The sequence below is a fragment of the Tympanuchus pallidicinctus genome, unplaced genomic scaffold (assembly GCF_026119805.1).
Source record: "Tympanuchus pallidicinctus isolate F22 unplaced genomic scaffold, pur_lepc_1.0 scaffold5, whole genome shotgun sequence".
Taxonomy (NCBI): Eukaryota; Metazoa; Chordata; class Aves; order Galliformes; family Phasianidae; genus Tympanuchus; species Tympanuchus pallidicinctus.
Genome location: NW_026294769.1, coordinates 54,649,033 through 54,887,292, shown reverse-complemented (window position 1 = coordinate 54,887,292; position 238,260 = coordinate 54,649,033). Strand labels below are relative to the sequence as shown.

At 40.9% G+C, this 238,260-nt stretch overlaps 7 protein-coding genes and 1 non-coding gene across 18 annotated transcripts; 3 read left to right on the top strand and 5 right to left on the bottom strand.

Annotated features, from left to right (window-relative positions):
- Nucleotides 1-1,824: 1,824 nt before the first annotated feature.
- Nucleotides 1,825-23,097, bottom strand: POP1 (POP1 homolog, ribonuclease P/MRP subunit). Its single transcript, XM_052703285.1, has 15 exons — nt 22,859-23,097; nt 21,668-21,835; nt 20,658-20,833; nt 18,030-18,278; nt 17,098-17,185; nt 16,726-16,901; nt 15,971-16,221; nt 15,755-15,848; nt 14,877-14,988; nt 14,185-14,304; nt 8,073-8,188; nt 6,578-6,769; nt 5,539-5,693; nt 4,547-4,885; nt 1,825-3,797 (listed from the first exon to the last, which is right to left on the bottom strand). Exons 1-15 carry the CDS (start codon nt 22,983-22,985, stop codon nt 3,134-3,136), a joined length of 3,027 nt encoding a protein of 1,008 aa, XP_052559245.1. The 5' UTR covers nt 22,986-23,097; the 3' UTR covers nt 1,825-3,133.
- Nucleotides 23,098-23,190: 93 nt separating this feature from the next.
- On the top strand, nt 23,191-29,176 carry RIDA (reactive intermediate imine deaminase A homolog). The gene is made up of 6 exons (XM_052703325.1): nt 23,191-23,319; nt 26,102-26,207; nt 26,699-26,753; nt 27,612-27,680; nt 28,610-28,665; nt 29,076-29,176. Exons 1-6 carry the CDS (start codon nt 23,255-23,257, stop codon nt 29,142-29,144), a joined length of 420 nt encoding a protein of 139 aa, XP_052559285.1. The 5' UTR covers nt 23,191-23,254; the 3' UTR covers nt 29,145-29,176.
- A 4,498-nt stretch (nt 29,177-33,674) lies between these two features.
- Nucleotides 33,675-50,706, bottom strand: ERICH5 (glutamate rich 5). 4 transcript variants are annotated; one of them, XR_008211081.1, is made up of 6 exons: nt 50,431-50,706; nt 47,240-47,294; nt 44,391-44,485; nt 38,453-38,872; nt 36,536-36,649; nt 33,675-34,551 (listed from the first exon to the last, which is right to left on the bottom strand). XR_008211081.1 is itself a non-coding variant. In XM_052703316.1 (4 exons), the coding sequence occupies exons 1-4, from the start codon at nt 42,608-42,610 to the stop codon at nt 34,529-34,531; spliced, it is 627 nt and encodes a 208-aa protein (XP_052559276.1). In that variant the 5' UTR covers nt 42,611-42,664; the 3' UTR covers nt 33,675-34,528. The 4 variants fall into 4 exon arrangements, 2 of the variants coding, with proteins under 2 accessions (XP_052559276.1, XP_052559275.1); XR_008211080.1 differs by lacking the exon at nt 44,391-44,485 and having other exon boundaries at nt 50,431-50,705; XM_052703316.1 differs by lacking the exons at nt 44,391-44,485; nt 47,240-47,294; nt 50,431-50,706 and adding an exon at nt 42,541-42,664.
- A 23-nt stretch (nt 50,707-50,729) lies between these two features.
- Nucleotides 50,730-54,239, top strand: RPL30 (ribosomal protein L30). Its single transcript, XM_052703326.1, has 5 exons — nt 50,730-50,840; nt 50,918-50,969; nt 51,987-52,132; nt 52,922-53,052; nt 54,070-54,239. The coding sequence occupies exons 2-5, from the start codon at nt 50,949-50,951 to the stop codon at nt 54,117-54,119; spliced, it is 348 nt and encodes a 115-aa protein (XP_052559286.1). The 5' UTR covers nt 50,730-50,840; nt 50,918-50,948; the 3' UTR covers nt 54,120-54,239.
- LOC128091650 (small nucleolar RNA SNORA72) lies at nt 53,743-53,877 on the top strand. The gene has a single exon (XR_008211493.1). It is a non-coding gene; the product is annotated as a small nucleolar RNA SNORA72 (small nucleolar RNA).
- A 146-nt stretch (nt 54,240-54,385) lies between the features above and the next one.
- Nucleotides 54,386-122,422, bottom strand: MATN2 (matrilin 2). Of its 6 annotated transcripts, none has more exons than XM_052703280.1 (27): nt 122,321-122,422; nt 111,952-112,119; nt 97,334-97,903; nt 92,478-92,600; nt 87,878-88,000; nt 83,857-83,979; nt 80,217-80,339; nt 76,360-76,482; nt 74,922-75,044; nt 73,204-73,326; nt 72,924-73,046; nt 72,453-72,575; nt 72,239-72,361; nt 71,901-72,023; nt 67,855-67,977; nt 67,638-67,760; nt 67,419-67,541; nt 67,112-67,234; nt 66,766-66,888; nt 66,502-66,624; nt 66,229-66,351; nt 64,123-64,536; nt 62,770-62,922; nt 58,679-58,750; nt 57,993-58,103; nt 57,679-57,768; nt 54,386-56,095 (listed from the first exon to the last, which is right to left on the bottom strand). In XM_052703280.1, exons 2-27 carry the CDS (start codon nt 112,103-112,105, stop codon nt 56,043-56,045), a joined length of 3,831 nt encoding a protein of 1,276 aa, XP_052559240.1. In that variant the 5' UTR covers nt 112,106-112,119; nt 122,321-122,422; the 3' UTR covers nt 54,386-56,042. The 6 variants fall into 6 exon arrangements, with proteins under 6 accessions (XP_052559240.1, XP_052559239.1, XP_052559241.1 ...); XM_052703279.1 differs by lacking the exon at nt 122,321-122,422 and adding an exon at nt 121,896-122,024; XM_052703281.1 differs by lacking the exons at nt 57,993-58,103; nt 122,321-122,422 and adding an exon at nt 121,896-122,024.
- Nucleotides 122,423-130,902: 8,480 nt separating this feature from the next.
- On the bottom strand, nt 130,903-189,555 carry LAPTM4B (lysosomal protein transmembrane 4 beta). Its single transcript, XM_052703309.1, is given in 8 exon segments — nt 130,903-132,892; nt 151,658-151,753; nt 160,970-161,068; nt 168,287-168,409; nt 169,044-169,117; nt 175,311-175,422; nt 189,296-189,447; nt 189,450-189,555. Coding segments are annotated over 8 exon segments (822 nt in total). The 5' UTR covers nt 189,541-189,555; the 3' UTR covers nt 130,903-132,817.
- A 9,688-nt stretch (nt 189,556-199,243) lies between these two features.
- Nucleotides 199,244-229,364, bottom strand: MTDH (metadherin). 3 transcript variants are annotated; one of them, XM_052703289.1, is made up of 13 exons: nt 228,815-229,362; nt 223,306-223,410; nt 218,349-218,430; nt 217,704-217,883; nt 216,248-216,316; nt 213,956-214,207; nt 210,201-210,287; nt 206,606-206,704; nt 205,041-205,168; nt 204,397-204,516; nt 203,386-203,505; nt 201,821-201,974; nt 199,244-200,701 (listed from the first exon to the last, which is right to left on the bottom strand). In XM_052703289.1, exons 1-13 carry the CDS (start codon nt 229,205-229,207, stop codon nt 200,631-200,633), a joined length of 1,860 nt encoding a protein of 619 aa, XP_052559249.1. In that variant the 5' UTR covers nt 229,208-229,362; the 3' UTR covers nt 199,244-200,630. The 3 variants fall into 3 exon arrangements, with proteins under 3 accessions (XP_052559249.1, XP_052559251.1, XP_052559250.1); XM_052703291.1 differs by lacking the exon at nt 201,821-201,974 and having other exon boundaries at nt 228,815-229,364; XM_052703290.1 differs by lacking the exon at nt 210,201-210,287 and having other exon boundaries at nt 228,815-229,363.
- Between the last annotated feature and the right edge of the window lie 8,896 nt (nt 229,365-238,260).

Sequence of the window (238,260 nt, the reverse complement as noted above, 5' to 3'; positions counted from 1 at the left end):
AGAGCTACATGACCAGGTGGTAGCAGTTGAGCTCTTCAGTGCTTCAGATAATGCCAGAATTACCTTCTGTGCTTCGTATCAGTTTCCAAAAGCTCTTGCCAAACCAGGAATGAGAGCTAAGGGTTTGTGCTGGCATCCATTTTGAGAAAGTTATCTGGAGGACAGCATGGGAGCCAGATAGTTTATAGAAGCTTTTTTTTTTTTGCCCTGGGTTAGAGTTTCCTGGGTTCCTGAAAATGCTCAGGTATCAGGGCTCAGGGGAGCCAACCCAGATGCTCTGGGGTAGTTAACCAAAGGGTAGTTACTGCAGTGAGATACAGCCTAACAGATGTGTGCCACAACCTACACCTGATCCAACATGATGAACACAGACATACTGTCCAGCTGACACAGAGATAGCACAGGCTTAATTATCCACAGCTTGATTATCCAGTGTTGACACAGTTTTTATGACTAAGTCACCCTTGAGACATTCAGAATCTGGAAATCCCAACCACAGATAAAAATTTCCTCGCAGCTACATAAAATCGCAGTATTTTTCTGACAAACTTTGGCGGAGAGTTTTGAGCATTTTTAACTTATCAGGCTTGCAGTGCATTTTACAAGGAGAGTGAAGACTTAGGGCATAAATCATTGACTTAAAGGAAAACAACTGTGTAACAATATTACAAGATATACAGAACAGGATGCACTTGGATTCCAGTTTCTGTTCATTGGCTCACCAGAGAGAAGGATCATAAATCAGAAATAGAGAATGAAAATCAAAGAAAAGTAACAGGAAGTGTCAAAATGAAAACCTGGCAGAAATTACCAATAAGAGGAAAAGAAAAAAGACTCCAGATGTTTAAAAAGAAGAAAAAAAAAAGAAAAAAAGAAAAACAACAACCTGGGAGAAATCCAGTGAACAAAAGGACAGAAAAGAAAGAAAAGCAGAAAAGAAACAAGAATTATAGCTTGGGTGGGGGGCTTTTTATTTACTTATTTTTTCCTCCCTCACTTACAGTCGAGGCCGAGGGAGACAAGGCAATATGTATTTGAGAAGGTGGGGGAACTGGGGGGGGAAACATGCATATAAGCATCACCTCCCCTCCCCTCTTCCCAAAAAGCACAGCTCTGGAAACTCTGATCCTAGAAATATTTCAATTGAGCTCACAATTCAAAAGGTTCATTAAATCCAGGATTATTACCACGAGAGAACTTGATCAGAGCAGCCAGACCGTAACGTTTAAGGGGTACTTTATTTCCACATACCTCCACGCTGCGGAGCTCTCGGTCACATGGCGAACATGTGAAGGCCGGTCCCGCTCAGCACCAAGCCTTTTCCTCTGGGGCCATCTAGCGGCCCGCAGGCGCCGTGCAAAGCAAAGCTAGGCCGGGCTGCTCCTGGTGTTTCCGTGACGACCCCTTCATCAGGCGCACTGATGCAGTCAGTGATCACGCATAGGTCCTCACGGAGCTGTATCGCAAGCTGTGCTGGAGGCTGTGGTCTCTACTATCTGCCTCACTCGATGCCATGACTCCGGTCAGTGCAGCTGGGAGCACATGCACAACGCCCATCCGGCTTGCAAACACAGCAAGTGGATTTATGGCTCTTGGTCAGGAAAAATTAACAGGAAAGTCCTCAGCAAATGAGTTCAAAAGTAAGTGAATTGGGTCGATTCTCAAATCTTCCCATATCTGCCTTGTTTCCCTCCCTTCCCCACGTACGTGTCGTATTCCACATAATCGCAGAACTGTAAGGGCTGGAAGGACCTCTAGAGATCAAGTCCAACCTCCCTGCCAAAGTAGGCTGCATACACCAGGTTGCACAGGGAGGCATCCAGCCAGGTCTTGAATATCTCCATTTAATCCAACAATGGACCTCAACATTAATAATTATGAAGTTAAGTTACACTAAATTCTCCCTGCAGCAAAAGAACTCCACAAAACATTCATTTATTCCCCCAAGGATTTTTTCAAACAAAACTGTGGCTGTGGGAATTAAGTTACCGACTGATACTTAGGAAGACAAAATCATCAACTGATTCATATTTAATTTATTACTTCAACAAATCAAGCCGAATCGTTAAGATTCCTGAATCAAGAATAGATTACATTTTTATTTGTAGTCTCATTTTAGGTTTATGTTAACAACTGGTAAATATTTGTACCATGCTCAGATTAAACTACAGTGCATTACTGTAAATTCACTTTCAAGCTGCTTAACTCAAGAATGGCTAGAAGTTTAGGGTTACCATTAACAAAAAGAAGCCCAACCAGCAACAAAACCAAGTAACCACCCTTCCCCAGTCAAATTAAATATCTTTCTCTCCATTCTCATACATTTTATAGGTTATATGACTGCTTCAACCTCCATAAACCCTATTGCAAAATGAAGAAAGCCTTGGTCCCAGCACACTCCATACAAAAATAAAACATTACACAGAATCAAAATATTCCCACTTACAACAGAAAATGTATGCTGACCCACCAAGAGCAATTTACATTCAAAAAGCTTATTATCTTTCAAAAAGACAGTTTCCTCTCTCAGAATAGAGAGAAATAGATATGCTTTCCAATTTAAGAGCTTTAGTTGCTGTAATTTTAAAATTATGCAGCTGGACTATCAAATATTTGCATTTCATTTAAACAGAGCTTTTCCACCAACACACCTTACCTGCTGGCTGTGCTAGAATTGTCCACTTAATTCTATTCCACTGTAGCCACACATTTTCAGACTCAAGGAATGGTAAAAGCCACTTGCTACATATACACCCCAGAGGGCACATGCTTGTATGTGAACAGTGATCTGGAAAGCTACAATTTATCAGCCATCTCATCAGAAGATTTCTAAAATGAAAATTTGTTATTTTGTTTCAGAACCCTTATAGCACTGAGGTGAAAAACAGGCTTCTCAGATATAGAATATAATGGTGACATGCATGTTACTGTCAGAAATCCTGCACAATGTGGACATCAGAAGTAATACCAGGTTTAAGTATCAGTTATTCCCATTAATAATGCTACAAAGCTTTCCAATCGTTTCATATTCCTCAAGGTTCAGAAATACTTCTTCAATGGCCTAGCAGAAAGGCCATAGGAGACATAATACATACTTTGGTGTATTTTGCATTCTACTGAACTTCATTGATACTTAAACCTCAATACTAAGTCTTGCAAATCTGTACTGTAAAGATGCTGGAGTTCTCAGCAAAACAAGCCCTTTTTTATCTGCTGGCTGGCTGTATAACATATAAAGCAACCCTGTCAAGCTAACAAAACCCAGTGCTTCTCCACAGCCTGTAGCTAGTGAAAAATCCCCTCGAGTTACATATCCCAAGAGAGTTCTGCAGCAATGGGAAGTAACATCCGGGAGAGTGCCTGACCAAAGACCTAGAATGAGGTCTTTACATTCCTCAGTTGTTTCTTTCTCTGGAACACTGGGAGGGTTGCTTTCTTGGGCCTTCAAATTATCTTCCTCTTTCTTCTTCTTCTTCTTTTCTTTTAGCTTCTGTACCTTGTGCTTGAATATGTCACGATGCTTGGGTTCTTGAGGACCACAGAAGAGTCTGTCCTTGCTTAAGTGCAGTAAATCATCTTCTGTTGGGATGCAAATCATGGCATGTAATTCAGGGTTCCCCTTCCTCAGGAGAGACAAGTTGACCCATACCAGAGCCCTGGGATAGCTCATCAAGATTGGCAAAAGGACATCTTCAGTCATTTCCTTTCCTCCAAGCTGAGAAACAAGGCGAGGCCGCCGATCTTTTCCAGAAGTGGGGTAACACCAGGCTGATAACTGCATTAGTAATTTCTCACTCCTATTAACAAGTTTTAAAAAGAAACAAAAAAGATAGTTATTAATAAATACTACAACAGAAATCCAGAAAGCCACTTATTTGATTAAAGAAGCCTTAGGGCTTCCTGTAACCTTTCAAGCTGATGTCTCTAACTCTCAGCGTAAGAAGAACACGGGCAGGTGAAATTCATGTGTTAGGAGGCTACTTGTTCTGAAGACATGAATATCACTCAGCTTATTAAAGCTTGTTTTGATCACAAAAGCTGTATAACCTTCAGTGACACAATTCAGTTCTGAATTGCCAATATTTCTTCCCCTGATGACTACTTAAAAATGAAAAGATCTGCATTCAGGCACTTTCCAAACACTGTTGGCACCCACATATGTTACAGTGAAATACACGAGATTCTATCCTCTCTGCAGACCATCTGAGACAATGCATTAGAAAAGAGAACATGTGCTGATATGCACTGCAAGTTTTAAATCACAAATACGGCCCTCTAAACTCTACACACGTAGAAGCAGACAGAGCACATCAACTCCAAGAAGGTGCTAAATTCAAGCCTGTCGTATTTAAGACAATTCCTTACTTCCTCTACTCATGGTGTTTGTTTGAGGAAACTAGGACTTCTACTCAACAGTAAAATTACTTAATCTCCTCCTCAGTGTATCTGAACCAAATCTTTCTCTAAACAAGGCTGAGCCATTCCTTTTCCTAATTCAATTATTCCTAATAAATAATACATCACGTGCTTGTACCTTTTGACATACCTGAGAACAATAAAGTCACTTCTCATAGTTTCACCTCTCTCACCAAAATCTTGGGTGTCTGTATCACCCTCTGTCTTTATAGAATCTTCAGAGCTTATTTCCATGGTCTCCTCTACCTCACCAGTCTCAGGGGAAGCTTCTTTCACCACTTCTGGTTTGGGGTCACAAAAGCCATGTCCTTCAGTTGCACAGTGCTCAGCATGTGGGGAAGAACGATGCACAAATTCTTCTGAAGCTTTCATTCTTCCTTCCCAGCTCTTCACCAGTTGCCCCCAAGGACAGATGAAGGGGGACAGAGTGCCCAGTTTGACATAATTCGCCCTTTTTGCAGGTGGACGTCTAAGCAATAAATCAAGTATGAAAAAGATTTATATCCAGCAATCTTATTTCAAATTGGCACTTAGAAAGGCTAGCTGTCTACTTTGTCATGCCGTTTTAACTGTAAACAAGCATTTAAAACAGAAAGTTAGTTGTGCATTCAGTAATCTCACCAATAATTCTCAAGTTATACTTCTAGACAACACTAATATATCTTTGCCTTCTATATCCTTTCAGTGATGCTGAATACTACTGACAGTACCATCATTTTTTCTGAAATTCTACTTGTAGCTGGAAGGGGAACTGATACCAGTTTGTTCAGAAGACACTTCCAGATGCCCCATAAGCATGGTACTGCATTGACTGCAAGGCAAACAAAGGCAAACTTCTACCTTCTCTCTAAGTAGCTGAGAAGATTGCCTGAAATAACTTTATTTTTTACTCAGTCTTGTAACTGAGCTTCAGTCTGGAAATAGAAGGTTTTAGTTCATTGATTGACCTGATTAGCAAAACTTTTCTTGACTATATTTATTGACATAGTACTTTAAAAACAATGGTGAAAGACCTTCCTGAAGTCCAAGTCTAAATGAATGCAACAACAGATAACAAAGGGACTATCTGAAGCACTGCAGTTGGTTTTTTTCTTCCATTCTTGTAGTCAAAGTTAATGTTACCGTTTGAATTTGTCAAGAAGACAGCTTTCCAGTTCTTTGGCAAACTGCATTCCCGCCGGGCAATCAGGGAAATCATCTGGAGTGTGAGGTATTCTTTGATACTCAGAATGTTTTGAAGCCTCTTGCAAGCCACCAACTCGTACACCTCGATAGATCTGTTATAAAAATCAATCCCCCCCCCAAAAGCAATATTTGTATTGATTCCTGCTTCCTAACTGAAATGAAACATTAATACTGTTGAAGCCATTGCTGTAGAAAATGGAAAGTCTGTAATTTCAGCTTTAAAAAAAAAAAAAAAAAAGTTAAGGTTTTCACAGTTCTAAATGATAACTTCAATAAAAACATTGCTTCTCTTTAAGCTTAAATTTTGAAAAATAATCAACTAAAATAAACAGAATTTCACAGCTTCTCATCTTGTATGTTCCAGAAACATGCTATTAACTCAATAGTCACTCTCCAACTAATTTGAACTGTACAACAGGTAACACTGCAGTTATTTCCCCTCTATATTCAGCAATGTTAAGAGCAGAAAGGCACTACATCAACTATCTAACATTCAAAGCAGGATACCCGTAAGAGTGCCCAAGGTACAGTCAGACTAGCTTCAATCACACTTCAAGCTCCCCTTCCAAATCAAAGGCAGCTAAACTGTTGACAGAATGGCAGAGATAGCCAAGCTGGAAGCAGACTAGCAACTGGCACCAAATCATTTACCATTACAGCCATACGCTCTTAGAAACACAAAATCAAACAGCTATCACATCAGCTTTCTCTTCTTACCCTCTTCTCTCATTTCCTGCTTCAAACTGCCATATGGGCACAGTTATACTCAAAAGAAGATACAGAAAGCTATTGTTTATTTATTTTTAAGATTTTAAGACCAAGACTGTCATCAACCAGTTCATAAATTCTCTTTACAGTGGGATTTTGATACTGTGATGGTTTGATTACACAATGTGAAGTATGCTTAAAATGGTGTTTCAGACCAAATGGTATCATTTGTTAGATTTACTTGCCATTTGTAATGAATGTTACTTACAAAAGGAATCCAGAAAGCCATGCCCCAGCCCTTTGGGAGACAGATATCCCAGCCACTCCCCCATCCTGGTCGATCTTCTCCAGCCATTTTTCCTGGCTGCTGCACCAACAGTATAGGAATTTTAGATTCACAAGGACCCAAATCAAGCTGAGATCCAGGTACCAGTAACTGGGCTCTCATTTTGTTTAATTCCTAAGAAGGAGAATTTCCCATAAGTTAGTAAGCTTTTCCCCTTTTCCGCATATCCTTCCAACAGTAACACTCTACACTTTTGAACTGACTTTCATTGAGGCATGAAAAAAAAAAACCTTTAGAAAAAGCACTTCAGAACCCTTCGCCTCCCATCCCTTTAAATTTCCATTGTCCTTGATGGAGGGAAGGTACTGGAACATCAAGTCCAAAGATGTACAGATGATGAAAAAAAGTAATCATTCCAACTTGGTATTTATAGACCTGTGCACAAGACTGTACTGAGCACATGCTTTCAGACAGTCTGTCAATACAAAGGGAAAATCCAAACTATATCCAGGTAGATGAAAAGAGTATTTTGTCATGAATCAATTTCACAGAAAGCATGCAGGTACCAAGGCTTTGTCAATCATCAGTTGTTGCATTTCATTGTACTGCATTACAAATACATGCATGGGGAAAAACAAAACAAAACAAAAAAAACCCAGAACACCAGACTGCAACTGCAGATGTCTCTTCATGTCTCTTTTACACCAGTTGTTCTGTAAGCTAAATTATATATTTCACAAGAGGAAGAACGTATGAAGATTGTTATTCATTACTGTAATATTGAGGAAGTATTCTGCTTTTTTTACACTATGACAGACAGTTTGAAAGAGCACAAAACCAATTTGCAGCAAGAGAGCATTTCGAGAAATGTTTCTGCCACACAAACATTTTCTCCTTGATTACAATGATGTCAAAAGTTTATCACCTCTAGAGGCAAAATTACCTTTTTGCCAGTATATTTGTGGGTTGTCCCTCCATTGCCAATGTAAATGTCAAATTTTGAATCTGCAGAAGTGCACTTCAAACTGTCAACAAATCACAGATGTCTAGAATGACCACAACAGTGTACTGCAGTTCAGAACCAGAGGGATCTACTCTGTCTCATCTTTTTCTTGTCAGGAGAATTCTCTTGATTATGATTGAGGAGTAAATGGACAGGGCATCTCGGTGGCACTTCATCCCTTTTAAGTGCTATGTGAGTCAAAGTGATGCAGGAAAACCCAATTTCAAATCTCTCAGAAAAATAAAACCACAATTATTTAGTTCAGTGGACAATCCAGTAAAGCTTTCTTTTAACTGGATACTAAGAACTGCTATACAAGAGTATCACATAAAGGCTACAGAACGGACACTTCAACTCAGTCGTGTGCTAATACTACATTAGGAGACTGCTGCTCTTGCATTTATACAAGTTTCAAGATTTTCACTATATGGACCATTAGCCATTTTCTCCATGGCAATCCACCTCATCAGTTACCTGCTCTGAGATTTTATTTTCAGTGACGTTCTTACAGATGTCCTGGTCCCAGATAAAGCTGTGAGCACACTCAGCAGGTACACCCTCCAGGTACAGCTGCCTAACTTTATCATTATCTACAAAAGAAGAGAACCTTCAAACAAAACTCAAATTTTCAAAACCCCTAATGAGCACAATGAGCAAACTAAATGAGTTAAGAACACAGACTATTTAAAATGTGATCATGGAATGTCTTACCTTAACATATGTTTTTCCAAATACAAAGCATGAGATAAACTACCAGTTACTTTTAGAAGGATTAACCTGGCATTCCCACACAGACAGACAGGTGTTTCTTAGTAAACATGACATCACCTTTGGCAATGCAAGTTTTAATGCCATTGTTAATATTCTGGACTTGGACCTGTCAGGAAAAGTATTAAGTTCACCAACTTTGGTAAAAATCATAAAGAACAACTTTTCAAAGCTTGGACTAAGTCTACCTAAGCAAACTTACAGGACAAATAAAGATGCCCTTTAAAAAATGCACAGACAAGAAACATTTCTATGGGTATGACTACCATGCAACACTTACTTAGCACTAACTTCCCACTCTCTGGATTTTTTCAGGCTTTGCAGTACAAGGAAGACATGTATTGTGTAAGTTTGCACAGTCCAACAACTGTGTGCTTGCTGAAGATGAGTAAGACTTCCAGCTTTAAAACTCATCAATAGGGCATTAAAACTAATTCTGCTTCAACTCCTCAGTTCAAACAAAATAAAGAAAACATATACCTACCTTTTGTACTCTGTGGATTAAAAGCATTCAGCATTCAGTACCTAGCATGCAATATCAATGCATATCAATCCATGTTTTAAGTAAAATAAACTTCACAAATAAAAAACTACAACGAAGCTGTTAATATTTCTGTGGCTAAAACTTACAGGGACTGCTTTGTCATCTAAGTGGTCTTGCATGTTAGAGGAACACAATATTTCTTGCTTGTTTTTAAATAACAATCTTTTGAATGAACTCAGGTAATTTTTCTCAGTTAGCATGGACAAAGAATTGCAGTACAGAAGATATGAATTATTAAGTTGTCCTAGCAATAGGATAGGTACTGCCAAACATAATTGCAATAATGTTTGTAACCATTTGTATATGATTTAAAGTTGTCCATCCTACAAGTTGTAAAACCCTCAGAAACATTACATGTAGCAGCTTTCCTGAGTTTGACAGTGCTATTAAGATGACACCTGCTAAGCATTCTTGTTTAAAGAACATACGTTCCTTAGAATTCCTATACTGCAGAGCATGAGTATTTTTCTTCCACTTTAAAGAGCCCTTTAATGCCTGTCTCTTTCCATTCCCACAGCCCACCCAATGTTCTCCTCACCCTAAAATCTCTAACGTCGTACACTGTTTTTCTTTCATTCACATTCAACCTGGAGAATTTTACCTCTCTACAAAACATACTCCAATTCAAACTGCTGCCCTTTCATTTTCTTTAGTTCACCTTCAAAGAATGCTGGGGAAATAAACCTACTGATGAGTAAGTTGCTAATGATGCAGCAAATAAGATGCTACAGCTAGTACAGGAAACACTAAGCACACAAACTACTGTGCCTATTACTATGCACACAGAAGTCAGCAAGAACCATCATATTACCTACTTCTGTTGATGCCAATGGCTGGTGCTCAGGAAACACAGGGAAAGAAAAGAAGGTTTCATTCTGTTTCCAACAGTTGTTCTGAGATTACCTTAGCAGTGCTAAAAGACAGGCCTAAGATTAAGAGTGCATCTGTTTGAATTTTTTCCATCCCTCTCTGAGGAGCAGCAGTAGCAGAAGCAGAAACATAAACACCATTAGGGAGTAGTTTCAGAGCATGTATGCAGGTAGCACCAGAAGAGCCAATGTAAGAGGCCAGATATGCAAACTTCTGCAAGAATGTGTTTACTGGCAAAGACTCAGGCTCTGTGTTTGCAGAAGGAACTTTAGCTCACCTGTCTTTCATGATGCATTCTCCTCTGCATTTAATTCACTGACTGTTTAGAGGTTCCTACAGACCCCATGTTGAGCAGTAAAACGTGCTAAGACAGTAGCAGCAAACCAAAACAACAGAAGAGGACTTTAAAAGGAGAGAAGACTAATGCTAATTTGCAATCGTGTAAGCACTGACCACTCCAGAAGGCATAAGCTGCTAAAAAGGCAGTAAACAGCGATTTACTCATAAACTCTCTATCTTGCAGCCTAAAGAAATTAGGACAGCTCTGGGTTAAATTCCCATCAGCACGTGCCCTTTGTGCATATGCATTCGGGAGTACGCCTAAGTGGGAAAGACTGAAATGTCTTCTGATTTCATAACACATCATCCACAGAGGGAAAAAGTACACAAATGTATTTTACAATGTTCAGAAAAAAACAAGGAGGATGGAGGAAATAGATTTCATTTCATAGATTTCATGTATGACAACCCACAGGCTAAGAAGGCTGTAACTTACCTAAACCACTTGCACATTTGACAAATAATGCGTCTTCAAAGTAAACATATGTTAAGAAAAGCAATTAACTTCTACATAACATTAAAAAATAAGAGAGATTAAAACAAATATGGGATCTGCTAAGATAAGCAGTACCATTTCAAACTTAACATTAATACCAATAGTATTTGAATAACCAAGAAACAAAAAAGGGAAAAACATTACATACAGCAAGAATGAAGGACCAGTCACATTACTCACACAAAGATCATCTTGTCATACTACCACAACTGAGTAAGGTTACATTAAAACCAGGATTCAGAAAGTTTATGTAATTCTAGTGCTCACAAAATGATTTGCTCAAGGGGAAAATTAAAACCAACTCAGTGAAATTACAGACCTCATCTTCCGTCAGGGGACCAACTATCTAGAAGAGAAACCTAACTTTCTTTGTGGGTGTTATTGTGGAAACATTGGTAGTACTGCTGCTGTACTAACATATACAACTTGCCAATATTAAATTCCTTTTTTTCTTTTTTTTGGTTAAAACAAACTGCCCTTCATACATTTGAAGAATTCCTTTCCTGGTATCTACTGGGCAAAAGAACCAACGGAACCAGACAGAACCGGATGTAAAAAATGATGGTAAAACTGCTAAACTGAATTAGAATATCTCTGGTAATGTGTTGCTTTTGATGAAATTCTTGCTGGATATTCTAATAATCTGACATCAATAGAGTCAATAATAGAGTGCTATGGAGGAATGCAACACTAAGATCAGTGTGTAGTATTGTCATTCCAGACATTCATCGGGAGCCTACAGAGAGGAGGGGAATCAACTCTTTGAAAGGGTTGATATGTGTAGGACGAGGGGAAATGGTTTTAAGTTGAGGGAGGGGAGATTTAGGTTGGATGTCAGGGGGAAATCCTTTACCCAGAGAGTGGTGAGGTGCTGGAACAGGCTGCCCAGAGAGGTTGTGGATGCCCCATCCCTGGAGGTGTTCAAGGCCAGGTTGGATGGGGCCCTGGACAGCCTGGTCTAGCATTAAATGGGGAGGCTGGTGGCCCTGCATGTGGCAGGGTAGTTGGAGATTCATGATCCTTGAGGTCCCTTCCAACCCTGGCCATTCTGTGATTCTGTGATTCATGGCTTACATTCTTCACCTAGAGGTGATCTTTTTGCACAGAATGACCTTCAACAGCTTCTCCTCCATTTAACGAATGGATTTTTGATTGCCTGCAAAACTGCCAGGCAATCAAGTAGGTTGACAGGAAAAAAAATAAATAAATACAGTTGATTTATAGAGGCAGGGAAAATTGCAATAAGATCACATGACCTAACAAGATCACAAGCTGCACATACTTCCTTGTCCTGAAATAGAATACAGTGGGAAGAAATCGTAATGCTTGCATAGAGGGAACTGATCAGATTATATATCTATTCTGCCTTCTGTATGCATTTTGCACAGTAACTCATTACGCCTAGGCTTCCTTTTATTAATACTGATGCATCTTTTCTTTAAAAAACAATAAAAAAAACAGGAATCAAATGCAACTGAAAGCTTTCCCCAGCCTAGAAAATCACGTAAGGATGTGAATCCAATATGGATTGATTTTCTAGAAGTATTGGGAAAAAAAACAAAAAAAACCAAACAACTTCTCTCAACTACTTGAACAAATAAGCCTATTAAGGCGAGATATTGCACTGGTAGTAGCTGTCACAGTCAATTACAAAATTAAGATAGGAACAACAGGCTTGGGAGAGTAGTAATAGCTTCTCTCTTCAACACTAAGGAATATCAATGAGGCACAGAGAAGACTGGCAGTTACACCTCAGTTCTAAGGTTCCTAGATAAGAGAGATGAACTACCATGCCATAAGATTTCCCCACTATATAATGTAATAGGTACATAGGAGATTCTGAATAATCCTCTGAGTCTTCCCACACAGTATTAAGAAGTCACTCAGGTGGGAAATTACCTCCTTACTGCTCCTTGTAGAAAGACTATTCTTTTCTACTCTCTTACCACAACGCTCTTTTTATTTCCTGTTGGAAGGAAGCTGTATTATCCTTCACTCTTCTGCCTATTTCTAACTGATCTGACAGTGCTGCACTTGTGCAACACCAAGTCCTTTAGCAGAACTCAAATTAGAAGGCATTGTATGCAGTTTACATTTTCTTATTTGCTGTTCAAGGACTTTCTCCCTCACCTGAAGTCAGAAAAGGCAGATACAGTATTAAGTTTATGATAAAAGAAAAAAACAAAATAAAACACCAACTCAACTCAGAAAGGAACCAGAAAGCAAAACCAGCTTAGCTTTTCTGACTATGTGGTTTACAAGATTTCTTGCAAGCTGAAGGATAACCACAAACAGAAAGATTTGGAGATGGCTGTTTTTAGCAAATCAAAATACAAAAGGTGTAAGTAACTTCTTTCCCTTGACTCCCTGTCATACATTATTACCTCTCTATCACAGCCCTACATCGTGGGGGAGGATCACCTTTGCCAGAGGGAGAAAAACTACTACATGGCATTTCAACGCTTAGAAGACTTCAGCTCATCTCACCTCCTTGAACATATTTTCACAGACATGACAAGCAAAATGAATGGTGACTAATTACTTGTTTTGGTTGCTAACTCCTTTAACAGATCAAACCAGTCTCTGTAAACGAGTGCTATGTAGCTCACCTTACTCCTCAGCAGGAAGGAACCAAAGCAGAGGTCACATATGCAACATTTCCAACATGAATATTCATGACAAGAAAGTAACTGAGCAGAAATGATAATAAACAGGACAGAAGCTGTTTCACAAAGAAAGGTGGGAATAGGAAGACATAAGGAAGTCTGAATAGGAAGAGTTGGTAAGATGGCAACTAAAATCAGTGTTCAACTTGGTTTAAACAAAAGATAAGGGTGTATTATTCTACTATCTTGGAAATACGCAACCAAAGAAACTTCACTTGTCTTGTTTGCTACCTGGCTATTCTGCTTCTCATACTACGTTAGGCAGCCTACGTCCAATCAACCTAAATGTAAATGCATACACTGCACTGTACAGAAATCCCATTTTATTTGTTCTTGCATATTTTTCAAGGAAGTTCAAATCCAACTGATCTTGTATTTTGCACTGAAATGAAAGTCTAAAGTCACTTACGCATCTCCTAGCAATCTAAAATACTAATTTTGCATTTCCCTACAGAGAAATTGCAACATTCAAATACTATAAACCAAACTCTAGAACTGTTTTTGGAGAGAAGAATAGCACCTGGAAGACAACATACCAAATAGAAAGTCACTGAGCAGCTTTTAGCACCTGGTTGGCCTTGCCAGGATTCGAACCTGGATCATCTGTATGGTCAGACAGAGGCTTCCACTGAGCACAAGACCAGCTATGGTGCATGTCCCTCCCTCTCAATTGCTGTTCTAAAACATAGGCAACCTGCGCAATTTTAAGCCTGTTTCTGCTACGACGAGGTATGGGGAAAGAAGAAGGAAACTTCTGAAACCCAATGCTAGAGGAAAACAACAAGAAAAAAAAAAAAAAAAGCAGTGGAAAAGGACAGTAAGTGAAAACAGAAGTGCAGAGAGAAACTGAACTTCATGCCTTTGGCAGTTCCATGCAAGCACAATGTAAGCAAAGCTTTTTACCTTGGTATTTTTCCGGATCTGGAATGGCTTTTGTCTTTTTTTTTGGCAGATTTACTCGAGGATCTCCAACAGTGAGGCCCAGTACTGTACCTGGTGGCATTTCTGATGGTGAACTTATCCCTTTAAAAACACACAAATGAACACTGCCATGAAACCACGAATAAAACTGTGATTACTTTTTTCTGCACTGTTATTCTGTACGTTTTGGCCTGCAGCGATGTGACACCACTGTAAGCCAGAGTAGCAATTCAGAGTACCCGATTCAATATGTTTTGAAAACTCACCAGTGCTTGTTAAAGAAATTTGAAACAAAATTTTTAAAGTTTTACCTCATCTCTGCTTAACAGCCTCATACTGGATAGCTTGAATATAGTTTGAGATTTACCAGTCAGCTCCTTACCTGTTTCAGTGCTAGAAATGAAATGTTTATAAAGACAAGAAACAAAACGGAATATATCTGTTAAGAGTTTGGCCTTCAAAAAGGACTAAAGCTCCATTAAAAAAACAAAAAGTAATGTTTCTCAAGTCTTTGACATGCCACAGTAATTACTTAAGTATACGCTCAAGGGCATCACTCTCTTGATCAAACACAAACTATGCCTTACCAAACTGAAGCCAACTCAGTTGCATGCCAGTTCTGACCACTAGAACTTAAGTTTCCCCTTCCTCCCCTATTGCCCATGCCCAAATACCTTCTAAGAGCTCAAAGATAGCTGTTTGACGATGATGAAGAGATACTTTTTCAGAGACCTTGCAGTTTTCTACCCACCAGTTATTCAGTTTCGACTGTGAATCCACCATCTCCTGGAAAACAACATAATCTAATTAACTCAAGCAGTAATTCAGTAACTTCTAATCATATGAATTCAGTCTGTTCACCTTAATCACTATGGTTGCTTCCTTCAAGTTTCAAATCAAAACCATTTTTTCCTGATGAAGCTTATTCCTACATTTCACTTTACAGTACTCTCCAATAAGCATATTCAGTTTGTATCCCAAAAGTAAACAAAGCAATCCACAATTCTTCCTAACTCTGCAATCAATGACTTTATAGAAAACCAGAGACTTCATGGCCTCCTCAAGTTTGCTGCAAGAAATGCACAAAAAAACCCCACACCCATTAAAACTACACTGATGGAATGTGCTAAGAGGTGGATAGAACACTAAATCCTAGAGAAAGTATGTATTTGATTTAACACACAAATGTTTTCTATACCTTTTATGTCTTGCCCTATAGGGTCCTCTAGCTCGCTGAATGAAAAATATAATATGGTTTCCAAAAAGTACAAATTATTTTTGACCTCTCAATACATCACTGTAGCAAAACCCTTAGAGCCTTAATAGTATCATAGCTTCTATTTTCTTTCTACCCACACCAGAAATCCAGATACAAACTCTTCTTGAGGTCAGCATTAATCAAGAGGCTCACTATAGAGAAGCTAACAGAGTAGAAATATATAGGTTAACCTTTCATAATTAATGTGCTTAATGATTCTTTCTAGCAAGAAGTTTGCACGCTCTAGAATGCTGATATAAATTACAGTAATATCCATCAGGCCATTGTCCTTACTGTTTGGATAGAAGCAGCTTTCAGGGTCTCTGTAAGGACGGAGTGTGATAATGGGCCAATCAGTCGATATCTGAGAATCTCCATTGTTTGATCCCTGCAAGAGAGGGAAGTTTCAGGTGAGTGTACAATTGTACAGCACACAGTTTTCTGTTATGCTATGATCCAGCTACGTTAACAGGTTAAGGGTCACAGTTCCTAACTCTACTATGAACAAACCTGATCACAATGCCAGTAATTTGTGAGACCCAGGAGTAGGACTGGAATGGGTCTCTAGTGCCATCACCAATTATTTTCTTCACTGGCACAGCTTTATCTCCTTCTTTGTCCTCTTTCTTTCTTTTTTTGCCAAGGCTCTGAACAAGATCCATTTGTTCTTCCTCTTGAGTTAGTGTTGCAATTGGCTCAGGAATACAGATCTCCTCAGGCTCTGAACACTGAAAAACTGCTTTCAACTCATTCAGTACGTCCTAAAGAAAAGTGAAAAGTTTGGATTAAGAAAGTAAGCAGTCCAGTTTTATGAGTTAAATTCTAGTGGTTTTGTTTTTCATTTTGGATTATAGGGAATGACCTTCACTCTGTTTAAATCCATGGAGAGCACTGTCACATGCTGAAAGTAATACTGCTGCTAGGGACTTACTGTCACTCAAATTAATGGAAGAAAAAAAAGTGCGCTTGCAATTTAAGTTTAGATTATGACTACTTGTGATGACAGGGACCAAACAGCCTGTCACGGATGGCAGTGGGAAGGAAGCAAAACAGGCACCAACATATTGTGAACAAATCCTCCAAAAAGCGGCAGTAGAAAATTTTTAACAAGCTCACACAAAATACTTCAGTTGCATGCACATTCTGCACAATTTCAATAAGAACAAGACGCAGACAGAAATAGAGTGGAAACCTTTCAGAAGGTACCTGCAGCATAAGAGACAATGCATGAAGAAATTTGAGTTCAACTCTAAAAAGCAGGATACCTGCTTGAGAGCTGGATGCATCCAAATCCATAACTGTCTGTTTTCAGACCCACACCTTGGTTTCCAAATGAATGTAACAGGACCAAGCATGTCCTCAGGATAGCGATCTGCTCGGTAAAGATTCAAGGAACCTTCAAGTCTTCCAGACAGACAACTGGCTGCTCCAAATGTTAATCCTGAAGAAGAAGATGCTTATTGAAAAAACAAAATAACTTCTTATTTAAAAAATAAAAAAATTTAAGAGCCACTGCCATGATGGCACAGCACCACAGGGTGAGCACAGTCCTGGTTCACATGCAATTGGCAGGTTGAACATCTCTGCTTCAGACTATTCAAAAACTTAACCCTACTTCAAACTAGTTAAATCCTTACCTGCATCAACACTACATATTCGAGCAAGTTGTCTCAGAAGCTCATTCTCTTTACCAGTCAACTCCAGACAACAATAATATGATAAATCCTGAAACAAAAGGACAGTGGAAAAGTGAGAACTCTTGAAAGTGAACCTGGCAAGGAGGAGTCAACACAGAGCTTCATAATTTACAATTAAATTTTAGTAAATGAAAAACAACTGCTTGAGTCAAAGAGAAAACATTATTATTGTTATTTTTTAATTAAAGTTTTTTGCTGTAGGACAGCTGTCAGGCATTTCTCATTTGGAGAACAACCTGCCCCTTGAATAAGTAGACCAGAGAGGCTACACAACAAAGTGTCTGCCTTTGGTAGCATCCTTCTCAGCAAGAAGATGCAGGAATTCACTGAATCTCTTAGCTCCTATGGCTGACGATGAAGTATTTCAGCTACAGATACCTTTTTAATACATAAAACTCTTCTTATTCTCTCTGATACTGTCCACCTCTCACAACACTCATGAAATTACTCATTTATCACAGAATCGTTTGAGTTGGAAGGGACCCTTAAAGGTCATCTGGTCCAAATCCCCTGCAGTGAGCAAGGACACCTACTCAGGTCTACCTAAAACCTTCTCCAGGCTGAACAGCCCCAGCTCTCTCAGCAAAAGATATTCCACCCCTAGGACCACTGCTGTGGCCCTCCTCTGGATGCTCTCTAACAGGTCTATGTCTCTCCTGTACCGAAGTCTCCACATCTGGACAGTATAGTCCAGATGAGGTCTCACCAGCACAGAGTAGAGAGGCAGGGTCACCTTCCTCACCTTGCTTTCATAGCTAGCACTTATTAACAGCTGACACAACATTGCTTCAAAGAGACAGAAACATTCATTAGAACTGAAGAGCTGATTACTTCACCTTAGTAAAAGAACAAGGAAAATGCAAATGTGATACCTGGAGAAGGCAGTGATTTGTCATGGCTCGGTAACAAGCCCTGTAGCACTTCTCTGTAGGGCTGTTTCCTAAACAGTATCCCCATTTCTTTACCATATGAAATCTCTTTGCATGCCAAATATGTGTTTCCAGCCAAATATTTTTCCTTTGCCTGCGATTAAACTCTGCTACCAAATTTACGTGGCGTCTTCGGGCTTTGCGGCATTTAGTCTTGGACTGCTCTTTCTTCTGATGTACAACTTTCTCAGCCTGTTTTCAAAAAAGAAAACACTGAAGTAAATCTCAAAAGGAAAAACCTCTTTTGAGGAAAAAGGTTAGCATATATAAGGATACAGGAAGTACTAGCATAATTTATGCTTTATTTTTATGTTAGCTCTCCATGGCTCTCTCTGGACTGAGGATAATAAATAGATGGAAAGAGTATATGCAAGTCCCATCCACACAACTCTACCAAAGGTTAACTTGAACCCATAAACCAGAGTTCTCAGACATTCAGAAACGTACCAGTGAACTGTAAGAACTGCTGCTTTCGTGTGTAAAGCTTTTGTTCAACATCAGCATATTCCTATGAACCAATGAACCAACATCAGGAGAACCTGAAGATGTGAGCTCATACAGAAGCAGCACAGACTCTAAGACTGGCAGATGAGACTGAAGGATACTTACAGTATTTACAGTGTGTAGAAGCCAATATGGTGATGTCAGACAAACTCCCTGATAAAGACCTGATCAAGAATAGAATTACTAAGGGTGAATGGCTGAAGAGGAAGGCTTGTCTCTCAAGGTTTGACTTGTCTTTTTGAGAAAGGGCAGAAAACCCTACTTTTTAGGATGTCCTCTGGGGCCTCACAAAGAAATGGTTGACAGTAGATCACTGGTTTTAAGAATTAGAGTAGAAGAATTAGAACTAGGAGTTAGAACTAGAATTAGAACTGGTTACAAGAATGAGAATGCTAGATCACTGCCAAGCAAAGTAAACATGGAAACAAACCACGATGTAAAGACAGATGTGCACAAAATAATTTTAAAAGTTCCAAGTCACAATCAGAATAATCATTCCACTATAGATCAGGCAATATAAGCCACCAGGTAAATGGTACATAAGTGTGAAGAAAGGCGATCAGAGAAAAAAGGGATGTGGTAACGTGGACAAAAAAAATGTATCTGTCTTCAAGCTTGTGAAGAAGTAAGAGACAGTCGTGGTAAATTTTTGCATCAATATGGTCATATTCAAGGATCTAAGAAAAGGAAGAAAGCACAACAGAACCAGAACAGTCAACTTTGAAGAAACAGACTTCAAACACTGAAAACTAATGGGCTGAACCTATAAAAAAGGAAACAGCTCAGGAGACACAGAGCTCTAAGAAAGCACGAAACAAAACATCCTACATAAAAACACAGTCTTCAAAAAGAGAACCAAAGAGAGAAAACGTGGTTGAAGTAAAACAGTTGCAGCAGGGACCGTTATAGCACCCCAAAAATCCAAGAATCATGCAAAAGTTAAAGCAAGGACTTATCAATGTGAGCACACACACAGAAGTTGGAAATACTATCACGGGAAAGTAGTTAAAAAAGCAGAACACAAATGGATCAAATACAAACATGAAAGAAATCTAAGTTATTTAACAAGGGCAGAGAGTAAACTATGCAAAACAGCCCATGCTGCCTTCCTCCTGAAGAAGGTGCTGTGGATCATCATGACTAACAAATCAAATAGAATGCCTATTGGAGCAATAAAAGCAGACATGCAGGTTATGAAGATCCAATAAACCACACCCTTAGACACACGTGCAGAAGTACTTGATGCAATTTCTGAATCTTCAGGAACTTGAGGAAGAAGGGGCAAGTTTTCAGAGAATTCAAAAAAGGTAAAGCAAGAGGGAAAAAGAATACAAGAAATATGTAAATGAATCAACCTTAATAAGCAGAAAACTTACCAAGCAAATTCAACTGATCACTTTAAGTGTCCAGAGAAAGCAATGAATGCCAAGCATCAGGCAACCACCTTGTAGAGAAAAGCCACTGAACCTTTTCTTTTTTTTTTTTTTTTTAAACACATAGAAATGCCAGGGCATATAAGCAGTAAGTAAATACATAGAAGCATTCTGGCTAAATGATAAGATGCTACTCCAAAATGAGTTTCATGACCAACCAGGAATGGTCTTAAGCTGTATGCAACCTGTCAGCTACTCCACTGTGCTCACCCTGTCTGAGCTATACTCTGCCAGTTATGAACAAGTTGTGTTGGCTTGAGTCCTGCAAAGTCACAGCTCAAAGCAGTGGTGAGCTGCAAGATAGGCAGGTGTTACTGAGGACTCCTACATCACCTGAGACCTTGATACACTACCCAAACAAATGCTCCTGCAGTAGGGGATTTTATCATCATTAGCCCAGTAACTTTTCAAGACATGCAATAATCATGAAGCGAAGAGATAATTGTCAACTACTCTGAGATCTATTAAAATGTAGGTTTTGCATCCAAATGTCAGCCCAAGTTTGTGAGCCTCTGTATATAGGGAAGCTTTGCAGTCAAGCTCAGCTCTCAACAGTAATAAATGCACAGCTGAGCACTGCACAATATCTACGTCCACTGTATAGCTCATCAACTATCATAAAATGCACTTATACCTCTTTTCTGGCAACCTCTTGCAGCCGCCTGGGCAGGCGCTTAATATTGTGACTCATAGCTCGCCTTCGCATGTGCCTGGGCAGAGTCTGGAAGACTAGAGAGTTGGAAGATTTCTGTGCAACTGCTTTCAGCATGGCTTTGATCTCAGCAGCACGAGCTTGAGCAAAGGTAGACACTGGAATGAAAAGAACTCCATCAGAGCACGGCAAACAGCAAAGATAAAAAAAAAAAGGGACAGTGTACATACATTAGTGAACTCCAGCAGTGCACCAGTCTAATAACTTCCAGAGATAAAACCAAGGTATCCTCTACTGCCTCTTATGGATGTAATTTCTGTTCTTCAGATATCCTGAAGCCTACCAATATGTAATGGCAAATACTGAAAGCTGAGGTATAACCAACAAGTTCTACTTGCACAAAGTGCTTCTTTACTATGGCAGCAATGTTTGCATGTATTATTGAGACAGATGGAAAAACTTAATCATGGACAAAACAGGAAGCAATGATGATACTACATACAGTTTTAAAATGATCAAACAAAGAAGTCAGAGGTTGATTTTGTTTAATACTTATGGAAGTGTACTCATTATCATAGCACTACCATAATTTGGAAAACTAATTTGCCTCTTTGCTTTCCTAAACAAACGTTCTGTTAGAAGTTCCTTTAACTCACAACATGAGCATAAACAGTTCCACTGACTACATTAAAAACAGATGGCTGTCAGTGTTCATTTTACTGGTAAACCAAAACCCAAATGCATACCCCTCGTTATAAGGAGTGCAATTTTTCAACTCAGAAGTCTGAAAGGACTCACTGAACAATAGCTGGTAATTCATTTTAGAGCACAAACTTTTCTTTATTTTGTAGAAAATCAGGAAAAACAAAAGACAACACATGTTCACCAAAACATCCTTCTGATTTTTGCTACTGCACAAAATCTAAGACGGACAACAAGCAATTTCTAGCAAGTTGTCCTGGAAACTATGACCTTTTATTATACATACAAACCTGTTATGAATCTAGGCAGTTCTTCAGAAGAACTCTGATGCTCTCCCTGCCATCCTCCCCTTCCTCTGCCTCTCGAGTCTCCTCTATTTTGGTCTTTCCTGTAGGGAGGCCCAGGTGACGGATGCAAAAATTTCTGCTGTTGATACTGCTGCTCAGAACGAACATCTCCTGAAGGATGTAGAAACAAACACAGATAGCAGACATACAAAGTCATCCGGGTACTGGATTGTAAACATAGCTTTATTAAGATTGCATCGGACATTCTTCTGACTATTTAACATATATAACTGAAAATAAGTTATTTTTCATTAAAATTAAAAAAAAAAAAAAAAACAAACCTGCAGCAAGCCAGCAGCAGATCCATGTGCTTTTGCACATTTTGAAAACAGTACCCAATCCATACCTCCCATACTCCATTAAGCCCAAAGGGAAAGACCTGACCAATATAAACATATTACAAAGCATATAAACGGGAGGCCGAATGGCTATTTACAAGGGTAGACAGTGATAGGACAAGGGGAAACATTTTTTAAACTGAGATAGGGGAGGTTTAGGTTAGATATTAGGAGGAAGTTTTTCACACAGAGGGTGGCGACACACTGGAACAGGTTGCCCAAGGAGGCTGTGGATGCCCCATCCCTGGAGGCATTCAAGGCCAGGCTGGATGTGGCTCTGGGCAGCCTGGTCTGCTGGTTGGTGACCCTGCACATAGCAGGGGGTTGAAACCGGATGATCATTGTGGTCCTTTTTAACCCAGGCCATTCTGTGATGATTCTGTGATCAAAATCAGCCTACATGACTGCCATCAGCAGCGACTCTTACTGTTGTCTAGTCAGAGCAAAACTTTCCCCTCTTTCTCTTATTTTTTTCTCCCATAACTTTAGCTAGTTTTTGTCTTTCTGTCTTCAGTAAAGTCACACGCATTTCTGTTGCAGTAATAAAGTAAGCACGGACACGTATGTTGGTGCAGTTACAGTATGCATTTCCTGGTACAGGCAGCTAAATCAGTATCAAAATTAAGCAACAGATACCTAATCACAGAATCACAGAATGGCCCGGGTTGGAAGGACCTCAAGGATCTCCAACCGCCTGCCACAGGCAGGGCCACCAACCTCTACAGCAGGCTGAGTTCCTGGGTTGCATTCAGATAGCTGCGGCCAACGGCTCCGTATCCCGGAGGAGAGGCCGTACCTGGGGCCGAGCAGGCCCTGTTGCCGCCGCCGCCGCCGGGAAAGGACCCCGGCTCGGCAGGGAGCGTGACGCTGGCCGGCTGGTTCCTCATCTTCCTGGCTCGCTTCTTCTCCCTCGCCGCGGACATCTCGGCTGGGATACGGCGCTCAGGTGAACCGTCCCGCACTCCCTCCGACGGGCCTACAGCGCTGCAGGCGATGCGCGGCGCCCCGACCTCGCGCTACACGCGGCCTCCCGAACCCCGGCGGCGCATGGGCGCCGCGCAGCCGCACCCAGCAGGCCTACATTGCCCAGAACGCACCGCGGCAGGCGGGCACCATTGGAGGCGGGCGGGAAGGGGTGGTGTTTAGGAGCGCGGGAGGGGTGGGCAGTTGGAGCGTGAGGGTGGTTGTCGGCATGGCTGCTGTGGTGAGGAAAATCATCAGCACCGCTAAGGCTCCCATGCCGGTGGGTGCCTACAGGTACGGCCCGGGCGGGAGAGGTTTGTTGGAGGTCTATGGTCTGTGATTGGTGGTGCAGTGAGGCGTCCGTCGTGTGTGATAACAGAGGAGTTTTGCGTTGCCGTGTCTTTGAGAAGCGTGGAAGGTTTCTGTGTAAGCACGGGGGGGGGCACCGGAGTGCTTTCTTGAGGCTTTTAATAGTGGGCTTAGGCTTCGTTTTCCTGTTATAAATGCAGCCTCCTCAGTTCTGATTTTTCCACCTGTGGCACTTTAAAGCCTTACAAAAGCGTTTTTGTTCCCATCACTTGGAAGTGAAACTTTCTGAACTTCAAACCTGCTGTTCGTTGCTCTCTCTGTCTTTGTAATTCCGGTGAGGTGTAGGAGCATAGAAAATCCCATCACTGTAAGGGTGCCTTCTGCCAACAGCAGACTGCTGGTGGGTTGCAGCCAGGGCTTGGTATTGCCTGTGGGTAGGAGAACGTCCAAGATGTGGAAAGTGAGGGTTCTTCACATGCACCAACTGGCTTAACCTTTAACGTAGCCTTCTGCTATAGATTAACTCCCATGTCCTGTGCTTACTGGTAGTTCTTGATGAAATGCTGCTTACTGTGCAGCCTGTTGTTGAACTCGCAGAGCTAACATCAGTTAAGTTAGTGGTAAGCTTAGTGGTCACGTTCCAGTATGCTTTTCAAAGTCCACTGAGCAAAAAAATTGCGTAAGAAATAAGTGCTACATCTCAGTTCTGAGCATGGGGCTCAGTGAGGGCTTAATAAGGATGGGAGAAGTGCTGCATTCCTGGTTTTGCTACAACCCTTCCGTGTGCTATTTCTACCCTATTTTGCACTTTCTTTACTAAACTCCTCCGATTTCCAGTAATTTTATATGTGTGTGTATGCATCTGTGCATGCACTTTTAAAAAGGTGTGACAGATGCTGTACTTGTGTTAATAACTCTTTGTGTAAAGGAAGTCTGATTAACTTTTCCCCTTTATCGTCACTGAAGAGCCTGTTTCTCGATGCCATCTGTCTGAAGGGGACGGTGTTGTTTTTGACGGTCGTAACATCCATATAGCTTTGCACACATTGTGTGACATGCACTTAACTACTCCTTATGATTCCAGCAGAGATGCACAATTGAGCCTCGTTGTAGGGATACATCTGCAGCTAAAGTTTGATCCCAGCTTTTGTGCTTGGAGTTTCTGAGAACTTGGCTAATGCCTTAGAATGCAGCAGGAGTATATTCTTTAGTTAGTGAGTTGTTGAAAGTGACAGTGAGTGGGGGATTCCATGGTAACCATACAAGGAGAAGGAAGTCAAAGAACAGAGAAGAAGGCTCAAGATTGCTGAAAATGCTGATCTGGCACTGGAAGGCTTCATTGTGCTTCTCCCTCTGCCTTCCCCACAGTTACTCATGATTTGTTATTTTCCAAAGCTTCATTAGGATAAGCACATATGTTGTCATTTGCTTTATGATAAGCAGTATAAAACAATCTCATTTTTCCAGAGAGCTCAGAATGCTAACAACTTGTTGCAAGGCTCCCTATACGTTCAATAGAAACATGAGTTGTCATCTGATGGCTTATGCCTCAAAGTATGACATGCTAGAAAAGAAAACTGAAGAATATATTTTGTGTTCATATGTACATTTCCTGTCAATGAGACTGAGCAATTAAGAGATTTAATGAAGTGTTTGTTAAAGAGTGGCTTTCTTTCAACAGTGATGCTGAAGTGGAGCTAAGATTCTAATTTAGATACATCAGGGAGGAATTTAACCCCAGTGTGTGCAATTTCAGAGGCTTGCTCAACTGTTAGAGAAATGTATTTTCTTATTGGATGGCAAGAGATAAGAAAGGTTATGTTGACACACCACAAACACTTTGAAAAGAGGCTTTCTCTAATTCCTTTGCAAAATACTTCTACCATCTGATGAGATGTATGTTATGTCTCTTGCATAATATTTACTAGGTGGTTAAAGTCTTTGTTTTAATCTTTTAATCTGTTTGTAGCAATTGTTGACATCTCTAAGTCTTCTTTAGCAAAAGCACACTTGATGTACATGTGAAAAATAGCTTGGATTCTTCATCTGCTGAAGTAACCCAGGTCATCCAGGTTAGCTGGCAAGAGGAGAGCCACTGTTCTGGGAATGGAATTGTGCTAACTGGCCACATTCATACTAGTGGAGAAATATTGCCAGAGAATGTTTGTGAGGCTTCATATTGCAGCTCATAACTCATTTATGGTGCCTGTATGAGAATAAAATGCTGACTGTAGTGATCAGCCTTCTTGATTTTTCTTTCTTTTATCTTATTGCACTGCAGCTGAGATGTAAGGTAGGCAGAGAAACACCTCTTAAGCTGGGGTATTTATTTGGGTAGATGCGAAGCTGCTCTGTCTCCCTCCCGTGCAGTCTGCAGCATGGAAAGTGTGGAGCGGTGTTTCATGTTGTGTTGCTGTGCTCAGGTCTTGCACCTTCTGGGGAATCAGTACTTATTATCTCAAGAACAGAGCTATGCTCGTGTAGTTGTGTGCTTTTACAATTGTGCCAGTCCCAGCTGAATCAAATATGTATGGATTGAATGCATGGCCCATGTATAAGCACTGTGGCTTAGTGATGAGACTCAGTTGGTCATGTTGATGTTTGGACTTGATATTAAAGATCTTTTCCAATTTAATTTATGATATAATATCTCAGAAAAAACAGATATTCTAAGTGCATTTCATATTTTCTGCAGCCAGGAGAGCATTTTTGGATAGTTAAATGGTTTGAGGAACCTTTCAATCTGAAATGTCATTTTTCTTTTCAGCCAAGCAGTGCTTGTAGACCGGACCATGTACATTGCAGGACAGATAGGTATAGAACCTTCCAGCGGGCAGCTTGTCTCTGGAGGTATAAGGGAAGAAGCTAAGCAGGTAAGATGTGCTCTAGCAGTAATCTTTTCTGCTATGTTAAATGTGGACTCATGAGAAATTGAGGAGACTTAGAGCATATTGCACGTCCTCCAAGGTGAGGTAGAAACGAGAAAAAATTCCTTCACTGTCATTTTTCATTCAAACAATCTGGAGGTCAGGGAAACATCTGCATGTCATACAAGAAGGAATTGATATTTTGAGTCACTGAATCTGTGCAAGACTTGTTTCCCCAGCAGAAGCTGTGTGGGGTAGTAGATAGGATGAGGTGAAGCTGTGTTGTTTTTGCATCTAATAAGTAAATGGTTTAGTATTAGTTTATTAAAAGTTACCTTTTACTAATACACTTGTTAATCTATTTTTGGTTTTGCTCTGACTGCTGAAGGCCTGCTGGGTGAGCTCAGTGTAAATGTAGCTAGGTTACAATTCATGTTTATTATTTGCCCATATACAGCCTAGATGATACATACAGATTCTGTCTCATTTCTCAACAGGTGTTTAAAAATTTGGGGGAAATTCTGAAAGCTGCAGGCTGTGACTTCAGCAACGGTAAGAGCTGACATGAAGGTAGCAAACAAGTTGTTATTCTTCACTTGGATTTTTTTTTTTTTTTAATAAATAGGCTGTTTACAAACATGCAATTGTTATCAATAGAAAGAGGAAAAGCATGGATGTGCAAGTCTTTGTGTGATGGGTGTCAGTGGGATGCTGCCTCTCTCCTGAAGCTTCTATCCATGATATTAACCATTATTAAGCATTAACCATTTATCCATGATATTAACACTTCAGTTCAAACTGAAGCAGCTTATGGATAGGTCAAACTACAACTGAAACTAGAAAGCTAGAGGCATTTTAAGCATCCTTTACTCCCGATAAAAACGGGTCCATGTCCGTGGCATTCACGTTACAGGCATGTTCAATATCTTCTTTTCTTTTGTGGCTGATTCTAATAATGGAGCCAAATTTGGAATTGGTATTGGCTTGGGCAGTCATGAGTTTAAAAATAAATAAATAATTCTTGCATAGATCATATCCTCAGATGTTTAATGGACTATTTGGGCAGCAGATATCATATGATATACTTCTTTTTGCCAACAGTTAATATACTAAAGCTTGTTTTAATCAATCTTCTTCACCTTGGTCCCTTTTAAAAGAATTGGGCTTGTAATGAAATCTAAAATGGAAGAGCTGTTCTCAGAACAGGTCAAGAATATGCAAGTTTTATCTATTAGATATTCAATTTTTCTTGGTGGTTCTGCAGGTGGCAACTCTAATGGTCAATATCCATTCACAAAGCTTTCCAAAGTGTTTCAAATATTTGAGATGTTTGGAATAAAAGCAGAACTGCAGTAAAGATTTTAAACTTTTGTACAAAAGAGATACAAAATAACTGCACTTAATTTCTAGTTGTGAAGACCACGGTTTTGATGGCAGACATAAAGGACTTCAGTGACATGAATGATATTTATGGTCAATGTAAGTAGACTTGCTGCTTTTTTACCAGTACAGCTTGCAGATCTGATGATATTCATTATAAGCAGTGTTCCAGTGACTTGGCTGATGTGGTCCCAGGTTCTTTGAGACTTCAGTAGAAATGCAACATGAGAACAGAACATCTGTGTGCAAGCAGCATAATAAGGCCAATTAGGTGTGGATTTGTCCTACCATTTCACTAACCTTTTTATATGCAGTTTGAGCTTCTACACCTTCTAGCCTTGAAGGATGCTGTGTTGTCTCTAACACCATTCTGCTGTGGTCAGCCTTAAGATGCTTAATTTCAGACTGTGTATCTTCATTTCTTTAAAATCTGTTTGTATCTTTGACAAAGCTTAGTTTTTGTGTAAAGCTGAGCTACCCTGCTGCACTTGGAAATTAAGTAACAACGCGTGGTTAACCAAATTGCCTGTAAACTCAAGTTGGTGATTAGTGAGCTACGAGTCTATGCACTTAAGTTCCTTATTTATGTAGATGTGGGTTTTGGTGACTTAGCAGTGTCTCGTGTTGAATGAAGTCTTTCTAGATGAACAATCTGTGTGTCAAAATGGAATTATGTTAAGTAAAGGGAAAACAGACAGGCTGGATACTTGTTGCCACAGAGCCCTCCTGCCTGTTTGTAAAGAAAGCACTTGTTGCTGTTCTTTGGTGTGAGTTATCAGCCTGCCTTATCCCTGCAGGAGCCTGACTGTGCCATTTCTGAAGTTGGTGTTAACTTTCACTAGTAGAAAAAACTAGGGGGAAACAAATGGGAGGCAGGAGGAGTTGAAGAGGAGAGAGTGTGGACTGAAGGTTATTTGTCTCATATTCTTGAACTTGAAAGTTGATTGCGTTTTATGCAAATGATTTTCTACTCTGTTGTTTATCAAGCAAACTTAAATGATTAATGGATGTTTTTGTTTCAATTGCAGATTTCAAATCAAACTGCCCAGCCAGAGTATCCTTTCAGGTTGCTGCTTTGCCAAAAGTAAGTGTAACTTACAAAAATGAATTCTGAAAGTCTTTGCTTCTGAAACATTATAGCAGATTTCTCATTCTGTGGCAGCTTTGTTTGTGATTATTTTATTGAATATTCTTAAGTATTTAATTTTTGCTTTTAAGTATTTCAATCTTATTCCTGCTTGTAAGAGTTCTGAAAACATGGGAGAACCTGGCAGTATGGTGAAAGATGGCTACAACCCTAGAAATGAGGGTTTCCAATACTTCAGGAAGAACACAGTGAATCTTTAACATTGCTAAATTAGTAATGCAACTGCCAGGAATATATAATTTCTAGATGTCACTCTTTTATTCACATCAGGTCATGTTATATACCCAAGGGCTTCATAAAATAGGTATTTGAAGTTCCTGATATGTTTCTTCATTGCTTTCTCACAGGGTGCCCAGATTGAGATTGAAGCTATTGCCATTCAAGGACCCATCCAGAATGTTCCAGCCTCTCTATAAGTGAAGACTGAAAACTACCTGGAAAGGTGCTTTCTTCTGTGATTCTGTGATTCTCAATTGCAGCCTTATAGTCTATGAAATGCAAGTATACAGTGACTTCTGCAGGCAAAGCCTGAAACCTATGAGTGCTGTTAAAGTCTGTTGGGTTTGATTATAGAACAGGAGCCTTATTTTGTGATGGTATTTGGGTGTTAAAGTACACATTTTAGGTGCATGTATGACAGTTACACTGTGGGTGATCAGGATGTACAAAAATCATTAATTGTAATAGTAGTTTTTTAGTAAAAATTTTAAATATTGGAGAAAAATGTGAGAAATGTGAAAACAGTAGAACACTTGTCTTGGTTAGCATTCATTTTCACTTCTGTGTTTTGGGAAATTCATTTGTATTCATTTCTAAACTGTCTGAAATGCTTTCTTTGCAGAATGGTTTAGTGCTGAGACTCAATTGCACTTTTCACGCTGAAGCAATTGCTAATCAGGGCGGATAATCATTTCAGAAAGAAGAAAGTGATGCTTCTTCAAAATCACATCTTTGTAGTTACAAATCAGCTTCAAATGAATCTCTACCTGCAACATTTTTCATAGTCTTTTTCATAGCCATTCAACTTTGACTGTACTGTGACTGGGGGGAGAAAAAGACATTCCAATTATATGAGGGGGGAAAGCCTGTTTAATGAGAATAAATAATAATTGCATGTTTAGAAATGTGCTCGTCTCTTCTGGGAGCAAACTTTTCTTTTCCTGATTATACTTTGGTGTTCCATTAGGGGGAAAAAAAAAACAACAACCAAAACCAGCAAAACCCAACATCCCTATCTTGCTTTTTCTTTAAGAAATGATTCAAACCAAAAGAGTAGGTTCATTATCTCTTGCCCAGTAGCTATGGGTGAAAACAATCCTTCAAGAGAGAAAGCTTTCAGCTACTATGGCAGTGCAGTTCTTGGCGTTTCTCTCTGCCATTGAGAGAGAGAATGAACCTGCTTGGTGTGTTTAAGCAGTACTGAGAAGTCAGGCTGGTGTTAGCAAGCTATCCCATTCCTCTGCATTCATCTTCTATCTAAGCAAGCAGAAATGGAGGTTTTTACTTAATGTTTTTTGAAGAACTAGTTTGAAAACTAGCTGACTCATGCTAGAGTTAATTCCCTGTCTTCTCCCTGTAACTGCTTACCTAACACAATATTGGCTTTGTTTTTTTCTTGGTTTTTTTTTTGTGTTTTTAGGATAAATGAACAATTTCTCTTTACTTTCTGAACTTTGAAGCAGCGACCTTTGAAAAGTACCTGACTCTGCTACACACAAACTTTCTGCACATGAATGCTATTAGTCTTGGCTTCTCCTTGTTCTCTCTCTGGCTATACTGTCCACATCTTTTCTTTTCTACAGCTTTGATTTAAGAAGTGATCCCACCAAAACAGCATCAGACGTGTTAGGAATTAGTAGTAATGTGAATATAACTTTCTAGGAAACTTAGAGCAAAAGTTGCTTTGTTCTGTCAGTAAAGAATAACACAATGAAGTAGAATTAGATTATTTAAGCAGATTCCTAATTTATATTTTTGTATGTTTCTCTGCTACAGCTTTGCTCACATATAACTGCCCTGTTGGAACACAGCTGTTTTTGTAGCACAATTATAGTTCATCTTCAGCAGATCTCAGTAATGTTGAACATGAGCTAAATTCATCTTTGTACAAGAAATACTGACAGTTATGCCTCGCAACATTTTTCAGTGTAAGATGCCTGCCTTAATTGTTCTGTACTGCTGCTTTGCTGATCTTAACACCTAACACTAGATGGCAGTTTTGATTTTTATTTTCCTTTTTTGCTGGTGATTGTCCATTTGTTCTCACAGAATCACCAAGGTTGGAAGAGATCTCTAAGATCATCCAGTCCAACCGCCCTCATATCACCAGTATTTCCCCTCTAAACCATGTCCCTCAGCACAACACACAGCAATACAGAACTCCTTTGGGTGTCTTCGTTGGCACAAAGAATGTGAATATATCACTGCTTTCCCCAGAAAGGTTCAGACTGAGTCTGAAATATAACTGATGCCATCCTGTAGTAATGATTTAAAATCCACTTTTAGCTCTACTATTATCTAGCTTTTAGCTGGAGTCCAGATGCCTAAATATGTATTCTTCAGGTACACAAATTGAGCTTCTTTCAATTATTGAATCATTTACAGCTATAATGTAGCAGTTAACATAAACATCAGCCTTCCACGGACGTTTAAAACTTTATTTTTTTTTAAAGCAGTTGTTGTATTTCTTCATTCTGTTTTTTATTTCAAAAAGCAGAGCCATATAATTATCCAATATGAAACACAATTGTTGTGAGTACCTCCTTGGTCTTGGTTCAGCAACATATAAAATACTTAATAAATCCAGTTTTAAATGGACTTAAGGTAAGCGAAGCTTTTCTTTGTTTGCTAGACTGAGCTGCCAGCATGAAACAAAATGAGGTCTTCTAATTCTGCAAAAGCAAAGCAGTTCCTAAATTTGCATATTCTCCCAGGGTTTTCTTTTAGCTTTTTTTATCCTAACAATTATGTTCCCCACAGATTAAACAATGCAAAAATAAAGCTTGGTAGACAATTTTAATAAAACTTTGTTCTCTGTTAAAACATGTAACAAAGCTTAACCTGCCTAATGTTCTGCTACAAGCACCTTGCTCTCAATATAGTATTCATCTGAAAGAAGTTATGCGTTGAGTAGAAGAGCCAGCCTTTCCAAGCCAGATTGCTGAGTACCTTCTGGGATCCTACCACTAGCATGTATATCTGCACAGATCCAGCAGGGTCCAAATTTAACTTCTAGAAGGCTGTGGTTTTCAGTAATTGAAACAAAATGTCTACCTTTCTAGTTAGAGTGGAGATCTATTCAATGAAGAGTCCTATTCCTCCTAAACAGGAGGGAGAATGACTAAAAAGGTGGATAGGACAAGGGGAATGGTTTTAAACTGAGACGGGAGGTTTAGGTTAGATATTAGGAGGAAGTTTTTCACACAGAGGATGGTGACACACTGGAACAGGTTGCCCAAGGAGGCTGTGGATGCCCCATCCCTGGAGGCATTCAAGGCCAGGCTGGATGTGGCTCTGGGCAGCCTGGTCTGCTGGTTGGCGACCCTGCACATAGCAGGGCGTTGAAAACTGGATGATCATTGTGGTCCTTTTCAACCTAGGCCATTGTATGATTCTATTCAACACTTACTGTAGCACAGAATGCTAAGTGCTAGCTTGGATGAAGTTTGAGATTTAAGATTGTCTAGCTTTCGATACACATTTATGCCTTTTTATTTTGGTGATGTTTAAAATAAATGCTGAGGTACATTGTACTAGCTCTGCAGGTATATCTTGTAAACAGGTACCAGAGCATATCCTCTTCTCAGCATTCAAGCTGAGCAAGCTGATCCACAGACCAATTTCTGCCCTTGGCAATCTCTGTGATGTGCAGAGGTTTGCAGAAACAAATAACTGCATGTATTTTGGCCCTTTATGCATGGTACACATTTTAGTAGCTTAGAGACCATAAATACTAGGCCTCAGCGGGATACCGTCTTATTTCTCAAAAGAGGGATGTTCATAAGTCTAGCATCTGAATTCTGATTTTGTAATTAATACAATTAACATTTCATGTTTAGCACAGTGCCAAGCATTACAAGATACGTAAAGACTGACGATGACAGAGAAGGGCTGACCTGCTGAGTCACTGGTCGGGTAACCTTCCTCTTGTTTCCAATTAGCATTGCTTCTAATGATTGAAAAAGCTGAATAAGGAGGTAGGAGTGTATACTGTCACCTGTCTTCCTTGTAACAACGGTGGCAGTGAGAGTGATTCTGAGGTGAACAGTTTATCTTGACTCTTGTATCTTCCTATTTTATTTCCAAATGCAGTCTCTGCTGGTGCTGTTAATGCTGCTGGTCTTTACGGAAATGCCATCAGTTCTGTTTTTAAATCTTTCAATATATCGAGTCAAACTGCATCTCTGGATCTAACATGTAACTTGCAAGCAGTCAGCACAGCAGATTCCCTACATTTGGGTGGTGCCAGCTCAGGTGCTGGTAGTGAAACCAAATCCCCAGCATACAGGAGGAACGCAGCCCAGTCTGAAAAGATTGCTGACTGGCAGAAAACCTTAAATGCAGCACTACAGCTAAGGAACATCAGCTAAAGGAGAAAAAGCTGATAGGCCAAGGATATCAATTAAAATATTTAATAAGGCCAAAGTCAGCTGAAGTCAGGCACGCATATACAGCACAAAATTTAGCTTAGAGGGGACTTTGATAATTTGCTGCTGACAGTAACATTTATTGAAGACCATTTGTACAGTAAAGCTAATAAAAATAGCAACCTTTTCCCTTCTGAGATGCTTGACCTTTCCTTCGTGTTCTACTTCCTTACACCAGAGGGTCTTCCAAACAGTCTCCAATAAAAATACAGAGTCCCTCTGCATCGCTCACCATCAGATGGAAGCTCTATTCTATCAGATCCGTAAGACCAATTATATATGGAATAATGGAAGTGGAACAATGACCTCTCCTATGGGAACAGGCTTACATAAGTCACCAGTTAGGTATCTTAGAAGCTGTGAGTGTATGTAAGGTGCTACATAGCTAAAGATGCCCTATTAATCACCATGCGTGCTAACAACTGTGGATTTGTATTTTAAGTATGCCAGACTTCAGAAGACTAAAACATTCTCCTCCTGGTTAAAAATACCTTTTTTTCCCTCCTTTCAGTAAATATGCTTAAAAATGGAGTTAGCAGAATGCACCTACTTGGTTACTGTATATTGCAACCTGTGTATCTTTCACTTGCCTGAAAAACTAACCTTTGCATTCAGTTACACCCAGCAAATTGGCAGTTAGGGTTCCACTCCTCTGAGTGCAGCTCGCTGCAGCAGCTCCATAACCCGGTTGTGCAGGCAGTCGGAGGGGTTACCTGCACGTGCAGGAGTTCTCAGAAGTAGGACTTCCCTTTCTGACTTTCTGCTTACGCTACCATTAAAATAAAACTAAAACCAGTCTACACTATATTCTTTATCCTATGTAACGCTGAAGGTTTCAGAGGTTTGAAGTTAGAACCTGGAAAGACTCCTAATTGAAAACTGGATGGTTATACGTCTGTCAGAATCACCCCGCGGTGCTGGCGATGTACGGAAGGCACTCTGTGGCAGGGAGGAACCAGGTCAGGTATTTCAAACACTTGAAGTCTTGGCAGCTTGACTTCAAAAACATACATAAAACCTCCTTTGATGCTTCTTATTCTGGTTTGTGGCTCCATCCATAAAAAGCTCTATTTTCCCAACGCAGCGAAATTAAACAACTTTCATGTGGACAGAAGGGCCGGCCCAACAAGAGGATGTTCATACAGATGCAGCTTCTAGTCTTTGTTACCAGTTGTCTCTGAAACACATGGCAAAAAATAACAATTAATTTAGGGTAAAGCTTGATATTCAAAATATCCTACAGGAATTCAAGGTGTAAGTTCCCTGAAGTATCACAGCACAAAGGGGCATCTGCTTTTCTCCACGATCTGTAAGGATGTTCTGTCTGGACGTGAAGCAGCCACACGCAGCTACCAGCTGAGCTTCCTCTTCTCTGACCCCAATCAGGCACAGCCTTCTTCTTCTAGGCTTCATTCATGTGAAATCCAGAGAGCCACTCAAAACCCTTAGAGTGTGTTCCCTCGTTCAGAGCTGAACCTCAGCTACCTTTAAAGCACTGTTTATTTTGTCCTGCAATCAGCTCATATCTTTTCAGTCATTTCCTCTGAGAGCCAAAGGCTTGGAATGCTTTGATCTCACAGTGTATGAATGTTTCCATCCCCTTCAGCAATCTTGCTTCCCTGCCCAGAACCTTTAGTTCTTCAATATCCTTTCAAGATGGAAGAACTGCTTCCTTACATAACAGCATCCCAGATGTAAATGGTCACTGTCCCATTCTTAGTGGTTTGTTTTTCATGCTCACAGCTGTTTGCTGAGCAGTCTGCACTCGCACGCTCCTATCTGAGATGCACTACAGAGAAACAAGTGGGGCTGCTCTTCCTGTGTCCCTTGAAATACTGTTGAGAAAATACTACCAAAGTAAGCAAATGCAGGAAGTGTTTCAATCAAGCTGCAATTGTCACATGATAAAATCTCTTGGATTTCATTAGAATGTCACTGGGTTGTTTTTTTTTTGAGAAATTATCTTTCTATACCGGCCCCAGAAGCTGGCTTGTTAAACCTCTTGCAAAACCTTTCAGATGGTCTTTCTAGTCCTGTCCAGCAACACATGCACCCTGCTGGAACACAGGAATTTGTTCTTCCCATTTACCTCCCATCAAACCAAACTCTGTGTCCTCCCAGCACATCAGGAAGGACAATGGGTGTAGAGAGACTCGCTGGCCTGTCACAGGGCTCTATGGTTCAAAGGCCAGAGCAAACACGTAGCAGTGCTAGGAGAGCAAAGACTTACCGAGGTGTGAGGGGTTCGTTGGGAAGCCATGAAAGGCAGTGGTGTAAGGACCGCCTGAAGCTGAACCCTAGGAACACCCAATAACTCAGAGACACTGGGAGAACGGTTACATGTACAAGTCATTAGGAGAGAGGGCCCATGCTGCCCCCCCAGCCTTTTCTGCATCCTGGCAATGCCACTGGGCAATGACTGCCTTCTGGGGCACATAGACATCCACACAACTGCTGCCTTATATGGTGAACTCCCAGCGAGTGTAGGATCCTCAGTGAGTGCTGAGGAAGAAGAAATACTTGCAGAAAGAATGTGATGACAGAAAAGTGAATATAATTCCTAAGTCTGCTGGAGGGACAGTCCTAGTCCTCTTCCCTCGCATAATTCCCTTAGCTGCTGTTATGATTCTCCAAAGGCAATTCATTTGCCCTGTCATTTCTACTTCTCCCCACATGACTGTGTTTGCTGTGCAACATGCCTTCATCCCAGTGCTACACTGCTGATTTCAGCTGATAATGAAGAAAAGTGGGTTGTTCATCACAGAATAGAATCACACAGCAGTGTTAAGGCATTAACCTGTAAAAGTGAGTGTGGAAAATACTAACGAGCAGTTATGATTTTAACTTTGGATTCTATTTTCACAGACTACACTCAGCACTCTCCTCAGACAAGGATAACTTATCATAGTATCACAGAATGGTCTGGGTTGGAATGTATTCTGTAAAGATAGTTTATGAAAAAAAGCAGAATCACACTTAGCAAAAAAGCAACAGTATTTCTTAACGTGAATAAAAATATTTATGACTGTCTTGTCATAAACTGCAAAAAGCAGCAGGCTGTACCCAGGGACAGGGACAAGAAGATGTGCACACTAGGGACAGCACAGCTTCTGCCTCCTGAGCAATAACCCATGCAGTCCTTCTCTCCTCTGTCAACATACCTATCTCTGTCGCTGCTGCGCCATCCACTTCTCCTGTTTCCTCTTCTTTTGTTTCAGGCCCTCCACTTACTATCTGACTGAGCAGCTCAGTTTCCACCTGTTCTCCCGTCTCACCTGGGAACGGTAATGATGGAGATCAAATTAGGATCCTCTGTAACAGCACTGCGTGCCCAGCTCCTTCCTGATTTTGCTTTGGCAGCCCTCCAGCTCCCCTCACAGGGGCACTGCACAGAGGTACAGGACTCAATGGGTCAGCAAGGAGCAATCAAGACACTCCCCATTGCTTTCTGTCATCCAGTCACATGCCCATAAAATGCCCCCCATGCTTTCACCAATTCCCCATGGCACTCTCTTGATTAAACATAGTAAGTACCAGCTCTGCTCAAACCACTTTTTTCCAAGTTTTGGGTTTTATTTTAGGTATGTGCAGTTTTATTTGCAATGGGAACAAAACAGTAACGTGCCATCCAGCCTGCAGCAGGGAAGCTGCTACATAATTCATCTTTACTCACGCAGCTACTAAAGAAGAAAAGGAAACAAAACAAGTCCTAAGTATCTTATACACCAGGGTGTAAAAATGGAAAGGCAGTCACACACTTCATGGAGATAAAACACATGCCATCATTACATATTATTTCTAGTTTGATCAAATAAAAGCAAAACTCAATTTCTTGCCCTGCAAGCAGCATGAGTTGCTTGGTGGCCAAAGTCCTGTGACTGATGTCCAGGCAAACATTTAGCTCCAGGTGTCTGTGTTCAGGAGGTCCCAGTGCATTGCTCAGATGGTGCTGTGCTGCCTCCAAGTGCCTCCAAGTGCTGCACTGAGGCTTGGAAATGGTCATTAATGAAATTGGAGTTTTCAGCTGGGTGAAACTCCATTTTATACAAGTGGGCATCCCATCATTTACTTCTTACATAAAATGAGACCTTATTCCAAATGACAGATCTCCATTTTATGTAGAAGAAAACCTCAAAGCTCTTTTACAAAGAGACACAGTGGAAGACAAGTCAATGCTCACGCTCAGCTACTGGAATGCAGTCAAACTTATGCAGCCAGCTCGTGCACAGCAAAGCTCCACAGTTAAGAAGCAGGACATGCAATTGGGCTCCCCATAAATCAGTTCATCTGCATTTTGCACTTCTTCAGGGTGGATGTGAAGTGAGGAAGTCTACAAATAACACATTTCTCTGCAGGGAAATACTTCTGGTGTGCTCCATCTGCTATTCTCAGAAGAGCTGCTCCCAGAGGAAGTATCTAATTCCTTACTGGGCTGTTTTGTACCGTTTAGGAGAAAGTTGATTTCTCCTGTGAAGTGTTCACCTTCTACAGACAGACATATGTTCTCAGGGCACCAACCCAAAGAGCACAGCCTCTGGCCTACATCCCAAGCCCCTGGGATCTTTGGGGAGCCCACTCCTGGGGTCCTCCACCTCTGTCTCCATTATGATTATTTGGTCACCAGGCCTCCAAAATGGTATATGCCAGGGGCACATCTAAGAGCTGCTTCTTCCTCTACAGCCTAGTCATCTACCCTCCAACTTCGTGTGATTAGGGACAGTTGCTTTATTATTAACAAAGGTAACCATGTATTAGAGCTTTTGGTCTCGGCAGATAGGAAGCATTGTGACTGAGATGCACAGAAACACAGCCTCTAAATGAGGGGTATGGTTCTCACCAAGAACACAAAGGGTATGAAATGAAATAGCAGAGCTAACGACTGATTTATTACAGCTTGCATTTGTGAGCCTGAGGCTTCACCAGCCACATCCTTATGTTCTCTGCATTGGACAGACCCCGTGGCCAAAATTCTGGCTCCAGAACTTCTCTAGTGACTCTCATTAAACTCAAAAGGACCTCCTGACAAGTCTCTGGAGACAGAATTTGGTCTCCTGAGTTTACAAAAGCACAAATATTACCCTCAATGAAGTGGTCCTCTTCAGCAATATGCACTTTCTTGATGGTTTCCACCACAGCGCTGTCAGTGCCTTCCACCAGCGCACTGTCACCTGCTGGTCGTGGTGCTGGCGGCCCATCACCATCCCTCCGTGCTGGCGGTGGAGTCCCGCTGCTTTCCTCTCGCCACACAGATGGCAGCTCTGAGCTCTGCTCCGGCGCTACACGCGGCGGCTCAGTACCCTCCGGCTCCTCTCTCTCAGGGACCAAGTCAATCTTTGGCTCCAAGGCGGGAGTCACGGCTGTGGCCTCTTCCCCTGGCAGGTGGTCGCCCAATTTCAGCTCCTCAGAGGCCAGGCTCACACCCTCCACTGCATCCAGCTTTGTTTGGTCAGCTACGGTTTGGTAATCATCAGCAATCGGGGAGTTCTCCCCCGATGATGCTATCAGTCGTGGCAAAGGAAAGAAAGAGAAAACAGACAATTCAGTGGGCATTTCAGTCAGGTGAGATGGGCCCAGCTGGGCCTGCACCACACAAGCACTGCCTGTCACAGCTCACACCTGGCTACCAACAGTACTCACACACTCACACATAATCCAGACAGGCTGTGGACTCTCCTTCTCTGGAGATGCTCAAAACCCACCAGAACACCTACCTATAGTAGGGGTTGCACTAGGTGAGCACCAGAGGTTCCTTCTAACCCTTAGGACTCAGTGTTTCTGCCATACGCAATACAATTTTACATGAAAAGAGTTGACATTTCACCTTAAGGATCTGAAGCGTGCAGCAGTTTCGCCAGATGATGGGCTGCTGTTCCAGGAAGCAAGCTTTCATGCCCAAAGCAAGCACAAGGTCAACATGCTAAGCATTAATCGCTGCCCCATGAACATCTGCTGGTGCCTACAGGTGGGCTACACAGAAAACTCTGGAAATACCCTTCTCACTCAGAGCGAGACCACGGCTATTTCTTAAACATCAGTGTTGGTTTTTTTTTTTTCAATTTCTTTTTTGTTCCGTTGTTAAATACTAAACTACCACTGACATGACTTTGTACAGCAAGCCATTCAATGACAGGAATACCCACCTAAATAAAACTTCCTCTTCTTTCACATCTCGTCAACTTAATTGAAGCAACAGGCCTTCTTGACAGGCAAAACTTATGCACAAAGAAATGCCAAAATTGCCCTGACAGGTATTCAGTGATAAATGCCGAAGACTCAGAATGAGCTCTACCTACCTATCAGGTCAGTTTAATCACTTTCTAATTAAATTCAATTTGATGAGAACTTGAGCTTAACCTTCTCAAAAGGAATGTCAGGATTGAAAGACTGGGAGGTCATGCACAAAATTTGTTATGTAATTATCATGAGATCTGTCTGAATTGCATTTTCTGGGGAAATTATTACGATAGTGTCAAAGCTCGTGAGCAGAACTGCATGGCAATTTGTACACACACAGATCAGCAATGAAAATAAATGTAATACATCTCACTTTTGAATAGGCTGCTGCAATACTGCTGCTTTTTAGATAAACTCACAGCTCTTTTGAGGCACCCAAGCAAAGCAGCTCCCCAGCGAGCACCACCAAGTCAGTGTCTGCAAGCACAGGGAAGGGCAGCTGAACTGGGAAGGGGGCAGGACTAGGAGATATGAGGTGTCAAGAGATACAGAAAGCAACTTGGACTATGGGACATGTAAAATCTTGTTTGTCCTGGGAACCATAAAACCACCCGAGGAGAGGCTAAGCTCCCACCAAAAAAACATGACAAGGAGCCAGGCCTCATGCTGAGCAGTGGCCAGCAGACATCCAGGTGCTTTGCTTTCTCAGCTGCCTTCTGAGCTCAGCAGAGGACCAGAGGAGACCATGGGGACACCCAGAGGAGGACCTCTTCAGCCCACTCAGCTCCTGTGGTGACAGTCAAAGCGGGGCAGGCACCGAGCTGCTTTGTGGTCCTAGTCCTCCTCACAGTGCCTCACTGGCACTGTAATTAATCTGTGTGCCAGCTGGATGTCAGCAAGGCTTAGAGCCACGTGGTAAAACTCCAGGTCTTCAATGCATCAGTTATAAGGTATTGCCATAAGCTGTATTATGGCTTGCTTATAACATTGCATTGGGATTATACATGTTACAGCATGAGCAGGCAATAGCTAAATCTGTCGGCTTAACTTCTCTGTGTGATTTTTTCCACCTCATGATGCTTGAAAAACAAAATCTGACAATTCTAAGAATTTGGGGCTGTGATTTAAAGAAGACAGCACACCGGGTTGTAACACCCCTTAAAGGCCTGAGAAGCACACACACGCAGTGAAAAGCCACTTACACATAGATCTGCAGCTGTACAGAGGTGCAGTTACAGCACATCAGCCATGTGAGACAGCCCACACTGCACCAATGTAGCAACAGAACAAGGGGAAATGGTTTTAAACTGAAAGAGATTTAGACTATATACTAGGAAGAAATTCTTTACTGTGAGGGTGGTGAGGTGCTGGAACAGGTTGCCCAGCGAGATGGTGAATGTCCCTTCTCAGGAGGCACTCAAGGCCAGGCTGAAGGGGGCTGAGAGCAACCTGGTTGAGAAGGAGGTGTCCCTGCCTGTAGCAGGGAGTTGGAACTAGGTGATCTTATAGGTTCCTTCCAACCCAAACTGTTCTATGACTCTATGACTGATCCAAGGGGATCTGTGACTGTGTGTGTCCATCCACTGTACAGATTTCAGCAGCTTCTAGTGTTGAGTAACACTTAGTGAAAGTTACACACCTCCAAGTCTCACTGCAGCCACAAAGCAAACAGTGCGCTAATAGAACAGACTTGATTTTTTCATGCATTTGTTTTTATCCCTTTAGACACTGCTCATGCCTTCACCTTGCTTAGCATCAGGTGAATGGGGAGCACTGAAAACCTAAAGGGCAGAAATAGATGAGCATGAGCCACAAAAATGAGCATGTCATAGAGAGCTTTGAATTGGTACTACCAGTAACAGCAACACAACTCTAAAAAATTAGTACTGGGATTCTGGATGAACACCAGGCCTCTAATTATATGAATTGGATTATAAAATCCTCTCATGCAACTAGACATTTTCACTGCTGGAAAGCCCTGAACCATTCCTCTGCTCTCAACTGAGATGCAAAGAATTCTCTAATATGGAAAAAACAAACCATCCTGGTAATCTGTTCAATACCTTCATCCTCAAGAATGAAAATCACGTGGCAGCCAGCATTCCTACAATGCCTTATTGCTTCCTTTAGTTTATCGTCTGTAATTTCTGATTTGGCCATCATTTACAATTTTTCTTTTCCCTGCCACAGACAATTTCAGCAAATCGCGCATTGAGCTCAAGCAGACCATGGTTACAATGCTGTGACTTTTCTTTTTCCTTTTCAAAAGAGCCTCAAGACTTTGTGAGCTACACATCCATAGAAGGAAATGATATATTTTTTTCTGTTAACAGCACACTTACAGGCATCTATTTCAAATTCTCCTCTCCTATTCAACTCAGTTAGAAAACAAACAACACATCTGGCTGCTAAGAGCCCAACCTGCAGGTGACCACAACACAGGTAGGACACGAGCAGCATTCTGCCCATCTCTGCAGTGGGTCTGCTCCGTGCGCTGGCTTCATAGCAGCACATTCAGCCTCCCCTCACACAACCCATAGCACCTCAGCAATCACAACAAGCTGTAGCATTCCAGGACAAGAAATAAAGAATAAATTGCAGGTGGAAAACTTGGGTGCCGCAGCCGGAATATGGCAGCAGGGAGGTATTTAGAACTGCAGGATAGAGGAAAGAAACGCAGTAAGTTGAAAAGCGAGCAGGTTTTCCCATAGCATTGCTTCGGGACGCAGGTTTTGGAGAGCTCAAGGTTGTTACTTGCAAGTTGCTGTAATAACGGTTCCCAAACTTTGTTGGGGAAAAAATAAAAAGGGGAAACATTGCATTCGCAAGATATTATGGAATCTTTGCAAGACGTTACGGAAAACCTGAGAGGCTGCCGGCTCCCAGCAGTGTGCACTCCAAGGAGCCGAGAGCCCCTCAGGTTTTCCCCAGCCCCTACGGGGCACGGGCAGCACCCGGCACGGCCGCCCACCCACCCCCCGGCCCCGCTCACCCCTCGTCGGCGCCCCGCTGCTGCTGGGGGGCTCCTGGGGGCGGCTGCGGGCGCTGCTGGAGCAGCCCATGGCTCGGCAGCTCCGAGGGAAGGCAGCGGGCGGGGCCGGGGGCGGGAGGGCGAGGAGGGGCTGGGTTCCCGCTGGGCGATCTCTCGAGGGAGCACGAGAGGTTTTAACACGGGGGTGTCCGCTCTTTAGTTCTTCTGAAGAAGTACAGGGAGGAGACCCCACAGCCCCCGGGCAACCTGTGCCAGTGCTCCGGCACCGCACAGCACAGCAGTGCTGCCTGGTGCTCAGAAGGAGCCCCTTCTGTGCCCACGGCCTCTTGTCCTGGCACTGGATCCCACAGAACTGAACCTGAGACTGCAGTTACAGGAGTGAGAATCACAGCACAGCCCACATAGGAAGGGACCTCGAAAGATCATCAGGTTCAGACTTCGTGGGAAAAAGGAGTCTGGATGAGATTACCTGGCACTCTGTTCAACTGTACCTTCAAATCCTCCAGTGATGGGCATCTGATCAAATCCGTGGGGTGGTTGTTCCAGTGATTCGTAGAATCATAGAATTATTAAAGTTGGAAAAGACCCCAAAGATCATCTAATCCAACCTCCAAACCATTCCCACCATGCCCACTCACCACGTCCCTCAGTGCCACCTCCACACAGTTCTTGGGTACCTTCAGGGACAGCAATTCCTCCATCTCTCTGGGCAGCCTATGCCCATCCCTTACCATCTTTCTGAGAATAATTTTTTCCTAATAACCAACATGAATCACCCCTGGTGCAACTTCAAGCTACTACCTCTAGTCCTATCACTGTTACCTGGGAGAAGAGGCCAAGCCCCACCTCGCCACAGCCTCCTTTCAAGCTGCCGTAGAGGACAATAAGGTCTCCCCTGAGCCTCCTCTTCTCCAGACTGACCAATCCCAGGTCCTCAGTTGCTCCCTCTAAGACTTGTGCTCCAGACCCCTCACAGCTTCTCTGTCTTTCTTTGGACATGCTTCAGGGCCTCCATGTCTTTCTCACAGCAAGAGGCCCAAAGCTGAACACAGCACTCAAGGTGCAGCCTCACCAGTGCCGAGGGACAGTCACCTCCCTGCTCCTACTGGCTGCACTATTTCTGATTCACTGTCCTCACAGCAACCTGATCTAGCTGTAGGTGTCCCTGTTCACTGCAGAGGAGTTGCACTAGATGACCTTTAAAGGTTCCTTCCAACTCAAAGCAATTCTATGTTTCTATGATAAAAAATTCCTTTCGTAGTTACTGTTCACAAGAGCAGCTCAGCTCTGACTGCTGTCTGCACTTATGCTGTACACGGGCTCCGGTAGCAGTGCGTGGAGGTGCTGCTGAAGGCACAGATCTGCCTGTGTCCTCCATCTCCATGTGTCTGTGTGCACACACATGGGGCAATGGCTCAGCCTGCCAACCCAAAGGCATTTCTTGGTGGCAGAGCCCTTTGGGGTCGGTAGCCACTTGTAACATCCTTGCCATCAGCCTTATGGGTAAAACAAAGCTAATAGGATTTTTATATTTGCATACAGGCAATTCAGCTGGAGTCCACAGGGCTTAGTATTTTTGTAGAGAAAGGATGAAAAATGTCATATACTTGCTTGCATAAGCAAGTCCAATGTAAAGCATCATTTCTTAGAGTAGGTGGCCAAGCCGCCATAATAGACTCATTATGTATTGGGCACTGAGAAGAAGAAAGATGGAAGTTACATTGTGCTCCTTTTCCTTCTTGAGAAGTTTTGTCCCTGCTTCTCTCCATTCCTCAACCAAAGGTAAGTGGTGTAGAACACACCTGCCATCCATCTTACTGAAACTGTGAAGAAATGAATTCCAGATTTACCTGGGCCAGAGAGAGAGGACACGTGTGGGTGTGCATCAGAGTGCTTGCTGAGAGGGACAGGGCTGCTTCCGCACTTTGTGTTCTCTGAACAGATCCTGGGTAGAGCACAGAAACAGTCCTGGGCTTAGGAATGGCTTGGACCATTTGGCAGTGGCTCCTGAAATCACTAAAGGACAAGGTGGTGCTCTTTCTCCCTTTGTCCCAAGTAATGGGAAAGTTCCACTTTTTCAGCAGGAAGATGGGATGTGAGGGCCGGAGGCGGAGGCAGGCAAGACAGGGTTGCAGCTCAGCATCTGGCTCCTTTGGGATGAGGCAAACATGGTGAACCAGCTCTGAGATACACGGAGGCAGGAGCTCCAGTGACACAGCACTCGAGGGGATCTGTGCCACCGCCACTTACTGCCTCAGGCCTGGACAATATGTGTCCTCTGCAGATCAGCCAACACGAGCATATCTTGCTGCTCCGTGCCATCGTTTGGCTGGATAAGACCCTGAGCAACCTGATCTAGCTGTGGAGGCCCCTGTTCTGTGCAGGGGAGTTGGAGCAGACGGCCTTCAGAAGTCCCTTCCAACTCCCAGGATTCCATGATGTACGATGGCAGGTGTGCTGCTCATTTTTGACTGGCATTACTCAAGACATCACTGTGCAAACAAGAAGTGGTGCACACCCCCAAGCAAGCCCCACAGAGGCAAGACAGGGCTGGGGCTGGTGCAAGATAGGCTCAATCTTCTGATTTCTACTTTATATATGGCACACAGCTATATTAGCACGCTTATCTGTTGGTCTAAGTGGCAGGGATGCGTACCTGCTAGTGAAATAGAAAGGCGGAGAGCTTTGGAAGTAGGAGTCTCAGGAATAGAGAGACAGAAATATGGAACAGAAAAGAATACAAGGTTCCTGGGTGTGGTGGGTGGTTGGAGAAGTTGAAGGCAGGAAGGGGAGATGGTATGGGAGCATGGGTTACCGCAGCAGCAGCTACAAGCTATGCTTGTACTTGTTCTGAGCCCCAAGTGACCCAGCAGCTGCAGCACTGTGCTGGCACATGGAAGTCCTTCACTACCTTCCCCCAGCCAGGGCAACTCCCCACAGCCTTCCTGCCACCACCAACTTGAGCTGCCCTGCTTTGTCCCTAAATGAAGGCAGTGCCCAAGTAGCTAAAAAAATAACCTTTGGTGATATGCAAACTATACAATCACCTCAAATAACTTATTTTTACAAAGGAAAATAATGTGTTTTATTCAGAAACACATATCAGAGAATTAAAATAAAATGTAAGCCGTGAGTGTTCAGTGATAACTATAGCTCCAGAGTAAAGCAACAAATACCTATATATTGTCTTACTTGAGTAGAAAGACGCTGCTAAAAGCAATCTTTGCAAAGATTGACAACAAGGTCCTGGGGATTTTTAACTTCTCCAGGCCAGTGCTTCATGATCAGACTTGTGTCACTCATTCTGGAGCTCACAGCTGTTCACAATTTTGAGTATTTTAGACAAGATTCCTACTGCAACTGTAAATCGATGTCTATCTTTTGATCCCTGAAACAACACAGACACATCCTGGGACTTAGCAAATTACTGTAGACTTTTCAAAGCAATATATTAATAATGAGATTTCTTTTTTAAACTGACTCCTTTTCTCAACTCTTTGGCTATTCTTTCCCAGAAGAACAGTGCTGAGCAGGCAATAAGATATTCTAGATAGTTACTGTGGCAGACAATTCAAGCCAGATTTTCCATGGCTAGAGATTTGTGTAGCTCCACTTGCATCTGCTCTGTGATGGTCACTTACACAGTGCAGAAAGCTGCCTCCTAAAACACAACTCTTTATTTTGCCTGGGAGGGCAATGGCTGAGAATCTAAAGATCTTCTTATCAGACTACCTTCTGTTTTTAGAAATCTGCATATTTGGATTTCTGCACAATTATGCCCTTAGAAATGTAAACACTTTGTTTTAGTGGCACCCTTTTTAAGATTGCTATATGCTTATCTATTTATGTATGCATGTGTATATATATGTCTGCATATATACACTTGTGCATACACTCCTTAGCATCCTTTCACAGACCGAAAGCATAACCAAGGTGTATAGCTATCCAGATGTTCACGATAGTATTTAACCTCAAGATTTTCCCTGTAGTCTAATAGGTAACCTTTCTTTCTTTGCTCAGCCCATTTTCCTCTACAGCTCCTTTCCTTCCTCCCATCCATTCTCACAGTGAAGTCATTGGAAGGATGTCTGAGCAGATTTGAATGCTAACTCCACAGACCTCTACATTACTTGGATTCCAAATTCCCAGCGGTCCGAAACAAAGATCTGTACGTACTTGGCTGACAATGAAGGGGATAGTTCAAGCTCATGACCCTGTGAAAATTGGATGAACATGTTTGAATTTGCTATAATATGTGATTATGATCAGACAACATAGTCTGTCACTTTTAATAGCCCTGATGAGTGCAAAAGAATGCAGGTGTTCACACAAAGTTGTTGTATAATTGTGCAGAGATTTTGATAGGGTTAAAAATGTAGGAGAGAACAGAACTATATTTCCAGACTATACCTTTGCATATTTTGCATTACTGTTCAGTTGATGACACACTGCCTACAAGAGCATACATAATTACTGCTCTGACCTCCACTTTACTGTCATAGGATTATATGTAACGTTCAGAAAAGCAGGGCAACTACTCGACTAGACAGTTGATGGTACGATTATCACTGCATTGGAGGAGGCAGCGTCTCATGTTCTACAATATGGGGAACAAGCTGCTTTGGGATCTCTGTGCACAAATGCATGTGCCTGTGCTGCACAGACAGGTCTGCCTCCGCACAGTGTATCCAGTACTTACTGACTGCAGCTCAGCTGTCGCAAGAGACCTCATCCGTGACCTCAGGCAGCTCCATCTGTGAAGGAGAACTTGTTAATTTGCCTGTTTCCTCAAGGATTTGTACACTTGGCTACCATTGCTTGCACTGCAGTGTTGTGATATGCCAGTGTCAGGGGCATACAACCTCAGTAGGTCCCTGCCTCACTCTTTTGCCTCCCTCCCCCCTGGTGCTCCTCCCACCCACTGCAGGACATCCCATCACTGGTGTCAACACCATTGTGCGACAGCATTATGAAATGATTACTGGTTTCAGCTCAAAACAACTCTGAGAAAAAGAAAGGAAGTTCAGGGTGGGACCTCCTTTTGCTGCCATCTCTACTGAAATTGATGCACCATGAAGTTATGACTCCAGGTAAAATACAGCAATGACTCATGACACAGTAATTTGTGATCACAAGTCCAGAATCAAAGAAAATGAGAGGTTGCCCAAGGAGGCTGTGGATGCCCCATCTCTGGAGGCATTCAAGGCCAGGCTGGATGTGGCTCTGGGCAGCCTGGTCTGCTGGTTGGCGACCCCGCCTGTGGCAGAGGGTTTGAAACTGGATGATCTTTGAGGTCCTTTTCAACTCAGGCTATTCTATGATTCTATGAAAATGAGGTTTCGTTATGATCATGCATAGTTTTCTTCTTTTAGATTACTCAGAATTGCATTTGTTGCATTTTCCTCCAGGAAATGATAAAAGCACTCTCCAATTTTTTAGATAGGTCAATGTGACTGTCCTCCATCTTCCACACTGCTCATTTAAGTCTCCAAATACCTTCACCTGGTGTTTTCTTACACAGTCCCATTATATGTGAAGATGAAGTTGGTGAGACACCTTGAGGACCATCGCCATCAGAGTACTGTAAATGCCCATCTGCTCAAGCTGCTGACATTTAGTGAAAGAGTGAGCGTATAATAAAGAACTTTCAAGATGCCAAAGCCTTTCCTTACTTATCATGTTGCCTTCATCTGACTTGAAACAGCCCTGTGGATTAATAAAGGACATTCTATGGACCACAGACTCTCAGGAGGTGCCTTTGCAACTACACAAGGGAGATTTGGGGAGTGAGAGACAATTGGAAGCACCTGTTTCTGCTCGTGTTTCCCCACACATACAGATTTCTTCACAGTCCCTTCCAACCTAAGCCGTTCTATGATTCTACATTTAAGGCCACAACTTGGGTCCCAATGACTGAAGTCTCTGATGGAAAGTTATTCCAGAAAGGCATTTTTTTGTTTGTTCATTTGCTTTCTTTCAAAATGTGACACTGTTTTACAAGTTCTTAAGTATTACATTTTCTCCTAATTTGATCTCAGGTTGCAAAGGGCACATTTGCAGACAGCTCCCTCTCCAGGAGATGTAGGGCTTCCAAATTTAGATAACATAGCACAGGTGACAGCAAGATAACATAAGCCATGGGTGTCCGACCTTTTGGCTTGCCCAAGCAAGTCATTAATTTTCTATTTGCTAACCCTTTTACAGGCAGGTTTAGATGAGAACGTTTTGAAATTATTTCTGAGTATGAAATATACACGTGTTTCAGATTGTATCCTAACACACTCAACTTATTATTTTCACATGAAAAGAAAACGCGGCAGCTAAATACACGATTCAGTGAACTTACAAATTCTGAAACAAAGTAATTGTGGGTTGTAGTGAGAGTCCTCTGGAAACCTGCCTTGAGCACGGTTGGATTAGCGCACTGATACCCGTTTGTTTGGGTGATTATTACTTGCATATCGCCCCCGCGTGGTTCAGCTGGGCAGTGTGCCACTGAGAAGGCGGTTCTTGCAGAAATATTTGGTGAAACGTGTAGGCTTACACCAGAAAAAAATCAGTGCCGAGGTAGCTATGCCAGTAGAAAGGTGCATCAACGTATTACTACAAATGATTTCAATTTGTTGATTAAGATATGCTACATTAACAGTAACTCAATGCAGCATGTTTTCCCTTTGCTTTTTAGTTAGTTATTACATAATGCATGTTGGTAAAAGCATCAAACTTCTTGAACTCAGCAAATACAATGTTCTCCCATGTTTATGCAAACTTAGGCAAACATAGAAAAGATTTCATGCTAGTTTTGTCATTTCATCCATCATAAAGTGTATATGTCGGGGTTCATATCATAAACTCATAGAATGGCTTGGGTTAGAAGGGACCTCAAAGATTATCTAGTTCCAACCCACTGGCAGGGCTGCCCCCCACAGCTCAGGCTGCCCAGGGCCCCATCCAGCCTGGCTTTGAGTGTCCCCAGGGATGGGACACCCACAACTCTCTGGGCTGCCTGTGCGAGGGCCTCACCACAATGTTGCACACATTCCAGTACATCTTATGAGTGTGAAGTTTCATCAGCAGAATCATAGAATGATAGAATTATTGGAGTTGGAAGGGACCTCTGAAGGCTGTCTAGTCCAACTCCCCTGCAATGAACGGGGACATGCACAGTTAGATCAGGTTGCACAGGGCTTTATTCAGCCTCACCTCGAAAGTCCCCAAGGACGGGGCATCAACCACATCTCTGGGCAACCTGTTTCAGTGCCTCACCACCCTCACTGTGAAATATTTTTTCCTTATACCTAACCAAAATCTACCTTCTTTGAGTTTGAAGCCATTTCCCCTTTTTCTATCACCACAGACCCTGGTAGAGTCTTTCCCCTTCTTCCCTTTATATATTGGAAGGTCTCTATCAGGTCACTTTGCAGTCTTCCCCAGGCTGAACAGCCCCAGCTCTCTCAGCCTGTCCTCAATAGGAGAGGTGTTCCATCCCCTGGATCATTTTTGCGGCCCTCCTCTGGACACGCTCCAACAGGCCTCTCTCTCTCCTGTACTGAGGACTCCCCATCTGAACACAGTACTCCAGGTGAGCCCTCACCAGAGCAGAGAGGCAGGATCACTTCCTTTGTCCTGCTTGCCACGCGTCTTTGGATGCAGCCCAGGATGCGGTTGGCTTTCTGGACTGTGTGGGCACATTGCTGCCTCATGTCCAGCTTGCCATCCACCCCTCTAGGGACAGAGACAGCACTGTGCCCATCCACACAGCCCCACGGAGAAAGCAGGACTGGAGGAACCTTTGCCTCGAACCAGAAGCCAGGTTTACAAGACGTGCCCAAACCCGCCCACACGAGCAGTCTCCGTCCCAGAGCTGCCCGCACGCAGTAGCACACGTACAATCGTAATTCAGCACGCGGCCCGGGGCTGCATTTCACAAGCTCCAACCTCACGAGGAAGGGAGGCACTTGGGGCTCTGCTCCGCAAGGGGTTTCCTGGATTGGTGCTTAAAGTCTCCCGTCGGGCTACGAAGAGGCAAAATCGTCCTGTGAAACGCAGCGCACTGCAGACAGGGGAGACAGGCAGAGACAGCGCCAAGCCTTCCGAGCCGCCTCGGCCACCACACACAGCCACACGCCCACAACCCCACCCAACTAACGGCGGCCGTGCGCAGCAGCAGGAACGTACGGGGAAGCTCTCGCGAGAGGCGGTGCGGAGACGTTCTCGCGAGAGGTGCAGCGGGGATAGGCGGTGCCCGCCGGGCGCTCGCTCCTTTCTGGCGGCCCGGCCATATTGGTGGCGCGTGTCCGGTGAGTGGGGCTCGGCCGGGCGGCCCGAGGAGCCGCTGTTGGGCGCTAACCCGACCCCTGCTGCTCCTGTCTTCCAGGTACCGCCCGACTTAACGGCAGGCAGCGACGATGGTGGCCGCAAAGAAGACGGTGAGTGGGAGCGGGCCGCGTGTGGCCTCACGTGGCGGCGGCCCGGCCTCCGCCGACTGCGGGCGCTGCGCGCTGCGGTGCGGCCGTAGTGCCGGGGCGCTCCGCCGGGCCTGAGGTAGGGAGGAGCGGCCCCGCGCGCGGTCTGAGGCGGGGTGGCGGGGGGAGCTGCGCGCAGCTTGAGGCGCCCGAAGTGGCCCTTGGGCCCGTAGCTCTGAGCGCAGCACCGCGGCTCCTCGTTGCCGGCTTCTCTGTACTCGGTTCTCTCCTGTGCAGCATCCTGGTTGCTTCTGGGTTCCCTGCCCCAGCCGGAGGCAAGGGAGGCTGCAGCTGTGTTCATAGCGTGGTTAAAGGGCCGCAGCGTTCGGGTTTTGTGTTTCCTGATAACTTCTAGTTTTCAGTCTAAAGCTGCTGCAGAAAGTATGAGTTTCGCTTGAGATGGCGGTGTTCGTTATTCCTTATTGGCTGTCACGCACCTGTTGGAGGGGCTGCACCCGCTGCGTGTGGTTATTTGTTTCTGCCAACCAGAGGAACGCCTATTAGTGCATGCCCTGCAAAGTGCCAAACTAGGAATGCGGTCAGGTTTGCAGGGTAGAGGTAGTTTATATTTGAGCATGACTGGCTGAGTGTTGTAAAGGCAAAATAAGAACTCCATGATGTGACTGGGTAACATAGTTGGCAGTGGCAATGCTTTTAATTACAAAGTAGAATCATAGAATCACAAGGTTGGAAAGGACCTACAAGACCATCTAGTGCAACCGTCCGCCCGCTACCAGGTGTAATGTAGTAATTACTACATTACCAAAGTAATGGATAAAAGGTATTTTGTAAAGTTGGCAAACAGTACCAGCATCTTGCTTACCTACAAGCTTTCTTATAATCGTATGGCGTGCTGGCTTTTTTATTCTGCCTTGCAAATAACTGGGACAAGATTGCGTGTGATTGGAGTTTCTTCACCTTACATTCTCTGCAACTTTGTGAAAGGTAAAATAACATGTAATGAAACTCTTATTTTTGCAGAAAAAGTCCCTGGAGTCCATAAACTCCAGGCTTCAGCTGGTGATGAAAAGCGGTAAATATGTGCTAGGATACAAACAGACTCTGAAGATGATTCGTCAAGGCAAAGCCAAGTTGGTCATCCTAGCCAACAACTGTCCTGCTTTGAGGTAAGCAGGTGTATGAAAAAAAATTGTTAAAAACTAAGGCAGGTGCTTTGTAGAACTGCAGATGTGATTAATGCAAGCTGGTAATGCAGAGTAGTTTGTACACATACTCCATAGTGCTGTGAAATAAACATGATGAGTTGTTTGGTGTATACAGACTGTAGGTCTGGATGTGTTACAGTGCTTTCCAGCTGTTTTATAGCTTTCTCATACAAGAAGTTTGCCTTGCAGAACATTCTGTAAGCTTTTTCACACTGTGAAATCAGCATTTCATACCTGGTCTGGTGGGAACTGTCCCTGCACAGGGTGGGGTTGGAGCTAAGTGATCTTCATGATCCCTTCCAACCTAAACCATTGTGTGAAAGTGTAGTGAGACTCAATTCCTGATTCATCAAAGTTGGTACTGGAAAATAATTTTACAAGTAGGAAAAACTAGTAATTGATAGCAATTTAAAATGCTTGAAGCATGGAACTGCTTGTAGAAATGTTTGAAGCTGTTCTAGGAGAATGAAGTCTTCAGTAATCTTCATCTCCTGACAGTCCTTACTGAACTTCTGGTCCCCTTCTGTCAGCAGTGAGTATCAACAGATAAAGGAACTGCAGATACAGGAAAAAGAACCAACATAGATACTTGAGAAATGGGGAGACTGTTTTATTCTTGGCAGGAAATAAAAGTGTTTTTCTAGGCAGAAAGATTTTGGATTGAAGTACAACTGTGAATTTAAGCTGCTTTTGTTGTACAGTCAATCAAATTGTTTGACAGTACTTTAATACCCAGTTTTTGAATCTTAGAAAATCGGAGATTGAATACTACGCCATGCTTGCAAAGACTGGTGTCCATCATTACAGTGGCAACAACATTGAATTGGGCACAGCGTGTGGAAAATACTACAGAGTGTGCACGCTGGCTATTATTGACCCAGGTACGTGTCTCCTGCCATGTAATGAACAAATTGGGTATGTGTCAGTGGTTCTTGCATTCATCTGTGAGTAGCAGTGCTTAGCAAGTAAGGTGCAGATGTACGGTCATATTTTGTTGGTCTCCTTTGCCTTAAACTAGTCCCAAGATCTGTTCTTACTTTGTTAGTCCAAGAATCGGTTTCTTACATTTGCACACAGCTCCTTTTACTGTTCAGCTTTGTTAATGTAGGATCTTGGTAAAATAAATGGCTGGATTGTGAGTTGTCTTGTATCTACAGAAGGAATAAGCTATATGCAGATGGATACTAATCCAGTGCAGAGTTGAAAGTCATATTAAATGTTAACATTGTAAATGTGTGCGTAATTATGTTGCTTGGTAGCACTCTTTGTTCCAGAGAATTGTTCAAGCTCATTCTGGAGAACTACTGAGTATGTGATTTCTTACCTTTCTTCCAAAATTCTATGACAAGAATCAGATTTATCTTACAATGTTCAATTTGACCAAAAGCATTCTAATTAAATGCATACGTGGATTTCTGTTTTAGCTACTCCCACATGTTGTCCAAGTAGCATCAGTTTAAATTCCCTGTTTCTTTAGAAACCTTTATTTAGCTTGTTGGTGTTCTGATAGTAGCTGTAAGCTTATGTGTAAGCTAAAGAAGTGGAGCTTAGCCTTTCTGCTGTGCAGTACCATGCGAATATTCTCGCTGTCCTGATGCTGTGGTGATCAGGGGAGGCTAGACATTCGCTATATTAAGACTGTGCATTGTGTCCTCCAGGACTGGACTGCTGCTCTAGTACTGGCTTTGAAAATGCTAGTAACATAATTATCATAAGCATATTGTGCATGGATTAGCAAAAATGCAGTTACAATATTTTTTAAGTCATCAAAATTACTTTTTTTTTTCTAATTAACTATCTTTGCATTGCTTGAGTGCTTTGACTATAGGGTCACTTGAATTTATTTTGCCTATTTCTGAGAATGGATCTTCTTGCAATAATGTATTTTTGTTTTACAGGTGACTCTGACATCATTAGAAGCATGCCAGAACAAACCAGTGAGAAGTAAATGCTGTAAAGGTGGTCTTTCTACAATAAACTGGTTTCAGATCTGTTTTAAGAGAAATTTGTATTGTATTATACTTCTGCTGGTATTAGAGAACAAACTATAAATGAAGATTTGTTATCACTGCTGTCTGTCTTGTTCTGTTAGAAGTAACCTTCACAGGACAAAACTTGCTTGTTGCCTCCTGTAGAAGTTGAGCTTCAGTAGTAAGACCTGACCGTGGTAAGTATCAAATCCCAACAGGCTGTGGCTTTCTTAAGGTTTTGGTTTTTCTTTTGAGTGCTCATAGGAAAACAAGTTGTAATGAGGTAGTGGCAAATTTGGGATGTTGGTGGGAGACTCCACAGGATTTACTTACACTTAATTTTTTAACACTTTTTTTTTTTAAACTTAGTCACAAGCTCTTAATGCAAATTACTCTTCTTGTCTCTTCTTTCCAAGAGAATATGTGTGTCAGGTGCAAACCAACTAACTGCTAGACGTGATGTACAACATTACACTTTCAGTAAGACACCAAATTGAACATCTCCAAACTGGCCTGAAGTCAGTACCTTTTTTTTTTTTTTTAAAAAAAACAAACAACTTTCTGAATGTGCTGTGATAGAGTGTGATTGAGGTGATGTTCTCAAGTCACTGTTGAGGAGGATGGTGCTATCTGCTGGATTTCTGTCTTTTTTTTTTTTACCACAATTTGAGGATATTTGTTAGTGCTAGTGTACACTACATGGCATATTGCATTTTGCTGACGTGGTTAAAGGGATGCTTAATGACAATCATTTGAACAAGCAGCCCTGAAGAACTTGCATTCTGCTTTCTGAAGTGTATTAAAATACAAGGTGCTTCTTTGTACACATGCATGATCATCAGATCCATAATCACTTAAACCTAATTTTGCTGCAACTACGTTTCTGATATGGAATGGATGTGGTTGTATATTTCAAGTTGGAGACAGTAAAGAAGCAAACACACGTGAAGCAAAGAAGGAATAGCTGGAGTATGCATCTACTGAGGTCCGAATTTGGATCAGTTCAGTACAGTTCAGGTACTGTTGTGGGCATGGAAAATAAAGCTATAAGAAGAGGGCTTTTGCTGTTACGAGGGCAGAAGTAAAACTTTAGTTGGCCTTAAGGTACTTCCAGAATGGCTGGAAGCAACTTGCTGTTTCATTTTCATATTAGCATTTGATGAACAAATGTGCAGCTGGTTTTATTGCCCAAAGAATGTCTTCATATTAAAATGCCAGTTGTATTCTGGGAAGTTCAAGAACTGCTGAATGCTCACCAAGACCAAAGAGGGAAACATCATCGTGTCTGAATCTGGCAAGAGAAACAGTACTTGGAATTTCCAGCTGTGATGCTCTGGTAACTCAACAGATTTCCCACTTCATTTACATTCATCACCATTCAACAAAGGTGTATAAATGTGTATTTCTACTTCCAACTGATTTCTGCAGTCTGCACGTGTTGGAAAGATTGTATGGAACCTAACTGCTGTGAATGCAGTTCTGTTTTCACATATGTGTGTGTATACATACACAGTCACACAGATAGAATGCTTGAAATAGCAACGAGTGAGTGGAGGAGGAAAGTACAGAAAAGCAAGCCAAATAAATTCACAGCTTAAAAATACTTCAAAACATGGAGTTTTCACATGAAAAAATAACAGCATTTTAATGTTTTGCATAGCTTCTTTTGGTTAAGTTCTACTTAATGAGGATTTCTGCTAGTTGCTAAATTGTTTTTATATATAAACTTTCAAAACTTATCTGCAGTCAATGCAAGACAGAACACGTATAGATGCAGGGCTCCAAAATACTTTTTAACTTTAGACAAGGATTTGTTATTTTACTTTGAACTGGTGTAACAAAATAGCTCTCACAACATTGTATGTATAAATACACAGTGTAGTATAAGCTTTAAATTCTGATCAGTATTTTAGTCTGTTTTCCAAGTCTTCCATCCTCTTTGTCATTTCTTCCAGTATATAGAAGTTAAGGAAAGAGCTGATGATGGTGTGCAGTAATATTAAAAAATGCCAGGTGTCTGAGTCAGATGTTGCTGAGCATGACGTTTCTGCTAGGGCCCAGACATGTGCACTGACTTGAGATGTTAACTGTTACACTCAGCTTTACTATCAGTGTATATCAGCATATTCCCAGTCTGTGAACAGGTGAACAAACACTTGGACAATGTTGGGTATGGAGCACAAATCTTACGGGAGCTGCTGAGGAAACCTGCTGAGAAATTGTTCTGGAATCTAAGGGGAGACCTTATTCTCTCTACAACTGCCTGAAGGGAGGTTGTGGCAAGGTGATGGTGGACTTCTCCCATGTAACTAGCAGTACGAATAAAAGAATGGACTCAAATTGCACTGAGGAGCTTCAGGTTGGACACCAGGAAAAACTACTCTAAAAGAGTGGTCAAGTGCTAGAGTGGGCTGCCCAGGAAGGTGTGGAATCACCATCCCTGGAGGTGAAGAGCTATGCAGATGTTGTACAGAGGGATATGGCTTAGTGGGAAATACTGGTGATAGGAGGATGGTTAGACTCGGATTATCTCGGAGGTCTTTTCCAACCTTGGTAATTCTGTGTGTGATTCTAGTGCTTATAGCATCATTCTTAGATGTCTCCAAGATGAGCCATCTACATGGAGGTCTTAAGGTACTAGTACTGCCAGCAAGACCCTGGAGGGCTCTGTTAGCCTGACTGTGGGCAGACATGTTCAACTCCACAATATTTCAGTCCAAAGCTGTTCTTGTCTAGGAAGCACACAAATAGCTGCTTATATATCACTGCACTTCTTGCAGAAAATAAGTGCTTACTGGTCATCTATTCGACTCTTAGAAGACTTAAACAGAAGGTGTGATGCCTTCTTACTACTTAATTTGATTATGTAGAAGCAGGTTTTATGAAGAAAATCCAGGAGTTTGCTGTGTATGTAATGTTTGGTGCAGAATACAGGAGAAACTTATTGCCAGTTTTCTGCTATTTTCCTGAGACCTGATGGATGTTTAAGATATCACAAAGGCTACTCTAGTAACAGCTCCCTTGAAAAGAGAGCCTAGCTTGTGGAAGGGCTATCAGTGTGCACTTAACTCCTTTTTCTATGTGTATTCTTACAAAATTAATCAGACTGCATGTCCTTTGATTCCTCTACATTGGGAATCTTATTTAAAATGCCTTAAAGTGCTTCACCTAGCAGTCAAGAAGGGAAATACCTCCTGATCCCTGTAGCTACTAAATGATCTTTTGTTATTATCCGAAGTAAACAAAGCAAAGAGTGTTAGGCTTGGTTTTTGACTAGTCCTTCCTTTGCTGATCCTGAAGATGCTTACTGTTAGAAATTATTAGAAGTTACGATCCTTATTAATATGTTTGGTCCCTTCTGTGAAGGAGACCTCAAGCCTGAAGAGCCCTGCTTCCTGGAGATTGACAGTCTCCAAGTAGTTCAGCTTTTCATTACAGTAGATTGATTTGAGCCACGGAGGCAGCTTTAGACTTGCAGGTTGTAATTTCTTTTAACCTGCTCTTGATCTGTGCATGAGAAACATTCTGAAAGGATATATCGCTGCGTGAGTCGTCTTACTTCGTTGGTTGCGAAGTTCTGGAACGTCACAAGGTTTTCACATTTGCATTGGTCTTTTGAAGTTTTTGCTGGAAAACAGTCAAGAATAGACAAAATGCTGAATAAATCCAGAGGGCTGAGAGGGGGAAAGACAGACTTCTGAAAGCAGAGCAAGTTCGGTACAGCTTCCTGTTCTCAAAACAAGTCAACATCCACAGGAATGCCATGGGGCAGATTTTGTAAATACTGGAAAATATTACACAGCACTCCTTAAAAGACCAGGCAGAATTACCTAAGCAAAGAACCTAATTACCTGTTGTTCTTGTTGAGTGAGTGTGACTGTCTTCAAAAAGATACTTATGCTGTATTGCAAGACTGGGACAGGCAAGGACATCTGTGATTTCTACTGTGGTTGATTCAGGTCCTGCAGGAAACCCCCCAAAAGTCTAAAAATCATACCCACTTTATGGTACAGTATTTTTGCTACTCACATGCACAGAGTTTTCCCTTATCAGTGAGTAATGTCACTAATTGTAGTGAGAGGATCATTCATGGAGAGGATAGCAATACAAAGATGTGAAGGAACCAAGCTGTTAGGCTGTATTTACTGTGTATGTGATTTAAGCTGCGGGTTGCAGAACTGAAAGGGAGTTGTGAAGTGTGAGAAACAAGTGATTGAAAGCTGAACATGCTTCACAGAAATCGAGCACAGTATTGAAATACAAGCTTTCCCTTGAAGTAATTTATTTGGATGGTGTAAAAAGGGAGCATGCAGCCGTGCGTTTGTTACAGTGGATCTCAAATTTTCTGTACTAGGAGCAGATCTGAATTGCAGAAAAGAAAATTGCAGAAAAGAAGACTCCAGGGGAGATGGGTGGGGAAAGCAGTTCTCCTCTGAGTGAATTGTTAGGGCTCTGCAGAAGAAGCCATGCTGAGGCAGCTTCGCAATGATCGGCGCTGACTGGGGACACAGCGGGACACTGAGTTCAAACAGCCAACCTGATGACTGTGGATTAGTCCTATGGAGCCTTCCAGATGACAGATCTTGCCGGTGAGCTGAATTTCTCAAGGCTGGTAGAAAGAAATGGTTATTTAATTAAATGAGATCACAGAAAGGACAATAAAGATGTAATTCCCTAGAAAATCAAATCTTACTTGTCTTTCACCGTACATGGAGATGGCCTCATACCTGGCTTCAAGAGGTCCAGTGTTGATGGACAACACCTGGCTTCAAGAGGTCCAGTGTTGATGGACAACACACGACGACTCACCTTTCAACTCATCTATTGGAGCTCTCCCAGAACTGAAAGTACTTTACAAGTAGATTAACAGTGTGAAATCACAGCAGCCAATGTTGTGTCCTTCTTGTGAAAATTCTTGCGTGTTGCACTGTAACCCGTGAGTTTTTTGAGGGTGAACTGAATAAGAATAAAAACTGCTTACAGAAGGATGAAATATTATTTTCCCCATTGAAAGGAATTTGGAAGTGCTTGGTGAGAAGGGTGTGGTAGTTTCTTTAATGCACTATAATTACCAGAAAAAGTACAGGTTTCTAGCTCAAGGAAGCATAGACTGAAGTCTAATTTATTTATTAGTGTCTTCACAGAATGGAAACGTCTTTGTCAAGGGTAATTCTGCACACTGCCTGTTTCCTGCCACAAGAGGGTAATGTAGAGGCAGCTTTTGTTTCTTAGGAGTTCTTTTCCAGAAAACGAAACGCTTTACTTTCAGTTAATTTTAGAGCCCTTGGGTGCACAGATGAATTGGAAAGTGCACACTGAACCACTGCACACCTTCATCTACTGTGCCAGGGGAGTGCATGTGAATGTCTGGAACTCCCTTCCTCCTGATTCTGCAATATGTACCCAAATTTCCTTCCATCCTAGAAAGTGGTTACATGAGGAGAAATAGTAAGAGTACAAATGCTGGTGTGCCATCAAGATGCAGCAGGCAGATGGAAGATTCTTCTGGACCTGACCTGTTTGTCACAGCTATTGGGAGCTCTATCTCTATTGGTCCTGTGAGTTTTGACGAATACACGATAACACAGATTTATTAAGTTGCACTGGGAAGCAGATGATGAACTTGGGGTGGAAGCTGGAATGGCTGAACACAAGGAACAGGGAATGAATGGAGATGGGGCGATGGAAAAGAGGGGAGTAACTGAATAAAACCAGTGTTTATTGGACAGAACTAGAGCATTTATATACATTTAAAAAGCAGGACTGGGACCTTGCTTGATGGAACAGTGAGATCTCAGAGAAAATAGTCCAGGACAGAAACATGTCGGATGAGATCATGAAGCAAGGAAGAAACAAACTAGGTGATGAGTTCAGCATAAGGATGAGCGACTAGGAACGAGAATGGTGAAATTCTACATGTAGGAAGGACAGAACAGGTAAGGTGAACCTTGAGTATTTGACACCAGGTAATGGATGGGCCTAGAAGCTGCTTAAGGGCAGTAGGCTAATAAGACTGTCTAAAGCAGAGGGACTGACATGGAAAGTCTGAGCTTTGGGTGCTCAGGATTTGGATGTAAGATGGGGAAAAAACAAGACTGAGATACATTGGCAGAGGTGGGGCAGAATGTTTCTAGTCTGAGATCAGGCATTTCAGAAACTCCTTTTCAGGTTTTAGAAAATAGTTTGGACCTGAAGAATTCTGTTCTTGTGCTTCTGGCAAAGCTGTAAACAATCAGACAAGTACAGACAGGTTGCTAGCAGTAATGATGAAGTCAGTGCAGTGAACATACATACTCAGGTTTTTTTTGGGGGCAGAACTCATGCTAAACTGAGGTGCTTGTTTCTAGTGTTCTCTTTTGGAACAAAACTTAAGTAAAGCCCATGAGAAAGTGTTTTCCAAAGCAGTGGCTGACTATTTGCAGCAGTTACAATGGTCTGCAATTTGAAAGAACAAAATGTTTAGCAGCAGGCTGCTGAATGCTGTCATCTGATCAGGGCTGGAGTCTTGAGACGAACATAAATCTAACCATGTAATTAAAGGCTCCCATAACACACGTGCTCTGAACAGGCGTCAAAAGGCAACCATGATGAGTGCCTATTGTATGTGACACTGCTGTAGCTTTGTCAGTGCTTCCAATCATATGAGAATTGAATGTTAAATGAGGCAATGAATAGGAATCTTTCAATTGAACTATCCTTATTAATAATTCCTCTTTGTAATAGAAGAGAAAAGCACATTTTCATGACTAGTCATCAAGAATAATAGTAATCAGCAGCTATTCTACAGAGCTGATGTTTTCTTGCAGAGTAAAAGGAGAAAGCCTTACCCCAAAACAGATTTGGAGGGTTTCTGCTTTGCTTAGAAAAAGGCAGGGACTGGGGATGAGAGGATTTGTCAGTGGAGTCCATGTCTGGGCTGCAGACAAGTTCAGAGGGCCCTCAAAAGTTCACTGCCCTCATAAGCCTTAGATTAGTTCTTGCAAAGGAGGGAAAAAAACTAGGCCCAGAGGAAAAACTGAAAGGAAAAAATGAACTTCCAGCTTGTGGAACAGGTTTGGAGGCAGAATTTCTGGTGGAGTGAGTAGATGAGCAATATGTAGTTCTAAAGTGTCCAGGAAAATAACCAGCTGGGCAAGTCCAGAGTTATCCACTGGTGTGAGGCAGTGCCTAGAGGTGAGCCAGGAGGAGGCAGGCAGAAACTCTGAGGCAGAAGCTCTGCCCTGCTACTACAGGTGCAGTTTAAAAACTGCCACAAAGGGGCAGGATTTACTTATTTTTCATGTTGCAGGTACTGTATTAAAAATTACAGCTGCTGAATACTGTTGTGGGTACCTGAAGGATGCATTTCCATCACTGAGCTCTGGGTTTGCTAATCAGTGAGAATTATTTCACCAGTTGCCAGATAATTTTGTCTTTGGCATCTCCCCAGGCTTTTAAGATGACTTGCTGTCATCAGTAAATTATCTGCCTAGTAAGAAAGTTAACGAACAGACTCGGTTTCATGTTATCATAGTACTCTGAATTTCAGAAAGACTGAGCTAGAAGATTCTTATTATTAAGAGAAGCCCAAAGAATATGCAAACTAGGAAATATTCTCACATTCTTTTTTTTTTCTTTTTTTTCAGATTCTTGGTGTCTGAACGAGGAAGAAATGCACTGCTCCTTGCCAGCCAATTGTACACAGTAACACTAAGGAGTAAAGTAAAATATCTTTGCATTAAATTTCAAGAAAAAACAACCAAATAAAAGTAGTGAAAATTAAACCATCCTGTAGTAGTAGTGCTGCTCTCAATATTATTCACTGTGAAGTTACTGTGTTTTGTTTTGAGTACAAATTTGAATGTTCTAATAATATCCACTGCTGGGAGCATGTGAGTAGAAGAGACACACAGTCCTCTCTGGCTGTACACATTTAATCCCAGCTCACATTCCCTCCTTCCTTTGCAAAACATCAGGTGGGAATGTTTAGAGAGAGGCTGGTTGTGCCCAAATGAGGAAGGGTACTTTCTGCAACAAACCTATATCTGTAAGCAAAACTTGGAGTTTATGTACAACTGTGATCCATTCTCTGTAGCTGAATATGTATATTCAGTGAACTATTTTAAATGTTTTATAAATATATACTACATATCTTGATAATTTGTTCCATGTTTTGGGGTGCTTTTTTTTTGTTTTGTTTTGCTTTTTGCTATTGAACTTAAGAACAATTTTTTATTCTCATTAAAACTTTATGAACCCATTATTATTTTCCCACATTCCTAATGAACTAGATCACACTGCTTTGGCAGGGTGGGGTTCAGTGCTCTGCTGACTTGAGCGTAGCAGAAAGAAAGGGGAGGAAGCAATTAATTCTTCTGAGCACAGGAGTGTACATTTTAGACAAGTGTTAAGAAAACAAAGGAAAAGAAATCCTGCACCTTTACCTAGTGATAGATGGTGTGTATATATTCCTTACATATTAAAAGGCAGAAAAATCACCATGAGTGACTGGCACCCTGTAATGTGTCGTAGCAATGATCTATGCTATGACAGAGGCCACTGTGAATAAAAGTACCTACTCCTTCAGCCTGCAAAAGAAATCTGTAAGCATGCATTCCTCTTCTATCAATTAAAGCAGAATACTGGTACCTTCACAGATCTGAACTTTCAGCTCTTCGCTTATGTCCTCCATTGCTGTGAAATCCTCAGCATAAAAGAGATGTTTATATGATGGCTCAGAAGCAATTTCCAACAGTTCCTCTTCAATTGCTTTTCCTATTCCAATGGCATAGATAATTATACCTAGAAGAAATTGCATATAATTATTACATCAGCAGTCCTAAACCCTTGATCCTCCATGAAAGGAAAATATGAGTATTAGTCATTTCAGGAAGAGAGCAGGAAAGCATGAAAAGTGTATATATGCCATGTATCTTCAAAATTGTGTACGAAGAGGGATATTAATGCTTCTGTTATTTAGAAGATGTTTAGAAACTCACTGCTTTACTGACTGTAATTTGACAGATAGTTTTTATGACAGAGAGATGAGAGTTGCTTGGCCACTACTAGAGTAAATGTACCCAGAAAGAGCACTGCAAAACATCCAAGAAAATCAGCTGCACAAAGTCTAGTGGGAGGTCAGTAACTAGCTGTGTACCCCAGGAGTCAATACTGCGGCATCTTCTAAAGTCTGGCTGTACTCTCTATGTTCCAGGCCATCAGCCTTTGTTCTTAATGCAATTTTTCAGAAAACAGAAAATGCTTTGCTTTGCAGAGAAAAAAGGGATCCTTCATTTTCTTGAAAAGCTTTGAAAATTTTCAGTAATCTCTGCTGAATAGATGTAAAGCTTTTGATTTGTGGTGCAGGTGTCCTACATGACAGCCTTCTGTCCCAGACATATTTTGTCTTAAAAGCCAGCACCTTTGAGTTACTTTATGGCACGATCTGTCGTGCTGGAAGACAGCACTGAAGCTATATGCATACGAAAGGGGAGCCCTTCTTCCTTCCAGCACAGCATCAGCGCTTAGACTTAGTTAAAAATACATAATATAAATAAAGATATAACGTAATCAATTATTAAATTATTAAACAACGTAAACTTCCCAGTAGATTTCTGTATTTTGAAGAGGCAGGGTTGTGTTTTTTTTTTTAATTAGTGTCTTCTTACTGTTAGAATTTTTGATGAATTTTCCAGTATCAAGTACCTACCCTCAGGGAAATGCATGGCATGCCATGTGAGTCAACGCACTACCTGTGGGTGGCACAGAACCCCAGTAGTGAGGCACTCAGCCATTAGTCCCACAGAAGGAATGACAGAACTCAGCAGCAATGGCTCTGTGAAACCAAAGATCTCGAGTTCTGCTGCAACGGTCACTCAACTAGCCAGACTGCTGTGGCAAACTGTCTTGATTAGCAGGTACTGTAACACATCCATACAATTACCACATCTTATTTAGCACCACGTTTACCTTTCTGAAAGAATGAAAGACATCGCCACTCACCACTTCTCTTTGCTCTAGCAGCCCAGTCAGAGACTTCATCTTGGGCTCGTCCGTCTGTAAACACAATGGAGATTCGGGGGATGTTTGCTGACAGTGGTCTGGCTCCTTCTGTTTCTGTGAAGCTTCTCTCAAACATTTGCTTCAGAGCCAGTCCTGTCATGGAGCCTCGCCCCATATATTTCATTTGTGATACAGCTTTCTTCATGTCTTTGGCTGTGCTAAACTGTCTTAATGTAAACTCTGTGCGGACTTCAGAGGAATACTGAAGCAAACCAACTCGAGCAGCTTTGGGTGAAATCTCAAGTGTATCTAATATTCCTGAGACGAATTGTTTTACAATTTCAAAATTATCCTCTCCGAGACTTTTTGATCCATCAATCACAAACACCAGATCAACTGGGCCTTCAGTGCATCCTGTGAAAAAAGCAGAAGTGTTCAGATAATGAAAAAACTGCACAAAGCTGTAAATAGGACTGCATGAACACAGAGATAACCTTGGTACATTACTCCTGGCTCAGCCAACCTTGCAGTGTGTCTAGAACTGTTTGTGGACAGTCTTTATCAAAAGCTAAGAGTGTGCCAAAAGCTTTTAACAATAATCTAATCACAGTGTCTATCTATAAATACGTGTCACTTTGCAGAATAATACAACTCCAAAAAATGCTGCTCTTTTTTTGTGAGTTTGCAGTAAATCAGATTTTTAAGAAAACCTTAAGAATGACTGTTAAGTGGAGAAAACTGCGTAACTGAAGATCTTTAGGATGTAGAAACAAAGCTTCCATCATTTTCTTCCAGGGATAGGATGCTAACATGCATAGGACAGTATGTTAACTTTACCTGAAAATGCAGATGACCTGAAATAATGAGAATTGCTGAAGCTGTGTTTGTAGTGCAGAAGTAGCAAAAATGTAAAGATGATACAAGAAAAAAAAAATAAATGAAAGAGTTGCTGAAGCCACACATACATAAAAGGAGAAAATCTAGAAGTCATGTTTAGAGCTGCAGGAAAAAATGAGACAGGAGCCAAAGAGCTCAGGGAAGGCTGAGAGAGAAGGGTTACGCAGAATGCCCTACAGTTTAGGAGTAGGAGAGAGAGTATGGACAACACTCATGTTTTTATAGCACAAGCTTAAATCTCTAGTGGCAGAAAAACAACTGAAAAATTAAAAGTGAGGCAGTAAACACTAGAAGGATTTCTAGCTGCTAATGTTGGATAAAAATGGTTTATATACCTTGCTTGTAACTCACTGCTGAAACTAATCTTTTCTGTTTCACCCACTGAAGCTGGGAGACAATCTAGGAGAGCCTGACAACTTTGCAGTCTCATACTTGGTTAAGTGCAAATGCAAAATTCAAAGCGGTTTGTAAGCATTCTGATTTGACTGCAGAACATACTGAAGACATCTATTATTGAGTCAGTGTAGGAATAAGGAATTTTCACTAATGTTTGGACTTTTCTTCTTAGACAACAGCCTTTTTAGAACTACTGTCCAAGAATTCCTTGCTGCTGAAGAAACAATGCATCATGTACTAAAGTAATGGTAATACAATGACTATCAGAACCACTTCAGTATCACTCCATATGTCAGGATGAAGCAACAGCTCAAGGTGAGCTGGGTTAATTACAGTTGAATTCAGTCACAAACATGTTTTAGTAATAATAATGTGCTCCCCAAGAAAGGCATACATTTTTGCAGAATATACGCTTTTACTGAGCTCCAGCAGAAGAGTTTCTCCTCCAGGAACTAAAAGGGTGATGCAATAAATGCATATAATGCTCTAAGCATGTCATATTAAAAGCTAAGAATAAAGTACACATTTCCTTGATAATAATATTTCTTTTTTTTTTTTTTTTTTCTTGACATTTGGGAAAGATTATTATTGTACTTGATGCTATATGAAAACAACTGTTCCAAATTCTTAGTTTTTTGCTTACAAGAGCCTGAAGATAAATTGCTCAGTACATTTTCTATGACATTCATATATGCTTCGGGCTCAGTTATCAGTTATATCAGTTATATAAGTTTTGAACGGAGGCTTTTGAAGTGAGGTCAACTAACTTAAACGCTCATAGAAACAATTTATATCCAAATATAATGTACTTACTTCTGCAGGTTTTCTGATCCTCTTTTAGTACATACCCCTCCTGACATTTGCAGACGTATGAATCATCATTATTAACACAAATATGGTCACAACCATGGGCAACTGATTTACAGACATCTTTGCCTATGAAACATTTTAAATATTTATAAATTTAGAGATTCCAAACACAACGTTTAAATAATTTAAATAACACATGTCAAATTAGAACATTTTATCTTTTTTTTTTTCCTATAGCAATGCTGAAGAATGGCAGACAGACAAATTGTTACTTACTTCGACATGTTTTTCCATCTTGTCGCAGGACAAATCCCTCATGGCACTGACAGCTGTATGAATTGTTATTATTAATGCACACATGTTCACAGCCATGGTCAATGGACTTACACAGGTCTTTATCTGAGAATCATTAAGAGAATTTCCTTATTAGATCTATTCTTAAGCGCAAAGCTGGCATGAGCCAGTTTTGAGAAAAATTAAGTCTGTAATCATTTTTATGACTGAAAGGACATATTCCCCATAAAAGTTTTAGGTACTCACTCCTGCATGTTTTCCTGTCTCTCCTCAGTATAAATCCATTGTGGCACTGACAAGTGTATGAATCACCAGCTGGAACACAGACGTGTTCACAACCATGGTTGACTGTTTTGCAGATATTTTTACCTTGGAGTAATGAAAATTATATTTAGCACAGTTAGCTACATAAATAACTTTCACAAAATATAAAAAAGCACAACGATAATCTTCCATGAAGGAGCTCATTTCCAAGAAACTGACTTCATTTTATTCTGTGAAGCTGATTATTAAAAACACAAAGAGCACACCACATAAATAATAAATTTCATGAATAGATCAGAAACTACATAATGAAGACTAAGCAACTTACTTCTACAAGTTTTCCCATCTTCCCTCAGTATGAAGTCATCATGACACTTGCAAATATAGGAATCGTCAGTGTTAACACAAATATGCTCACAGCCATGGTTAACTGACTTGCAAACATCTTTATCTGAGGAGAGTGGACAGTTTGCTAGGTGAGGTTCTTTAGGGAGAGGTAATATCTTTTATTTACCAGATTGTGTAGTTATGAATCACAGATAAACATATTCATGCACAAACTCTCACAGCCACAACACTTAGAAGACGTAACACTTAAAGCCAAAAAAAACATTCTTATTGCTCAGGCTACTCACATTTACATGTCTTTCCATCTTCCTTCAGTATGAAATTTTCATGACACTTGCACATGTAGGATTCTTCTGAATTCACACAAACTTGTTCACAGCCATGGTTGACTGAACTGCAAATATCCTTGTCTGCCATCAAAAGAGTTGGTAGTTAACATATATCAGCAGAGGCCTTGATTATGTTGTTATGTGTCATTCATCAAATTAAGTTCTCATGCTACATACTTTTGCAGGTTTTCCCATCTTCTCTCAGTAGAAATCCATCATGGCATTTGCAAATATACGAATCATCAGTATTAACACAAACATGTTCACAGCCGTGGTTGACTGACCTGCAAAGATCTTTATCTGAGAACAGATGACAGCTCTTGCTAGTTAATACATTTCTACACGACCTTGAATTGCAGATAAAAAGCATGCTGATAAATATCAGACTACTTACTTCTGCATGTTTTTCCATCTTCTCTTAGCAGGAATCCCTCCCGACACTTACAAACAAATTCATCACCAGCATTAACACAAGCATGTTCACAGCCATGGTTGACTGATTTGCAAATATCCTTGCCTGGAAATAGATAAAATGTAATGTGATTTGCTAGTTAAAATTTTTTCAGATTTTTCATAAAGACTGCAGGGGTAATCCCATCAGCAAAGAAATATGGAAGCACGCACACTGAAAGCTAGTTAAAGGATTGACAGCTTACCTCACATGAGGCATGAGTTCTTTACTGTCTAAGCAGAAAGAACTACGTGGTTTGGATGGTCTCCCAGTGATGCTGAATCATTTTAGGACCAATCTGACTAGATTAAGAAGGAGGACCTTACATGGGCAGCAGGAAGAGTAAAAGAAGGAATATTTAGTATAGTTATTTAGCAAAAATTCATGCTAGTGAAAACAAAACTGAACAAAAAAACACAGCACATGAAGCAAAGCGCTCCTTTAGGATTCTTACATCAATGCTAAGAATCTGCACAAGCAAAACTCAGGAGTGTAGGAACTACTGATTTAAGGGCATGAAGAAAATCAGCAGTATTGGGAAAAACTGATGAGGGGATTTCTATGAGTGCAACGTTAAAGCCAACTGGCCATAACCTCTTCAAGAACAGAGAAAGAAAAAGCAGAAAAGGAAGTCATCCCATCTATCAGCATTCCCTGTTCCTTTCTCACTGCAACAAAAAAAGAAAATATTCTCAGTTGTTAATGCAACCTTTACACAGCGACTACAACACTGGATGCCACTCACAGCAGAGTTCAGATCTGTTAGAATTACAGAATTGTATCCCAAGTTGGAAAAGACCCGCAAGAGTCATCAAGCCCAGCTCCCAGCTCCACACAGGACACCCCAAATCCAAACCCAGTGTCTGAGCGCTGCCCAAACGCTCCCTGAACTCCGGCATGGGGCCGTGCCCGCTGCCCCGTGCAGCCCGTTCCGTGCCCGCCGCCCTCCGCTGCAGCCCCTGTCCCTGAGCGCCACCCGCCCCTCCCCTGACGCAGCTCCGTGCCGTTCCCTCAGCCCTGTCGCTGTCACACGGAGCAGAGCTCAGCGCTGCCCCTCTGCTCCCTGCAGCCGCTGTCAGGCCTCCCCTCAGCTCCTCTGCTCTGGGCTGCACAAACACAGGGATGTCATGTGGGATAAGCCCTTCCCTCACCTGCTGGCAGTGCTGGGCCTGCTGCACCCCAGGTACGGTCGCCCTTGTGGCTGCCAGGGCACACTGCTGACTTGTGTTTAACTTGCCATCACCCAGAACCCCCAGATCCATTTCTGGGGCTGCTCTCCTGTTCCCCACTCTGTACATGTAAGCAGGGCTGCTCCATCCCTGGTGCAGAATTCAGCGCTTTCTCTTGTTAAAGTTAGCGCTGGTAACTGGTTGGTGATTGCCCAGCCTGCTAACTTGTCAACACCTCTCTTCAAGGTCTCTCTGCCCTCAGGGAAGTCAATAGCTCTTCCTAATTTAGTATCATATTTACTTAGTATGCATTCAAGTGCTGCGTTCAGATAATTTTCAGAAACACTGATAAAAGCTGGCCATAAATTGGAGGTGGAGTGACTGGCCTGATGTAACTCCATTTATTATAACCTTTTGAGCCCAACCTGTCTGTCAAATGTTCACCATCTGCATTATGTTTTTGGCTAGCCAGACATTTTGTCCAAAAGGATAATGTGAGAAAGCTTAATGAAAGCCTTGCTGAAATCCAGAAATATCAGATCAGCTGGATTCTCCTGATTCTTGGCAATTAGCAGAATAACCAATTAGGCTTAATGTGTAGGAAAAAAAATATTTTTTCACAAGAACTTCAGCCTAAGGTACATTACTTGAACAGTTCAGGCTGCCAATACAAAGAACTGCAAAAAATGCTAGAGTGGACAATCTTCTAACTCAACAAGCGTTACATTCAAGGCATAACAATCTCAACTAGATCCCATTCCAGCAGGTAAAGAAGAAATGATTATGGAGGTAAAAATTAGCATTAGTTAGCATCAGCTTATGCACAGCTGCGTGCAACATTCATTATTTTCAAATGGAATGAAATATAAATGAGCAACAAAGTTCTACTTAAAAAGAATAGATTTTATATAGCCGAAAGCAATTGTGAGCCAAAGTACTTTGTGACCAGAGGTGAAATAATTTAAACAAAAGTGAGTGATGACTGTAGTATTAAATCTTGCTTTACTGGGTTCCCCCAGAAAAAAACTCTACAGACATCATCTAAAAAGAACACCAGAATAGTTAAAAAAGGAAGAGAAACTGAAATAGAATACAGCTGTAAGATTTGAATAATGATTGAAAGGAAAATTCACATTATTTACTGAAATTGAAAATAAGTGGAATTTGAAACACTGAAATGAAAAGACACAGGCTAAGCTGCAATGCCAACAAAATAAAGGACAGTATACGTTATTTGAGGGGTGTTTGCAACAAAAAACCATTCTCACAATATATTGTTAATTAGTAGGTAGAAATGCTAGAATTTCCATCTTTATGCATAAAAGAAAAAATAGTAAAAATACTCAGATTTGAATTTTTCGAAATATAGGCTACAGATGATACTGTTAGAACAAAGAGTTTCATCAGTTGAGAAGCAGGTCACACAGTATCTACTGAAGAAACAGCAGTAACTCCAGATCAGTTGCAGCCAAGAGCTGTAAAAAGATCTGGCTGAATAACACTTTGGATGCTTAATATCATTTTTTGTTACCTCCTGGAACTCCATGGAAGTCCCAAAACACTAAAGTTTTCATCTCCAGAGCCTACACACACAGTGTTTGAAAACTATAGTGAGTTCACTGCAAGCCTGTCAGCTTGACGTTAATCTGCATTCAAACAACCAAGTAGATAAATGTGGACTTTGATTTAGGAAAAATGAAAGAAAGAAAAATATTCAAGTTTATATTATGAAAAAATAGGTCCCAGATAAGTAAATAAGAATCTTCTTAATTGATTATGAAGCTGGTTCATAATGCTCAGGGAATTCAGTAGGGCATCAGTCTGGATATTCAATGAACCTAAATGGATTAACATTGGCTAGAGAGGTCTTCAGGATAAACTGTAAATGGGGAATCACCAAGTGGCTTTCTTTCTAAGAATGTGTCCTGCTCTCTACTGCTTAGAATTTTAATGAACAATATTAAAAATATATATAAAATAATCACTAATGAAGTTTACAGGTTACTTTATTGTTGAGAGAATGATAAATAAAAATACAGCTCTGCCGATGTAAGGAAACACAAACCTTTTTGCAAGCTGAGTAAAAACAAACTGTCAGTATTTTAAAATAGCCAGAAGTAAACTTACATAATTTAGAAACAAAGAATGAAGGCTGTACTCATAAGATGTGGGACATTTATATGACTGAGAGTTTTAAAAGGCTTACGTTCATGGTATATAACTAGCTGAACATGAGCCTTAGGAGAATCTCATGGACTAACACTGTCTTTGGTCATAAGAGAAGGGAAGAATAAGAATTAGGTGGGTAACAGTTCCTGTATGCTGGACCCTGCTGTATGCTGTATTAGAGGACTCTGTACTATGTTCCACGTTGTGACATCACTGCAACAATACTGATAAATAGAAGCTTCAGGAGAGTAAGAAGAGATTTATGAGAAGAGTGGAAATGATATAGAGAGCCTGAAGGAATTTCACCTGCTTACTGTTTACTAAAACCACGTTAAGAGGCTAAGCTGATCAGTTAAATTATGGTCTAGGTGAGTATACACAGAACTCCAACTCCTCACAGTCAAATGAGGCAAAATCCTATGCTCAAGATTAAATCGTGACATAGTCTAAAAATGAAGTTCACATTTAAAAATGCACATTCTGACCTTAAAATTGATTGATTTTCTGAAATACATTTTAAATTCAAACAATAATTAATAGAAATCTTGCGACCTACAGAGGACAATATTCCATTCTGACCACCATGAATCAGTGAATAATTTCGTAATAGAAGGGAAATTATATTTCCTCTTTTATTGACAAGCAACTTACTTCGGCATGTTTTCCCATCTTGCCTCAGTACAAATCCGTCATGGCATTGGCAAGTATATGAGTCATCAGTATTAACACAAAGATGTTCACAGCCATGATTGACTGATTTGCAGATATCCTTACCTAGGAATAATGTAGATTTTATTTACTACAGTTTAATAATTGAGAACATTTCAAAAAATGTAGAGACTAAAAGTGTTACGTTCCTAGTAAAATAAAGAATCTATCCTCCTTTTTATCACATAAAATCACAAATCAGAAGACCTGTTTCTAACACAACATGCTTCCTCCGTGACTCCAGAGTGAGAAAATTACAGTAACATCAATAATTTACTTACTTTTACATGTTTTCTCATCTTCCCTCAATACAAAACCCTCATAACACTGGCAAATGTATGAATTATCAGTGTTCACACAAACATGCTCACAGCCGTGGTCAACAGAATTGCAAACGTCTTTATCTGGAAAAACATAAGAGTGCCAGTATTTAAACCATGTCTGCAAATGCCCAGATTATAAAAGGAATCTTCTGTTAAAGGTAAGTACACTTACTTCTACATGTTTTTCCATCTTGTCTTAATGCAAATCCCTCGTAGCACTGGCAGACATACGACTCATCAGCATTAACACAAACATGTTCACAGCCATGGTCAACTGAACTGCAAATGTCTTTATCTGAGAACAGTTGATGGGTTTTGGTTAAAGCACATCTTCAATGTATATATTATGGAAGGAGAAGTAGTAGTTTTTATTAGGTTCACTGACATCATTCAAAGAAACGGACAAAAATTTAGGCAGAAAACACTTCTAGTTCTTGGTACCTGAAGAATTGTAGGCGTCGTTTTTTGTTTGTCTTCAGTCATAGCAGTTTGGCTACTAAAGTATACTATTACTGTTCCCCGAGTCTCTTACAAGCTTCTAGCAGGTATAACAATATTAATTCCACATTATGAGTAAGTTATGGAAGTTAAAATAATTCCACAAATCTACATACTATAGATAAAAGTCTACCAGAATACTTACTTCTGCATGTTTTCCCATCTTCTCTCAATAGGAAACCTTCATGACACTCACAAGCATAAGAGTCATCTTTGTTAACACAAATATGCTCACAGCCATGGCTGATTGATTTGCAGATGTCCTGTCCTGGGAATTAGTTAGATATAGATACAGTTTGGAATGATAACGTGTTCAAAAGGATCAAAAGGATGTTTTCTAGTGAGAAGTGAAGAAGTGATAAATACCTTTCTTTCCTTGCCTAATGCACATGCAAAAATGTTCTAAATATATATGGGTTACTCACTTCTGCATGTTTTCCCATCATCTCTCAATATGAATCCTTCACGGCACTTGCAGACGTAAGAATTGTCAGTACTAACACAAACATGCTCACAGCCATGGCTGACTGATTTGCAGACATTTTTACCTGAGAATAAATCAACAGATAAAGAACTGTGCTAGTTAAAGGCAAGATGTTTTGTCTTACAGCTTCCAGGTACCGAATATTCTTGTTCTTGCTGGTATTCTGGACTCAATTCAGCAAATCATTTACAGCACTTACTGTAAGTTTTTATTGTAACAAAGAGCCAATCTTTGTTCTACAATTTTTACAACTTTATTATTAAGGAAAAGTGCACTGCTTTGGTTCCAGAGTTTGTATAACTTAATGCGTCCCCATCATGCATGTTAATGTCCTGCAGAGATTTCCAAAAGCATTTAAACTCCACATCCACATTTCAAGTAAACTTCCTGGTGAAAAATCAGGATCTTTCCATCACCATAATTTTATCTCCAGTAATAAACTTGTGCCCAAACCTGAAATAGTTAAGCTTTCTTTCCTTGGAGTTCAGATGGTATTTGTCATTTTTCTGTACACAAAAATTACAAAAGCTCAGTGTATGTTGTGCTTAAATGCACAAATTGAACAGTAAGTTGTATGATCCTGCTGTAGACTTTTAGAAAATTGTCAGCTGTAACTGGTTGAGCAAATGTTTTGTGAACTTTTCTGACATGTGATTTAGTTACAAATTGTATTTCAAAATAAAATAAAATTACATCTACTTATTAATATTGGATAAACTAAACTTTCACTTTCTTCCCCATATCCTTTGTTTTCACATAAGGGCTGCTGCATAGACAGAAAATTTCACTTGCTTTTGCAATATCAATCTGTAACTTCTTTTTGAGACAAGCAAAACTTATCTCTGTTCACACGGACTAACAAAGTAGGGTGTTGATGTGATATATGTAATACAAAGCTGATAAATGCAATACAAAACTGATAATACAGAACTTTTCTTTGTCATGTCAGTGTCTGGATTACTTAATTTCTTTTTTATTCTTTTAAATGTTATTTAACAGAAGATGCTGATGGAAATCTTGGACATGATTGGCATTATAGAATACTTTATGCCTGTGTTTTCCAAAGACTTGTCCACAGTTCTTCTCTGATAACTTAGCATGCACTCCAATACCAGGGAAATTTTTTTATACTTCTGTTATTCATCATAACTACATAATGTAGCCAAATGTATAATACAATTACATTATCTATTTTGCAATCAACCTTATCTCACACTGGGCAAAGGAATGAATATTCCATTAGTACTCCTATTCCTATTCCATTAGGCTCCTTTTTGCTATGTAAGTCTTTTGAAATGTTACACATTTTTGTCTTGATTTGAGAAGAAAACTATAGTTATCTGATATAAGAATGTAAGTTGGAATCACATGATTTTGGATCCACACCAGACACAGTTAATTTTATACATTCCAGACATTTAGGGTGCGACTCAGGTGCCTGGAAGTTTGCACTCAGTGCCACTTCAGATGCCCGCAAGCATCGAAGACCTGAACATAATGCTGGCAAACGTGACACCAAAGGGAAAATTGTGAGCTTCTGGAATCCTAGAGCATGTAAAATGTCACTGGAAAGCAACATTTAAGCAATCAAATCCTTCTTACAGTCTTACTTTCTTTATATGTAATAAAAATCTAACATTGACTTGCTGAATAACTTACGTTTACATGTTTTCCCATCATTCCGAAGCCTGTATCCTTCGAAACACTGACAAGTGTAAGATTTGTCACCGTTTATACACAAATGTTCACAGCCATGATCACTCAGAGCACAATAGTCAACTCCTGCAGGAGCAATTGAAGTTATTGAAATAATTAACAATTAAACCATCATTTCTAGTATTTGCAAGGCATATAAGCACCAATTCTGTCCTTTATCTGATAATATGCATATATATATCTTCAGTTAAATTTAAGAGGGTCCTGTGGTATACTTTGCATTAATTACTGTAAGTGGAGTTGAGAATGCATAGCACAACTCAACAGAATCTGTGTCTCAGCACTCTCAGAGTGAATTACAAAAACCTGACACTTGAACAGTGTTTTTATAAAAGACAGTGGCAGTGACAGAGTAGGTGAACCTTCTTCAAAGATGGCCTCTAAATGATCTGATGTAAACACAGCAGGCAGAAAATCCCTGTGGGACCTCAGAGATGTTTGGCTTAGGCTAATCGAACTTTTGCAAAGAATTGCAAACAAGACTTATGGAATATGGTCCATTTTTTCTTCTCAAATTTCCTAAGGGTTTCTTATTTGAAGTACCAAGACATAATATTCCCACTCTGCAGGCAGACTGACTACTTTTTATAGGCTACAGACACAGTATCACACTTTTCTTCTTTTATTGTCAGAGTAGAAATCTGTTTACCACTCAGGTGTTCTCCCAGCTGTCTTAAGATACCTGCGCAACTGTGTATGACACCAGTGTTGTGATTCCCAGATGTTTTCCTTTTAGGAGTGGTAAATGCCAAAAGCCAATCCCTTCCACTCAGCTGCTCATTCAGGGTATCACAAAGTGCCAAAAAAACCTTTCATGATAGTCTAAAAAAAAAGGTTTCAGCAACTCATCTGGAGCTCAGCAGTAAGACATCCTATATCTAAACAAATACAAGGAGAGGGATGCATGGGCAAGAATCATTCAAAAGGTCTCCAGTGTATTGCATGGAGGGATTCTAGAAGCCACAGCATGGTTTTAATGCTGTTGATGGGTCTCCAATTACAGTCTGGAGGAAAATGACTGAATGGAAAAAAAAAAAAAAAAAAAACAAAAACAACCCACATCTATTTTTACTACAAAGGAAAAACAGATTTCCCATTCACAAGTTCTTAAAAATACAGTTTGTCTATTTCTGATTTTTCAGCATTTCTTTCTGATAGCATTTGAATTATTTCTAGTAGATCCTGTCCCGATGCAGGATCAGGACCTTGCACTTGACCTCACTAAACTTCAGAAGGTTTGTGCAAGCCCACCTCTGAAGCCTGTCTATGTCCCTCTGGATGGCATCTCTTCCCTCACCCTGCAGGTGCGTCCTCTACTCTTTGTGAGAACAGAAACCTTTCCCATGTGGGCTGAGATCTAACATGTTTTCAGATGACTTACGTGTGCAGGTTCGTAGGTCCTCATTGATGACAAATCCTTCAGAGCACTGACAGACATAGGAGTCATCAGTATTTAGGCACAGTTGCTCACAACCGTGATTGCTTTCTGCACAGTGGTCCACTCCTATTATTTGTGTTAATAATTGAAGAAAACACATTTTTTTTTAAAGATACATACATCACAAAACTGTAGCTCGTGCACAATGCTCTTACAGAGCAAGGGAAAAAGATCAGTATATATTTTTTTATTTATGCAGTATCCCCATCTATGTTAGTAAACCAAATTAATCAACAACACCTAAGTGAAATGAATACAGCAACTCCACAAAGCAAACAACAAACTTGATAAAGCACAGATTTCCCTTGCCAAACTAACACAAAGTAGAGTCTCAAGGCTCTGCCTGGTATTACCCACAGGATCACACTTTCTTTCTTTAAAAGGCAAGACTCTCTTTTGTTCACCATAAAATTGTCTCTGAGAGAAAGGGAGTGTGTTAACATCTACCATTTATTTGTTTTTCCTATTTTTATTCCGATTCTAACTAAGATAAAACTGAATATTTTTTGAATCTTGTATGAAACAGACAGCACAAGGTGTAGGCTGAGATACGTGCGCTTGCAGATGTACCATGTAATCTGCTGACTCTGTAAGTAGAGCAAAAGCACATTTGAGGAAAAAAAAACTTTATAGCGAACTTTCTCATAACATTTTATTCCTGACTTCTTAATGACTATTTTTAGTTGTATAGGCTCAAATCACGTTAGCTTAACTTGATCAAATGTAGCAGAGTTCCTTCAGGCATGCACAGTCTCACATGTTTCTATTTGCAAATCATTCACAGATGTGACCAGACACGTCTGTAGCTGTCTACATAAAAAACAACAACAAAAAAACAACAAACCTACACTTCATGTCAATTAACTTCATTTTAAATATTGACATCTATTTGTTTATTTAGCTAGGCAATGATGTTGCAGGACTGCGATGAGTCAGTCCAGATTTCCCATTATACATAAATAGAGATACATTGGCTTAAACAAGTAAAGCTGAGGTGAAAGTTTTTACTAGTTTAAGCAAGTTCCAGCTGGAACATTCTCCTTATTCCAAGGACTTACATCATCATGAAGAGGCTTGTGTAACTTCTTGGATCACATTAAAAATGTCCAAAAAAAAAGAGCCGTTTGGCGCCATCTTTTACAATACAAACACCTACACTAATGTGAATTTTAACATTTAAATGCTTTGGTTTCTTATGCAGAATCTTTTAACACATGCTTTCAAGACAGCTGCCTATTTGCAGGTTTTAGAAGATAGTGTAAATGCACATTTCTTCACATGTATGTTGCATTACATTTTATTTCTTTTTTCAACAATTCTAAGAAGGATGATAAGGGGAAGGGAGAGGGGAAAGATCTATATGACTAAAAAAAAAAAAAGACAACCAGTGTCTTATGATACATTTATTTTTAGATATTCAACTTGTGATCGCCTAAAAACATAATTCTTAAAATGTTTTCAGCTCTTGCAACACATCCAAGTTTCCTTAAATATAGCCTTATCACAAATAGTTTATTTAAAAATAATACTCTCTGGCCTATAAACTATTTTTAACTTAATTGACAGCATTCCTTTGGCAATATATGTCAACAGTACATAAGACAAAAATGCTACCCATATTTTAGCTGATATGCAAAATAGTTCTCTGAAAAAAAAAAGTATTTTCTGAAAAGCAGGTGACAGCAAGTGGGCAGTGGTGTTGGTGTTCTCTGGTGCAGCGCTGGTCCTTCCGTGACATTCTTATTAATAGAGGACATTTTATCAAACAGATTGATGAAAGTGTAAACATATGTAAGAAAGAAGTTTCTGTGCATCTCTATTCTATCTCTATTCCATGCATCTCTCTAACATATGTTAGTTTTGCGTGTGCTGCAGTTTAAACAGCATGGCTGAACAACTTTTCCCATTTATTAGGACTAGAGAAGATGACGCCTTAGTTCCGTGTTAAATCTGGGATCTTACCACAGCATTACTAGAGCTCGCTTGTGGCTGACTTTACAGAAACACAGGTTTGCATAACTCAGAAAGATCTCAGAAAGGACTCAGGGGCATTTTCTCATTCTATTCACACCTCACCCCACTGCAGTAACAGCTGCTGCAGTTCACGAGATGCTCACTTCTATGTGTATTGTGATCACGTCGCAGGACGTATCCAAGATGACATTTGCACATAAATGACTCTCCTGAATTAACACATTCATGTTCACAGTCATGCTGACCTAACTCACAGATATTTACATACAGAGAGAGAAAAATGGTGAAGAATTCAAACCAGCCAGGAAGGTTTCTTAAGTACAACAGCTTGGAAAGACTCACTTTCCTTAAATGGTACCAGATTCTATGATCTGCACAACTTTTAAAGCTGTGTACATCTGATAATGACTTGAGGATCTAAGAGCTGTCTCTGAATACTTGGCTAGGCAAGACTGAGCTTAGACTTTACGCTCTTGCTCCAGCAGTCATTAGAATCTATGCCCTCTGGTGGAGGAGGAATGTCTGGTTATACATAATGGGGTTTTTTTCCTGATGTTATGAAGAGGGCAAAAGATTTACAGCCAAATTCAAAAAACCCTAAAGTTAAGGAAAAGTACCCCAGTTTGTCCTTAATTCTCAATTAAATCCTAGGCAATAAGAATTTGAGACAATACAGTCCTTTTGCTGCTATGCTCACCAAGACACATCCATTCTATAAAAATCTGGATGTATTGAAACACCATATAAATACTAAAAGTGAGAATAGCATGGATTGCTGTACAAACAGCACTGTAGCGACAATCATAGAATCACAGAGTGTCCTGGGTTGAAAACATCCTGCGGTTTAAAACCTACTGCTTAAAATCTGCTGTGTGCAGGGTTACCAACCACCAGACCAGGCTGCCCAGAGCCACATCCAGGCTGGCCTTGAATGACTCCAGGGATGGGCATCCTTGGGCAACCTGTTCCAGTGTGTCACCACCCTCTGTGTGAAAATGCTTCTTAGAGATGCTTCTTAGAAAGCATCTCTAAGACTGAAAGAAAACAGTTTCAAAAATACATACAAGCTATAAGAGTCAAGAGACAATAATTGTATTGCTCTAACCAAGCTTCCTATTCATAGAATATCAGCAGTAAAATCCCTCCCCTTCCCCACTCCCCCCAGGACTGTGTCACCAGATCAAGCTAGTTCTTTTATTGACAGCATTACACTGAAAACCTGTGTGACTCTGAATCCCTGCTTGGAAAGAGCTGTAACACAAAAAGTATTTGTGAAGTAAATAATATGTATAATTGGTTTATAATCCCAACATTACTGAGGCTGTTTATACAGTTTGAAGGAAACTGTATGGAGTTTCATGTTTGATTTTAAGTTGCTTTTCATAACTACATTACAATCTATTACTTACTCACAGCTAATGAGGTAAATTTATTCTTGGCTAAAACAACACTGGAAAGCAAGATGAAATTAAAAATAAAACCAAAAACTAAAGAAGACTGTTTATGTCACTGTAAGACAAAACAACAAAGTTTTAGAAAGAGTAAAAAACTTCTTGGTCTTGAGCTGATATTGGTTCCTTTATTACTCCTCAAGTTTTACCCAATCTCTTAAAAAATGTTTAATACACAACCTACTCTACAAAGCAGCAAACTGGGTATCTTTCTGATATGAATGAATGGCTCAGGTAAAATTTGAGTTTATAAAGGAAGATTTGTTTCAAACTTTATTATAGAGAAAACTTTCACCCTTTCAGAAAGGAGAGCATTCACATAAGGTTTAAGAAATGAAAGCAGATGAACTTCACTATGTCCAAAAGATTACTCACTTTTGCATGTTTTCTTATCTGGATTAAGTCTAAACCCTTCTTGGCATCGACAGAAATAGGAATCATCTGTATTAACACATTCCTGTTCACAGCCATGGTCCTGAAGAGCACAGTAGTTTGGTCCTAAGTGGGAAGAACTCAGGTCATTGATAAATATAATTTCCCAGAAGAAGGCTAGGTAAAAACCACTTACCTAATTTTTTTTTTCTTTAGGTACTTTTTTTTTTCCATATGCACCATTTGTAACTTATTGTAACATATTGTTTCAAATTGTTTCAAATTTGGGTATGCCAGATGTGCATACTTAAATGAATTCTTGAAAGACACATGCACTACATGCAGTACAGAAATTAGAAAATCAAATATTTCTTAATATTTCGTGGCTCAGTCCTACATGCTATCTCATCAGAACTGCCTTTTTATTTTACTCAGAGGAAGTTTGATATGATCTGTTACGTACTTGCAAATTATTATTCCCAGAGATAATTAGCTTCCTGGAGAAAGAACTGTTCTTTTCTTGTATGTGTGGTGATCTAACGCAATTGAGCCTTTACACGTGTTGAAAGCATTCACCAATAAACCAAGCAGTAGCAGTGCCAGAAATCCCCTCGTTAATCCAGTAGCTAGGAATTACCTCTGCCTTCCTCACCAACAGTCTGAGTTTACCGCTCTCTTCACACAGAGTAGTCTGCCAGTGTTGGCAGGAGTCCCCTGATGAGCTGTGCTCCTTTTATTTCATTCTGAAAAAACTGGAGTAAACCTCAGAAAAAATCTGTAATGACTGTGCGATAACATTTACGTTTTCAAACTTTTCTTTGAAGCTATGAGCACTGCAGCTTACTTTCAATTTTTGAAAGAAAAAACATGATTCTAAGAAAATCACAAGCTCTTGGGAGCTGCAGCCATTGGCCCTGGCCTGTTTACTGATACTGTGATCTGGTCTACCAAGGGGGTGGTGGAAAAGACAACTGATCTTATTATCAGGTCAGTGTCTATCACAGATGAAAATTCAGAGACTAAGAGAGATCCCTGATTACAGTTTATCACGCTAGAATAAGACTTTCAAAAAGTTTGAAAAGCTTGGCTCAAAGCTTTGATGGATCATTTGTTACATCTTTACTTACTAATGTTCGTTTGCTGTGGATTTTTTTTCCCCCCAAACCAGCTTGTTATTTATTTTCAATGCTTCTAAGAGCTCATCTGCATTTCGCCCAACGCATTTGGAGCCCAAGATAATATTGGAAAGCGTTAGGGTCCTTAAAGGAACAGCCTATCACAGAACACCGTGTATCACAGTACACCTACACAGTACACAGTGGCACTGCTGGTGCCACTAGGACTATGACAGTAGCTGAGTAGCACCTGTGATGGAATGTCCCTTGGGATTTATGGTGAATGTGATCTTGAATTCAAGACAACAATGTAAATCACTGCAAATAAGGAAAACTTCACATTGGAATGCACAAGTGAAGCAAGCAGAAATTACTATCGCTCCTCCTCTCAGCACTGGTGAGTACATTGATGTACATTGCTCTGGAACAGTACTTCCCCACACAGTTAAAGGCAATAAATGCAAGAGGGCTCAACAAAAGCCTACTAACGTTGTCCAGGGCATTCTGCACATGACCTGTTCAGAGTACTTCAGGATTCTGATCTTACCTAGCATGGTGAAGTGGAAGACTATGTCATTACAAAGGTAGTGGATCTAAACCTTTCTTGGTAGCGTCAGATGATAAAACAAGGATCACTGACTTGGGTGATTCAGGTTTGGCATGGGAAAAAGTTCTTCACTGGAAAGACAGACCAGCAGTGAAACTGGCTGCACAGACAGGTTGTGGATTCTCTATTGGAGCTTTCTGAGATTCAATTAGACAAAACTATAGTTGACCTCTTCTTGTGGCAGCTCCACTTTAAAGAAAAGGCTGAAATAGATGACTTCCAGAGATTCTGTCCAACCAACATTTGAAAGCTTTAATACTTGTAACACAAAAACAGCAGCACATGATCAGACTGAAGATCTATATAGCCCAATGTCCCATCTCCACCAATAATTAAAGCAGAGGACAGAAATAGGATGAGTGGGAAATACTACTTTCACAGAACATTCTTTCAGCTTCCAGAGTCTATGGCTCATCAAGTTAAATAGGTTAAAACAATTCATAGGATCAGACAATAAGCTACAAACAACTCAAGACATAAAATATTATGTAAAAGATGCAGTTTGAAAGTGTTTGATTCAAATTGGAAAACACTGATTAAAATTCCTGATCTTAAATTGAAGAAATTTGCAAGAATTTTTGCTTGGGCAGTGGAATGCACTTACACTATACTAGATTTCCAAAACATATGGATATGGAAGTACAAGAGAATTTAGCCAGCTCTTAGCTGACAGATATTTGACAAATGGGCTTCTTCATACAAACTACAAGCAACATGAACTGGTTTCAAGTATAATCTGTCCCTTGGGGATGAAGTAAATTCATCTCTCTGAATTCTCTGATTGTTTATCTAGAAATCAGGTGTCTGGTCCGGCAAAACATGTAGCTCCCTATACAGTCAAGGAAAATACAGTAGAGGTATGACACCTTCTGGAAGTATGACTCTTTTTCAGGATCATGAGGTCAGATATACAGTTTGAATTAGACATTTTCTTTCTAAATATTAAGTGAAACAGGTATCAAGCTTAATGCCCAGAGCAATCTTCTCTTAAGATAAAGATGCCCTCGGTAAAAACACAGAAATGCAGTGCTATATTTAGGATTTTTTTTTTTTTTTTTTTTGAGAAAAAATAGTTCTTCTCATTATTAGATAACAGGCTAAATTTATCACTGGTGTCAGCAATTCCACTCACCTAAAAACTAACGAGGTTTTTCTAGCTACAAATGCAAAATAAGGTATAGTTACCATGGTCTGTCTTTACAAGAAAAAAAGTCAATTAGGACTGTATATCAAGGCTTTCCCTTCATACTTCCTGAAGTTCATTATTACATTAAACTCTATGGAGAACTAAGGGAAGCCTTGGCAAGAGTATTTTCTGGTCTGTATGTTTGCTTTAACTTTATATCTCTTCCAATACCGGTAACTTCAGAACTTGTTGGTCCAGTGCCAATTAAATTTGAGAAACGAGCAAACCTCTGAAGTTATTATAGCCTGGTAGAAACATGGAAGCTTTGTAGAGGCTGCTCATATTCCCAGAGATACCTCTGGCACAAGGTATCAAAGAATACATTATGGAAGAAAATCCATAGGAAAATAGGCTGCAATGTCTCTTCTGAAGTGGAACTATTCACTCTGTTTAATTTTAGCAGCCAAGATGATTACAAATCCTCTTGTACAGCCTTATTCACCTAGGTAGGGAGATGATACTCTAAATGAAAAATCTGGATCATCAAAGAGACTATGCAAGACAAGCTCAAACTATTGGAACAGGAGCCTATTCATAGAAGGGGCCTTTACATCTACATCCTCTCCATAAAAACAAACTAATGCTCAAAACAGCTTTATTAACTTTTATGACATTTGGCTTCAAGGGCACTCTATCATATTCTATACCCGATATACTATTCAGTGTTCCCAGGAACAATGAGAACTAGAAAGAAGGAGTACATACTGTTCATAATTAAACCTTATAATAACTTACTTCTGCAAGTTCTTTTGTCTGGATTTAAAATGAACCCTGGGTGGCATCTACAGTAATAAGAGTCCTCTGTGTTAACACATTCATGTTGGCAACCTTGATTATCCACAGCACAGTAGTCTACAACTGAAAAAGAACAAGAGTAACATTTATAGTTAGAAATACAGAATTAGAACTATTATACATACAAATTATATACTAGTTACACGCAGTAGCTACAAGAGAAGGAAAAGCTGACATAATTTTTGTCCAAAAGAGCCTTTCTGCAAAAAGCAGCGCACTTCAAATTAGATTTCACGAGTCCCACATTATTTCTCCTACTTTCTGAACATTTATCAACTCTGTCAGGAACTTTCTCACTGTGTTTTCTCAAATCTGGAAACCATGCCTCGCTCATTAGCTCTGTCCAGATCTTCATACTGTAGACCAGGAAGTTGCAGAATTTATTTTATTTAGTTTTGTCTTCTGTATGTCCAGATCCAGCCCTGGTATTGCTCTGGTTTTCTTTAATTCCTTCCTAGCTCTATTAGTTATCAAGACCTGTCCCAGCAGCCTGAATACATGGGAGACTGATAGCAATACCTTCTACTTTGCTCCAGAATCATCCTGTAAAATCAGGCACAACTATGAAGCCTGAGAGCTTCAGCTGATTTTCACTGCTATTTTGCTTATACAATGCCATTTGTGGGAAAGAAATAAAACACTGTTATTCTAGTCACATATTTTTTAAGTCTGGTCATGGGTTACACAAATGCGTATTTGCAAGATAGATTGCCAAAAGGGTATTAATGTAATACTTCAGAGTTTACTCAGACACACTCATATGAAAGCACTAAGGAAGTAAAATTAATTGTGTTTAATTTTGTTTTTTGCTTTATTTCTTTACAGGTTAAGCTGTTTCCTTACACTGAAGGCCCTAGAAGAAATCAAAGACAACTCACAAAGCAGGTGTCCTGCCCCCAAAAGCTGCCAGGCCCACTTCAGGCAAGTTTATTCAACTCTTAATGTATCTAACACAGATGTTTATTGAGACAGTTTCCCCATCTTTGCCAACTGAGTAATACTTTTTATGACTCTATACTCTATGCTGCTGACCCTCCCAAACTACTTCTAAGAGTGAGTAGTTTGTTTTAATTAAATAATTTTTTTCTCTGTAATAGACTTCTCTCTGCAAACAATGTACACTCAGGTATACTAAGATACTGAAGGTCATCTAGTCAGGAAAGTAAATAACCTAGTTAGTTACCTAGAAAGAGCTTCTTTTAAGCCTCTGGAATACTTGAGCTGAATTAAGCCAAATTAGATTACTTACTGGCTACCATGTGAAAACATTTTCCTGGCAAGTAGCTTCCTGTTTCCAGACCAAACAGCATCATATAAAAACATATTTGCTGAGTATCTACTACAAGGATCTAAAGTGTTATATAATTAGACAGATTTCCTCTTAAATTCTAACTAAATGCACATCTTCAAGTGTTTTAGAAGACACATTAGCAAATAAGTACACAAAAAATACATACTTTTTTTTCTATACATCATCATCCCTAAGAAGCAGTCCATATAAATCACTTCCACTTTGCTTTTAAACTTCAGTAAACATGCAGTTCTGCCAAAATACCTGTAACTGCCCAACTAATGATTAGGAAGTTGAGAGACAACTAAAATAGGTCAACTAGTCTTAGAATCCTTCATGATCAACACTGTTTTGGAGATGCATATTTATCTTTCCACTCCCTCACTGAGCCCTTAATCCACACAGGCTTGGCCTTGCAGACTGGCATTATTAATCTGCCTACAATTTAATTTCACTTTCAGCTTCACATTTCATTTTGGTAGCCCTTGCTTAGAAGTGAAACTTGCCAACAGGCTGTCAATCAGCAAGTAAGCTGCCAGTGAACTTACATCTTCCTTAAAAAAATTGGGAAGAATTATAAACTTACATATCATATACTGAAGCACTGTAATCTACTGTAAATATACAAAATCTATAAAAGACCAATGCAGAATGATATTCTCCTCATTTTTGTTAAGTCTTACTATTTTCTCATTTCTGTACTGTCAAGATATTGAAATCAGAATGTTAACACTTAATGTTAACCATGACTGCTTCAATATAATCTTTTTCTAAAAGAATGACAGGAGTATTTTGCACAAGCAAGCAATGAATCCAGTTGTCATCTCCCCTGATTTGCTCCACCATGTTTTTCTTGCTTAGAAGTAGTTACCAAGACTGTGAGAGCCATCTTTCGCTTCCAGTTACCAGTTCTGCACTCTGGCTGCTCATGTTGTCCTCTCCAGTCTGCAGGCAGCACAGATCACCCTTCTCTGCTATTGCTGTATCACTACTAATGTCTACATAGGTTTTTAGTCTTAAGAGAACGAAATATGTTAGGAAAAAGGGTAGAATAAACCCTAGGAAGAAATGGAAACGTTAAGTTAGAAGAATGAAAAATAAAGTGAGGAAGGAGAAAAGGAGACTAATGGAAGACCAGTTAACGCCTAGAAACAAGCCAAAAAATGTGTCAGTGCCAGGACTGCAGACAGGTGCCAGCAGCCAAATCACTGCCAGGTGAAGAGAGCCCGAGCCCAACAGCTGCAGCAGCATTGCAGACAGTCCACTGGTGCCAGGAAAGACAGCAACACCAAGAAGATGGAGAGAGTGGGACTAATACTGAGAAGACTGCCTGCTCAGCAGCATAATGGAGAAAGTAGGGCTCATCTCCACCATACTAGAACTGACAGGATTTTGGTCATATAAAAGACAGCTAACTGAAACGCTGCTTAAAAAGGCAGATGATGCTGCTCTACTAGCCACAATTACTGCTGAAAATACTGCTTAATCTACACATTTTTCACAAATTTGCTTGTCCATTCAGTGGCCACTTTAAATGGATGCACTGTAATCTCCTGTTGTGAGATTTTATTTACTTACTGCCATCCAGGTAAATGTCTGACAGCTTTGTCGATAAAACAATTAACATGGCCTTTGGTCCTTAAATAGAAAAATTAGCCCCTCAGAGAACAGGAAGAGAACAAAATAGTAATAACAGCTCATGGCACTAAGTATGAATATATCAGATGAAAATATATGGTAAAAAGAACCACGGATACAAGAACCTGCCAAGAGAAGTCATGAATTTTCATGTTATCTTTCATGCTATTCTAACTCAAAAAAAAAAAAAAATTAAAACCTCCTTTTTGTGTCCCAAATGAAATGCAAGTGGAATTTTCAATTTCATACATAAATTGTATCTATTTTGCACCTCAAAATAGGATTATTCTGCAAGATAATCATTCTATGAAAGTAATAAAAGAGAGACTGCATTACATTAGAGTTCTTAAAAAAGCCAAACAAACAAGAAAGTGTAAATTGTTGGAAGCTGGTTTTCCTGGTAATTTGTGGTGGCCTATGGCAAAACTTGGGGCCAAGCATTCAACTTGGATTTACTTCCATGGAAACTCAGCATGTGCTTGAAATTAAGCACGAATTTAAGTGCTTGCCTGAAGAGAATACCTAACAAATTAAACATTTTTTCTTTAAAGACTCTCTAGGTTATTATGTATGAGTGTGTGCTTGTGTGCATGAGTGTTAGTGCATGATTTGATTCTAGAAGATAATATTTTCCTGAAATGTGTGGGATGTATGAGAAGGGTGACAGCCTAACATTTGAAAAATATTTACTGTATATTAATGAGGAAGAAGTAAGAAGTGAGATACATGTATGGTAATAATGTTTTCCTTGAAAAATTGTTATATTACATATCACGTCAGTACAATGTTGGTCACTTGCATGGATATACAGTAAAACATCACGTACATAGATCCAAGTCAATAGTGTTACTTGCTGTGTGAAATTATAGGCAAAGGCTTAAAAACATGCCAACGTACATTCTTCTATCTTTATCACTCGTGAGAGAGGAGAGCTTCCCATCATTATCAGGTCTAAACTGGTCATTACTTTACATTCGACCTCTCTTTGGTTTGTTTCAAGAGATAAACACAAATGGCTAAGCTCATACTCACCAACACAATTCTTTCCATCTGCATCAAGCTCATACCCTTCATAACACTGACAGACATAAGACCCAGGTGTGTTCACACAAATCTGCTCACAGTTATGCTTCTCCACAGCACAAAGGTCTTGAGCTACAAGGCAGAATGGCACAAATATGAAGTTCTTCGACCTTCTATATTGCACAGGTTGACTATAGATTGAAAATAAATTTCAGGAAGCTATGAAGAGCTCTTTAGAATTGAGCTCATTTTAGCACAGAACATGCCAATATTCTGTTAAAGAAAATGAAAATGAAAAAGATTCACGAACATTTAATTTCTGAGTTTTATCATTTTTCTGTTTCATGCAAAATACAAGTTACCCCTCCCAACAACAAGTCTCATTAGCAAAATTACTACAGCAAACAAGGTCAGTTCAGTTCCTGGTATAATGAAGCACAATTGTCTGCCTTTAACACAGACCAAAAAGAGTGGCTTTCTGAGAATCCCAAGTTTCCCCAGTGAAATCCCTGGAAGGCAGAGTACTTTGTGTTGCTCAGGATCAGGCCTGGAAACTGCTCAACACGTAATTATAATTTACAGCTACAAAAAAAAAAAAACGACGTTCTGGAACATGTTTAAGGACATTAGCCAAACAAACACTAATTTTATTTTATAACTCTCTGCTTCATATCGTGTGGCATGATGAACAGCATAAACAGTAATTTAACTCTCTTGTTCCAATATAAACATCCAAAAATAAGTAATTTTTTTCAGTCATATATGCTCTTTTGTACTATTTTGTGTATTAACGTAAGATTTGAGTGTAACTACAGAAGAATGAAAGATATGAAACTAAACAAGCAGTGCAATGAGTATAGAACAGCCATTATCTGCCATAGCCACTTTTCTCTAGAAAAGTTAGATCAGATTTGGTGAAAGGAGCAAAAAAGAGGTTTTCATCCTTGCATGAATACAAAACCACCTCAATGATTTCCATCTTTTGCATGGATGCAAAACCATCTAAATAAAAAAAAAAAACATCACAAATGCAAGAACATTTTATGTTGAACAAAGGAACATTTTTTTCTGGATTTTGTTCTGGAAGATAGGTGAGTTCTTTTTTTTTTTTTTTTCCTTTCATGTGGAATGCAACAAATCACAAATACAGCACTTTTTTTTCTTTCATAGAATCATGGAATCACAAGGTTGGGAAGGACCTACAAGACCATCTAGTGCAACTGTTCTCCCACTACCACTGCTACCACAAGCACTAAACCATATCTCATAGCTCCTCATCCAGGTGCCTCTTGAACACTGCCAGGGATGGCGACTCCACCACCTCCCTGGGCAGCCATTCCAGTGCCTGACCACCCTCTGAGAGAAAAAAGAGAGAAAATGTTTTTCCTTATGTCTAACCTAAATCTCCTCTGGTACAACTTGTGGCCATTTCCTTGGGTCCTGTTTGTGGCCTAGCAAAAGAGGCCAAACCCCTCCTCATCACAACCTCCCTTCAGGAAGTTGTAAATGAGGTCTCCCCTGAGCCTCCTCTTCTCCAGACTGAACAATCCCAGCTCCCTCAAACACCCCTCGTAAGACTCCAGACCCCTCACCAGTTTCGAAGCACTTCTCTGGACATGTTCCAGGGCATCAATGTCCTTCTTGTAGTGAGGGATCCAAAACTGAACACAATACTCGAGGTGTGGCCTCACTACTGCTGAATACAGAGGGAAGGACTTCCATGCAGAACTGAAGTGCATTAAGTAACAAAACTACCATCCACTCAAAAGAGGAACGCCCTTCAGCCTGGAGCAAAGCTGTTAATTCACTGCTGATTTAAGTCATTTGGCTAAGGGCTTGTAAGAACTGAACAGTGACATGCTGTACTCTCACTACATAAAAAAGAGTTCCAAAAGTTGAAAAGAATATATATTTATGTTCACACAGTTCATTTTTTATTCACTGTTTAATTTAGTAAGTATTAAAATATACATGTGAGGAAACTGTTCACGAATGAGCTAAGAAGTACACTCAAAACTTAGATAAATATATCTGTTTTATGTTGATCATGTACTGCACTAAACATCAATATAATGCAGATTTATTTTACTTAGAGGTCAAGTGAAGAACATGTTGTCCCTGTGCACGGGTGAAAAATAACTTCTAAAGTAACATGGTCACAGACTTCGGGTTCTTCCATCACTACTGCTCAGCATCATTCCATAAACAAGCAGCCCAGTTTCTCCAGCTTTGGTCCCCTTTACTCATGAATTCTGTTATTTCTCTGAGCTTTTATACTGTTTTAATTAATATAAACCATTTATATGATTTATAGTCTAATCTTAGATTTTGAGTGCAATTGTCAAAACTAGTTTATAGTTTGGTAATGTAGAACAATAGGCTACAAATACATGGAATGACTTGTGTCCCTTTCATATTCAGCAAATCTACTACTATCTGGTTGATGATCAAAACAAGTACATAGTCGAGCATATCATGTGTGATAGATAAATAAGGAAAACTCTGTCATAACAAAATTTTTTTAAAATGAATAGTAAAGCAGAGAATTGTAAAAGTTGTATAAAAGCAACACATGCTATCATGCATAGGCCATCAGGAGGAAAACTCCATATCATTCCAAAACTGTCTTAAAAATTAATCTGTAATTCGCAGCAGTGCAGTGACCATAAGCTGAACTACTGGCTAATAAAAACAATGAAAATATAACAAAATATAACAGAACACAATAAACTATTTTTCATACTCACAATTAAAATTTTCTCTATTTTGTACCCTTAGTTGAACCGAATTTATTTTCCAGTTTTAGCAGTATTATTCTCTGAATTCAATTTTCCAAATTGATGTTAGGGGTGAGGACGGAAAAAAAATGTGTAAGAAGAAATTTTAAGAAAGGAGAGATTTTGTATTTTAAGTAAATTCCAGAACAGTGATGAAAGAAATAGATACAAAACTCTTAAATGAGAAGAACTTTAAAAGGGGAAAAATGGGAAGAAGCAGTTAGGGAAGATTACTGAAATATGATTGAAGAGTTGGAGCCTTCATTTGGGATTCCAACCACTCATTTTGGAAGTACAAATACATGGAAGCATAGAGAATAGGCTGTCTAAAAACTGTTCTTGTCACTATTCTTGTTTGCCTCAGCTGCTAAACCAAGCAATAATTAGGAAATATTTCAGATTACATTTAATTTTTTTGCTTCTTCTTAAAGAAACAAAAGCCGGAATAAACATACAAATAAATGTTGAGCAAATTGTGGAAAACACAAAACATAATTCAGACAGCTGTGTATGACATATATCTACATTTTATAAGGGATGCTGGTGAGAAGGGCAAATAAAACAATGATTCCTCAAACTAGCTCATCCCCTGGCTCAACGCTATAATAGGTGAACAATTCAAAAGCAATTTCCTCCTACAACCCGAGGAATCTGAACTTGTCTCCATACACCAGCAAAATTCACCATACAATTTCAGCACTGACATCTTCTGGACCCCACATCTAGTTGCTGAGGCTCTTACTAAAACCGTGTCCCACTACAGATGTAAAAGTCTAATAGTCAACCTGCGGAGTCCTCTCAGACACTGACATATTCCCATTGTTTCAGTCATCGCAAAGGAGAAAAAGAACCCCTTAATTCCAAGCTACTTGATTAAGATGTTGAGATACAAGGGCAGGATCTGAGCTTGCATCCTTCCCCTCATCTCTAAATCACATATTGTGAGGGGGACATCCTTTGCCCTCACCATGATGGCTTTCTCATCTCTTTCAAAAGACATTTTTCAAAATAATTCTTGCAACTAAAATCGGTTTGGCAAATTTGCTTTGAATCCATGGAGTTTTGTGGGGTAAGGAACTGCATTTTTAGCAAGTGTAATTTTCACAAGTGATAAAACTTATTACCTCACAATTAATTCCAAATAACTGTGGATAGAGAAATAAATTTGGCACGTCTTTCTCATGTAATCTGCTGTTAATTATGAGGATGCAAGACAAAATGGACAAAAGAAATACTACTTACAAAGATCACAATTAAACTGAAATATGTTACTATGAATTATACAGTTAAAGCCAATTGCTTAAAAGCAAACGATTTTTTATAGAAAAATGAGAGCACAAGGACTTTTGAAACTCTCTTCTGAAAGATTTTAAGGTTGTATTTCATGCAGAGTTTATAAAGTTTTCCAGAATGGCAAGTTACGTCCCAGTTTCGTAGTATGTGGTTTATTGTCCCTTACTGTGCCACTTAGGAAAAGCAACCAGTATCTAGACAGGTCACTAAATTAGTTGTGATCATTTAATACGAGATGATGGAACAGTTCTTTCTTTGATCATTGCTTAATTCTTGAACTTATTACATCAAAAAACTCAAATGCAACTTTATGTAGCTACAGTGCACTACTGCTTGATACTTAGCTTGAAGTATTTGACAAAGGTTTGCAAGAACTTCATAAAAAAACCACACAAAATACAACTTCACCTTTTTAGACTCCTTGTGATTACCATTAATTACACAATGAGTTCAGATCTTCTTTATGAACCCAACTCAAACCACTGACATTAAGTGCTTTTGAGTGGCACAAGAAAGAATAGTTTAGAAAGATAACATACTGCTGCAAGTCTTCTGGTCAGCGTTCAGGATGTAACCTTGTTTACATCTGCATACGTAGGAGCCTGGGGTATTTATGCAGAAATGATCACAGCGATGCTCAGCTATACTGCACATATGGGGCACTGAAAGAAAAAAGTAAGAAGTTATTAATGACTGGACTTGTTTATTTGTTGTTACAAATGGTTTAAAATACTTTACTGAAGTCTTTTAAAAAAACTGAGTTAAATTTCAACAGTCAAGACAAAAATGGAAGCTTAAGCCTACAGTTGAGTATAGAAAAAACTCTTACCAAACAGAATTATACTTTTATTTGTAATAAAAATAGGACTTTATATATAATCTGTCTGGTTGACAATGGTGACATCATTTTGGACATGAAATTACTTACAGAAGAGAGATATAAACAACAAAAAATTACAATAGAGCATCTGGAAACACTAATTACTTATTGGTTCCATGAAAACAATGAAACAGGCACCACATTCAAATTTAGAAATAAGTGTAATTTAATTACAAATTGTTCTAGAGAACATTTAATTTCCTGAATGAAGTACCCACAGCTCAACACTAAGAAAGAATGATTGATTGGAAAAAAAATACCTGATGAAGAATCTTGTTTGCCAGTTTATTAATTTTGAGGAATGTCTGGACAAGATATGACTACAGTGAAGTCAAGCATCTCTGAAACTCAATAAGAGGAAGCTGAGCTGAGCTACACTCTAGAGTATAACTGTTCCTGAGCCTATTTTTTTTTAATCTGCTCATATTTTATGTCTCTAATAGCAAATAGTAAAATGCAACAGACTGTGACAGGAAGAAAAAAAAAAGCAGGTCTATTCTGCCAAATTCATTACCTAGCTATTATTTTTTCCCATATCAGATTTTCTGTGGGGAAGTAATGAATCTCATTGACTTTTTTCTTCCACTAGAGCACTGTTGGTATGTCACTCCTATAATATACAGGTGAATTGTTCTCAGAGAATAATGTGTGGAAAATAATCTGTTTTTTTCTCAAGGACAATTAGGGACCAATGTGCTCATTATATTGCTAGGCTGGCAAACATCAAAATTCATGGAATAGATATTCAACAGTAATTTTCTAGCAGCCACCATAAAAGCCTAATAAATAACTTCACATGTAATAGGCATGGAACATCTGCGGAAAAAAAAATAGTGTTTTTACAATACATACTATTCATTGAGTCCTTGGAACAGTTACCAAAGTTATGCATTTATTGCTAATACAGAAACCACAATTCCCAAATCTCTTAAACAGCTTATTTGAACTCATTGTCTGCTGTAACAAAACAAGTGATTTTATCTTTGTGGATGCACACCTGCTGGTATTACTGGTCTATTCATTCTTCTGTCTTTCTAAAAGTAAAGTTCATGATCTCTGATACTTTCTAAACATAAGTTTCATGCTGGCTATATTTCACTAGTTTGCAACATCAGGTACAGTTTGTTATGACCAAAGAGGCACTTAAAATATGACAAAAACATAAAAATGTCAACAGTTTACATATAAAAAAATCTCACCATATTAATCCATAATATTCCTCCAAGAATAATCCTCCATAAACATTCAGACCTCCACTATCAAATCTTATACAGTGGAGGAAAAAAAAAAAAGCACCCTGAGCAACTGAGTTCATTCTGAGAATATATCGCTGCTACTTGTTACCAACTTCACATATCAATTATTTTTTTTCTGTGCTGAAAGAGGCTGTTGTATGCTTAACTTCTGCCTGACTTCTTGTAGGAACTTGTTGTTTGTCTGGTGGACAAAACAAGAGACTGAAATAATAGAAAGAATTGTCTGGTTTTGGAATTTGAATGTGAGCCTTCTGAATTAGGTTTTATCCCCACCTTTGCCACAGGTTCCCTATTTGACTTTAGACAAGTCAATAATATCAGTATCTTCAAGGACACATCAATGTTCACACACTGTACTTTCAGCTAGAAATACTTGCAACTAGATTTGCAAGAATGCAGGGCTCTCAGCTGCAAGTAATGGGTGTAGAGTTGTGGCTGATATACTCTATCATGCTAAAAGTGTTCCAGAAAATCAGACCATTGAGTGCACTCAAAGTTTTATAGTGGACAATGCTGACAGTTTCAGCCCTGATTCTGTGGTTTTGTTCTTCAAGCATAAAATAAGGATGACACCACACTCTATGTTAGGAGGATAAAAAAGACTACTTGCTTCTGACTGCTCCAGCCCAACTTCTTTGTCTTTCTCGCTCTTCTTCTATTTAATCTCCATCTGCTTTCCTGGATTCATTTCCTTTCTAAGTTTTCATCTCATCTCACTCCTCTTGCTTCTGATTTCCCAAGACATTGCTTCTTCCTAATTTACCTTGCTGACTGGCAATAGAAAGAGGTCCATGGGATGCCCTGGCCTGAACCTTTAGAAGCCAGATGCAGAAACCACAGGGAAAGCCCGCACAGTTTAAATGGATTCTTCTGAGAATTTAATTGCTAAGGACTGGGAAATCCCTGATATCCATAGGGTAACTATGGCTAATTCATTTTACTTTTTACCTTGCCCACACAGCTTCATCATTTGGCAAAATTATTCTCTTAACTTCATAAGAACCATGAATACATAGACATAAGGACAGTCCAAACACAACTGAAGAGTCCAGTTCTTTTCCCAAGGCATGAAGCCTAGCAGATTGCGACCATAGGGGTGCCTTGAATTGATTCAGGAAAGAACCAAGCTGTCCAAGGTACAATTTTCTCTTAACAGCAAGTTGAATCTAGTCAGCAGTGTGCCCCAGCAGCCTAAAGGGCCAACTGTACCCTGCAGTGCAACAGCCAAGCACTGCCAGCGGGGGAGGGGAGGACTTGTTCCACTCTGCTCTGTGCTGTGCAGCCTCATCTCGAGCACTGGGCACGGATTTGAGCACCAAGATACAACAAGGACATAAAACCAATAGAGAGCACCCAAAGGAGGGCAGTGAAGATAGGGAAGGCAAGACATACAAGGAGCACTGAGGTCCCTTGGTTTGTGCAACCCACAGCACCTTGTGGAGCTGAAGGGAGGCCTGATGGCGGCTGCAGCTCCTCACAGGGAGCGGAGGGGCAGCGACAGGGCTGGAGGGAACGGCATGGAGCTGCGTCAGGGGAGGGGCGGGTTAAATGGTGGGAAAAGATTCTTCACCAGAGGGAGGTGGACACTGAAACAAGCTTCCCAGGGCAGCAGGGCCGGTCCTGAGCTGCTGGAGTTCACGAAATGTCTGGACAACACTCTCCTTTTAGTCAAACGTTTGAACTCTGGGTGGAGCTGTGTGAAGCAAAGAGATGGACTTCACAGTCCTTGTGCGTTCCTTCCAACTTGGGGTATTCTATGAAAATTCAGCAAACTGAATGCTCTTCACAGCCCACACTCAACAAAACATTACAGATCCTATCTAACATGATGTAGTCCTTTAAGTTGAAATCCACAGAATGCTGGCACCTTAAGTTCTTTGTTGAACTTGGATTTGTAAGTGGTTGTTTTGTATCTCACCTTCAGCTCTTGAAACAGCAAATGTTGTGGAGGCATTCCCTTAGAAAGGGAGGCAGCAGCAATCCTTGTGACCTCCATACTCCTCCATCTGCAGGGTGAATGGTTTTATTGAGGATCATGTCTATCTGGATTAAAGGTGATCTACAAAACTTTAATACATTTACTGGGCACTGCTTAGTCAGGAAAAAAAAAAGGAATAAATAGTACTTGTACTGGCTTTGTTTCTAAAATGCTATTAAAAATCCAATAAAATTGAATTTTATATCATTTGCTATCTGTTTCATTTAAGCTCTCAATTCATGCTTAGTTTGCTTTCTTTGTTGTTTTTTTAAATGTACATTATGCCAAAAAATAATATGGCAAGTTAAAAACAGGAAAAAAATCAATGATGTGATGATTGTCTGTGATGGTGCCTTGTGCTGATGCAGTTCAGCTGGAGTTCTGTTGCTCTTTGAAACAATTCTGGAAAATACCACGTAATGAAAATTCTCCAGGCTATCTTGACAATAAGCCTCAGTTCTTTCCTGGCAAAAGCATCCCTAGAGATGATTGAGCATTCAATATATCATGTATTCATTTTCTGTACTCTGCTGTAAATACTTCACTTTCATGCCAAATCTCTATGAAGATCCTTCAAACTTATCTCAGGAAAAACTAAAATTATATTAAGTACCCAGACTGGAGTAAAATAAGTTATGCATGACACTGTATTTGTAAAGGGTATTTTTTTATCTGGGAATTACAGATGGAAATGATTTCTCTATTGTAAATTAATATCCATTAAGATATTATTTACTTTATGGAATGAATGAAAATCATGGTAATGGCTTTTCCTAACTTTTTGTATTTAAAATGGATAGAATACAAATATTATCACATAATTGTATAGTTACGCCTCTTCCAGTCACAAGGCATTCTACGAGATAATTGTTTGTATTTAGTTAATACAGATTTGGGTGAGGAATACCACAGAATCTTTTTAATAGCCAACAATCAGTCTGAAGTTTCACTACTAAAGGAAATCACTTTTAAAATCAGTAAATTAAACAGCTTATCTAAAACAGCAATGAACAGGAAAATCATGTATGTGTGTTTGCCTTGCTGCTTATGATCACTAGGAATAATATTTTACGGCACCGAGCAGTAGAATGAGCTTTTCCCCATATGTATCATTGTTGTTCTGAATACTGTTTAGCTAGTTTCCCCTTTTTTTTCAATGTACATTTTCTAACAGATTAGGTTCCATATTAAAAAAAAAAACTAATGACAATACATGACTTTTTTTTTTCCCCCATGTTTTACTTTCATCTATGCATTCAAACCAATATATAAAAACCTTACCACAAAGTTTAGTCTGGAAGACGGAGGTCAGCGTTTCAATCTGACTGAAATTGGCAACTAGAAAGATGTGCTCTTCGTGTGGCTCACTCCCAATGGACTTGAGTGTGTTCATATCCACTCTTCCCACTCCAATGGCGAAAATCAGAATTCCAGAGTTGCGAGCTTTAGCAGCAATTTCTGCCACCGGATCCTGTGGTCTCCCATCTGTCACTATCATGATAATGCGAGGCACATTTTGGTTCAAAGGTCGAGCCCCTTCTGACTCTGAAAACGCAATGTTCACAGCATACTGGATAGCCAGTCCGGTCATGGTGCCGGTCGCCAGGTGCATCATTCTCCTCACTGCTCTCTCAATCTCCTGTTTCCTTCTGAACGTCTTCAGTGAGAACTCATGTTTGACAGTGCTGCCATACTGAATCAGGCCTACTCGAGTGGCATCAGGACTGATGTCCAGGAACTGCAAGATTGTTAAAATGAACTCTTTCACTTTTTCAAAGTCATACGGACGTACACTGCGAGAGCTATCAATGATGAAGACAAGGTCCAGACGTTTGTTGTTGCAAGTATTTTCTAGAAGACAAAATGAAACAAAAATACAAGAATTTTCAAATGCAGATCGGATTGCTTTGACCTGAAATGCCAAAAATTGTCCCTCTCTACTCTGCCCTTATGAGGCTCCATCTGAAGTACTGAGTACAGGTCTGGAAGCCCTAGCACTGGAAAGATACTGAGTTTTTCAGGAGGGCCCAGAGGAGGGCCAGAAAGATGATCATAGGGCTGGCACACCTCTCCTATGAAAACAGGCTGAGAGAGCACTGGAGAAAAAGCTACGAGGAGACCTCATGATGGCCCTCCAATATTTAAAGGGGCATTATAAACAAGAGGAAAATCAACTTTTTACATGGGTAGATAACAACAGGACAGGGGGAAAGGGTTTTAAACTACAGGAGGGAAGATTTATGTTAGATGTCAGGGGGAAGTATTTCACTGAGAGAGTGGTGAGGCGCTGAAATACACTGCCCAGAAATGTTGTGGATGCCCCATCCCTAGAGGTGTTCAAAGCCAGGTGGGGTCCTGGGCAACCCGATCAAGTATTTGACCTAGCAGTTGGCAACCTGCAGCCAGGGGGTTGGAACCTGATAATCCTTGAGGTCTCTTCCAACACAAGTCATTCTATGATTCTGGGAAAGATGCTAAGTTAATACCCTTCCAGGAGTTGGAAAGATACAGGAAAAAAAAAAAACAGGAAATGCTATAACTAATGCTACTTGGGTAATCCAAATGTGGTTTCTGGTTAATGACAGTATCTGCCTGTTACATGATCAGTAGATTAGTTTTTTTGTGAGATTAGTGCTCAGGATGGGCACTGTTGAGATTTTGAACTCATACCCCACACATGATGGAAATCCCCTCTGAATAACATAGCTATTATTTTAGTGGGCTGCACCTTTATGCTTTTTGTTGTAGGGCCTGAGAATTCAGAAATCCTAATCAGATAACACGTAGTACTAGTCTTCCTTTCAAACAAGGAAACAGCCACAGAGAAATACAGGTCAAAAGTATCTGCTAATTGGAGTGACTGAGATACAAAGGAACTGATTTTTCATGGAACTTGGCATTAAAGAGCACTTTGCATGTACAAAGTACAGCTCTCAGTGACGTCAACTGCAGCTGTGAGTGCTCAGCACTTCTGCAAATCATACCCCATGATTTCAAACACATAATTAATGGCCATCTGGGAAAAGTGTAGTCTACTGGACTAGCTCAGCGTCACACAAATTCTGGGGCTGCATCAGAGATAAAATCCACTTTTCTACAATGGCATTCATTTTGGAAAAAAAGGCCGCCCATACACTTCCTGTCATTTTCTCTTTCAGTTGTCAACATTGCCTTTTTTTCTTTTTTCCAAGAGCCAGAAATACCACAGTGTATGGCTGTATCTGAAAACTGCATAGGCAGCCAGACCAAACTGTCGCAGGTAACAACAATCGTGGCTGCCTTCTGGGCATGCTACAAGCTTTCAAAAGCCATGGGTACACTCACTGACTCCTGCTCAGATTGCAGTGCAGACACATGCACATGAGAACAGATAAGGATTAACCATTTGCTCATTTTGCCTATGCAGAAAGTCAGCACAGGTAGGCTTGAAGCAAGCAGGGGGATGTGAGCTCTGAACCTTGCTACAGAAGGCTGCGTAAGGTAAAAGTTCAAAAGGAATCTGAAGGACTTAATAGGATGCTGGTGATGAGAAATCAACTGAAGTTTAATAGAACAATTAAAGGTAGCTAGAATCCTCATCAAACTACAGAAGAAATCTCCCCTCGCTTAGCTGAGATAACTCTAACCAGAAACCTCTCTTTCTGTGCAACTCAGTTAAGTTCCCAGAGCACTCCAACAGGGCATTGAATCAGGCAAATGCCCTGAGGAAAAAGTAGTTGTTTGATTGTATAATTAAAGGTCATGTCATACAGCACAAGTGGGCCAATCAAAGACTTGACTGGAACAGCATCTGTCTTCAGACAAGCCTTTACTTGCTTGTGACTGCTGATGAATGCTAACCATGTATCCCTGCCAAGGAAAGGGGTGAGAAGGATGCCTATTTTCACTTGCTAACTCAGAAGCCTCTTTCATGGATTACCAAGAAAGTCTGTAGGCATAGAATAAAAATGCTCTTTGCTGACAATAAAAATGACTGCCTGGGTTTATTCATGTGCAGTCTACAGTATGGCTTTATTCATAAGCGTAGGAATATGCTCAAGTTGCTTAGTCTTTCAAAATCAAAGGATGTTGAGTGCAAGCCAAACTGAGCAGAATAAAACTCCAGTTCTAATGGAATACAGATATCCTGACCGCTGTCTTCCAACTTATGAGGTCAATTGTGTATCTATACACAATTGTGTTTGTAATTGTGTAACTATTAATTACTCTTACTAATATTCCAGAACAATTGTAATGTAAAGATAACACTGAAATAACATTTAAGCGAGCAGGACAGGGTGAAAAAGTTAATTACAGAAAGAAGTCTAAGTGTTTATGAAGGGAAAGACAGGGTAGGGAGAAGGGTAAAATCACTGCTATTTTACTTTCCATAAAAATGAGAGCCTTCCTGTTGAATGCTTTTGAATTTCAGGGAGGATTTTTTATTTGAATATATAGATTTGGATCCCAGCCTGAGGAAACTCAATTTCTTATTTTGAAGTAGCCTATGAAAAAGGGAGGGAAGAAATCTGGATAGCATTACTGGACAGTGCTACAAGAAATAAAGCCCATTTTGCTAAATTACTTGTGCAGAAAAATATAGTAAGTGGGTTACTTTGAAAGTAATGCCTCCTATTTAGTTCCATGGAAACTACAACAGAAGCAAACAGCACAATAACACAGTCTAATAGAGCAAAGTCTCAGCTACAAAGCACTATTTCTCATCATAGACATGACCAGTAGCCTATCTGTGCAGATGAGCTGATCAAGACGAACTTCATTTAGTGGTATGACAGCTGTACATGGCCATCCAGAATATGGCTCGTTTTTCACACTGCTGTCACCACTGCTGAAACACACTGCCCGCTGCCTCAGTGTGCCCACATCAACTTTTTGATCTCCTCAATAAATGTTCAGCAAATGGCAATAAATGTCAATGAGTGCAATTTTTTTTTTGCAAAGAGGAATTCCATCACACACCTTTACTTCACACACTCTTCCACGTCAGACACCATTCCACCAAACTGCCTCTCTGCTGCCATCTGTCACACAGCAACAACATGGAACGGAATACTGGAGGGAAGACCCAGCCTCTAATGCCATACCAACACCTGCCTCGGATATTGTGGGTAGGCAGTATTACTTTCAAAGCAGTCCTTGTATATTTCTGAATTACTTCTGCTAGAAAAATCCCACCTATAGAAATGTCAAACATTTCAAAATAAAAAAAAAATCTTTAAAGTCTCTGTCTTGTTTTGGATGTTCTTAATAACCTTATAATTATTAATGGCGATTCAGTCAACCCAGGTTCCATAAAACTCAGTGTAAATCTTTCACCAAGCAAAACTCCAGCTGGATGGTACTTTGAGGAGTGGCAATCAGTAATGGCTAACAGATGAACACTAACCCCCTCAGACAAACTTTCCATGCTACTTTTAAGAAGTTTCACAGATTTACACTTGCCCTGTAAACCAGAATCTCTTCCTCCTACCGGTTCTTATGTTTAAACAAAAACTTTTTCACAACTTTGGCAAATGTCTTCAAATCCCAATGAAATGCCTTTCTACTCTCCTTATGAAAAGTGACACATTCATTGAAAAGAGCTACTCATCCAGAAACCAACACCAAAGTCAGCAAAGATTTTGAGTTGACCACAGAAAAGTTTTAAAAAAATAAAAAATAAAGCAAAAGCCCTGAAAGTGTGAATTATATTATCCAAAACTTCAAGGCCAGGTCAAGAGTAAATGTGCTCTTCTCCACTCAATATCCAGCTTGTCTAGAAATGAGTTACTGTCATACCACCTCTGCAAAATGAACAATGGTTCTCACTTAATGAATCCAACTGGGATCCACTCCAGTAGGAGGGAGTATTCCTGAGCATAGGAACTGAATCTTCTATGCTGCTGAAAGATTAGAATGGTTCCTGGTACTATGGTTCCAGGCAATATGGATGCAAGCACTCTGCAAGCTTAGTATCCATCAGTCAATAGTATCACTGCAGGCTGTGTTATCTCACTGGTCTCAGTGCCAGAGAGCAGCCTATGATACACATTAAGCTGCACTCACAGCATTAAATTCACTTTCCCACTACAGCACTACGCCTCCTGGGAATAAGCCCTGATCCCCCATAACCTTTGCATCACACATGGGAATTGTTTGGGGAGTGCCAATCAACATGTGCCAGAGTCTGCTCTAGCAATTAAACAATAACAGTGGATTCCCAATGCCCAGGAATGTCCGCAGTGCTATTTTATTCATCAAACATTTCCATTTTGGAATATTCAAGCTGAACATATTCAAAGAACCCAACTTTTAGATTATGATTTTTTAAAAGGCCAAATCCCTCAAAAAGTTTGGTTAGAATGGAATTACTTATTTCCTATTGTCCTGTATCTGCATGATGCTATAACACATTTTGTAATATGGATAAAACCTATTTGATAATGTGAATCTTTATCCTAACAAATGAGATAGATAACTGTTAAAGACAGTTTGCACGCAAAGCAAAAGGAGGTTAGCTCCATTTGTTAAGTACTACAGCAATTTTAAGATATTTAGATAATAAAAAAACCTGAGTTATAACAAAATACTCATCCCACGAAGACTTTTGTTATAAATTAAGACAACTTAAGCAAAAAGGAAAGATGAGATCAGTTAAGAAAAAATGAGATCATAGAAAAGTTATTGCCTAAGTAGGCAATGCATTAATGACAATTTTAAGACTCAATGTATTGTATCTACATCACTGCAGAGTGAGCTAAGAAATACAAAACCTACACGGTGTGTGAGATTGCCAGCAATAACACCACAATTATTTTTAGACTTTTATCTTTGTCTGAATAACAGAACAAAGGTCTTCACTTAAATGAAAGAGGAGATAACTATGCACCCAGCCAGTATATTATAAAACTTCTTTCTATATTTCTCTTAGAATCATAGAATCACCAAGGTTGGAAAAGACCTAAAAGATCACCCAGTCCAACCGTTCACCTATTCCCAATAGCTCCCACTAAACCATGTCCCTCAACACAACATCCAGCCTTTCCTTGAACACCCCCAGGGTCGGTGACTCCACCACCTCCCTGGGCAGTCCATTCCAGTGCCTGACCACCCTTTCTGAAAAGTAATACTTCCTAAATACTTCTTCTTTGCCATTTTATTATTTCATTTTCTCCCAGCCTTGCTTGCCTTTCTTTTCTTTACAACTTTATTCTTCATTAACTTTGGTATGATTCTTAGCAAGTTTGTTGTAATCATGAACTTCTTGGTGTTCAGTATTCTTAGAATTCCAGAATTCTGGTTTTCCCTGGCTAAGCATCCAGCCAGAAGGACTGGGTTTGACAGGTACTCAGATATTTCCAAAAGATTTCTCAGTTCAACAAGAAGGTTTGACCTCTTGCTGTATAATCATATAATGTTAACAATACTCAAATTTGTAATTCTTTCATAAATCTATCAAGAGCAAAGCACTCTGATGGGAAGAAAGACGTGTGTACATACTGCCTACACATACCTTCTGGGAAACTGCAGTAGCTTCATTTATAAGGTCCAGGCACAGAGTACACAGAAGTAAATACTGTGCCTGTTTGGAAAACACATTTTGTGGTTATTGCCAGGAATAAATGAAAAATATCAGTAATTCCAAACACTTCCTAACTCTAGTGAGATATCTTTTGCAAGTTACTTCGATCACTTTTCTCCATGGTGGGTTTCAGATATGATCATACCTAACTGTATGAAGTTGGTGTTAGGAACTGCTGAGGACCCCCTCATCTGGCACGTGTATGTCTTGCACTTGGTTGTTCAGATGACTCCACTTCTTTCCAGAACAGACCCTGAGTCCAAAACCTGCCCTCATACTCCCTGACCCCATTCTTAATCTGAGCTGTTTCCCAAACTCACAGGCCTCTGGCCCTATCCCAAAGATTCATTACGAGTTTGGCAGTTCACCCACTCCTCTTTACAAATTTCTTCATCTGGGAGCACTCTCCAGATAAAACACAGCCTCAAGACATCTCGTTATTGACTCTGACAAAATCTTTTTTGAACTTCCAGAATTTCTGGGAGAACTGTACAGCAGTAGGCTCTTCTCCACAAATTTCCATTTCCCCTACATGCAAGTGCTCCATTACTCGTCACATCAGGAGGTGCCTTTGTTCACTATTTCTGTTATTTCCCCGTCACCTATTCCAAAATAACAAGGTCATTACTGCTATAAGATTTCATCTAATCCCAGGGTCCCAAAGTGACTCCTAATACTTCTCCATTTCTTTACTGAGATTGGTGCCGTGTCTGGTGCAACACCCCAGTTGCTGGGATGCTGCCAACTTTCTCAGTTCTTCTCAGACATTTCATCTGCTCTGCGATGGACACTGCTGGTTCTCTGCTTTCATAGTCAGGAGGACTGGGGATGGGGGTGTGGGGTTGCTTTCTCTTGCAGGCAGGGGAACACCAGGACAGAGAGATGGAGCATTCTCTTTCTCCTTGAATAACTGAAACCTCTATCTTGTCTCAGACACTGTTTGAGGGACACAGAAATTATTAGAAAAGGAACAGGTAGAAAAAGTAAACAACTGTTAGGGAGTGTAGAAAGCAGGAATGAAACAAAATGACCAAAGAGTTTGAACTCTTCCTTTCACAACATTAGCATAATGTTTTAAAAACTCCTATCCGTACTTTTTTTTAAAGCCACTCACGTCTTTGTTTATAGGGAAAGCTGTTAGCAACCTCAACATTACTCACTGATCAGCTGACTTGAAACCACATATTTCTATCCATTGGTAACAGTGTAAGTACTATACTCTTTCCCAGAATAGTTTCAGAAACAGCACCGTGGGGTACTGCCATATACCATCTCCCACTGCCCCCATAAACACATGGGACATCATACCCAGTGGCAAACTGTAGTTCTATCAGTTCAGCAGTACTTAAGTAGGTAGAAAACCTTTAGATTTCAAAGTGACCTAAAGAGCACATCTGTTTACCTAATGCTGCCTGATTATCCACTCACCCTTATAAAGTGAGTTGTCCCTTAGGTTATAAAAATACCGTTTCCAAGATTTTCCACTTAATCTTGCATTTTTGCTTTTTTTAATTGTTACAATGAAGCCGAAAACACCACACTTTTGAACATTCAGTGTTTGTGTTCTTTTTTTCAGCTTAGTTTTCCTTAAGATAAAATACTCAAGAGGAGGCTTTGAGCCCTCTGAGAATACACATATAAAACGGAGCTTGTCATTTTACTTAGCACGTGTTAAGACAAGTTAATTCTTTTTCACAGAAGCTGCATTTCTCAGTAACTGGTGGGGGTTGTAACAAGGAAGTTCACAAACAGAGCATCTTCAGTTTGGTACATAACTCAGTTATTTTTGTAGCAAGAGATATTCTTTCCTCCATGTGGAAAACTTGCAAATCACTTTAAAAAAAAAAAAAAAAAACAAAGGAAAAGGAAAAAAAGGAAAAAAAGAGCATAAGAAAATGAAACAACAGAAAAGAAAAGGGAGAAAGAAGGAGAAAGAAGAAAAAAGAAAGAGAGAAATACACAGGCTTTGTTACAGGTAATTATTATGCAAAGGAAATACATCTACATCATACTTTTGCAACGCACAAGTAGAAAATTACTTGTGCTGCTAGAAATATGATATCATATATAACATTAATTACTGAACTGCACTTAAAGTGGCTGAAATGCAAATGCTATTTTGATGCAAGACTTTAAAATTAATAATGAAATCTAAATACAACAGTTGGCAAGAGTAACAGTGTAATGTGGCTAGAAACTGCTAACCCAAATCAAAACCCAAACTTTCTGATCTCTGTAACATCTGGCTGCAAAGAAGTGTATCCAGAACAGGACACAAATCCCTGAAGTCTGTTGCAGTCCCAGAAGTCCCCCACAAGCTGGGCTTGCTTAAGGAGTAACAGCTTCTGCAGGGAACAACTGACTTGGCAGGGAAACAGCCCCACTCACATCTTGCTTCTCATCCTCCAGGTCCCCAACTAAGGGTTGGGGAGGCACAGCCTTAGTGAAAGTCAGATTATCAAGCTTCCGAGCTACAGAGAAAGGGTCTTTTACTGCCAGGAAAATACAGAAGCCTAAGAGAGTGGGGGAATCTGGCAGGTGCAACTCCTGCTAGTGCTTAACACCTAGCCAGGCAGGTTAAGGACATCAGCTATTGCAGGGAAAAGGCTGATAGCTGAGATGTTAAAATGAAAACTGAAGTGCAAAGCCTCGGCATAAAGGCCATGAGAGACCTCTCAGCTATCACTGCCTGAAAGCAAAGCAAGCAATTGCTAATTCTCCATTATAGCACAATGACTGCACCTAAACGTCTCAGAGGGAAGAAACTGGTGATTTCAGACTATAAAACGCTTTGATCTCTCTTTTCTTTTTATATTATATATAGATTTATCTATATCTATATAGATCTGTCTATGTATATGAGGCAATTTTATGTTTCCATCAATGGAAGTCTAAACTGATAAGAACTTGATTACTTCGTAACCTTATAAAAGTTTGGTTAACTCTTAATTAGAAAAGGATTTCAGTTACATTTTAGCTAAATATATGATAATTCAAAAGATGTAAGACTGTTTCCAGTCTTTATCTACTGCATGAAAAAGATTTAATCTCCTCAAATATAATACCAGCATCTCATGTCAAAAACATGTTGCAGTTGTCATGACATTATCCTGACTTCAACTGCAATGCAGGCTTCCCTTGCAATGACCACTTAATGTCCATGAGGATAAAAAAAAATTGGAAGAATTACATCTATATGAAAAAATAACATCAACACACTTATGGTGAGGCTGTAAATAAGATTTCTACAGCAGTTATCGTGTGGTTCAGTAGCACACATGAGCAGGATTTAGAGATCTCTGGACAGCCCTCAGCATATAAATGTACAATGAACTCCACCAAAACTAAACAAAAATCTTTTCTGCACTTCACAGAAGCATTACAGAGTGCACTCACTTTCATCATGTATTTTCTGCTCTTAGTTGTGTCTAAAATTTAAACCTGTACGGTTAACCTGACAATGCTCTAGAGCCCTGAAGTTACATACACACCAGCTTAAGAGCTTGGTTGGATATAAGGATGTTTGAAATAATTTTAACGGACTGAAGCAGTGATTCATAAATTCAGAGAGCACTGTGTAATTCATAGCTTCCCTTTGTATCATTATTGAAACCACATACATACAACCAAGAGATAAATCATTATATATTTTGCTGCAAAATGTAATTCAACACAGACGAGACACTTGAGCTCAGCAGCAGTTTCTACTGAACAGTGGCCAAGTACATTTCCCTCCTGGCCTCCTTTCCCCTCCCTTTCTTTCAGTTTTTTGCAGTATCAGTAAATCTCTTGTAGCTTCTTTCTTCTGGTATCATGTAGGAATGCTTCCTGCTTAGCACTGTCGCTCACTTATGTAGTTATTTCCAAAAACAGGTAGATGTATGTTTTAGGTGTAAATTCCTAAAGAGCAGATAGACTGTAACGGCTAGAATATTATTCCACAACTAATTAAATTCCCATGCATCCACCTCAGAGCTCTCCAAAGAAACATGCCCATGTGACATGAAACAAATGATCAGTTTTAAGTTTACAAGATCAGAGTTCACAAAAAAAACACAACACCCACAACTGTGACTTCAGCACAGTTTTCAAGTTTTGCTTTGCCTTCTTTTACAGTAAATGCCAAAAATGCAGTAGGAACATGGTGCCTCCTGCCCCCACCCCCTCCGTCCTTCCCTAATACACAATGTCCAGCATATCTTGCAAGGACTGGGCATTTGTCACTTCTGAACATGCAACCTGCTGAAAGATGCTGTGGACAGCTGCTGTGAGCCTGAAATCACAGTATGGTAACCACCACTCTGGACAACTGATACATACCTTGGTCAATCAGTCAATTTAAGTGCAGAGGTCCATCTCAGTTACACCTGAAGGAAATTAGCTAATGCAATAGACATTATTTTATACTGAAAAACATGTAGCCAACTTTATTTCCATTACTCTTTTCCTGAGTATCCAAAAGCAAAGCTCAGCTGGCAAACTGTGCTTTCACTGATCTGTATGTAATCTAACAAAGCAGCTGCACTCAGCAGGAACAAAGATTTCGTCAGACAGCTCAGTAAAAACTCTTCAGAGCTCCAATAAAATCATTAGAAGATTTTGAAGCAAAAGATTAATTTCCTTTAAGATACCAGGATAAGCAAACACATCCAATACTTGGGATCAAACTACAGATGAGAGGAAAGAGAACACCAGTTTTAGTTATTGTATCGTTACTGCCCTCTGCTTCAGGAAAGACAGATTCCATGGGCCACCCCTTCTCTTTCTGTTATTTCACAAGTACATGCAGAACCATGGAAATGATCCTTTATATTAATTTCCAACAACTTAATGTAAATTCTGTGGATACAAGAAATACACACACATTTTCTATCTCTGAACCAATCACATTTATTCTAGAGTTAACACACTGCAAGGAAGATTTATGACAATACTAACGAAGTTAATTAAATCAGCACAGTTGACAAGTTTTAAATACCCAGGGATTTGCTTCAGGATTTAAAAAAAGCAAAGTGTGAAAAGTCAAACCTATCCAAAGTAGACTGTCTTTCAAAAGCCACACTGAGTTCCAAATGCTTTACTGATGTCCAATTGACGCCTACACAACAAGACATCAAATTTCAATGGCAATCACTAGCTACAGTAATAATTTTAAACAATGATAACCCATGCAAAGATCTAGAAAAATGAGAACAACACACACTGAGGCTTAGCAGAAAGACAGTAAGAAAAACACAGAAATGACACAGCTCAATTCTTCTGAAAGTTCCCTTAAAACATAACCTATTAGCCCTAAGATAACTAAGGAATCTATGAAGCATACGGCTGCCAAAAGTCAGATGGATCCCAATTTAGCTTGATCCTGAAGTAACTGTACATGTATCTGAACAATCCCACAGGATTTTTAGTCTGTCCCATTTTGTTTATTCATATTGCCAGTCTCACACAGAAGGATTTTTTACTTCTGTTCATATCCACTGCCTGTACTCTACCAATAAATACCAATCATAGCTGCATATTCAGTTTTTAAAACAAAATGAAAAAGAATTAAATTATACTGATGCTACTTAATACTCAAATGGCATAATCCCACATTTTAGTCCTAAAAGCAGAGAGCTCCACCCAACTAAAAAAAATCCCAAACTCCTGAACTTTTATTGCTTTTCCATGCATCTCTTGGTTCAGTGCAGCTATATTGCTCACTTTTGCCTGCTAAGCAAGTCTTTCCACAACAGCAGCAATTGTCACTGCCACTATTTGTTGTACACATATTACACAGGATGGTATGGCTTTTAATCCCTGTTAAATTACTTTAAGTCTGCAGTGATTTTATTCAGTCAGTAGAACTGATGTCACCGAGATCATGATTTGGCCCAGTTCTCTCTCATGTCATTTAAAGATCGCTGCAGCTTCTGAGCACAGTGGCACACATTTTACACATTCTGTTCTCTGCAGAGAGGCACGTTTTGACTATGCCACTGTTTATACACAACTGCTGAATTTGAAGCAGGTGACCTAATTTACTGTAACAGAAAGCAATGCCCAAGAGTCCGATTCCAAACTGCCACGTACTTTTACGAGCTGGACCAGAGACTGTCCCCAGTCTCTTGCATCATTTAATGTCTAGAAACAGTTCTTTCAGTAAGATTTGCCAGAACTGTTTGCATGCTGCATATGCCAAACTGAATAGGGATCCAGACTTTTGTAGGGACCACAAAATTGCTTGACTTCTAAAAGAAAGAATTTAATCTATGCATTTTGATTTGATAGCAAGTACTAGTTCTTTCCATTCTTTTCCACAGTTCAGAATATAAAAATGGGACTATAGGAGTAATTTTATAAAGTCACAGAAAAAAATAAAGCAAAGTGAGAAAGATTATACTTTTATTTTCTCTACATAGCACCTTACTGTTGCATTCATTTTCTAGGGAAATAGGCAATTCATTTCTTAAAATAATAAGTTAATTCAGGATATTTGCTGAAGACTGAAAGTTTCAGGAAAGGCTGTCATTTAATCTCATTTTAGAGTTTAGGATCCTAGAAAGATTAAGAGTCTTGCTGAATAAGTTGTGAATGGAGGTGTTTCTCTTGCTGTTCTGCATCTGTGCCTTCTGAAGGGCTGTGTCTTCAGAACTGTGCTTTTCAGCCCCCAGTGGCAGACCCCTAAGAGTCCCAAGACCACATGTATTAGTTCTGAGACAGTCAGAAACCTGCTGTCATCTGACTGAAATTTGTTCTACAGGAATTGAAAAACTCTGGTTTTTAAGCTAAGTCATGCCAAATTGTGAATGGTACTTCACAGAATCACAGAATCGTAGGGGTTGGAAGGGACCTCCAGAGATCATCGAGTCCAACCCCCCTGCCAAAGCAGGTTCCCTACAGCAGGTCACACAGGTAGGCATCCAGGCAGGTCTTGAACATCTCCAGAGAAGGAGACTCCACCACCTCCCTGGGCAGCCTGTTCCAGTGCTCCGTCACCTCACTGTAAAGAAGTTCTTGTGCACAATTTGTGCAGAACTTCCTATGCTGCAGTTTCCAGCCGTTTCCCCTTGTCCTGTCTCCACTCACCACTGAAAACAGTCCGGCCTCGCCATTCTGCCCCCCACACCTCAGATATTTATAGACCTGGATCAGGTCCCCTCTCAGTCTCCTTTTCTCAAGGCTGAACAGACCCAGTTCACTCAGCCTTTCCTCATAGCAGAGATGCTCCAGGCCCTTCACCATCTTCGTGGCCCTCCGCTGGACTCTTTCCAAGAGATCCCTGTCTTTTTTGTACTGGGGAGCCCAGAACTGGACGCAGTACTCCAGATGAGGTCTTACCAGGGCAGAGTAGAGGGGGAGGATCACCTCCCTCGACCTGCTGGCCACGCTCTTTTTAATGCACCCCAGTAAGCCATTGGCCTTTTTGGCCACAAGGGCACACTGCTGGCTCATGGCCAACTGTCGTCCACCAGGACACCCAGGTCCCTTTCCGCAGAGCTCCCCTCCAGCAGCTCATCCCCCAACCTGTACTGGTGCATGCAATTATTCCTCCCCAGATGCAAGTCTCTACACTTGCTTTTGTTAAACCTCATCTGGTTTTTTTCTGCCCAGCTCTCCAGCCTATCCAGGTCTTGCTGAATGGCAACACAGCCTTCAGGCGTGTCAGCCACTTCACGTATCTCTACCTGTTTAAAGGATCCCATTTTGTATGAAGAAGAGTTTAACTCTGATAAAACCTACTGCTCTCCTCCCTGTCACGCATTTTCCCATCTTCTGCCTTCTTCCCTGGACATTTCACACTCCTCACGTTTACCTGTGATTCTGTTACCTAGGTTAGGTGAAAGGCATAAGGAGGCAGACCACTTACCATCTCCTGACTAGAGGAAGATATTTAGTGAGATCTACTACTAATGTGCATCATGAAGCCATAAAGATAGGCCTTATCCAAAGTTAAGTCCATGCTATCTGTCTGTAATCTGAAAAAACTGTGATTTTCTCACTGAACTAAACAGTGAGCAAAGGAAAAGTAATTTAATAGGCCCCATCTCAATAGCTACTGATTTCAGTAACTTTTTTTTATCCAGTACAAGAATCTTGTAGCAAATACTTATTTCACAGCACCTACATAAAATAAATCTAATATCCCAAAAGTAAACGCTTTCTTTCCAGAGCTGCTAAATCACCAAACTCTCATATTCCTGCTTGAAAATGACAATCTCCTTTTTTATTATAAACTAACTCAGCCAAGGTTTGGCCAACTGCTCGTGCTTTTTATCTTCATTATCCTTATACTTGAAATTGATTCAAGTGCTGGTGGTGACTTCTCTGTTGTTTTTTTGCGCTTTTTGTAACTTACCCAGTAGAGATTGAGAGTTAACATCCCTTTTTCGGGTAAAATATCCTCCAGGGAGATCTTTTGCCATGACAGCAACAGTGGAAAGTAGAACGTGCCCAAACAGCAGAAAGTAGCATGCAATCATTGTCTTCATTTTCAAGAAGTAGAGGGACATTCAAGGATGCAAAACTGCAATAAGGAGAGAAAGAGATGAGCTCTATAATTTGACAGAAAAATACACTGTAACCTTTCCAACCATCCAGCTGAAATGCTTCTGTCTCATCATGTGCCATCACACAGATATACCCACATACCCACACTTTCAAGAAATTAGATGCAGATCTTGTGTAAGAAATATATTCCAGAAACAGCAGCAATAAATGTGAACTGGCAACCACTCACACTTTTCTTTCACAAGACTGTCCTTTGTTGCTGGCATGAAGACAAGCACGCAGGTGGAGCCTTGTTTACTCCAGAAGGCTTCTAAAACTGGCGATAGTTTGCCAGTTAAGAAGTTTTTTTCATACAGAAGAATAAATTTTTTTTGACAAAAAAAGGAGTTTGTTAAGGGCACCATCAAAAGCCATGGCTGACTGCACACGAGCAGAGAGCTAAGACTCACTTTCCAGCCACGTCTGCTGTACCTGACATCCTCAGATGCGCTGCCTTCCCTAAACCATGACTGTTTTGTGTTGTGAAAAGGCTATCCCACAGTAGCTAGGTTCACCCTGGAACGGTGATATGATGAGGTTTGGTCAGAAGTTTCTCTAGGTATGTAAAAAATTGTTAAAAACACTCACGTTCACAACCAAAAAAGGACAATTTCACATAAAACTGAGTGGCAACTTTAAAAACAGTGTATATTTTAATGACAATTCCTGGCCAAGTAACTAAGATGCTGAAAACAATTTTAATAGAGTCCTAAACTCCATAAGGAGAATGACACAGAGCTGCCCATCTGCTACAGAAAGCAATTCAATGTCCTGTTAATCTGGGGCAAGAATTAGATTTTTTTTTTCACAAGGCACTCATTGGCAGAATACACAATTGTGTAAATATTTTCTAATAAAGAGATTTTTATGCATGATTCTTAGGCCTATCTCACATAACCATTACACACTGAGCTATTTTTCTGTGTATCAATCTATTTTTCCTTTTGTGCATCCTACTCAGCATTCCCAAATATGAATACAGTGGTACGTACGCCGTTTTACCACAGAGCAAATTAAAGGGAGCCTCTGCCCTCAAAATGCCCAACCACGCTTAAATAGTCAATAAAACTCAGTAACAGGAAATGTAAGAGCAGTCCCACCATAAAAGGTCCATATCTCGTAAAGAAAACAAATGAACAATAAGCATCCTATTAACAAAGTTCCCCTACCCTCACAAGCACTTTTAAATTGTTTCAAAAGAAAGCAATGTTTTACAGAGAGCTTTCACAGAAGCACAGAATTGCAGAGCTTGGAAGGGCCCTCAACAGATCATGGAGTCCAACCCCCTGCCAAAGCAGGTACCCTACAACAGGTCACACAGGGAGGCATCCAGACGGGTCTCAAACATCTCCATAGGAGACTCCACAACCTCCCTGGGCAACCTTTTCCAGTGCTCTCTCACCATTTACTTGCCACATCCAACAAGTGTGGATACACAAGGATAACCCAAAATAAAAATTCATGGGAAATTGCATCAATTTTCAAATTTTAAAAAAATAAAAAATAAAAAATCCCAAACCCAAAAGCTGCGTATGTGATCGAAGGCACCACTGATCAAAGCCCATGTTCATCTTTCTCTACCCTTTAACCCAAACTGAAAACATCTATACTGCTTTGCAGAGGTGATGGCAGCTTTGACTCAGGAGCTTTGCACAAGTTCCAGGTACATACTTGCATCTGCTGCTGCTTGCTTTTTTACATGACCAGTTTGCATTGTGGTTGCACAGCTCCTTTGCTCACAGCCCTCCCACGGTTCTGTTTATTTTCTGGGTTTTCTGAAAGTCTGCTGTCTTCACTTGAGAAGCTGGATGGTGTTTACTGCACCACACTTGGTATTTAACACCTCATCTTCCCAGCAGGCTAAGCCAAGCTGCTGGCAAGCCCTCTGCAGCATCACGCTGCTGACTAACCCATGCTCTCCCAAGCTACGAGCAAGCTCCTGAAGTTACAAACACCTACTATTAGTAACTACCTGGAAAACATGTTTCAAGCACTTCAATTCCAGCTGCTGCCTCAGCTGAAATAAATATTTATCAGGAGACAACTCAGCTTGGCTGACCCCAAACCGAGCTGCTGTATGACAAACATCCCCCACACCTCTAAAGCAAAAGACATCAAAAAGAAGGATTCATTCTCCTTTGCAGGTTTCCCTTGCTCCCCAGCTGGCTCCTAGATAAGAGTTCAACTTTCCAAGGTATTTTCTTATCAATTTTACCCATGTTTACTCAGCCATATGGCCACACCACGGAATGATTTTTGATACCCTCTAATGCATTTTCAAACATCATGAGTTACGGTGCAAGAATGTTGAAAAATGAAATTGTGGCTCCATCTTTCAGAATCACATTTCCTTCAGTGGACAACACTCAAACGATACAAGCCTGTTTCTACCATTTTAAATACCCTTCTATGGAAGTCAGTCTTCTCAGAAGCAAGTAATGCTGTGGTTTGAACAGAGACGCTACTAACTTTTCAGGGCCAGAACTGATGTATCAATGACCTTCTCCATTGCATGGTGCATGTTATAAATATTTGCTCTCTTTCCTCTGTTAACTCTTAAACAAGAGACAGCTTTCAAACAAGGAAAGAGATGCTCTGTGGTTCATGCCAGTGTTCTTCAGTCAGTCAGAGTTCTTCCATCTCTTACCCCACCTTAGGGAAACTTCTTTTGCACAGATAATTAGGAAACCCTTCCTCTGATCCTGAAAGCCACAAAGGCTACAACTTTTTTATTTGGGCACCTTTTTCATTTATGTTTTCACTGGTCAGATCATACAGAAAAACAAACTAGGAAACCAGAACAGTAACATGTTTCAGCTCGTGCTTCTTGCTGCTCTGGGTGGTCTCAATCCTCACCCTGCAGTACGAGTCCCTTCCCAAGGCTGAATCAGACACAGCAAGTCCACAGACCCTTGCCTCTCCACCTTCTCCAGCTGCCACCAGAACTAGCTCAATGTACAGAAGGAATAATTAATTCTCAGCATTAACCCAGGACTTTAACACCTTTACTAAGTGCAGAAAGCATCCCCTCTCTTGAACCTTATATAGCTTTTCATCATTGCTGGGAAGGAAAAGGAAGACAAAAAGGCACCACAGATAGCAATTACTGCTACAAAGATGACTTCAGCTTTCATTGTTTGATAGTTAAGATACAGACAGTTAAGATACACTTATTTTCATTAAGCTGCCAGGAGATATAACTTCAGTATTTTTAGAATCATACTATTATTAAGTTGGAAGGGACCTTCAAAAGGCATCTGGTCCAGCTTCCCTGCAGTGAGCAGGGACACGTACGGCCAGACCAGGTTCCTCAAAGCCCCATCCAGCCTGACCTTGAATGTCTCCAGGGACAGGGCACCCACCACTTCTCTGGGCAACCTGTTTTAGTATCTCATCACCCCTAATATAAAAAAACCTTATTCCTTACATCCAATCTAAATCTCCCCTCTTTTAGTTTGAAACCATTTCCCCTTATTCTATCACAACGTAACATGCTAAAGGGTCTGTCTCCACCTTTCTTACAACCCCCCCTTTACACACTGAGAGGATGCCCTCAGGTCTCCTGGAGACTTCTCTTCTCCAGGCTGGAGTGTGTCCAGAGGTGTGTGTGAACAGCTCCAGCTCTCTCAGCTCATCCTCACAGGAGAGGCGTTCCATCCCTTGGATCATTTTTGTGGCCCTCCTCTGGACACACTCCAACAGGTCTATGTCTCTCCTGTACTGAGGACTCCACATCTGGACAGAGTCCTCCAGGTGAGGCTTCACCAGCACAGAGCAGAGGGGCAGGACCACCTCCCTTGCCCTACTGTCCATGCTTCTTTTCATTCAGTCCAGGATACAGCTGGCATTCTGGGCTGTGAGAGCACATTACCAACTCATCCGACTCATTACTGCCATCCACCGCTACTCCCAGGTCCTTCTCAGCAGGGCTATGCTCCATCCTTACATCCCCCAGCCTGTACTGATAGCAGAGGTTGCTGTGACCCCCGAAAGACCTTATACTTGGATTGATTGAACCTCATGAGGTTCACCTGTGCCCACTGCTTGAGCCTGTCTGGGTCTCTCTGGCTGACATATCATCCCTCAGCTGTGTCAACTGCACCACGCAGCTTGGTGTCAAAGTTGCTGAGGGTGCACTCAATCTCACTGCCGGTGTCGCTGATGAAGTTATTTAAGAGCACTGGCTCCAGTACTGATCCCTAAGGGACAGCCCTTGTCATCAATCTCCATCCAGTCATTTAGCCATTCACCACCACTCTCTGGGTACAATCTTGCAACCAGTTTCTTGTCCGTTGAACAGTCCACTCAGCAAATCCATACATTCCAATTTCCATGTGCCTTAGCATATATTCCCAAGAATCTGCTCCATGCTCTTCCCTGGTGCAGAAGTGAAGCTAACAGGTCAGCAGCTCCCTGGGTCATCCATTCTATCCGTCTTCAAAACAGATGCTCAATCACCTTTTTTCCAGTCACCAGGGGCTTCACCTGACCACCACGACTCTTCAAAGATCATCGAGTATGGCTTGGTGACTATGTCAGTGAACTCCCTCATGACTCTGCGATGCGTCTCATTAGGACCCACAGACTCGTGGATGTTCAGGTTCCACAGGCAGTCACAAACCTGACCTTTGCCTACAGCAGGAGGAGCAGTGCTCCCCCCCCAGTTCCCACCTTCAGAACCATCCACCCAAGGGCTGTGTGTAGAGGAGTCAGTGGTGAAGACTGAGGCAAAAAAGTTATCAAACACCTCAGCCTTCTCTTTGCTGTTATTAGCCCACCTGTATTGCTCACTAGGGAAGGTATGCACACCTGGACCTTCCTTTCCCAGTTGATGTACCTGTAGAAGACTTTCTTATTCCTCTTTGTGCCCCCTGCAAAGTTCAGTTTCAGCTGGGCCCTGGCCTTCCTGACCCCACCCCTACAAAGCCCAGCAGCATCCCTATACTCCTCCCCAGTTACCTGGTCCTGCTTCTACTTTAGTTGTAAAGTCCATAAATGCATAAAAGGGAAGTTCTCAAGTTCTTTCAGTGCTCATTATCCACCCCATTTTTAAGATAACAGCAAACTGTGATTAAAAAAAGAACTTTTACTGAAGTTAAAGAAACTGCAAGCAATCAATGCAAGCCAATAAAGTCAGAGTTTACGTTCTCCATCTAGAAAGCACAGTGAGCTGCTGGGAAAACCAATCAGCAAGCCAGAAGATATCTAACGCTCAATCCCCATTGCCTCAGATATTAAAAAAAAACAAGCAACAAAACCAGTCAGCAGACACTTTACATCCCCGTTAACTATCAGTTAGAACTTGTTCCAAGGTATTTCACTACCACAAGCCAGCACATGCATTACCAGTCCATTACTCATTAAAATCACTGTGTGTGGCATGGATGTCGGGATACAGATTATTAATAATTTCCTCCCTCTTTCTGGACCGGACTGCTGACACAGGCATTTTCCAATCTGAAAAATAGTTACAGAATTCCTCAGAGCATTGGAAAATATCTGCCCTAGCTATGCAGGTGTTGTGTGGGGGCAGCTAGAAGATATTTATCATATCAGCAGAAGAACATTCACCCCTACAAAGGAGCACACTACTGTCATCCTGTTCCATTAAAGATAAACTGGACTTTCCATGACTCCTTATTGCACAAGCACATCTTTGCTAGGCTCGGCAGAACAGCACAGGTAGAACTCCTCTAAAGCCACAGCTTTAAAACACAAATCACTGATGCAGTTAAAGTATTATGAGGGAACAAGGCTACAGGCGCTCCAAGTTTGCAAATTTCTCCCCAGTCTTCAAGGCAGGCACCACCATGCATACAGGAGTGCATGAATCTACCCAGGGTGACACCAAGCCTTGGAGAGCAGCACTCCCTCATTAATACATTCATTAGCTCCTTCCAGGTGGCTAACTTAGGCCATTTGTGCTGTCAGTACTATCAAAGAATCTGGGAAACCCATTAAGTAAAAGTACATTAGTAAATGAGGTGTATTCTCAGAAAGAAAAACCACCCAAATGCAAGTAGCTTTCATAACAGCACTGCAAGCTGCAATGACAAAACTAACTGCTGATTTGGCAACATCAAGTCCTTTACCAATGTGAGGTAATGAGCATCGAGACAATAACAGTCACCAAAGCCTGCAGTGGGTTCAGGCCAAAAGTTGTGTACCTAATTATTCTGTCTGCTGCTGCTACAATAAAACCATCATAATAAAGCCAAAATGGCACGGGGCTGTACATGACAGTGTACAAAAAGTAAAGGGAAGATCCAAAACAGGGCAGTTTCTAGAAGGGATATGAATGACATCAGGTGGTCAGCCAAATCTTGCAACAAACCCAGCACTGTGCAGTTCCCATACGCAGTGTGGCTCAAGTGCTGCAGTGAGGGAGACCACATTCTGGAAGCTGTCAGAGGAGCGCTGTGGGTGGGAGAGAACAGTCTGCCTATTCAAGCACTGAGGCCAGCCACATGCACACATCTTAAAGAGCGTGCACACCAAAACAGAGAACATATCAGGAAAAGCAAAGATCAGCACGCTGATTCTGCATTACATTTTATAGCGAGGTGTAATTATGATAGTGGGTCTTCTACGCAATGGACTTCATTATCTTAGAGTATAGAGCTTAGAGTATGCGTGCTACATGCAGAAATTAATTTTCTACAACTAACAAAATAAGGAACACTAAGGAATCTATTTTTTTTTTTTTTTTTACCTCACTCATCTAAATCACTTACAGGCTTCCTGATATTGCCGAGGTAAAAGTAGTAAGTACCAAATCACAGAATCAAAGAATAACTGAGGTAAGAAGGGAACACCGATGTCATCAGATCCGACCTCTGCTCAGAGCTGAAGATCATTTCAATAATTTCAGAAACTTGTCATACAAAAGTTACCAGTGATGCTGTAAAACAGTGCCCTCACAGTATGGCTCACACTGCATAGTTTCCAGTGGTCAGACAGAAAGCTTCAGCGCTGGGAATTTTCACTTTATGACAGCATCAATCTCCATGTTACAATTCCTTCAGCTGCCACTTGGACAACAGACCTTTTCATTATCATGTTCCTTAGGGGCAGACTTACTTGTACTTTCTGGTTCTGAATTGGATCTAGGCAGCAGTGTTTCCACTAAGTTTGCAGATGAGCTGTGTGGCAAAACTGAGAAATTTCACTTTTACAACTCTGAGTAGGTATTTATATAAAACCACATATTATATGACATACAATATGTATGTGAACTGCTGAGTTTTGTCTCTGTGAAGACCATAATGGACTGTGACTAACTGCAAACAGAAAGTTTGCAGAAAGACACCGTGGTTCTAAAACCTATTTGCAAACCCACACTGACCTCAGTACCAGCATAGTGCAAAATGGTACTTTGGGGATAGAACACACTCTGTTCCCAATACTCCTTACTCACAATGAAAACAACCTAACAATGATTACACTATATAAAAAGAGCTTGTTAATGATGTCCAGAGTATAATTAAATAGCAAAGGATAGTGCTTTACCCTCCCATGGAGACAATTCATAAGTCATAGGAGAGTATTTAGATCTGATTAGCCTTTCCCTAGCTCACATGAACTGATTAAAATGTCTTTACTGTTACAGCTGGGTCCCAGCTCATAAGCCCTAAAGCGTGTGTGGGTTTGTTTGTGAGAAATTCCAGTGAAGTCAATGGAAAGATTCACGTAAAATAATTGTATAAATACTGCCTGCAGGGTGTAGGATCTCAGCGTTAAGTAATTAAGTGCTACCTTTCCTTAGGATATAAATCAAGTTTAATTCCAGTACTTGAAGGGAGCTTATAAGCACGAAGGTGATCGACTTTTTACACGGTGTAATAGTGATAGGACAAGGGGGAATAGCTTTAAACTAAAAGAGTAGAAATTTAGGTTAGATGTTAGTAAGAACATCTTTACCCAACTGACCCAGGTTGCACAGAAAAGTGGTGGATACCCCACCCCTGGAGGTTTTGAAGGCCAGGCTGGATGGGGCCCTGGGCAGTATGATCTAGTGGCAGAGAACCCTGCTCATGGCAGAGGAGTTGGAACTCCTCTTCTTAAAAATCTGATGTTTAAAGCTGTCATATCTATGTGAACAATATATCAATCAAAATTATTTTGGATCAAGTTTCAGGACTGCTATAAAAGCCCAATGTGTATTCTATTAAGTTCTTGACCTACAAATTTATTATGGGATCCTGTGTGACAGTTTCTTCTGATGTTGTCAGCTGCCTGAGAGTAGCACAGCAAAAATGTAACATGCCACCTTTCCAGATCTCAGTCAGGTTCATTGACCCCATGAATGATGGCAGGAAAACAAAACCCAGGCATTTAGGAAAAGATACAGGTTGGGCATTTATCACAGATACAGGTGATGCAACATAAGAAGGACATGGAGCTCTTGAGTGGGTCCAGAGAAGGGCCACAAAGAGAGGGCTGGAGCACATCCCCCACAAGGACAGGCTGAGAGCTGGGGCTCCTCCGTCTGGAGAAGAGAAGGCTCCAAGGAGACCTTATTGTGGCCTTCTAGTACCTGAAGGGGGCCTACAGGAAAGCTGGGGACGGGCTTTTTAGAAGGGCATGTAGCAACAGGCTGCCCGGTGAGGTTGTGGATGCCCCATCTCTGGAGGTGTTCAAGGCCAGATTGAATGGGGCCCTGGGCAGCCTTGTCTAGTATAAAATGGGGAGGTTGGTTGCCCTGCATGTGGCAGGGGGGATTGGAGTTTCAAGATCCTTGAGGTCCCTTCCAACCTTGGCCATTTTGTGATTCTGGGAACAGGACAAGGAGAAATGCTTTTAAGATGGAAAAGGGCAGATTTAGACTAGATATCAGGAAGAAATTCTTTACTGTGAGCAGGGTGAGACACTGGAACAGGTTGCCCAGTGAGGTTATGAATGCCCCTTTCTTGGAAGCATTCCAGGCCAGGCTGGACAAGGCTGTGAGCAATCTGGTCTAGAGGGAGGTGTCCCTGCCTATAGCAGAGGGTTGGAACTAGGTGATCTTCAAGGTCTCTTCCAACCCAGACCATTCCATTGTTCTATGATTCTATGAAGCATTACATAGATCAGGAGGCTGCAATCTTCTCTCTGAGCCAGCACTATCAAGCATCATGGCACAGGTCAGTCTGACACTCCAAGTACTGTCTTCTGAAACAGCGATATGCACTTATTAAAGATGCCACAACCACTTCTGCAAGGCTGCAAAGCACCGCCCAGGCTGGGTCTCCAGGGCAGCTCCTTGGCACGCCGCGAGCCCCGCTGTCCCTCCCCTCCGGTCACACCGCCCGCGGGCAGCGCTCCCGGCCCTACCTGCGGGGCTACACAGCGCTGCTTGTGCTGCAGGCCGGCAAAGCACCTGCAGGCTGCGCGCTGCAAACCTTCCTAGGTAAAGTCAGCTCCATGTTTGCACCGCTCGTAAAATACGGTCAGTTTTTCCCCTTACAGCGCATGCTACACGAGCTAGAGAAACACGCGCGGGAGAACACGGCACCCGGTGAACTTCCTCAGCACCGCGCACTCCGAAGGGAAACCCTCCAGCGAGGCTATCTGCAGGACCTGATCTCTGAGCCGCCCGCACCCCGCAAGGCCCCCCGCCTCCCTCGGCCCGCCGCCGCAGCCCCCGGCTCGGCCGCCCCTCACTCGGCGGGGCCCAGAGCAGGACGGTCCCTCCGCCGCGCGGGGCCCCGGGCCGGGGGTAACAGCGGCCGTGCCGTTCCCCGGAGCGGCGGGGCAGGGCGGCGCGGAGCTTACCTGCGAGCTGAGGGGCCGCTCCGCTGGACGGCGGGCAGAGGCCGGCAGCGAGCGCGGGAGCCTCCTCCCCTCGGCGCGGCCCCGGACAGCGCTCCCCTTCCCGCCCCCCCGGGAGCGCCGCGGGCTGAGGGGAGCCGCCGCCTCCCGGGCGGCCGCGGGCGGAGGAAGCCCCAGGGGAGGGAGCAGCCTGGCTGGCGAGAGCTTGCCCCGGGAGCTGCCGGCGCCCTGAGGGACGCGGTCCCGCTCCTGCCCGCCCGCCCCGCCAGGCACGGGGCTGCGCTCCCGCCTGACGCGAGGGACGGAGCGGGGCAGGCAGCTCTCGCGTCGGCTCCGTCCTTCCCGCCGCTCCGCTGAGGGACGCAAGCTCCCGGCCGCGGTGTCCCGGTCTCACCCCCTTTCCAGCCCCTTTCCCGCAGCCGTCAGACCTGGCCCTGCCCCGGCCCAGGGGCTCTCCCTGCAGCACGGGAACGTGGAGCCTCCGCCGGCGGCGTGTGGGCCCGCGCTGCCTTCCAGGGAAGCCTACCAAAGGACGCGTTGGGGAATGGAAATCCCATTCCCCGCACGATGGGCCTCCGGGGCCAAGGCAAACAGTCCCCGGTGAATCATGCCGTGTGTCCGCCCCTGCCCGAGCTTGGAGGAGTCCCCTCAGGGAAAACGCTGCGAGAGGCGGTGGAATAAGCGAGTCGGGTGCAGGAGGACACCGCTGCTGAGCTGTCCCCGCAGCTGCACCGTCCGGGTGGAGAAGGCAGTGTGGCGTTTCTATCAGTAGTTTTACAGGGTTTTGCCACTTACAAAGAAGCAAAAAATTCTGCTTCGTTCCACAGCATTGTGATTTTTGTTTGCAGGTTGAAAACAAACAAACAGAAAACAGTGAAAAGGAACGCAAAAGGCAAAGATGAAGTGGTTTCATCACCGTTTTCAGCCCTAAAATCACTAAGCCCTGCAAATCCAAGAACCATGCTGCGTGGAGCGCCAGCCAAGGCAGTGCCAGTTCCCTGTCTTTCTTGAACTGAAGAGCCTGGAATTGGACACACAACTCCAAACGTGGCCTCACCAAGGCAGAGGAGAATGGAAGGATCAACTCCCTCAACCTGCTGGCCACACTCTAATGCACCCCAGGATACTACTGGCACTCTTGGCCACAAGAGAACACTGCTGATTCATGGCAAACGTTGTACACTGGGACACCCAGGTCCTTCTCTGCAAAGCTGCTTTCCAACAGTTCAATCCCTAACCTGTACTTAAGCATGGAATCGGGGAGAATAAGCATACACTTATTCCTCCCCAAGTGCAAAACTCTACCTTTGTCTTTGTTGAACCTCATTAGGTTCCTCTCCACCCAAGTCTCCAGACTGTCCAGCTCTTACTGAATGGCAGCACAGCCTTTTGTTCTGTCAGCCATTCCTCCCAGCTCTATATCAACAAACCTGCTGAGAGAATGCTGTATCCCCTCACCCAGATCATGTATGAAGATGTTGAACAAAACCAGTCTGAGTACTGACCCCTGGGGAACAACGCTAATTAAGGCTTCCTGCTAGACTCTGTACTTGCTATCACAATCATCTGGGCTCTGCCACTCGGCCAGTTCTCAATGCACTTCACTGTCCACTCATCTATCCCACACCTCCTAAGCTTCCTTATGAGGATGTTATGGAAGACAGTATCTAAAGCTTTGCTGAAGTCAAGGTACATAACAGCCACTGCTTTCCTTGTATCCTTGATATATGCAGCTGCACCTGTTTTCTAGCAGATGAATCTAGCTAATACATGATCTTTTTAAAATACTATTACATTTAATCTCACTTTCAATTCTTTCTTTCTTCAGATAATTCAGTCCTTTCCAAGTAAGATCTTTCCAAGTAAGATCCTTCTTTTCCTTTCCACTTACAATACCAATTGACTTTTGTGTTTTGCCAGGAAACTTTCACTTTTGATTGCTAATTTAATGACTGTAAAAATTAAATGTTAATAAGATCCTCAAACTGATCTTTCAGAAATCACTGATAACTTTTCACTTTGAACTCTCTCTCATCCCAGTTTCCTATTATTAGCTAAGTCCGTACTTACAGTCTTTCTCCGAGTTCCTATTTAAACTAATAATTTCTCCTGTGGGAATGCTATGCTGAAGTTCAGGTACATTAGATCGATTGCATTTCCTTTGCCTAAAACGAGCAGGTTAGATGAGGACAGCCTAGTGATGAGAAACCAGTCCTGTCTTTATCGCTTGTCCATGTTCTGCAGCATCTTTAATTATTGTTTGCTTTTTCTGTTTTTTTTTTTCCTTAAACTAAGAATGCATTTGTACAAGTTAAGTGCCTCCTTTGTACAAATTAAGTGCCTCCAAGCTACTGTTTGCTATTCACTGGGCACGATTCTGATTCAGTAGAACTTTAAGAAAATTTGGCATTATACCTGTGCTGTCATTTGTATGGAAATTGTCAGCTCCCTATGATGTGATTGTGTTTTAAAGTTCATGTCTCCCTTACTTGCACTTGCTGTCATTCTTACTTATTCTACTGCCTTTGTGTTGACTATGATAAAGTATTTGCAGACAGCAAAGTTTTTAGCCAGTCATATTTCTGAAAGGCCTAGATCAATGTTTTGTTAGATTCTATCACAAAGAAGAAAATATTAGACTAGTAAAAAAAAACCCAAAAGGTTAAGATTAGTATATTAAAATGGTGTCAGTGCTATAAAGGCTACAGCTTTTGCCAGTGGAATAACTCCTTTTTTTTTTTTTCTATTCACATGCAAGGTCTGAAATGCTCATAAGTAAAATAATAAAGCTGCTGCACTATTAAGTGTCCTTATTAATCTCTAGGGAAATGGTCTGTATTTTTAAGTCTCTGAAAGCTTGTATCATGGCCCTATGATTGGAAATATGAAAATGTGTGTGTACTAGTAATTCAGTTGATAAGCCAGATAGCACTGCCATTATTCAAGCACATCTTACAATATGTATGCAGATTGAAGGCCATCATTGGAAGCACCAGCCTTAATTAGATGAGATGCTCTTTCTTGGGTTCAATTCTCAATGAAATTAAGGAATCTTCACTGATTCTTGAAAGTGCTAGATCTGCAGGTAATTAAAAAAGATGCAACATGAATTCCTTCTAGTTACAGAGAGATTTTCAAATGACTGCAATAGCTCAAAAGTGTACTGAATTTATCTGCAGAACCCACTCACCCACTTCAAGTAGCTGAAACATCATACTGGGATTGCCTCTCTATATTCATACAGTTTACTTTTGCCTGTAACTTTCAACATGTGTACAATACAATTACATTTGCAACGTTTCCCTACGTAATTTAAGCCATACCCCGAGTGCTCCTGACTTGAGTTTTACTCTGATTTCATCTTTAATGAACTTAATTGACAGTATTAATACTGTTAAATTGAAGCTGGCTATATCGTAGCAGGTATAAAGATATAAATATACAAAGTGACTCAGGAGCAATATATTCTGTTGAAAGGCTCCTCTGGTAGAACTGTAGCTATTATGAACTAGTTTGATTAAATGTTGCAGACTGAAAGCATCTTTTCTTCCAGCTCCCATGCTGGTTCCCAGATAAGTCTGGCTTGTCACCCACCTTGAGAAGATAAAGGGATATGTTCAGGAGGCACCAAAGCCTACACTGAGCATAGATGGAAAGGAAATTTGAGTTAAATATGTGTTCAGAAGTTTTGGTGCTTTCTTAAAAATGTCATCCCCTTAAAACAGATTTGACTCCTGAAAGACTGGTCCTGCAATACCTGGACTTGTGACAACAGTTCCTGGAGGACTTGGTGCCTTATAGAGAGCATGAGAAATGTAGGTGTTAGTTCCCTTGGTTAACAGACCTGTTTCAAGGTAAGAGAAGAGAATAAGGCTGGTCCTTGCTGCCCAGGCTGTTCCTGTACTTGCCAGGCTGTGCAGGGGACCCCAAATGCTTTTCAAGCATCCCTAAGGGTAGGCAGTGACTGAACGTGTCTAGATGTCAGTTTTGGAATAAAATATCCAGACTCTTCTTTAAAGCTTCGACATATCAAAAGAGGCAGAAATTTCCTACACTTGTTCACTCCTGAATACATTTATGAATTGCTTTGCAAAAGCATTCAGTTATTACTCAAAAAATTGGCAAACAAGATAAAATAAGCCCTTAAAAAATGTTATCAAATGTGAAAGAGAGGGATGTGGGATAGAAGAAGTCAGCTTGTTTCTAGTCTGATTTTTCTAACTTCAGCTTTCTGGCACTGGGTTCTGTTAACTTTTGTTGGTTACACTGAAGACACCTGTTACTAAAGTTTTGTTCCCTACATACTTATGCAGTGTCCTTAAGTCACCTCTTAAATCTGAGTTATTACAGGCACTGCATTTTCTGAATTTTTCGCTTGATGGCACATTTTCCAACTCTCTAATGACTCTTTCAGGTCTTCACTAATCCACTCCAGTCTTTTCAAAACACTCTGTATGAATTACTTACAGCCCTAAGGTATAGGCAAGACAGAACTTGACCTTTTAAAATCTTTTTATTGATGATTTATGCTCTTTAAGGTAATAGATTAAGAATTTTAAGCACCATGTAGTCAAAAACTGATTCCTGCAGAATTTCTCTTGAAACACTTGCTGAGAGTTCTTTGCTTACATACAGCTGAGATTTATCAGCTCTTTTGCAATCTATTTCATGTGTGAAATGCAGTCCCTATGTTATTCTAGTTCTCTAGTCAAAATATTATACTGTATCAGATGAAGTGCCTAAGAAATGTCCAAGTGTGCAATGCTTCCACTCAAACCCATACTGATCCATTCCACAGCCCCATTAAGAAAGTTTGAAAAGATCTGCTATCCCAAGCAGTCCTGTGTTCCGTTATCAGTTTTCTGAGTAATGCACCAAATCACACAATTATAGAAAAATTTAGAGAGGAGGTGACCTAAAAAATTCCCAGGAACAGTATTCAGCCTCTTCTGGTTACAACTTTGTATAATGGATATTCTATGATATGTGTAGTCTAAGCATTCAGAAACTCTCCAAAATATGCTTTTTGAATACCACTACTGACTATGGCATTTGCCAATATTTTGGCTTTGTACCAGGCCACTGTGCTTATAAAGTCTGAAAAGAAAGATAACTTTGTTTTGGTGAAAGCATAGAATGAAAGATTTCTTGAAAGTACTACTGTCTGGTTGAAGCTATATAATATCTTAAATAATGTCATGCCTTCCTAGTGATGTAAAAAAAATTCCTCAACTTCCCTGACCCCAAATATCTGGAAAATTCAAATATCCAAATGCAAGATTAGATTTCACAGTAAAGAAAAAACTGTGCCAGGACAAAGATCCGTAGTAACATCTTCAGTATAGCTTGTCGATGTGGTAAATGTATTTGGGCAATAAACTGAGTCCAACCCAAACACATTCCAACCAAAAGGAAAAGTCACAGACTCACAACAAAACGGATAAACTCTTTTTTGCTTCAAAAGTAAAGTAGAATCAACATCAAGATTTTGCATTCTTTGCAGTAAAAACCAAACTAAACTAAAAAATGTCCAGAAAAGACATTGTGTGTGGAATGTAGGTAGTCATCACAAACACATGATCAAGGATTGTATCACAAAATTTTCCCAGCTTGTGATTGCACCTCAAGGTGAAGCTGTACTTCCTTCACAACAACAACAAATTGCTGTACCTAATGGTTTTCTTCATTAAAAGCATTTTGAACTTTTTCTTACTTTTTTTTTTTTTAATGAAAAGCAAAGAAGCAGGATCACACAATAGCAGGAAACTTAGGCTGGTCTGTATAACTGATAAACTTAATTTCATCCTTGGCTCTAACACAGTAAAGGAAATGAAACCAATTCCAATTTTGTAACAATTTGATGAAGAGAAAAATTCATGAACTCACTAAAGATTAATATTTACAACTAAGGTCCAGCTCTCACCTTTGTTCCCGAACTTTTATTGCCCTTGCTGTCCTCAGTTGAGCGCATCTGAAGCTGCCAAGAATGACCTCATCGATATAAATCGAACCAATCTTCAGAATGCTCCACCAATTTGTTGTTTAACTAGCAGTCTTAGCCTGGTGTATGGGTGATATGCAAAATATAACTATAAAAGTTACAAAATATAACTGAAAAGCCATAAGACACAGGATATCTGTGCAGCCCAAAATATCTGCCATCCATAAGGCAGAATGCACCTGTCTTATTGGGATGGCACCTGTATTTGAGAGCACCTAGCCCACCCTGATACTCAATGTGCTCAGGGGACTTGATGCTAAGTCTGCCAGTGCTGCACCTCTGTCTCCAGTTGCATCCTTGCCCCCATTGTCATGAATGAATCTGAAATGGAGCATTTTGGAGGGGGACGATCTCTGCAGAGTTCCTACCGATGAAGCAAAAGAAGACTCAAAACATCTTTCAACACCAAAACAAACAAATAAACAAACAAAAGATTGTTTTGTATATGCAGACATAGTCTACATGAAAACAGACAGAGCTATAAGCAGGATGCATTTAGATACTGGAATGATGCCGATTCTGGGCTAAAAAATGTGTGGCTCATCCCTGCTACTCCTGGTCACACTGACCTGAAAGAGCAAGCGGAGCCCTCTGGAATAGCTGCAGCTCCCTGCCTTAGGGTAGCCTTGCAGCTCCTCTGCTGGCTAGCCCTGCCACATCCCTGACTCATCACCTCACTGCTCAGTCAGCCTTCCAAGGAACCCGCTTTTCTCATCTCCGGCCAATTACTTAAGTCCAGTTTTGGCTACTAAGGACAGAGACATTTCGGGACTTTTTCAGACCAGTCCTGATTGAAAGGTTTGAGTAAACTGAAAGAAAACAAAGTAAGATACACATCGCACATCATGTTATTTCTTCACTTAAACTACTGCTGTAGCTCACTGTCCAGGATTTTATTTTATTTTATTTTATTTTATTTTATTTTATTTTATTTTATTTTATTTTTTTTGTAGAACAGCCTTTTTGCTTTGAAGTGACTTAGTATGTGCTGGCTGGGAGGCCACGGGGCTGCACTCCTGTTGCTCCAGTATCCCGTTCTGCTGGAGGTAGGCAGGCTGCAGGCAGAAGGTCACAGATATGCCTTCCACACCCTGTTGAGCTATTCTGCTGAAATACTGGCCACGTCGCAGAACCATTTTGGGTCAAATCCATGGGTGTGGAGCCATCATTTACAAATACCAGAGTCCTTCCCTGAAAGGATTCTAATCCTGATTTATCAGAGCCCAGCTTTCCTTTAGATAGCTGTGGCTGCTGTTTGGATTTCTCTGAGCTGTGAACTGAGACAGTGTGGGAACATCTCCCTAGCCACAGGAACCAACATCTTGCAAGAAATAGACCTCCTGTAGACCTATGAATGGGGAGGATATAACTTAGCTTCAGAGAAGCAGCCACTAAATTAATGCTTGGAGTCCTCTGTCAAACTGGACAGCTTGGTAGGAATTTAATCATTGCTTCCTTAGATTTAGAAAAAGACATCCAGAGATGTCTTCAAATGACAAGTAAGACCAAGATATTATCCATTCCAGTGATGAAAATTTGCAACAGAGCTGCAAACAGCTGTAACAGCCTACATAGAAGGATACAGGAGCAATTATATTTCTGACCATAGCATAGGAGAAGGCACGTAAACCAACCAGGTTTGTAGCAGTGAATCTCTCAATGCAACAGCACTTTCCCTTTGAGCTGTTTAAAGGGCACGCATTTCTTTTCCCTCAGCTTCCTTGCCAAGCTTTTCTCTGGCTGTAAATGAGTCTGATACGGCCTTTGGTAAGATATCAATTCTGGACTGGAGACCAAAAGTTTTCCCAAAGAAATACGGACAGGTTAACATCTAAAACAATGGTTGTTAATTCTGAGAAAATGTCATGTACTTACAAGTGTCATGTTTCGGGTCACCATATGAATGAATTCCTCTTTACTATCCCCAGGATGATGCACAGATGTGTGTTTGAGAAAGGGAAGCTATTCTGTTTCATTAGGAATAAGAATGTCAGGAACAGAAGAAGGAAATGGAATTTATGTTTTATCATGTGTCGACTTCATGAAGCCTTAGAGTTTAAGATAAGCAAACAGGAAACACTTTGAGGAAGTGTGTGCTCCTAATATCTAGGAGATGAGGAAAAGTGCAAGGAATAGTGAGAAAAGCACTATTAGAAACAAGCAGTTCCCAAAGCTCCCAGCAACCCAACAAGCCAGGTTTTTAATGGGTTTGTGTGTCACAGATGACTGACTATTAAAAATGAGTACCAGAAAAGCTGTGGTGTGAATTCCCCAGGCTTAGATGCAGAAATGGAGAATTATTTCAACAACTGAGGATAAAAAACTGTTGGCTGGGGTTCACATCTCTTCCTATGACCCTGAGCATCCAGCTTTTCCTTGGGAGTGGGGGAACTCATCTCCCATGCATATCCCCTGATACAACAGCAGAGCTGAACTTACGATACATTCATTATCTGCTCCCTCCTACCTAGCTGTCTGTCAACACGATGTGCTGAAATGTCATGGCTTTGACACCATAACCCGTGATCCCTTTATCTCAAATTGACCAAAATCTGAACTATATAAGGAGAACTGACAGGAGCACAAATGCAGTCACACTTATGCATGTATGGTGTGAATAAAGAGGTCATGTTTTTTCAGTCTGACAAGCTAGCATCTACAGAAATTTCATATGAATTAGCACAACATTATCCCCATAACGATGTGCAGAAAAAGAAGCCACAGCTTTTAGTATAACTCAGGATAGCCCTGTTCTGTATCATGCACTTCATCAGACTTGGGAAACTGCCTGCACTTCTGGACAACAAACCAAAAGCTTCAATTATCATTTGTTTTTATTGTACAATCAGTTACCTCATAAACTTCCTATTCTTTTCTCTGCTTATGTAGTACAGAGGGAAAGATGGTAGTTTAGTTCATTACAGAGCAAATCCTACCATGTCAGATTGATTGGAGAGGAATTTGTGTAGGTTTGTTCTTGGAAGTTCAGCAAAAATGATTTCCACACTCTTGAGGAAATGCCCCTTTATTGTAGAGAAGTTTGTATACACAGATGTGATGTATTTACAACCAGCTTTTCTCAAACAGATGGCTATTTAAAATCCTTCACAAATCTGTCAGGAATGAAAGAAAACGAAGCTCAGAAGCCCAACCAGCCAGCCTAACCCTCAAATTCAGATAAATTCCCAAAGATAACTACAGTGAGATAATTATAAATGGAGTTATTCTGATGGAAGCAATAGGGCTGTGACAGAAATCGATGGATGGACTTCAGGATGTGTTTGGTCAAAATCATTGTTTATTTTGATCCCAGATTGAACCAGAATGTAAAATGCCAAAAGGCAGATTGGAACCTGCATTTCCCAGAGGTGTGGTAGAAGAGTTTGATTCTTCCTTCTATGACCCATGCAAGGACAGGTCACAGTGAGAACCTCTGTGAAAAGAAGCAGTTGGTCCTGTCTTCCCCTGGAAAGCTCTTTTCCAGAAAAAGGCAAGAAAAGCTCCACTCTCCTTTGGGCTGCAGAATGGAGTCAATGCACTGAGTGTGAGAACGGATGTCCTCCTTGGAAAGGGCATGGGCTCCTGTGCCAGCACCTTGGGTGGCAGGGAGATGGCACCTTGGGTCCTTCTGGTGCTCTTCCAAACTGTGGTCCACCTCTGCACTGCCCTTTCCCTGTGCACAGTGGCATCAGCCTGTCGATCACCTTAGAAGGAGAGGAGGCACCACAGGGAGGAGTGGTGAGAGGTAGAGACACACATTCTATTTCCTTGCCCTGATGCTTTCCAACTAAAAGTAGAACCTTCATCAACAACAACAAAGGTTATATGTGCAGGAGGCACTTCTCTGGGGAACAAAAAAATACCTCACACAAACATTCATGGATGGATGAGACCTGTGAGAAGGATTCTCAGCATTACCAGTTCAGTTATAAAAGGAATCTAAAATCCCCACGTTGGTGTACATGAGAAACACACTAAAAATATCTGCTAATGCTAGAGGAAGTTACATGCATAAGTTTCCCATCGGTTGGGAGCTTGTATCTTAGAATCTGTATAATTTACTTCACGCTCAACAGAACACTGCGATATTTACAGGCACATTCCAATGGGAAAACATTTGCATATTGACTGTGAAAGATGCAGCTTTGTCACCTAACCATGGGGCTTTAAAAACAGGGATCTCGTGACATCAAAGTACTATCTGAGAAGTTTCTAGAGAGGAAAAGGGGGCATAGGCAGGAAGAGAAAATCACCAGTTGCTAAGTTTTGCTCTGAACATTAGAATAGTTGCAGGCTGGGACAGAGTAAGTCCTGCTGGACCACTTGTTCTGGTTCTGACTTGTTGGACATCACAGAGTACTACTATGTGTACTCTGACTTCCTATTTTTATTTTTCCCTACTAGATTTGCTTTTTACTAGCCAGGGGAGAATAATATATAAAACTCCCTGCAATAATCATCTTTTTGTAGCATAATAATTTTTTGCAGAACGGGAATGAAACTGTTACTTTTTGGACTTGGTCTGTGTTCTGAAGGTCGAATTGGGCATCTGAGAAAAAAGGTAATGCTTTGGAATTTTTATAAATTAAGGGGGAAAAAAAGGAAATTATTCTGAACCTGTTTGACCTGTTTGATGATGCGAAGTCCTACACTCTCTATGACTGCAAGTGGTCAAAGCTATTCAGTGACTACTGTAACCTTATCACTACCCAGAATCGCTCTGAAACTAGTTCAGCACACAGCTGTAGTTGCAGCGAATTATTAAAACTATCTACAGAATTTTAATCATAAAATTTAGGTTTCAATATGTCAGCAGAACAGCAGTGTGTAACCCATAGATGTTGAAACATGGAAGTGAAATTATCAAACTATTGCTCAGATATCTGAAAAGTAAAGCTATCCTCCCTAGGTGCAGAGCTCCCTCTTATGCTGACACATAAGGTGGTGGAGGATCTTTAGCAGCTCCGTTTGCAGGATCATCATATGGTGGCAGCAGCACCTGCAGGAAAGCAGAAAAAGGTTATAGTGTCAAAAAGGATTTTCTTCAGTGTGTCAGTGACAGTAGCTGCCTATTCTGCAGCTGCCCTCTGTCTGGAGAACTTGAACCACATCTCTTGGAAGAGTGCACAGGCTCCTAAGCCAGAGTGAATAAAGTCTCCCGAGCCTCTCCGAAAACTCACTGGAATAGCTAAGAATTACTTTGGAGTGGGGAGAAGGAAAGAAAACTGAAAACAAGTTACCCAATGTCTCAATAAATCTCCACTTTCGTGTTTCGGGGGCTCTCAGCTGTGAGAGGGAAGACATGCATTCCCAGAAGCCCCTCCAGTAATTAACATCTGATAGAAATTAAAGCAGCTTTAATCGTATATCAGCCCATTTGCAGGAGGCCAGGCAGCTCCCTACAACGTGGGAGATGCAAGTTTAAACCACACAGGGAAGACGAAGGATTTGAACCAAGGTTTCAGCTTCTTTAAGCCAGCATGCTAGCTATCGTGCAGCTTTAATGACATCTGCACTGACAGTAAGTAGTTTGCATGTAAAGAAGTGACAGAGCACTCGGCCTGTGAATCCCGGCAGGAACTGAGGGTAAAACAGATGTCTAAACAAAGATGTAGTTTGCATTCCCTGAAATATATCAATAGTGTATAAAAATAACAGTTGTGGTACATTGGCAGAGATACTTTACACAGCTCAATCAATTATTCGTGACGGAATTTCCAAAGTTATAAACATCCTTTCTTGGTCATGAAAGGGCACACGAAGCTGACTGTCTAAACATGCACAGGGAAAGTCCTGACTGCACTGAAGTCAATGGAAACTTTGCTATGCGAGGATTTCTTTTTAAATAAATTGATAATCTGCTTTCTTCAAAGAAACGTTCATAGTCACTTAGCTTGGACCTCATCCACAGCATGTTAAAATCAGTGGGAATCTTCCTATAGATTTAAGTAGACTTTGGATCTGTTACTTGTAGGATGGTTCCAAGCATGATTCATATAATACTTATGTGAGTTTACAAACGTGCACTGATGACTGTGTTCAAGTACACATGTTCAAGTGCACATGTTCACTGGATTACAAAACAGATACCTTGGCATCTGCTGCTCTCAATCAAAAAGTTTCACTACTTAGAAAAGGAAATTATCAGTCATTGCTCTTTATCAATACCATATGTTTAAGTTTCTAAATGCAGTATATGATAGATACATCAACTACAACATCTAAAAAGCTCTGTATTAAAATGAATTTAATTATGTCAGGATGAAAGGGTGTAAGCAATTTACAGACCACTTATCTAATTAAATTATAACAACATTTAGAACTTTGTAAAATATTGTGATAAAAATCATAAATATATATTACAATGTAACCTCAGTAAATCACTCTGCTAGAACACGTAAACTGTGAAGAATACTAAAACTGAGATCTCCCTGGTGCTGACCATTAATTTACTACTCTTAAAAGTCTCTGGTAAAAGCCTTTTGTTTCTAAAAAAAAAGGCACTATTTCTAAAATGTACTGGAACATATTCATTAGCATTATGAAACAATGTAATTTGTAATTCAATGTAATCCACAGATGATTCTAAAAATGAATCAAGTTCACTTTGAGATGTTAGCTTTCTTTTTTGTATGTCTGTAATGCTCTGCTGCAAACTGTTGCCTATTTCTTTCAAGTTCAGCATCCATTTCACTAGACATAATAAGAAATTACAGCAGATTCATTTCCAAAAGCTGTCAATTTTCCAAATCCACTAGTTAATTAATAGAGAACAACACCTCTCCCTGTGCTCCACTTCTCTCTTTTTTAGTTCAGTTATGGAATCATAGAATTACTAAGGTTGGAAAGGCCACTAAGATCATCTAGTCAAACCATCAACCCATGCCTGCGAGTACTCTAGACCATGCCACTCAGTGCAACATTGACCCTCTTCCTGAACACCTCCCTGGGCAGGCTGTTCCAATACCTCACCGCACTTTCTGAGCTAATATCCAACCTGGAACTCCCCTGGAGCATCTTAAGGCATTACGTTTTGTTACCTGGGAGAGGAGGCTGACTCCCACCTCACCACAATCTCCTTTCAGGCAATTGTAGAGAGTGGTGAGGTCCCCCATGAGCCTCCTTCAGATGGAATGATCTTAGTTCCCTCAGCTGCTCCCCCTCTGTAAGTCTTGTGCTCCAATCACCCCATTAACTTTGTTACCCTTCTCTTGACATATTCCAGGGCCTCTATGTCTTTCTTGTAGCAAGGGGCCCAAAACAACACAGCACAGCCCCACAAGTGCCCAGTACAGAAGGATGATCACCTCCCTGCTCCTGTTGCCTGCACTATTTCTAATACAAGACAGGATGCCGTTGGCCTTCTTGGCCACCTGGTCACACTACTGGCTCATGTTCAGCCAGTGCCAACTAACATGCCCAGGTCCTTTTCCTCCATGCAGCTTTCCAGCCACTCTGCTCCAGGCTTCTAGTGATGCATGGGGTTGTGACCAAAGTGCAGGACCAAGCACTTGGTCTTGTTAAAGCTAAAATAACCGTTGTTACATTAAAATCACTACTCTAGCATTGTGGTTACTGTCGTTCCTGAAGAATTTGCTTTTTCACTCCCTTCACTCTTGAACAAAATGAAATCCCCCAAGTAGGAGAAGAGCTTCTCAGCAAGTCTTTTTACCATGCTCTGAAGACATGAATGTTCTGTTAAGTTCTATGGACCTAAAAATCATATGTACATCACTAATGCCAAGGAGCCTCATCAAATGCATTCTCAACTGTTTTGTAAGAAGTGAGAGGAGATAGGAGCATCTACAGGAGTCACTTTGGAGAAGCCATTGGCCATTCCTAAGGCATTTGAACTTCTATTGCAATATTCAAAGCATATAGGTTATTAACTAGGGAGGCTATTAAAGAAGTCCAGAAGTTTTGCATTAAATTATCTACAGTGTAAGGCTACAGTGTTTGTAATTGTCTATAAGGTGTATAGTCACTTTATTGCTGGTAAGGGTTGTTAATCTTAGCTGTTCCATTAGTGATGAATTTTACAAGCTTATTATCCAGAGATTTTCATGTTTAAATACCCCAATCTTGCATTTCTTTGACATGAACAGAATCGCGAGATAAAAAAAAAGGAAAAGTGTATAATAAGCAGAATTCAAAATTATTTCCTTTGCATTTGCATAGCAGTGTTTGAGTTATTAAAAAAAAAAGTATGGGATGCTTAATAAAGATTAATAGGAATGCACATGATGCACAAAACTTGGAGGAGAGCAGGCAGAGTTTATGGAATACACCACAGCAGCATGTGGGACTCCAAGTATGTCACATTGTTAGTACAGTAAAAGTCTTTTAATCTAATTTAACTGTTTTACTTTCAGTCAGTATGTTTTTGTTACTGTTACTTAATCATTTGTCAGCTGTAAGGCTAGTAATCATTCAGATTCCAAGATGATTTGAAAAGCTCTTCAAGCACTCTAATAAAATAATATATATAAAACATAACAAAACAAAATAAAATATGTTTTGAAAATATATTTTATGAAAAACTTAACATGAGTCAACAGCGTGCTCTTGCACCTAGAAGGCCAATGGTATGCTGGGTTCCATCAAAAGAGGGGTGGTCAGCAAGGAGAAGGTCCCCTCTGTACTGCCCTCATGAGCTGGAGTACTGCATCCAGGTCTGAGGCCTCCAGCACAGAAAAGATGTGGAGCTTTTGGATAGAGTCCATAGGAGGGCCAGAAGACAATCCAAGGGCCCCTAGAGCATCTCTCCTATGAAGACAGCCTTGTTCAGTCTTGAAAAGAGGAGGCTGTGGGGAGACCTCATTCCAGCCTTCCAGTATTTAAAGGGACTTTATAAACAGGGAAATCAACTTTTTGCAAGGGTAGAGAGTGATAGGACAAGGGGAAATGGTTTTAAACTAAAGGAAGGCAGATTTAGGTTAGATGTTAGAGGGAAGCTTTTTACTGAGACAATGGTGAGGTGCTGGAACACATTGCCCAGAGAGCTTGTGGATGCTCCATCCCTAGAGGTGTTCAGGGCCAGGCTGGATGGGGCGCTGGGCAGTCTGACCTAGTATTTGATCTAATGGCTGGCAACCCTGCCTGTGGAAGGGGGGTCAGAACTTGATGATACTTGAGATTCCTTCCAACCCAAGCCATTCTATGATATGATACTTATAAATCTTGCAGCTCTGTTTTTGACAGGAACAGTTTCAGGTCATTACTTCCCCTAATATTTTCTCTGCCTTTTCACAGTTAAGTGAATTTTGGCCAAATGGAGAAATATAAAAGCTGAATTATCTCATCTTTTAACTACTTACTCTTGAAATGGTTACAAAATCTCAAGGAAGAGAGAATTCCATTTGAATTTTAATGGATTAATTTATACCAAAATAGATGAAATGATAATCATGACACTTCTCTCATGTCTTATCTTAATTTTAAATCTCAGTGTGATGTAATGGAAGCAGATAAGTGCCTTGGTCATAAACTGCTTGGTTACTGCAACAAAATATGCTCTCCAAAGACCTAACATGGAAGAAGCCAGTAACTTAGTGAAAGGATAAATTCAAAAGCTGGAGAAGTACACAGAAACACTCCATTCAGTCTTATCTGAGAATCTAATCAGGATAGGTACAGCCTAAAATAATTAGTGAATGACAAAAGCATAAGCATACTTTAGGTCCATGGTATCCCCTAAGACAACTGAAGCATTTTGCTTCCTGAGCACTACATTTGAGCATTTCATTGCCTGTTCATTGCTCCAGAACTAATGTTTACAGAGTATTTGAGACCGTCACTTGAAAATTATTAAAGCGAGTAAATACACAGGGCCCCCATTTTATGGAACTCATTGATTCCTGTGAAGCAAAATCCTGTATTTTTATGGCTAGACCAACTAGCACATTTGTAAGGTTAGGGTTCAGTTCCACTGGATGCCTAAAACCCAAAAGAAGAAAGGTTCTAACTTCTTTCACAACCCCTATAACTGTATTTAAGAATCTCATAGGGTTGTTATATCATCCTTCAATATGCAGCCAGAAAAGGAGGTGACATTACTCACTGTTTGTATAATGTGACAAAAACACTGCCCAGAGACTGTGAGATCAGAGCTGTAGAGCCTCCCAAACCAACAGGATTCAAACCCACATCTCCCACTTCTCAGATAAATTTCTCAGACACAGGGTTAGGCTGGAAGGGCTATTTCCCACCCTCCTGTTGTCAGAGCAAAGCCAAGTATGAAAGAAACTACAGGAAAGGAAGGAAATAAGACAAAGTGTGACTCTGTAACTCCATAGTTAGTACTTAGGTGAGACAGAGAGAGTCCTGAGTGCTGAGCTTTGCACCCAGTGCCATTTAAGCATTTGGTAATAAGCAGTCTTGTTTTATAGCATGCAGGAGTAATCCAGAAGTAACTCATAAGAAATCCTGGTTCTTTGTTAGCTGCTGTCATCCCACTTATTTGGATAGTTGTATTACATAAGTGTCTCTCTATTACAAGGAACATGATCTTCACTGGGAGAAATAATTACCATATGAGTTTCCAATAGCTGTAACACATTCAGTTAATATGATCATATGTCATTTCTTATTTTTTACATTCTAGTTAATCTATTTTGGGAGAATAAGTTTTTAAAGTCATTACTTAGAAACATGTCTAAAAAGAAACAAAGGCAAATATTTGTGGATTCAAATGGTTTGGAATCAATCTTACCCCAAGGTCTCCTGGGAGGTAAGGAGGAATTGCATAATTTCAATAATCCTTCCATCTTTTTTGCAAATGTTTCCCCACTAACCTGAACCTTCACTAGAAAGTTTTTTTTTCTTCAGTATTTGTGCAAGTTCTCTCATATTGCTACATGTACTCCAGTTTTAACTCAAGATCTTGGATCTGTTTGGTGTCTAGTACATCTGTAGAGGACAAAATGTGCTTAGTCCTGTGTGAGTAAACTTAAATATCTGAGTAATCAATTATTTCTGCATTCTTGAGAGCCTGACCCACAACTCACTGAACTGAACAGAAATCTTTGGATCACATTTTCCTGTGCAATGTGTGTTCTTCTCTGAGTGGAAGTGCACAATTAACACAAGCAGCTTCTGGTTTGAACTGCTGGCAACAATTTGAAACCTTTGTGAGTTCCCACAGAAAAACAGAAACAAACACTATTAGAGACAGCTCTACAATACTTTTTTCTGACACTTTCTAGAACAAATATATATGTGCTTGATAATGTCAAAAAAAGCTACAGATTAAAAATTTCTACTCTAAGTGCTGATAGTGGTAGTCAGCATTCAAGATGTTCTCTCAAACTTTCACTGCCAGACCCATCAGCCCTTCAATCTACTGTCTGTAAACCAGGATTATTATATAAAATATAAAATACATTTGGAAAACAGTATTCTATACATCAATCAGGTTAGATAAGAAAATTGTAACAAATACAAATTTACTGTAAAATAATTTAAATTCTGATTTTTCAAATATGAAATGAAATGGAGCCAGCTGCTGCCCAGTGTTTGAGAATTCTTCCTGTGGCATGAACAAGACCCATCCCCACGTATCGAAATGAGCGGTGTGTTCTGGGACTAGCCCTATGAATCCTCGGTACTTCAACAACTGCTCTGCAAAATGCAGAGTATCACTTCTTCATAAATCTGGAAGGAATACGTGCTTGGATTCTACTTCACAAACAAGTGATTATGTTCCAGTTCTCTGTCACCCAGAGGAGCACTTCCAAGGCACAGCAACTTCCAGATTTACTTCTAAAGAGCCCATGGGGCAGTGTGAATACATTTCAGGGTCTGACAGCAAACAATACCTATGAGCTATTCATTAAAAGCATTAAAATTAAAATTCATAAAAGGACTTCACACTACATCAAAACACAATACATAAACAGGGACATATGATCAACGCACAATTGGAGTAGAATTAAAGTTATTGCTACAGCAACCCAGTCCTGATCCTGTCTGGGACCTTTTGAGTTTTAACAAATAATTTGACTTTCTCATGGAAACATTTCCCATTTGTAAAGCAGGAACACTGCTTGAAACATCTTGAAAGACAGATTTCATTGAATCATTGGGGAAGGGATTGGAAGGGCTGTTAAAGATCATCTAGTTCCAACCCTGCGATGGGCAGGGCTGCCACCCACCAGACCAGCCTGCCAAGGGCCACAACCAGCCTGCTCTTAAATGCCTCCAGGCATGGGGCACCCACTACTCTCTGGGCAGCCTGTGCCAGCACATCACCACCCTCCAAATAAAAAATTTCTTCTTAACATCTAAACTAAATCTTCCTTGTTTCAGTTTAAATCCATTCCTCCTTGTCCTGTTGCTATCTACCTGCATAAAAAGTTGTTCCCCCCTTCTGCTTGTAAGCTCCTTTTTAGTATTGGAAGATAGCAATGAGGTCTCACTGGAGCCATCTCTTCTTGAAGCTGAACAATCCCAACTCCCTCAATTTTTCTTCATAAGAGAGTCCTCTGATAATCTTCATGGCACTCCTCTGGACCTTCTTTAACAGCTCCACATCTTTCCTGTGCTGGGGCTCCTAGGCCTGGACACAGTACTCCAGAAGGGGCCTCATAAGGGCAGTGCAGAGGGGACTATCCCCTCACTCTCCCTGCTGTCACCCCTCTTTTGATGCAGTCCAGGATACTGTTGGCCTTCTGGGCTGCAGGAGCACACTGCTTTCTCATGTCCAGCTTTTCACTCATCAGGACCACTAAATCAATTTAAAACCCTCTTGGCTGAAACCTGTATATGGCTGTATGAGACAGGGACTAAACTGTGGATACGCTTACAACCTAAGTATATATTTGCAGAGAATTTGACCTGTACCTGGAAATGTTTACCCCCAGTGCCTCATCACAGCCACAGTACACAGCAGTACATCTCATCCTCTCGCAGCAGTGACTTCTGCTTCCCAGACACCCAGGCCATTATCAGTAATCTCTATGAGAGGCCCAGGCAGACATCATGATAATAAAAAGAAACACTTTACTGAAAGGGCAGTGAGACACTGGAACAGGTTGTCCAGTGAGGTTGTGGATGCTCCCTCCTTAAAAGCACTCAAAGTCAGGCTGGAGGAGGCTGTGAGCTACCTGGTCTAAAGGGATGTGCCCCTGCCTATAGCAGTGGGTTGGAACTAGATGATCTTAAAGGTCCCTTTCAACCTAAACCATTCTGTGCTTCTATGAATCTATGATATCCAGGGAGGAGAGAGGGCAAAAGAAGCATTTTGTTTCAAGCAGCTGATGTAGAAAGTATCAATAGGTACAGGCTTTCCTTCCTGTTTAATTAGGGAGAGAGAGTAACCACAAAGTGAATAGTGATAGACAGAGTATGGCAGAGCCAGAGCAAGAATCGTGAAGTGCTGCAGGGTAAAAGTGCTGAACCACAGGAATTTCCTCATGCAGGATCCTCTGTCCAACATGCAGCCCCAGCACAGTGATGGGAGGAGAGCTGGCACAGGCTGCAGGCTGACATAAAGCATTACTGCACGTCTTCTTGGCTGAGGCTGGTCTTTTAGCCCTTTCCTTTCTGAATTCAGGATGAAGCTTCTCCTCAGTGTAACACAGGGCTGATGCATTGGGTTCAAGGAAAACTTGATTGTGATCTGAAATTTCAAGCAGCACAAGCTCAATTGCACTGGGTTCATTTCAGTGATCCCATCATGAGATCAACTACCTATCTGTACCAGTCTAAGAATGTAAAAGTACAGGTTGATAAATGTACAGGTGTTCTGTGGTCTGAAAGAGTTTTCAGACCACAAAATATTTTCCAATCATATTTTCTAATTTCATGTTGACTTCTTTGCTTTCCTGTGATTCACCTCTTCAAGAGGAGAGGGACTTCCTTCCATAGCTGTGATGCCGTGAGAAGCCATTAATTGCAGCCTAGACAACTTTCATCTGTGGGGAAGCAAGCAAGCAGTTTACAAACAGCACAAAGCCCTGAAGCTGAGGAGGAACAGCCCCCAGGCACCAGCACATGCAGGAGACTCTCAGCTGGGAGCAGCTCTGCAGAAAAGAGCCTAGTGGTCCTGGTAGACACCAAGTTGAACGTGAGCCAGCAATGTGCCCTTGCAAATAAGAAGGCCAATGGTATTATGGGCTGCATTAGGCAAAGTTTTGCCAGCAGGTCAAAAGAGGTGATCCTATCTACTCAGTACTGGTAGATACCACACCTGGAGTACTTTGTCCAGTTCTGGGCCCATCCAGAGTGACCTGGACATTCTGGAAAACGTCCAATGCAGGTCCACCAAAATGCTGCATAGCATGGAGCACCTCTCCTGTTAGGAGAGGCTGAGAGAGCTGGCACTGCCCAGGCTGGAGAAAAGGAGGCTCAGGGGGGATCTCATCAGTGTCTATATCTGAAGGAAGGGTGCCAAGAGGATGGAGACATGCTCCTTTCAGTAGTGCCCAGTGCCAGGACCAGAGACAATGGGCACAAACTGGAGCACAGGGACTCACTCTGAGCACCAGGCAGTGCAGTGCCGGAGCACTTGCACGAGTTGCCCAGTAGCTGTGAGATTTCTTCACTGGAAACCTTCAGAAGCTGCCTGGCCATGGGCCAGCCTCGGCCATCCTGAAGTTCTGTAATCTTGGTGTTACATAAAAAAAATACTTTTGTTGGCTTGCTATAAAATCTGTGACTTGATATTTTATTGAATTTCCCCTATTTCTTTTGCTAAGGCAGAGAGACATTTTTCCTTGTTTATCTTTTTTGCAACTTGTGATTTTAAAGACCTCTGTCACATTCTTTTCTTGTTCTGTCTCTCTTCCAACTCTGGATCCTCACGTCCCTGCAGAACAGTCTTCACTTAATTCTGTAATACTAAGTAACTTATTTGGCACTTTTGAGACCAGGATAAAGCAGATTTCCAAGGCCAGGCACATTAGAGAAGCAGGAAAGGTGCTGGAGAGGGAGCAGGCCTCAATCTGAATGATGCTTCCTTCACACTCAGGAGAGTGCCAGGCTTTTTCCTCTACATGAATTCTGCTCTTCCAGTTGAGATCAATTATGCCACGGAAGCAATTCTTTTTCTTTGCTGCTTACAAATATCTGAATTGGCTGCTCTGGTCACATGAGTGCAAAGGAACCTCTTTTCAGGAGAGTAGAAAGTGATGTTTACAAAAATCGTCCCATCTGCCTATTTTTTCCTTCCTCTGTCTTCAGATAAACAACCTCTGGATACAGAGCCAGTTTCATATTAGTGCCAGATAGCATTTAATATCAAATGAGAAATGTTTTACTTCGCTGTATTCACAGATGTGCTTCCTTGAAAAGTTTGCCCAAAACATTCTAGTTAATTGCTATTGGTTTAAACGTTTCATGATTCTGTCAAAAGATTCATGAATCTGTCAAATCCCAGGAGACCTTCCTCTCAACATGGACAGGAAGTATTGTCATGTTTTTATGCTTGCATTTCCATTGGAAACCACACTAGAATGATTGCAGATGGAATAACTGGAAGCAGACTAGCTTGGAGACAACTTATAACTGAATGACTGAAAAAGTAGGCCTCAGTGCTGCAAAATCTTCTGTATAGAGTCAGGGTTTTCACAAAACTGCTCATTTATAATTTATTATTATTTAAGCCACCAGCTCTCCAAGACACTGTTTAAGAAACTTTACATGATTTACTTATGCATTTCTATAATGAAACAAAACGGTTTCATCACTGCAGATAGATGTGTAAATGTATGTATTACTAGGGCACAGCAATATTTAGAAACAGATTGTGATTGCTCTTGCATGGGAAGAAAATTGGATTGAGGAAGCTATTGTCTATTTTTTCATCATGCACAACCTCATAAAAGTCATCCAGAATAATGATGTAATTATCCTCTCTGTTCAAAGCATGGAGAGATAGTGCACCTCAGGCCACAAAAGCCTTTCTGCATCTTGGCCAGCCCTCTGCTGCTGCGTCTCCCGTTGTGCATCATGATCTCGTGTGGACAGCGCTCATCATTCATGCTTTCAAAACGCATTTGGTGGATGAGCATGTGATTCCTCAGGGAGCACTGGACTGCACGTCACCAGTACTGATGACTTGGAGAAGTACATTATGGCTCAGTGTAACAAATGGTTGATGCGCTGTCCTGAGTGCACACGCTGTGAGAGCACACTAATCTTTCAACTGACATTTTTATTACTAACATCCACCTCCAACCTTGTCGCCTCTTATAATTACATTTGCTCCCACTCCAGAGTTTACAAGATGAAGTTAACCTATAGATAGCTCCCAGGGGGCAGCCAAATTGTTTAATAGCAGTGGTCATCTCCCAGGAGTGTTGTTATCAGGTGTGCCTGCACTACAGATAGAATCATAGGATGATTCTAGGTACTGTTGGAAAGACTTCCATCTTATGTTTATCTCACACCAGATGGACTGTTCTGCTCTCTCTGTCTAGGGATGTGGACAGTCATCTTTGCGCACCACAGCAGAGACAGGCCAATTGTAAAATCTAGAGGCAGATTTTGATCTCATTATAACTTCGGGAGCAGTAAGATATGGGACTTTGAGATGTCCAGCTCTGTCTTCCATAAATATTTCTCACTAATTACTATTTTTATACAAGCACATTCTTTTTGTGTCACTAATATAAAATACAATTTGTCTTGCACAATGTGCTTAGGCATTTCCTAGTGAAAACAGAAGGAAAATCCTTGTTTATAACAAAATTACTGTAACACTGCATTAAGACTACAAAGCACCAGTGTCAAGAAAGGTGATGAAATGGCAGCTTGAGATAAAAGCCTTACATTTATGTAGAAATCTCTTAATGTTTGTAAATCACATTTGTAAACCACCTGTCAAACAGAAGCTCTCATGAATTTTTAATTTTTTTTTAAATCTGGCACATGACTGACAGTTCAGCCATTCTGGAGTTAAGCAAAGTTTGCTATGGCATTCATTTAAATCAGATTTCACTTTCCTCACTGCTCGTAAGACAGAAGACTGGGACTGTGAGCACTGTGCAGCCCAGGACAGGCTGCAGCGGAGGAAGGAAGCCTGATTTCTATAGTCTTGAGGGAGGCTTGGGAAGAAAGCAACTGCTCTACTGGAAGCTCTCGCCTTTATGGAAAATGAATACAGACTGGACAAAGGGTTCAGAATTCACCAGAAGCTGCTCACTGCAGGAAGTCAGTCTTCTAGACAACTGTCACACCCTCAGCAAAACAATGGCAGCCGCACAGCCTCCCCAGTAGCCTTGCTAAGCTCTAAGCTTTGTTTCAGTGCAATCTCTAGGAGAACAATGCCACCTACTGAACCACCACCGACAGCATCTCCCTCCTACCCAACTTACAGCTGATGTTATTTCCGCCTCTGCGTGGCTTATAGCGTTGGAGCACAGGAGCCCAGGGCTAGAACAAGTGGGTCTTGTGGGGAGCTGCTCCTCCACTTGGCAATGGCCCAGCTTGCTCTGAGCAAGGTGATGTGATGCAAAGCTAGCAGAGTGAGCTCGCCTTTGAGCTGAAGGCAGCCTCATAGAAGGGCAGGGATTCTAGGGTCAACCCAATAGCCCCACTACTCTTCCTGGTTTGAACAATATTTGCTTGGGTGTATTCAGGCTTCCCCCATGCTTCTTTATGCTGTGTAACTATACAGGCTTGAGCTTGACCTGAAAAACCCATATATATCCTCGGCAATAAGGATTTAAGCTGTGACTGTTTTGTTTTTTTTTGCCACACTGATACATATCCTCAGAATTATTCTGAAGACTTGGACTCATTTTCTGAAGCCTACAAAAAGGCAGCTGTCCGATGGCAGTGAATCAAGCCTGCTAGAAAATGGTCTGTGAAGAAACACTGTCAATTTATAAACACTTTTTTTTTTTTCCTCCTGCATTGCAACACTCTGAATTATTGAATTAAAAAAAAAAGATATGGAAGAACTAAATTACACATCTCCTCTTGTGGTTTTTTTTTAATTATGAACAATGAAAACAGATTTCTCTCTTTCTAATGCAAACCTCTTACTGGTTATTTTTGTTTCTTTGTTCATTTGGTTGTTTTTTAATGCATTAGAGTAATTCCAGAATTTGAGCTGCAAATATCACTGGATATATTTCGTTTGACTGAAATAAGATTATATTGAGGAAAACAGATAAACAGTTTTTGATCTCGTACTTTTACTTGCAAGTGAATGTAAATTTAGTGATTGTAAAGAGAAATGAAAATGTTTTGGAAGTATTATTTTTCATCTTAGACAGCATTTGCCCAATACTGACACCATCAACAGCCATTTCCAAGCAGCACAGCTGGCTTTTGATAGCAGGCACCTGGTAATAGCTGAGACCTATAACAAGAAGTTCGATTGGCAAACAGCACTAAGCAACAGAGCAAACAGGCAGCATGAAGCAATTCAGCAGAGAATGCTGGATTTTAAGAAAATATCCGTACTTAAACACGGAAATATTAGAAGAAAGAGCTGAGTAGAGATAATAGGTAGGTGGAAATGTTGAAAAAAAAAAAAGGAAGAAGGAAGAAGCAACGCAACCTCTTCATTAAAACCCAAGGGCAACTGACAAGGGATAAGACTTCACTGCAGTGGAAAGTGAAATGCTGGAGCAGCAGAGGAGCTGTTTGTGGGAAGAAACAGGCTGTTCATACTTTTCTGCAGTTGAGAATCAAACAGAAGAAGCAGAAGTGCTCACATACATTAGAGAGATGTGAGCGCTGGCATCCACATGGGACATGAGCCCTCTGAAGATTCTCTGATTAAAGACGTTGCTGTGGGAATGTACAATTTGAAGTTCTAAGACCTATTCTGCAGAACAGATCCAGCCTTTGAAAACACTTTCAGGTCTCAAACACAGACCATTACATGTGGCCATTAATTAATCACCTGTTTTAATTCAAGTGCTGGGCAGATCTGCCTGCATCCTTTTTATTTCCTTCTTCTTCCCTCTGTTGCTTCTTCTCTGCCTTCCTCTGTATCTGCTTTCCTCTTGCAGGTTTTATCAGACAGTTTCCACCAAGGAAGATGCAAACTCCTCTGCCTTGCACTCAGCTGAGGCTCTGAGAAGGGCTCAGAGGTTGAGTCATGCATTCAGCATTCATTTGTGGTGTGTGCTTACTTTCAAGTATGCTTGTGGTTGCTAATCAGTGGAAAAAGCTGCCTCTGATTTAGTGGCCTAGCCATAATGTTGCATATACAGGCCACTGCACAACACAAGCTACCTGGTGACAGTTGCCATGTTTCTGGGATTTTTATAATGCACTATGGGGGAAAAAAAAACAAAAAACCTTTAAAGAAGCAGTTTTCTCAGAGATATCTTCCATTCAGGTGAGTACCTTCTTGAAACTGGCTCAGGATTTGGAATTCAGAAGTCCCAAAGATCCTCTCAGAAACAAACATTTTTGCACGTGGTATGTCTGTTTCTGGGCTTCGTCTCACAATTCTGTCTAATTGGCATGAGTCTAAAGATCCTTCTCTCCTTCTGTACATAAACTAGTCACCTTCCACACATGCAGAATTACACAATAACATGAAGACTGGCTCTTCCAACCTCCTGCTCACAGGAATCATTTAGCAGGAATGAAAGACCTAACTGCACTGCTGAAATAGGTCTCCCATTGCTTTGGGAAAGGGAGAACAAACAAAGGAGTGTTGGCAGATTATTTACAAACTACTTGGTTGTCATGTCAACAGAACAAATATGTCTCTGCTAAAAAAATGCAAATGAACCATTGCAGATAAACGTGTGTCAGATAGGATTCATTGGAGTGATTTGGTGAAGTATGTAAGTAACTAAATCCCAGTTTGAGGAGAGATATTTACAGATTTACAGCTCACTGGCAGTATGACTGGAGATGAAACTTTCACTGATTAGCTACTGCTAGGGTTAAAAACAAACAAAATGAAATCCCCTGACTGTTCAAGAGCACAAAGAAGCTATTCATGCTGCAGAGAACAAATAACTTTGTGTGATCTTCTGCACTCATAAATTGGCAATATCTCCAAACTGGACCATCATTTCCATGGCACTGCTGTGACAGTTTAAATTAGTGTAGAAAACAAATCTTCATCCGTGGTGTGCTCAAAGCAGCTGGCAGGAAAAGCAATCCCAGACTGAGAAAGGAGAAAAATTGTCCTCAGGTTACTGTGGTTCATTGTGTGGGAGCTACCTTACTGCAATGCCAAAATCTCTTGCAGCATTGGAATAAAGCTTAGAGGAGGGAGATGATTACATGTTCCTGAGCAACACTGATGCTGTTGTGACTAAGTTACAGAACTGGATCTCCATTATTTCTACAGCTGGACCTGCCACTATCACCCTTTGGCGCATAACATCATGATATCTTCCAATCAGCTGGGGTCCCCAGCTCAGCACCTGCTGGTCCCCAAACTGGCTGTCATGGAGCCAAGCTGGGTACATTCCTGTGGTGTCAAACTTAAATGAAGGGCCACAGGAAAAGGATATCTCACCTAATGGAGTTAAGGTGAGTTCCCATCCCCCTAAGGGATGGGAACATCCCATTCACAACCAGCAGTGGAGAGGACGTGCCTTTGTTCCAGATGGCAGGCGTGCAAAAAGCGTGGCTTAAGCCACTTACATTGTGTGACAAAAATGAGATTACCTGGTAGTCAATAGCTGCAGCAACTGAGTTACAGTTCACATCTATCAGTGTTATTATTAAGATCGGGGAAAACTAACTGGAAATTTCTGTGCTGGGAATTTTCCCCCTAAAAACAGTCTATACTTCGCTTGTTCTCACGTTTTAAGTTACATGAGAATTAAACCACAAAAAGAAGGAAGGGAAACAACCAAATATTAAATCCAATCCCATATTTAAGCTCAGATTTTCACTTCTGTTTGTACAGATTGATGCTGTTTCAGCTAATGCAGATGATAAGTGTACACATACATAAACAAAAACAAAAAACAAAAAATGATTCCTGAATACAATATGCCCTATGGATAAAATAGATAAAATCTACTGCTCTGTTGGAATTCATGTGGCAGCTCTGATTCCAAAAATTACAGATTTATTTTGAAGCAGAGGGCAAGATGGACCCACATTTTTTAAGAAAATTGTAGTTTATAATTTAAGGGCATGTTGGGGTGAGGGGCCATGCCAAAAGAATTTTCCCAGCATCAAAGAGAATGAAAACGTATTGTTTTATACATGAATGCACTTCAGTGTGGAAGGAATGTTATACAATTCAGCAGACAAGAGTGACCTATCAGAACACTTCTAAATTTCTTGGTGTTTCTTCAAGATTCCTAAAATCTCCGAAGTCCCCAGCACTCAATTTTCTAAGCCCCATTCTTCCACACTTCATTTTGATATTTCTTTTTTTCCAGTTGTTTTGAGGTCACTTTCAAAAATTATGTGAAAAGGGATTTTTGCTCATCTCTTTCACTCTATGCACAGGAAAAAATATCTTTTCCAGCCCACCACTTGGGGAATAGAGGAAGAGCATACATAATCTTCTTGAATCTTCTCATTCATAATGGAAAGCGATGAGGATTTAGCCCTACAAACTGTTACTCTCTGCTGAAGTTTAGCAATAAGCAGAAGTAAGAAAGGCTGCTCAGGAGCGCGTCACCTCTTCCATCACGTCCCTGAGAGCACAGCACTGGCAGGTGTCCATGCAGTTTGTCTGGGAAGGATGTTCATAAGATGGAGAGAGGCTGTGAAACTTTGAGGTGAAGGAACTGGAGAGAAGCAGTCAGGCATGGGTTTTACTGAATCTTGCTGCCATGCCAAAACCCAGACAAGTAGTGACTCTCTGTTCTCTTGCCCCTTTGGGCCTGTGGAACTCTTCCCCAACAGCACAGCTCTTTAGCACTTCTGTACTCCTGAACTAGAATTTCGTGGTGAAAGTGACAGCTGAGAAATCCCAACCAGTACTTTCCATAGGACTTGATCTAAGGTCATTGCACTGAGCTTACTTACAAAGAATGAACAAAAATACATCATAGCTGAAAGCAAGAGATTCTGACCACAGTCACATGAATAAAATGTACAACGGTCAGGGCACTAGCCAAGGGTGTGCAGCCTTTACCCAAAACCTACATCTGCCAGAGCTGTCTTGTAAGATCAAGATAAACAAAGTTACATTAAAATCTCAGTGCAAGAATATGCCATCTGTATAGAAGTATATATAAGGGCTGTCTTTCCTCACAGAAACACTTACAAGGAATTAAAAAATGAGGAGGCAGCTCAGATCTCTTTGGTAGATATATGCATAATTACAGGGTAACCACAGAAGCATTGAGAGAAGTGTAGTAACCACATATCTCTGAAAACCAGTTGTCTGCTTTGCAAAGGCAGCAGTGTAATAGATGCTTTTAACACAGGTTTTAAAAAGCGTTGGTAAGTCGAGGTTTTTAGATAGCTCAGCTGGCATTTTGCCACCAGTGAGCCTGCCAGCTCTGTGGCTTGTGAAGTCAGCAATGCTTGAAGATGAGTTACAGCCACCCACAAGCTGAACAAAGGAGCTATCAAAATCATTTCACATAAAACTCCTGGTTTTACTCAAAGTAGATTCCCCTAAAGAATGTAGTAATATTTCTTAGTTTTCAATAAACCCATATTCTTACACCTAAATGTCCTAGTTGCCAGCTCTGATAATAGCCTGTAACATTTCTTATGCTTTTCTTAAAGCTCCAGATACTGGAGACAAATGCAAGAGCTACTGCTTTGACGTGCAAGCAGTTGAAGTTTCCTAGCCATTGTGGCTGCACAGGAAATCACTCGTTCTAATAATAGTCGACCTAATGTCTCAGTGTGTGGAGACCACACACGCTTTCAGAAAACCTGAGGAAGACAATCCTGAAATTCTACATAGGTACTCCAAAGAACCAAGCTCATGCTGCTATGATTCTGTTATACAAATCACGTAAACTAATTACATAAAGTAGTGGATTCACCCAGGGACTGATTTGGCACAGTGCCCTCCATGTGTGGCTTAGGTGGAACCATGTGGTAGCTCCACAGAGATCACTGCAAACACAACTGGCTCTTTCTGGGGACTCCTTCTTGCCTCTTCCCTTCAGTGCCTTCTACAACCAGCAAGAAATCACTTAGCAGTAGCACTGCACATAATCGATGAGCACTGAATTGCTACAAAGTGAACTGACATCTGCCGTCCTTTGTGGTTAAAATTCATTGATTAACTTTTTTCATGTTGCTCTGTTTTGTTCTGTTTCCTTGCTGTACAGAATAATGATGTACTGAGAGATGGATCACCGAACTTGTGTCGCTTTTTAGACACTCTGTGATGCCAAGTGCTGAGTGTCCTAAATCACAGTTTCTCTAACTACATCCACACCTCACAGCAGGTGTAGACAATGGCATCCCTGGTTCCTAATCATGCCCCACACTGTGTAGATAATAGCTTCAGCTGGGACATTCCATGGGATTGTCTTCCAGGCTGAACGGCCCAGTTGTGTCCCTCAGAGTGCAGGGGGGGGCTCGTGCCATCTCATAGCTTAATAAGGGATTATCACACAGCTGGAGAGCTCAGGCCTGGCAGCATTCCTGGGATGATGAAGTCAGCTGTAGTTGATGTTTAACACATATTCTTTAGACTATATACATAAAATAAAACCGGTATTTTAGCAACAGGTGCCATTTCAACCACAGAGCACCAGGCTGTTAAATCTCAAGCCTAAACAAAACCAATGGATGACAACTCTCAAAAGAATTAAGATGGTTAACTAAGGAGTCAGAAATTAACAGACAACGAAGATATAAAACAGAATAGTAGAGAAAGGTTTTCTCTGTGGTCTGACATCCTTACCGCAGTGTCATTGGTGGTAATGTACACCAACACTTCTGAGTTGTTTCTGCCATTAATGTATCGATAACAGTTCCACACGCAGCTTATCAAGTAACCCTGTAAAGAGAAGTGTTATATCATTATGTACAGAAAATAAACCATGTATATTTTCATGCCACAGATTTGTGCAAATTGGATCCTGGACTGAGCAAAAGCCCTGTCATGGCATTAAGAACAGAAGGGGAGCATGAAGACTGCAAGTTCAATGCAAACAAACACTGAAAAAAAATGTAAATGTGATTCTCAAACTTTCTTTTAGTACTAAAAATTTAGCCTCGTGACTCTTTGTTCTTTGTCTTTATGAAAGGCCGTATTACAAAGGAAGCTTTCCATGATGCTCTTTAAGTTGTGTGCTTGCTTTAGTCTTGTGACTAGAAGGAACAGACACTGAAAGATCAGGCAGAGCAGTGTGGGGTGAGCTGGGCTTTCCAGTGCTCCATATACAAAGCAGAGCAGTTAAACAGTAAAATACTAATACAAATATGAATATAAGCCTGCTTGCTGCAGTGTCTGTAAGCATATCTAGGAATTCAGCAAGTAATCTTGACACCAGACCTCACAGTGGGCAGGAGTTTATGGAGACTTGGGTTGGACTGAGAAAGCTGCTTCATTTAGACAGTCTGGACCTATCTGAGTAGAATTTACTGTTTACAGATACTTAGTATTACAGCACACTTATTATGGACTAATTTTTTGAAAAAAAACATCAGTTTCTTTGGGCTTGAATGTAAGCAAAATAACATCACTTTGTGTATATAACCCCCATTTTACCAAAATGTGCACATCACATACACAGACTTTCTTTCCTATGCCTCTCTAAATACAGAGATACGTGAGTTCAGTCAGACATCTCAAAGCTATGCATGAAATGTTGCACACTACCAGGAGTAAGTTTTAAAATATAAAATGAATGTACACGAGATAAGGTGTTGCAGATACAGAATACCTCATGGATGATAGTAAAATGTAAATAGAAATCACTTCTGGGCTCCTCCATGGTAAGGCTGTTAAGCATCACTGCTAGGTGGTTAGTGGTACTAGAAGTTGAAGCAAACCCCAGTAAAATGAGTGCAAGCAGGCTGGAGACTGAAGCATCATCAAGCAAATTACAGGAATCCCTTCCTATTTTGCGAGTGGAAGCCTGGCAGGTGACTACGTAAAGATCTCATAAATCATGTGCATTTTTTCAATACTCCATTTAATCTGAGATTAAATCAATGCATTACATATAACTGAAAGGGCCAGGGGTCTTCTTATTCTTGCCTGACCAGAGAAAATTGACAGTGTAAAAGTATTTACTGACATCTGAAATCATTCCCGTCCTTTTAACCTTTATTATTATAATATAAAAATATTACATATTCCATATGAAGAAACAAAAAGTTATTGCAGCAATAATCCTACCACAGGATCATAAACTGCTGTTTTGCTGTTTTTGTTCTTGGAGCTCACTCAGCTTGGGATAAGGCTGCTGCCTGGCAAAGAGCTAGGAGTCTCCAGCTCTTTTTAAAATGGTTAGGAAAAGTGTACACATCCAGCAACTCCTCTGCCAGCAGGACAAATTCCAGTCTGGCCAGCAGAGAGGAGCAAAGTGGCTGGAAGAGAGAGGAGACAAGAACACATGTGGACCAGCTGGGCTCAGATCCTCAGCGTGCCCAGAGCAAGGCTGGTAGAGTGAGGCTCACATAGCCACACACAATGATAAAAACAGTGTGCTTTGATAATGCCCATCTTAAATCTTTACTTAGCAGGTTCTGCGTAGCAGTCCTTCCAGAAACCTAGTGTATGCAAAGTTAAACTGCTAGCACTGATTGGATTTGCATGTGCATCTCTCTTGAGTGAGTCATATTTTGTGACTCACTTGCACTGATGACCTTCCAAAACCCCTGTATCCTCTTCAGCTGCCCTGCGCCTCCTTCCCCTCCAGAGCAGTCACATACGAGCTGTTTTTTAGGATGCCACATGACTCACACATCACTCGACTGCACATCAGGAAGAGGGTGTTGGGTTTTTTTTTCCACTTGGACCGAGCTGGCTAGAATCCAGTAAGCCTGCTTCCTCTTCTTTATGGCCCTGGATGACTTGGGAATGTTACTTTCTACCATCAAGTGAGGACAAGACATGTCTGAGTGAGATCAGTGCTGAGGAGGTCAGGCGGGCTCTGCATCCTGCCTGAGCTGTGGGCTCTGTGAGCCACGGCCTACTGCGACAAGCTGTGTAAATGAAGGACTGTGATTCTGTGATTCTGTGACTGTGTCTCTTTCCAGAATTAAGTAGCGATGCCACTGTTGCTAATTACAAACAATACAAAGTCCCTCAGTGGCTTTCAGTGCTCAGAGTGCACTGAGAGAGGCATAACAGCGAGTACAGAGCAGAGTGCCGAATGCAGGACACTTCTGTGCAGACGTGGCACACCTTCACAAGAAACATGTGCACAGTAAACATGTGCACTCATTTGCAAACCAATCTCTACAATCCCTCTGTTCAAATCCAAATTGAGGGAAGCTCTATTTCAGACTCCTTGGGAAAAGTTATAGGGAGATTTATTTTTGAATTCTCTCATTCTGTTATATGTGGTGAACGTATCGTAGAATCACAGACTCACAGAATATCCCAGGTTGGAAGGAACCCACAAAGATCATCAAATCCAGCTGCTGCCTGAATACAGGATCACCCCAAATTCCAACCCCGTGTCTGAGCGCTGCCCAAACGCTCCCTGAACTCCGGCCTGGGGCCGTGCCCGCTGCCCCGTGCAGCCCGTTCCGTGCCCGCCGCCCTCCGCTGCAGCCCCTGTCCCTGACCGCCACCCGCCCCTCCCCTGACGCAGCTCCATGCCGTTCCCTCAGCCCTGTCGCTGTCACACAGCAGAGCTCAGCGCTGCCCCTCCGCTCCCTGTGAGGAGCTGCAGCCGCCATCGGGCCTCCCCTCAGCTCCTCTGCTCTGCACAAACCCAGGGACCTCAGCCACTCCTCGTATGTCTTACTCGTATTTTACTTCAATATATGCACACACAACTGCTTCACCTTCCAGCTGCTGTTCTAGCCCTGCAGCCTAGATGCATGAGGATCTCAGAGGATGAGGTCCACTTTGGCTCTTGGAGTGAAGATGCACACCACAGAGCTGGCAACACACCAGTTTTCTCCTGGGAGTCTGATGTTCACATTTGGAACTGGCCTTACATAAAGGTCACTGGATCTCTGCTGTTGAGCCCAAAATGTAGTGAGCAGTATCCTTTCCCACCTGCTGAGGTCCACCGCGGGTGGTCCATTTCCAGTCTCACCAATGTGTACAGACAACTTATATGCATATCACAGAGACCAGGATAACAGTTTGCTGACACTGTCTCACTGAATTGGAAAACCTCTAGGCTGCCTCTTCCTACCTACTTCAAGCAAAAGAAAGGCCAACAGGGAGAAGGAGAAAAGGCCATCTTCAGCAGCCACAGAGTGCTCAGAGAAGCCTGGGGGAAGAGTTTATTTTGGTTGTGCCTGTGCTTACCAACTCAGGCTGATTTGGGCTTGGAGGCTTTGCCCTGGCTGGGAAGGGCAGGTTGAAGTCCCAGAGTTTCTATTTCAACAGCTGAAGCTGTCAGGGGAAACCAAGGCCCCATTCACCAAAGCAGCTGCAGAGAGGGGTGCAGTCCAAAAGCTGCTGTGCTTTATATGCTTCAAATATGCTACTTGAAGTTCTGTGTACATACTTTTATACTGCTGGATGTCCTTGCTCAGCCAGATAGGAAAGATCTGTGTTTCATGGAATGTAACTTCAATTCTGTTTCCAAACAAAGACAGTAAGTGGTATAACACATTTTGGTCTGCTCTGGAAAAGACTCTGCCTTGGCATGAAATATTCATCCATCCATTTGAAATATCCGTTAGCTACTTGGGATCCAAGTGAGAGCTGTAAAGACAAGTGCCTGTGTGTGGTTGGCTGCCTCTCAGTCTTACTACCCTCTTTTGTCCCTCCTTCTTACAGTTTCATGCGCAAAGCACAAAACCACTATCTAATACGTGTATATCTTGATTTCTGCTCATGAGTGTCTTCCTTTATGGGTAGCTACGCTCTGAATAAAAGTAGCTGCACCCAAAATAAAAGTGTCCTGATACCAAACATTTCTGATGCGTCTTCTGATTCTGTTTCATATTTCCCACCAGATTAATGCAACTTTTCTAGTGCAGCTTTTCCTAGGTTACAGTGTTTTGATTTCTCTCTTTATTCCTAGTCCAGCTCCAGGGCCAGTGGGAGCTAAAGCATATTTTTATGCACAGCACCTTTTCAGTTTCAAAAACTTGGTACCACCTGTTAAGTCTATCAGCGATAAAGTGTGATAAATGTGATAGTGTCCAGCTTTCTTTTCATGCAGCTGACTCCAAAAATCTACATAACAGCTTTTCTGGAAACACAAGAAATTCAAATTAAAATGCTAACTCGATTTTAGTGTGTGTTTCTGTGTGAGTCATATATTTGTGATTCATTTGCACAATAATATATTGCTAGAATGAACATTAAGAAAAGCAATAGGCTGTAATAATCCTGGCCATAAAGAGCTTTAATGCAAAAATGGAATATTAACTAATATTTCAATCTAACAAGGCACTTTTCTCTTTGAAAAGGATACACCAGCAACTTTAAAATAGAATAAATTTTTTCACTATTAATTTCTCAAGAATTCTTTTTTTGCATAGTGGTTAGTTTTTGCTATTACGATTTTATTTATATTTCTTTTATAATCATAGAATCACAGAATCATAGAAAGGCTTGGGTTGGAAGGGACTTTAAAGATCATCTAGTTCCAACCCCCTGCCGTGGGCAGGGCTGCCAACCACTAGATCAGACTACACAAGAACCCATCAAGCTTGGCCTTGTATGCCTCCAGGCATGGGGCTTTCAGAGCTTCTCTGGGCAGCCTGTACCAATGCCTCACTGCCCTCCGAGTGAAGAATTTCTTCCTAACATCTAAACTAAATCTTCCCTGTTTCTGTTTAAATCCATTCCCCCTTGTCTTATCACTATCTACCTGCGTAAAAAGTCAGTCCTCCTCCTACTTGTAAACTCCATTCAAACAGTGGAAATTCACAATGAAGTCTCCCTGGAGCCTTCTCATCCCCAAGTTAAACAATCCCAATTTACTCAACCTTTCATTATAAGAGAGATATTACAGCCCTCTAATCATCCTCATGGCCATCCTCTGAATCCACTCCAACAGCTCCACATTGCTGATGATACGAAGTTGGGAGGATTGGCTGACACGCCTGAAGGCTGTGTTGCCATTCAGCAAGACCTGGATAGGCTGGAGAGCTGGGCAGAAAAAAACCAGATGAGGTTTAACAAAAGCAAGTGTAGAGTCTTGCATCTGGGGAGGAATAATTGCATGCACCAGTACAGGTTGGGAGATGAGCTGCTGGAGGGGAGCTCTGCGGAAAGGGACCTGGGTGTCCTGGTGGACGACAGGTTGGCCATGAGCCAGCAGTGTGCCCTTGTGGCCAAAAAGGCCAATGGCATCCTGGGGTGCATTAAAAAGAGCGTGTCCAGCAGGTCGAGGGAGGTGATCCTCCCCCTCTACTCTGCCCTGGTAAGACCTCATCTGGAGTACTGCGTCCAGTTCTGGGCTCCCCAGTACAAAAAAGACAGGGATCTCTTGGAAAGAGTCCAGCGGAGAGCCACAAAGATGGTGAGGGGCCCGGAGCATCTCTCCTATGAGGAAAGGCTGAGTGAACTGGGTCTGTTCAGCCTTGAGAAAAGGAGACTGAGAGGGGACCTGATCCAGGTCTATAAATATCTGAGGTGTGGGGGGCAGAATGGCGAGGCCGGACTGTTTTCAGTGGTGAGTGGAGACAGGACAAGGGGAAACGGCTGGAAACTGCAGCATAGGAAGTTCCACACAAATGTGCGCAAGAACTTCTTTACAGTGAGGTGACGGAGCACTGGAACAGGCTGCCCAGGGAGGTGGTGGAGTCTCCTTCTCTGGAGATGTTCAAGACCTGCCTGGATGCCTACCTGTGTGACCTGCTGTAGGGAACCTGCTTTGGCAGGGGGGTTGGACTCGATGATCTCTGGAGGTCCCTTCCAACCCCTACAATTCTGTGATTCTGTGATTCTGTGATTCCTCCTGTACTAGGGGCCTCAGGCCTGGACACACTACTCCAGATGAGACCTCACGAAGGCGGAATAGAGGGGGAGAACACCCTTCCTTTCATGCTAGTCCCCAGTCTTTTGATGCAGCCCAGGATAGTATGGGCCTTCTGGGCTGCAAGTGCACACTGCTGTCTCATGTCCAGCTTTCCATGCACCAAGATTGCCAAGTCCTTTTCTGCAGGGCTGCTCTCCATGAGTTCTTCTCCCTGTCTCCCCTGAGGAGGCATCACTCATGACTGGCCTTCACCTGGATGTAAAGCCATAGACAACAATCCTCTGGCTATCACCATCCAGCCAAAAATTTATCCACTGAACAGTCCAGCTTTCAAATCCACATCTCTCCAATTTAGAGATAAGGATATGGTGAAGGACCATGTCAAAGGCCTTGCACAAGTGCAGGCAGATGACATCAGTTGCTTTTCCTTGGTCTGCAGATGCCGTTACTCCACAGAAGGCTACCAGAATGGTCAGCCACAGTGTGCCCTGCACAGGTGAAGCTGCACTAGCTGTCTCGGATCACCTCCTCATATCACATGTGTCTTAACATCTCTTCCAGGAGGATTTTCTCCATGATCTTCCAGACATGAGGCTTACCAGTCTGTAGTTGCCCAAGTCTTCTTTTCTCCCTTTCTTAAAAATGGGAGTGATGTTTCCCTTTTTCTAGTCACTGGGTACTTCACCTGATAGCCACTTTAAAATATGATGGAGGGCAGCCTGGCAACCACATCAGCCAGCTCCTTCAGGACCCTGGAATACTTATCATCTAGCCCCATAGATTTGTATACATTCAGCCTCAGGAGGTGGTCTTGGACTTGCTTCGCTTTTAAATTGGGAGGGATTTTGCTCTTCCAAACCTTGCTTGGAAGTTCAGGGACACTAGAGTCTTGGGAAGCCTGATAGTCAGTAAAGATCAAAGAGAAGAACTCATTAAGTAACTTAGCCTTCTCTACATCTGAGGAGTTTTAGACATCCTTGTCATATTTATTTTATGACATCCAACCCACTCAGGATAAAAGCACAATTACATTCATATCCAGGAGTTTTAAAGAGCATATTCCTTTTGCAATCTGGAAGATCTACACATTCAGAAATGAAAAAAAAAGACAACTCTACTGCTGTGAACATATACATGGGCAAAGCCAATTAAATTAAATTTCTAAATCACAAAATAAAACTGGATATAACTTCCAACATCATCTTAATCCACTACCTTAATCCACCTTCACCTTTTTTTTTTTTTCTTTTTTTTTCTTTCAGTAACTTTCTCTATTCATGCTGTGTGGAAGAAACATCCCACCCCAGCTCTTCAGGATGTCTCTAACCTCATGAACCTCATGTGTAGCTGCTCCGCAGAGGAAGATCAAGAGCTAATCTGACACAAAACCAACAGCAATTACATCATTATTCCCTGTTCCCTTTTGCCATCCCAGGGACAACCACAGAATCATAGAATGGTTTGGGTTGGAAGAGACCTTGAAGATCATCTAGTTCCAACCCCCCTACTATAGGCATGGATACCTCCCTCTAGACCAGGTCGCTCAAAGTCCCATCCAGCCAGGAGTTGAATGCTTACAGCGATGGGGCATCCACAACCTCACTGGGCAACCTGTTTCAGTGTCTCACCACCCTCACAGTAAAGAATTTCTCCCTAATATCCAGTCTAAATATACCCTCTTCCAGCTTAAAAGCATTTTTCCTTGTCCTGTTGCTACATGCCTTTATAAAAAGTCCCTCCCAAACTTTCCTGGCCCCCTTGAGCCTCCTCTTTTCTAGGCTTAAGAGCCCCAACTCTCTCAGCCTCTCTGATGAGGTGCTCCAGCTCTCTGATTATCTTCATATCCCTCCTCTGGACCTGCTCCAACAGCTCCATGTATTTCTTGTGTTGGGGCCCCAGAACTGGATTCAGTACTCCATGTGGGTTCTCATGAGAGCAAAGTAGGGGGGCAGAATCACCTCTGTTGACCTGCTGGTCATACTCTCTAGATGCAACCCAGGATATGGTTGGCCTTCTCGATGCTACTGTCTATGTCACCTACAAAGATGTTAAAGAACATCAGTCCCAGTACCAATCCCTGAGGAACATCACTTGTCCCCAGTCTCCACTTGGACACTGAGCTGTTGACTGCAAATGTCTGAATGCTACCATCCAGCCAATTCCTTATACAGCAAGCGGCCCATCCATCAAATCCATTTTTCTCCAATTGTACAACCAGGATGTCAGCATCAAACGCTTCGCACAAGTCTAAATAGATGATGTCAATTGCTTTTCCTTTATCTGCTGAGGCTGTACCTCCATCATAAAAGGCCACCAAGTTTGTCAGTCATGTTGGTTATCACCAATCATCTAATCTTTATTTTCCATAGTAGGGCCTTTAGGAGGATTTGCTCCATGATCTGGTACAGAAGTGAGACTGACTGACCTGTAGTTAGCTGGATCTTCTTTTTTTTCCCTTCTTGAAAACAGGGCTTATGTTTCCCCTTTTCCAATAAATGAGAACTTCACCAGAGTGCCATGACCTTTAAAAAGATGACGGGTAGCGGCTTGGCAACTTCATCCACCAGTCCTCTATGCTGTCACTCCCAGAGGGAATGCTTGAATCTTTTAAACTGTACCTTTCTCAGCTGTTTTTTTCCCCTATTTTGAATGATATTGAAAAAATAAATGTCACTAGATCTTCATTCCCTTTACCAAACATTTTATGAATGTATTGAAGTATGTGTCTTCTGTTGTAAAAAACTAATGATTTACCCTTTATTTCCTAGCTACATAATAAGAGGATCTTTCCCTACATATCTGAGGGTATTAATTTTTTTTAATTTTATTTGTTTATTTTTTAAAGCCTTTACTGAGAGGCTCTGCCAAACACCTTTTGAAAAACCAAGAAGCCTGTTTAACAGTCTCTCCTTTGTCCACTCCTTCAAGGGATTCATGTCTCATGAGCTCTCTCTCATGCTTCCCCATTGTGGCTTATACGTTCTTCAGTTTGTACGTGAGTTTTTCTGCTGTTTTTTTTTCTCCATAATAATGTAGCTGTCATACTGACTAGCTTGTAGTTCTTCATCTGTCTTTGAAGCAAGGACACTCAAAGAGGACAATTCACGCATGACCAGAAGTAGAATGTATACAAATGGACTTACCTTAAAAGCTAAAATGATGCTTATGAAAAGGAGTATAATCACAACCAGGCACGTGGGGTTCACAGACATGATCTCTTCCTTGTAAGGAAAGTTGCTGGGCTGCAGAAGCAAAAGTAAGCAAAACACTGTAAGTTAATCTTATGAATCACTTAAGAAACATCCAATTACTGCAGTCTATAATTAATAGCTTACAAAACTTGCTGTGATGTACTAAATTAGGACCTCTCTGAGCCAATAACCAGTTTCAGTAAGTCTGGTTGGGACAGGTGCTGCAAATGCTCAGCTTGCCAAATGTTCCCAAGAGTGCTGAGAGATTTGCTTTTTGCTTTATTCATGTTTTAGGTTTTCTTTCCCACAGTGGTTTTGTAACAGACACAGATTAACGATGGACAACCCTCTGGGGGATTTGTAACAGGAAATCTCTTCTCTTGAGCAATGGTGGACAAGTTCTGCTCTTACAAAGAGAAAGCTATCTTATCCTGGCTGTGGTTGCCAAAGACCAGTTGCAGCTCTTCCCAGAAATCAGAGGAAAAGTCTAGACAGCACAATCCTTCCACTTAAATATTTGATCAAAAGACACTGTCTGTATTCAACTCCATCTTCTTCTAGCTGAATTTGGACTAATTCCCTCAGGAGTACTGCTGTTTGAGTGTATGCCCTGACACTTTCCCTGTAGCAATAGAGGCACGGGCCCTACAAGGGAGCAAACTCACGATTTTAAATCTGAATGTGCTCCAGCCTTCTGTTATCTTGTATATGAAAGGGAAGCAACAACATCCATCCTTTTAGATGACTTACAATTGTGTAACACTTCAGCACCACTGGATGCAAAACCACCTCTAAAAATGTACTGCTGTATTTGCTATTGCTTAAAGAAAACATTCATTAACTTGAACATTCCAAATTGTTTTGAAATATGGCCACGCATGAGTTCCTGTTCCAGATGGAATAAACTATTGTTCACAGATTGACAGAGCTGCTCTTCACAAGACAGCTCCACAGCAGCAGTGTACATGAGAATATGCATTAGCTCCTTCCTCACGCAACCCCCTTCTTCCTTACAGACCAAATTACTTAACCAGGCCAGCTCTGCATCCTTGTCAGGACAATTAACTAGACACCGAGTTACAACTGTACTCCTGCCAATGATGGTGAAAATCCAGTGTAACCCCTTAATGCCCCTTGTACCAGAGCTCAGCCCAGAGCTTCAGGAAATTCTCTCTCTTTTTTTTTTTTTGGACAGCTGTTAGTAAGAATAGCTCTTTATTTAGCGCTTCCATGAACTGTTCAGAGTGATTAACATCAACAGCAGCTGTAACCATTTGCAGATAACTGTTATATAAGCACATTTTCTGCTCTTGACAGCAGTGTTTCTGTTAATGTACTGAATTCCATGGCTGGAGTTTTTATCATGTCATCTTCCTTGTTGAGGTACAGCTTTTGTAGGAAACTAGATTGTTATAATTCTATGAGTTTCTTTTCTTCTTTTTTTCTTTTTTTCTTTTTTTTTTTCCCACGTTACCAAGTTTATTGCTATGTATAGTGGATATGGTACCCCACAAACCAGGAAAACAAGGGTATATGGTGGAAGAAACCATTGGGTGGCTTGAAACATATCCTGTCCCTCACGCCACTGCCTGTAACACTGTATTAGGCCTCAAAAACAGGTCTTTTGGCAACATGGTACCCCAAACAGAATTGGCTCAGATAATGGGACTCATTTAAAAAACACTCTCATAAACACGTGGGCCAAAAAGCACGGCATTGAATGGATATATCATGTCTCCTATCACGCACTAGCTTCTGAGAAAACTGAGTGAGACAACAGTCTGTAAAAAACCATGCTGAAAGCAATGGGTGGTGGAACATGCAAGCACTGGAATAAACATCTAGCAGAAGCTACTTTGCTAGGCAATACTCGGGAGTCTGCCAGCCAAAACAGCCCTGCCCAATTCGGCATTGTACTTACTGTAGAAGGGGGAAAGGTCCCCATAGTACATGCAAAGAACATACTGCGGAAAACTGTGCGTCATCCTGGCCTTAAGCAAGGGCAAGCCAATTCTTGGGATTGCTTCTGCTCAGGAACCTGTATTTGCTTAGTGGATCAAGGCTGATCCATCCATCAAGGCTGGATTTGGCTTTGGGCAACCTGCTCTAGTAGTTGCCAATTCTGCCTTCAGCAGGGGGGCTGAAACTAGATGATCTTTGAGGTCTTTTCAACCTAGGCCGTTCTATGATTCCATGATAATGCAAGAAAATGAGAACATTCAATGTATACCTCAGAGTAACTTGATGCTGAACTGTGGGGGTGAATGGCCCTTCCAGTTTCTGGCAGCACAGCAAGCAGAATAGTTGAAACTTCCCTCTCTCCCATTTTACTTGTTTTATTAATTGTAACACTTTTTCTTCTTGTTATCTTTCATTCTTCTACCATTTGTAGTAAGCTTTTTCTCTCTCTTTATTTTAATTGGGTTGTTCTGTGTTTTTTTTTTCCTTCTTCCTGAGAGGGGTATGAGAGGGTGAAAAGGGAAGGGAAACCCTCCCCTTTTCCTGTCGCACTTGTAACTGTGACACCCAGAAACCAAGAAAGCAAGAATATATGACAAGAAAAGATGCACTGAAAAGCAATACCAAACCTTATATATGGAAAATTTAAGTACTGCAGCCACAGCCGACTCTATGTAGTTTGCTGGAGTGAAGCAATACACTAGGTTAGAAAGCCCAGTCAATCAGAGGCAGTCTCAGTAAAATTGCATAAAAAAGGCTAATTTTAGTACTGACCTACTATTAAAAACAAGTTAGAAAAGTTTCTGAATGTAAAAGAACCCTTCTAGTGAGGCTTTCCTCCTTAGATGCTCTGGCTTTGCGGATCAGTCTCCAGTCTAAGACTGGACAATTGCATGCTGGGACTACATTCACAGTATGATGGGCTCTTTCCAGACATCACTGCAATTGAGATTTGCATGAGGGAAAGAGGAGGGTGGGAAATGACCACAGAAGTTCCTAAAACCTTAAAAAGCAAGAACATCTGCCAGAGCCATGAGACCTGGCCAAGCCTGGGAGGAACACATCCATTACATCAGCAGTGCTGTAGGTGAAAGGACAGTAAATACACACAGAAAGCAACAAGCTGGGAGAACATATAAGGAGAAAAAGGTTGCAGTTTGTCCATCCACACTCAGTGATCTGGGTTTCTTTCCTGATGAGAAGTTCTAACTGAACTTAACCAGACCAGCGTTTAGCTACTGATAATGACCATTATCATTATTTCAACAGTCTTTTAATACCTACTTGTTCTGCATATGAAAGCTATAATGGCATCACCTTTTGATTCCCTTTCTTGACAAATTAAGCAGGAAGAGCTTGTGATTTGTCATCATACTGCAATTTATCCAGCTTTTAAATGGCTTACAGAGGAACCTTTCTGTATGTTAAAAATCGGAGACAAAAGAAATATTTAGATGCATTCTATGACAATAGCTGAGCAGTTGGGGAAAAAAAAAAAAAAAAAAAAAAAAGAAACTTGTCATTTAGTTCCGCAGTCTCCCAGCTGCAGTTGCTATAATATAAGCTCATCTGTATTCCTTCTATTACTTTTTAAAAAAATGTATTTAGATTTAGCAGCGTAGCACAAATTGCTGGATGAATTCAGGCTCCAGTCAGTGTGGACCAAGCATTACTGGGTAATGCTTGTTCAAGCTGGATCAAGCATTACAGAAGCATTACTTGATAATGCTTTTGTCCGTAGGGTCACTGCAGAGAAGGACCTGGGGCTCCTGATGGATGAAAAACTTAACATGAGCCAGCAGTGTGCTCTTGCAGCTCAGAAAGCAAATGTTATCCTGGGCTCCATCAGAAGAAGAGGGGGGCCAGCAGGGACAGGGAAGTGATTGTCCCCCTCTACTCTGCTCTTGTGAGGCCCCATCTGGAGTGCTGTGTCCAGGTCTGGAGCCCCCAGTACAAGAAAGACAGGGAACTGTTGGAGAGGGTCCAGAGGAGAGCCGCAAAGATGATCAGGGGACCGGAACACCTCCTCTACGAAGACAGGCTGAGGGAGCTGGGCTTGTTCAGCCTGGAGAAAAGAAGGCTGCAGGGTGACCTCATTGCAGCCTTTTAGTACCTAAAGGGAGCTTACAAACAGGATGGGAATCAACTCTTTGATAACAATAGATAACAACAGGACAGTAGATAACAACAGGACAAGGGGAAATGGTTTCAAGTTGAAGAAGGGAAGATTTAGGTTGGATGTCGAGGGAAGTTCTTTACTGTGAGAGTGGTGAGGTGCTGGAACAGGCTGCCCAGAGAGGTTGTCGATGCCCCGACCCTAGAGGTGTTCAAGGCCAGGTTTGATGGGGCCCTGGGCAGCCTGGTCTAGCATTAAATGGGGAGGTTGGTGGCCCTGCATGTGGCAAGGGGGTTGGAGATTCATGATCCTTGAGGTCTCTTCCAAACTGGGCCGTTCTGTGTCCCTGTGATGCTCTATCATACCATGAAGTCAAATGTCTTACAAAAGTCTATTAAGTCCCTGCCCACCTTTATTTACAAAACATGCAATCTAGTCAGGGAAAGAAAATGAGTTTCCCTGTAGGATCGAAACACCATGAAACTGTGCTGGCAGACAATCATATTGCTCTGTCTTAATCCTTTATCAACTGACTCTCATCTCAGTATTGCTGTTAGTCTGCTTGGTAGCAATGTCAGGATAATCAGCCTGTAATTATCCTGGATATCCCCCTTGCCCTTTTGAGCACAGACAGTTTAGTGCTCATGAAACGCCACCTCATTGCCCACCCAGAAAATGATTCACAATCACAAGACAAAGATCCATGCAAACAGATAGTTTAACAGAGCAGAGTACAAATTAGCTGGTTTATTCATTTAAAAACTGCATGTTCAGATTGAAAACTCTCTTGACTGTCGGCAAATAAAAGTAGTTCAAAATCCCTGGCCATGTAAACATGTTGTATCGCTTGTTTCCAAGTGCAGAACAGAAATAACTAGTGAATACTTCTTCCTTTTTTAAAATTGGTACTTTTATCACCTCTTCCCAACAAATAGCCTCTCCTTCACTAGAATTTTTTCTTTTTCATTTCTAAATACTTATAAGTAGTCTTTTGCCCTTTCTAGTTACAGATTTTGAGGTTGTTAGTTGTTTTTTAACCTCTGGTAACTTTCAATGAAGGTTTCATTGATTTGAGTTATCCAGAAATAAAACATCTCAACAACAGAAAGACTCTTAAAAGGAGATTAAGTCTCCAGCTTTCTTTCAGTCACATGGTAGGACTCGGCTTCATGCCCCAGTGTACTCAGGAAAAGCGTTATGGAAGAAAACAAAAGTATATGTGCACAGCAGATGGTGGCTGCATTGAACTGAAGGGAAAAACATGTTTTTCCTGAAATAATTAGTAATGCTGTTAGAAATGTAGGCTGAAACAGCACGGTGGATCACAAAATGATTTGCTGCACAGTTTCCAGTACCTTCAGAGCCTGCTCATTGTGTTTTGGCTATGGAAGGGCTCAACAGCAGAGATGACAGTGATGACCTACTGATTTTGAAGGAATTGGCTGTCCTTTGCCTTCTTGGTGACCAGCTCCAGATGTGGCACCCAACAAGAAGAAAAGGGTCTCTTCAATGCATAGCTCCCTGCCTGCTCTTTAAGCTGCAGCTTTTTCCCTTTCATTCTCCCACAGGGGCCAATATTAAACAAAAACTGATTACAACCTGAGCCTTCTGGAATGGGGGCTGTGAGCTGCAGAGCTGCATCTGGTAGTGCAGCCACGTGGCCCCTCAGCTGCCAGAGGAGTGGGGCTGGCACTGGCCCAAGTGAAGGGCTGCAGGCAAAGGGCGAACAGGAGGGCTCCTGCTTTAATTTGCTCTTTTCCACTTTTATTTCTGAGAATCTTTTGAATTGCTGCTCTGCTTCTATTCCAGTGCAGCACTGGCTGTGAAGGCAGGTGGGTGTTAAGTAAGGTGAATCATAACAGGTTCCTGATGTATCCCAGCTCCTGCTGCCTTGTCACATTGCCTCTTCCCACCAATTTGTGTGGCCATTTATCTGCCAGCTGCTGCTCATTATCTGTTATTTATACTGCTCTAGCTGGTTTTCCATGCACATAACAAAGTTCACAGCCAAACTAATCTGCATTCAAGTTCTCAAGGCAGATTTTCAAAGATGGCTACAGGGTTAGGTTCTACAACTCTGCAACTCCATCCGAACCCATCTGGGCATGGCCCTGAAACAAAGGGTGCTCTTGTTCTCACTGTCGGGGACTGTAATCACATCCCATAGGCTCACGCAGTACTGACTATGGATGTCTGGTCTAACTAGAACACGGCAAGAAGGGTACCTCTAATTGACCCTAAAACAGACTCTGACAGGATATTCTAGCAAAAACAAACCTGCCTTGTATCAAACTCCTGCTTCACAGAATCATAGAATCACAGAATCATCAAGGTTGGAAAAGACCTAAAAGATCACCCAGTCCAACCATCCACCTATCACCAATAGTTCTCACTAAACCATGTCCCTCAACACAACATCCAAATGTCCCTTGAACACCTCCAGGGTTGGTGACTCCACCACCTCCCTGGGCAGCCCATTCCAATGCCTGACCACTCTTTCAGAAAAGTAGCATTTCCTAATGTCCAGCCTAAATCTCCCCTGGTGCAGCTTGAAGCCATTCCCTCTGGTCCTATCACCAGTTACGTGAGAGAAGAGGCCAACCCCCAGCTCACTACAACCTCCCTTCAGGTAGTTACAGAGCAATGAGGTCTCCCCTGAGCCTCCTGTGCTCCAGACTGAACAATCCCAGCTCCTTCAGCCACTCCTCACAAGCCCTGTGCTCCAGACCCCTCCCCAGCTTTGTCGCCCTTCTCTGAACCTGCTCCAGGCCCTCAATGTCTTGCTTGCTTGCTTAATGAAATCTGTGTTAAAGCCACCGAATACATTCAAAGGAGCAAAAAAACATCCCTGATATAGCACCAAAAATAAGTCACTGGATATGAACATAGTAGCTTCAAATTCAAAAGCAATCACTTACTGTCTACCTCTTATAATGACTCTCATTGTAAATGAAATGGTGCTGAAAACTTCCACAGCACTCCAAGACTCCAGAACTCTGCACAGATAAGCTAGTATTATTATACTGTAATAAGATGGTAATGTAACTTGCAAGGATACTGAATATAGACAAGGAAGCTCAAACTGAGAGGACTGCCTAGGAAGTTAGCAGTGAAATATTGGCTAGAAATACAGGACAAATTGTACACAGTTCTCTCCTAAGCCCCAAGAGACTTGTGAAAATTAGGTGGTTTACCAGCTGGCGAAGGTAGTCCTGAATTGTGCTGGGATAGACGAGTACACTGATGGCAACCAATGTGTTGAGAGCAAAGTCAAAGATCTGGTAACAGAAGAAAGGGATGATCCAAGCCGCATGTTGCTGGTAAGAAAATAAAATAAAAAGTCATCAATGACGAGCTAAAATTGAGATATATATATATATATTTCTGTACTAAAACCTAAGGAACATTTGACAGAATGCAGTGTTACATTTCACAGAGCTGTAAAAGAAAAATACACTGTAAAATCAGCTGAAGGAAATACAACATTCGGCCACAAGAGTTGGCCAGGCCAGCTTGGCTGCTGAACTGCTGCAGTATGGGTGGTGCTTGTCCCACAGCTTGTTATACTGGGACATTTAAAAACCACAGGAGAATTTCTTTTTTCCCCTAATAAATAGAATTAGTACTGAGACAAACCACAGGCATGGGAGTTGAATGGGAAAAAAAATTCCATTAATTTTGGCAGGAACAAGATTCAGTTCTCTGAATGCACAGCTTTTCCAAAAATTACTCATGTTTGAAAGTGCAGACAGTAAACACAAGTGGGCAGCTGTCCTGCCTTCAGCACGGGGCTTTGTGATACCACTGATGGAGGCAACAAGCTCTGCCACCTCTTTGTTCTTTCTCTTAATTTTCAGTTAACAAGAAACTGTTAGAAAGAAGCATTTTAAATTTGCTTTCTATAGCTTGTATACTTTGCTTAATTCACATCTTTATGGAGTATGATGTTACCTTATATGCGCCATACGTAGCCATTGCACAAATCAGAATCATAAGTAGAGAAATTGCTGTGGCAATGCACATATCTGAAAGAGAAACATACGAGTGATTGCAGAACATTTGAGAGCTTGATTCAGTTATTTTGCCACTTGCTTGGTGATGAGCATCCCAAAGGACAGGATGTGCGTGTGGGTGGTGATGAGCCAGAGACATTGCCCAGCTACTGCTGGAGAAAACTCCAGCTCCTATGAGAAATCTCCAAAATATGAGAAACAAAGACACTGATTACTCTGCACAAGCTTCCGTAGCTTTGATAAGGCTGTGAATAGTTTCTTTTTTTTTTTTTTTTTTTGAAAGAATTTTCAAATATCTGGGGAATAATTGGCAAGAAGACTATTTTGCCTGTGATGATTACATCAGTCATCAAAAAGTGTCTGTGCAGAACTTAAAACGTGACCACTGTGGATAAATCAGAGCTTGCCAGACACTGGAGATGAACAGAAGCCGGCTGCCTGGCGGTAACCAGGCCTCTGGCTATTTTTATACTCTGAACCCAACTCTGCCTGCTGTGAGACAGCTCTTGGCATCAGGACACACAGCTGAAGGCTGTCTGTTCCATGTGGATCAACAGGAACCACTGTCATATCTTTGCCCATGGTTGCAGACATGCCTTTCAGTCTGGAGAAGACCACAGTCTGAGAGAAGAGGTCTGCATTGAGCTAAAAAACTAAGTTCAGATTAATCTTGGGGAAGTCAGGATGTTCATGTTATCATAGAGTCATGGAATGCCTTGTGTTGGAAGGGACCTTAACATCTACTCAGTTCCAACCCCCTGCCATGGCCACCAGATCTGGCTGCCTAGGGCCCCACCTGACCTGGCCTTGAATGCCTTCAGGGATGGGACATCAAAAGCTTTTCTGAGCAGCCTGTGCCAGCAACTCACCTAGCATCTAACCTAAAACCTAAATCTCCCCTCTTTTAGTCTAAAATTATTCATTATTTATTATTGCTAGTTCTACACTGCAACTAACGTAAAGGATGACCAAGCTGCCATGGATCTGGAAAAACAAACACAAAAACAAACAAAACCAAAAACCACAACAAACACTAAAGAGAATGCACACTACAGCTTGTTTTTTGCAGTAATAGCTACCACATACAATTGATCATATCTCTCTAAATACTTCAGCAAAGCAGAAATATATTTTTAAAAGGAAAACTAGACAAGGCAGTTAAAGATATCTTACAAAAGACTTACTGCATTTGAAACTTTCATTTCAACCAGGAATATTTCAGAGATGCAGTTTATTAATGAAGATATATAACTATCAGGAAAGGTGAAGTGGTGTAGGAAGCAAAATATTCTTTAAGGTTTTGACTGGAGTAATTACAGGAATCCTATATTTTTCCTCTATTACTGCTCAGATTTCAATTAACTTTTCATTAGACTTAGGAAATTTCTAAGCCATGAAGTGCTGGAAGGAGATCCTGGGGGGGAAAAAATCACATATGTTTGGTCTTTTCCTAAATATCTCCCATACATCATCAACAGCCTTTGTCAGAATGCCAGAAATGAGAAACTGTATTTCTGAACCTGCCCTTACAGTAACTGTGAGTAACTGAACTTTGCAACTACACTTCAGAGGCTAAGCCCAAAGAGGAGAGACGAAGTCGTGCATTTAGAACATTATTTTTTGAGGTCCTAGAACTGAGAGTATCTGGCTGGGAGGGAGTATTGATCTGCCAGAGGGTAGAAAGGCACTACAGAGGAACCTAGATAGACTGGATCAATGGGCCATGCCAAGCCCTCTTTGGCCCAAGATGGTTCTTTCTTTCTTAAGACTTCATTGGGCTTTTTGAGATGCACTGGTTTCACTAAATGAGATGATAAGCAGAGGGAGGTGGTGAATTCTTTCTCAGCCTTCTCCCTTGGCATTCATCGTTAGAAGAGTTTACTTGCTGTAGCTTTTTCTTTTCCTTTTGACATGGGGCTCATGCTACGTCAGTGATATTGATGATGAGGGACAGGAAAGGCACATGCTTCCCTTTAGCCCCCTAGCCAAAGTTCAAGTGTGCTATGTATAGGTTTCTTTATAAAAATTTTTCCATTTGAATTAAATCTTGTTGTGCTCTGGGTTGCATATCGTGTTCTGCAGGGAGAGGATCCAGACACTGCCTTCTGTTTCCCTCAGCTCTGTACAGAGACTACTGCTTGCCTCACCTGCACATCCTCGGGCAGAGATACCGGCTGATTTTGACAGAGTTCCCATGGGTATCTACAGGGCATAGGCATGGCTTACGAAGGATTGTACACAACTGTGATAGCATGAAGACAGTAAATGAAAACTAGCAATGCTCTTTTCTTGTTTGAGCTGTTAACATGCCAGGATCATAGCCTGCATATCTGGAGAAGCTCCGCAGGAGTCTTAGGTAAAACCTTCTCAGAAGACAGGCTGATTTACAAGGCTTTTTCATCTCCCACACAGGGATTATTAGGCTTCTACTAGCAAAAACACTGCATTAGCAGCTCCCACATTTTACCTTTTTTCTAGTCCATCTTCAAGTACATAAACTCCCCGAGGCCCTAAAGAAATAATAATAAGAAAGACAAAACTCAATGGACTGAGCTAAACAACGACTAGGGGAGGAAGCCCAAAGCATTCCCTGGTTCCCAGGTCATAGAATCATTAAGATTGGAAAAGATTTCTAAGATCATCTAGTCCAATTGTAGACTGTGACCACTAAACCAGTAACATATCTACACTTCTCTTGAACATCTCCAGTGGCATTGAGTCTATCACCTCCCTGGGCAGCCTGTTGCAATGCCTTAACAATCTTTCTGCTAGGAAATTTTTCCCAACATCAACCTGAACCTCCCTAGCACAACTTAGGGTCATTCCCTCTTGTTTTATTGCTGTTCCCTGGGAGAAGAGGTCAACCTCCACCTTTCAGCTATTTGTAGAGTGATAAGGTCTCTTCTAAGACTTTTCCAGACTAAACAGTCCCAGTTCCGTCAGCTGCTTTCCGTAAGACTTATGCTCCAGACCTTTCACCAGTTTTTTACCCCCTCCCTGAATGCTCTCCAGGCCCTCAGTATAGTGAAGGGCCCAAAAATGTGCACAGGTGTGACTTCACAGATGCTGAGTACAACATCACTTCCCTGGTCCTGCTGACTGCACTATTTTTCATACAAGTCAGAATGTTGTTGGCCTTCTTGACCACCTAGGCACACTGTTGGCTCATGTTCAGCTGGCTGTTGACTAATCCTCCCAGATCCTTTTCCACCGTGCAGCTTTCTAGCCATTCTGCCCCAAGCCCAAATGCAGGACCAGGCACTTGGTCTTGGAAACCTCATACAATTGATCTCAGCCTAGCAATCCAGCCTGTCCAGATCCTTCTGTACAGCTTTCCTATCTTCAGGCAGATCAACACTTCCTCACAACTTGCTGTCATCTGCAGACTTACTGGGAGTGCACTCAATCCCCTCATCCAGATCATCAGTAAAGATACTAAACATGGCCAGCCCTGTTACTGACCCCTAGGGAACACCACCAGTGACCAGTCACCAGCTGGATTTAACTCCATTCACCACCACTCTAAACCCAACCACCCAGCCAGTATTTCACTCAGTGAAGAATACTCTTCTCCGAGCCACCATCACCTGCCAGCTTCTCCAGGAGAATGCTGTAGGAAGCAGAGTCTCTTTGCTAAAGTCTAGGTAGACTTCTTGGTGGCAGCCAAACCACACACCCTGTCATCCAGCACATCATCTGCTGCATGGCAAGGCCTAACAGGTGTGTTTTTTTCCATTGCTTCCTTTTCTAGAATAAAAGGAAAAAGCTCTGCCCTACAGCATTTTTTCCAAGTGTTCAGATAAGTACTTCTGCTTAATCGACCAGTTAGTTCAGAGTCCCTGGCAATGCCTTGGAAATCATGCACAGGCCTAAAACCTGAAGTTAAGGATGAGTGTTTGTTCAGTTACACGCTCACAGTTACTGGAAGGGCAGGTCCACATAAGAACTGGTGCTGCGTGGGCATTTTCAAATGTTTCACAGTTGACTGGCTCTGGTTCTGTGTGTGACAGACAGCTGTGACACTTTTGTAACAGAAAACTGAAAACTGACCATAAACGACACATGAATGCAGTCCTAAAGAAACACAAATACAAATATTGGGTGGAGTCCCAGTATCTTGGAAGTCAAGGGCAAATCTGTCATCAATGTCATCCAGTATTATGATTCAGCTGTTAATTTTATTTCCAGCTAATACTGAGCCAATTTGAGGAGGGCTAATAAGGGAGTGATAATTTTGCATGCAAATTTTACATGTTTGTTTGTTTGTTTGCCATTGATAGGGGCAACAAAACTAGCAGTGGGAATAACAGCTGCTAATAATCCCATCATTGTTATATTTGTCAGCACAAGCACATATAGATAACAACTTTGGGACCTTCATTAGCATTAAAAAAATGATGTTTCTTATTATATTTTGTACACATGGTTTCACATCAAAGGATTTCTGCACATGCAGCTAATCTAGGAAATATTTACTCAAAAATAGGCAATTAAAAGTGGGGCAAGAGAAAATTTGTCTGATGTTTTCTGTTAGAAGCAAAGGTTTCCTCAAGCTTGAACAAATACAGTCATATTAAAAATAATGATAATAAAAACAAATTCTTTCTTGCCAGCAATTTCCAGTGGCATTAAACCAGAGGGAGTCAAAGAAGCAAAGGAGACCTTAATTCAAATGTTCGTTTGTAATTAAACTGCCTGGGAAATGTTCCCTTTAATGAATGGAAATGAGGTCACCTGGCCCACGAGCCATCCTTTTACAGTCTTTCAGAGTTCGCTTTAGAAGCCTCAATAAAAAATATAAAAAATGTCATTTTCAAGTGTAGATGGAAATCCCCAACGTACTTGATCTGACAGCTATTGCATTACAAAAGAGAATTACTATTTTAAAGCCTTGGGCACTGGCAGGCCTCAGATGTCGGCTATATAAAACCGCACTGGCAGACAGTCATTACCAAGGTTAATCTCTGAGAATTAGGACAAGGCAGTCAGTTTTAATATGTCAGAATCAGCTAGGAGCCCATCTGTATCTACGACAGTCCCTATTTTCTTAAATCCAGTTATATAAAAAGATTTTTAGTGTGAAGTTGTAGGCGCTTTGTCAGTGAAGATGCAGTATAGTAGCAATTGCCCCCTCATATTAAATGTAAGCCTTTAAGGTTTTGATCTGTACTGAAGAACTTGTGGAAATAAGTATCCCTTAACAAATAACCCAGCAGCTCTAACACACAATGGTTATAATTAGTTTCCTCATGCATGGAGTTATTCCTGCTGATATTTTTATTGACTGCAGCAGGAATGAGGAATGGAGTTGGAGCCTTTTGTTGTAGATGTGTGGTTGTGAGCAGCAAGGCTCCAGTGAAAGTCATGGGAGCCCTTATTTTAAATTGCAGTGGGAAGTATTGAATGTAGCTATCTTCTGAGCAGAAATGCAAATAAACAGATATTTGTATCAAAATAACATACAGGAGAAAAAATGCCAAATACTACTTAAACAGTTAAAACAAGCCAAGAGACCAAACATCACCAAATAATTAGCTGGGAAATGAAACTGTCCTGGAAGAAAGAAATATTTGCAAAGGACGGGAGGTTTTTTCAGCAGAAATAAACGGCCTCTTTCACACTGCCCTGAAACCATATTGAAGATTTGCTATGGCCTTTGCTGTAAGAAGGAGCAGCCCTGTTATCACCATACTTCTGTGACTGTGCAGTTAATATCTATCACCTGCATCTATCATGACAGGTTGGTGCAAGTCATGCCATGTGCACGTGGTGGGTGTTCAAAGATGTTCAACAGGCATCCAGATGGCACATCTGGGCAACACATCCAGATGGTTGTAGAAATAGCAGCACATGTTCTTATGCGTCGGCAGGCTCTACAGGGCATGAGACTCAGAGGCCAGAGCTTCCTGCATCTTGCAAAATACCCCCAGGGCTCTCAGTACTGCACTGAGGGATAACATCTGCATGTCCAGAGCTGGCTCTCCCCTGCCCGGTCAGGAAACAGCACAGGTAGCTGTAAGGCTACTAACATGCAACCAGTTTGAACAGTGCCACAAATGCACCATTCACAACAAAAATGCATCTGTAAGATATCAAGCATACCCGAGGGGACAAAACAACTGAGTGACAATAATTACTGAAGTGATAGGACAGCTACATAAATTCTGGTGCAATGAGCGTTCGTGTTCTGACAGTCCGTACTTACTGGCATCATCCATAAATTCAAATTCACCCCCTAATTCAACGCTGGTGAGGTGGTATTGGTCAGGGTCGGTCAGGGCACTCAGCAGAATCAGCAGTACCACCGAGTTGATGATCTGTGGAGAGGAAGAGGGGAAAAGGGTCAGGCTGTGAAAATAATCCATGAAACAGCTCTGCACAGGATGTCTCCCACTGGCTCTGCTGGCTGAGGCACGGGCTGCTTTCCAGCCGCAGAACTGTAATATTTCACTAACATCACAGTTATTTTCTCTGGATTTGTGTGAGTTACTCCTTCTCCCTTGGACTCTCTCCTACAACATCAGACAAGTTACTGCTGCTCTTTCTTTATAAAACATGCTAACATGGCCATTTCAGTTTGTTCTGTCACAAAAATTAACATCAATTAAAAACAGTAGCTTTGAAATTATTACAAATGACTGCTGCAGTGAAACATTATTAGCAGGACAGAGCTGGAATTGGTGACATGCCCTGTTAAAGTGCTTGATGATCAGGGAGTGGATCATTTGCTGGAAGTTTTAGAAGGGGCTGTAAATGATGAGCTGGTTCACATGAGCTGTTAGATCAGAAGGCCTTAGCAGGATGGGAGTAGGTGGCAGCATGAACCCAATGCCTGATGAACATCTTGAGGCACAAGGTATAGCAGGAAATTCATAACAGAATCATAAAATCATAGAATCACAGAATGGCCTGGGTTGAAAAAGACCACAATGACCATCTAGTTTCAACCCTCCTGCAATGTGCAGGGTCACCAACCACCAGACCAGGCTGCCCAGAGAAAATTCACGCCCAGAGAAATTCACACCCAGGAAGAATTGGTGTATGAAACATGATGAGTTAAATGCAAGAATATAGTATTGATCAAAAAATTCAGTAGAAACACATAGTCAGTAACTGGGTATGAGAGGAATGTAAAGGGAGGGAAGAGCTCTGTTTTAAAGCTAATTTGAACAAAACGTTTATATCACTTTGAAATGATGCGGACTAATTGCAAAGAAGATTACTCAGTATGAAATAACACTGCCTGTCTAAAAAATTATTTTACAAAAGTAAAAAGATAACTGATGAACAGGAAAGAAAAGAAGGCTGATAATGGAGTGTGCTGGAAAAGATGGATTTTTATTGCATTGGTTTTCACTTTGAAGTCATCCCAATCTGATCACAGGTTCCTAACAGCAACAAAAAGGTGTAAGAACACAGGCTATAATAGGAAGACATGAACAGGCTAGAGAATTTCTTAGTAAAGATAAATGCTTTTTGATGGGCAAATTCTGTTGAGTTTAGCTGATATCGGAGTTGTTAGCAATGCTCTTTGAAAAATTATTAACAGAGTAGGGTCACAAGGTAGGAAAAAGCAAGCACAGTTTATACCTTCACAAAACAAAAAGGCCATTAAAAAAATTCTGCCCAGAATGTGTGATTCAAGAATAAAATAAACCCCAAAACAGCCAGTGAAGTGGTGTTCTTGATGTCACTTAAAATTTGTATGGTCATAAACAGTATTCTTCATGGGTTTGTCAATTATAAGCTATATTAATTCATCCTATTTACCTTCTTTACAGCCTAATGGTTTTGTGAACAGGCGAAAAGCAGTAGATATCATCTCTTTGAATTTTAGCAGTCCTTCTGACATGATGAGATTCTCATTAGTGAGCTGGGAAAAGCTGGTCTAGCTCAAAAGTGCAGGAGATGAGTGCATAGCCAGCAGGACAACTGTAATAAAAGCATAGCTCTCAAAGATTCACAAAAGATCTACTGAATAAGGTTCTCCAGTATTGTTGAAATACTTGGTATTTCAAGTAACTTGTGCACTCTATCTTTCTTCAGTTTGCAGTCAATGCCAGGCTGTAAGGACTTCAGCCAACTACAGCAGAAGTCAAATAGAGAGCACAGTTCATTGGCAACAAGGATAGAGCTTCACTTTCACATTTGTGACAAACAACTGCCAAAGTACAAGAGGAGAGATAACTGAGTAGGTAGCAGTTCCTTGGAACAAAGTGCTGAGTGCAGCAATGAACAAACTGAACGTGACTCAGCACCATCCCATGAGCAGCATGACAGTGGGCAGCACTGTAGGCATCAGATGTGCAAGTTATTCTCCTACTTGTCCTCTACTGGGACTCTGCAGGAAGGGCCTAGTTCAAAGTCCTTCAGAAACATACTGATAAAAACCCTGAGGGGGCTCCTGCAAGAGAGCAGAGGATGATTAAATGTCTAAAAGTCGTGACTAGCAGGGAGAAGCTGAGAATGCTTAGTCTAGTGAAGAGAGAAAGACAAGTGAAAGGAAGCAATAAACTTCTCCACATCTACTGGGAGATGGGTAAAGTAACAGATTTAAATTACAGCAAGAGGGAATGTAGGTTATGCAACCTGCTGAGCAATCAGACAGTAGAAGAGATCATCTAGAGGGGTTTAGGAATCCTCCATGCTGCATTCTGTCACAGAACAGTTAAGACAGCTTTGTGTTGGGAATGCTGTTGCCATGGTCTTGTCTTGTCTTTCTATTCTTGGTTGGCGTCCAAGGCAGGTCAGATGACCATTAAGATTCAAATTAATCTACAGACCTTCTCAAATGTTAGCATTATATATAACTTTATATTGCAAAGCAGTTATTGCTTTATACTCGTTTGTGGAAAACCAGAGGACAGATGATAGTAATATATAGATGTTACTTAAGGAGAGTACTCAAAATAAGCAAGCAATCAGAAACTATAAATGTATATCGTGTTGCTATTTTAAAGGCATGCCAATCTTTTGTGCAGACACAGACAGGAAGATTTGTGAAATACTGACCTAGGCACTCTGCTTTCTCCATGTGGATATGCCCAGATTCAGATTACGTGTTGGTCAGCATAGTCTTTAAGTCTGCGTAGAGACACAGGATGTGTTTGTCTGAGCTAAAGCCTAGTGCAGTCAGAGGAATCATTCCAATGCATCACTTTTCTGATCTATCAGGTTTTTATATTCTGGTCTTCATAATGATCTTTGAGCACCTTCCAACCATGCTGTCAGCAATGGAAGTGAAATACACCAAGTATTTATTTGCTCAACCTCTTTCTCAAGAAAAGAAAGGTGCGCACAGCTGGGTGTGTTGCATTTGTTGGGGATTTTCTTTTGTTTTGAATGTGAAGCAACCACTGAATTTTGAATAATGCTTTAATGCGTATGTTTAATATGTCTAAAAACTTACTGATGTTGCATCTTCCAAGGACACTTAATCAAAGCAAAGAGCATAAAGTGAATCCCTGTTGACATAGGTGGTTGGTATGAAAGTTGAAATCTGTTCTAGGAAAGCAAAGGAGGTTTTGCTGCTTTCTCAATAAGGCCAAGATTTCCTTCAAAAGGCTTTACATTCTTTCAGCAACAAATAAAGTAACAACTAATGAACAGTATTTAGAAAGTATTTTAATTGTGCAATGTTTCAACAAGCAACTAAACCCTGTAATTCTTTGATGGGACATGTTGCTCTCGTTTTATGGACTCAGAAACACATTCATGAACATGCAGCAAAGTGGGGTTTGGTGGTAAGCACAAAATGCAAGATTTTCCACTGTCAGGTCAGAACTATGACCAACAGGTTATAGCCATAGCTCTACCAATAGTGATGGGAGAGGAACCCCAGGGGCAGTAAGAGGCCTTGTTGGCCCTGACAGCTCCACTGCGACTTCTTCATCACTGGGAAGGAAGACAAATCCTCTGTTTTGTAGAGATTCCAGTATATGTAGCGAAAGGAGAATAACGGAGGTTATTCTGGAGGAGACAGCTAGTCCAAATATTGGAGCAATACATGGATTTTTCTTTCTGGTCTTACAAAACAATTTCAAATCTGAGTGGAAGACAAAATTAAATATCAACAACTGTGTGAGAGACTGCACGCAGGCAAGAGGGAGCAGGACAGCAGGTGCTGAGAGTAGGATCACACTGCCAGCCACTGTTACTGCTCCCATCTGTACAGTGATAAAGAAACAGCAGCTTGTGTATGACATGAGGCAAGTCTGCTAGAGGGAACATGCAGTGTTTTAAGACGCAATGAAGCAACCCCATGTTTGCCACTGCCAGCATCCAGAGTTTGGAAACTACGTAACATGCTAAACTTAGAGACCTCTGCCACCAATGAGTTAGTTGTCTTCCCTTCCACATTGTTTGTTCCCAAGATGAGAAGTGATCCATGGAGATAAAATGCAGAGAAGAGAGAGGAGTATCACTGCATCAACACTGTATCAGCAGGTGATGAAGAAATGATAACTGTTATAATTTCAGACCTCTCACAGAGCTGTGGGTTGCACGATATTTATCTCTGCTTATCTAAAATTAAAACAGTAGCTTCTAAAAGCATACTGTCCATGCAGATCTTTTACCAATACCAAACTCAGGCAAATGGAGAAACATTCAAGCCAGTGAATGACACAGATGACTGTAAACACTAAAAGAGTTGCCAGGAGTTGCAGTGAGTTCATCCAGCTTACGGTTGCTCTGATAAAGGAATTTAGGAGGGAAAATATTAAGCTTATTTTAACACATTGCATTAAAAATACACCAATGTTTTTATTGAACCCCATAGGGTCAGCTCTACAAATATTCCACCAGACTTCTCCAAAGACTTGCCATGCAGTGAAAAGAATTCCTAATATTTATAGGAAAAGGTAAGAAAACTAGCTTTATTTATACTGAGAATTCAATTTATAGCTGAAACCATGCATGTACATATCTTCACACAGTCCATGTGGTGAAAGAGGTACATACGCTTTTAATTCTGTGTCTCTTTCCCCCTCTTCTCTGTGCTTCCACTCTGCAACTGGTGCGGCCTCACCTCAAGCACTGAGTGCCATTCTGGGCACCACAGTATAAGAAGGACATAGAACTATTAGAAAGCAAAACATGATAATGCTCATTGTCTGGAGAGGGAAAAAAAAAAAACAACAAAAAAGAAAACAAAACCCACATCTTTCTTGCATCTTGAATCTAAACCAAAACCAGGTCTGTAAACATTTTAAATAGTTGGATATCTGAAGTCAGTTTTAGCATTAGAGAAAGAATGTATAGAAAATGTCTAGGTAGGCTACCTCGATAATCTTTAATTTTCTCCTTCTGCCTTTGCCTTCCCACAAATTAAGACTTTGTGGATGTCTGACTACTGTAGGGAGCAGTCAAAAGATGCAAGAAGAAAAGAGGATTGGTATGTGAGCAGCTTCATTACGGATCTCATGGAAATGGTTCAATCGTCTTCCCTCCCAGGGCACCAAGGAGCCAGAAGCTACATCTGAGCATTTGCCACACTGTGGTCTGAACTCCTGGGAAATGGCAGAGCAGGACAATTCTGACTAACAGAGCAGATACTTCTCCATCTTCTTTCCGCTATGTGAGTTTTCTGTCTCATGCTAATTGAAGTATATCAACTCTCCAGTTCAAGGGGCAGAGAAAAGCTGCAGTTATATTAGCAATGCACAAAGAAATTAATGGTTCAAGGAAGGAAACTCAGTCATACTTGTCTGGCTTTTCACCAAATGTAACAGCCTGAAGGGAAACAGAAACATGGCCAAGTAAAGTTGGGTTGAAAGGAAATCCTTCACCCCTTTGAGTGAAATTTGTTAACAGACGTTATTATTGAAGATATTAGGAGGAATACAGAGAAATTGAGAGGCTTTTTCAGGAAATGTATGCTCTCAGATATATTCCAAGGCATCTTAAAAACAAAATATAAACTTCAGATTATTGCCTGAACCTAAAATAGTAGGAGAACGAAATAAAATGTCTTCCTTGCACAAGTCATTCTTATTTCCCTATGTGGTTTCTTAAAGTACATTTCTGACTGCTATCTGAAATGCTGCACTGACACTGGGAGAACATCAGTCAGACTAGAAATAGCAATGAAGTCTCCCTTTAATCGGGAAAAGTTAGGGTAGAGTCTGCAATTCCTGTTGCTTAGTTTCTTATTTTTTCATATTATTCATAAAAAGTCGAAGAATGATCCCAGCAAGCTCAAACGAGTCTAGTACAGAGTGCATATTAAAGACATTATACAATAGAAATCTGCATAAAAGTATTTTAATCAGACTTTATATACAATCTCAACTTCTATTATTATAATGACAATAAGCATTGCATTTCAAATTCTGTGTTGATTAAATTGATATAGGAAGTCCAGCATAATTTATCAGCACTCTTCTATAAAAGTGACTCAACTACTGCTGCCTGCCAGACCTCAAACCCAAACCACAAGAGGCCTGTCACTAATGAAATATGGTAATGACTAAATTTACAAAAGGAAAAATAGATGGATAGACAGTACATGATGCACACTAGAGATTTCTGTCTCCCTAAAGATAGAGTTTAATTTGTTATATACTTAATCTTAGTCCTTTTGTGGTTTAAAGGAATAAGGTATTTATATGTAAATTTATTGGTGGATTCTTTATTACTTTCACATTGTATTTAAAGAAAGTCGAAACTCTATCTGTTCAAGGTTCTGGAAATGACCACTGAAACCTTCTACCTAACACTGGGAAAGTACAATCATACAGAAACATACACATCATACACAAGTCACATAAACTCTAAGGCATCAGTTTGGGTTCATAAGGAAGAAGAGGGCACACACCAAAGAATGGTACATCATAGATAATTACTACAACATAATGACATTTATTCAATCTGCCTGGGCACTCCTGTTTGATGGCTGGAAAATGCACCTCCACAAGGCGAAAATCTCCTACAAACTTCTGTTTCTGCCAAAAACATTTGTCCTGTCTGTATTAAGTAGATTAACGTATCTCCTGATGGAACAAGACCTTGCTCAGCACAAGTCAGGAATGAAGTGAAAAACAGCCACAGCACTTTGAAAGCCAGAGGACTAAGATCACAGGAGAAGGAGCTGACTGCAGACATATGAAAGAGAGAAGACCCAGAGGAGGTCCAGAACAGTGCAGTAGGCTCAAGTCCAAATTGCTTCCTCAGTGATGCCTTGCTGGCAGGTTCAGTGCCTTAGATGGACCAGGAGCACCTTCAGCAATGTCCATTGCTCTTTGCTTCCTACTCTGCTCTTCAGAGATTTGGGGCTTTGAACCTCAAGTTCAGCTGCAGAGCACCACAATAACTTGCATGTGCATTTTCAGGCCCTGGCCACTTTGATCTTCCATAGTTTTGCAGTCAAATCATGACAGTCAAATCACAAGAACATGAGACAAGAAAAAGGTAATAGAGGAAATTAATTCCTGGCTATTTTGCAACATCCGTTCCACATCCAGGAATATATAAGACTAATTGCATTTTCACTGATGTCAGTCTAATCAACGGTCAGTTTACAAAGTGCAATGTGTACTCACTAGGAAATATTAACTTTCAACGGAACTTCTAAACACATTTTGCTTGATTAATGTAATACTTCCTGTCCTTTCTGTAACTACTTTCATGATTTTTGTATTACATGCTTAAAAAACAAAAATAGAGTACTGTACTCTTAGCACATCTTTCCCTTAATGAGCATTTATGTAAATTTAATTCCTCTTAAAACCATCTGTTTTCTTACAGGAGGAAGACAGCTGTTCACAAAACTTTTCATTTTCTGAAATTCTTAATTGGAAAAAACAGCTGTGTCATTATCCTGGACAACTGATGCAGATTATCAGCTCTGGTTGCAATAATTCATTCCCTCTGGGAAAAATCCTACTGTGGTATTTGGAGATATAAGAAAACCTGCACACGCAAGGTGATTAGAGCTTAAAGAAGTGCTCAGAAATCCCTCTGCTGTGTTAAAGGCTAATAAACTGCTCAGTAAATGCATGGCCTGTCCAAGAGATGCTTACAGAGAATTTTAGCCCTCCAGTGCCTTAAAAAGTGTTTAAAAACAGAAACATTAATAAACACACTGATGTGTGACAAAGTCAAGGGAAGACTGACAAAATGCTGTTTCTGCTCCTTGTGCAACACAGCAAACACACAAAATTATTGGTTATTTTCACTCAGAACAGAAACATGGGTAATGCAGTATATCAGGTACCATGAATCCATCCTTTTTTCAGGTAAACTTTCTGGCCTGTTCATGGATTAATTTGGTCACCCACAGGTGAGCAATTAGGGTCTTTGCAAGTTGTTCTATTGTTTGTACAACATACATTTCTCACAGTTTGGACTTTCTTTTGTAATTTAACTGAAGAGGTCCTGAATGAATTGGGATAAGGTCCTGCCTAGTAGAAAGCAGCCTGGAATTGTATATTGTATATTTATTTAAGGAGTTCTCCAGAGCACGTTCTTAAATCAGTTAGCAATTACATTATTCTAAACTGTCTCTTTATATAAGATACAACTGAAATATAAACAGTCCTCCAGAACAGACATGTCTTATTTGAACTGATGATCAGTGCTGGGCTTTATTCATATCTTAAATGCAGACATATGTTTTCAGTTTCCTAAGAAAATACTGTGCAAGTCATGAGTAGGTATTTAGGTACCAGATTGCTAATATGCTTCATACTCAACTTGAATAAGATAATGAAATTGATGTGATTCACTCTAAGAGTAAATACACTGATTTCAGTGTCAGTTGGATATTCAACATGTTTCTTTATTCATAAAGAATTCCATTTTTCCTCTCTACTGTCCTCAAGAACAGGCATGCACACAAAGTAGGAAGTTTTCATAAATTATTTGGGGAATATTACTATTTGTTTTCCCTAAGATTTCAGTGTTTATTTTATGAAAGGTAGTAAAGGCAAGAAAAAAAGATATCAACGTTTTTTTAGATAAGGAACTTGAAACATAAATATTCAGTCACTGAAATCATTTCCACTACAAGAATTGGGCATCTTGAGCCATTTGATGCCCCCTTCACCTGTCAGTGAAGAACTCTCACCTGCTGATGATACTGCATCTCCTGATAAGGGATGAGAATTACTCATGTCAATGGCATCACCCTGGGGCAACAGCAGCTCTGCCCTGTGAATGTACTGCCAGGCTCTGGGCTACAGAATTGCAATCACCTGGTAAACCAGCGAGCTCCATTCTGCAAGACTGTGCCACCAGTACTGTTAGAGGAGGTGGTAAAGGCAGCAGTGCCTGCAGGGTAACCTGACACAATATCCCAGCAATATCACACTGCCACTACACGAGAAGCGGCATTGGCTTGTATGAAGGAACAAGAGCATCAGTGTTATCATTAGTACACAGATAAAGTCGGAGATCTCGTGTTGTTAACAGATTTAATTCCATATAAAAATAAACAAGTCTGAATTTCTAAGTAAAACTTAAGACATAAAACCTGTATTCATGCAAATTCCACAACCTGGCCCTAGGATAACAAAGTTCCCTACTACCTTGAATATCAGGCTTTCTAATGGTGCAATTTTTCTCCTTTCCCACTTTCAATTCTTTTTTTTTTTTTCTTTTTCAAATTCTTGGAAATTTGAAAACAATAACTTATTAGTATTACATTTCATCTTCCTTGAAAGGGCATTTTCATCCTGTTCAAGTGACATGTACTTACAGCTCCTTGCTGATGTGAGCAGTTCTAGACTGTTTAAAGATTGCAAGTGTGGGGACAGACTAGCTTAGAGGACCTTGGTGTAGATATATTTTGTTTACATTCACAGTCAATGCTGATCTCTGCTCCCTGCCAAATGAGCCTAGATTTCAGTAATCTTCTAAATGGTATTTAAGCACATCACCATACACGCAGTTTTGCACAGGCCTTGGAAAGGAAAAGGGAATAAATGCAACCTAGTCACAAAATATATACCTTGATTTTTAATTTTTTTTTTTTTTTTTACATCAGCTCAAGTGCACTCTAATAATCTCAGCAGAATGTTCAATCTGTAAACCCATTGCACAATGAGGGTATCGCAGTACTTTTCTTTTGATTTGCAGAATAAAAAGGCTACTATCGGTACATTATTTCATCCATTAGGATATGCAATCCCTTTATTAGAAAACTAGAAACCATTAAACTGTGTGCTCAAAGAAAAAAATCCAGCACTGAGACATCACGACTAGCAATCCATCCTGAGCCTTCCACAAATAGCAGCTCAAACGTCGAAGCCACCCTGGCTAAAAACCTAGGCTTGCTCTATTTATATTCTCCCCACATGTCCTTCAGAGGGTGCTTCAGCAATCTGAATAACTCGCAGTTATTAAAGGTTCTTGCTCTTCCATTAGATGTTATTTTTAGGCTCCCTCGCAGGGCCCCGGAGGCGGCGCGGAGCAGCGGTTCAGCTCCTGCAGTGCTGGACAGCTCCCGAGGCAGCCCCAGGGCTCCGGGCCGCCCCGACCTGCTGCGCAGCACCAAAGGCAGCGCCCCTTCTTTCAAAGTTGTTTCTTTTCCTTTTCTTTTTATCCTTCTTCGATGTTTTTTCCTAAATGTTTCATCTTTCCCCTCCACAACTCAACTGAAGATAATTGCTGTTGTCCCAGATGGTGCCAGCGAAGACACCGGGTGTGCGCAAAGCACCATTGCTGTGCATCAAGCTAGCGGAAAATCCTTCCGCGACACTATCAGAACATCTGACACTGTTTCTTCTTTTTTATATATTTTTTTCACATGTAAAGAAAGGAGTCTATACACTCAGGAAGACAACATGCTCTGTGTATAAATGCTGTTGCCAAAGGGGATGGTGTTCTGACTCACCAATACGCAATGGATCACTTGGAGCTAACCAAAATGACAGCTCTCCCTTGGACACCAGTGCCAGGGGAGTTCAGAACTAAAGCTGCCTCATTTCAGAGGCTTTGAACAGCGTGCTGATACAAACATCTGGATCAGAACTCAGCTACTGGAGGCGACATTCTCATTTTCCTTCTTTCCCCTCAGTATGACACTTTTACAGCCCTTGTGCCCAAAAATCTTCTGCATAATTACTTCTATCCTTATGTTTGATAGGTTACTAAGAAGCATAAAGTTTGTGTCAGTGGAATGAAAAATAAAGATAACAGTCATCTGAACTGAACTGGTTCCCCAGATTTTGAAATAGGTATTGCTCCCAGACAGCTTTTATGAATATCTTATTTAAATTCAGTATTGCAGCACACCTGAAGTTCTTCTCCCCAGCACAGCACAGCATTTCCTGAAGTGCAGGGCATCCTGCAGCCCTACAAGACATAGATCTTCTCTGGCTATTACTTGGCTGCTCCATCCTTTACGTTATATGTTTTACATTGAAGTAACTCAGTGCTCTGTGATAGTACATATATGGCATGGTGCATGGTGTGTAGTGTAGTATCATGTAATGCTGTATTGTATTAGTCTAGACATGATACCAAGAAGACTATGGCTATACCAAGAAGCTACTGAAACACAATAATCATAGAAACCTTGGCATTCAGAGATCCACTATGTTCTAATATAAACCAAAGTTAAATATTTCTTTCCTAACTATTGACACGAGATCATTAATAGTGTTTGTGACTGCAGGATGCATGTGTTAAAAATGCACGCAGTACTCCTTCCCTCATCTGTGATGGAAAGTGCTCTCACCAGACAGCCCTGATGATTCCATCTGCACTCAGCTCTCCTTGCCATCCTCTATTTGTAGGATCCCAATTAAAACCAAAGAGCCAAGACATCATCCCAGAGACATGGACTGTTTTCTTCCACATTTACTCAGACATGAAATTTTACCACCTGAAATTATCCTAACTCAAGATCTTCTCTGTGTGTGAAAACACTGTGTTAAAAATCCACCAAAACTTACAAGCTGCTGTTTTTTTCTTGTACTATTGATGCTTGCACTATTGAATCATTGTATTCATAGTCAGAGACCTAAAAAGAATTACACTCCATAGGTAGCAAGGTGTGAAAAAGCCACAAGAAATTTTTTTCTTCTCTAGGAGGATTCCTTTCCTGAATTCATTTCTCAGACAGCACATTTCCACAAGCAGTTTCTCAGAGGCAAACAGCATAGAGAATACATATTGGTGTGGCGACAAAAATCAAAGGATTTTAATTTCTGACTTTATGCTCATAGCTCATTTGTGGTTTGGAGTAAAGCAACCAAAATGAATGCAGAGAAAAAATTACCACCAGGCTGGCATTGATTTTTATGTGTATGGTATCAAACTGCAGCTGATTTTCTGGAATAAAACAGTATTTTCTTGTATGGCTTTGTAAACCGGACTTTGACACCAGGGCAGCATTTACCTGGGGAATTACCCCTTATTCACCTCCTAACGTGGTAAACTAGCAAAAAGGTTTAGTGCTTCTTCTCAACATACATCACAAATTCTGTTCATAGCAGTCTACCTCAAATATAAAAACATTTGTGAAAGAGGAGAAGGGGCAGAAAGCAATGTGCACACTGGGATGTTATCAGTTAGTGTCAATTTGAAGTCATTCAGATGCATGCTCTGAAAAAATTATGAAAGAAAAAGAAGCAAATCAGGAAGAGGTATAAATCAGGAAAGCACTGATAGTTACAGAAGAGTATTTTAAAACAGATTTTGCAGAAAAATGGCATGTGAAAGTGGGGCGCTGGCTTTTAAACATTAGTTCACAGTACTGAATGAAGTCTAAAGACCTCTCAGGCATTTCTTTGTATCTAAGACCAATGGACTCACTTAATTCCCTCTTCCTCAAATATTTTTAGGCCCACTGAAAAGCAAAAAAGCAGTGTCCCTGTCTTCATGGAACTGACGTGAGTAGGTTTCATTCAGCTGAAGGCAGAAAGTAATAATAAGCATCCTGCAAGAAACACTCAGAGGCTTTCAGGACACTGTCAAACTTATTGAAACAGTTGTAGCTGGGCAAAAAGGGCATCTTTTCAATGCTGCAATTACTACAGATACCACAGTCTGTGGATATTTCATTTAGCTATTTATCAGGAGCAAGAAATAGCTCAGCTGATGTACCATTTTCTAAAACAGTGAAATATGCATTTTATAGGACATAGGGTATTTTATATGATTTCTGGGACATAAACGTCAACCCAGCCTTTCAATGAAGCTGACTGAATTTATTTAATGAGCTGTCCTACCATGGAGAACAGCCCTGTGCTTCTCACTTCCTTCTGAAGGGAATTTCAGCAGTTAGCAAACAAGCCTGGGTCTCAGCCGCTTCCGTCTGCAGCCACTTGAAAAATGACACTTGGCAAACAGCTCTGGGTGGCCTTGGCATCTGATGGAGATGGATGTGTTGTACCAAGAAACAGGGAAGGAGAAAGAGGCTGAAGCGCATCTAAGTAACCTAGAGCGATGAACGGCTCTTTATTGCCATGACGCGCCTGCAAAACGCCGCAACTACAGCAGGGCTGGCTCTGGGAAAGCGGCTTTCCTGTCAATGCTACCCAAGGGATTGAGAAAAGATTTTCAGTGGTGGGAGAGGAGCTGTGGGCTCAGCACGCCTTCTCCTGAGCCTGGCAGGATAGCTGTGTCCAGCCATTTCTTGGATGGATGGTGGTGACCCATCCATTAAAAGCTGTGCCCCAAGGGTCAATTCCTCACTCTCTTCCTATAGCTTTCCTGGCACCTGATGCCCGCAGCATTCAGCCCCAGGCAGACCAAGCGCCAACGACCAGCACTTCTCTGACACCGACTTCCTCAGGAAGCAGCGACCAGAGGGGACAGAACCAGATTCTCAGAGCACACTTCGGGCAGGCTCCACAGCCGGCCCCAGAGCGCCCGGCTGAGCCGGGGGCGGGAGCGGGAGAAGCCCCCACAGCGGAGGCCCCACCTCTCACACCTTCTCCCCCAACTCGGGGTGTAGATATGAACTCAGCTCCTTGTCTGAGACCCCGGCGAACCTGCCGTGCTCTCTATCGACAGCCTTGCTCCCCCCCCCGGACCCTAAATACACACGGATTTTATTTCCCAGAGCAGAGGCTCACCACCAGCCTGCGCGCGCGTTAAAGGGTGCGGCGAAGAAGCACCAAAGCTCACCCGACGCCACGGTGCCGGTAACGGGGAGAGGGCTTTCCCCCCACACACATGCAGTGGTGGAAGCGCAACCGTGCCGGCCCACGAGGCGGACGCGGGCACGGCGGGGCCACTTACCAGGTACCAGACGCCGAGGATGATTGTGCCGGTGCGGACATGGCAGCAGAGGCAGCAGCTGTTGGAATAGAAACGCGCCCAGGGCGAGTTCAGCATCTCCGCGGCTCTCGGGGCTCCGCGCTCCTCGCCTCTCGCCGCGCTGCTCCGCGGGGCGGTGCTGGGTCTGGCCGGGACCGCCCCTCCCGGCGGGCGGGACCCGCGGCAGCGGCTGCGGGAGGGGGCTGGGGCGGTGCCTGAGAGGTCATCGCAGCCCCTGGAGGCTCCTCGGAGGAACCGGCGTCGTTCCCTCCGTGAAATGCTGCAGAATGTTCTGCCGGGAGCTCTGCACGCCTATCCCGACCCTAAACGTTATTTTCTGACATCTGTTTTGGCTGCCTACCAAATCGCGCAGTGTATTGTCAAAATACAACCCTGGAAAGTACTCTGATTCTGCCCTATATGGTTGCTTCGGGGCTCTTCTTCATTACAGACGGATATCTGCACCCAACAGTGACTCCCAGATAAAAGCTAACTTGGCACAGAGGAACATTCCTGACTGCGCCTCATCCCTACTCATAACACCACTGTAGTAAACTGGACTAAAATTCCTTTAAGTAAGAACTTTACATAACCTTCGTTTTTAGAGGGTGGAGACTGAGAAGGAGGAAAGGGGGAAGAGACAGAAACAGGTGTGAAATGGTCTGGTCATGTGCAGCACGATATGAGTAGCACACTGGTCTGGCCGAGCCCAGTGCCACCACAGCCTGCCCAATGTTGTCCTTACATCACACACCCAGCTCATAGGCGGAGCCTAGGGAAATAATGGAGTCCAGTCTGCTCCTTTCTACTTCTGTTTGTGTGGCATGATAGATGCTTTGCAGACAGAAGTTTTAGTCCCTGCCTTGAAGCACAGATAGTCCTTGGCTGGGACACCCAGTAAGTTTCAGCTGGTGTCTCAAAACTGATTATTTGACATGTTTGTCTGGCTGAGGCATTTGCTCAAGGTTGAAATTCTGCTTTAAGTTCTGCTTATCTGTGATAAACATACTGGGTGTTCCTCTTCAGGACTTCAAGACTTTAATAAATAAGAGCAACAAGAACAGACATCCTTGAGATAGGGGCACAAATCCAAGGCAGAAACCAATTAGAAAAGACTGTGTGTCTTTAGAAAGCCTGTGCTCAAATATGGATAAAGTAAGTGGGACACTCCATAAATGACCACCAAAACCCCCAGACAAGTTCAGAAGATTCAGATGTATTTATGTAATCTTGTTCTTATGTGTTCTTATGAATATGTAATAGGTAGTGTGACTTATGTATTAGATAGGTGTATTCTAAAAGTTTTTGACTTTAAGTAGAAGCCAGTATGAAGAGTCAGCATGCCTGATTTGTGGGGATTTCCCTATGCAGAATAAAGCAATGTCTCCTTTCTGGACCCTCGACTTTTGAATGAGTTTCAGGAGATTAGACAATTAGCACATGGACCCCACTAACCAACCCCTGCTCACAGCCCCTGCAGCAGCAAAGACACTGCTGCAAACTGAGTGAAAGCAAAAAGATGCAAAGTGGTAGAAGTGGGGGTAACCACAACACAGGTTACAATATGAGGTTTACAGTGCTCTGATGCACAGCAAGACATTTTTCTCACAGGTAAATGGGTTTTGATAAGACAATGTGACATCTACAAATTGAGCATAGAGCTCTCTCTGCAAAAACTTCATCCAGTGGAGAATTTGCTTTTCTGCCTTGGCTCTGGGTGAGTTCCCTGGAAGGAGGCCTGGCTGGCAGGATACCAACATCAAGCAGCAGTTTTTGGAGGACACAGCACTTGGCATCAGTTTGATGTCCTCGTTCTGGGACTGATAAAACAGCTCACAAAGCCCCTGTGCCACACACTGCTCTGCTAGCAGCGAGGCTGTGCAGCCATTGGGAAATCCTCCTGTGCTGCCACACATACCTTTAAAGGCCTTGAAATTACACAGTCATCTGTCTGTTAAGTGAGAAATTCATCAGAAATTGAGGGTTTTGCAAATATGCAAAGCTTGATCATAGAATCATGGAATGGTTTGGGTTGGAAGAGACTCTTAAGGTCATGTAGTTCCAACCCCCTGCTCTAGGCAGGGACGCTTCCTACTAGATGTTTTTACTGATTTGTTTCAGAGCCCACGCATTACCCCAGCGATAGACTCATAACCACAGTCCTTGTAGTTCAAGTCATTGTGTCCTTCACAAACAACAAGTTCTTCCCACAGAGATGGCTGTGAATCCACCACATCTGTTCTTATGCCCAGCAGCAGAATGGTGGCAGGTAATGCCACTGTGCATCAGTGACAACTTCTGAAATAGATGAGATTGAGTTTTGTCAAGACTGCTAGGGGTAGGAGAAGCAATCTGGAACTTTGCCTTCATCGCTCCTTTACTCAGAAAGTGATAAATGTACCCTCAATTAAATAAACAGTTCACATGTAGGCACTTATTTTAATTGTGCTGAGAAAATATATAACCTTTAAATTCCAGTGGGATCCATTATACAGTGTGAAAATCCTCCAAGTGAAGGTTTGATTCTGTACGTTAAACACCGCAGAGGGTAGAACCTTGTCCAGCATTGCTCGGCTTGTATTGGCATGGGCTGCAGTGCATTTCCCAGAAGAGAAATGCAGACTCACCGATCCCACCCACCCCTCCTTCCTGTGGGCTGTAAATCCCAACACTGGGTTCATGCAGGACCCTCAGAGTGCCCGGAGAGCCATGCCAGCCAGCTGGAGAAGGACCCAACCCAACTGCTCCTCATTGCCAACGCTTCTCTGGATTGCAAGCTGTCAAAAAAGGTACATTAATTCCTGCTCCTGCTGTTCATTCTCCTACATATCCCTGGTGATGTCCTCACTCCAGGGGACAAGTTCTCACTCCTGCAAGCAGATACTCCAACCTATCTCGTACTTTCTTGTGCAGTCCAGTGAACAATACTGCTTGCAAGCTGCACATCACTCCCACCTTCTGTCTGTCTACACAGTCTGCAGAGATGCTGGGACACTGCTCAACTCGCCCTGAATAATTCCATTGTGCAGCCCAGCCTTGCCTGCAGCAAACACAGGGACAGCTGATGGAGCCCTCTCAAAGTGCCAATGATTCACTGTGGGATCAGCCCTGTGCTCCAAAGTGAGCAAAGAAGTTATTTTTTTCTGTATTTGGCTAGGCTAAGAGCAGATAAGAAAAAGGTTAAACATTGCACTCAAACCAAGGTCTAGGTTTTGCCTTTTGAGCACAGGATTGGGAAATTGCCTGTGATTGCCTGTGATCCATTCAGTCAGTGGATGTGGTATTGGGATTGCTCTCCCACTTCTTTTCACCACACAGATGCGAACATCCCAGGATTTATGCTTGACCTTTTGCCATGATGACACAGGGGAAGGTCCTGGTTACAGCTTGCTTTGTCCTTTGGCCCCCATTATCTACAATAGACATAGCATTAAACTGACTGATATGAACGGATACAATCTATCCATAGTCTGCAGCCAATTCGGAAGCACAAAATACAGCATATTAGGATGAGATTGTAGCTGTGGGATAAATAGGTTGTTACATTGGCAGCAGTGCCTTACTGCTTGCCAGATTGCTTAAATAAAGGAAATGTAAGTGACAGTTTTCAATACTGCGTTGGGTTTGCGGTCATAGGGGTCACAAAGCTTTTATCGATGGGAGAGGCAGACCTTCCAAGAAAAGCTAATGTACATCAAAGCGTATTTACTTCCTCTTAGCTCCATTAGTTAGATTAGTTAATTTTTAATTTATGACTTCATTCGTGTATTGGCTCAATACTGGGAATTTGGCCAAATTTAATTCCTCTTTCTTTCTCTATGTGATTATGTGTTTCTCCCCTTTTTGTAAAGGCCTACATCTTCATTTTTATTAATGCAGAATAATAGATGTTCCCCCCTCATTTTACTTATCAGCCATGTTCTTATTGCATAGTTCTTAGGATTACTTTCCCTTGTATCTAGCAGAAGACATGACCATTGTGCCTTTCAATATCAACCCTCATGCAGTGACAGAGCATCTTCCTCCACCCTACTGGAACCAGCACTGTCTTCTAATACAGTCAGGAAGAACTAAAACACCACAGATTCCATGATTGCATCTCATTGCTGCCCATAACTTACAAGCAAACACTTCCTAGTTTCATCTTTTCTGTTACTCAGGTTCCAAAGGTTATTGCTTGGAGATTGCTCAGACTTTCCCTGGTGTGCTTTCTTAATTTGTACATTAAAATGTATGCACAGAGCTTTAAAAAGCCATCAGCAGCTTTAAAGCAACTAAATAACATCTCCATCGTTACTTCGATATTTGCCGTTCTCTTGAGCAAACTCAAGGGCATGCCACACAATTTTCAGTAGCATTCATCACAGTGAGAGGTTTCAGTTAATGAATCTCTTGCTTGTGTCAGGAAATGCATCTAGGAAAACCAGATTGAAAGCTACAGAAGATGAGCCACCAATATTGGCTACACATGTACATGGCTGAGATACCTGGGACTCTTCAGCTTGGAGAAAAGAAGGCTGAGAGGGGATCTCATAACTGTTTGTACACATCTAAAGTGCAGGAGACAAGTTGATGGGTGGGTGAACTTTTTCAGTGATGTGCACTAATAGGATAAGGGTCAGTGGGCACAAACTGGATGCTTCCCTGCTGTAGAGAACTGTTGTAGCAGGGATTTGGGCTGAGTGATTTCCAGAGGTCCCCTCCAATCCCTGCAGTTCTGTGACGTGGGCAAGACTGAAGCTCTCTAGTACTGTGTGTTTTATGTTGTCTCTTATAAACAGAGACAGACGAAACTGCTAATGTTCTTTTAATTAGAGTAACCAAAGATACCCCTGGCTTGTCTTCATCACGCTCCTCCAAATGACTAAAATGCCCTCTTAGGATCCCTCAAGCCAGAACTAAGGTTGAAAAAATATGCCTGATATTTCATCTTCCACTTTGTATAGCAAAAGACATTGTAAATAACAATATAATTCTGCCAAAATATCTTTATTTGGCAACTCATCCCCAAGTGCACTATAATTTCAAAATATCTCACATTCGCACAGCTTTATCTTTGCATTTTTGCAAGGATACTTTCATAGGTTATCAATGTCTTTCTGCTAGAGCCCAGATGATGCACACTGACTTGGGATGTTACATGTTACGCTCAGCCTGACCTTTACGGTGAGTAAAGCTCACATCATATTCCCAGTTTGTGAACAGGTGAATGAACATTTGGATGATATTAGGTGTGGAGCACACGCCTTATGGGAGTAGCTAAGGGAACTGGGATTTTCCAGTTTGGAGAAGAGAAGGCTCAGGGGAGAACTTATTTCTCTCTACAACTGCCTGAAAGGAGGTTGTGGCAAGGTGGGGGTCGGCCTCTTCTCACACCACATAACTAGCGGCAGGACTAGAGGGAATGGCCTCAAGCTGCACTGGGGGAAGTCCAGGTTGGATAACAGGAAAAATTTCTTCTTTGAAAGAGTGGTCGGGTGCTGGAATGGGCTGCCCAGGGAGGTGGTGGAATCACTGTCCCTGGAGGTGCTCAAGAAACATTTTGATGTTGTACTAAGAGACGTGGCTAAGAGGGGAATATTGGTGGTAGGTGGTTTGTTGGACTGGATGATTTTGGAGATCTTTTCCAACCTTGGTGATTCAAAGTTTCTATGAATGATTAAATCAGTTCTGAAGTTGAAAGTGCTCTGAATTATGTCAATCTAGTTACTACACTTCTCCACTGATTTGCTTCAACATATTGTTACATCCTGCATTTTTGTTGTTGCATGCACCTAATGTTGTTTTCTTCCTTTCTCAGAGTCCAACTTCTTCAGTCTGAGGAGTTTAATGCCTCACACCGTATCACATTTTCAGTGCAGTAGCAACAGACTGTGCCAGAGACAAGGTGTGATGCTCTCTGGAGTGGTTAGCAGTACACCAAGTCCTGTGTGGGAACACCTGCTCCAATAAGGTGTTATCAGCAGCACAGAATGATGAGTCCCAGCAGCCTACTAGCACAAAATCAAGATCGTTAGTGATAGAATTACTAACGTTAAGTTGATATTGTGCTGCTCGACCAATGTTTCAAGCTGGCAGTGAACAGATAAAAACTATTTTCCGGTGCAATGCACACTATTTCTGATGCATGTCACTTCTAGTTTCCCATAGCTAGTATTCAGATGACATTATTGTGAAAATCCAGAATAGCAGCTACAGGACATGCAAACAACAGCTCCCACTGTCACAGACACACTTGACTCTGGAAGCTTTCAGCCATTCATCTCTGCCACAGCCTAGAAAGTATTTTTATATTCAAGACAGAGCAATCTTCAGTGTTTTAAAACCCCTAAAAATCACTACATTTGCTATTCTGCATGCCTATCAAGAACTCTTAGCTAAAGAAGCACTTCTAAAATACTGTAAAGTTGTTATGTTAGCAGGCTGCACAACTGGAATGACTTTGAGCAGCACCTCTTCAATCTATGATCATAAAATAGAACGCTATTGATTTTCCAGCTCCATTCTACCAAGTGCAGAACATCCTGAGCCCACGCCAGAAGAGCACTTAAATATATTCTTATTCATGCAGAGAGTTCAGCTGAAGCCAAGGTCTGAGATCCTTAGCCTTGTCCCTTTCGTAGCACAGAAGACAAAGGTTGTGATGAGAGATGGATGTAAGACACCAGCATCAGTGTGGAGATCATTGCCATTCGGTCTGCTTCCAAAATATCCCTATACAGGCAGTGGCATGGGGACACATTGCCAATGCTGGCTGACAGCCTGCTATTACTGACTTTTCCAGCTCACTTAACAGAGCAGCACAACTGCCCAACATCACTGCCTACATATTGCCCTTGTACACATGAATGGCAGCAATCTCTAGAATCACAGAATCATAGAATGGCCCGGGTTGAAAAGGAGCACAAAGATCATTTGGTTTCAACCCCCTGCTGTGTGCAGGGTCACCAACCAGCAGACCAGGCTGCCCAGAGCCACATCCAGCCTGGCCTTGAATGCCTCCAGGGATGGGGCATCCACAACCTCCTTGGGCAACCTGTTCCAGCACTTCACCAGCCTATGAGTGAAAAACTTCCTCCTAATACCTAACCTAAACCTCCCCTGTCTCAGTTTGAAACTGTTCCTCTTGTCCTATCACTGTCCACCCTCATAAACAGACTTACCCCTCCTGTTTATACACTCCTTTCAAGTACTGGAAGGCCACAATGAGGTCCCCTCAGAGCCTTCTCTTCTCCAAGCTGAACAATCCCAGTTCGCTCAAACTTCTATCATAGGAAAAAAAATATCTGAAAATTTTTCAAAGATCTTGAGATGCTCTAATTTTCCAGCCAGGCTAAACACCAGCATCGCTAAGGCAAAATCAGAGCAAAACAGTTTAACAGTCAAATGAAACACCATTGATAGCACAGCACTGTTTCTTGCAATAGCTGACTTGAAGTGGGCATTATGGCTGCAAAAAATCGTTTTTGCCAATAAGATTTTGATGTTGGGATACTTCAAGCCTATGTGAGTCCAATGAGATCACCATGCCTTTCACACCTGGTCTCATGAGAAGGAACTAATAGAGTGAACCAAGAATAAAGAAAAGAGACTTTTGCATGATCTCTGATACACCTCAGCTGACAAGGCATAGATTATGGTGATGTATGGAGTGTTAACTATCTCAAGCAGCCCTTCCTTTCCTAGACAAGCACACAGTGACAGCAGTTGGCACCAGTAAAAGCACAGTTGGGATCCCCTCAGGATTTGTTGCCTGCAGATCAAGCGATAAAGGCGAGGGCTGGGATGAAAGGAAGGTGAACTACATGGGCTGAAACATTCTGAGTGTTTCTCAGTTCTTAAGGCAACAAAGTTTATGGAGATACTTAAAGCGTATAGATGCAACAAAGACATTGAACATCACTGCTGCATAGAAGGCAACAAACTAAATAAAGCTGGAGAAAGAATTCCAGCTTTAAATAGGGCAGCTTTATATCTGGATGACTTAACACTTGCAGTTGATCCAGAACGCAGCCTGCAGCTCTTCATAAACCCCAGTAAGACTTTTGGGATCATCTTTTCCACCCTCAGAAAGATGCTGGTTCGCTTTTAGGATTTGCAGATCGTCAGCCAGAAGGGGCCATCAAATTGATTGCATGTATGATTACACCTTGCTGACATCAAGACTGGATTTGGGGCAGATTTGAATTTCCAGCAATGGCATCTCCTTGCAAAAACACCTTCTGCAGCCATTGTAGGCAACCGACTACAGAGATGTGTCAAGTATAACTTCTGCATATGTGGGTGGGTGAAAATGCAAGGTTACCTGTACCTTCATACTGCCTTCAGAGACTTCTGAAAGCAGAAGCAAAGCCTGTGCATCTCTTTGGACACATACCCAGCCTTCTGATTAATAATATATGAAAGTATGCTTAAAGTATGTATTCTGGTGTCATCCTGTAGCTGTCATTGCAAGCCTCCCTTCACAGGACAATCCCACGGCGACGAACCACGAATCAGGCAGTTTCCAAGGAGATACAACTCAGGTACAACACAACAGTACTAGAAGTATTTCTATAAAGTTTGAAATGTTTTTAATATGTACATTCTTAGTAAATATCAAAGTAGTGCTTTTCTCTTGCACTTTTTCTTTAGACTTCTAAAAGGGCATCAGAAATACAGTTTTCATCCCCCTCCAAATCAATGCACAGGTTGTTACCTCCGTAACAAGCACATATGAATTCTGTACATCTTCCCCTCCCCACAAAAGAAAAATATGCCATGACTATCCAATTACACATCATCACAACAAGTTTAAATTACGCATACAAATAATTCTGGAGTACTTAAAAAAAACCCAACATACCGGATTTATGAAACCATTCCATGCATTCAACACCAAAAAAGAAAAAAAAAGAAAAAAAAAGACTTGTTTCTTTAAATGGTGTTTTTCTATCCCAGTACCAAAGTCTGGATTCAGTATAACCATTGCTTGAGTCATAGGAACGTGACAATACATAGATAACCAAGTTTCTATTCATTGACAATATGCTATACTGTTACTACTTCTTCAGTGAATGTCAAACAAAGCAAGATTCGCTTTCTAAGACATTGAAACTGCACATTAAGAAAACAGTAAGAGGTGCTGCTAAACAGGCAACAACATCTTGAAAGGAAGGCTACGTATTCATACGATCCTGTTCAGGAGCAGCAGTTTATCAACAGAGTTCCTACCTTGTTTGCTAGTTTCTTTTTACCAGACCAGCTTTTTCAGAGTGAATTAACCCAACTGTAAATCAAAACCACCAAAAGCACCAGCTGTACCCTGAAGAGACAAAAAAGATGTATGCAGTGACTCTTCCTTGGGACAGTCTGTCTGTGTTATCTCTGAGAGCAGCCCATCGCACAACATACAGTCCGGAAAGAAACATTTTGAAAATACATTACAAACCTGAATTCAAAGGATGTTCTTTTGCCAAGAAAACATAAAATTAAAGTATTATATACACACATACAACTCTGCATGATTTTGTAATATCCAATTTGTGTGTCTGCTTTCAGATACTCCTTGAAAACTGTACTTCAGCTCTCAATTTAGCTCATGCGAGTCCTGCCTGACAGGTATCAGCAGCAGGCATCATTCCCTCCCAGCAAATTAATGAGTACTGTTAATATGCTGAATTTATTTTGACAAGTGGGTTTAGAGGTCACACATTCCTGATACACAGGCATAAATTCCTGTGCAAATTAGTATGATTTATTAGCAAAGTTGTCCATTAGCAAGGTGCATTTTCAGTACAAGTAAAACCAGCTCGCATCATTAACTAATCATGTCTAGCAGTAGTGCTGAATTGCAGCTCAGCACAGCAAGACAGTGAGAGTTTGTTGACCAGTACCATGTGTCACAGCTGATAGCAATTCTGCTCACGGTACAAAACCGGCAGTCAATCATTTCAAAACATCTTGGCTCTTTTACTGAAAGTCACCAGGGGATGCCAATCACCACCTGCATCCAACAGGTTGTTGTAAAGGCTATTTACAGTGTACATGACTTAGCATGCACCTTACAGACACAAACACATCGTCAGTTTGATACCATGTAGTTACACAGTGCCTGAAAATGACAACACATCTTAAACACCATTTCAATTAACAGTTTCAAGCAGGAAATGCTCTTTATTTTTTGTAACTGCTATACTTGAGTTAATGTTTTCCTTTTATTTTTTTATAAAAACACAAACTCCTGTTCAGAAGTCTAGACATATTCTACACACTACAGGTTAAGGCAGTAAAAAAAAAAAAGTGTTCCTGATAACTGGTCTTGACAATGTCAATTAAAGCTGTCTGAAGCCACTCCAGTTCTCCAACAGATCACCGCATTCCCAATTTCACTTGTTGAGTGAAAGTTCACCTTATTTTGAGTTTTAGCATTAGAGAACAAAACAGAGTTGGGTATGGTAAATGAATAAGTTCTAAGGGAAGAGAACATTTGATTTTAATTCCTTGTGGGATTTTAAGAGTTAAAAGTGTTACAATTTTGGATGGGAATTTGAATCAACCAAGAACTACAGCGAATGAAGCAGAGAAGCTGATTTTTATGCACATGACTGCATTCTTAAAATATATATGGTTATCTTCAACAATTCAAGTAAGGTAATAGACATTATCAAAAATAACTTCATGGACCATACTTATGCTTCAAATCACATTCTCAAACTTTTAACCCAAAGTAGTTTTATTGTGTTAACTTCATACACAAACCATGAAGGTCCGACTGGTACAAATGGTTACGATTTGCACTTGTGATTCCTGTAATAGCTAGCAGACTCGCTAACCAACTTACTGTAAGGATATGGTAGATTACATATTAAATCAAAGCACTTTGATTTAGGCATGAAACAAATTCTAATTGTTGACATTCTGTGCTTCTACTGCATCACCCACAAGAGAGGCAAGAAACACCCACTACTGTACAGACATATTTTTACAGAAAACCCTTCCTTGAAATTAACCTTTTATCCGTAGCAGTAGATGAGAATATAATCTGTTGTAAACAGGGCACTGTGTTGTAAAACCAGTTTGTTTTTTTAATTAAGATCTCTCTCCAAAAGTTGGAAAAGCAGACTCTTCAGAATGTCTTTCAAATGTAGCATGTTCTGTTTCCTATATTATAAAGTTACTTTCGTTTGATTCCTTTTTGAAGATGTTTGTGTTCACAGCAGTTCTGTTTTTAAAAATTGTTTGAAACATATAAAATTCTGTACATGTTCACAAATTATTGCATAAACAGCATAATCTTCATGACAGTATTCAGCAACGCATGTCCATCTCGGGAAGTTCACGTTTCCCTCCTTGCTTTTTTCTTCTTTTTGACTTGTTTGGGGGATTCCCAGCTTTCTTCAGACTTTGCTGGAAAATAAAACATAACTACAGAGTCACAACTGAGAAAATTTAGATAGACTTTCAGAATACTAAAGTTTACATCCTATGTTACAATACAGCTATTCTTCAACAGACATGATTTTTGAAGGAGACTACCATTTTCTGTTGTACTGAATAGGCTAATTTGAAGTGTCTGTAAAACAAAGTCTGCTAACTCCAACCTATTTTTATTATTATTATTTTTTTTACACCACAAGTAATAAAATGAACGATTTTCTCTAATGTAACCCTTCCAGTAAAATGGGACACAACAAGCCATTATTATTATTATTATTTTTGTTAACTAGAAATAAGTGTACACAAAATTAACTGTTCACTTTCATAAGATTTTAACCACTAAGTGACTCCCTTCCTTGGAATTATTCAAGGCCAGGCAGGACGGAGCCTGGGGCAGCCTGACTGAGTTGGTGGCAGCTCTGCTCATGGCAAAGGGGTTGAAATTAGATGGGCTTTGAAGGCCTTCCAACCCAAGCTAATCGATGATGATCCCATAACAAAAGATTAGTTTTTAAAATAATGAACTACATTAAGGTGTGGTTACATGGTATCCAGGATCAAGTAAAGCAGCAGTACAATTTTACTAAAATAGATAGCTTCAGAACACACTGCCTGCCAGAAGTAGTAAGTCAGGTGAGATATTGCAATCTGTACAACAGAAGATATTTTCCTGAAAGGCCAAGGCCGGAATCAGCCACAAAAGCCCTCCTATTTCAGAACCAGAGCAAAAAGCAGATAACTGACATATAGGCTGCTTAGTCACAGCACAGAACTCCGGTCCTGATGGTGAGCAGTAGAGCCAAATGCCTGTCAAGGATCAGACAAGGCCAACAAACGTCTTCAGTCATTCAAGCATACTTGAAGCTTGTTTTTCTTCATGGCGGAAAGACATTTGCCAAACTACTTAAACGGAAGCTATGATATCACAAGATCTATACCTAAATATATCTATCTATCTGATGTGCTACTCTACACCCAAACCTCATGGCAAAGCACTGACTATACACATTCTATGGAAAAAAAAACACAAAGAAAGCACAAAAAGCCACACCCTAAATCCAGCCCAAGGGATTGTACTGACATACTTACTCTGGGGAGGAGGCACACTGTTTTGCTTAATACTGGGACTAGAAACATCTGTCTCTTGCAGCATCTGTGGCACTTGGGAAGCAATCTTGACAGAATCACTCTCTGATACAATTACAGATGGCTCAGAAACAGCAAGAGAAGGAGCCTCCACAGGCTATTGCAAAAAAGAAAACATTTTCCCAAAAGTTTACCATGTCATACATCAGTAAGGTATTCTTATACATTCTTATACTACTTAGTAGCTGCTGGGAAGATGGCACTGAGAAACTTAAACTAGTATTAAAAATCCTTAAAATTCAAATCAAGGCTGCAACACTGACTGCCATCTAGTGCCAAAACTTTTAGTTGCATACAAGCAAAGCCATACAAACTAAATCCTCTCAAAAAAAAAAAAAACACAACAAAAAACCAGGTGAGGCTGGATCAGGCCCTGGGCAACCTGATGTCCCTGTTCATTGCAGGGGAGTTGGACTAGATGGCCTTCAGAGGTCCCTTCCAACTCTAAGGATTCTATGATCCTATGATTCTTTGAGTTGTACCTTCTGATAATATATACCAGAGGTTTTCCTTGGCATGTGCAGCCTAATGTATAATAAAGGAATGTATATGTGGAAAAATATTACCAGATCAAAAAAATAAAGAAAATAATGTCTTCCTGTTTCTGGTCTTCACTAGGATATTTTGAGTAGCTAATTTCTGTACTCTAATATTGGTGTTATTTCCCTTGGATTTGGTTCTCATGTTCTTTTCCTCGCGTTTGCTCCTCAGCTTACAGAACTTCTGCTCAAGAATGATCACCTTTGTCAGAAACTTAAGTCATGCATTTCAGTCATCAGTTAGAGACTACTTCTAAAACTTTTTGTCCAGGGAAGTCAAACATCATCAGAAAACCACTTAGCACAAGCAAAATAGCAGGAAAGCCAAATTTGATGTCAAAGGGGCTGGAAAACAGCTGACAGGTCATCAACAGGATTGCTTAAGTCTAAAAACAGCTCAGTACAACAGAGCTGATGCTGTTTAACCATTAAGTTGGAACTGGTTTTAACCACTAAGTAACAAGGTAGTCTGCTGAAAGTGAGCTGATGTTGGAGAACGGTTAAAGAACTTGTATTCTGTGTGTACGTTTAAACTGCAAGCTGAAGCAAATGGTCAATCTGAGAACTGGTTTAATGACAACTCAGAATAGAGTAAGTTGCTAATTCTTCATTCTGTTTGCAAAGAAGCCATAAAGTATGCTAAGATTATAGTCTTATGCTCTTACCTATTTATTCTCAGGTTTCCAGACTTCAAAGTTTTAACCATTTATTCAAACAAATGAAAAGAATCCAACTTTGAAAGTCAAGATGACTGCTTTTAGCAAATATTGTTTTTCAGAATGGGTCCCTTTTATGAAAACTCATAACTGACCTGAACCTAATGAACTTCAACCTTCCAATCACCTTCATATTAATAGATGTAATTCAAAGTATTCAGTATTCTTAGAGTAACACCACCATACACAAATTAATGTTTCAATACATTTTCATGTTTCAAAAATCAGAAATCATACAATTTTGTATTCATACCTTAGCTGGTTCACTAGTACTTATGGTCTTCAGAGAAAAAGCTATTTCCTGCTGTGGCTTAGCTTTTGAGGTATCCTCTTGAAATTCCTCTCCAGCTTCTCTGTCCAGTTCTTCAGTGTCCTACCAAGCGGGAGGGGGAGGGGAAAGGGAAGCCTTTTAATATTTGGTATTTAACTAGAATTCTTGATAGGAATGGTCTTATCACAACAATTGTAAGAGATAATCTCAGACTAAAAACATGACAATCACAAGAAGCAAGTCCAAAGTAAGAGTGACTGAAGTAATGCCCCCCCCCCCCCTCCAGTTTACCTACCCAGCCAGATGCAACTGAGAATTTCGTTTTTTGTGAAGAAGCTGTTATGAATGGCTGCCACCACAGGCAGAAAAGCAGGATCTATTTTCAGCGTGATCTGACAAAAGATTTTTCCTACTTGAAAAATACTTGTTTTCAGCTACTCAAACACACTTCAATTGCTAACTGCAATCTACTTTTGGTAGCCATCTAATTCAAATATGATTTCCATAGCTTACCTGCACTTCTGCGGTTAAGTATCAATATCTTTAATGTTTCATGTGAATTACAACAGTATTTCTGGAAACCACTATATTCTAGAGGAACTGCACTTCAAGAACACCTACAAGAGAACTTAAATTTCCCTTGTTCCCCTAGCTAGCCATGCACAGGAGGTCAGCTGTCTTTCAAAAGGCAGGAAGGGAGCGCTTCCATGCAGAGTGCCTGCTAAAAGCCTCTCTACAGTACAGAACTCTGATTTATCAAAAACAATTTGAGGTTCTTTCTATGTGTTCCAAGTTTTCCATAAATCCAGCAGAACTACAATGTATTTACCAGTCAATTCAGAGAATCAATCAAATTAAAGGAAATACTGACAAATTAATCTCTCAGGCATTTACCTCTTAACTTGCAGAAGAGCAGTAGACTGCACAATAAATAAATTTTCTCTCTCTCTCTGATTCTGTGAATTCCTCACAAACTGATCTTATTCCATTTACCTGTGAAGGAGAGTTAGCTTCTTCACCATGCTTCTTCTTTTTCTTCTTCTTTTTCTTGGACTTCCCACTTGTAGAACTCTGAAGAACTGGCTCTCCTTTTTCTCTTTCATTACCTAAAGCCTTCAATATGGGAATAAGATATTTAACACCCTTTCTATATGCTATACATAAATTACTAGCTACAAGGTCTATAACTGCCTATAAAAGTGGAAGTGAACACAATCTTATCTGTTCATTTTGAGAAGACCACATTCTTTATACACTCTCTAAAAGCAGAAGTACAGCAGCTGGGAAAGAAAAATGCAGCAGAGAACAATGGACTGGTGGCACAGAAATGCTGCTTTTCTCAACATTTTTTTTGGTGTGTGAAGTATTTATGAGGAGGGATCCAAACCCTTGATTAGTACACAATGAAAGGTAATACCTTACATTATAGTGAGACAGCAAGATTTGATGCGGAGCTAATTGGTTTCTGTTTTACCCATTAGCAACATCCATCTTTACATATTAACAAAATTACAATGCTCTTATCAGTGTAGAGGAGATGAGAGATTACCTTTATCACCACCTTTATTAAGTTACTTTAAGAAATAGCAGTGGTAAGGGCAAAGTCTTGGTGCTAAGGAGAAAATATCACCTTTTACCTTCTGAACATCAGATAATGCCTCTTCAGGCTGTGGAACAGAAGCAACTTTTTCTTCATCGACCCAGTTTCCCCACTCTTCTGCTGGTGCATTCCAATCAGAGCTAGGGTCAGCAGAAGAAAGTCCATCTACAAAGATCGAGAAGATCTTGAGGAATGTTTTCATCCTTCAGAGGTGCTCTTTGAGACTTAAAAAATAATTTAAAAAAATACTATGCAGAGAACTCTCCCTGATACCAAGACATAAGGAGGCATTTCCCTGAATTTCTGAAAAATTTAAGTATTTTAATAATAAGATGTAGACTCTGACAAGTAGTGAGTCAGTTCTGAGTACAGAGCAATAGGATTACAAACTAGACATAGCAACAGCTATGTAGGTGCAATTGCTTCAGAATACTCATACAGACAATGTAAAGAAGGACAAATTTAAGAGAAGTTCTTTATCTCAATTTTTCCTACTTTGTGAAGAAATTGGGATAAAGTGATGTTTAGAAATAATTTTTCAAAAGCAATTTATCTAAAAAGGTCTGACTGAGTAAATGTAACGCTTAATAAGCTTTGTCTAAGAAACTAATGGTGGGGCAATAAAGAAAAAAATACAGTCTTTTTAATAAAATATAAAAATCCAGTTTCTGCACATGCAGCTAACTTCCTTGTATTGAACCTGATACACCAGCAAGGTATATCTATCTATATATAACTGAGAGCTGAAGTGCACTAATAGGAATGGGGAAGTAATTAAAGTTCAATTACTTGGTATCTATCAATAAACTACTTGATAAGAAGAACGTATAGCCATAAACATTCCATGCTCAGAAATGTGAATAAATTACACTCCTGTGATGTAAAACTGATCACGTCCAAATGATTAATTGAAATGTGCTTCCCTCATCCACGAACCAGATAGAGAACAAGTTTTTGTATGATTTGGTACCTGGCAAAACTGGTGGAATCAAAGACTGCAACAATTCATTTTACTTCTGAAATCATTTAACAAGGCACTGTTTTCTGAGAGAAGGTAACATGCAAGGCAGCTTTGGTCAATTTGTTGACCAAGTTTTAAGTCAGTGAGGTCAGCAGGCATTGTTTTTCTTGAAAAAGCATTCTTATATTTTACTGAATAAAAATATCAATTACAAGGCAATTCAAGAAGTAAACACCACAAAACTTTTCTCATAGGTGTGGTTTCAGTAATAGGTATTTATGTAAGACTAACTTCACTACATTACTCCTGCTAGCTCTACTATGACCCTTGTCCAGAGAGGCTGGGAAAAGCAAGTCTATTCTGCAATTAGCAAGGAAAGGGAAGAATAAGCATAGAGTTCATGTTTATAAACTCCAAGCAGAAATCACTGTTTTTACACACAAGAACTTCCAGATGCTTGCTAAACAAGGAAGTAAGACTAAAAGTCTTCAGTAAGGTACAAACATGTAAAGGCAAACTCAATTACTCTACTAATGCACGACTGCAAATGGCTAATCCAATTAGCTATGAATGCTAGTAGTATATGCTGTAGAGCTGTGGCAATTACAATTTTTGTTAATGAACATTTTAGAGGAACATACTTAACCCAGACCATTCATCATCAACAGGGGGCTGAGTGTGACTCAAATCCCATGGAAAATCAGAAGTACCAGCCTGAGAAACCGATTCACTGTTGGATCCTGAAAGGGAATAAATGAAATTGTAAGTTGCAAACTTCCTGAATTATCTTACATGAAGAAATTCAAAGCAAAGTAACAAAGGAAGACAGAAGACTGAAAAACAAACAAACAAACAGACTCTGATTTCAATGACTATACTCTACAGAAAAACTATAAGCTCTTCAAAATTAAATATTTCCAGAAAACTAGAGAAAACAAAGTTAAGTCAATAGACTATGGGGAAAAAAAATACAGATTTTTTTTTTTTTTTAAAACAGCTTTTTTGCCTTGTTATTCACTGATAACTGCTTGTTACGCAGCCCTCAAATATTTGACTTGGTAGAGAGGACTGGGGAAACAAAATCCCTCCCACTGCAAGCAAAGTTCAGGTTTGAGACCACCTGGAGAACCTGAACATCCACAAGCCTATGGATCCCAATGAGATGAATCTCAGAGTCCTGAGGGAAGTGGCTGATATAGTCACAAAATCACTTTCTATGATATTTGAAAAGTTGTGGCAATGGGGTGAAGTAAAATCCCTGTTGACTGGAAAAAAGACAACATCACACCTATTTCTAAGAAGGGTAAAAATGATGATCCCAGAACTAACAATCACTCAGTCTCACCTCTGTGCCAGGAAAGACCATGGAGCAGATCCTCCTGGAAGCAATGCTAAGATACACGGAAGACAGGGAAGTGATACGGGAGAACCGGCATGGCTTCACCAAGGCCATAACCTGCTTGACCAACCTACTGGCCTTGTATGTCACTGCACCAATGGACAAGGGAAGAGCCACTATGTCATCTATGTGGACTTCAGTAAGGCTTTTGACATGGTATCTCACAACATCCTTCTCACCTAATCGGAAAGATATGGATTTGATGGGTGGACTGTTGGATGAAGAACCAGCTGCAGGATTGAGTGCAGATGGTGGAGGTCAATGGCTCCACATCTGGATGGAGATCAGTGACAAGTGACACCCCCCAGGAATTGATGCGAGGCCTGAAACTCTGTAATATCTTCATCAATGACATCAACAGTGGGATCGAGTGTATCCTCAGCAACTTTGAAGATGACACCAACCTGTGGGGTGAGGTCAGCACACCAGAGGGATGGGAAGCCATCCAGAGGGACCTAGACAGGCTTGAGCAGCGGGCCCAGGTGAACCTCACGAGGTTCAACAAATCCAAACACAAGATCTTGCACCTGAGCCAAGGTAAATTCTGTTACCAATACAAAGAGGGGGATAAAAGGATTGAGTGCAGCCCTGCCAAAAAAAGACCTCCGGGTAACGGTGGATGGGAAGCTGGATGTGAGGCACCAATATGCCCTCACAGCCCAGAAAGCCAACCATATCCTGGGCTGCATCAAAACTCTACTCTGTGCTGGTGAGGCCTCACCTGGAACACTGTGTCCAGACGTGGAGACCTCAGTACAGGAGAGACACAGACCTGTTGAAGTGTGCCCAAAATAACACCACAGAAATGATCCACAGAACTGTAAGGACAGCCTGAAACAGCTGGGGCTCTTCAGCCTGGAGAAGAGAAAGCTGCAAGATTACCGAATAGCAGCTCTTCTATATCTAAAGGGGACTGACAGGAAAGAAAGGGACAGACTCTTTAGCAGGGTCTGTGGTGACAGAACAAAGGGAAATGGTTTCAAACTAAAATAGCGGAGAGATTTGGATTGCACATATGGAAGAAGTTCTTTTACATTAAGGGTGATGAGATATTGTAATAGGTTGCCCAGAGATGTAGCGGGTGCCCTGTCCCTGGAGACTTTCAAGGTCAGGCTGATCAGGCCCTGGGCAGCCTGATCTAACTGCAGTGTCCCTCTTCATTGCAGGGGAGTTGGACTAAATGACTCTTCAAAGTCCCTTCCAGCTCTAAGTATTCTATGATTCTACGAATAACAGCATTCTGTAAGATTTGCAGCTGTCTCCTCAAAATGGAAAGCAATAATGTTACAACCCATAGAATTTCAATCACCTTGTGCAACTCTGCAGTTTCATAAAGAATAGCCTAAAATAAAAAGCTAGAAAAACTTGATCATTTGCACTATAGATAAAGCAATTAAATTATTCACTACTAAGAATCAGATTTTCAGTTCAAGTAAAAGTTTCCAGTAGCACAAAGGCAGCATGACAAACAGCAAGACCAATACCAGCTATGATATTAAGTGTTAGACATTTAACATTATTATTTTTGAAAAATAGGGCAAGTAGAAACAATTCAGAAAAAAAACCAAAAAATTAAATCGTGAGACTAAAAGAAATTAGCCTATTTTATGATGAGACTTATTTTTGAAATAAAGAAGTTTAACTAGTATATATGGTCCTATCTGGTTCACTCCAATTTATAAACTCTTCTGCAAAAGATACCTCAAATGACAGGAATCTTGCCACATTCTCACCTTTTGCCAGTTGGTCACAACAGAAATCAGTAAATATTCATTAGGATGGAATTATGACACTGTTGGCTGATGTACAAAGATGATGAACATACTTCACTTATGCTTCTCTCTGAATTAAATCTGGAATGATGCTCTTGCAGATGCATCACAGATCAGACTTTCCCAGTTTAGTAACTGAATTTCCTTAAGTTTCAGAGTAGCAACTGAACTTGAATTCAAGTGGCTCTATTGGAAAATTAGATTTTATTAAAATGCTTTGTCTTAAGCAAAAGGTCTTAATTGTGTAAGCCTTCATTAAGGGCTCTTCGGAAAGTATGGTGAATCAGACCTTGGCATTTACAATTTTTTTATTAAACTGGCACAGAAGTGCACAGAGAACGAAGCACTTGTAAGCTATAAGACAACAAGCACTGGTTTTACAGTTTAAAGATGCAAACTGCAATACAAGTAAAAGTCAAAGCACATGAGCACTCAGCTAGCTACTTTCTAAAAGAAAATAGCCATGCCAAGCTCCATGGTAATTGGAGAAAGCAAGAACAGAAAACCTGACACACAATTCCTTTATTGCATAATAAATCACTGAAGCACTTATGTCAGTAGTGCAACACACAAGATTTGTTAGGAAGCCAGGTTTGCTCTCTACAGCCATTTCATGCTTTAAAACAAGAAAACTCTGCAGTTCAGGTTTCTCATCCATCCTGAAGAGCAAGGACTCGGGAATTTTATGGAACACATTTTTCAAGCAGAGCTTCAGTTTCATGAAGGAAAACAAATGAAGAAACCAACAATCAATGAACAGTAAAATCCCTCACAATTCTGGATAAACAGAGCTTCCTAGAAAGCAATTTCCAGCTCTTCATCTTGAGATGTAGCAATACCAAGCATTTGATTATCAATTTTAAACTTATTTTATTGCATTATTTGAGCATAATAAGAAAAAAGACAAAAAGCTTTCCAGTTTTTCACAAAGCAGGTCTTCTACTTGTTTACGTTTACTACTATTTTTCAAAAGACCATTGAAAAAAGATACAAATTAATATTTGGCAAATTCTATTTCCATCTGGTAGGGAACAGAGAGGAGGATCTTTGGAAGCATATACATACCAGAAACTCCAGGAGTTAATCCAAAAGAAGAGAAAGAAGTAGAATTCTGTTCAGAGGTATTAATCCTTGCATCTACCTTCCAAGCATCTGTGGGAAACATAGGGGGAAAAAAACAACAACAACAAAAAAAAAACACAACAAACTTCACACTGCTGGCAATGTTGAAGAAGTTTGCTATTTAATGATGAACAGAGTGAGAAAAACAGAGGAAGTTCTAGTCACGTTAACATTCTACAAAACTGAATTATTTTGATTATTAATGATAAAATCAGTGCTGTTAAGAGACATGAATGTGTGAACATTTAGACTGAAGTAATTTTCAAACCATCTTCCTCTCTCTACAGGCTTTTCTATATGTAACAGTTTTTTTTTCTATAAAATCTTAAGTTGATTGTGTTTTCAGTCCCATACTGCTGTAATTTTCCCCACTATAATTACCTGAGCTATTAAAAATCTTATGTTAGTTCTGTAGATTACATCTAGCTTACAGAAAATTGCTTATATGTCATATATCTGACATATAGGAGATGCCGATTAAAAATCAAGATGTATTTGATTGACTCTGAAGCATAAAGCAGAAAACAAGGCAAAATAACCAGTGGCACAATTGTGTCAAAAGAAACAGATGGTAAGACCTTGATTACAAATAAAAGCTACCAAGAGTTTAACAAGCTACAAAACAGAATAAATCAGGATGGAAAGGATCTCAGTAGGTACCCAGTACACCCTCCAGCTCTGAGGTCAGACCAGGATGCACAGCATTCTATCCAGCTGGGCGTTAAAAACTTCTAAGGATGAAGACTGGTTACCCAAAAAGGCTGTGCAAGGGCTGCCTGACAGTAACTCTTCCTATTTATTATGTCGCCCCACAACGTCAGAGGCAGATGTTGGTGGTATGGCAGTAGAGGATGAACTCCCACCAATATTCCCTTACATCTGTTGCCATGTGTCAGGTATTAGCAGAGAGGCAGTCTGACAGAACATCATTTGACACTGTAGCACACATGAAATAAAGGTATGTCACTGAAATTCTCCACACCAAAAGAATTCTGACATTTATGGACGCTTCATGAATGTACATTTCAGCTGTGGCAAAAATGATATGAAAGCCACATTCAACTCATCCGCATGAATTAGCTAATGGCAGTGATTGTGGTAAAAAACAGTATTTTGTGGCTGGGAATTTGCTCTACAGGAGTTGTTATACCCTTTGTACCTGATGTAGTTTCCACAGAAATAAAAAGGAGGCATTACTTTCGGAGCAACCTACACACAATGCCTTGTGGTGAAAAAGTTTCTGCTTACATTCAGTCCAAATCTACTGACTCATCTTTCTACTGTACACCACTGTACGGTGGGTTCTATCTTCCCAGAAACACCTCACAGGTTCTAGAAGGCTGCTATTAGGCCCTCTATTAGGTCCTCCTGAAGCCTTCCTTTCCCCAGGCAAGATGAGCCTCATTCCTTTACCTTTCCCTCACAGGGCAAGTGCTCCAACAACTGACCATTTCTGAGTTTGCTGCATTCATTCCAGTAGATCAATAGCCTTTCCTCACAGGGGAGCCCCCACACTGGGTACAGTATTCCAGATTAGGTCCAAGAAGTGCTTAGTAGAAGGGGATAATTACTACCACAGTTGACTGACTGACTCCTATTAATACAGCCCTGAACACTGCTGGTGTCCACAGCTGCCAGGGCCCACGGCCAGCTGGCTCATTTCTATCTTCGTGTCCACCAGTTCCCTTCTTTCCATTGAAGCTGCTTCCCAGACTGTCATTCCCCAGCTCGGGTTTCCTCCTTCCCAGGTGCAGAACTTCACATTATATTTGTCCTTGTTCTAGTTTGGTTGGGCCATTCTACCAGCCAGTTTATGTCCCTCTGGATAGCACCCCTGATCTGGATGGCATCAGCTGGTGCCTCAAGGTTTTCTGTAATCTGGAAACGTGATGCAGGTTGCACTTCATCATCTCCTTCAGATCATTTACAAAGATGATAAAGGCCTGGGATACTCCATTGTCAGCCTCCAGGCAAAGTATGATCTCTGAACCTAATCATTTTTTCCAACCATCCATAGCTGAACCCCCTAACCTGGATACAGAACATGCTGTTAGAGACAATACTGAAAGCACTTCTGAAGTTATGGAAAAAGGATATCCACTGCTCTCCACCTACAAATCCTGCCATTTTACCAGAAGCATATCAGCCTGGTCAAACATGATCTGTTCTCCATAAGAAAACAAGATGTTCTGTAACACTGTATTAGAATACAAAGCACCGCCTGATAGGACGGGGGGGAACAGTCATAAACTAAAAGAAGGGAAATTCAGACTAGATTTCTGGGAAATCTTCCACTGAGAGGATGGTGAGGTGCTAGAACAGACTGCCCAGGAAAGCTGTGGATGCCACATCTCTAAAGGCGTTCAAGGTCAGATTAGATGGAGCCCTGGGCAACCTGATCTAGTGCCTGATTAAATAATTGGCAGCAGGTTTAGGATTAGATGATCTTTGAGGCCTCTTCCAACCCAAGCCATTCTGTGATGTAAGCAGAATACAGCTTTCTGGAATATGAAGAAATATATAGAAACCAAAGCACGCCTTTGCTTCAACTTGGCAACAATAAAGCTGCCAACAGAAATCCTTCCAACAGTCCAGATTCAGGTGCCACACTTCAAGATATGTGGGACAAATGCAATCTGTGTAGACTTATAGCAGTGCTTCTGACTACAGAAGAACAATGACTTCCAGAAGTGACTAGGATCTGAACAGTGGGAAAAACAATATTACAGTATCTACTAAATAAAAAGGCTGTTCTACAGACAAAAGAAAAAAATCTCTTATTATTCAGAACAGTGTAAGTAACAAAGGCTAAAAATTGTACTACAAAAGATTAAAAAATAATTTCTAATGAGAAAAAAGGGGAAAAAAAAAATAATCAGTGAAACGCTAAATCTGCCACAAGATCTAAATACTCTTCTTTTCTGAAATCTAAACAAATGCCTGACAAAGACAAAGAACCATAGAATTGGCCCGGGTTGAAAAGGACCACAAAGATCATTCAGTTTCAACCTCCTGCTATGTGCAGGGTCACCAACCAGCAGACCAGGCTGCCCAGAGCCACATCCAGCCTGGCCTTGAATGCCTCCAGGGATGGGGCATCCACAACCTTCCCAGGCAACCTGTTCCAGTGCTTCACCAGCCTATGAGTGAAAAAATTCCTCCTAATACCAAACCCAAACCTCTCCTGTCTCAGTTTAAAACCATTCTCCCTTGTCCTATCACTGTCCACCTTAATAAACAGTTGTTCCCTCTCCTATTCAAGAAAGCCACAGTGAGGTCTCCCTGGAGCCCTCTCTTCTTCAAACTAAGTCTAGCTGGTTTGATTGTGTTATGTCAACAGACCACATTAATGTCATAAGAAATATGTTAAAAAAAAGTTGCATTCCACAAAGACTTAACTATGCAACTTCAGAATTTTAGGAAAATAAGAAAATTGCTTCCTCCAAATAAATAATTTTATTTCAGATAAAGTCCAGTCAAGCTGTAATCAGAAACATAGATGATGTTTCATAGATCACAGATGAAGCCATCAGAACTTAGAAGAAACAGAAAATGCTTAGCTCACATTTCACTACACCATTCAATTATTATTCTAATATATTAGAATATATATAGCAGCGTAAAGCTATTCAGGAATTCATTACAAAAAATTATGTAAGAACATTTAAGTGATGCAATTTTTTCTCAGAACAGCTTACCAATGGGAGTGAACAAAGAACGCTCCTTCCAGGGCCTGCTCACCAGGGTTACACCCCAGTCCTTTCCATTCCCGTTTCCATCTGCAGCATCTTGGGCCCAGGCAGATGTCTCAGTCTTCCTCTTCCCAGCTGTAGCTGAGGAAACAGGAGTCCATTTTTCCTCTCCTACACCAATCTGTGAGGAGATTTTTACAGGCTTCTCATTCCAGCTTCCACCATTTACTGTATGGCTTTCATTTAATCCTGGGGAAACTTAAATAAAAGCATAATAAAAACAGCATTTAAAATACAAACTGGACGAATAATTAAACAGAACTTTTTTTTCTTTTAATTCAACAACAAAAGGGATAATTTCTCTTACATGGTGATCTGATGGTTTGTAGAGTCTCATGCGCTGAGCAGGGAGTAATTTCTTTTTGGTAACTATGGTAACATACAACAGTACTCCAAGCACAAAGTGAAAGAAATGACCAAGGAGTAGAAAATGCTTTCTGAATGCTATGTGGAAATTACTAGCAGCATAGCTATCATTAACTAGAGTCCATCAACTTAGTGGAAAAAGAACATGGTAAGACCTCACTAAGGTCACAAGCCCTGGCCTACAACAGTCTACTGCACCAAGGAATTACTAGTCAAGGCAAGTTTCATACATAGTTTCAAGAACTCACTTCCTAAACATGACAAACCTTCCTCAAAGGGCCCTATCAGTTTTTTTTTTTTTTTTTTTTAAAGAAATATGCATCATAAAACAAGAAAACTGCCAATCTGCATGTTATTTGTATATCAAGAACACAACACAAATACTCAGCTACATCAGCATAACATGCTTACAAAAGCTACAGACAAAATATTTTATTTCACAAATAAATTTCACTCAGGCAGCAAAAAGACATTCAAGGCAGCATCACTGGAAAGGAAATTATTTGCTGAGTTGTTACTACATGTTCCTAGACAAATCCTATTTCCAAACACAGACATCTGTAACATCCCAATCCCTGCATCTAGAACTACTGCTCTTTATCTACCCAACTCCAGAGCTGTTACATTCCGTCAATAAACATCTCACAGAAGACAACAGAAATAGCAAACACACAGAAACTATAGCATAGCTGGTAAAGCAACTGTTTCGCAGCCTTGCAAGAAGACAGCTGAAGTCCTAAAGTAAAAGTCTGATTATGTTTATCAAACTGTTCTCACATCACTTACATAAATTTTTTGTACAACCAGCAACTTTTCACAGAAATTACAGAAAACTTAAGGTTGGAATGGATCTCTGGAAGTCACTAAACTCCACCTTCTGCTAACTGATGTACAGTTAACTTTGAAGTTTTATCACTTTACTCAAGTTCTGGAAATCATTAAGGCTGAGAGTTCAAACCACCTCTGGGCAAACTTACTAAGAACTTTCCTTCTCATTCTCAGACAGAATACTCCTTACTGCAACTTAAATCATTGCCTCCTACAGAGCTTTGAAGCTCTGTAGAATATGGCTTCTCCTTTCTGAGCTATGGTCCATGAAGTCAGCATGCGAATCAAAGCTCTCAAGAACTAGCAGTGATGCACTCTGGACCTGGGTGCTTTCAATAGCTCATCTGTTGACTTGCCTTAAACACAATGAGTGTTCTTGGTTAAAGAAATACTATGAGTGTTGGCTGTGAAAAACAATCACCTTTGTTCACAATACCAAAATTTAATCACCACCACGTCAATGTCTCTTATCAAGAAGCCACTAAGATTCACCACCCAAATCATAGTCTAACATAGCGAAATTACACATATGACAAATAAAGTCATTCTCAAAATGAAAGCATTTACAGCACGGTTCTCAAAGGAGAATGGAAAGAGCTGAATAACCCAAGCATGCATAACCTGCAATGAGTGCAAACTATGAAAATCAGGACTTACCTTTGAAATAAGCTAACATGTATTAATTCTTTATGTCAGTAACTCATTAACAGAAAAAAGTAAGTTTGAAAAACCAGCAAAAGGGGATTTTTAACCAGAGCTTGAGAATAAGCTTTATTGTTCTGTAAGTAACGTGTGCAGCAGATAATCTGCATGAAATTTCTAGGCACTTTTTGTTTTATACACCCCAATAGATGTAAGATCACTTTCCACATGTTAAGCACCACCTGCAACTTAGAAATATAACATCTGCATAGCTAAAAAAGCCAGCTGCATAATAGAGTTCTAAATTAGTAACCATGCAACACCCTGCACTGACAGTTTGTTTTCACTTCCTTAAAACACATTTCCAGTTAATTAGGATGCCTAGCAACAAAAACCTTTTACCTTGTGGAACTGACGATTCCCCCTTTGAAGGTTTAGAGCTGCTAACTTGCACATTCAAAAGAGTATCACCTGGAAAAGAGGTAGGAGACAGAGCTAGAGTACGTTTTTGCAAAGACCAGCAAACATGTGAGCATTCATTATTTAGATATCTAAAGAAAACACAATTATCAGTACCTCAAAGTAAATGAAGCTATTTCCAGGGAACTCAAGAATAAAAATAATGCTGTTTCTCATACCGTTGATTCTTATAGACAGATTAAACACTTGAAGACCATTACAGGCCTACACAGCCAGTAACTGCACATTTCAAATCATTCTAGCTATGGCTTCCTTAAGAACAAGGAGCAGAAATCCAAAACAGAAGCTGCAAGTTTCCAACCAAGGGAAGCTCTAAGTAGCTCAGAAACATAAAGCTATTTCTAACCTTTGCCTTACCATGAGAACACGAGACATAACTGATTCTTTTCATATTGATCTGGTACAGTGATACCTTAAAACATATGCACAGGGGGCTCTGTCTAAAGAGGTTACAGTAGTCATGCACTGCCAGAAATACCTACAGCTGAAGTTATTTGTTGAAGATGTTTGTACATAAATGGATAAAATATGGAAAACTGGAAACAAATGATCCAATTTTCAAAGAGCAAGCCACTGGTGCAAACAAGCATCAGTTAAAAAAACCAAATCATTAAAGCATGGAAGTTTCAATATATTATTCTCAAGTACAAGACAGTAGCTAGGTTTGGTCTTCTTGTCACTTTCCTAGAACAACAAGTTTCATGAAATTAGAGAGTTAAATGTATTGACAGGCTAAAAGTATGCTACAAAGCTGAACTATGCCTGTATTCTTCTAGCTTCTGCTCAGCTACAGCCAAATATGAGTTCCTATGCCTACACACTCTTTAAACCCATGCAACTTTCTGAAACAGCAGCAGCCACAAAAGCTTACATTTCCCTATTGAAACCTTAGCTGCCACAACTGACTACTGAACTTCAGCCAGATGCCCCACCACCATGAATCACTTCAATCCAGGCACTAATGAACTAGAAACTGAAACAAAAATCTACATGTTAAGCAGTAAATGACATCAGTAGAGAACTCATAGGCATGATCTTGCCACAAGGAAATAATCAATAATTTGAGAAATTGGTGCTGGCTGCAACAGTGCTGTGGGTGAGTTTCAAGCTTCCAGGATCATCAAGGTCAGAGCCAGTGGAGCACAAACATGGGAGTAGAGATGTATGGCCTGCCTCTGCCATTTACCCCAGAATGCCTTCCCCTGAGCTCTCCCACGAGTGGCTCAAAAAATGGTATTTCTGAACACTGAAAACTAATCTTTACATGGCTTGAAATAATCTTCTCTCGAGTTACATCTCCAAATATACCAACTATACTTCCAACACAGTCACTATTTAAGCATTCAAGCGTTTTCCAGAAATCTCTAAACCATCATACCTTTATTTTTTCTGAGACCAACTGGAAGTGACGGTGGGGGCATGAGTTGTTCAATGGATACAGCAGCTGTGTTCTCTGTCCCCTGGAGATTTGATTCTCCTGAACCACCATCAGTCATCACCTTGTCGCGCTTGCGCTGCTGACGCTTTTCTCTGTTACTGATTTTCGTTTCCCAGGTTCCTAAAATGTTCCCCAAAGTGAAAACATCACAAAGTTAAAGAGAAAAAAAATGACAGTTTTACCTTGTTTCCTATCAAGCTGAAGACTGAAAACAGGTTCAGTTTAAAAAAATAAATAAATAATCACAGACGTGGCAGTCAACTTCAGCATTAGTCTGAGAAAACAAATGACTGGCCAAAGGTAAGTGTTGTTCTGGATGCAACGCAATAATCTGCCTTACAAAGCAAACATGGATAAAATGAGCTATTATTTGTGACTACTCTCAGTTTCTGTAAGTTTAACAACTTCAACTGCTTCACTAACAGCTCAACAAACTTGTTTCAAAGATCAGATTTCCATTAACATGAGATTTAACAGAATTCCATAGGTATGACAAAATGAGTTTCCCATTACTGAATCACATGCAAGTAGTTCTTAAGTAGCACAGGAGTCAAAATAAACCTAACTACATTTTGTGCTCAGTACCTTCATCAGCTTCCTTTCCATCTAGACGTGATGAATCGGGAGCTGTTTTAGCATCTCCCTTTGATTTCTTTTTCTTCTTTGACTAGGGAAAGAAAAAAAGCATTATCTTAATTACTTAGCGAACACTACAGCAATTTAGATTTTCAAAACAAACAAACAATCAGTAGAACACAGGCAAATTTGAATAGATTTTCCTTAAAATCTCCTGTGCAGACAGTTGAAAATGAAAAATGTACCAAAAAATACCGATTCCTAAACAAACTAAGATTGCTGAGGGACATGAAAGACTTGCACAGTATGCAAGTATTAGGAGCAAGCACTTATTCTACAGAGTACAAATCCCAGAGGGAGAAGCTAAGCTGGGAGAGTTCTAATCACAGAGGAATATGTACTATTTGGCAGAAAGATTCCATTCTAGCAAAATGTGTATAACGTTTTACGTGAAGAATAAAAGAATCATAGAATCATAGAATTGCTCAGCTTGGAAAAGATCTGAAAGATCACTGAGTCCAACCACAACCTGACCATACCACCCTACCTCTAAAAACTCTCTGCTAAATCACGTCCCTGAGCACCGCATCCAAACAGTTTTTAAACACGTCTGGGGATGGTGACTCAACCACCTCCCTGGGGAGCCTATTGCAGGGCTTAACAACCCTTCTGTAAAGAGGTGTTTCCTGATATCCAACCTAAACTTACCCTGGCACAACTTGAGGCCATTTCCCCTCACCTGTCACCAGTGAGAAGAGACCAACCCCGCTCTCACTGTAAGCACCTTTCAGATATTGGAAGAAAGCGATAAGGTCTCCCCTCAGCCTCCTTTTGCCCAGACAAAACAGCCCCAGTTCCTTCAGTCACTAAAGAAGGCCAGTGACATCTTTAAAAAAAGAGAACTCCAGCATGGAAAATGACTTCAAAGTTGCAACTATGATTGCAGCCCATACAATATTTATACAATTTGTTTGTTTATATTAAGGTTTCTACTGTCATTGCTTCCTAGCTATACAGTCAGAAGTAAACGAATAGGAACAGAGATGACAACCTTTGCCAGTAGTTTTGGTGCAACAGGTAGTTGAAGGAGGAAAAAGAAAAAGAAAAATGACACAAGAATCAAAAGAGAGTATAATATAGAAAAGCCCCAGAATTCAATGTTTTGATAAGCTAAAGTGATGACAAAATGACTTGCTTGCCTCCTTGGAAAGAAAAGACAATGCTGAAAAGCTTTTCAATCTAGTGAAGAAGTACTAGATAAATCTCAATGAAAAAAAAAAAGCAAGTTGTTAAAGAGAGAAGGCTATTTACTCAAATTAAGCTCCAGCTCTCACTGTTTCACTTTTTTTGTATGAATATACTAACAGTATTCCCAGCATACCAGTGTCTTCCTGGACATTGAGAGCAAGCCTAATAACTGGGCAAAGCCTAATTGCCTGCTTTTCACTTGAGTTCAGACTACACAATTTGCAAGTCTTAGATATACTCTTTTTGAATATCTATCTCTCTAGGATTGCTAACAACCAAGTTAACACCACAGTTGCAGTAGATATCTCATGGCTCCAAACTGCTATGTAATGTACATGCCTTTGAGTAGCATGCTCCAAAACAATCACACAGCTTCAACATTGATACTGATAGCAGCACAGCTTGTTGATGCAGCGCCACAGCTAATACAAACACCACTGGTTGTATGTAGTGCTGTATCAACATACCTGTAGCACTTACAGAAGTGACCAGAGCAGTTAACTCACTGCTTACTGCATAATATGCATACAAACAGAATTATCTTCTAAGTTTGCTCAGCAGACTACATTTACCCACATACTGGCTATTTAGCTTCTGGAGTCCCCAAAAAAGTAGGGCCAGTTTCAAAAGCAATCTGGGAAGAAGTGGTTCCAAAAACATGAATAACCCAGATTACCTGCCAGAGCACTTCCCAAGTAAAGAATTAAAAATGACAGCAGACAACATGAAAAACTATTATGGCTTGCTTCTTTCAACTAAATTTGAAAGGAGATTGGTGACTTTATCGTATATTCATTTTCCATTCTCAGCTACATTGAGATTGGAAGTTGAGAGATGTCCACAAAGCCATCACTGCTCATCTGTCCTTTGATACTAAGGGAACACCTCAGAAGTCATCACAGGTCTTTCAGATAGAGAAGCAGTCAGCTTAAACAGCTAAGTCATAACTTCAGTTTCTTAAATAACTTGATTTTACAGAGAAACAAATTTTACACTTCTCATGAAAATCCAGTGTTTTGCAGGTTTGAAAACAAGGTTTGTTTTTCAAAAAGTCAATGATTTAAATATTGAAGAGATACTTGCTTTCTTAGTCTCAGTCACTACAGCTGAATCTCTAAAGCTAGAACTGTAATTAGGTACCACTTATTCATCACCTGCAAAACTGAGTGCTGTAACAGCCATTATTATCTTGGTTACAAACTGACTGCCAAAGGTTAAAGACATTAAATGTTTTTGAGCAAACAAGCCAATCATTTTGCAAGAATCCTACTCATTCAAAGTGTCAGCTTCTGCAACACAGAAAGCTGCCAGTGTTGGGTCTGCCACCAGCCAAAGAGAATATGAGGAACTTGGCAGGCTGGCCAAAACTTAGGTCTGTAAAACAAATGCTCCCACCCCAGCCCCACAACCCACAAGAACAAACTATAGAAAAATAAGCCTTTCTTCTTCATCCCCAATGGGCTGTTTATTTCTAGTATTCAAGACAAGGCAGTTTTGTGTACTGACAAACAGAACAGGCTTCTAAGATCTTTCAGTCTCATTAGAAAATACTTTTTTTGACTCTTTTTAAGTTCCACATACTAAAAGCTAAAGCACTCTGTACCATGCAAGTCACTAAAATGGAAAAAAGGGAAGAAACTATTCAGTGTCGAAATGATGAACTGTATGAAACAACCACAACTGAGCCATCATCCAAAGCTTCCCCTCCTCACAAAGCAGAACAAGAAGCAGCATCTATTGTGAAAAAACATCCACGAACCTCACAACGCTGAAAAAGGTAAGAAATACTGAAGCAAGCGAAGTGCTGTTTTTCACCAAAAGCATATATTAAAGCACAGCAGTAACATAAAAATCATACCCTTCAGGTCACAGATAATATATATATATAACATATATTCACATATATCTACGCACACGCACTGCTTAAATCCCAGCCATCAACTTAAACCACCCACCTAAAGCCATACAAAGAAAGAACACCTACACAGGACCCCCAACATTCTCCTGAGCAGGCATATAATGTTACAAACACAACAGATGCCCCAAGAGGCTTAACCAAATAATTAGATGTCTGTAAAGTTACACGTAGCTTACAGCAAGTTCTTGGGGCTGTTTTTAACTGAAGGGCAACAATCAATTTCTGAGGCAAATATGCTTTCCCAGGCTTCCTCAAAGAGCTATGAAAACCCAATCTGGGGAAGGAGCGTAAGAATCTATGTACTGACTTCACAGAGCTGCAGCTTCAGTTTAACATTTCAAAATTCACATTACTATGCTGGCAATTTCACGGTAAGGCTCAAGTTGAGTATTTAAACACCTTACATACTGGGAAAGCCACTTAAGATAAAGTGAAAGTTAAGAATATAAATGCAGTTACTCCTTTAGGATCCCATTTTGTTCTGCCCTTGAAAAAAAACCCACAAAGTCAATCTGATATGTGACTCATGGAGAAGAAAAAGCAGCGTGCTGCATGAAATTTTAAGGCAAAGCCATTTCACAGAGAAGTCTGTTTGCAATGATGAAAGCTTTCAGAGCTCTATAGCCAACTGACACGATACAGTTAACTCACAGGTACAGTTTGTGCTTTAGCCAACATACTAACTGCAAAACAAACAAACAAAAAAAAGTCAAACTTAAAGAGCTTGAGTGAGCTAAACTCATTACAGTAACTAAATACTGTTTTCTGACTGCTTGAGCATACTAATTTCTCTTTCCAGTACTCCTCAGTAAAGGCAGAGCAAATGCATTTTTGAAGAAAATGATTCTATTAATTTATGCTTAAATATATCAAACGATTTGAGTTACATTACTTTGTCAAAATATGTGCATATATTTTTTTTTAAATTGTGATCTTTTTAATCAGCCCTATTACACAAGAATACAAAGAAAACCAACAACCTTTACCAGATCAGAACAAAACTGACAGCCTAGTCTTCACTGCAGCACAAGCCAGGATATCTATTACGCATCTTCAGAAATCCAGGCCAGAAGGAAAATTTCACATACAATGTTATCAAAAAGAACCAAAATAAAATTTTTGGTCAGAGGCCTACCATAAATCCACTTATGTTGCCTAGGAGGGAGAGTATTTGTGATAAAGCTAGAAGAGACTGGTCCTTAGGGGAAAAAAAAACCAACAACAAACCAAATACTTAGTATAGTTACCTTTTATGCAAAGCTACAGATTGTGCTTGGAAAAGGATGTTCTAACACAGCTGCTCAATTTGCATAACAAAAAGCTCGAACCAGACTTCAAAGCCCTTATTTGTCACCAGAAATTAAGATCTCCAAACACTAGTGGATACATCTGACAAAAGAAATAAGCAAGCACAAGGTCTCAATCCTTTCAATAGTAGTTCCTCTATTGTTGTGCCACTTAACAATACTATCATTACACTGTACCTCCACAGAAGCCAGCAATGATTAAACAAACTTAATTTCTCTAGGATTAACATTTCCAAATTGCTAACAACGTTATCAGTGTTCAGCATGGGGTTTGTTTTGCTTGATGCAAACGACCCATGATAAGGCATGATCTCAGAAGTTAAGAAAATACTGCTGGCTCTTTCCAACACATTAGATTATTGCTCTTCATAGCAAGAAACACGTCCCCTTGCTCATATATAAGCAGTATGAATTCCAATCACAAGCAGAGCTACACGATATTGAAGCGATGTGCATTAAACTTCCACGTTTTCATTTCAAACCCATGACTGACCTTTTCATTCTTCTTTTCTGCATCCGATGGCTGCTTTGTATTTTCCTTACGGACGGGCTGTATCACTTCATCCTCAGATACATCAAGGAAAGACCGTCCATTAGGCTGCGCAAACAAGAAGGGCAGTTAATAAAAAAAACTGGAGAAAGCAGAAGCAGCAAAGCTTGAGCAACATAATTACTGAAACAACTGTTTGTTGACTGAGAAGTACCTGTGAGCACAGGGAATTTTGGATAAGGACTCGAGGTATTTGCAGCAATTGCACATTTACCAAATGTACAAATGAGAATGGAAACAAAACAGAAGTTCCTTCATTTTATCTCCGTTCTCACAGGAATTACTAATCAAAATGCAAATTTCAAGAAGTTACTAGCTTTCAGAACAGCTACATCTGCATGTGTTGCAAATTAAGTCATTAAATGAGCATATTTAGCACTTTGTGGCAGTTCAGGAATGAGCTCGAATTTTTCTAAATTACTCCTAGCTTGAACAAATTTCTGCACTTTATTCTCCAAATCTGTGCATAACCCTCACTTCCTTCACAAGTTCAACTTCATAGAACATAGATCAGAAGTCAAACATGCAGCACAAACAAAGGCTATCCCCATTGTTCTGTTCAGACAGTCAGACTTTGTTAGCCTACCATTTTCCCCTCACATAGTAATAAAGGGAAGGAAACTGGCATGTATTACTTTCCAAAAGTTGCCATGATAATGAAGTTAAACTCTGCACAGCCATTAGTCTCATCATCACCTTTGGCAGGAAAAGCAAATGCTTTGGCTTGCACACTGCCTATGCAGAAATACAATAATCTAAAGTATTATTCTGCTAGACACTAACCTAATTGGGTGAAAATCAATTTTCAAAGGTATTAATTGATACTGTGTCTACACAAGTTTCTTGTTATTCATAATGACTTCTGCATCAAACTTCCACCTAATTTAGCATGATAAGCACAAATAACTACTTCACAGTTGCTTTACTGTCTGAGGCAAAAATGTTTCCTGTGTAAAAGATCAATTCAAAAGAAGCTTAAACAAATTCACGTATGATCATTATTTTGTTTATTAAAAAACATGAGCTACCTTACCTCTGCATTACACCACTCCCCACTTTAACTGGAATTATGTCTTGCCATGCTATATTATGCTTACAGAGCACCCTTGGCATGCTCTCACCAGAGCATATCATAGTATTGCTTACTGTAGCCGGCTAGCATGCCAGCTTGTTATTTTGTACCTATTAATAGAAATTGAAAGATCAGGTCACTCAACTCCTCCTTTGCAATAACCTGCCTTAAATTAGGCTTTTTATATCTAACTTGCAACAGATCCCTCAGCATTCTGAAAATGAAATATATTTTCTAGAACTGCATCTCAGAACCATCCAGAAGTTCCTCTCACAAAGCTCCCAGAACAAGGCTCCACAGAGACACCAAGGAGTTGACATTCAATCTTGGAAAATAACCCATAGCCAGCATGAGTTCTTGAACCTGATTTCCTCTAGATGCCATACAGCTCTGCTGTTAGTGGCAGGATGCCTTTTAATCTATGGCAATACCCACGATGTTTCAAGTCTGAAGGAAGAATGTGGGTTATTCAGCACTGTATCTAGAGAGTAGAGCTGCCACATCTGCTCTCAGAATTGCTTCAGAGATGTTCACAGCCCGCTGACTTCTTTTAGATCTGCACAGGGCTTTGTTTTGCTTCTTTGGTATAACATACATACCTTCAGTGCGAAAATCACACTCTATCAACATTTCAATTTAAGTTTTAATGCTCACTTTCGAAAACAAACAGCCATTTCTCAGAGGAAATAAACTAATTCATACCCAGTAGGAACCCTCCACAAAAACTCACCCACTTAAAACCACTGACCACTTGAAACACTGTTCGATCATCTGATCACGTAAACAGCAGCCATCACAAGTACGTTCTAAAATCCATACTCTCACAGAAACCGCATTTCTCCCTGAATATTTGTAATATCTGCCTTCTCGGTGGAAGCTTTCCACATTTTATTCCTGCCCACAGATGAATCATAGACTTTTAAGCAAAATTCATGTGACCATTTTTGGATATAACAGTAGCAGAAGCTTCTCCATAGTATTCAAGGGCATTTCTTTTAAAAATGCAACAACAGCCTAAAAGGCAAAGCTTAAGACTTCACAGTGATACATACCCAACTTCCATCAACAATATTAATTCATCCAATTGCTGCAGTTTATTATATATCATCTTCTTTTGTCTGATTCAAACAGCTACAGGAAGACGTGAAAATGTCAGAGCAGGAATGATGCTGCCTATAATATTCATTTCCAAACAAACTTCTGAACTTGCCTGCTGAGCTTAGTACTCCACTGTTTAAATAAACCTTTCTCATCCCATACTCCCTATAGAGGGTGTTAAGATAATCCAGAAGTAGAATAAAGGTATTGCTGAGATTGAGTGCTAAAATAAAAAAAAAAATAGTGTTCTTTCAATACAGTACAGTGCTATGGATACCTCAGTTTCACACTTAAGAAAGCAGAAATGAAATTACTGTCATTTGAGTTTTACAGGGTCTTATTAGTCCTTAGTTGCACATTATAGAGCTATGCCTACCGACAGTATTTTCGGCCAACGAAAGAATCCATTTACCACTATTTCCTATAAGCTTTTAAGAAAGCAACAAAGCTATTTTCCCTTGAAGCACCAGACAGTCCGACAGCCTCTCTCCTCCTGCAATCTGACAGGCACAACATGCGAGTATCAGTTGGAAGTATGAAAAAGCCTTTATGCAGCATATTTCTAGGTGCAAAAAGCGTAGTCCAAGAAGTTCTTTCAAGGAGGCCAAATAGAAAGCTTTCCCAAATGAATGCCAACGCCTGTACTGAAAGCAAGTATTAGCATGTATCCTTTACTATACAGGTACACTTCAACCTACAGGAAATAAATTGCTAGTTTGGTATTTTTGTGCACACGTAAAGAGATTTTTTTTTATTATTATTTTTTATTTATTTATTTATTTATTTTACAAGCTATAGCAGAAAACAGAAGAGGATTATTCTAAAGTTTCCATGGCGTTTTTCAGATTGTGAAGATACCACCTAAGAACAGATTCCACCTTTTTCTACTGAAGGTTTAAGAAACGTTAATGAATGCTAAACCATAAAGCTTCATTTTATCTCAGTCTATCCACAGCAAGTAAACAAACAGAACCACATTACTGCTGCTGCAACCAGTCCACTCAGCACTACTCAACTAAATTTATTTTACTAACAATATCAGTTAGATTATACAGTACCCATAAAAGAGCTGAACAGAGCTAAACTCATGAAACAAGACAGTGATATTCCTCCTTGGAAAGGGTACAGCAAAGAATGTTTCTGAGCCTGACTGACGAGAGTTACGCATCACTGTCATACAATGAGCTCAGTAACTCTATATTAAAGTAACCCTACAGCTTTTAATTAGACATCTGGAGTGCGCTTTTTAATGCTGCAGACCAGTTGCTCTAAGCTTTCTGTAATACCTGTAATGGAAATCTAGACTCTGGTATGGCAAGCCCTCTGGTAAATCTACTGATAATAGGCTTACTCTTTTTCCTCCACAGACCTCATCACCAGCAGCACAGTATAGAAAAAATACAACATGAAAACCAACATGCAGCCTTTGGTAGGAATCTCTGTTCCATTTTTAAATTCACAAAGTTCTCCTGTAAGTTCTTTATTGTGAAACTAAGTCAGAAAACACCGGGACGTGCAAACACCAGTCGGTCCTTATGAGCTTATGATGGGTAATGAGCACAAGGCAGGCCTATTGAACTTCACTGCTGTTAGAAACTTATTTGCACTATAGTTAATGATTTAGTTTATGCATTTTCTTTTTTGAGAAAGTTGTTTCCCACCCCCCCCCAAATTTTGCATGGAAATAATGGTTACAGAGCACTATGAAAATAACTTTTAAGATCTTGAGAATATAGAATGTCAGCTTCACAGCTAAAAAATATTTTTACTCTTTTCTGGCTGTAAAGCTGTCTGCTCTTACATAGCCTCAATTCTTACTATTTTGCCTGAGAAAACCAAGCCTGAAACAATACAATATTTATACTCACTAAAAACGTCAGTTAAGTTTACATACAAAGCTTGCTTTCATGAAGCTCTATACAGCAGAGCACTGTCAAGTTAATGCTGTATTTCTTCACTGCCTACTGTTGAGAAATTTCTCAGCCTCCCCAGTCGTGACTTGCAAGAGATAGCATTTTAATTCCAGTATAAAAACAGAATAAGCAAAAGGTGGATTATTTCTGAGAACAGGCACTATTTTCAAGAAAATAAAACAGATCTGTTAAATCTCTTCACCTTTCAGGAGGATGAAAAGTGCTGTATCTTTAATATGTCTTCTCCAAAATGGAGACCTAGTAACATTTGAAAAACTCTGAATCACAGTGCTTCTTCCTTTTGGTACTCTGCATTTAACCTCCTGCAACTTGCACAAACAGCTCCAGCAAGTTTCAGTACCTCGTTGCTCAAAGACATCTTGGTGATGCATGGAGACTTTTGCACTGTTCACAAGAAGCCAAAACTAAAATACCTTTAAAAAAAAAAAAAAAAAAAAAAAAAACCAAAAACTTCTCAAGCCTCAAAATTGCCACAGAATCAAACAGGGGTACAAATTCCTTTCGTACCTCTTTTTCCGGTCATAGGCAAATAATTCAGAATTTACAGCGCAAAATATGAGACATGGTTGTAACAGGCAGGGGACATCTGCTGCACTTTCATTCCTATAATCCATTTGGACATAAATAGGATTACAAACATACCAACAAAATAAAAGCTATTGAAGCAATTCCTTCAAGTCCCTAACCTACAATTGCCAGGAGCTGATAACTTCTGTCATCTATTAATTTTGTCACAAAAACACTGTCAAAGACACCAGGCTCCCACAGCACATATGGAGAATTAAAAAAAGACAGGAACGATCTGTTTTTAAGGGGCTTCTCAGAGAGATTTCCTTATTAAAGGAGATGATCCTTACTGTACCAACTAAGTCAGACATACTCCCACCGAGGGAAGCTCACCGCCAAACCGACGTTAAGGCGTTCTGTTGAAAAGACGCCACAAAACGCCTTCAAGTTTGAATCACTGCAGCTTTTACGAGGCTCGTAATGCCGCCGTCTGTACCTGCCCGGGCTGCACCTCCTGCCTTAAAATTAAACCAGAACGAGGTCTCCGCTGCCAGTTCCCAACCCAGCAAGCCTTTAGATTAATAACGATTAAAAAAGAGAGAGAACTATAAATACTACTTTCGTGTAATTCGTAGAACCATCAGAACGCTTCGAGAAAGCAGCGCTGCATTTCTCACTCACTACCAACACGGCGTCCTCGCGCCTCGCTGCCGCTCCGGGCTCTCGAAGCAGCGCTGTGCCACAAAGCCCACACGCAGGGGATGCCAGCCGGGCCCACGGCGCCCAGCCCCACGTCTAGGAGCAGCAGCGCGAACTGGTCCCCAGAGCCCCAGCCCCTCACCCTCGCCGCTTTCTCCTGCAGCTTCTTCTTGTTCCTCTTCTTCTGCTCGTCGCCTTTCAGCAGCCCCGGTCCCGGCCCCGCCGCCCTGCCCGGGCCCCCGCTGGCCGTCAGGGCCACCGCCTCGTCGCCCTTCCTCTCGGCCGCGCTCCGCGCCGCCTTCTTGCGAAGCCCTCCTCCGCAGGCCGCGGCCAGGAGCAGCCCCAGCAGCGCCAGCCCCAACGCGGCCGGGAGCGCCAGGGCGAGCCAGGTGGGCAGGCCCTGGGGGTCGAGGCCCAGCTCCAGGCCCAGCTCGGTGCGCAGCAGGCCCAGGCCGCCCGACAGCACGTCCCGCACCCGGGCCGCCGTCTGCTCGGCCTGCTGGGCCGCCGCCTCCTGCCAGCCGCCCGCGGCCATCGCGGCCCCTCGCCCCGCAGAGGTCCGAAGCAGGAGCGCTGCGGAGGGAGAGCTCAAGCCGAACGCATCGCGGCCCCGAGAGAGCAACCCGAAGGAGACGCGCGGAGGCTACGCGGGACGCGGCCGCCCCCGCTCCGAAAGCGCCTGGTCTCCTCCTCTTCCTCCTCCCCGCCCTCCGCCCTGCGCCAACGTCACCGCCCCGCCGGCCGCCTGCCGCAGCGCGACGCCGCCATCCCCGCCCCTCAGCAGCCGCCCTCCTTCTGCTCCTCCTCCTCTCTCCACCCCGTCCTGCTCGCGGTGGAGACGTTGCAGGGCGGCGGGCGGTCTCGACGTGGCAGCCGGCGGGAGGGAGCCGTGACCTTCCTGCCTAGTGAGCGGCGGGGCTACTTCCCCGTTCGTGAGCCGCCTTTAATTCGCTTCGCCTGCAACATATCTCGGGCGTCGCGGTACGCGGAACGCTGGTTTGCGTCTGCTCTCGCCACTCCCTGTTTTCGGCCTGTAGGTCCTACAGGGTTTTGTTCTTACGGCTCCAGACAGGATAACCTTCTTGGGCCTGTCAGGCCAGAGAATGCCCCAGGGTTCTACGACTCCTGAGGTTGAGTCACCAGCCCCGTGGGAGCACCTCTGGCTCAGAGCTCAGCGTATCCCACACGCTGTGTGCACATCAGCATGTAAGAACAGGTCCCGGTGGGAATAGTGAGCATCAAAGTAGCTGAGCGCAACCTCAGCACCATGGAGATCGGCTGCCCAGAGAGGTTGTACATTCTCCTCTGGAGACATTCAAAACCCATTTGGACACCTACCTGTGCAACCTGGTCTAGGGACCCTGCTTTGCAGAAGGGTTGGACTGGATGATCTTCAGAGGTCCCTTCCAGCCTTTACAATTTTATGATCCTGTGATTCTATGGGACAGGCAGGTGGATACCACTTCATATCAGGCTTGCACTACAGCCTTCCAGTAGGCCTTCTCTGGTGCAGAAAATGTTTTCAAAGATGTCACCAAAAAATAGATGTTATTTTGAAATATTTCAGCCAAGGTAATATGACAACAAAGATGTTTTCTAAGAGCCATGTTTCCTAAGAGCTCAATGCCCACAGCTGGTTTAATAGTTGTTAAGCTTTATGTAAGTACAGCTGAATGAAAGGCAATGGGAGGTTTTTGTGTTGGAAGGAACTCCCCAGATTCATTTCCCCATGCACATTAAAGATGGACTCTAAAAAATGTGACCCCCAATGTGTGCCTTTTTTTCAGAAATCTGGTCTCACAGTGTCCAGGGTTCCTGCAGGGGACAGAGCACCTCCCCAGTGAGGACCGGCTGGGAAAGCTGGGGCCATTCAGCCTGGAGAAAAGAAGGCTCCGAGGAGACCTTATTGTGGCTTTCCAGTATCTGAAGGGTCTTACAGGAAAGCTGGGAGGGACTTTTTATAAGGGCAGGTAGCGACAAGACGAGGGGAAATGGCTTTAAGCTGAAAGAGGGTAGATTTAGACTAGATATTAGGAAGAAATTCTTTACTGTGAGGGTGGTGAGATGCTGGAACAGGTTGCCCAGTAAGGCTGTGGATGCCCTCTCCCTTGTTTCGTATGCTGATAATTTTATTTGTAAAGCCAGTATATTTTTCATACACAAGTATTTTATATAATTTTAAATCCCTTAGTTTTTAGCAAAGCGCTCTTAAAGTGCTCTTAAGTTCATGGGGTTTTTTTTACAGTGTCATCTTTAAACTGGCAATCAAATGCTAGTTTTCTAATGGAGTACAGTTTGAATGAAAAGTATTGCTGGAAGGAGTGGTAGCTACTGTTTTACTAATAGACATTTATATTCTTCTCGAATATTAGTTAAAAGCCATTATACTTTGTTTTCTCTGCTTTTGTTCTTTCCATGCTTCTACGCTTCAGCATAGACTATGCACTTGTTTTAGAAAGCTATTCTAGTACAGAATGTTGCACAACTCAGCCACCCTAATTTGCCAAATAAATTCATATTCTGTAAGTAGTTTGTTTCTGATGTTGCCCTACATAACTAGAGTTCTCAGAATAATGATCGTGTCGAATCATAGAATTTGTCTGAAGGTGGAAGAGACCCATGAGCAGCACTGACTCCGGCTTCTGGCTCCACACAGGACCACCCAAAAATCAGACCATCACTCAGGTAAAATGTTTTTAAAGGCACGAATCGTAGCACATAGATTTGGTACGTTTTTGCTTTACGTAGGCAGGAAAACAATGTGAGAGCCTTCAAAGTACAGGTGATAAAGACCGACTAAGTTTTTTAAATGCGGCTCCGTGGCACCACCGAGTGGCAGCACCGTGAATAGCAGTGCAGTCTTATGTTGGCGTAGAACAGGTAGCAGATTCTCTACGAACATAACTTATTTCAGTTTGCTTGGGATGATGAAATAAAATAATCTAAAGCTAACAATCTTTTTATTCCGAACTAATGTGATACACTAGCAGGTAGACATGAAATTTGTAGCAGACTGAAATGTTCTGAAGGAAATTTTGATGACATTAAAAGTGGCAGAAATACACATACTGCTCTGACTATGAAAATCAAAGAAAGGAAACTAAAGGATAAGTTCTACTTCGTACTAATTTCTATAATAACAGCAGATTAATATTAATCTTAAAAATTTCTGAATGGATTTGACCGAACCTACCCCAAGGATTCTTTCCAGCAGTGCTGAATATAACATATTTCTCATATTGTTCTTCAAAGAATCAGAGCAGAACATTGAGCAACACATTACAAGAGAGAATACAATGAAAAAAAAGCAAGAAATAAATAAAGATAAAAGTTAATCTTTTTTTTTTTTTTCTTAATTTTTCTTTCTTTTTTTTTTTTGGTAATCTCTCTTCTGCCTGTAAATGTTCCTTGTTTTACCACAACTGTTGTTAGACATCACCTACATAATGCCTTTCCATGACTCTAAGCATAAAAGAAAAATGGTTATTACAAAATTTAAACTAGCAGAAAAGTTTTATGGAGGAATTCACAGACAATGTGCAAAACATATTTAAATCTCAGTACCTGCTCTTTGATGTGGTGTGTAGAAAAACTACTGCACTCTCTAGAGTACTGTGCCTAATACATGGAAAATCCTAAGGATTTCTTTATCCTGAAGTAAAGAAAAGTTTTCCAATCCAACAACCATTATCCTTGGCAATGTTAATAAATAGCCATAAAAGGGTTGGACAGTCTGCATTCGGAGCTGTACCCAGGGAAATTACTCATGTGGGTCAGAGCTGGGCTAAGGCTCAGCCCAGGCTGAACATTAGGGTTAAGGTTTGGGCTAAGAACAGTAGGGTCATTACACCTAGATGTGTGCTTAGGATGGGGCTACAAAGGGTGGGCAAAAAGGGGTAGTGCACAGGAAGTAGTATTCCCTGAGGCCTTTTACATCTGGGCTGTGGTTGGGCATGCTGGGGAAGGCTCAGCTGGCGACTAGTGTTAGAGTTAGTGCTGGTGTTACAGTGTAAGAGATACACTGCAAAAAATAATTCTTTGAGATCTTTTTCATCTGGAACTAGCTTGGAGTTTGAAACAAATGCTCATCTCATCCTTTACAGTCATACTAAAAGTTTTAAGGGCTCAAAAACTGAGAGTTTTAAGAGCTGAAAAAGAGTTGCCATAGGAATTTTATTCTGAGTTCTTAATCATGTTGACTATAACTTGGAATCTTTGGCCTTCTTAGTTGATGTTGGGTGTTAGAGCTCAGAATATAGTTAAGCTTAAAGACAGAGAACAGACAAAGTCTTGATCTCTGGAGTGGACCAGGAAAGGGGCTGCAAAAAGTGTTTTTGTTTCTCACATGAGTGATGATTAGAGACCTTGGGCTAAGTCTCAGTTCTTATTGTTACGGACCTGGTCATCTTTAGAGCTGGAATGAGGGAGAACATTTAAAGCTCTGTAGTGGGATTGGAAAGGTCAGAGGACAGCAGGGATCAAAAGAATTGTTTGTTGAAGGCATAGTCTCTATCTGTGGTTGTTGGGTATCGGCTATCAGCTATCAGCTGATACCTAGGTTTGGGGTAAGAGTTAGAAGAGATGTTGAGACTCTCAGCAATAATTGTCTGGAAATGATCTGTCGAGGTGAAGAGGAGCGTATCAGAAGTGTTCTTCTCTGAAGTCTTTTTGACCTAAGCCATGGCTGGCACCCTATGCTGGGCCTTGGTTGATGTGAGAACATACTTATCTGGGCTACAGCTAGGATATTTGGGGCTAAGTCTCATTCAACACGTAGATTAAGATCTAGGTTAAGGTTAGAGGTACAAAGCTCTAGTTGGAATGGATTTCAAAAGAGACTGCAAAGGGAAGAAGTCGTGTGCAGATAAAATTAATGCCTGAGACCATGCTCCTCTGGGAAATGCCTGGAGCTATTGTGCTAAATTTCAGCTGAAGCGCAAGTTTAGAGTGAGAGAGTTTGTGTTTGGAAAGAGAGAAAGCAGGGAGCGAGGCTGGAAAAGATCTGTCATGGGAAAGAGGCATGCATACAGAATTCTCACATAAGGATATATAAGTCTAGGCCATAGCTGGGGTATTTTAGGCTGGGTTTCCACCAGCATGTAAGTTTAGAGTTGAGAGACAAAGCATAAGGCTCAATTTGAAGAGAGTCTTGAAAGCAGCTGTTGAAGGAAGGTGTAGGCAGTGAAAAAAAAACGTAAAATGAAATGTAAAAAAATACTTGTGCCCTGAGGTCTTGTTCATCTGGGCTGTGATTGGGTGACCTCTGTTCTCATAGTAGTGAATGATTTCAGTAAGTCTGGAGACAGTTTCAGTTTCCTTACTGCAGTACCTCAGAAAAGATTTATTTCCCACCTAAGGTAAGTAGGCCTTTCAGTTAAAGGATGAGTATTCCATACCCCTCTTTTACCTTGGAAATTCAACTCATTTATTTTTTCTATCGACACATTCATCCTTAAGGGTTCACACAGAATCTAACATCAACATTTACTGCTAAGGAATACTGTCTTCTTCAAAGTATTTATTAATTTTACATTACTTTTCATGATAGCGCATGTTCTTCTGCATAACCATATCATGCAAATATAGAAACATTCTGACAAAAATCATCACCTTAATTCCCTCTATGAAGTATAAGTCTCTTCTCATTAAACCTTCAACATAAATAGTGTTTAGCCATCAAAACTAAATTGCTGTTATGACTGATAGAGCTCATGATCATCTTGGGAGGTGAAAAACAGTTTGGCAGACAGTTCACATTCAAATTTCTATCAGCACTAAGCACTGAGAAAAATAAATATCTAAAGGCTTGCTACCCAGCTGTGAAAAAAAGTTCAAATTAACACAAAGCAAAACACAGAATTATAGGCCCATTAACTCGTGTCCGTGGTTATACAGAACTGTTTTCTGTATTTTTTCAAGTGAACATTAAATATTCCTTGTAATAGGTCTTCTAATATTTATCTTTGGAGAGTTTTCACAGCTTCATTTTGTAGGCAAGGCAGTTTTCCTAATAGAGCATTTCAATCAAGAAGTGGTTGCTGTTCATACAGATGGAACTGAGTTGGCTTGAAACCATGTGTTTCATTTATTAGCAATGCAATTGCAGAATCAAAGTGTGCAGCCCCATTTGTGCAATTACCCTATTGCTCTACAGTCTGCACTGCTGAGTCTCCAGTGCTTTCAGTACCTGAGCCAGCCAGTAACAGAAGCAGCAGAGACATCAGCATTCAGACCTGCTCAAGCTCTTTTGGTTGTTTCTCTGGATTCTACCCTGAAAAATGTTATAGGCTTGGACTGGTTGCAATTTTGACAGAGAAGTCACTAGGAATATTAAAAAATACCAAATGTTACCAGGAAACTGCCATTCAAGGAAATGACAGTCACTGATGGAAATGTCTCCATTTTAGTTTGATGTACTGTAGCTGGGGTTCTCATAGGAATCTGGATCTGTTTCTGAATCAATGTCCTATATAGCAGGTTGCTGTGAAGCCTGAGCAACCTTAGCTGTGGTCTAAGATTACCACAGAGAAGACCTGAGAAGGCAGCTGTATTCTTGGAAACCCAGAAAACCCTTGTCTGAGCTAGCATGTGATGGGTTTTCAGTGCCTCTTCTAGCAGGGGGAAGCTGAATAGCCCCTTGGGAGGAGAAAAAAACAACAGTCAGTCATGAAGCTATGAATAATACATGGAGCATATGTGGATTCAGTGTGCGCTGTCAGTGCTAAGTCTGGCATTTCCCCACTTTTGGGTACTTGATTTGGCATTCTTAGCTGTTCTTAATGCTAGAATTTCCATACCAAATTAGACTTTTTAGAAAATAAAATATGAAAAAAATTCACCTAATCATAAAATCTACTTCAGAGGCCTTGCTGAAAAACTTAGCTTCATTTAAAATTCCCTGATGAGTGATTCTCTGAAAGATTGCCCAGAAGGTTTTGTTCTGTAGAGCTCAGTAAAATGACCCCAGGGCTGGCTGCAGTCATGCTGTCCAGATCTCTTATGTCCATACTGACTAGATCGTGCTTCCAAGTTTTATTTGGGTACCACGTGACATGCCTGTGACACTAAGACATAACTGCTGTTTTATGAAATTATTATTGTTTTTAGGTCAAACCCTCTAAAACCATATGGGAGCTGTATTGCAGAATGAAACTGTGGGGTGTGCTTGTATGCTCTGCTGTGCGCCTTAAGGCTCCATGAATATGTTTGAATTGTGAAGACCATAGCTTAGAAAAGCCAAACCTTATAAAGCAGTGCTTGCAGTAAGCTGCTCTGAGCACACTGCCTGCATTTTCATGGAATCACAGAGTGGTTGAGGCTGGAAGGGACCTGTAAACATCATCCTGCCCAACCTACCTTCTGAAGCAGGGCCACCTAGAGCAGGTTACAACCTACAGCACGTTCTTCTGGTTGGAAAGCTAGTTACAATGGTCCAAAATAAAGCCTGAATGCAAACTAACGGTTAAGGAGTGTGAATGCTCAGAGTAAATTGTTCACATTTAGTCTTTTTATTTATCTATCTGTCCAAAATGTGTAACATAGGTACTGAGAAATGTTTGCTTTTGAAAATTTCGTCCTCAGTGTTGGCCAAGTTCAATGTGGAAGTCCAAAGCAGCACATGAAAGAGGCCATCTAGATTTCCGTGAGGTCTCATGCATTAACTCCCAAACCAGTGCTTTTTGTTAAAGTTTCCGTGTGTGGCTTTGATCTAAACCAGAGCACTATTATGCAAAACACACATATTTAAAATTACACAGTAAATTAAGGCTGGAGGGGCCCATCTATTCCCATTCCTCGCTCGAAGCAGGACCGATTATGAACTTTGATCAGGTTGCTCAGCTTCATCCAGCCAGATTTTGAAAATCTCCAAGAATGGAGAGTTTTTGAGTTCTCTGCTTTCAGATTCCAGGACTGGGCCAGACTCGTGGAAAATGTTATCTTTGTATCCCAATTGAATTTCCTGTGACGCAGCTTGCTGCCATTGCCTCTTGTCTTTCTGATGCACACATCTGGTAAGCATTGGGCTCTGTCCTCTCCACAACTCTTTTTTAGTTAGCTGAAGACAGCAATTAATTCATCCTTAGACATCTCTTCTAACCAAAACCAACCTCCTATCATTTCCTCTAGTCTTCTAGGTATTGATAAAATACTGATAAAATAGTGAATTTTATACCAAGAAAACAGACTTACAGAGCCTGCAAATGAGTAAATAATTATCAGTGTAAATAAAGGGAAGGCTAGGAATTAATAGGTATTTTGCATTGAACCAGAACAGAGGGGAAAGTGACAAAAAAAAAATAAAAATAAATAAATAAATAAATAAAATATTGGCCAAAATGTGAAACATGACTTTTTGTCCTGTTTCATTTAGAGCTACCTCTTTCTCTTAGTCTTGTTTTCGTTTTAGCTTAGGCTATTTTTAAAATGAGAAAATGTTCTTTCAAAAGAAAAATTCATACTTTAAAGCTTTTGGCATTCCTGAATATTTTTCTTTATTGCAAAGAAGCTTTTTCAGCCTATATGGATTTTCCAGTCTGTCTTCTATTTAAAACTGCTGGTCAGCAGTTTGACTCAAATTCATGAACATTTTCCTTTAGTTCTATTTTTATCAATTCACTATTAATTGATTTTGCTGCATGCTGAACTCTAAGAAGCATTTTATAGCTCCCAAAAGGTGAATAGACCTAACCATTCCATTAAAAAAAAAAAAAGGAAAATGTAACAAGTCACAGATGTTTAATTCTAGATATTTTTCAAAGCATACCCATGATAATGAACTGATACGACAAAGATGCTGCAGACTGTGCACCAAATTTCTGAGCAGCATCCTTGCTTTCTACCTGCAATGCCTATTGCTTCTACATGTCCTTGTCTTCTTTTTTCCATTTTATTTTTAAGTCTCTGAAATTATACAAAATACTCAGTCACCTAGTCTAAAGACCACCTTTTATGATACTTAGTTTTATTACATGTCATTCATGGAGAGCATTCAACAATTGCTGTCCCATTTTTACTGTGTCTAAAATAGACATTCTATTTCCTGCATTAAAATTATACTCTCAAATCCTCTCATGAAGTGTGGGATATTCTTTGGGGAATTATACTGAGCAATAATAAGAAAATATTCTCAGGATATCAGCAGTCTGTGTGCATTAGAGAAGAAATAACAGATGCTTAAAAATCTTTACAAGACAATGGACTCCTATTAAAATCCAAGGTGATGCAATTAAGCAGATGCCAAAGTGCCTCTAACAGTTACATGCAATTCCTAATGCTGATGTCTGGATAGTTGCTTTAACTATTTGTTTTTATGGTTAACATTTTTTTCTCAAAGTTCTCTGGGATAAATCCTTCTAAAATACATCATGTCTTGCAATAGCACTTGAACAGTAATGGAAAGACTTTTTAAAAGGCCAATAGATGGTTCATTTATTCAGCAGGGCACAGATGACATTCTTAGTGCTCCTCACTGGGTGTGAGTGTTTTCCCCAACATTTTGAACCTTTACTCCAGTTACTGCATGTATGCGTTGCATCTTGCTTTTATCCTGTCTGAGTTGCAATGCAGATTCTTCAGGGCAAAACTGTA

Bases quoted from the DNA above. Each gene is read 5' to 3' on its own strand.
- POP1 (XM_052703285.1), bottom strand. From the start codon at position 22,985: ATGTCCGCGGCGAGGGAGAAGAAGCGAGCCAGGAAGATGAGGAACCAG. The intron at 14,989-15,754 runs GTAAGGACAATG...GTTGTTTTCCAG, and splicing joins AAGCTGCTTCTATCCAAACA to GAGATGGTGGATTCACAGTC. The intron at 8,189-14,184 runs GTAAAAAGCTTT...CTTCTTTTGTAG, and splicing joins AGATCCGGAAAAATACCAAG to ATAATGATAAAGTTAGGCAG.
- RIDA (XM_052703325.1), top strand. From the start codon at position 23,255: ATGGCTGCTGTGGTGAGGAAAATCATCAGCACCGCTAAGGCTCCCATG. The intron at 26,208-26,698 runs GTAAGATGTGCT...ATTTCTCAACAG, and splicing joins TAAGGGAAGAAGCTAAGCAG to GTGTTTAAAAATTTGGGGGA. The intron at 28,666-29,075 runs GTAAGTGTAACT...GCTTTCTCACAG, and splicing joins AGGTTGCTGCTTTGCCAAAA to GGTGCCCAGATTGAGATTGA.
- ERICH5 (XM_052703315.1), bottom strand. From the start codon at position 42,610: ATGGGCTGCTCCAGCAGCGCCCGCAGCCGCCCCCAGGAGCCCCCCAGC. The intron at 38,873-42,540 runs GTGAGCGGGGCC...CACGACTGATAG, and splicing joins CAGCGGGGCGCCGACGAGGG to CATCATCGGGGGAGAACTCC. The intron at 36,650-38,452 runs GTAATATTTGTG...TACCGTTCCCAG, and splicing joins AGAGGACCACTTCATTGAGG to GTGAGACGGGAGAACAGGTG.
- RPL30 (XM_052703326.1), top strand. From the start codon at position 50,949: ATGGTGGCCGCAAAGAAGACG. The intron at 52,133-52,921 runs GTAAGCAGGTGT...TTTGAATCTTAG, and splicing joins AACAACTGTCCTGCTTTGAG to AAAATCGGAGATTGAATACT. The intron at 53,053-54,069 runs GTACGTGTCTCC...TTTGTTTTACAG, and splicing joins GCTGGCTATTATTGACCCAG to GTGACTCTGACATCATTAGA.
- MATN2 (XM_052703280.1), bottom strand. From the start codon at position 112,105: ATGTCCCTCTACTTCTTGAAAATGAAGACAATGATTGCATGCTACTTT. The intron at 83,980-87,877 runs GTGAGTATGAGC...GTTCTTTTTCAG, and splicing joins AGATGGAAAGAATTGTGTTG to TTGTAGACTACTGTGCTGTG. The intron at 75,045-76,359 runs GTAAGTCATCTG...TTGCTCCTGCAG, and splicing joins GGACCTACGAACCTGCACAC to GAGTTGACTATTGTGCTCTG.
- MTDH (XM_052703289.1), bottom strand. From the start codon at position 229,207: ATGGCCGCGGGCGGCTGGCAGGAGGCGGCGGCCCAGCAGGCCGAGCAG. The intron at 210,288-213,955 runs GTAAGCTGTTCT...TGTTTCCCACAG, and splicing joins TTCTTTGTTCACTCCCATTG to ATGCTTGGAAGGTAGATGCA. The intron at 201,975-203,385 runs GTATGAATACAA...TTTTTGCAATAG, and splicing joins GTACTAGTGAACCAGCTAAG to CCTGTGGAGGCTCCTTCTCT.